Source organism: Dermacentor silvarum, chromosome 3, assembly GCF_013339745.2.
Source record: "Dermacentor silvarum isolate Dsil-2018 chromosome 3, BIME_Dsil_1.4, whole genome shotgun sequence".
Classification (NCBI taxonomy): domain Eukaryota; kingdom Metazoa; phylum Arthropoda; class Arachnida; order Ixodida; family Ixodidae; genus Dermacentor; species Dermacentor silvarum.
In genome coordinates, this window is record NC_051156.1 from 226382257 (window position 1) to 226638618 (window position 256362).

At 45.8% G+C, this 256362-nt stretch overlaps 5 protein-coding genes across 6 annotated transcripts in view; all 5 read left to right on the forward strand.

Moving 5' to 3' along the window:
* Positions 1-503: 503 nt before the first annotated feature.
* Positions 504-41675, forward strand: LOC119446818 (selenocysteine lyase-like). 2 transcript variants are annotated; one of them, XR_007466175.1, is made up of 13 exons: positions 504-871; positions 1287-1396; positions 3102-3173; positions 3255-3283; positions 3458-3620; positions 5452-5579; positions 16394-16558; positions 19218-19315; positions 28486-28522; positions 28601-28684; positions 29204-29364; positions 35355-36436; positions 36485-41675. XR_007466175.1 is itself a non-coding variant. In XM_037711380.2 (12 exons), the coding sequence occupies exons 1-12, from the start codon at positions 846-848 to the stop codon at positions 35515-35517; spliced, it is 1236 nt and encodes a 411-aa protein (XP_037567308.1). In that variant the 5' UTR covers positions 504-845; the 3' UTR covers positions 35518-41675. The 2 variants fall into 2 exon arrangements, 1 of the variants encoding a protein (XP_037567308.1); XM_037711380.2 differs by having other exon boundaries at positions 35355-41675.
* Positions 41676-60545: 18870 nt separating this feature from the next.
* On the forward strand, positions 60546-61415 carry LOC125944169 (echinoderm microtubule-associated protein-like CG42247). Its single transcript, XM_049664453.1, has one exon. The coding sequence runs from the start codon at positions 60668-60670 to the stop codon at positions 61349-61351; it is 684 nt and encodes a 227-aa protein (XP_049520410.1). The 5' UTR covers positions 60546-60667; the 3' UTR covers positions 61352-61415.
* Positions 61416-69147: 7732 nt separating this feature from the next.
* LOC119445246 (echinoderm microtubule-associated protein-like CG42247) lies at positions 69148-143867 on the forward strand. The gene is made up of 12 exons (XM_049664942.1): positions 69148-69391; positions 91609-91665; positions 94894-94950; positions 117650-118049; positions 126652-126801; positions 127963-128032; positions 130619-130720; positions 134738-134827; positions 138954-139091; positions 142049-142195; positions 143426-143555; positions 143863-143867. The coding sequence occupies exons 1-12, from the start codon at positions 69148-69150 to the stop codon at positions 143865-143867; spliced, it is 1590 nt and encodes a 529-aa protein (XP_049520899.1).
* Positions 143868-144507: 640 nt separating this feature from the next.
* Positions 144508-172525, forward strand: LOC125944168 (echinoderm microtubule-associated protein-like CG42247). The gene is made up of 8 exons (XM_049664451.1): positions 144508-144640; positions 149993-150118; positions 152455-152611; positions 154927-155024; positions 158010-158103; positions 165014-165103; positions 168400-168533; positions 170952-172525. Exons 1-8 carry the CDS (start codon positions 144533-144535, stop codon positions 171114-171116), a joined length of 972 nt encoding a protein of 323 aa, XP_049520408.1. The 5' UTR covers positions 144508-144532; the 3' UTR covers positions 171117-172525.
* A 53834-nt stretch (positions 172526-226359) lies between these two features.
* LOC119445247 (uncharacterized) overlaps positions 226360-256362 on the forward strand; it is an 87601-nt gene continuing 57598 nt past the window's right edge. Inside the window, exon 1 of the mRNA XM_037709568.2 lies at positions 226360-226726. Within this exon, the coding sequence (XP_037565496.2) occupies positions 226627-226726 (100 nt within the window). The 5' untranslated portion in view covers positions 226360-226626. The remainder of the gene's footprint in view (positions 226727-256362) is intronic.

The following is a 256362-nucleotide window of genomic DNA, read 5'->3' on the forward strand; positions in this document are numbered from 1 at the left end:
CGTGCTTGTAAATGTAACATGCTTGTAATTGACTTTTTTTCAGCTGGTGCTGTCCGGTGGAGCTTCATACGGGAACTACTGCTTACCTGGTGTCACAACATTGGATGAACGCACAAAGCGCAGAACGAGCTTTTATATAGAGCAAAATAAATATTTCCACATTTCACAAAGGTCTTGCGTCTACTTTGTGAAATTGCACGTGGCACAGATTCGATGGGACTTTACTACGAGATCGTTCGCAATCATTTTTACCAAATAATAAACCGATTCCGCACGGGCGCAGCTGGCGTGCTAGCTTTAAAGCCGTGCATACTCCATGTATGCATGGCTCTATGGGAGTACACTGATGGGAGTGTACGCTTGTCTCATGGAGGAAGGAAAAATACTCCATGGCTTTACACCGTGCTTTACACTTCTCCATGGCTTGTCTACGCTTTTGGCTGGCTTTGGCTAACGTCTAGGTTGTTTCTCCCGTGACCATAGACAGCAGAATAGCTGTGGAAGAAATTTCGCTGGGTCCCGGCGCGCCGCCCGCTTGCCAGCTGCGCCAACTGCGATAGTACGATTTTTATGGTTCTTTGACATCGGCTCGTAACTCGAGAAACTCGGAACTCTGTGCAGACAGCACGTGATGAGGCGGCATTCTTTTGCTCTTTCACCAATCGTGCTTTCCACTGCTATCTCGACACGCCTTAACAAGACGCCTGAAGAGGCTCGTCGAGTGGTGCGGTGGCACGTCACATTTGAGCACTTGAGCGCTGCTTGAACTACTTGCAGTTTGTGCCTAGTCGTGGCATTTGCAAGGTCGAGACCGCTGTGCGCTTCGTCTGTACTGCTGCTCTGCGATGGAACCTAACAATGGGCATCGTTGGTAATGTTATTATTGCAATATTTACATGAGCGCACGCAATTCATGACGATCACACCGAGTGTTTTGAAAGCATGTCCTTATGCATGCCCATTTATGTAATTCAAGGAAGAAATGATAAAGCAGGAGTTGGGAAGGGGGCATCGCACGGTATTATAGGGAGGTCTGAGCCAACAGGACAACGTTCCCAAGCCTGCGTTTCCCGCTGTGCCCATATTAAGTAGGCAAGACTGGAAACGTGCTTACAGTGTACAAAATAATATAGTCGTTGGTTGGCTCGTCGTCCTGCTGGCTTGATTCCGTCTGAGTGAGTGCTGTTTGATCTTGCACTATCCCAGCGTTTTCAGTTATCGGGAAGATCAAACATAAAAAAATTGTGCGTTATGTTGCTTCATAACTTGTCCTTTCTTCCACCTAGTGTCTACCTCGACTATAATGCAACTGCCCCGGTAGAGGAAGAAGTGCAGAAATCCATCATATATGCCCTGCAGGTGGCTTGGGGAAATCCAACAAGCAACCATGATGGAGGTGAAGTAATCTATAATTGCTTTGCTAGTACCTGTGAAAGTTCATTTTATTTCTCGAGAAAAATCCTGAAGTGCTGCATGCTGGGTAGCCCGCTGGTAAAAGAAAACAAATTAGTGCATAGACAAGTTATTGTGGCTTGTGTGGAATCGGCGACACCAGTGCATTATCTGCTATGAATATGTGCACCACCCAGCTTGCAGCAAACCAATTTGCTTGGTTACATCAAAGGTTCAACTGTAATTGTTCTCAAGAAGGGAGTTGTGAAAAAACTAGCACCATGATTTGCTCCTTTTAACAGTGGACAAGCAATCTTAACCCTCCTTCTATACACAACCTTGACAGACGTTGGCAGTGCCAATCAATTTGTTCATGAACCAGCAATGCAATTATTGGACTCAGCAAAATGGGGGACTGCTGCAATTTCAGGCCCACAAAGAGGTGCCAGCAACTTGGTGACCAATGCCATTTCAAAGTGTAAGTGGGGGATTCAGGGAAAACAGATTAAGTGGGGCATTAAGCCAAAGATCAGGGGAAACAATGAAAGCCGTAGCAACTGCCACATGCAGAAGAGTTGCGGTCTGGGTCAATTGGTACATATTCCTGAGAATTAAACCAGTAAAAATACGAAAAACAGGGGAGAGACATGGCACATACCACAACCAGTCATGGTGCGTGCCATGTCTCCTCCGTTTTTGTATTTTGGCTGGTTTAAGTCTCAAGAATACAGTGGACCTAATACAAAAAGTGCACTGCATATGGTAGTGTTCAAAATGAGTGTTGCATTGTTTCAGTGTCCGAAGTGCCATGGGAGTACCTTTCCTGAAATTCCTCAGCGTCAGATTTCCAGCAGTCTTTGTATTCCATGATGTTTGACAGTGCAAACTTAGATAAAGGACGGCGAAAGAGGCGACAAACGGAAACAAGCGCTGACTGCAAACTTAGGCCCATGAGCGAGGCTGCTTTTCACGAAGTCAGGTAGGGAGACATGACCGTCCGTGTCAACAGCCCCGCTGTGTCCCTTACTTGATGTTGGCGTGTTGTGGTGGAGACGAAGCAAGGCCTGTAGCCACATTTATTCTATCGTATGGTCGATGAGTGCATTGAACTCCCGCCACCTTTTCTTCTTGGCTCCGAGGCTTGTTTTTTTCGGGCTGTATCTGGATGTACAGGGACTCGCGGTACAGGCATCCTTGTCTCAGCCACTCAGACTGCAAGATTTTGCAGACCCTCATCGTGTGACCAGTGGATGAACTGAAGCCACTGTTCATGATGTGTACCTCTAGGGGAAGCTGCTTGGCACGGATGCAGAATGAAAGCACGCGAGCTCGGCACATGGCGATGGCTATGAGGGTTACGAGAAAGAACGAGTGCGTGAGCACTGAGTTATTAGGGCCTGAAGAACTAGAAATAAACTGTAGTAAGGTATGTGACCGGGCTAGTTGGTATTGATCCATGATGTTTAACAGTGCCATCCTTATCATTGCCGACATGGCTGACAACTTATCAAAACCAAAATCTTGCAATTTCTGCTCGACTCGGTGGTCAAATTCGCACACGGCCGTACAGTCGATGTCCGAAATTTCAGTCATCCTTCTACTTTAAGTCTATGTACCTGTGGCTGTGCCGCAAAGCTGTCCAAATGATTAAGCGTGTTCGAAGTTTCGGTGTCTGTATAGTCGCATAATTATAAAATTTTCACTTGCAGGAACTGAAGCACGCAGGATAATAGATGAAGCTCGTATTTCAGTTGCGAACATGATTGGAGCATCATCATCAGGTGTGTATAATTTATGTATTATTGAAAGCTTGATATCATTGCTAAATTGGAACTTAACCAAATTTTTTGTCACACTTTCAGAAATTGTCTTCACATCAGGAGGGACAGAGGTCTGTTCCTTAAATTCATACTGTGTATTGCATACTGTGTACTAGTATTTGCATGGTATTATTGCATTAAGTCCATATTCTGTGATGCATTATCCTAGCATGCATTAAGACATGAGCTTACTGTTTCAGCTGCTGTTTCTATTTAAATACGGGTTTTGTGCTTTGTATTTTCAGAGCAACAACATGATTATTCATTCACTTGTGCGTCACTTCAAGAAGACAAGGAGCAGCTTTGCATCTCTCTCAAACTGCAGAATTCCTCATGTTATCACAAGCAACATCGAACACAATTCAATCGTGCTAACATTGAAAGACTTGTATGAAGATGAGCGCATAGGTAAGCTTGTTTCAGATGAATGCGCTGTTTTGTATAAAACCAATACAGAAAACACTTCAGAATAGGAGAAGACACACACCACACAGAGAGCGTGTATGGCCCGTCCCATTCTGAAGTGGGTTATGCATTGATTTTGTGCAAAAAAAGCATGCTTATCTGAAACTATGTATAACCAGCCGGCCCGAATAGCTGCTTTATGAAAAGCAAAAATTGTCGCCCACTCGACAGTAGACAAAGCTACAAAGGAAACCCATACGGGCTTCGAAATAAAGCTTTGCAGCTAACGAAAGATTTTTCCTGGCCTAGTAAAGATGTTTCTTTTATAAAACTGCGAACCTTTCTCTGAAACCCATATGGGCTTTCTTTATAGCTTCGGTAATACTGTCGAGTGTATGACAATTCTTGCCTTTTATTAAGCTTCCTCCACCTTGCGGATTCTTGCAGAATTTATTTGCCAGGTTGCAGCTTTACTAGGTAAACTTGTTCTTCAACTATGACTGTGCCTCAGGAGGGCATTACATTGGTGGTGTTTGAGAAGCATTGAAACAGCAGGTACTACACAGAAAGAAGGAACTTGTGTATTTTGTTTCAGCTTCTTATTTTGTGTCTTCAAAAATGTTCACTATTAATATCTCTGCCTCTATATGTCACACAATAACTGCAAATGAGCCTAGCTTAGTGTGTGAGCCTTGAACCTGTGACCTTTAAACATGCAGACTGATGAAGTTTGAAAGGAAGCTAGGTGTGTGACACAAGCAATGCCAAAAAAAAAAAAAAAAGGAATAAAAGGTGCAATCTTTAGAGATAGAAAGACAGCAGGTATCAAATTCAAGTAAATACTCCAATTTAGATCAATTATGGAGAAACCATCAACAATGCTTGCCATTGCCATTATAAGTGTATAGCATAATGCTTCTGGAAAGCTATTCAGGAATGATGCACTTGAAGTGATGTGTTGTTACAGTGACAATATTTAGGCAGTGTTTGTTGTTTCCTTGTGTAATTCCGAGAAGAACAGAGTCATTAACCAGCACATCTGTAGCGGTAGAATTGATGACTATATATACAGGGTGTTTCAGCGAACACTTTCAAAAATTCTTAAAGGTTGCCTGTGGCAGATGGTACAATTCTAGTTATGAGCTGGTCTACTCATAGAGGCGGACGTTACTTGCGAAAGAAATTGAAATGCATAAGCAAATAATTAGCAGCAATTCACTAATTAAGTTTTTAACTAAAAACCTGATGGCCCATATTGCAATTTAGAAATTGTAGCCGTGGAGTTCGCAAGGCGGATCCACTTGGAACGAATTCTTGGGATGACACCAGTTTTGAGATATTAATTCCTGAACTTTGCAGAGAAATGCATTGGCGTTCCAGTTAGGTTCATAACAAAACGTCGCTTTATGCATTGAAACACAAAATTAACTGGAACGCCAGTGCATTTCTCCCCAAAGTTCGGGAATTAATATCTCAAAACTGGTGTCATCCTGAGAATTAATTTTAAGTGGATTCGCCTTGCGAAATCCACGGCTACAATTTCTAAATTGCAATACGGGCCATCAGGTAATTAGTTAAAAGCTTAATTAGTACATTTTTGTTAATTAGCTGATTATGCATTTCAATTTTTAGTGCAAGTAATGTCTGCCTCTTCGAACAGACCAGCTCATTAACTAGAATTGGGCTATCTGCTACAGGCAACCTTATATAAATTTTGAAAGTGTTCGCTGAAACACCCTGTATATTCAGCGGCAGAGCAATTCTAGGACTTTCCTTGTTTCTTTTTTTTTTTTTTTGCCTTGCTATGAATTATTTTTCCGTATGACCTGTACAGATCTCACAATTGTTCCGGTCTCAAAGGCCACTGGTAGTGTGTCTGCTGAAGAAATTGTGTCGGCTATTCGTCCTGAGACTTGCTTCATCACCATCATGCTGGCGAACAATGAGACTGGGATAATTCAGGTAAGGCTTTACTGTACTTTAATTGCTGAGTCAATATGTAAACCGTGATAACTTAATCAGTTTCAGTCTGCCAAAGTTCTTGCTCAAGTTGTGGATTTTTGTGTTAGCTTGAACCATACCATTTGCATTAAAAGTATCTAGGCTTTTTTCTTTCTTTTTGGCTAATTTACTTTCTTTTTGGCTAATTTACATGGTCGTCATTTCCAAAGCTAGTGTATATAATAGGTTGTGCATTATAAGAGGGTCTACGAGTGAGCAGGACCACATGGAGTGTTGCTCCATCTCAGCTTACTCTTGCATTGGTGGAGGACAGCAACCTTTTTAAGGGAGAATGTAGTTGTGCTTTCTAATAATGTTATAAGTGCATTTAGAAAAGAACAGTGTAGTCATGCTTTCAAATGTTGATGTTTGCTAACATCTGCTTTGCGATTTTCTCATTTTTTATTGAAAGATTCAAGATGACTTTAGTCAAGCCTGACAGAATTGTTCAACCTTTTGAGAGCACCTCTCAAGAAAAGCTTTCTCACCAAAATTGTACTTTAGTGTGCCCAATTAAAAGCTACAAGTGTTTAAAGGGACACTAAAGAGAAACCGGAAGTTGAGCTTAAATGGTGGATTATCCTTTCACGATCACAGTCATACCATTCTTACTGCAAACAGAGGTTTAATAAGCGAGAAAAAAGCGAAAAACTGAAGGATAGGTGCTGACGCCCCTTTGTATTTCCCGCATTACACGTTCGTAACGTCACAGATCACAAACGCAGCCCGATCGCGATTGGTCGAGAGCGATTTATCGCTGTTAATAAAACACAAAATGAAATATACCTTAAACCTACATAAACTGCATTTGCCAACTTTTTAAAACGTTTCAAGCGAGGAAGTTTAGCGCAAAATTAAATAAGTATGAAAAAATGGCGTGGCGTAACATGCGGTCGTGATAGTTTCGTAGTTTCGTTTTTTCTCTATGCATCACTGCGCGTGCCTGTTCCGCTCTACATTAGTGTTACAGTGTTTAGTTGCGTGTTGCGTGGCTCAAAAAAACTTTGACTTCGCGGGAAACAGCTGGAAAATGCCTCGTGTGTGTAGTGTTGAGGGCTGTATCAACGGCGCAAGGCGCTTGTTCAGGGGCAGCGGCAGTGTTGACCCGACTGTGTCCTTTTATGTGGTGCCGCGCGATGAGCCCCGGCGTTCGCAATCGCTCAGTGCTCTGCCGATGATAAAACGGCAAAAGAGCCAGAGAAACCGATGGTGTGCTCTCTGCATTTTTTGCCCTCGGATTATGTATATAAACCTGCCCTCGGAAAGTATCTTGGCGTGCCCCAGAGGCCAGTCCTTTCGCGAGCAGCTGTTCCCTCAATGCGGTCTTCATCAAACCTCCTAATGGTGCCCCTGCAGCAGCAAACTGGCGGCTCGGTGAGTGCTGAATGTCAATAAATAAAGCCATGAAAAAACCATACCGAGAACGCGTGCAACTTTCTACGCTTGTTCTCTCGGGAAGATCGTCGCCTGGCGGACGGGACGCCTCGCCTCGCCTTCCGTAGACGAAAACGAGGCTCTGCTTTCCGCCAGCGCGGCCGGCGGCTCACCGCCATCGAACACGTGGAAACACCTACCACTCGAGCACGGAGGATCATTTCGCGCTCCATTTCACTAAATAGCGCTGAAATGCAGTCCTGCTTCCCTGGCGAGCTCTTCGTTGCAAGGTTCAGTGGCAGCAACGGTATCGATCGCGGCGAACGCGAACGCAGCGTCACCATGCAGCCATGATGCAGCCAGCACATCGGCCGTTTACGCAAGCGGTGACGTATCATGGCGCATTCTGATTTGCTGAGAGCAATGAAATCTGTGACGACACTGCTTCAGCGCCAAATCTGGGGTGAGAGAAATTGAGGAAGAGATATTTGGTCTTTGTTTACGAATTTCTCCGCTAATAACTCATATTTTTGCACCCAACAAAAACTGCATGCATTCCTGAAGATCCCTCTTTTATTCCAGCTGAACTTCCTGTTTCTCTTTAGTGTCCCTTTAAAGGTTCCCCTCCTTTCAAGTCGCTGCTTTTCTTGTCAGCTGCTTTTCATGTCCTACCTACATGAACATTGTGTTGTCTCATGTTGCCGATGTCGGTTTTCAGTCAGCTTGAACCTGTTTCCACTTCTCTTGCTATGATCAGTGCAACCTGGCATGTCTTTTCTCATGGCATTTGTTAGCTGCACCCCCCGCACGTGCCTTTTTTGTAGAAGCTGGTTCACCTGAGGCAGAAAGAGTACTGTGCTGGCAGGTGCAGGTCCAGGCATGCTTTTCACTTGTGCCTGAAGAATACATAATTTCAGCAATTTTTTTCGAGAATATTTCTCTAATGCTTTACTGGCAGCCATTGCTATTTCAGTCCTAACTTTTGTTACATTCTTTCTCACCCTTCCCTTTTATTGATGCAGAATCCTGGGTCTTCCACTTAAAGAGGCACTAAAGGCAAATATTATGTTAAAATATAATTCCAGAAATCACACGCAGAACATTTCGGGGACATTTGCAGAACGACTTAGTGTAAGAGAAAATTGCATCTGAAGGGTCTGCATTGCTCTAGTGCAATTCAGATCGCCTCGCCTTGAGCTAGGAGTTTCAACACTGCATGCACCATTACCACCTTTTGCTGCTGTTGATGAGTAAATGAGTGCCCGACAACCGGCACTATGGTTCATTTTTTTTTCTTGCGTAATACGCAAAAGCACGGCGAGAAGTGAAGACTCGGACATCATCGCAAGATGTCACATGGACCCGGAATTTTCTGCTGTTTGCCAAATTTTTGCTTCTCGCCCATAAGTTCACGCGGCGCCCACCTGTTGCCACATGATTGCGTAACAACATGACAGCAACCGGTGCGCCAGCCTCGATCCGAATTCGCTCTTGCTACTTGCTCTCTTCCTGCCAACAAGAAATAAATAGTAAAACCAGCCTTCGCTCCGTCTAATCTCGCACGGAGTACAGTCGCCTTCCGTTAATTCAACCCTGACGGGACCGAAAAATTTCTCAAATTATCCGGCGGGTCAAATTAAACAAGATGCATTAAAGACGTGAGAACACATAGCTGGTTCACTTGGCAGTATTTGCCTGATTCTACCACGCCCCCGAATCAAATGCGCGCCCACTTTATGTGGAAAACTAACGTTGAAATTCCATTAAAGCTCCTAAACAAACTAGCAATCTAACGCGTACTTGATTTTTTGCAAGAAAATGGGCAGAAGTGTAATATGTGTTGCACAATGACAACCGGTTTCCTAAAGTCTGCTTTGTTGCAAGGTTTTGCAAAGTCAGTTTTGCAAAGTTGCAAGGTTTTGCCGCGGTAATGTCATGCGGTAAAGCATATGAACACTGCGAAGGTGGTTTTGGTTTCGTATTTCATTACATGGTGCAGGCAATTTCCGGCCGAATTAAAAAAGAAAAAAAAAAAAAAGAAAGTTGACTCAGCATTCCGGCCCTGTGAAAGTGGATGTCCAGCGAAGCTGTTGCAGAACCACTACACCTGCTGATGGCTGTATGAAATGTTTTATTAGTTTAGAGTAATGGTAGTGATAATCGCTTTGTGGTCGCTGTGGTTCCTCGGGAGCCCTAACTCTGCGTGGCCAACCCGTAGCAGTGATGCAACGGGAGTGTCTACAGGAGCGGCAATAGGGGGCGGTTCAGCCACCATGGGAATTATGGGAAATACACGGATTTGCCTAAACTTCATTCTTCTGGCTTCAAACGGCTTCGTGACTTTGTAAACTCGTCATTTTCAACAAAGTAATGTCTAAATAAATAGAAATTATTAAAAAAAATTACACCATCCTCCCGTAGACAAACCCTGAGTAGTATGCAAAGCAGCCATGGGGTCGACTCAAGGTAGTTTTGTCAGCTGTATAAACTTGGACATGCAGCAGCACCAGCAACGCGCAGAACTGTTGTCGATGCCGTCGGCGTTTTGCCCGCGTTCGCACCGAACGCGCGCGGCGTCGGTAACTGTTGCCGGTGCCTTTGGATCGCCTACCGTCGCGTCTTTAACCTAAGCTGCTTCGCATTATCGCGCGCGGAGCCACAGGTGTTGCCATTCGTTGCGCAATCCAGAGAGGAGCGTCGGGGAGGAGACAAGGAGAGGAGGGGGAGGAGGATGCGCATGCGCAGTAAGGGTGTGGACGCCCCACGGCGGAGAAAGGGAGGGAGGGAGGGAGTGACATAGCCCTGACCATAAGATGCTTCGCATCTAAAATGCTCGATGGCAGGATTTGAACACGACCTTTAGTACAGAAGCCTGATTATGCCATGGACCATTACGCCATTACGCCATGGACGCATGCATCGAGAAGTGGCATAGAACGCCCTTATGAATTTCTCGTGGGCTAGTCATCAAATGTGTTTTTTGGATGCTTGTTTTGTGCTTGTCTTTTATTGAAACGAATGCTGTTCTGTATGTTGCATGCATGATTCCAAAGAATTTATACACTTTTCGCTTCACTTTGCCGAGTGCTTGAAGCCTGCTTCACCTCCGCCACGCATCGGCCTGTTATTACACTACCTCTGGGATCGGCTCACATTTTTGCTAACGGTTGCAGACCCGAAAAATGCCGACCAACTAAAAGCTAACAGCTTTGCTTTACTGTAAAAGGCGCGTGTTAGAATTGGATAAATACCGTTATAAGACACTGTGAGCTACAGCTATTGCTTGAAAATTTTTTTTGGCCAGGCTGAAAGTAGGCGTTTTCGATGGAAGATTACATGTGTATTCCCTGTCCCCCATGCTCCCGTGAGACGGATGCTGCCACAAAGTAATCGCTATTGGGGTCACCTTAGGGGTCATGTGCATGCGTGCTGACGGGTCAAGTTTGAATAATCTGGTGAAGAGTGAAGACCGATTTTAGGACTGAAATAACGAAAGATTGGGCCCATAGCATTGCATGGGCATTGCTGGGACCTTAGATCGGGATTGAATTAACTGAAAAATTAAAGCAACCACAGTCAAATTAACGGAAGTCTACTGTACAAAGCATCCGAGATCGCGAGTGTGCCAGAGTCTCGGAGGATATGAAGTCGTGAAAGTGTTTTTATTTCTAGCTGTGTGATGGCACTAAATTATTTACCGCTGATGACATGGAATGCATATTTACTGGGAAGACTAGATCTGGTACCCTCTGGTTAAAACATTGGCCTTGCAGCACGTTTGAGATTATTTTGTGAGCGCTTGATTGGTATTGATTCAGACAACAACAGAAGTTTGTCACTCCCTTTTTTTTTTCTCAATGTCGTACCGATGTATATAGTTGTCCTACAGACCAGCCGCGGTGGCTTAGTCAGCTAAGGCGTTGCGCTGCTGAGCACGAGATCCCGGGATTGAATCCCGGCCGCGGCGGCTGCATTTCGATGGAGGCGAAATGCAAAAACGCCCATGTTCTTGCGTTGTAGTGCACGCTAAGGAACCCCAGGGGGTCAAAATTAATCCAGAGCCCTCCACTACGGCGTGCCTCATAATCAGAACTGGTTTTGGCACGTAAAACTCCAGAAAGAAGTTGTCCCACAGTGAGGCGTAACAGCTTGGCAAGATCTGTCTGTCACTTGAATATCACGTGCATATGGTTGCCTCTTTATTATGAGCATCATGAGCCAGGAAAACAAGCACCGCACTGCATAATACAGGAACTACCAGAACACGAGAGCGCGGGCGGCGCAGAGTTGAGCGAAAACAACCTTTTTGACCACCCACCGCGTCATTGTCAAGGGTAACATTAGTGAGTGTTTTTCTGAGAATCGAATAGAAGTAGACAAGTAGCATCTCTAGTATTATAATGCGATGCAATAGTCCTTTCATTATCAGTGGTTGAGTACAAGGGACAGAATTTTAATGAGGAGTTGCTAGGTCAGCGGGATAGTACTACGATGTGCCAGTGGAGTCTCAAGTCATGTTCTACGTTTACCTCAATTTCTTGATTACTAAAGCTCTGTTCTTGACAATATTAATGCCTTAGACGTTCAAGCATTAATCTATCACCTTAGCTTGACTTAGTATTTGCCTTTAGTGTCCCCTTAATCAGGCTACCACTTTTGAATAAGCTGTTTACTCCACTACTTTCCTTGCACATGTGCATACGCACAAATGCATGCATGCACACTGCAGCTGTAGAAGGTGGTCCACATTACCAGCCATTGTCCTGAAAAATTGTTAGTATTTATTGCCTTTGTTTTCCTTGTTGCAGGTAAGCAAATCGTTATGTATAAACATGGTGAAGGTACTTACGCACTGTGGTGTTGAAGGTATTGCAGATAACGCCTCACAGGAAGCCAGTGAGATTGCTTGCCTGAGTGAAATCGCTCACCCATTGCACATAGGATGGGCACGGCTGCAAGAAAATGCATGTAGAGTCGTTGCTTTGATCAGCAGGGATGCGAAACCTGTAGAATTCAATTATAGTTTACAAGTTTTACATGGCACACTTAAAGGGACTGACAACTTGCCAGAATGTGTGGCAAGACGTTGATGGAAATGAAATGACCATGATTTATAGTGAGAGAATCTAGTACGCTGTTCACAATTTAAGAGGAAATTATAATTTTAAATTGGAAAAGAAAATGTCATAAACCAGTAAGCGGTGTGCTCGGCCTGGCGGTAATATCTTGGTACTCCAGGTGTAGTGTATCACCTGGAGTACCAAGATTGCTGTACGTAAGTCGGCTGTTAAGTACAGCATGCTCATTGCTTAGAATTGCAGTTCGTATATTATCAGACGCTTGCACTTTATTCTATGCATATTGCAAAGTAAAAGTCCACACTAACGAGCGCCACATGTGATTGCACAATGAGTGGCGGTGCATATGTTGTTGTATGTGTGCAAGTTTGCAAGTAGGTATCCAGAGTTGTGTGATCTCTCTGTGAGATACAAAATGCCATTGACTAGTTGTGGCATAAATGGGTGCCGGCACTACAATATTAACATACGCATGGCTACGTCAACACGCTGAACTGCATGTCATGTGTAAAAGCGTTGTTTCGCTTTCAAAAACTTGGCTTGGTTGAAGAACACTCTTGACTGGTTAATGGCCAAAGCAGCTAATATGAAACCATGAAAATATGTAGCTAATTGTAGAAATAATTTAGAACTGGAAAACCTAAATTGCAGAAACATCGGCTTGATAAACAAAATACTTTCTCACAGCTACGGCCAAACTTATCGTCTGCCTCCCACCAGTGCTGGCATATAATCGCTATCGCACTCGCCTATCACTGTTTTCAGCATGCTTCCAGTGAATGACTTCATCCTCACTGCAAATCGAAAGATTCTGATAAAAAATGTTCCACGGCGTTTTCCACATTACCACTTCATGATTAGAGACCCTGACCAGTAAACTTTCCATTGCTATAAAAAAATGAGTACTATGAAAATTGGTTGTCAGTCCCTTTAATGTTGTCCCTTCATTTCAATTAATGACTGTGCCTACTGAAAGAGTGTATCTGTGCAGTTGTCAAAATCATTTCAAAGCCCTTCTAGTGGATAGATTTGATTGGTATTTTGTAGTAAAGTTTTTTTAATACTGTGAAGCTTAGAACACATTTTTGTGGTTTACTATGAATCTTGCAGCACACGTTAAAGGGGCCCTGAAACACTTTTTGAACTTAGTGAGAAAACATTGCCGATCTGTTAATGAGGCTCCTGTGAACATGTGAGCCAAAAAATGTCACAGTTTCGCCCTAAGGGCGAAGCAATAAATGCGATAGAAACACAGCAATGTCATAGGAAGTAAGGTGAGCGGCTTTGGTAGCAATATGAGTTGTAGTAAACATGAGCTGATTAAGTAAGCAGGTGTGCTGCGGCGTAAGTAGACCGACATGAAGAGAGACTCGATGACCACGAGAAGGCGCGTGTGAAACGGTGGTGTTGGTGAGAAGCGCTTCCCGTGGGCAGCGCGTGTGAAGGGACACGCCTGTAGTGCTGCACTGCCGATCCGGGCAGCATTGCATGTGTAGCATGCGTTGGAAAATGTGGCCCGACTATTACTAACTGAATGAACAAGCGTGGTGTGAGCGCGCACAAACAAACATGAATAGATCACACTGAATGACTGCAGACAACGACTGTCAAAACGCTGGCAGCAAGCGCATACGCCGCCGCGGGCAAAGGTACGTGCGGTCTATCGCTTCAACGGAAACTGAGCGGCGAATGCACGGTGCATAAAGGTCAGAGTCGTGTGGAGCGCGGTTGTTGGCGGAGTAGAAGTGCCCCCCCCCAGCGCTCCCTCCGGCGCTGGCTTCCCGCTTCCTTGCTTGCGCGTGGGTGATTGAGTGCGTTCGCTCTCCGTGATAGCGCGCATCCCCGCACGCTTCCGCTCGGGCATACGGCGCGTGGCGAAGATTTTATCTATAGGGAACCTCACGGCGACGGCAGAAATCCGGTTGAAGTGTCCATATAATTGCTATCACAATAATATTACTGCAGTGCATGCAGCAGGGAATTCACAATCTCGGCTCAAAAGCAGTGAAAAATCTCTTGCTCTTGCTTCCACAATGTCGTCATGCAGCGCTATCTTGAGCAGCTGAACGTACAACAGCTATTGGCTGATTTCGTGATCGCGAAAACATTCTCACTAGTACAATTATTGCTCATTTGAGTGAAATAAATGAAAAATATATATGTCTGCGATCTCAAAAATACAGAATAAACCCTTTAATTTTTGCTCTGCCAGTCTATACACGACAGTTGCTTGTTGCTGCGTCTGCTGCTCGGGGCCTCCAAAATGAAAAGCTTAGCCTAGATACCGCAGCCGTCATGGGGTGCTGCCACCGAGATGTGTCGCCACCGAGACGCTCAACCTTTGGGCAGCCCTCTGCGGGGCAATGCTCCTTTGTGCCCTATAGCTGCTTCCCCTTCTAGCGTGCTAGGGGGAATGAAAAGAAAGAAAGCCACTTATCAGTTCAATAACTATGTTTAACTTTGCTTGTGCTTGAAGAATTAAAAAAAATTGTGCAGCAGGAGATTCATGAGGCAGCACAATAGTGATGTCACTCTATGATTACAGTTAAACCTGGATATAACGAAATTGACAAACTTCGTTATAAAGAGGATTTCGTTATATGCAGGTTCGGCCGTATTTACCGTGTTTACTCGATTCTAACGCGCCCTCGATTGTAACGCGCACCCGTTTTCCGTGACCAAAAGAGAGGAAAAAAAAAGTCCTTTACAGTACCGTGCACCTCATGCTTTCATACAGAAATACAACTATCGCTCAAGATTTACTGCCAATACACTAAAGTTGCGATGAGCAAAAACGTCCCAGTTTCGCCCGAAAGGTGAAGCATCGATTGCGACAGCAAATTAGCAGACAGCTATACAAAGTAAGGATAGTAGTTTTATTGGCCGTATAAACTTGTAAACATTTGCTGTTTAACTAAATTGGTAGACTAATGCCTAAGCACACGTACTACAGCACATGGTCGAAGCTACTGGAGCTAGGCTCGAAGTGCGTAGAAGGCGGCCATATTGAAATGCCGATGGCGATATGGTAGCGCAAATTTAGGGTCGTACTCGAGCTGCAGCAAGCGGCGGGATCAGGTTTGAATGAAGGGAAGGGGAAAGGTCACGCCTGCGGCGGCAAGATCATCGGGTCAAGGAATGCAGGCCCGCCTCGCTCACGTGCGCTCGCTCTCATCTTGCAGTCGCCGTGAATTCGAGCGCGCCAAGTGCGCCGTCGCCGCTTCGCATTCCGTCGCGGCGACGAAGGTGCTTCCAGTTGCTGCTCGCGCAAAAATGACAAAATTTTGCGCGAAATCTCTAGGTTGTCGGCGGGAAAATTAGTTATTTCGAGGGGATCTCCCGCTGCCACTTCGTTACGTAGGTCTCAAATACATGTGCTTCTATGGAGTAACGGCAGGGAATAGAAAAGCTTCGTTATATCCAGGAATTTGTTGTATGGAGGTTCGTTATAAGCAGGTTTAACTGTAGTTAGAAAAGTGTTTCAGGGCCCTTTAAAGGGGACAGTAAAACAGCAACATTGAGTTAAGCTGGATCGTTAATGTACACTTCAGGAGTACCAGAAACACAAGTCTTAAATTTCAGCAGAGCTTTTGTAAACCAGGAAAGAATACAAAAAATAAAAGATGGGCTTGGAGTTCTTGTGCTGTTTCGTGATGTAGCAAAATTTGGACAGTGTTCGCTCAGGGCCTAATGGTTTATCTATAAACAATAAACATGTTGTATTTTAAATGAATCAGACTAAACCAAGTCAGCTTTGCTAACTCTTTCTGAATGAAAACAGCGCAAACGGGCAAAAAAATTTCTTGATGTCCTACCAGTGTACAGATGCTGTGATTTGGGTATGAAACTTGAAAATGGCCGTGTACATTTATGTGTACATTTTTCTTGTTCTACCATCCCGGCTTGTAACTTTTCTGTCCCTCCTCTCTGTTTTCTCCATGACTGTGGGCAAAAAGGCAAGACAATAGCAGTGCTTTTGGTCTTGCTCATTCCTTTTTCTTCCCTTAGTGATTGCAATAAAACTTGTGAGCAAGGGCGCTGGATTAGTTAAGGCTTATAAATGTGATTTTTATTATATTATAGTTGAGCTGTACAGAGTGCATGGTTTCTACAGGTTGTTTCTAGTCAGGAGGGAGAACTTACAAATTTTATTTTTGGTAAAACGATAGAAAGGAGACTGCATGAAAACATGTACTTTGAATCTGCGTACTGTTCACTTTTAACCTCTGTGGATAGCAAATGACTATGGATAACCTAAAAAATCCTCCTGCTTTGTTACGTGGTTATCCATGACGTGGCCATCTTGGTGCATTGTATTTCTAGCCAGTTGAGATTATTGGGACACTCCTGAAAGCTGTCAACCAGCAAAGAAAGAAAGACAGCCTCCCAGAAGTTCTTTTTCACACGGATGCTGCGCAAGCACTCGGCAAAGTGGCTGTGAATGTGGATGATCTGAAGGTGGACTATTTGACCATTGCAGGGCATAAGGTAGGTGGAGCTCACCTTTTGCCTGTACTTCTATGCCTAGGAAGTTGGAAAGGAAAATGAATCCCACCTAGGAGGGCTTTCTAAATATGAAAGCAGCAACCGTATAATTTTATGTTTCGTGATTGAGGCTGTGAAAGCTGTCATGCCAATGTTTGTTGCCTATATTTTAACTTTATCGAAATATCTAAGCTCAAACCTTTGAATCGCTAAGTTCACAATTGTGTCCACCAAGATAGTGCATCAACAGCAAAAGCATTGATAAATGTAATGATATTTAAAATATGGATAACCTAAAAAGTCCTCCTGCTTTGTTACTTGGTTATCCATGATGATGCTTCTTTTATGGCCATTTTGGTGCATTGTATTTGTAGTCTGTTGAGACTATTGGGACTCTCCTGAAGGGTATCAACCAGCAAAGAAAGACAGCCTTCTGATTGATGATTGATGAAAGAAAAACACTTCTTATTGGAATAGCACTGCAAGTTTGAATAACATATGCAATATGTTTGAATAAAGCGAGTGAGAAGGTAGACGGTTGGGTGTCCTTGCTTGGTGTCAGTATGTGGTTGTATGTAGCAGGATAACTTCTTTCATTTTTCGCTCTATGTCTTGCAGCTGGTGTAATTTTCAAGTGGCTGGATAGGTACTTTTCAACCTGGCTAGGCATGAAATAGTTGTTCTCATATCTGATGTTCCAGTAGTAGGTTTTCACATGAAGGCCACATTCTGCTAAATTGACAAACTCACTAGAGAATGCAAAATGTTTAATTTTACAACTGTATGCTTTTTATGACTCTAAAGATGTAAGAAATGCAGTGAAAGCAAGATTTCAATCAACAGAATTAATGGGCGCCTGAAAGGGTTAAGTATATTTGCACAGTGCCTCTTGTGTAATTGGATTTGTTTGGGCTATACATTCTGACCTGTGCTGGCTTGTAGTGTATCAGGAGCACAGGGCCCTGAGTTCTGTGTTGTTATGTATTTGACAAAGAATTGTGCAAAACATTTTAAGCTCTAGAGAGACTAAAATTTAGTTCAATTCGTAGTGAAAATTTGTGTCATATTTGATGGCACGGAGTGTCTGGATATATTCAATAGCAGAGAATCGCATGTAACGACAGCAGCAGGCGGGGCAGCCCGCTGAGCGGCGGCTGTGCTGCAGTCGCCACTCGAGCCTTTGTTTTCTCCATGGCAAGTAGCCAAATGCGATAAACGTCTGCTCCCAGGGCATTGTTTACTTTATATTATTTTAATATATGACATTGTAGTTGCTAACTGTGGGCTCAGAGTTCGCACTATCTAGTGGCACAATTTCTAGAATTCTCACAAAATGAGATGTGTCGAACTGGCCCCATATCGTCTTTATTTTTACAGAAATAAATCTTGAATTACTGGGAGAAATAGGAGCATTGCCGTTTTAAATTATTTCACATTCACTATACAAAATATGCGCACAAAGTAGGAGGGAGTGAGGAAAACAAAAAAAAAAGAGGAGGCTGAATGGTTTAACATGCGAAGCAGCTGCACTGGGTCCTGGAAAGCCGAGTGACACTACTGGTCAGGGGTATTGATTATTGAGTCCAACTGTCACTGTAGATTATGTTTTCAATGAGTTTTTAATTACCATTTTGTGGTGTTCTTCATGGACAGAGACCTCCTTTGGTGCATCATATTTTATGTATCTAGAAGAATCAGTGTGCATCATTCTCTGCGGTTCATGTTAGAGCAGTACTGTAGAAGCATTTGTATTGCTGGCCTCACACGCTCAAATTATTTTCGGAGACCGCTTGCATGTATCTTGCTTTTCCACATTGTGTATGCTGCAGTGAATTCTGCAAAATATGATGAGCATAACAACAATCGAGATGACAAGACTAGGTTTTTTGGAATCTCTATGTAGGGAAAAATTTCCATTGGATCCACAGCTTCTGGTTCCACTTATCATCATCAACCTTGGTTTATGTCCACTGCAGGACAAAGGCCTCTCCCGGCGATCTCAAATTACCCCTGTCTTGCGCTAACTGATTTCAAGTTTTGCCTACAAATTTTCTTAATTCATCACACCACCTGATTCTCTGCTGACCTCGACTGCGCTTTTCCCTTGGCATCCATTCTGTAACTATAATGGTCCACTAGTTATCTACGATAACTACGGTAATGCCCTTGTGCACTGTGCATTGATAGTGCATGAGTTTTTGGCATGCAATTCCATCACTGTGATGGAACATCCTTGCTACTCGTAAAATTAAGCTCCCTATGACTTTTTTGCTTACCAAATGGAAACTGGTCCTCCCGGGACGGCAATTTGTGGCCAACGTGACATAAATTAAACAGAAAATGACATTGCTGCTGAAGCACTCAACAGAAGACTTCCGAGAGTGCTTTCAGCAATGTAAGAAGAGATGGAACCAGTGTCTTGTGTCTAATGGGGAGTATTTTGAAGTTGACCACATTGATGTATCTGCAAGTTTGTGAAATTAACATTTTTTGACTGCACTGCATAAACTTTTGGGACAGACCTCGTATACAATATTGTTAATAGAGCTTATCATGAATCGGAATTCTCAGCAACCTGTGTGACCTTTATGATGCCTCTGCTACACTGTGCCAGGTTTAAGGGGTTCTGCTTGGCACCTCTCTGCATTTTTCTTTTGCCCAGTTCTATGGACCCAGAACAGGAGCCCTGTACTTTCGAGACTCTAAGCCACTGTATCCACTCCTGTTTGGTGCAGGACAGGAACGGGGTCTCAGGCCAGGGTGAGTGTGCATTTGCATATATAGCTTGGTCACATCTTGTGTATAGATGGCTGAACTGAACACTATGTGAGCACAGAAAAGCACAACCGAGGACATATGTGTAAATGTTCGGTCGGTGGCCTTGCCCATTAAAACAGTGCCTTTGTGTTGTTTTATTTTCGTATACAGACAAACCTAGATTTAACAAAATGCATGAAGTAACAAGCTGCTTTTATTTCCAGATATTCTAGTTTTATTCAAAACCATGCTTTTTGTGTGTGTGTTGTGTAGCAAAGTGGTTTTGTTCAGCATAAATTTAATGCAAACAGGGATGAATGCCTGTTAGGCATTATTACAGTAAAACCTCGTTAATATGTAGTTGTCGGGTAATGTGGATCAGGTACGCACTAAGCGATGTTCTAATTAACCGACAATGGCAGATGAGTGACTATAGACTTACCGGCCAATAAAATGTTTTAATTCTCACTCAAACACACACGCAAACAAGTTTTGTTTGCGAGCAGGCAGCACAAAATCTGTTGCCGTGGCGGCCTTGCGGCGACGATGGCATCCTCAAGCTCATCAAGCTGTGAGCCAGTTTCTCCTTCAGGCCCCACTTCTCTGTGAACGCCCTCATGACAGTCAACGCACTAGCTGTGTCGGATACAGAAGGGCCATCATCCACGTCGTCATCCATGACGACGACATGGAAGTGCTAGAAGCTATGGTAGCAGGAAACGCATCATTGCTACCGTGTTTTGACGTCACTGTCAGTGGCAATTGCAGTCCGGAAAAGTTCTGTGCACTGCAATTTTGCTAGTATTTGTGGTCTGCGTGCATGACATTTGACTGATTCCACACTTTTACGCATTGAAAAATGAAGTAAACACTATGCACTAACCGTTTGGCATGTGGTAAGCGACTGTGGCTGAAGCGGTCAGCCAATACATTAGATTCAATGGCGACAGGGCGGGGGATTCGTCGCAACTATATTTAAACAGAATGAGTACTTATTAAGCGGGTACTTATTAATAAAGTATTACTGTACATATAAGGGTGATGTGTGATCACTCTGTAGGCAGTTTCGAAGCATGGAGTAGTAGTGTACGATTTGGAGTATGAATTAAGCAGTTGTTACAAATACAGGTGGACTGGACATCCGCAAACTGATGTTTGTCACAGGATTCCTGCTAAGGGCAGGTGAACCTGCAAATGAAATAACGCATTGGAGTAGTTTTTGGGATTGTTTGCATTTGAATTTATGCTGATTGTACCTATGTACCTGAAGCTTTTGTGACAAACAAAAGAAAAGAAGGACAGTGTCATTGGAAAAAGAGATGCAGTTTCTCGAGTTATCGAGATAGCCATTTACCTAGCAAGTTGTGTTTATGCTGTTTGACATGTGTTGGTTCCTAGGTGTGGGCTTTTAAATGTTAACATTCTTGTTTTTGCTTTCGATCGCTCGGTTATGTGTATGTATATATATATATATTGTGTGTGCAAAAGCAAAAATTTGTAGTTGGAAGTTAGCACTTTGTGTGTGTCAAATTTTTCTCTGTTCTCATCCAGTTACACTGCACTGTGTTATCATAAATCCCAACTAACCAACCTGCCAACATGCTTTAGACAGTGTCAAACACAAAATTTATCATTTGCATGCATCCTTCATGTGCATAAAATGCTAGGAATCTGTAGTGATGGAAGTGCTGCGCCAATGTGTCAAACTGCACAGTGAAGGAAAAGCTGCTACATGCTGCACCAAATTGTCATTTATGGCAGGTATTGTGCCAGGCCTGTGCTGACACGCACCCGCTTCAAATATCTGAATAATTGGACAGGCAAAAAAAAAAGACTTTTCAAGTAAAAATCAATTTCATTGCTTTTTTACAATGCCAGTGGTACAAAAGACCACCTAATTTTGCTCTGTCCAGCGCTTCATAGAAATAGCCTCTACTTAACACGATGATCGTGGCCACAGAGGCATTTGATGTTTACGTGTCGCTAGTCTGTTACACAGCCTGATGTGCGTCACGCACGATTTTGTTAGTTTAGAGCTTTCTCTATGCTGTCCCATTCAGTAAGGACACAAGCATATCGCAGGCGAGTTCGTTGTAGTTCCCTACAGATTGCCCGTGTACTCGGTCTTCGCTACTTTGGCCACTAGTATAGTCAGTGCATGTGATCCCACATCAGGTTGCTGAAGACGTGGCTGGAACAAAGTGTCTGGAACAAACACCCAGACTGCGAGCATTCCGTGACAGCTTGCCACCCAGCATTATGTTGACCAACCGGTGCCAATGCACTTTTGCCCGAAAGGCGAAACATTGATAGCAATAGCAAAGTATTCGACAACTATACAAAGCAAAGTTTGTTATTTTATTGGCTGTATAAGTTGCAGTAAAGAAGTTGCTTACTAATTAAACTAACACTCGAGTCACTTGCGCATGGGAAAACATCACCAGATCTCAGTCAAAAAGCAGCAGCGGCAGGCGAATTCCTCTTCAGGCTGCCTCTCGCTTCAACGCAAACTAGGAGCCTGAGAACGCACGAGGCTATCAGCCATGTTGGCTCACCTGAACTTTGCACTCACCGCAAAGTATCTCCAAGTTAGGGCACCCTTGGCTGCTCCGCGGCCGGACTAGGAGAGGACACGCATGCTAACCTGCCCCCTCTTGCTCTCCTCCTAGCACGCGCTCACCTCCCTGCTCACTTGCACAGGTGAGACAAGGCAAATGACCCTGACCCAGTTGACCCCGAGTATTCAGCAATCTTGAACTACCACAGAGGGAGTCGCTTGCGATATCCCCCACCCCATTGAATACTAAAGACGGAGGATGCCGCTGCCAGACAGGCACTTACACGAACCTACACATATTACATTGCATGCACCCCACAGCCTACAGGGACGAATGCCCGTGGTGCGGGGCCACACCAACCCTATACCACATTACGTGGGAGTGTACGCTACACAACATAGAACACCATGACACGAACATCACGAGGGAGGCACTGCTGTGCAGCTCGGCCCTCGACGTCCAGCTCAAGCTGATCCAGAGAGCAGAGAAGATGGCAAGAGCCAGTGGAGCCCTGGACTAGGGGCCCTGACCATTAGCGATTCCCCATCGGGGCAAGACAAAACTCTATCTTTGTAATAAAGTTTTATCTATCTATCTATCAGGCCACCACGTTCTCGACTCACCCTCACACCTACAGCATGCGACAAACGGCCACAGTTTATCACACTTGAACTTTATATGGCACCTCATGGCAACTTTGACGCTGATAGTGGAAATTAGCTTAGAGAGAGAGAGAGAGAGAGAGAGAGAGAAAGGATGCATAGAAAGGCAGGGAGGCTAACGAGAGGTAGTTTCGGTTGGCTACCCTGCACGGGGGGAAGGAGTAGGGGGATAAAAATAGAATGGAAGGGGAAGAAAGAGAAAGAGAGACGAGCACAAACAAACCGCGTACACTATAGAGCGGTAGGGGGCGGCATTCTTAGTCTGTTGTGAAGGCCCGTAGACCACAGGAACCTTAGCAACGTGAGTAATGCCTCTAGCGCGGATGCTCTTTCGGAGCACTGACCTGAAACTTTTAGTTCCGATAGTGGACGATTGTCCAGTTGGTCCTGGACTCTGCACAGCACTTGTCTCTCAGCACTATAGCTCAGGCAGACACAGGTAATGTGTGCTAGCGTCTCATCGGTGCTGCACATGTCGCATGTGGGGCTGTTGGCCTAGCCACAGATGGTACAGCATGGTCTGTTCACGTCGTCGTAACCCAGGCAGTAGCTGCATCCGTATATCCGGAAACAACTAACGCAAATGACACGTGGTGAAAGCGTTCGAGTCCCACAGGGGCAAAGTACATTCACGGGACATAAATCGCAGCATAGCCTCAGCGTCTGTTCTTGAAAGTGGAATCAAGACACATTGACCACTTTCATGTGCAGATCGGGCAGCTTCGTCGGCATGGTCATTCCCACTTATGTTGCAATGTCCTGGAATCCATTGAAAGATTACGTTGTGTCCCTTGTCACGGCTGCAATTATATATCTTGTATTTCTGAGCAGGGGTGGCGCCAGGATATTTTGACAGGGGGGGGGGGGGGGGCACCCACGACGTGCGAGTTTCTTCAGAGGGAGGTGGGGGGGCTGAGAACTTACGCTTAAGTCTCTTCCACTGGTCCTGGCGCCGCCCCTGTTTCTGAGGCCAGTTGTTCATGGGGTCCGTGGCGCATTGGGTTTTGTATGCACTTACGGGCGGCCTTGGAATCACTCAAAACTGTCCATTGTTGTGGTGGTTCCTGATTAATGAAATCAAGTGCAGCACCGAGTGCCGCAAGTTTTGCAACTGTTGAGGTGGTAACAAATGAAGTTTTAAACTTGATTTCTTCAGATCTTGCTGGGATGATGACTGCAGCAGCAGAGCTGTTGAGTTTTACCGAACCATCTGTGTAGACATGTTGCCGGAATCTGTGGATGTTGTAAATATGTTGCAAAGTTGCTTGCTTCAGAGCTTGCAACGGCGCTCCAGCTTTCTTTTTGATGCCCGGAATTGTCAATTGTACTTGTGGCCGGTGCAGACACCACAATGAGGTTGATAATCATGTAGCAGGCGTGAATTGTGATGGCAAGTAGGATTGATGTCTTACAATACTTTTGACAAATGTTGAATGTGGCCTATTTGCTGGCAAGCAAGAAAGATGGTGTGAGGGAATCTGAGTCAGATGTCAGATGTGTACTCTCAGGACATCTGTACCAATGTAGACTGTCAAAGGAGAGTATGTGACAATGGCCACGGTTGCAATCGATTGCACAGTTTTTGGGAAACCAATACAAGTTCTGATTGCTTGGGCTTGTACACTCTGGAGTCTGTGGATACTTGTAGTGCAAGTATTACCTAGTACAGGTAAGCTGTACCACAGGAAGCCCAAAAATAGCGCTTTATATAGTTGCAGCATTGATGGTACTGTTACATCCCAGCACTTCCCCTGGAGAAATGCGAGAAGGTCTACAATGGTGGCCAAACGCTTTGTCATGTACGAGGGAGAGAGAGAAACAATTAACTTGGAGACGCGAGGGCTCCAAGGCAAGTCTCTATCAATGAAATTCGCTTAGAGTGCCCATATGGAAAATGCCAACCATACTGATTGACCTGCCTAGTATGGTTTAGGTAAACGCTTTGTGCGTAACAATATAATTGCTATCAGAATAATTATTATTTTATTAAATTATGGTGATGCACAATGCACAGCTGCTTGACGCACCTTTCTCGCAGTTGCTCGGCGGTATACAGTCGAACCCACTTATAACGATCCCAGATATAACAATCTATCGGTTATAACGACCACATTTCAGTGCATTTACGATTTTCCAACCCTCCCCATGGAAACTGCTTCCAGATATAATGAACGTTTTCTAAATCGTTGTACTGCTACAATGAACGCTTCAAACCTGGTCACGGTAAAAAGAGGGCACACGCGATGTGCCAAAGCATGGAAGCGCGACCAAACTGGCTCTCAGGCAGTGGGCGCGCCGCTCCAGTCCAGCCGCAATGATGATACGTAATTTTATGGCTGTTGTGTTTCTGACGTGCAGTCGTAATGCCGAAGCCATCATGTCTGAGACCTTTGCAGAATGGTGGCATGCCACAGTAGTTTTCGAAGTTTTGCGCTTCCAGCCTACTAGAACGCTTCACTCTCGTGTGCAGAATACACCCTGCTGATAGTGAAATATAACACAAGCTCTCGAATAAGAAGTGGCGGCTGTGCTTGCAGTTTCGAAATGACAGGTGATCGAAACCGGCCGCCGTTTTGAAAGAGCTACACAGTGCCACATTTTGTTCTTTAGATGAACATTTCTAACGGAAGTTTGCAGCTAGGTGCACACCGGGGACAGAACTGACACCGAAAATCTGGTTTTCGGACCAAAGTGTTGCCGAATTGCAACTGCTGATGCCAGCTTCAGTGTGGTTAATTTTTTAGCGTTTTTAAAGGAGACTCCATTTATAACGAACTACTGATATAACGAACACCTTTTGCGAACTGTTGAGTTCTTTATAAACGAGTTCGACTGTATCGACAAGTACGTAATATGCATTTCATTACAGTGGAATCTCGTTGATATGATCTTCATGGGAACCAGAAAATAAATCAAATCATTCGAAAATCGTATCATCGAACATATTATCCAACCAAATAATATTATTGGGAAAAGAAAGAAAAACGTATCATCCCGAAAAACGTATCAACGAATCGTATCAATGTATCAACAAAGTTACACTGTACTACTGGGCCGCTCGCACATGGAATAAAAATTGCCAAAATGTGACAGTGAAGTAGACATGGACCGCACATGCCACGCAACACAGATGCTATTCTACCTAAACCTGTGCGGACAATTAAAATAGCGTCCTTGTTTCTGCTCTATCTCAATTTGGGCTTTTTAGTCGTTCTCCTGATCAGCTACCAACTCGCTCAGCTAGTAATTTCAGTTGTAGTGATATATAGTATCGATATAGTACAGCCACCGAATTCTTTAATTATATTGCGGGAGCACCGATCAGATAGTGCATCAGCATCTTGCAGAAGGACAGACGTTTCGCTGTGAATGGAACAACCTAGAAGACCATACGCTGTGACTAGCATGAGGTTTAAGCGCGTGAGCTTATGCTTGCACTAGAGTGTACTAGAATGGAGGAGTGGGTCCAGTGGACGCCTTAGCAAGCGGCGAGGGTGAAGCAAAAAACACTGAAAATGGGGCGGCGCTGCCGTCGCCTTCTTCTGGACACGCTGAACGGCTGAACACCTCATACTTTTCTGTAAAGGGCTTAACCCTACAGTGCAAAGCAACGGGGCTGATTTTTTCAAAGCATTGGGGTTTAGGGACAGTGAAGGCAGAATAGACTTTAAGCGGGTAGAAATAACCAAACTGAGGTTATCTGATTGGTGGCTAAAATCAAGGCAGGGGTGAAATTTCGCCCACCACAAAGTACAAAATATGTTAATAGTCATGGCTAGGTGGCGTATGCCACCGCCCGATTTAAAGGGTTCAGCCTCATCCATCCATCCATCCATCTATCCATCTGAATCTTCGGCCAATAAACGTTGGCTCCGGCTGTTTCGGCAGCGCTCATTGGTTGAGGCGAGCTCGCGGGCTGAGTAGCTGTCGTCTGCTCGACGCACCGTCGTTGTTGCGTCGTTTGCGTTCTTTCCACCAGTCTTTTTCCATTTTATTTACAATAGATCGGTGGGGAATAATCTCAGTGTTACCGCCACTGAGTATCCGCCTGCCAAAGCTCCATGCAGCTGCGGTAGGGTCTCCGACGATGACAAGCGTCCAGATGGCGAGCGGGGCCGCTCATTCGGAAGAAAGTGACAGTGGCGCCACCTGGATTTTCCATAAAAAATGCCTCAGCGCAGAGCCCTCGTTGGACCCACTCCCCCAATCTAGTACACTCTACTTGCACATTGCACGGTGCTGACGCCATGTTAATAAAGAATTGGGCGGCTATACGTATTCAACTTGTGAAGTGGATGAAACGCTTTAACCGATAAAACAGATAACGACGCTGAGGACAGCTGGGAGAGAAATAACTCTTTATTGAAATGCAGAATTAACTGTGAGTTGGGGTTATGTCTGTGTTTGTGTTCATCTTCTTATATAATAATAAAAAGATGGAAGAGCAAGTTGAAGAAAAAACTTTCATCTTAGTATAATAAATATTGAATGCAATGTTTCAGAAAGTACTAACTTATACAGACTTCCTCCTTGTACCAGAGCAGTAAGTTACTGCTTCAAAGCATTGTTTCCTTGCTCCAAACAGCAAATTCTTGTTGTGGAGAAAAACTGCAATTTTTTTCTGCTCCAGAAGACCAAGTGCCACTTCCATCACTGAATCTGAAAAACACTGACAATAGAGCAAAAGACGAAACATGTCACTGTGCCATGTGTTATACCGATATGGAAACTGGGCCCTTCCATTGAAGATGTTATAACAGTTTTGCATATATGTTATGGAACATGTCAGTGGTCAGTTGGAACAGGAAAGCACCTTAAATGTGTGCATGGGTGTGCACCTAGAGGTGCACCCGACTTGGCCCATTGGCCGGCCTCGTGCCACTGCATTTTTTTGTGTCAGGCGGGCTGGGCCATTTACAGAGCCTGACTTGAGCCTGTAACATGCATGCTATTGGATGATGGACCATGGACGATGGTCCTCAAGTGCGAAATGCAGAATTTTAAGAATTTGAAAGACTTGTTTGTAGCTCGAGTCACTGGGCACTTTATTCTTGAATAATAACTGAGGATGTAGTTTTGTGTGTTTAGCTAATATACTAAGCTGTTTATCTTTAATTAGCTTTTTATTCAACATGGTGAATATATATTTTTTTAATCTGAAAGGATATTTTGTCACTGCAACAAAGCCCTGACATGTCGGGCTGGGTGAAACTCGCTGTTCTTTAGCTTCAGGCTCAACTGGCCTTTTTTTGGCAAAAGCAGTGGGCCTGGGCTCAGATGTGCGGTCTCTGCACAGCTCTAAGCACTAACTGGATCGGAACTTACAAGTGCCTCAGCATTGAAAAAAAAGTTGTGTGCTGTCTCGGTGAAACAAACAAAATGGCAGCCTAGCGTTGGGTGGCCTTGGTGATGATTATACATGTGTTCACGAGGTGCTGTCGGGCAGCGGCTGTGTCACTAAGCGATGTAATGTCTATGCTAAAGCTTCTCTTGACGTGACCTCTACTGCATGCACCAGTGCTTTTCATCCCTTAACTATCTTATTTCCTTGCTGAATATTATTCATAAATGCTAAATTGATGTTGAGCACTGAAATTCAACTTAAAGGGACACTAAACAGAAAAACGATTTGTGCTGTATTGGTAATTTAACCTCCTAATCTAAAAAAAAGCCACTCTTACCATGACAAGATGTTTGGCGATGCTGCAGTATGACTCCATTGTACTCATGTTACAATGAACATGAGTTTGAACACTACTTCTGGATTTGTGTTGGCATGAGGTGGCATTTTTGTACCATGGAGAATATGTCTACTGTGGAAACTTAGGATACCTCGTGCTTCTTCAAAACTACAGAAATGTTAATAGAGGGTGGAGAATGTAGGCACACTGTGCTTAAGTTGTGGGCACTCATATCATGCAATATATTGGTTTTGTACTGCTTTGTTTCACAGGACGCCCAACACTTGCATGATCGCTGGAGTTGGAACGGTAAGCAGTTCTGAGCTGTAAAAATTACATGACATTCACTTGTAGCATGTGCCTCAACAACTTGCCTGTTGTTTTTAGGCAGCAACGCTAGTAGCCAAGAACCTGGGCATGTATCATCAGCTTATGGAAGACTCGAGAGACTATTTGGAGGAAAAGCTGAAGGTAAACATTTGCCACGGTAATGTTTGATATCTCTCCATTATGCGTGAACCAGCATCAACTAAAAGACTGTACTTTCGTTAGGTGGCATACCATTCAAATACTAAATCCAGGTGATGCTTTGTTGCTACCCGATGTTGCTAAGTTGTTGCTGTTAGATCTCCAGCGCCTTCCAGCTTTTGCTCAATCACAGTGTTTTTAGTGTTCCATGAAATCCTTGAAAGCATTCAAGTGATAAAGCATTCATTATTTTGTTACCATAATTCTGTGCACACATTTCCTCATTACACACCATGCTCATCACTTTCAGTGAGTCCTCCTCACAGCATTTACTACTAGCTTTGAGGAGGGCGCTTGTCTCGCCAGCGCTGTGACTGTGCTGCACATTTTGCCCTGGCCTGTGTGTTTTTTTTTTTCCTTGAGAAATGCTGCAAAACCTTGAACAGCTTGAGTGCTATGTTTCTAGGCTATGCATAGTAAACCTAATTTGCCATTAACACTACATATCTTTGTTGTTGTCAGGAAACGTTCGGGCCCTTGGTATCTTTCAACCATAGAAAAGGAACCCAGGCCCTACCAAACACCTGCAGTGTTTCATTTGCTGGAATGAAGGGTCCTGAAATTTTGGCCAAGGCAAAGTATGTTCTAGCGAGCACAGGGGCTGCCTGTCACCACACTGCAACGTGAGTAGTCATAGGGGCACTGAACATTTTGTAGTAGTACTTGTCCTCACATTGCGTTGAAATACTAAGGTTCCTTTTAATTCAGCCTTGTTTTAAAGTTCTGAAAGGCTCCTATGCTTTTTAACCCCACAAAGCCCAAACACCATTCCACATCAAAGACAATTAAAACAGCGTGTTTACATTTATTTCTGGTCATGGGGATATGTTTATTGGTACAAGGAAAACAATGACATGTTATTGAGTAAACATTAATTAGTACGGTTATTACTTAATTTGTAATTTATTTGCTGTACGATCACAACTGGAAATGTCCTCCAGCACATTAAAAACCCTAGTACGAGCTCTAGTTTAGGTCATTAGCACATAAATTTGAATTTTTAGGCATCAAATTCAGCGTATCAAAAATGATATGTTGGGCTTCGTGGGGTTAAGCAGCTGTCAGTTCACACTTTACATAAATTAATCGACTTTTATGTGTTCTACCAGGGTTGTTGCTATGTATGCAGAGAAAGTCACAGATGTACCCAACAATTTTAGATGAACACACCCATTGTGTTTTACTTGTGTGACCGTGTATATTTTACGCTGTCTTTCTTGCTTGCTCTTGCTTTCATTTCTTTCTTTCTTTTTTTTGTCTTGATCCCCCACAATGAGCAAGTCTCTGCAAATTCCTGGGTCAGAAATTTGGCACGTATCAGAACCAAGATCAATGCAGTTCACAATTTGCTATGCTGTTCAGTATGAAATTCACTTTTCTGACTTAAAGCTATCCTAAGGTTTTATAATAAACTGTGATGGAAGCAGTGAACATTATGCTCTTGAATAAGCTGAACAGTGTGATATATTGATATAATATCAATATATTATATTATAGAAATAAGGCCTCTAGCTCATAGCATAACATTAATCTTTTGAATAGTATTTTTTCCTCGTCGACTATTTACGAGCCATAGTCTGCCAGAAGAGGCAGGCCAGAATGTGAGGCTTCTGATGAAAGAATTGTATCCATGTGCCTAAATGCCTGAATGATCAACCACATGTGAACATTGCTTGTTCTCCAGCCATGCCATCACTATCTCATGAAGCACAATTTACTCAACTTGTCAAGAAATGGCCAAACAACTAGCAAACATACGAGGAAGGATTCATAAATAAGATTCCCAGTGAGCTTCAGCCGCGCGGGAAGTAGCGAGGCGAAATCCGGCAACACCGCTGTGCGCGGCTGTTCCCCCACTCTTGATTTCACCCAGCCGTGCTTCGCTGCGCCGCTCAGTCTTGGCTCAGCAGCCATCCGAGATGGAGGGCCCATTGTTGCTCCCATCAAGTGCGAGATTCATTCTGTAATTCACTTTTTGCACCCCAAAGGGACTTCACCCGTGGATATTCATCATCAGTATATAGAGGTGTCTGGCGACATGTGTATGTCTGTTCAACACGTCCGAAAGTGGTGCAGGGAGTTTAGTGCCAGTCGGAAGGACGTCCACGATGAAGAACGGAGTGGAAAACCGTCAGTTTCGGAGACAATTATCGAGATGGTCCAACACGAAGTGCTTCAAAACAGGAGGATCACCGTCCGTGAGCTTGTTACTCAGATTCCTGGGAGTTCTTACGGTACAGTGGAAAGAGCTTTGACTGAAAAATTGGGGTGTCACAAGTGTTGTGCTCGATGGGTACCGCATGTGTTGACAGCAGAACACAAGGAGAAATGCCTTGCCTGCGCTCGCCAGTTTCTTCAACAGTGTCAAGAAGATACGGAAGGATTGTTGGGCTCCATTGTTACGGGAGAGGAAACGTGGGTGTTTCATTTCACTCCCGAAACGAAACAAAAATCCAAACACTGGCATCACTCAGGGCCACCAGTCGCAAAGAAGTTCAAACAAACTCCTTCTGCTGGCAAAGTCATGGCCAGCGTGTTTTGGGATCGTAAGGGGATAATTCTGATAAATTTTATGGAACCTGGGACAGCAATCAACTTGGACAGTTATGGTGTAGACCGCTTATAACGTAAGTCGCCGGAGCCGGGAATATCCGCATTATAAGCAGTACCGCACTATAACCAAAACAACTATTTTATTGCGATAATGGAAACTCCAGGCGCATTTCTGCCATCGCTGTCACCGTGCTCTAAGTTGCGTATTCGCTTACTAAATAAATGAACAAGCACCGTGTCACGCGCTCACAAGCAAACATGAACACATCTCGCTCATTGACCGCGGAAACGAACTGTCAAAACGCTCGAGTGACGAAGTGCAGCGAGCGAGCGAATTGACCTTCGTGCTATCATGCCTCTTGCTTCAACGCGACCTATAAGCGGCAAAAACATGGCGCGCAGCGGACTTTCGCTGTCGCAGATTGCTTTCAAGATAGGGCCAACGTGATCGTCGCAGATTATGGTCCACCGAAATTGTTCTGATTGCTTTGCTGGCGAAAATACTCTTCTGTTTGCTCCAGTCCCGAACGCAAATTTCGGATTCTCCAAACGCCCGTGATATGGCCCGATTTCCGTCCGTCTCTGCACACATGATCACTTTCCTTTTAAATACGGCATCACGATGAACTCGGTACTTCATGCTGATAGAGCAGACGTAGAGAACGTGAAGACAGACGGTAGACTATTGCATAAGCACGTGTACTGCAACACATGGAGGAAGCTAAGGTAGCTAGGCCGAACGCGCGTGCAAGGCGGCCATTTTGAAATGCCAATGGCTATATGGTAATGCAAATTTAGGGTCGTACTCGATTCTAACGCGCACGCAATTTTTGGACCTGTTTTACCGGGAAAAAAAAAGTGCGCATTAAATTCGAGTAAATACGGTATTTGTGGCTTGAGGGGAGCGTTTGCCATCTAGATTGACTGCCGAACTTACAGGCAGCTGCACTGTAACCGGTATTTCGTGTCCCGCAACTGCACTATAAGCGATACGCGTATACATAGAGTGCTATAGGAAAATTAACGGGAGTCTGAAAAGACTGTATTATATCCGGTCCTGCACTATAAGCGGCTACATTATAAGTGGTCTATACTGTATTGTGCAACACTAAGAAAACTAAGGCGAGCTATCCAGAACCGCTGGTGAGGACTGACAGCCGGTGTAACGCTGCTTCACGACAACGCCCGACATCACGTCTTCCGTCAAACCCAGGACCTTTTGACAAACTTTGTGTGGATTGTCATGCCCCACCCACCGTACAGTCCGGACCTCGCGCCTAGCGATTATCACTTGTTTCCCAAGTTAAAGGAACACTTGAGTGGCCAACGCTTCTGGAGCGACGATGAAGTCAAAGAAGAGGTGAAACGAGCTTTCTCAAAGGGTTGGCGGCGGAGTTCTACGGCATTGGGATACTGAAATTGGAGCACCGTCTACAAAAATGCGTAGAAAGAAACGGCAGTTATGTCGACAAATGGAGCAAAGTGTCTTTTTTCCAACAATGTACATTGCTATGAGAATAAACAATGTTGTCTCTTTGTAACGTTGATCGGAACATTATTTCTGATCGACCCTCGTATATTATTCGTATATCGTTATATCGTATATCGTATATCGTTATTGGACTGCTGCAATTTTTCGGCAGTGCTTGCTTTTCGGCAGTGCTTGCTTATCCTGCCTTACCCTGCTTGAGCGCGGCCCACACATTGAGTCGGGCCGTTGTTTCCGGGTAGGCTGGAGACTGCATAGTGCTCTACTCTGCACTCTGAAAAATTAGGCCCACATTTAAGAAAGAAACAAAAGCGCAGCCTTTACATGTGGTTATAAGGTGTTTTTTGTTAGAGGGTATTCATCGTCTTTTAACACCGAGTACATTTTGCAGCGTTGTTACAAAATGTTTTGTAGCACATGTGAGCTGCATGGCAAAAGTTGAAGTAGCTTTGTGACTCTGGGTACTTTACATCATTTGTCAAAAGATTCTCTTAACCACTCGTTTAATGCGGCAAAGTCCAAAGCATGGTTTGCATTTGCAATGCATCGTCACACATACATTTGCGGAGCTGACATTGCACAGCACAGTACACAGTTCAAGGCAAGTTGTGGACACCTAATTTGTAGGTTGGTGCACATAATTTTTATACAAGAGCCCGGTCCAGACAGCTGAGCAGTTGCTCAGCTCACAATTTGAGTAGTTCACAATTTACTTGTGAATTTTATCCCCCACATGCACCTACACTTCCAGATATATTTACCATAAGACATCGCAGCTCAAGGCGACGAAGGGACTACTTAGGTTTTTGAAAGAAACGGGCTTGGACAAGCGGCTGGGACAGTGATGTCATGTACCATGCAAGAGTGACGGACTGTGACTGACGGTGTGTGTGCTGTGCTATGTGCTCTCTCTCTCTCCTCCCCATCTTTCATTCTCCCCCATCCCACTCCCATGTGTAGGGTAGCAAACCGGTTGTACTAAACTGGTTAACCTCCCTGCCTTTCCTTCTCCACTCTTTCCTTTTTTCATTTACCATAATGACTCTTCTACAGCCAGTTTCATTTTTTTTTCATTATTTTTTCTCTGGAGGTTACTGTGTTGAGCAGGGCATTGCAATATTTTGGCAATAGCTCCGGCTAACTCAGGCCTCACATTGAGTAGCAGCATAGTAGATGACCGAGCGAGTCGGAGCTATTGTCAAAACGTCGCAATGTCCTTCTTGACACAGTAACCTCTCAGAAACATAAACAGAAACTGGCTGCAAAAAGCCATTATATTAAATTATTTAGGGTGCTCTGAAGCCTCACAGTAATTCTTGAGGGATTAGAGGTTTTAAGACCTTCACATAACGCAAAAAAGAAGAAGAAGAAGAAGAATTTTATGTCGATGTATTCCTTTATGTCTGTTGATGTCAAAAATTTTAAATCTAATGTAAAATCTTTTAGTGAATTCCAATGATGGATTCGAAGCAGGTGACCTTCTCCATAAGCGAGCACTTCTTTCTGGCATAGAGCAATTCCTCCTAGTCTGGGATTGGACCACAACCCTCGCCTCCAGAGCATAGTGTGAGTGCTCTACCTGTTCCAGAGTTACCTAGAATACCCAGCAGGTGGTCATCCGCTGTTTGCTGCCAGCACAGATGAAACATTCTGTCGAATGCCCGCTCATAAGCAACGGCTTATCATAAGAAGCAGTGTATGAGAACTTGAGAGGTTGGAGCCAAAGTTTTCACTGTTGAGCAGCAAAAGCAATGCCACATGCCGTGACGAGTCACCCACAGTGTCACCATTACCGTGAAAGCCATGATTACCACGGTGTCACCAAGCACGGTAAGCAGTAAAAGAACGAAAAAGCACACTTGCAGGAAATACATCATGCAAGAGTTCCATTCGACTCTGCCAGTTCTCACGGTGCAGCTTTACCTGCCCAGTCGAGTGGTCGCGGCTTGAAACCTGCTCTCAACCTCCCATTAGAACATGCGACCCGCACCCACACTTTGTGATTGGAATTCACCATTACTTGTACTCTCTGCTGAGTTCGTCGTACACAGAGGGCACTCAAGATTTTTCTATTGAGCATTACTTAAATGCAAGTTCTAGCCAATCTCCGTTCCGTGCTGGTGAGAGATGAGGCCATTACCCTCCAGAATGAACAGTGGGCAGACACCAGTGGGCACTGTGGAGCTCATCGTGTGTGAAAGGCACAGAACATGAATGTGGAGAGCTCATCTGTACATAAGACATGCACGAGGTCTTCAAATTCTGTGCATGCAGGCTTCTCATCCACCAGATCTAGACATGCACATGTGAAACTAAAACTGCTGCTGCATTACAAATGCAGGCTTAACAGATGAGAACAGTTTGTGTCTTGTGTTCATATACGTGCGTACACTTGCAAGAGGGTCTGAAAACACCCTTATTGGTGCTTTTTAACTGATTCAATCTGTTATTGTTGATGCTTTTTCATTAAATAGAAAAACCAGAGGTTCACCATTGTCTAGATGTCGCTGTGGCATGTCAGTGTTGTTTTTATTGATTGTTCTGTTGATGTTATTCGTGCTTCTTTGCCAGCCCTTCAAGAGTGCTGTTGAATTCTGGAGTCACGGAGGACAATGCTCGTGGAACACTTCGACTGAGCACAGGGAGGTATACAACACGTGCTGATGTGGATGCTGCTGTCAGGCTGCTTCAAGATGCAGTATCAGCAATACTGAAGGAACACTCTTCTGGGTAGTTGTACTATCAGCATATGTTGAAAACCTCGAGAGGAGGTGCTTGTCGTCAATACACACTAGACAGGCACTTCTGTAAATGTCAACGAAAAAAAAAAAAAATGCTTGTCGTTTTTTAACACATTGTCTCCAAAATTGGAAATTTGCAATTATTCCTTAATGGCTAATGGATGTCGAAGTGCAGGAGTTTGCTAATAATCATTTGCCAAGTTTGTGCTTCACTGTGGCATTTGTGTTATCTTGCTTGTATGCCACTGTTTCCAATTTATGCTCCACTCCATGCTCACTTTCTGATGCCTTCTTTTTGTACTATTTGAGAACATTGACTTGAAACCATCTACAGTAAAACCTCATTAATTCGACCTTTGTTAATTAGGAAAATCGGTTAATTCGGACTCGTCCTCTGGTCTCAGCCGGTGTATGCATTATTCAATGTAATCAAACTATCGTTAATTCGGACTTATTTGGCCACACATTGGTAAATTCGTACAACTTTCGGAGCTCGGTGAGCGAGGAGCGCCGCAAATGCACTACGCAAAAGAGCAAGAACGGTGCTAGCGTCCAACCAAAACGAAGCAGCGGAGTCCGCATCGCCATGGTCATCAGCTGAAATCCGCTGACAGCAACACCGGAACGCTTCGTGCCTATTATTTATTTATTTTTATTTTTTTATTTTCTCATTTGTGTTTTTAAAGCCTGTATTCTTGCATTTACAGCCGCGCATAGCACCGTGTTGGCCGCGGGCTTTCATAATTGCATGATCGTCATCCACGATAGCGGCTGCGGTTTTATCCGCAGCAGTTGCGGCGTATTGTAGTTTCCTTTTTACTCGGTATCATGTCGGCCGCGTGCCTAAAAAACTGCGTAGTCGCCATCGATGATGACATAGATAGAGAAAAAAGGTAAAGGAACGACAGGGAGGTTAACCAGAGATTATCTCCAGTTGGCTACCCTGTACCGAGGGTAAAGGGATGCGACAGAAGAGAGAGAAAAATAAGTTTAAAAAAAAGGGAAAGAAGAGAAAATCACACACACACACATGAAACAGAACTGTTTCTGTGGGCACTGTCATGCAGTCTGCGAAGGTGTTCTCGTATTGCGTAGTGTCAACATTCCATCCTACGTAACACAGTGTAGTGTCACAATTTGTCACTGAGTCCGGTGTCTTTTAAGTAACGCAGCAGTGCCTTCAGGGCGGCTCGTGCCGTGGTTTGTGTAGGCCAGTTTCCAAGGATGTTGTTTTCTGTTATAGCACTGCTATGCAAGAAACAACACGCTGCACGCCGTTTTACCTCATTTACAGCATAGATAGATAGATAGTGACCGCAGTTTCGTCTGCAGGGCCTGTATTTTGTAGCGATGCCTTTCCGATGCTAATGCCTTTTCGCGCTTGGTCAGTGGTTAGAGCGACGATCTGCTCACGTTATCATGGCCGTGAGCGGTGGTTGATAAGACTAGTATAGAATAAGGCATAAGGCATCCCTACAAAATACCGGCCCAGTTGCAGCAAATGGTAGTTTCGTTCAGACTCTGTGCGTGCGTCAGGCGCGTGCTTTGAGCACCGCAATGTCTCCGTTTATAATCGCATCGATAGTGGAAGCGGTTACGGCAAACACTTGTTTCGTTTTGACTCGGTGTAAAGCTGTCGAGGTTGAAGAGCACCGGCTACATCGCGATTATGTTTTTGCTAGCTCACTGGTGCAAACATAATCGCAATGTGCGCGCAATTATACAAAGCGTGTCGCAAATGAAGGCGCACGCTGCGGCTGTGCTGCGAAAGTCGCGAGGCCTCGATCACCGCTGCGAGAGCCAATGAGTTACGAGATGACGAGAATTTCAGCTTCCGCTCTGCTTTTGTAGGGCAATAGGAGTTGCTCACTCATTCACTAAATAAAACCGCGTTGACGTAGTAAGCATTTGCTTATTGTTTTCTGGATACCCTCGATAATTCGACATTCGGTTAATTCGGACATTTTTTTCGGCCCCGTGAAATCTGAATTAACGAGGTTTTACTGTAGCCCTACTTTATGTTTGCACTGAAGTTTGTGCTGTCACAGTATTAATATAGTAGTGAGACATAACTGAGCACTCCTGTCTTCCCATTTGTTTGTAGTTGCTTGACCACACAAACAGAAAGTGCATGCTTTCTGATTTTGACTATTTTTGTTTTAAATTTGTTGTTTAAATTGTTTAAATTAAATATTGTATACAGAGACGAAAGAGTCCCTTTTCCTAAGTTTGTCTGTCTGGACAGCAGACCATTTCTTCCAGTCCTGTCATGTTTGAAAGAAATGGAAGGTCATGGTTGAAAAAAAAAAAAAATGGAAGCTTGTTTTGTTGCAAGATGTGCCAGAAGCCTGTCACAGGCTGTGAGATGATAAAATGTACTTGCGCTTCTTTAAAGGGCCCCTCACCAAGCCACATAGAAAATTTAGGTTATACGCTGGAAGTTACATGCCCTCTAGTAAGCGTTCTACCTCAAGAATTCTTTTAGATTGGTTCATAAATAGCCGAGATAGAAATATTTCTGTGCGCGAGCCCATGATTTAAGGAGGCGAGCTTCACCGCCAACATAGACACTCTCTCCACTTGCCCCTTCTAGGCTCCACAAGCGAAGCTCCTTCCCTGCTTACTCTCATACCGGAGCTTAAGGATCGCGTCATGCATACGTCACGGGCCCCGTCTTTTTTTTTTCTTTTTCATCGCTTTCTTGCTGTGCGGCGCACTTACGCTGACGGTGTTGTGTGCGAGTTGTTGTGTTTGTCTCCTTTCGGGCTATGCACGATTTTGCACACTGTGCATGAGAGCACCTGACTAGCGGTATAAGTCAGTGCAACACGAACACTGAGGCAGACACAAGCAGATCACAGAGCATGATCGCGCGCTGGAACACGGTAGAAAATGACAGTTTCGTTGTCTGCGCGCACGACTGCACGACGTGGGAACAAGCAGATGAAACGAAAGTACATCCCTCTTGCTGCGGTGCGAAGTAAAATAAAAACATGCAGACATTCGGTTTGTGTGTTTTATTATTTTTTTAAACTTTAATTATCTACTGAAGGAACAGATTACACAAATAACAGATGTCTTGAATGATTCTCGGCATCATGTGTCACTATGAGTGACGTCACAGCATAGACATGTGCGTAGGCGCACTTGCGCATGTACGTCGGCCCTCCAGCTTGGAGCGCGGCACCCATGAGGAGAAGGGCAAACAGCATTTGGTTTGAAATTTAAGCTCTTTCTGAGGCATGTAGAAATATAATACTTAGCAGACAAGATCGTTAGTGTGATTGTATGCAGTGCGCTTGTCAGCTCAACATGGCCAGACCTGGCGGTGTATTCTGTAAGAGTCCACCTAGTGGACTGTCCACTTCGGCTATTGCTATTGGCTCCAGCGGCACGAGCGAGAAGGAGCCAGCCAGTCTCCTTCTCGCTCGTACCGCTCTTACAGAATACCTCCCCCCCTGGTGTGGGGCCCTTTAAGTATAGCTGCTTAAAAGCAGTAAGTGTGAAGTGCCATAAGTTTGGACGCTTAGAAAAACATGTTTGCAAGAACAAAAATTACTAATGTGTCTGTGTAGAACCACAAATTCACATGACAGTTCTTGTGGACCTTGACTTGATTGAATTCTGACGAGCCAAAATTATTGTGCAGTATCATTTCAATATACAGGTAGTATACGAGTCATATCACTGTAGTCACTTTCGTCTTCGATTTTATGTTTTTGCTTCTCATATTGTTTTAAGAAGTATACATAATGCATTTATAAGCTACGTTTATTTCATGTGCATCTTGTAGTTCAAGGTGTTTGTTGAATAAGCTGCTTGTCCTGGAAATCCTTTTCAGTGGCAATCCAGCTTATTGCATTTATTTTATGCTTGTGCTCACCACATGCTTTTTTTCTGGCTTCTCACATGACCAGCATATATATATATATATATATATATATATATATATATATATATATTAGTTTCATTGTTTTGTTGGTTGTGCATTTCAACTTTTGTACTTGCATTTGTTTAGAAATTTTCATTTTCTTGTGGGCAGGGAAATTACGGGTAGTATGTGTAGTGCTGTTTATTTTATGATTCTGCTCTGTGTTGACTGAAGCTGAGTTCCAGTTTCAGCTTCTTGTTCTTTTCTGATTTGGTCGCTTTGACATTTTGTTTTTATGCACCTGACTGTTAGGTGCTGCAGGTTACCAAGAGTGTTGGTGTTACAGTATAGTTGTGATTCATTATGGATGGTGTTATTGTTGTTTTATCTCTTTAGTTTCTGATACAGTTCTGTAGTGCCCTTGCCTTTTTCATTGCATATTAAACAGGTTCGTCAACTGAACCTTGAAAAACAAAGATAGCACTCTGAAAGATAAACCAAATTGAGGTGCATAATGCCTAAAAATTGCCCAGAACAAGCTGATGCTTAGTCGACAGTATTTATAAGAAGTCCTGTCAGTTTGAATTAAAAATATGCTATGTAGTCATATTTCGATACTCATTTTCAGATAAAGAGCCAAATTTTTAAAGAAATATTGATGATCATTGATAAAAAGGTGGTTACAGTATGTTGCTGAAAGAAGTGACAATGATTAATGTAAAAGTATGAAGGCTGCCACATTGCTGGTTGAGTTCCTGCTCCTAGGCATGAGCTGCAGTCACCAGCAACAAGACAGAAGTTCAGTGATACTGAAGGTGAGGGCTGGCGAGCAGAGCATCAACAGAAAGTAGGGCGATTACAGTAGCTGCCTTTACGTTTCTAGATTATACCAGTTTAAGTCATCTGTGAATTTGACCATGCAAGAAGACTCGTGTAGGCAAGGATACACTTCACATTAGAGCACTGCACGGGCCGATTTTTGCGGCCCGGGCCCGGCCCGGGCCCGTTTTTACATTGGGCGGCCCGCCCGAGCCCGATCAAAACATTTATGGAGAGACCTGGGCCCGGCACGGGCCCGGAAATAATCTACGTTACCCGCCCGGCCCGGCCCGCCACCCCTTTTACTTAAGCCCGAGCCCGGCCCGAGCCCGGCTCGAAACCGGCCCGAACCCGGCCCGATACCGAAAAATACATGTTTTTCAGAGTTGAGAAGCCCGAGAATAACTCGCAGAAAGCCCGAGCCCGGCCCGGGCCCGCGTCAAAAAACCCGAGCCCGGCCCGGGCCCGGGTCAAAAAGCACACGCCGTGCCCGAGCCCGGCCCGAGCCCGCGAAAAAACTGCTCTACCCGGCCCGGCCCGGGCTTTCGGGTAAGCCCGAGCCCGTGCAGTGCTCTACTTCACATTACCATCTTATCATAATAGAAGTATAAACACCATCAAGCTGCATAACGGCATGGAGAGTTTTGCAAGTGCTTAGTGACCACAAACACAAATTTACTTATAAGCAGAACTGGTCTCCTGGTGACAAACAAGCTTGAAGCTGCAATGTGGTCTTGTCATTTTTATTTTTTCCATAATTTTTTTAAACTGTGGAAAGCATGGTGCATTAGTATGGAGTTGAACTCATCGTACTTTAAACTTGCATATTTCACGGTTATGGCTAATTCAAAACAGTGTTGAATTTTGTTTGCTCACAGCACTTTCATTGCATTATATTATTATTACTTAACTAATTTAAATGTGACCTAAAGCTTTAGGCCAGATGTTCTAGCCTCTCTGGTGAAGTAGCCTAGCACAGCTTTTGCAGCTGAACATTAAAATAAGAAGTGATATACAGCTTATGAAAGTCAAAGTATTGGTGTTGGGGGAAGGTTTGTATTGTGTTGCTGAAGAACCTGACTGTGGCTGTTGGAGAATATGTGATGACATTGCCATGAAAACCCTGTTGTGCAGTTTTCACTTGGTTTGTGTGCATGTACCTGATTTTACGTAAACTAGGCTGCTTTAGAACTGTAGAAATATGCTTTGTATATTGGCATAAGAAATTTTGTTAGAATATATCTTATTCAAGTTCAGATAATTCATACCTGTGCAAATTCATACAAGAATTAGCACTCCCAAAACATTTTAATTAATGAAACTCAACACTGTTCGTGCTGTGCTTGGTCTAGTTGAAATTGAGAAAAATCGAGCTCTGTGAATCTGTTCTAGGAGTCGTCTTTGCTTATACTGTTATTGCTCTTCACGAAATGAATATAATAAAGAGTATGGCTTGACTAATTTCTTTGGTAGTGTTTCTCTTTTCTGCCTGAAAATGTGGGACACCATAGATAGGCATGCACACTCATATACAAAAGCGCAAACATTGAGTGTTTTTTGGAACATTAACAAAACACATTATCACTATAGAAATTGCCAATGACTGCTGTGCCGCGTGGCATCCAAGACGACCCCACATAGAATCAACTCCTGTGCCGCACGAAAACGACATCACTAAAGAAAAAAAAATAGCCACATGTCTGCTCCTAAGTTCACGTGTTAGGTGACACCATCGGGCAAAAAAAGGATGTTCCACATCCACCCGCCATGGGCCCTGAGTGGCGCTCGCTAACACTCCCAGGGATAGATCTAGAACAAATACCAAATTTAGTGGTTGGATCGATAGTCGGCCCTGTAGCACAATTGGTAGTGCATCACATGCGTAATGCAGAGGTTGTGGATTTGGTTCCCACCAGCAACAAGTTATCTTTTTGTCCACTGTAATATTCCATTTTACAGCGAAGCTGTATACGACTAGGATCCCGGGATTTCTTCGTTTCCGTAGCCAAAAAGTCAACCAATCGCAATGGAAGGTGCACACCGCTGGATTCCTTGCTGCAGCACCAGATGGCGCTCGCCTTCATGCGAAAGGAGCTGGTGCTGACAAGTTTCAAAGGGAAGAAAGCCGAAGAGAAAATTCCTAAGCACGCAGCCACAGGGCTAGACGAGGTTCCCATTAAGCTGAATAATGAACTAGGACCAAGAAGTAACGAAGCTCTTTTGAAAGCAGTAGTAAAAACCCTAAAAGATAGGCAAATACCGGACAGTTGGCGAGGAAATAGAATGAAATTCATTTGTAAGATAGGGGGGAAGATAGAATTCACTCATACAGACCATTACATTGGTAATATACAGGTTAGCAATGCAGGGGATTAAATTAAAACTGCAAGCATATGCAGAGAATAATGGCATATTGGGAGAACTTCAGAATGGCTTCAGAATAGGTAGGCCTCTGGATGATAACTTATTTGTCCTTGCTCAGTGTATTGAAATATCCAGAGAAGAAAGAGAACCGCTATATGTGGCTTTTTTAGACATTACCGGTGCGTGTGACAACGTGAACTGCAACATACTGTGGGATATTCTGGAAGGGGAAGGCATAGGCAACGACTGTATACAGCTTTTGATGGAGATCTTGGGTAAAATAATGTAAATACCTTGGTATATGGATAAACGAAGGCAATAGATGTATGGAAACACAGGAAAAGACAACAGCAGCAAAGGGGGAGAGAAATGTGGTCATAATGAAACTGAGCGCTATGGGGATACAATAGGTACGAAGTGCTCCGGGGTTTGTGGAAAGGTGTAATGGTTCCAGGACTTACATTTGGAAATGTGGTTGCTTGCTTGAAGTGAGGGATACAATCAGGACTCGATGGCAACGAAAGCCTCCGTCAGTGGGACGCCTCACATCGGGCGCTCACGGGAATACTACAGATGAAGCTGTGCAGGGTGATATGGGCTGGACAAGTTTTGAAATGAGGGAAGCTCAGAGTAAAATTGATCATGATGAATGACTCTGAGGAACATGGAAGAAAGCAAATGGGCTGGGAGAGGGTGTTCATATATTTGGGTACAGGAAGAGCATTGATTCACAGTGGAGGAAAAGAACTAGGAAGCTTACCAGCAAGTATGCGACCGGTATGGTCAGCGACACGGCGACAAAGAACGTCAAGCGCAAAGTCAGAGAGGCTGAGAAAATCGCATGGGTGGCGGCAATAGAAAAGAAACCTGCTGTAACAACTTAAAGAGGAAAAAAACAAATCAGGAAAGAAACAGTTTATGATAATTCAAAGGGAAGCTTTTTACTTTTATTGCGAAAGCAATTATATATATGGACACTCCAAGCGGATTTCTGTCGTCGCCGTCGCCTTGAGGTTCCGTATACAGTACAACGGCGATGAAATCGTCGCCGCGTGCCGTATGCTGTATGTGCGAGTGAGAGCGCGCGAGGGTCGCGCGCTTTCTCGGGGAGCGAACGCACGGCGGAGAGCAAACGCGATTTCTTCCGTCGTGCAAAAGGCCGTGGGAGGACGGGAGGGAGGGAGGGGAGGCGACGTTTAACTGCGGCACCAAATGCGTATTTATATAGACTTCCGACGCTACTCGACGAGTGTCCCGTTCTTCTGGTCTCGTCGAAAACCTCCGAGCCGCCCCCAGATGCACCGACAATAATCACCAACGCCGCGCGCGTTCGGTGCGAACGCGGACAAAACGCCGACAGCGTCGACAACAGTTCTGCGCGTTGCTGGTGCTGCTGCATGTCCAAGTTTATGCAGCTGATAAAACTACTATCCTTACTCCGAACATGGCCGCTGGATAAAAAGAAAGCACCTTTTTTTTATTTTTTTTTTATCCAGCGGCCGTGCTCCGAAACTGCTATCCTTACTCTACTAATTTGCTATCGCGATTGATGCTTCGCATTTCGGGTGAAACTGACATTTTTCGAAACGAGATCAAGATGCCATAGAACGCGCACTTATAAAGTGACGTACAACAAGGAAGAAGAAGCATGTTCTTGCAGCGGTAAAGCTAGGGAAACGATGGAGCATGTTTTATTAGAATGTGAAGATATCTGCCCAGCGGTCGATTTAGGCTCCTCTGGCCTCCTTGAAACCCTTGGGTTCAGCGAGAACAGGGGGAAAGTAAACATGCCCTCAATAGAGATAAGTAAGGCGATATGAAGTTTGGTGGAAGAAAAATAGGGAGACAACAATGGAGGCATACAAAAACAATGTTCCCAATAGGGGTTCAGAAAGTGTGGTGCGTTTCTTTTAAAGATAGGTATAGGACATTAGGCAAAATATAAGAGCTTGGTGGCGCGCAACCCATTGCCCGGTTCCGAAGCGCACGCTCATAGCATCCATGCATCCATCCGCGGCCGCGGCGGCCGTGCGGGAAGAAAGAAAATACAGAAACCTCGCCCTTCCGCATAGTGTTCGCCGCAAGCGTTTCCCTGTAAAGATTACGGTTGCATATATAAGCTGCAGTTGCCGGGGAACGGCAACTGTGGAGTGACGTCACTACACTTTCAAATGTAAAATCCGCCTAGCAACTGATTTCATTTGTGTTGTGATAGCGCGATGGTAAAGCCACGCATAGTTAAGACTCCCGAAGAGCAGCGTGAACACGATGAGCGGCGACGGGAACAGCAGCGTCAATATGCACAACGGTGTCGTGCTCAGTCCTGTCCAAAGCAAGCCACGCAAAGAATTAGGACATCCGAAGAGCAGCGCGAATACGATGAACGACAAATGGGACAGCAACGTCAATATGCACAATGGCGTCGTGCTCAAGGCTAAGTTCAAGGCTACGTCACAGAACACCTTATGTGCTACGTCACGTTGGTCTATCGGATCAGGTGACACTTCAGCTTTGCTGGCCAACCACCTTCACAGCGGGGATGGGAGCCAAATTTTTCATCAGTATTTAATATATTTCAATTTCAACCATAGCTAGTTACCCCTATGCTTTCCTTGGCTTAATTTCCTGTTGACTTTATATGGTCGTGATTAACAAAAAAGCCGCAGTTTCGCCCGAAAGGCGAGACATATCGATTGCGATGGCAAATTATTAGACAGATCTACGAAGTAAGAATAATAGTTTTATCGGCCGTATAAACTTGTAAACATTCGCTTACTAGCTAAATTAGCAAGCACGGTGTCACGCGCGCACAAGCAAACATGAACAGATCTCACTCGATGACCGCGGAAACTCGCTGTCAAATACGCTGGCGTGAGCAAGCGCTGCAGCAGCAGCGAGCGAATTGACCTTCGTGCTGTCTCTCGCTTCAACGCGAACTAAGCGGCGAGAACACAGCGCACACTAATCTATCAGCACTCGGCGAACTCTGTCCCCTATCGCTGATCGCTTTCAAGATAGGGCCCGCTCGGCCGCGCCGTAACCCCCCCCCCCCCCCCCCCCCCGCGCGGTGCATTGCGCGTGATGGAAGACGGTGAGCTAGCTCAACTGGTAAGAGCTTCGCACGCATAATGTGAAGACGTGGGATCGTTCCCCACCTGCGGCAAGTTGTTTTTTGTCATCCACTTTCATTTCCATTAATATATCATTTCTTTAATTCACTTAGTAAGTACAAGTAATTTTCTCTATTTTGTCCTTGCATGGTGTCTATGTTTGTTGGTTTCTTATGATATGGTTAATAAAATCGGGCCCCTCGGTTCCCGTTCTTCTCGTTCATATACATACGTTATTTTTACGTTGCCGAAACAACACTAACTTCTGACAAAAGTTTTTCATTTCTAAGGAGTGCAGCCACTTAGCATACTTGCTATTTGCAATTATGCTATCATACTTGTTTTACTTTTAAAAATGATATTAAAATAAATCGTTTGCACATTCATGTATTTATATAAGGTACGTTGATGACCTAGTTGGTACATATGACTTGGAAAAACGAAACGCGCTAAACACGGGGCCAAACAAAAACTAGACACGGCACTGTCGTATGTTTTCTTGTTTGCAGCCCAGACTTGTTGCAGCCTAGGTAACAGTAGAGATAAGCGTTGTTTTCCAGCCAGCTAGATATTCTAGTGAGTGGTTCGGCCACGGGTACGTACGGGAGAGGGCGGGCACTATTTTGCAAGTCGCCTATTACTCAATCGTGCTTCCGAGACTGTGGGCATGCTATATTATTCTACATTTAAAAATACAGGAACGAACCTTTGCGCTAGAACTTCGAGAGTATCATATGAGGCAAGTTTTACTCACTTACGGTGACCTGCTGTCCGACTTGCGATCATGGTATTGTAGTCATCACGCGAGGCATATTATTATTTGATCACACTCGGGAATTAATGAGGCAGACAATCTGAAGCAGGGCTGCTTTCTGTTTAGAAGCCTTTGTCAAAATTACGGCATCCGTAGTTCGCTGTAAAATAAGGGCTATAAGCTCTGAAAGATTTGAAAGTATCGTGTCTCTTGACACCCGGCTGTTCTCGAAATTGCCGAGACGTTTAGGTAGGATGGGCTCTCAGCAGCAAACAGCATGTGCTACGACAAGTTAGGTGAACCTCGGCCGTTACTAGAACGTTTTTATAGGTTCAGTTTACAAACTTTTTTTTTTGGCGGCGTGGTCGGTCGTTGGGGTGTTGCAGAGCAACACCCCGAATAAAAAATACTGCTCCAGTCAGGTAGACTGCTCAGTGCTCCCTCCCTGATAGTGAGATATTTGGATCATCAAAACAGCTGTGCGCTTATTTAGGAATACCATCGATCCCTTAACAGCAGCCACAGTTGCGCCTGCGTAGAACACCTATATGACTAAACCACGTGCGGTAACTGCCTACACGGGGCCACACACTCTGGCGTTGCAATCGTTCAGCCACCATGGGAATAATGATGGGCAGTATACAATACATGGATTTATCTGATCTTCGTGCTTGTGGATTTAGACGTTCTTGTAACTTTGTGTACTGTACCTCATATGCCTTCATTACCTTCATTGTCGTAAATTTTCGAGCTATGTGTACTTTTCCAAGTGCAGAAGACGCTGCGAACACGCACAATCGCTACTAATTACAATGGTTCAGCCAACGCCTCAGCTTGACGAGGTTGGTAAATCGAAACGCGCCAAGCGTCTCAATACACTTGCTTGCCCGCGATAAATTCATAAGGGCCTTTTGTGTCGCGTGTCGAGGCGTTCATCCTGGAAACAGCGTATCGGCCTCAGGCCGAGGATCGTCGACTCCGTTTCTGAATGAAGACGCAAGCTACAAAGTTGTACTCCCACGTCTACCAACCGGTAACGATGGGCTGAATTCCATTTTTCTTCATGCGGACTTGAGTGGCAGACCATACCGTGCTCCTGACTTCCGAGACGCTCTGCTTGAAGTAGTGAATACTGCAGATATTATAGGTGTAGGACAGTATCAGATGAGCCATGTATGGATGGTTACCTGCGCTAGTAGTGCGGCGAAACATAAACTCGTCGCCTGTGGTGAGCTCCGTGTCAAAGGACTGAAGTGCATGGTGATAGATCCGGAGACTAAAATATCAAGCTCAAGTTCTTATGGCTTCCGCCTCACCTTGAAGCTCGACGTGTTGAAGAGGCGTTCCAGGTCAGGTGAAGTCTGTCGAGAGAGAGGTGTGGAGACGCACTGGTATGGAACAGTGGGTGACGACAAACCGGGAGGTTTCCTTGGTGCTCAAGGATACTGTCACCGTAAGATCGATACCACACATTATGTCCATTTATGGACACCAGTGCCTGGTACTTATCCCCGGCAGGCCTCCGCTGTGCCTTCGTTGCAAGCGTGTGGGACATCTCCGTCGACAATGCAGAACGCCGAGATGCTTGCAGGGCCACCGATTTGGTCACTCGGTGGACGCCTGTGTATCGACTTATGCCAATAAGCTTCGTTCTGGGCAACACAGCGCAGAAGAGCTACAACTGGACCATCTCATGGATGCTTCAGAGATAGTCGATGCCACCGGAGAAGCCACAGGCGGCATCAGGGACGAAGAACAGGAGTCTCCAGAGCCAATGCCGAGCAGCCACAGCAGCCCAAGCGAAGCTACTGGCAATAACTCGGTTTGCACACATGACCTAGAAAATCCCCCTGATGGAGACAAGGAAGAAGAGGCGATGGACAGCAGTCAAGCGAGAAAGCGTCGCTGCCGCTATCGTACCGATAGCGGACGAAGTCGGTCTGGGCTAGCTAGTGGCGGCTAGCTCGAGACGCTACCGACACGTTCCATCTGCTTGGAAACCGACTGTCTCTTGTTTCCTGGCAAGCTAACTGCGCGGTGATTTGGCTGAGTTTTGGGTGGATTTGACCTACTTATCTTAATCATCTTATATTTACCAGACTTATCTAGTGATTGAAGCAGCGCTGATGTCTAAAAACTCTCCTGGACAAGGGCCCAGCCCTTGGTCAGCCTCCATTTCTCCAGATTTGCCTTTGGAATCTTTCTTCCGCAGCGGTGTTAGCAGCATCCCTGTCGCGCTGGTGCCCTCGAGTGGTGGATTCATCCGGCTGAACAACCCACAGGCTGTCCAGGCCGAGCTCCAAGCCATGACGCGTCACTTCCAAATGATAAGCGATGTCCGACAATTTGGAAGAGGTGGGATAGTTTGTAGGTCATCAGATCCTACCTGTGTTGCAGACCTCCTGAAGTGTAACATTTTTGCATCTTTGCCGGTGAGTGCGTTTATTAATCCCCATCTAGCATGCATTAAAGGGGCGTAGACTCTCGATTGAGCCCAACTGAGACTCTGGGGAAGCTGTCTGACGCTGGTGTCATACCGTATACCGATGCAACCGACTCGTAAACGGGGAAAAAGTTGCCACTGAATCGGTTATTGCTACATTTGCTGGCATGTCCTGCCCATCTGAACTAAAAGTGTGGCCACTTATTTTTAGAGTGGATCCTCTCCCTTCCCGTCCACTTCTATGTCGGAACTGTTGGCGTTTTGGCCATAGTGCAGGAGGCTGCAAATCAAATGCACGGTGTCGCGTCTGTGGTGAGGATCATTCCCCTAATGAGTGCACAGCTGAAACCGAAACATGCTGCCTGTGTGGAGGAAACCATGCGGCTGACTATGGAAACTGCTCGGCAAAAGCTAATGAGATGCAGGTACTCGAGGTAATTGACAGGCGACGATGTTCGCTGCGAGAGGCTATTGCAGTCGTCAAGGAAAGAGCTTTTGGATACGCTGGCGTCACTGCGAGGCAATCGACTTTAAATGAAGACAACTTGTCTAAACTCATTGAGTCAGCAGTAGAAAAAGCAATGACAAAGGCTATGCAACATATTGTTCAAACTGTTACAGAATGCATTTCCCAAGTGTTTACCGCTCAGATGACACAGCTGTTACAAACAGCCGCAACACCAATCTCCAAATCGCTTGCTTGTGCTGCAGAACAGGCAGCCAGTTCAGTCCTAGCGCCGAATACCAGGTCGGACCCAAAGTTTGTTGGATCCGATCCTTGTTCTTCGCGTCAGACAGACTCACAGGGTGACATGGAAACAGGTCATGATACCAGGCCGCATAAGCGAACTGGTTCTCCAGTAACAGCGTCTTGACCATATACCAAAAACAAAAAGGGTAATCCTATTTCTCATTCTGGCATCCAAGAAAGTACATTGCGACGGTAGTCGCTGAAGTAATTATATCGATTAGATCATCACCATAGCTTCTTTTTAAAAGTGCTACAGTGGAACTGTCGTTCCTTGATTTCTGCTTCAATAGACTTAAATTGCTTAACACCACATCTTAACCCTGACGTCATAATTATACAAGAAACCTGGCTTACTCCTGAGAAAAATTTTAATTTTAAAGATTTTCGACCTTTTCGATTAGATCGCCTTTCACTAGGAGGTGGTTTAATGATTTTGTTGTCATCTAAATTCTGTCATAAGGCGAAAATAGCTTTCAAGTTAATGTCTCCGGAATGTGACATTTTGGCAGTACACCTTAGCATACCAGGCTACCGTACTTTTTCGATTATAGATGCTTATTTCCCTACGGGCGTACACAGTACACCAATTGGATAGTGCGCTTGCTAGCTGCAAAAATCAAGTCATCCTTACTGGTGACTTCAACTCGCATCACGTATCATGGGGTTACAGAACAGATGCATGTTGGACGCGTATATGGGACTGGAGTCACTGGACCACAGATAAAAATCTTTCATGCCTAAATATGAGACGACCCACATTTGTCCGTGGTCAATCTCGCTCAGTGTTAGATTTGAAGTTTTCTAGCACATGTATTGCCGTGACATCTTGGACTACGATTGATTTCTGTACAAACAGTGATCATCTCCCGGTATACTTCGAAATTGCATGCCCATTAACATCAGTTGAACGACAAGACAGAATATTTGTTAATTGCAAAAAAATTAAAGACTGTTTACGCTCTTCCATTGCGTCATTAACTAATACTAATGACGAAGAAATTGGCTTGAAAATTTGTTCAGCATTACAGATGTCCCGACAAAAGTCTGAATTCGTAATTCAGACAGCTAAACGTACATCATCTAGTCCCTGGTGGAACAATGAGTGCACACGAGTTTATCGCAGAAGAAAAGCTGCTTGGAAAAAACTTCTACATAATCAGAGCCCACAAAATTGGAAAGATTATAAATTTATTTCGGCAACCTTCAAACGTACTGTCAAACACGCAAAAGATTAGCACGATAAAAAACATTTTGATTATCTATCTGAATCCAAAAACAAACGTGCTTTATTTTATTTCCTTCGTTCTAGAAACAGACTACCACTGAGCGTTAATGTAGACTCAATCGTCTATACCGCACAGGAAATGCAGGAGTCCTTGACATATTGGCTAAAGGATTGGACAGCTGGTTCACAACGCGCCTTCAAAATTCTGTTTTTACTCCTACATTCTCGGACTACTAAGAGATATCCTATTCGGAAGCAGCACAGGTCATGTTACGGTTACCAACTACAGCGCCTGGCCCGGACGGAATAACAAATGCAATGTTAAAAAATTTCTTCCAAGAAGCCCTACGTGAGCTTCTGAAGTTGCTAAATTACTCTATTAGCAATGCATGGATTCCACATGAATGGAAGATCGCCAAAATTATTCCGTTACTTAAATAGCAAGGGGCAGGGTATACTATCGACAACATCAGACCAATTGCGTTGACATCAAATATAGCAAAACTTATTGAAAGAGTGCTTCACGGGTATGTAATAAAGTGTATTGACGAAAATCAATTGTTGAGTCCTTGTCAAATTGGATTTAGATCTAGCTATTCAATATGGCACGCGCATGTAGACCTTGAAAGTCGCATTAACATCGCCAGACAGAAAAAAACAATATGCGGCGTTAGTTACCTTAGATATATGTAAAGCCTATGACAGCATTGAACATACAATTTTAACAAATCGGTTACAGCGCCATGGCTTTCCAGGTTATATTGTAGCATGGGTGCATGAATTTTTGAAAGACAGGGAATTCTTTTGTTTTTGAAGCGGCTATTCATCTGGTAAACACAAGCAAACAAGAGGTGGGCCTCAGGGATCGGTACTTTCACCAATATTATTTAATATTTTACTGAGCAGAATCCCCGTTCACCCAGGTGTCAGTACCTACGTTTATGCTGACGACATTGCCTTTTTTGGTATGGCTAGTGACCTATACTCCCTTTACGAAATTTTGCAGTCGTATCTAAGGAAACTGGAAGGCTGGCTGGATAGCTTACACTTAAACCTGAATGCTAATAAGTGTGATGTCCTTGTTTTTCCCGTTAAAGACCCAGTATACATATCGCTTAACTATCATATCGAAGATATCCCACAAGTAGAGTCACTGAAGTACCTTGGGGCTATCTATAACGGAAATCTTAACTGACGGCCGCATATTGAATATCTTGCAACAAAAGGAGCTCGCACAATGGGCATTTTGCGCAAGTTAAGCAATCGAAGAACAGGTATGCGAAGAAAATCCCTTTTGATGGTATATAAAATGTACGTTCGTCCGGTTTTAGAATTTGGCTGTGTTTTATTCTCAGGTGTTCCATCATACGAGCTTCGACCGCTAGTTTTATTAGAGCGAGGGGCGCTACGTCTGTGCTTAGGCCTTCCAAAATACGTTGCAAATGCCGTATTATATCTGGAAGCGAGAATCCCACCTATTCTATGCCGATTTCACCTTCTGACCGTTCAGACTTTCTTACGACTATATGAATCACCATTAATCCGTCCTCAAATAATTTTCATCTCCGATCCACAATTATTTTTTTTCCCGTTCATTGGCCCAGGTTTCATACACCACAGATTATATTTGTGCAAAAATTACTTGAACCACTAAATGTGCAAATTCGCGATGTGCTTCCTAACAATACGCATTCAAATTACCTGGAGATCAGGTTCGAAGACATTTTCCCAAACCACGCAAAACTACTACCTTACAGCATCTTAAACGCCATGTTACAAGACCACCTAAGCTCCATAGGGACAAATATTATCATTGCAACAGATGCATCACAGAGTGAGGAAAAGACTGGCATTGGGATATTTTGTCCTGCACTCGACTGGCATTTTTCTTTAAGATTGCCCGATTTTGTGCCTATTTTTCTGGCCGAGTTTTTAGCAGTAATCCTAGCTTTACGTAAATTAGACCAAACGACTACAACAGCTGCTATCCTTACTGACTCCCTTTCTGTATGCTCTTCCCTTACCGCCACTAATGATTCACCTATGCTAAAACTATTTTACTTGCTAGTTCCTGCCCATGTGCAATGTGTTCATTTGATTTGAGTACCTGGTCACAAAGGGTTGTTTTTTAATGAAACTGCTGATTCACTGGCGAAGGTTTTCACTTTCCGGCCCTGTTCTTCCTATTCTACCAGTGACAGCACACATCACGGCGGCTAGATTTCGGATGCGATCAATTAGAAAAGCCTTATCAAACCCAGTTCTGACTTCTTCTCCAGATTATAAGCACCTGACATTTCTCTGGCGTAGCGAATCCTGTAACACAAAGATGCTTGAGGTCTCTCTCACCAAATTACGTTGCCGTATTCCCTCCCTAAATTTCTACTTACACAGGTTGGGTTTGGTTCCCTCCCCCCTCTGCTCGTTTTGTAATGAGGAAGAGACGATACACCACTTCCTTCTATCTTGTCGCCGCTTTACTGCGGCAAGAAAACGATTGTTGGAAATACTTTTTCGAAGGGTTGGCCTGGACTTAACAGAACCTAATATTCTTTCGTTCGAGGCGTCCACTTTGGGATTCAGCCACAGGGATGCTTGCTTCGCCGTCCAAACGTTCCTTACAGAATCCAAACGAATACCCTGCTAACTTCTATCCTTTTTTGTACTTCTAAATTAATTATTACTCATTCGATATGACTTTCCTGATTTACTTTAACATATAACTCTACGCTGTTTAATACTAATTCCATAGATATTCGGAAATGTATCCTACATATTAATGTGGTATAATCCACCCATTTCTTGGCCAATCCCCCACCGTGGGTAGGAGTCACATGCGTGATAGGCTATACAACAACAACAACAACAAGCGTCGAATGCAGAGTCCTCCCTCGGGTGTGGTCAAGTATCGGGCGGCGGTTTTCTACTGTTCGTTTAACGTCTCGGTGGTTCTTTTGATTTATTTATTGTTTTTTTCTTCACCTTTCGGTTTATTGTGTCGCGAGTGTAAGCAAGTCAGACTAACCTGATGTCTCTTTCTTCCTCTGGTCAAGGGCATTCCCCTTGGCTAGCTTCTATCCCTCCCCGAGAGTGGCCGATAGACTCATTTTTACGCAGTGGCAACAAACGTGCCCCTGTGGCTATTGCGCCTACAAATGGGGATCGATACAAATGAAGAATCCGAAAGCGATTCAGGTGGATCTTCGAAAGGCCTCCTCTCAGTTTCAAAAGAAAACCGAGGTCCGCCAGTTTGGTCGCGGTGGTATTCTTTGCTGTTCATCGGACCAGGAGTGCGTTCGAGACCTTTTAAACTGTTCTGAATTTGCATCGAATCTGGTGAGCCCGTTTATTCCACCACACCTTGCATGCTCGAAAGGCTTAGTTCGGGGGGTCGACGCGAGCGTGGACCCCTCAGAAGTACTAGACTTGTTTTCAGTTGCTGGAGCTGTATCCGTATACCGGTGCAGCCGAATTATTGAGAACAAGAAGTCACCTACGGAGTCGGTGATTGTTACGTTCGCGGGAACAGTTCGTCCAACTGAAATCAAGGCATGGCCTCTGATATACAGAGTAGAGCCACTTTCCCCAAGACCACTACAGTGCTTGAAATGTTGGCGCTACGGACACACAATAAAAGGATGCAGGTCGGTTACTCGATGCCGCCTATGTGGAGAGAATCACGACAGCACAGAATGTAAGTCTTGGGAAGAAAGCTGTTGCCTATGTAATGAAGCACACCCTGCAGACTATTCGAACTGTTCTGCGAAGGAACGAGAATTAAGAATACTAGAAGTCATGGAGGAAGGAAACCCGAGGAGAGGCCCTGGCCAGCACGAGCGTATTGGAGAAGGTGTGGCGGAAGTCTCGTGCTGTTTTTCGCAAAGGAGCACTGGTACGGGTACCCCAAATGTCAACGTTGCCATGACAACGGTGCTCCTGAAGCTTCGCTGCTGCTCTCGGTCTCTGGAAAGTGAGATAAGATTTTTCCGCCGGTGTCTTTCCCGCAGCCCCTTTTGTTCGCGAGAAAAGCTGACTTTGGGGTTTGGTGTGTAAGCTTGAAAGTTGTGTTTTGGGTCTGTGAGTGTGAGTGTCGGCCAGCAATAGATACACTCAAGCAATCACGGCGCGGGTCTTCGTTGTCTTCTTCAACGTGCCACGGAAAAACACAGGAGCGCGTCTGCTTCACTAAAACTGCTACAGAAGTTTTGTAGGCTTTGTTTTGACGCGCGTCAGCAGCACACACTTCCGGCGGCTCGTAACAATGCAAGTTCAAAGTTCGCGCCCATCTGCTCCGGCGAGCTGCAGAACCCCTGATTGGAGGCGCAAGGAGAGGTGGCACACCAACATGGCTGCACTTCCGGCTTCAAAAACGTGACGTCAGGGCCTCTCCTGTTTTGTTTCCTTCCTCCATGCTAGAAGTGGTGGAACGCAGGCGATGCTCACGTAGGGAAGCAGTTACAGAGGTTCAGGGAAGATCCCTGCAGGGCTACGCAGGCGTAACAGCTCGTCACACTGCTAGTATAGATGTTTCTCTATCCAAGGCCATAGCAGAGGCAGTAGAGAAAGCTATGGAAAAGGCTATGGAACGACTTGCAACAACTCTTTTATTGCGATAGAAATTATATGGACACTTCAACCGGATTTCTGCCGTCGGCGTCGCCGTCGCCGTCGCCGTGAGGTTCCGTATAGATACAATCTTCGCCGCGCGCCGTATGCCCCAGCGGAAGCGTGCGGGGACGCGCGCTATCACGGAGAGCGAACGCACTCAATCTCCCACGCGCAAGCAAGGAAGCGGAAAGCCAGCGCCGGAGGGAGCAGGGGGGGGGGGGGGGGGGGAAGGGGGCACTTCTACGCTGCCAACAACCGCGCTCGTCGTTCGTTCTACCGCACCGTCTTTGACAGTCGTTGGCTGCAGTCATTCAGTGTGATCTATTCATGTTTGTTTGTGCGCGCTCACACCACGCTTGTTCATTCAGTTAGTAATAGTCGGGCCACATTTTCCAACGCACGCTACACATGCAATGCTGCCCAGATCGGCAGTGCAGCACTACAGGTGTGTCCCTTCGCACGAGCTGCACACGGTAAGCGCTTCTCATCAACACCACCGTTTCACACGCGCCTTCTCGTGGTCATCGAGTCTCTCGTCATGTCGGTCTACTTACGCCGCAGCACACCTGCTTACTTAATCAGCTCATGTTTACTACAATTCATATTGCTACCAAGGCCGCTCACCTTACTTCGTATGACATTGCTGTGTTGCTATCGCATTCATTGATTCGCCCTTAGGGCGAAACTGTGACATTTTTTGCGTCCTTGGCACTGACTCCCCTTGCGCAGGACCTTCTACTCATATAGAACGAACGGAACCGGCACCCCTAACGGAAGATTTTGAAGACTACCAGGATGTAGACATGGAACACAAAAGTCTAAAACGCACACGATCTCCTCCCCACAAGATTTCTTCAAAGCCAAAAATTCAAAAATATGAAAAAAGTGAACCTCTCCAAGAAGGACTTCTTGAAAGAGAGTATTTTGGATCAGGCGGTTGCCGATACCGTTCTATCTTCACCATAGGCTCTCTAAAAATATTACAGTGGAATTTTCGTTCAATTGTTTCTGCTACTACAGATCTATCGTATATTTCTTCTCAATTTTCCCCAGACAGAATTATTTTGCAAGAAACCTGGCTTTCAAATGGTCGAAAATATTCCCTAAAATATTATCGACTGTTTCGTTTGGATCGGCCTGCCAGAGGTGGTGGCGTTGCTTTCTTGGTTTCAACTAAATTTAGTCACAAACCAACGATATCGTATCAAAGAATGTCTACCGAATGTGAAATTTTAGCATTAGACATTTCACTCCCAGACTGCTCCCCTTTTATCTTAGTTAATTTATATATATTTCATAGCCTAATAAATGTTTTCACCACGACTGTCTTACAGCGAAGATGTATATGTCTAAGCGAAACCAAAATCCGTCCGCCCGATGTGCGCAGAAATTATCATCATCAGCAAGGGCTCGTCGTCCGTTGCCGCTCCTCATTCCAGCGTAGAATTTCACTTCTGGCGTCGTAATGGAGAGGCTGCGTTTACGGGGGTATGCGCCATCGATTATTAAGGGGGTATGAGCCATTCATTGTTTTACCATTACGGACATATTTAATGTTGAAGCAATTTATGTTTGAAGAATCGCAACAACGGCGGACTGCGGGCAGTGACGTCGTTCTCTCAGTCGCAGCCGAACGCGTGCGTAACCTCATTGAGAAAGACGTAACCAATAATTGACAAATACTTTAATTAACCATCGGGATTAACCCAGCGATAAACACCGGGGCCGCACGTTTCAGCTTCGCTGGCTAACCATTTGTGCGGAGTCAGGCCCGTAGCCAGGAATTTTTTCAGGGAGGGGCGGCACTTGCTGAAGGCCTTGACTATTTCAGGAAAGCACCTATTCTTCAGTAATTATTTTCGGTAAGAATCGCAGTATGCAAATTATGTTTTTTTAAATACTATTTTAATAATAGTTTTGTGTTTTTATTTTTGAGATTAATCTTGCTAATAGTATGATATTTTTATATGGACGATTCGTCTCAATAGATTTCATTAATAAAAATAAAACAGCGTTACTCAGAGCCAAAAATAAAAAGATAAAAAGATGACTCAGCGCCGTAGGACATGGGAACGGAACGATCTGCCCAGTCTTGCGCATGGTCAGCAGCTGTTGACAAGTTTCTTTGCGCAGCGGGGTGGCGGGAGCTCTGCTGGAGAACACCCCCTCCCCTCCCCCAATCAAAATTTTGGGAAGGGGGGGGGGGGCACGCCCCTATTTCCCCCCCTCTGGCTACGGGCCTGGGACTGTACGGAGTGCTTGGGCGGTGTTCTTTTTTTTTTTTTTTCCACTCCCGCGTACCATATATTATTACAACGTGTACCCACTGATTATGCGTTCGACCAAACAAAAGAAAAATAATTATTTACGATTTTACACCTTCTTTGCCCTTAGCCCTCAGCTATTGGTCAAACCCTTTCGGGCTGCGCCCACTTCGACTGTGTCATGCGACGTCACAAAACTGCCAAAAACTCGCCATTTCAAAGTGAAGTGTACGCATTAGAAATGCAGTAATATGCCGGACAAAACTGAATTTCTTTCGGAATAACCAGACACTGCCCCGTTCCGAAAGGAATAGAAGGTGTCTGCCTACCGATCATTCGGACACTGGCTACTGGGAGCTGCTGGGAGCATGAATTTATTTGCATATCATAAAGATTTTTGCGTGGCAGTATGACGTTGTCGAGCCCTTTCGGCACGTTTATGACCTCGCTTTGCCAATACTTCGCTGAGGATCCGTTCTAGCGGAATCTTTAACCTTCCGTTGCACGCCGCCGCGATTTTCGACCAGCCACCGCAAGCGAAGCAAGGGGAATCGCAGACACCGGCACCACCCTCCCCACCCGGTCATCCACTGCGCTAGCTCAGCCCCGCCGAAACCTTCTCCACTTCTGCGTGCTCCTAGCCTCTTTTCAGTCGACTGTCAAGATAGGCAATGCTATTCCTTTTGAAAACAAGCGAAAGGGACCTCCTATAAACGAGGAGAGCGTTTTATTGGTCGGTTCAAACATCGCTCGGGCCACCGCCCGATGCTTACGTCGGCGGTGAAGTAAATTTGACGTCAGGAAATTGGAATAAACACAAATTTGGAATAGTTTTACCTCATAAGGCTCCTTTACTTCCTTTAATTAAGTGGTTTTCCGTTTTAATAACATTCAAGAATACTAGTGCTTGTATGCAATTACACATCTGTACCTCAACAATAAATATATATATATATATTTTTACTTTTTTTACCTTGTGTAACATTTTCGCATTTAGGATGTAACCTGCAAGACATTTATAGACGCCTTTATTTTCTGTCTGTGTTTTCGCATGTTAATGGAATGTAATATGATAAATTTTTAACCTTCAGCAAATGAAAATAATTATGTATGTCTCTTATATACTGTATATTCATGCATGCAATTTGTACTAACTAAACACACTGCTTTGTAACACTGATTGTACATTTCACCTTACACATTTTCACCTATACTCTGTCATTGATTATACACTGCACGCACTAAAGTGTACAAACTTTATTTTATTATGTCCCCGTTGTCATGAATAGGGGCAAGAACCTTGTCAAGCTGCAAACAAGCAGCTTTTATTTCTTGTCCCAGCGTTCATTTTTGTGAATGAATGAGTGCGAAATAACTATTGAGATTGATTGTGTCGAATTCACGAAGAATTTCGGTCGTAAGTGCTGCTTGTCATTGGCCAGCTAATGGTATGTCCAACAGCCCGATCGGCTGACACCTGCTTCTACGAACAGTTTTAGCGTAAGAACGTTTTTGTGATTCGGCCCTAGGTTTATACTGTTTAAAAATGCTGGCGGTCCTCCATATATGACACGTGCTGGGCGTTAGCCTAAAACCGCACGTGCACTTCTCTCGTGCCAACACCAATTAGCTCTTTACGGTGATCACAGCGTGCTGATGATTGATTCCCGTACTATGGGCACATACCCTAAACGAGGGATTGGTCAAGAAGTGTGTCCGCGTGTTGATTATGATTATGATTTGTTATAGTATAGTGCATACTTACAACGGGGATTGGCCAAGAAGCGGGAGGTACATATCTTCCGAACGCCAACTAGCTCTTTGAGATGATTGCCACGTGTTGCTGGTGATTTCCATACTATGTCACATACCCACAACGGGGGAGAGGCCTAGAAGCGGCCGGTGCATTTAAAATAGGAAGAGATGAAGAAACACAAGCCTCTATAAAATTTGTCACATTTCTTAGCAGAGGTACGCGAGAGCACGTGACATCGCCAGTTCCTTCTACGTCAAAAACGCACGCATGAAATGGGCACTTCATTAACCACTTCAGGGAAGCTTCGCTTCATTAAGGTTCCAACATGCGCGTTGGATCTGCATATTCTTTTTTCTCCCTTCCTGAGGGCGATACAATAGAGCTATACTGCAAGCGATACTAATTGGACTTGAGGCTGGTAGTGGCGTCGACTAACATAGATCTGGAAACCGTTCTGTGAATGCGCCAAACGTGATGTAGCAAGCCACGCGAGTGCGACCGTTTCGAGTGCCACTGAGCGACGCAACTTCGACTCGCCACCTGTTTGAGTGCCGTGAACGGCGCGCCCCGATCGTCGCTGACCGTCGAAAAGGCGGAGGACGAGTCGGACACTGCATTTGGAGGAACAGCTTTCAGGGTTAATCAATGCGCGTTTGATTCGAAAAGGGAAAGAGAGGAGAAAGGATTGAGAGAGAGTTGGGGAAAGCGACGAGAACGCTGCGCGGCACGAAGGGTCGGCAAGCGGCCGGCGCGCGGAATCGTTTACGTCGTTTCTATGGCGATTGAAAATAATCGAGCCAGCAGCACCACAAGTGGCTCCCTGGCAGAGAGAGGCGCACCGATCGGCAGGCGCCATTCCGCTGAGACGCGCGCGGCATGTGACGGCCGCTGTTTTCGAGGCAGCCGCCGCTGTCTTCGAGGCCGCACAAGACGTCCTCTGGCTTTCTGAAGGCTCGCCTGTCGTCAAGTGACGACAGCCTCACGTGAGCTCTGCATTCGACGCTCGTGCGTCTGTGGTTGCATTGCATTGCACGCCTGATTTTGGCGCTTCGGAAGCGCTTCTGGCAGAGACGATCGTCGGGTGCCTCTGGAAAACGTTGTGTCATGGCAGTGCACACGGAGGCCAGCTGCTTACGTCACTAGCCTTCCCTTGAGCTACGGCGGATGGACCGGCCAGGATGGATGGAGAACGGGTCGCCAAGGCTCCGCGTATCCGTAAAATCAACAGCACACATTCGCGCTTCCTCGCCGAAGCTGCCCAGCGCAAGGCGCTCATGGTCACCTTTTTTGCCAACGGGGACCCCTTTTCCTCGGGCGTCAGGGTGTCCATCAATCCTGGCCGCGACTTCAAGACGATGGAGTCTCTGTACGACTACATATCGCAGCGGCTGGATGTCAACAACGGCGTGCGCGTCATCTTCACCCTTGACGGCAAGAAAGTTCCTTCGCTGGACGAGCTCGAGGACGGTGCCTCGTACGTGGCCGCGGGAACACGAGCGTTCGCCCCGCTCGCCTACGGCCAGGCGCGCAACCGCATCCTGCAGCGCTCGGACGAGGATCCGAGCAGGCTGATACACCCGGTGGGCCACAAGAAGCTCGCTGCCAAGGGTGGCTCGGTCAGCCTGCCGGGCTCAGGTGGCAGGGACGATGGCCGCGTCATCGACGTCGTCAGCAGCCTAGACCCGGAACACAGGAGTCGCGTCCTGCTGAACCTCAAGACCACGCAAACTTTCGAGGAGGTCCTCAGGGACCTAGGAGGTGCACTGAACATGAATGGCGTGAAGAAAATGACTACAAAGAAAGGGGAGGTGGTAAGTGCATTGCTGTTTGTTTATCAAATTCGTGCATACATCTTTTTCTAATTTATACATAATGCGTTATTACTTCTCGTGGAGCATCGTAATTGTGCGCAATATGTAGCTGGGCGCGACAACTATTGACGCGAGAGAACTGTCTCGATATCTTATGTTGATAATCATTTCCCTTGTTGCTCTCATCCTTGCTGAAATGCAGACGAGCTGACAGGGTACTTCCCCGTGTCTCACTTTGTGCTAGGATTGGTTTCTCTGCACATTCATACTTAGTGCGGTCGAGTACCCTATACAGGCCTACATGACTCGCTCTGCGAGAGATCCACCCCCATTTTCTGCCCGTCTGCACATTATCTGAGGTCGAAAATTCAATACACGAGGCATTTTGGCAAGGCTTGTAAAACCTATTTTCACAACTGTGGGCCCATTTTCGCGACAAAAGTATGCTGAGGTTTGCAATATTCTAATAAACGTCCGGAGCGCGGCCTGCTTGCAACATAAAAAACAACGCACATATGAAACGGAGTTTTTTTTTTTTAATTGGTATTGTTGTGAAACAAGCTAAAGCATACTAACAGGCAACCGCAAGAGCGCCGGACGCCAGTGCTGGGTGTGGACCGCAGTTTTCTTGCGTTGCACACAATCTATGTCCTGCTTGCTTGACGTGTGGAAACAACTTCATTTAAGTTTCTTTGCACCCTGACCCTTAGACCCGGGAAATTCTTCAGGGCATGGCACCACCAAGATGGTGCGAGAAAAGCCTCTGCCCTTCGAGGGGAATAGCTGGACTGAGTGGAGCTGGTTCACATCCCAGAGTAACATCCTGGCTACGAAATACACTGTAGACTCCGGTTTTTCGCGTTTGCATGTACCATCATCATCATCGAAATGCGGCTGCCGTGGCCGGGAGTCGAATTTTTTACTTGAAAATTTACTTGACAGGAGAACGCTATAGCCGAAGACTATAGCTATTAATATTATGGCTATATTAATAGACTATGGCTATATTAATAATAGATTATGGCTATATTAATATTAATAAGAAGACTATTAATAGCTGGTAGAAGTTATGGCTTTTACTTATGCCAGGATTTGGCTGGTTCACGAAGGGTGACTGTCAAGCTATCAAACTTAACACGCCGAACTCTCTTGCTGTGTATTAACTATAGTTTTTCTATTATCAGTGTATAATTATTCATTCCAATATATATTAATCCGTGTTACGCCGTAGCTGAGCCACGTGGCACCTAATTTAATCCGAGGGCCAACCGCGTGTTTTAATCCAAGCGCTACGCAATTTTCATTCCTGCATGAGACACGAACCTATCAAGTAACTTCGCATAAAGTTATTCATTTATTCATAATACCTCAAAGGTTGCAGAAACGGGACATTACGTCAGGGGTGTGCACATAGAAAAATGGTGGGTCAGGTTAGGTGGCGTGACTTGAAAGATCGCCTTCAATGCTAGCTTTGGAACGAGAAATGTCGGCGATGAGAGACAGAAGGGGAAAGGCAGGGAGGTTAACCAGATGGGAAGATCCGGTTTTCTACCCTACGCTGGGGAGAGGGGGAGGTAAAGTGACAGCAAAGTAGAGATAGAGAAAGAAAGGAGCACATATACACAATCACAATCGGTCACAGGTGGCACAGCACAGTAACACTTGCAGCACTATAAACATCTGTCCGGGCTACAGCCGCTTGTCCAAGTCTGTTGCCCTTAAAAAGTGCAACGGTGCCCCCGTCGCCCTCCGCTTCGATGAGGGCTATGTCAGAAGGAAGGGTATTCCACTCTCGGGCTGTGTGCAGAAAAAAAAAAAAAAAAAAAAAAACGTTGATACGTAATGGAATGGGCGCGTGATGGATACACAGCAACAGGACGCGTTTGGCGGTAGAAACAATGCGCTGGAATGGTGATTTGCTTACCTGGGGCAGTGAATGAAAGAACCCGGGGCCAGATTCACAAAACCTTTCCCTTCGTAAGTTCGCTTTGCCATTTGCTGACCGCCTTCGCTAATGATATGTCTAGCATCCGGATTGGCTAAAATTCATTTTGACGAAAAATTATAGCGTAAGATGTTTTTGCGAATTCGGGCCCTGAAGAGCAGTTTTGCGACGGGAGGCGAGCGAGGGAAGACAGAACCGGGATTTTAAAGTTGAGATACTTGCCTTGGCTGAACCGAAAAAGGGTAATAATGATATTAACCTGATGGATGTCCTAAACAGCACACATATATTCTAGTTTAGATCGAATTAAGGTTTTATATGCAAGTAGTTTCACTGACGGAGATGCTGACGACAAGTTACGGCGTAGATAACCCAGTAAGCGATTGCAGGAATGTGTTAATTGATTAATATGATGGGTCCAAAATAAATCGCAAGATATAATGCTGTGAAAGTAGCAAGGTTAAACAAATTTCTGGGGCCGTTCCTAGCCTTTGTGATTTCACACGATGAGAGATCAGACCTACATCACAATGTAATTGACGTTCCCTAAAGATCTGACGTGTGCGTCGCATTCCTGCTTCTTCTTGTTTTCTTGCTTTTCTTCTTTTCTGGCAAGCAGGTTTCGCCGTTAAGTGCAGCGAAGCCTATCATCGGACAATTTCTGCCTCATTCCCGAACGCGTAGCTACCGGATCGGTGGTAAATACAAGAAACGTTAATAATTCTAATCAGGCAGATTAACAGTGTGGGACATATGCGAAGATGTTAGGATTATTGCTGATTATTAAACTTGTTTTTTTAGTCTGTCTGCAAGCGACTCAAATTCCGGACAAACCAAACAACTACTCCAAGCGTTTTATCTTACAATGTTGGGAAGAAAAAATAGAATAAAGAGATTAATGCCGCGAATTGGGCGTGTTGGTAGATATTTGAAAGGCGGCAGCGCAACAAAGACATGGACGGAGACGACACGACAAGGACGAGGGCTGAACTTCCAGCAACATTTAATTATTGTGAATGATTCACGAATGCCGTCCGAGCCAAGGGTTATCATTTGCCCATGCGTAACTATGCCAGCTCTATGTCTGAAAGCGTGATCCCAAGTTCAGCGCTCGTCTCGTCTCCGTCCGTGTCTGCCGCCTTTTCAAATAAAGACATCTTTCCGAAGAGTTTAGGCGAGAACTACACAGGCAGTAAACACATAGCTTTCTTTGAAGGTTGTTAAAATAAAAGCACAGTTCACTGCAGTTGCCACTTCTTGCTGTCGCAAAATATGGTCCATGACTGCCGCTTCTTTTCTTTTTTTTTATTTTCAAATTATTCAGTGCATATAAAAACAGCGGTATAGACAGCGAGCGTGATTAGTGCTACTGCGTGTGTACCCTGTATAAGAACTGCTCATAACGGTCTGGCTGACGGTCAGGAATATTCGCGGAAAGCAACGTCATTAATGAACAACTTTCGCGTAAAGCGCTTCCTTTAATGGTGCACATAATTATTGTTAACGGAAAACACGCAAGTGAGTACCAGTGTCATGGTGGGTTTCATTTTAGGCCCGCGCATATACGTTGTAGGCATTTGACCTTCGTTTTGATACATATGTACAGTTATAATTCTCACAGCGCCTTGAAAATAGGAGTCTGAACACCGTGTAGAATGCATATACTTTTCGCATCTCAATCACGCATGCCATTTACGATGTTCGCTTACAGGAGGTGATTTTAGATGTTGACGCTATATCGACGCGTAAGATTAGTGTTCCAGCATTTAGCTGAGGCTCTACCGTGGACAATGCACATAGGTCGCTAATGCGATGGCGAAATGCGGTCTGGCACCAATTGGCAGTGACATCGTCTCTTTATGTGTTATTGCAGCGCGACTACATTTCGAAAGGCGAAACACGACTTTATGAAGATTACACACGCAATAAGGTGACCACTAAAACACTTGCAAAACTACGGACAACGACAGTAGAATAGTTTTAAAAGTGACGCGTCATTTGCTCCTCACACTCAAGGAGTAATGAGGGTGAAACTGCGTCGATTCATCGTCTGTATCGTGGTGCATGGTGCATATTACCAGGTTTTACTGTATCTCTTACAGTGAGATTCATGGCGCAGTGTCGCAATAAATGTATATCAATAAAACGATTTTTTTTGCAGTGACCTTGAGGAGAATTCTCCTGAATCCAACAAATACATTTATTTTGCGTCTCTGTCCTGTATTATTTGTTTTAGCTTTGTGATCAGTAACATTGCCAATTTCTTGATAAATATTAAGAGGTATGCTACAGATGCATATTTGCCGTGACTTAGTTTGACATCTTCCAGCCAGCTTTAACCAAGGTTTACATCTTATTTTTGGGTGCCCTATAAGAGGACACGACAATAAGCATGTTGTCGGCCATTCTATCGAGCAGATTTTCACGCTATTTTGCATTATCCTTAGTTGCATAATTAGTCGTGATTAATTAATCAACTCCCCAAGTCCTACATAAATGCGCGTTTGTGGACTTTTAGAGCAAATTTTCTATGACATTACAGAGTGCAAAGGACGAGGAAAAAAACACACTCTTAGAGAAAATGTTCTATAATGACATTGCAGCGTGCTCTAGAAAAGGCCCGATTCAGCAGTATATAAAATTTTACCCTTTACGCAATCATTGTGTTTCGCTCCATAGGAAAGTTTGCGAAATATGAAAAGAAACCTACCCACGTGACTGTTCGCTAGCGCGCCGCGATCGTAGTGCCCTCAGTCGTGCCACGTGTGAACGAATAGTGCTTTTAAGGTAGCGCGCTGCTACCGGAAAAATGATGGGGCGGTGACAGTTTCAGGTGATTTATTTTGATTAGCGCTATCACGAACGCTATAGCTGAAAGGTGTCACTTTCCCAGTCATCATCTTTCATTGATTTCACAATCTAAAGTTGTGGACAAGCCGGCGACAATGTTGTCTACACTTGCAATGCATAACAAATAATCGATCCGCCGTGGCTTCGTGGTTGAGTGTGCGTCGCCACACTTCAAGTGCGTTCTACACTTCCGTCTTGTTGTTCTGCGCTGTTCCCGCTCAAGTCATGGACAAACCAGCCCAAAATGCGAACGCTTCTGCACCTAATTTAGACCCGGATATTGCGAAATACAGTTAAGAAATTCAAGCATCCACATGTAACACGCACGCACATTCCAAGGACACAGAAATATGCCGTGTACAGAAAAAAAAAAGTAAGTACCAACAAGAAAAAAAAAAAAAGGAAGTAGATCAGAAAAAGCTCCCTATATTCCTCATGAGGGCTTCGCCGGTTTTCTTATGGTGCGTAAAAATTATTGCACAATAGATTGGAAGTACTACTGAATGGAACGTTTCCTATAGCGTTATACAACTTTCTCATTGGATGGTGTTCCTTAATTTTAAAACTTGCGAATTTAATTAAATAATCTTTTCAAGATAAGCAACTAAACGGGTTGTAAAAATTTGTGTGGTTTTCATTGTAGAGCCGCGTTCTTCTTTTAGCGCACCCAAATATTTGTTAATTGGCTAGCGTTAGCTAAAACACCCGGTATACGGGAAGCACACGGCGGCTCACCGGTGTCATATCACTATAGCCATTAAAATGATGACTGCGAATTCTGACAGGCCACATGTTGAGTTTCTCCCGTGGCATGACACCTTTTTGTCGTAAATATTTTGATACACTGTCTTTCATCAAGTTCTGCCGTGCTTATTGATGCGGGGTGTCAAAAACTAGCAATTAAAAAAAAAGTGCGCATTTTAAAGCTATACGTTACAACAGCGCGCCTTGTATTGTGCTTGTAGCGCTCACTGGTGGTTCCATGTTGTGTTGTGTATTATACCTAATGTGATGTGTTGTGCATCTCGTAATCAATTGGATGTATTGATGACATTTTGTTAACCTGCGAGAGAGGTCATGTTTACAGCCGAGCATTCAGCTTTCTTTTTTGTTATCATAGTACCCTCTCTGGCGCTGTGAAAAAAAAAAAAAAAGGTGCTTGTGGTACTTTCCTGTAGCGACACTTCTTGGGCAATCGCAGCATGAGTTATGATGATGATGATGTGGCTCTACCCAGTGGATGGCTGTACTGCGTCCTAGCCGATGCAATATATGTGCATAAACAGATGAAGTTAGACGCAGACCATATGGAGTCCCCCCCCCCCCCCCCCCCGGCCTTTCACGCGTCGGAAGAAGGCGCGTTTGCTCTACATACAGGTGATTGTAAAGGAGGAAAGAGACGCCTACTTCTGCAGCCCTTAAGGGAGCACGGCGCAGAACGCGCGTTTGTTCTCCGCCGTGCGTTCACTCCCCGTGAAAGCGCGCGTCCCTCGCGCCCTTTCACTCGCACATACAGCGTTCGGCGGCGCGCGGCGACGATTTCCTCTCTATTGACGTCATACGGAACCTCACGGCGACGGCGACGGCGACGCCGACGGCAGAAATCTGCTTTTGAGTGTCCATATAATTGCTATCGCAATAATAGGCACTTGGTGCCGCAGCTAAACGTCGCCTCCCTTCCCTCCCTCTCCCTCCCTCTCCCTCCCCCTCCCCCACGGCCTCTCGCGCGTCGGAAGAAGGCGCGTTTGCTCTACATATATGGTGATTGTAAAGGAGGAAAGAGACGCCTACTTCTGCAGCCCTTAGGCGAGCACGGCGAGAACGCGCATTTGTTCTCCGCCGTGCGTTCACTTCCCGTGAAAGCGCGCGCCCCTCGCGCCCTTTCACTCGCACATACCGCGTTCGGCGCGCGGCGACGATTTCATCTCCATTGACGTCATACGGAACCTCACGGCGACGGCGACGACGACGGCGACGGCAGAAATCTGCTTTTGAGTGTCCATATAATTGCTATCGCAATAAAAGAAACGCAGGCATGCACAGAAACGCACAGTCACTGCGAGATCCCTATATAGACACATGGCGTTCGTCGCGCACACACAGTCACATAACGTTCCGCAGGTGCACACATAACTGCTATCGTCGCGTTATCATCAACCTTTTGCGCGGCTTCTCTTTGGTTCTTCCCTCTTCTCTCTCCCTGCCGTCTTTCCCTTTCCCTCGGTGTAGGGTAGCCAACCGGACGTTATTCTGGTTGACCTCCCTGCCTTTCTCTTTCCTCCTCTCTTTGGTTATCGACACTACGCCGGTGGTGTCGTCGAACCCTAGCGCCTGCGTTAAGGTGCTGAGGAGAGCGACCTGTACAACGCAAAGCTAGGAGGTCGGTGCTCTCCTCTTTACCGTGACGCACTCTGCACAATGCTGTGAGGACGTCAGGAGATGTGTCAACAGCGCCCACGTGCGAGAGGCCGCGGCAGCACCCGCGTTTCAACGCGACAGCGTTCCAACGAAAACTGTGCAGTGTCGTGAAAGCTGAAATGTATGCCCTCGTTGTCGGCGAAACTGTCAAAACAGACGACGCACATTTAAGACTCGTATTTTGTAAATATACAAAACGCCTTCCAGAGCAAGTTAACATTACTCTCCGTGATTGCAAGCGTTAGCTTATTGACCGCGACAGCTGACCTGTCCACGCATGCGCGCAATGCGTGTGCCGCGGTTTTTTAGTGCAATCTTTGGCTCCTTTTGGCTACAGCGAAGTGGAACTCTTACACCGCTGCGCGGTTTTAGGGAGACAGCGGTGGGGAAGGTAAACAGGCGAAGCTGCACAAATGCGCCGTGACGTGCGCCGCGACAGAGTAAAAGTACTTACAGAAATGTGCAGTAATTACAGTACCTAATGCTATATCTAAGGCCTTTAGCTATATCACGTATAACGCTACACCTGGCGCTGCAGTTTCTCTCGCCGTTAGTCTTGCATGCTCGATGTGGTAGAGAGGCGCGTCTCTGGTAGAGAAGAGTGCCGCCTTTCGCTTTCACGTGGTGCGCACAAATGAGCGAACTGAACCATTGGCGGACTGACGTGCAGGTGCGCAGCTTCTCCCAGCTCAAGTACGACCTGCGGGACGTGAACACCTTCGTTCTGGAACCGGACGACGACGACCCGCTGGTGAGGCGCCGGACGCGTTCCTTGCACGGCGTGCAGAGCCTCGAGGAGCCTGACGGGGAGGAGGACGCCCGCTCCGTCCACAGTGCCAAAGTTCTGTCGCGCTCGGAGAGCGCTCCAAGCCTAGAAGGTGGGTCGCCCAGCACTGGCTTCGCTCTTGAGCACGCGTGGCCCGCTCGGGTGGTTTACGCAGCAGGAGTCGCGTAATGCAGTCTGCCGAGAAGCCACGGCCGCACAGCGAAATTCCAGTGGCGTCCGCTTTCGGACGTCACTGGAATAAGTGCCTGGCACCTGCGTCCACGATGAACAATCGTCATCTCTTGTGGCTGTGTCCTGGCACTAAGGACATTGTGCCCAAGACGGAAAATGTAACGCCGGATGAGCCGAGTGACTTTCCCCGTTGGATTCATTCGCACGAGCGCGAATTCATTGCTGCAGTACCTGCATTAAACATGGCTGCACGCATTTATTTGACGCCTGTTGCTAATTGTATTGTACATATGCCTCGCGGCAAGTCCACTCAATTCAGAAAATATCCGAGTCAAAGAACAATTCCGCGCTGAAGCGATAACAAATTTGATTGGTGACAGCAGTTTGCAAGTTAAAAACTATTGATAATGTTCCTGAAAGGGTGCATGTTTTCTGTTTGGTGGAGAAGAACAGTTCTTGGACTATTAATTCATGTGTATTAATTATTGAAATAATTGTTAGTAAATATTAGTCAACCAGTGAATTAATAAGGGATTAGTGCACAATTAATGATGTGCGCCAGTGAGAACAATGTCTCCTAAAGATAGCTCCTCATTTATAATCTTAAGAATTACATAAATTCTTTAGCTAGAACACCTAATACAACCTTCACGTTTCTTTAGACAAGAAATTTTTAACTAGTCGATTTAAGCTAAAGTCTAGGCGTAGGTCTGTGCTGTGTGGTCTATAGACATATGTATAGCCATGAAGTTCTGATAGTTGCACTAACGTAAGAACACAAGGACAGAGTACACGAAGAAACAAGGTTGAAGTAGGGAAGCGCAAACTAACGAAAGACTGAAAAGATTCGGGCAGAACTCGTATACGATAACTTTCCAAGTATGCAAATAGCCTAACTGCGTGCGTCATGTACAAGGCATGCAGTGCAGCCAGGCTTGCGCTTCCCACTCGGCTCGCTGCGCCTTCTGGCGGCGCCGCCGTGAATTCCGCGCATGCCCAGTAGCACATGATACACAGTGACCCAAGTCGGCGCCAAAGAGGTTCATTAAAGAGCAGAACATAACCAGTGGCCCCCGCGAACGGCCCACATGTTTAGACTGTCTACCTTCCGGATCTGCCTTCATTTTTAGATTGCGCTACTGTCGAAATCGGCCCACGCTTTTGGTGGGATAGTGAGATAGCCGGAAAGAAAACTTGTCTGACAATGCCAAGATATTTATTCGCATTAAAAGTTCGGTAATAAGATTCCACAGGTTTCCACAGCTACCTTGGTTCTCCACAAGAAAAGTAGAAAGTTACCTATCAAGAAAGGGGTCACGCAAGGAGACACAATCTCTCCAATGCTATTCACTGCATGCTTAAAAGAAGTATTCAAGCTCTTAGACTGGGAAGATTAGGAGTGAGGATCGACGGCGAATATCTCAGCAACCTTCGGTTTGCAGATGAAATTGTCCTATTGAGCAACAATGGAGACGAATTACAACAAATGATTGAGGACCTTAATCGAGAAAGTGTAAGAATTGGGTTGAAGATGAATATGCAGAAGACAAAGATAATGTTCAATATCCTGGCAAGGGAACAAGAATTCAGGATCGCCAGTCAGCCGCTAGAGTCTGTAAAGGAGTGTATCTAGGTCAGTTACTCACAGGGGACCCTGATCATGAGAAAGAAATTTACAGAAGAATAAAATTGGGTTGGAGTGCATACGGCAGGCATTGCCAAATCCTGACTGGGAGCTTACCACTGTCGTTGAAAAGAAAAGTGTACAATCATTGCATTCTACCGGTGCTAACATATGGGGCAGAAACTTGGAGGTTAACAAAGAAGCTCGAGAACAAGTTAGGGACCGCACAAAGAGCGATGGAACGAAAAATCTTGAGAGTAACGTTAAGAGACAGGAAGAGAGCGGTGTGGATCAGAGAACAAACGGGGGTAGACGATATTCTAGTTGACATTAAGCGGAAGAAATGGAGCTGGGCAGGCCATGTAATGCGTAGGATGGATAACCGGTGGACCATTAGGGTTACAGAATGGATACCAAGAGAAGGGAAACGCAGTCGAGGACGGCAGAAAGTCAGGTGGGATGATGAGGTTAGGAAATTCGCAGGCGCAAGTTGGAATACGCTAGCGCAAGACAGGAGTAAGTGGAGATCGTAGGGAGAGGCCTTCGTCCTGCAGTGGACATAAATATAGGCTGATGATGATGATGATGATGATGATGATGATGATGATGATGATGATTAATATTAAGGGGCACAGATATGGGACGAAGATGAGAGATAGGCATGGTAGGAAACTGATATATTTTTTTTTATGTGTCGGAAAAATGCCTGCACTTCTCCAAAATGTCCTGAAACCCCGTTCTATGAAACGAATAGAGCAGTTTACAAGTCTATAGTTGGTGACAACCTAAAATGACAAACAAGCTCCACCCAAAAAAGAAACCCAACCAGCAGGAGTCCACAACAATTACACATGTGCTCAAATTATATACAACTAATAACGCTCGCTATTACACTGACGCCAAGCGCTATTCCGTGTTTAAAACAGCTGTTTCTTTTCCGCACAGATCTGTCTTTGCGTCACTGGTTTTCGAATAAATACATGAATGCCTAGGGCTAATTTTATGGGTGATCCTGACAACAGTGCTCAGCGAATGGCGATATTTTTACCTGGACCAAACAGCGTTTATACTTCAATTAGCCTATCATTTACATTAGCAGAGGAAAGTCATTAAGCTGTAAGCGGGCTCGGCTCTCTTTCAGCAGTGAAGCACGGCGCTTTTGTGGATGGAGCTTGTTTGCAATTCTTAGGTTTTCACCGACTGTGCAGCTGACTAAATGTACACTAAGGATATTGCGAATTTGCTTACGCATTGGCTCATTTTCCCGGGTTATCCTTACGAGTATCGTGGCTCTCCTCTATCAGCATATCGCTAATTGTCGCGCCTCATCACTGTCGCTGGTTGGAGATATTTGCCGCTTAGCGTAGCATCAACCATCTTACCACGATCGAATTTTTGAGAAAGGAGAGCAAAATTAGTCATGAGCACATGAAAAGCGTCTGCGGAGATTGTTAACGCGCGCTCGAGGCCGCCGGTTCGATCTCGGTGGTGGCGGCCGCATTTAGATGTGGGCGAAATGAAAAAAAGCGCTCGCGTACCTAGATTTAGGTGCACGTTAAAGAGTTCCAGGTGGTCAAAATTAGTGTGGAGTGCTCCACTACGGCATGCCTCATAATCGGATCGTGGTTTTGGCACGTAAAACCCAATAATATTTAATTTAGAAACAATAACTGTTGACCCCGTTGCACAAGGAAGGCCAGCGAATTGCGGCTGCGAAGGACCGCTCAAAGCCTGTGTCACGCGATGGCGAGCAACACGCGTCAAAGAAAGCTCTCCTGTAGATGGCGCCAAGGTATGTCCACTCACGCCCGATAGAGAAACCGCGCGGGAATGACATAGTCTTTATTGACTTGGTCAAGTTATGACGCAACGATAAATGTATGATACTAATATGTTTATTGTGTGTAACGTATAATACACTAACGGGCCTGCCAAAGCCACAGGTGGGTTGTTGGGCAACGCCTGGCAGTTGACGACGCCATCGTCTATGGTAGTGCAGGGCACCGATTAAAAGAATTGATCCGATTAATCGAAACCTTAATTTAACCGAATAAGAAATCGAATAATCGAATTCGCGGATTTAATTATACCTGAGCTAAAAGAAGTCTAAACTGGTTGTTTATGTCCGTAATGTTCGAATACAAAAAAAAAAAAAGCTCTACAAATCGACAGTTAATTGTCTTTAATATCCCGTCAGTGACACTCTGCGCGAGTGAAAATATCAAGCATAACAACCTTACTCGGACACAATCATAAGTGCAACTACGGCTGCAGAGAGGCTGGCTCGTTGGCAGATCTCGTCACGAGACGCGCGAGCCCTCCGAGCTTGTAGGCGGGCTGTCCCGTGTCTGGTGGGAAGCCATCTGGCTACATTGAGTGTGGAGAAAGAAGCGTGCTTTGAGAATAAAAATGTTATTAGCGCGTCGCTGGCCCTTTGTACAACGTCCACGCAGCAGCAGAGACTCGATTTTTCTGCCGCCTGGAACTGGCAGCGCGCATGGTTGGTTTCTGTCCCCACGGGCGCAATACTGCAGTTCAGTCCATGTTGTTCAGCAAGTGTGCTCTGGTACGGCCGTGGTCTTTGCCAACGCTTGACTTGTTTTGTGCATGTGATCCTCAACTGATTGATTTCAATAAAGATTATTCGCAATTAAAGCAATCATCTATTAATTGGGATAGAGGTTATTCGATTATTGCTTAGTCCTACCGTCGAGCACCATTCTTAAGGGGAGGAACGGAACGAAACTGGCTTAGAGAACAGAATGCCACGGTGAAGCTTACATCCAGCTGCTTAGCAAAACCTACAAGGAGACGAGGAAAAGTTTGGTATATCTTCCTTGGGGAAAGCGGAAGCTTAGAAATTAGTGTCGCTCCACCACTGCTCCTACTGTTTAACGTGGTGATGGATGTTCTGACGGTGATTTGCAGAAAAGTGTGTTGGAAAACACCTTACACAGATGATACTGTTCACAGATGATACACGAAAGAAAGGGCTGAAACGATGATGGAGCACTAGAAAGAATTTTCGGAGAAAGCTGCAGGAATGGCTGAAGCAAAAGTCATTACGCAGACTGCAATAGGAAAACTTACGCAAAGACCCCGAAGTGACACATTCCTTGGAGACTGCGCTGATAAAAAAAAAAGTAGAAACAAATGAAGATAGACACTGGGGAGAAAGAGCGCGGACTAGATAAGTTCGAACTTGCAAGTATTCATTACCGTTCGCTGGTTCCAGTTTTTATAGCACTGAAACATGCAAGACGTGAGTGGAAGACTTAAAAGAAAAGAAAAGCACTACCCAAGTTATGCAAAACGCATCTTTCTTTTATTGTCCTAGCCAAAGCCTGGTCATGAAAATATATACTGGTGGCTTCCGTAACATGATGCAAGTCTTCAAAACACATTTCTGTTGTCCCGCTTATACCAGTTTAAATGCTTCCAATATTTTTCTCTGCATTTTTTCTTTAGCAAAATTAAAATTCTGCGTTTTCAAACATTGGTTCACAATAGCATCCTGAGCAGTGAGGGACAAAGTTACTAAAATGTATGACTCATCAATGCAGATATCGACGTGGTTTCCGGGTATTGTATGCTAGCTATTCGCTACGCCTGCGTTCTTAGCAGTTACATCAAAATGAACGACAGGACAACTTGAAGTACAAAAAAGTGCGGCTATTCTGGTATGGTGGTGGAGGAAGACAGCAACGTGAAGGGGAATGTCACTAACGCAAGGCAAGCAGGATGGAACAACCGGAATATGTCTAAAATTACATGGCCAAGTTTACAATGCAAAAAACCATCTCCATGGAATCCTCCCTCCCACCAGAAAATAAAAGGAGAAAGAAAATAAGAAATGAAAGGCAGAGAAGTTAAGCGTAATAACTGGCCGGTCGGCTACTCTGCAATGAAATAAAAGGAAATGGTCGAAAAGATGAGAAGAAAAAAATATACGAAGAGAATCTGTCCACAATAGAACCTAAATTCTCCCAGTGACGAGTAATAATATTTAAAAGACGTTAGTGGCTTAAATGATGATGCCGAGCCAAAGTGAGGAGGAAAAAGTTTCGCCAAGTGAAGCGACATTATGTGCACAGTTTCGCATGGTATTGGCTGATGCAAACATTCGCAGTGGACGATGCTCGTAACCTTGAAGGCAGTGGCACTCATGAGGGTTGGCCAAGACTCGCTTGGATTTCATCAGTGTATTAGAGCGATGATGCACGCGAGCAATCTGCTTACAAGAACAAAGCTTTCATTAATATTGACCCTAGTCTTCTTTTGTGGAGGTGGCGCTCTCCGGTGGGGAGAGACGTTACTTCTTCCTCATCTTCCTGTCGTGCCTTTCGCTTCATACTGCTGGCTTCGTTTAAGTACTTTCAGCTAGATAATTCCTGGTTTATAGATCAACTGCAGAACGTAGCGTCAGCCAATCATAGCTCTTCAGGCGCATTATTCTTTTCTGCTGTAGCATTATCAGAAGCGCAATATTTTGCGCAGTAAGACTTGCACGGGTTTATGCAGTATCGGCAGGAGTTCGCAGGTGCGCGCGGAGAGATATACTATCGAGAAGGAAACGAAAACTTTTTTTTTACATTGTGAAGGTGACGTCCTCCGGTCACCTACGGCGAATTTTACCTCCTATCTTGCCATCGCATTTTACCACTGGATTCAGTTGAGTTTCTTCACTTCGGTGCTGGTTTATAACTAAGGTGCAGAGCATGGCGTCAACCAATCATAGGAGCCAGGGCCGTGACCCCCCACCCGCTCTCCATGTGCAGTATTTTTATCGGTTGCAACATCGGCTGAATGCCTGGCTTAGTCTTGATTATGTTTTAATGCCTTCCGCGAAGAAATTTCTGCTGCACTGGGGAAGGCATTGTTCCCCGCTCCCATTTATCGCGAATCATACTTGGAATGGGACAACCAAGGTGTACTATACGTTTCCGCCGGGTGGTCATTCCTCCAGGAGTTCTTTAAGGTTCGGCAACCCTTCCTGGGAAAACAGGGTTGGTGAAGAGGTAGTGTTTCATGCCATGGTCGACAAACTACTAGTTATGTCCGCAAGCTGAAACAATTGATCACGCTTTCCTAGACGGTAGGGATGCCAAGCTCTTCTGTGACATTCTCCAAGGAACGCTTAAGGAAGATCTTGGTATCTTCTTTAAGACGTACGCGATTTGTTCTCGACCTTCTAGAAATCCCTGTGACCCACCGTACGACATGTTTTTGTTAATTGGACTGTAAAGCCTTTAGCACAGTAGAATGTGTGACAGGCCTGCTAAAACACCGCGTAACATTCGGTAGTTCTTTCGGAAATCTGCTGCTTATGTTCGCAATGTGTATTCAAAGACGCAGTGTGTATTCAGCTCAAGAACTACCGTTGAACTGAATATCTTTATTGGAGACTTGCATTTCCTCGTCTGAGTTTTGAATGCATGTGTTTAGAGTTGGGTTCATTCTGATAGTGCTTTGCTTTCTTTCTAGATGATCTTTAGTTTTATGTATAAAGAAAAATAAAAGCGGAGTGGTTGAGAGGTAAAACTTCCGACTTCCGCTTTGTGGAATCAGAGTTCAAATCTACTGCGATTTCTTTCATATTTAATATACTTCTTGCAAAACGTTCTAGGATTTCTTCGAATGAAACCATCGGACAATAAAACGACTAGGATAGAGTGAGCCCATAACAACTATAGTTCTAGAAGTTCCAAACGGCTATAACCGAAAAACGCTCAATGATGCAGACATCGGAACCACGGGTAAAGGTTGTAGACCAGGATGGTTCGCTCATCATCCAAAGAGGCGGAACCCGTTTTGGGAAAAAGGCCACGAAGTATAGTTCTCGTAACAAGAGGAGACGATGCTTGCCGGAGAAGAGGTGCAGGACACCATCGAGAAAGATGTCCAGGAGAACAATAAATGAGCTGAGGCTATAGCACATGGTGCTTTCTCTTTTGCGTGCTAGGCTGCGTCAGTCATAAATGCATATCAACTTGTCCGATTATTGGTTTGGTTTTCATGAGTTGATAGCTGATAGTTCTAAGTGAAGAAATTCGAAAATAATCGCAACGTACCCCACATGTCACCAGAGGTGCGTGATAATAAGTGCGAACTATGATAGCCACCACTAATAAAACACACAATAAATGTACAATATGCACTTAGACAAAGAGAATGAATGACAGTTCATCATGCCTTCAAATGAATTCAGTACGACAACCCGAGCTTTACTATAAGCTTAAATGTTTTCCTGCTACGCGCCTTTCCACGATTGACGACATACCACATTGAAGCTTGTTTATCAGACAGCAGTATACAGTCGCTGGTGACCTTAAAACAATACGTTAGGACCCACAAGTTTTTTCTGCATAGGACAACAGTACGCTCTGTGTAAAAACACACAAGAGAGAGATAGCGAGAGAGAGAGAGAGATTCAACTTTTATTGGTGCCAGCAATTCACGAGGGCGGACGCAGCCTCCCTCCGCCTAGCAGATGGCCGAGATCCCCTGGGTCTCAGCGGCTGCCTCGGCTAGCTGGACGGCCCAGACCTGGTCATACATTCCGTATGTCAAGTGTTAAGAGACTGTCCCGTCAGTCGGGATACTCGTGATACTCGGCAAAATATCGACAGAGAGTTGTCCCCGTACATACCAAAGCGGTGTCATGCCTCTAGCTCTCCTTGCCTGAATTCCGTGAGGGCAGCCTTGATTTCTAGGCAGGGAAGAGCATGCATGCCGTCAGCTGTACAAGTCAACTTCACCTACCATCATCCCATTTAGACGCTCCACTTTACACAACTCTCTGGCTAAAGTCCGAAAGCCCAGCGAGAAAGCGTCCAAACGAACGAGATTTTCAGCGTGAAACTGTGAAAGAATGTTTCGTTTGCTCATGCGCACCAAAACTATCTTTGTATTGCATGTCAGCTAATTAATTATCCATGTCATGAGTCACGTGTCTGAATCAAGGCTCTGGCTATCATTATTTCAAGTCGAACACAATAAAGCATAAGCGTCCGCACATTTCTTAGTCACATAAGCGAAGTCCTTTTGTTTTCAGATTTAGATGACTCTGATTCCCAATTGTACGAATACAGCGTCGGTAACCATAGTGACGGCTTGATTGTGTAGTATCTTTTTTATTTTTTTCTTGTTTTGATTTAACGCATTGTATCCACGAGCACGCAGATATTTGCTCCGAATGGGACGAGATATCCAAACACGGCTAGCGTGACCAGTTCAATCACGAATGTGTGATGTGTCGTCCCACAAAATTGTGCTATTAACGCGTAATTGTTGCAGATCTCTTGTATCCGCCGCCGTAATTACCAATATGATAGAGGGTGAAATACCACTAACGCCCGAGACACCAGGACCAGTTCAGTACAGCAACACTTCGGGGACACATGTACGCAATAGATGAGGCAGGAGTCTAAATAAGATGGTGAAAAAAACGAAGGCCAACGTGACGTCACAACTACCTCGATAAGCGGAAAAGCTAGAAAGCGTGTCGCTCAGCGTGTTACAGATTCCACATAAGCTCTCGCAGAACTGAAGCGTGCCCATTACACGCTGAAAATAGCATGGAAATTCACCAACTAAACAAGGCAGACGAGCATGAGATCACCATTGAATATGTTCGTTGCCACGATTACTTGGAAGTGAGACCTCCGGCCCACTGTCGAAGCAACCCACCCATCACACAAACCCCACAATGGCTCCGTGTTCCGCCATCAGTGACGACACAAGGCCAAATCATTTAGTCTGCAAAAGCTGCCTTCGTCCCAGGCACGGACTATAATTCTCGCGTGCCCTGTGGTCTTGTCCTGGTGGCTTGATCAGGAAATAGGTGATTTTGCGCAAGCCTCATTTCAAGGGCATCGCATTACACCTCACATCACAAACAATGGAAGACAAGCAAGCGGCCTTGATGAGCTCCACCAACCGACCAGCGCGTGTTCCCTTTGCCATCAGGATGATGAGCCGGTGGACACGCTGCAACTGCAACTTGCCGGGAAACTACCATTTCTCAGCGTCGCCTCGCCGTCCAAGCCATGGTCCACATTTGAGACGAAAGTGGCCTGTAATGTTGCTGAATGTCCCTTCATGTCGCACAATCCTCTTCTGCAACTGGAAGTCAATTTAAATCTCCTAATGTGATTTGAACAATGCGACGCTTTTCCCCATCTTTTGATAGAACTCGAGGCCATCCCTGTGTAAGGACGTCTTCACCTCTCGTGGTCGAACTGGTCCAGATCCTCACAACCGTCTGCGCCTAAGATGCCGTGCATGTTGATCACTAAGTCCTTCCTGGATACAGAGGTTCACCTCAATATGTCTCGCCTAATCGCGTTAGCGAGCGTTATTGTAACGAAGGCGACTGGCATATGACGTGGAACGAACACTTACTGACGAAAAACTTCGAGGCCCTGTATTTCAGGGCCTCGAAAACTTCAGCCCCTGTATTTTTTCTTGTGGCTTTTTCTCAATACCGTTCGTAAGGTGGCAAAGTACGCTTTTCAGGAGAAAGAAATGTACTGCGAGATATACAGGGTGTTTCAGCGAACACTTTCCGAATTTATTTAAGGTTGCCTGTGGCAGATAGCCCAATTATAGTTCATGAGCTGGTCTACTCGAAGAGGCGGACATAACTTGCACAAGAAATTGAGATGCATAATCGAATAATTAACAAAAATTCACTAATTCAGTTTTTAACTAATTACCTGATAGCCCATATTGCGATTCATAAATTGTAGCCGTGGAGTTCGCAAGGCGGATCCACTTGGAATGAATTCTCAGGATGACACCAGTTTCGAGATATTCATACCCGAACTTTGCGGAGAAATGCATTGGCGTTCCAGTTATATTCTTAACAAAACGTCGCTTTATGCATTGAAGCACAAACTTAACTAGAACGTCAATGCATTTTCCCGCAATGTTCGGGGATTAATATCTCGAAACTGGTGTCATCCTGAGAATTAATTTCAAGTGGATCCGCCTTGCGAACTCCACGGCTACAATTTCTAAATTGCAATATGGGCTATCAGGTAATTAGTTAAAAACTGAATTAGTGAATTTTTGTTAATTATTCGATTATGCATCTCAATTTCTTGTGCAAGTTATGTCCGCCTCTTCGAGTAGACCAGCTCATGAACTATAATTGGGCTATCTGCCACAGGCAACCTTAAATAAATTCGGAAAGTGTTCGCTGAAACACCCTGTATTTATTTATAGCGATTTCAGCTTCTGTCCGGGGCTATTAGGTGTCATGATGGTAACGGGTGACGGCGTTAGACGATGCTGAGTACGTCACGTTGATGATGTTACGGTGGCTAGATGGGTAGGTGTGCTAACCGAGCTTAGTTCACCACTTCTCCGCATCATGACGCAGAAGTGTCGCTGCGGACAGTATACCGGCTGAGCTGCGCGCAACGTCGGCTGCGCTGTGTAGACGAGCAGCGTGTTTGATAGTGTCACTGCCTCTGCTCTAGCTTTGAAGTACGCGTTATATAATGCCGTTTTGAGCTGTGTAGGCAAAGCCAGAATGGGGAATTTGTTATTGTCGTCTAGGGCCAGAAGACACGATATGCTGAAGTACATTTTCTAGCTTGGCGATTGGTCACATTTATTGGTATATTTATGTCCACTGCAGGCCTTCGTCGTGCAGTGGACATAAATATAAGATGGTGATGATGATGATGATGATTGGCATAAACGCGACGCTCCAGCCCATTGCATTAAAGACATAGATGAACTTTTTTCATGCATAAAACAATACTGCAATGATTTTATACGGTATATCGAAACGTGTTTACGCGATATTTAGTGAGTTCTAATGTTTCAAATCCAGCTGTTGTGTTTATTGCTGCCTCAGTTATGGTATTGAAATTGTTACGAGATGAATTGTGTTGGTAAGTGCACATAGCTCACTGTTTGGTTGCAGTAAAATAAAGCAATACGTCTTGGGCTAGATTCATGAATATATTTAAAATACAAGAAAAGCAATATATCGGCGAAACGGGACAATCAATGAACATCAGGTTAAACGAACATCGCGCGGACACAGCTAAAAAGCTTCCCAAAGCAGTCGCCGAGCATTTCAACCAACCAGGTAATAACTTTGAACTTAAACTCTACATACTACAGTAAAATTTCCGTTCTGCGCGAGACAGAAAATATAGAGAACCGTACCTCATCCATAAGTTCAAGACATTGCAACCAATAGGCATGAACCTTTCAAAGGGAGCTTTAGAATCGATTCGCTATGCTAAACTTCAAAGCATAGGCAACAGCACTTAGTTATTTTTCATTGAGTTGCTTAGTTTTTCCTCTTTTCTCTTTTTTTAGTCGTTATTCGATTGTCTATAATATTTAAACCTTTCTTTGGTTTTACACATCCCTTTCGTTCTTTTATTTATATATTTGCCCCCCCCCCCCCCCTTTCTTTTTTCGCAAGCACCACTTTTTTCTGCCGCTACTTTTATTCTCTCTCTCAGACACGATAGTTCACTGACCTCCAGTGAAGCAGATACCACCCCTCCCCGTCGTCCAGGCCCTTTCCACGAAAAAAGGAACCTACAATGACAGGTCAACCGGCTATAACACGGCGCTGCATCAAATTCCTCCACCGACTATCAGTAGCGCATTATCTTTCTTTTCAATTCTGCACCCTCGCCGCTAACACACTATCGCTCGTTACCTCACCCACTCACCTTACCTTCTCTCCCATTTAGAAGAACCCGCCCTACCTATTGTGTCGAGGAGAGCATATGTCGCCTTGAAGAAGACAAGTCCACTTGTCGAAACGTTGGCTCCTGCTCTCACCTTGTTCTCGTTTTGCTCATCGTCTTGAATTTCCATCTCCCACATTCCCCGTGTTTTCCCAAGAAAAGCTCTCGTAACTTGAGTCAGCAGGCGCACCAACACAAATAGCCTAGCGCCAGCAAGGTCGCAACGTTGGTCCATCACATCATAACATTATTCACAGCACACGCCTCAGCTTCAGGTGCTTCCTCTTCTCCCTGTTGCTTTCGCGCGTCATGTTCTTGCCCTTGACAAGAAAGTAAAGGCGTGTAATTGAATAGAACTTCACAGCATCGTTTGTGAGCTCTTTCCTGTGCCGCTCACAGCCGATCAAATTCGGAGGATTCATCTGTAGAAAGGATGCAAAGTCGGCGATACTGTTCCTTCGTAACTCACTGAAACTGAACCACAGCGTGAAGGCGTCTTCGAGCGATGCTACCAGTTTCTTTAGTGCTTCAGAAGGGAGCAACAGCCCTGATCTACTCATGTGCAGAAGGGAACAGCAGCACTGCCCTACTTATTCTGTGGAATTCAGTAATGTCCCTGAGCAATCGGAGCACTTGGTTCTTTGCAGGAACTTCCTTGCTGCATAGCCTGCTATATATAACATCAGCCTAGAGTCACTTTTCTTTTCCCTGTAGCAGCGCAGCGGTGCTCGATGTCGCAGGCGCTGAGCACCTCATGTGTGGCTTGCAAATTTCTAACGTCGAGGAGCTCATCGACGTACGCTTTTCGGTGTACCGCTTGCTCATTAACGTCGCCGATACTGAGCAAGCTACTGAGCAGCCCGGGGTGAACATACAGCGGAACATTTCCGCTGTCTTTCTCACAAATTTAGAGCCCGACTTGCAGTTCGGAGCGAAGCAGTAAGTCTCCTTGGTGGTCTTCTTTGGTGGAGCAATGCCGCCGCTAATCTAGTTGGTCATTTTTCCGACCTGGAACATATCACATCGCTTAGGAACTTGCGAACAGTACGAGAGACCCGGAGCTCTTAACTTTTGAAACTGACACGAACAGACGACATACAACTATTGCAATAAGGGCTTTATTATTTTTTTTTTGCTCGCCGCCTGCCACCTGTAGCAGACGACGCGCGCTGCGGAACCGTTCTATTGACCGCAGCGCCAATTTTGTGTCATGACGCGGAGAAACGGTGAACAACGCTCCAGAAGCGCCGGTCGGCACACCTACCCATCTAGCCACCGTAATTGCGTCATTATTTTAATGGGGGTTGGTCCGCTTCTGCTTTAGGGACAACTCTTCGCACTGTTAAGTTGAAGAGAGTGCGTGAGGAGGATGAAGAAGAATTTCATTTCTAGAAAGAGGCCGCGACTGAGCTTATGCGCTGCTACTCTGCGCTGGGAAGGAAAAAAAAAAAAAAGGACGGGTGATGATGACAACTATAGGTGTGCGATGAATGCTGGTGAACACAGCCAGGCATATTTGAATCACAACCTTGAGTCCGGTGTCGTGCAGAAATTGCCCCATAGCCTGTAGAATGCAGTAAACGGACGAATGATTTAAGACGAATCAGAAGAAAGAAGACTTAGTGGAGCGCAGACGTTGTCGACATATGGCGAAGAGTAGAAGCGGACTTCGTATCTTCGCCATATATCCCATGTCATAAGACGGCAGATGTGGAGAAAACGCACCCGGCCCGTGGTGTTTCTAACATGGACGGTGAATGACGTCAACATTGAAGTGCTTGATTTCACTATCCTAGCGTCCTATTAATGGCTTGTCGTCTGTGAACGTCATTAAGTGCCTGCTGTCCAGATTCACTAGCTCCAGGCTCTTTCTTTCGCCAGTGATTGTTTTTTATGTGATCGCCTAATAAATGTGCATATTTGCAACCGTGCAGACATAATATCATGCCACCTTTTATTCCCGTTTTGAAGTGTCAACGGTGCTCTGAATTTCATATATATTGCTAACTGGCGCAAACGTTATTCTCCGCGCAGCATGGTTTTACTCAAAGCGCGTCAGGCCAAACATAAAGGAGGAATACTTTTAGTGAGACATACGCTAGCAATATTAGTCGTTAGGTAATGTCCGTTTTCATCGTGCTTGTCTTGTCCCGCTCTCTCTGGCCATCGACAGACCCAACAAGTTCTGCTGTGAATATTTATCCAGAACGTACAAAAAGAGAAATGAAATCCGCAGCCAGAAGGAAAGTTGCACAACGTTACGCACTCTCTGCAAGTAGTGGGCATATAACAGCAAAGTCTTCCTTGTTGCGCATTCGGTCAACGCTGCGTGTGCCATAGCCCAGGATCTTGAAAGGGCAGAGAGCAACTCCGAGGGACTGTTGACTAGACAGGAAGCAAGCCGGACTTGCCGTATGTGATCTTCTCAGCTCGGAACATCTCGTAGCACGCTACGGTGCGTGACCTGTGACTGTTCCTACGAGCTACGTCTCTGCGAGCGCGCGCGCCTGGGGTCCGTGTGTGTGTGTGTGTCAGCGGTCGCTCACACGCGCGAGTATTGACACCGGTGGCTAATGCCTCCTGCGCCCGTGGCTCTCTCGCGAGTTCTCTTCGCCGTGTGCGCAGCCGAGGCTCGAGTTAAGCAGCGCAAGAAGCCCCGCCGGTATCGTGACACGCGATGCCAATTGTCTCCGGCGACGAGAACCGACCTTGTCGTGCTCCAGCTCGGCACGCACGGGCGAGCCACATGGCACAGCGGTTCGAACGTTTTCTTGAGCTATCGCGACTTCCCATCGCAACGTTTGTTTTAATGCTTATTTTTTTATTTTGTGTCGCCTTTAAGTGTGCTTTCCTCCGAGACGATTGCAGATAGGCATCACCGGCGACGTCTTCGTCTCACTGGGTCCTTTTTGTAGACGTCCACTCGTAGATCGAAGGTGAGGCAGGTCCGTCGATGGTGCACATTTAGGGGTCTACGTCTACGCTGAGATGACCCGTTATGATAGCATCGGGTTTAGTGCCGCAGGAGCCGCTGCTCTGCGTGCCTTTCATTGCTCGTGCTGGCCTCGCTTAGTCTTACCGTTTAACGTCTCGTATACACGGCTAAGCCTTTCCTGAACTTGGATGTCGGTAAATATTTTTAATTGGTAGAATTTGCTGGCCTACGAAGTCGATTTTTTTATACCATGCCGCGAACATTTGTACACTGTGGACGTGGCGCTAAGCCGGAAGAGCTTGCTGTTAAAACTGGAAAGAAAAAAAAAATTGTTGTATAACGCTGCCACGGCAAACCAGTTTAAAACAAAAAGACTGTTGCCTTTAACGGGTGCTTTACTATTAGCGGAGCCACTTGGAGGATTTATTTAAACCGACTGCAATACAGCAATAAATCTGAACGATAGGTTTGTTTTGTCAACAGACGGCGTCAACATTAACACGAATCACGTTGCATAAAAAAGTTGGATTATTCAAGTCGGAGTTAGTTATAGTTGTAAAGCTAGCTTTCCTGTGAGACAGTTTACCCAACTAACGGTGACGTAGTCGCTTTCGCAAACAGCGTTTACAAGTGCACAAGCACATTTTGCTTGTATTACGACATGGAAAATGTAGACCTGGCTCTCGTGATGAACCCATGCGCAAGAGACAAGCCCCAGCATGTGCAGCTAAAGCCCTGGGACTTCATTTGAACGATGCCTTGTGCATATTTCTATTTCACTTTAATATAACTTAAATTTAAATTGAGGAAGCGCGAACAAGGACATGGACAAGGAAACAACCACGTACGACAGGACGACTGTCAAACTAATGTTTCGCTCACACTTGCTGCTTATATTTACCGCGCTGTCTCGCCATTTTAAGCTAGTTTATCATTCTGCAGCTGCAAAAAAGTTATTTTCTCTCTTACTTTCACTGTTTTTTTACTTACATTGATTTTGCTGCGCGTTCGATGTGTAATGGTCATCGCAAGGTACTCAGGCATAATCATCACCGGATAGAAAAAAGATTAATTGTGAATATGCTTAGTTTCTGACTTTGTGCACTTGCGCTAGTTTTTAATGTGCTTTATTCTTCAGTTTTTTATGCTTCTTATGCCGCGACTGTACAGACCGAGGTTGTTTTTGGTAACGCTTGCTGTGACTGGACGCTCTCATGTCCCCAATACAGCCCGTTGTACACCAGGCTACGCGGGAATTAATATTTTATTCCTCTGCCATTTATTTTTACTATTTTTTGTTTTTAGTCGTTTTTTTGTGTTTTATTTCATATATCCTTTAGTCACTGCAGTTTATATTTCATGAATGGGATAGCCGGCCCTTCGGTGGCCTATTTTCCCACTTGCTTATCATTTATTAAACAACAATGATTCACTGAATAATATGTATGAAATGAACCATGCTTATGTGAAGCACAGTTGAGTCATGAACGTGACGTGAGGACTCTGCCGTGAGCTTTTCAATCCTGGCATTGTGACAGCGCAAATGGCAAAGTCAGCCAGTGACGCATGATGTAAGTGAGATAATCTGCGTGTACATTGAAGCGCGTTAACTAACTCGCATAGTATGGATTTCAAACCTACAGTTGTTCCGAGAGGATATATTTCTTGTCCAAAAGAATGCCGGAAAGGCGGCTAGTGTTCATTATAGCGAGTTTCTCGGGATCAGCTGTTTTGCTGCGTGCAAGGTTATTATTAAAGGCTCTGCTGTATAGACGACATCAGTGCCACGCAATTGTGCTGAGAGACCGATGCTACGGTATCATTTTATGTAACGCTGGACCATATCCGCGACACAATATTAGGCAGGAGGGGAACACTGTGTTCTCAGGGGCGACCGGAGAACGTTACTTGTACGATCAGCATAAATTCAGACGCGCACAATTTCGAAACTATTCCATTATTAGATACACTTAGATAGTCATCGTTGATGAAATATGCCTGATTTTTCATCTGTTAAAGGCGCAGTTACATCGAAAGTAACGATATCTTAGAACATGCGTGCGTGATCAAATTGCGTTGCACTCACGTATCGGAAGTATAGGCGGAATCGAAACATGGAACTGAATTCGTGCGTGCACTTTCTCTGTAGTTCTGATTAAACTGCGTTGGCCTTGCAAGAGACAACACCGCCTTTAGAGTATTCGTGGCACTACTAGCGACGGTAGACGTTAAAAGAATAATTGTGCTGACTTTTTCGGGCCTATACAACTGCCGTAATAACGACGAGAATCACTTTCACAAAAGAGCAGACTATACTGTATGCGTGTGTGGATGTGCTTATTGTGAAGTGACGCTAAGTGAAAAGACACAAAGATAGAATCGACTTGCCGTTTTTTTTCCCTTGAAACTATTGATCTAGTCGCCGCCTTGACGCCGGGGTTTACTGGCACGCAGTTTTTCTGTTTTGTCCATGTTTGACGGGGGTCAGAGCGATGCGAAATACGTGCTTGCGAAAGATCGAGATCGCTTGGAAAATCTCCACGTGTGGTACTGAGACACGTGAAACACTAAACCGTGACTTGGATCTCTTCTTCCGCCGCGTGTGCGCTAGCAGTTTATTCTAAGACTGCATGCACTATCGTTGATGTTTAATGTAGCTTCCTCTGTAATCTGTCAAGTCGGTGTAATGCAATACGCATGCGTACGTTGTTCTCTTTGCCCTTTTTGTTAATCTTTTCGCGCACTACACGCTCGCATGCTAATAGCACTGTTGTCGCCGTCCATCAGTAAAGCGCAGTACACAATTTTTCCATTACTGCTTGTAGTTGCGGCTGGCGTCATTAGAAATATCGCTATCTGTTTTCTATCTCTTAAGAGCCTCGTCTTCTACGGTTTCTCAAGACCTTCAAGAAACTCACGTGGACGCTTTAACAATATCACGTATACAGAGTAGAATGTTTTTAAAAGGAGCATTAGGTTTTTGTAAAAGAAGCGTGGTGTTCAACTCAAGTTTACAGATAGCGCTCACGGTACTCAACGACCCCTGCTTGTGAGCGCGTGGCGAAGCGATCTATTTCCTTGTTGAGTGTCCTTGCGCGCTGCGGTCTGGTGCTGTCCTCCGTAGCTGGTAACACACTTAGTTTGAGTTAAGAATGTGGGAACTCGTTTGCATTCGAATTTTGCAAGTTTTGTGAACACCCACAGCTCACTCGGCGTTTGGCTGAGGCAAACTGTGAGCCGTGTAGTGTATATATAGCGCTCCAAAGTTCTTTAGCCTTGAGCATTTGTGCTTTGTGCGTCAGAGTGGGCTCCGACCACACGCCTCACTTGACAAGAACTGCACGGTGCTCCATTTAAGTTTCTAGGTAGCGCTCACGGTACCCTGCGTGTGAGCGGCTTCCGGAACGTGGCGCCCATATACTAAAAGCCAGATTTCTTCCTGGCCTGGCGTGCAGCTGTTTGCACACGCAATCTCAGTTTTCATTACAATCCCAACATGTATGCGTGGGCATCGCCAAAGCTTCGATTTTCATTTTACGCGTTCACGGTCCGTAAGACTTTTCAACTGGTAGCTGCATACATTGAGTATGGAGCACCGCGCTCAGCGACAGCATATATTTTAAAAACTTATTTATGTTCTTCACCTTGTCAATAAGATTTCTTCCAACACACACACAGACAAAATAAATGTGATAAAAGAGGAGCAGGTGGTTGCGAGAAACCGCGAACCTGCATCGAAGCACACTAACGGAGTCTGACGTCAGTGGCTTTAAAAGTGCTGGCAATCTGTCGCTCGGGCAGCCCGTTATCAGCCTCTTCGACGGCGAGCCGGTCTATAATGCGTGTCCACGTTACACAGACGCCGCAACAAGGGAGCGGGGATGCCGAGTCGATAGAAAAATGGCGCGGCTATAGGGGCGTGCACCTGAACGGCCAATGGGAGGCGCTTATCTTCGCCAGGAGTCTGTTTTCCGAACGCTGAGATAAGCGCTCGACATGGTGCGTCCGCAATGAGCGTACCACGAAGGAAACAAATAGCCGAAGAAAAAAGAAAGAAAAAAAAAGAAACGAAACCAAGGAAAGCACGCACTATTTCGATAAACGGCGAATGGAGCGACTTGACTCGTATCGAGAATCCATGCAAGTTGTCGTAAGCCAATGTTTGTTCCCTCCCAAGTCTTTCAGAGAGATTAATGGCGAATGTCGAGCGCTTTATTTCGCTCGTTTGCCTCTAGTTGCTTGTGTCGAGGCGAGATTCAGAAACGAACGCTGCGAATAAGGTCGAAAATGAGGGGAACACTGGGAAGCAGTCGTGACTCCGAGGCCCCTGTGCGGTAACGCGGGCGATTTGTTTCAACCAGAGCCCGGACGGGCGTGTTTGTTTATGTGCGCCGTTCGCGGCAAATCGACTGACTTCGACTGAAAGGCTGGTTTTTTTTTTTTTTCGTTCCAGGCTAGCGCTTGCGCGATGTGGTAAATTAAAAAAAAAAGTCCCTCTTCTGTTCGCTTCTTGTGGGCGGCTCGCTATGCGTCTTGCTTTGTCTTTCGTGAGCCGGTTAAAAGAAGGCATTTGTGTCATGTTGGGTTTCTGAGCCTTGTAAACAAAGAAACTAATGTGGATCTGCAGCGCGAGAAAATACGGCTGCCTAGACTGCAGGCCGAAAACGACGAGGGCGCCCCGCGCGGGAGAAGCGTTGCTCCACGTATACGCTGCGGGGCGTCATGCCGCAGCGAAGTGTCTCACTTATACGCCTAATTGTATCGTGTTAATTTGCTCAAAGTAACGCACCTATCAAGTAAAGCCGACTGTTGCCTTAGATAGAGATCTCTCGGCCACAATAACGCGAGGAATATTCTGCACAAAGAACCCCAGGTTGTCGCACGACCTCCCATTTGGAGCCTCAAAACAACCCTGCAGTTTTCAACGATTGTTTAGCGGACGGAGCAGCCCGATCTGCCCATGACGGCGTCAAATGCATTGCCATTACTCTTTCGAGAGCCGACGCAGTGAAAAGCTTTCCGCGCTTGCGCATTACCTAACATTTGTTCAATGGAATTCATCCGACTTGACAAGTGCACGCCTTCATACCCTGGACCCTAATTTATAGCTCCGTATAGTGTCTGACCTTCCGTGAAGAGCCTGCACCCTCCTTCTAGTCCGTCTATGGCTTGGAGTCGCATATTCAAATGCGTTCTCATTTCTGATAGGAATGCCATTCCTTGGCCCACTTTGTGACTTCCGCAGGTGCAGCGAAACGATCGCGCACACGATCTCGCACCTTCTCTGCGAGTGCCCTCGTTTCAACCCGCAAAGAGCAGCCCTCTCAGCCACGCTTAACAAACAGAAAACACTATTGGAAACTGGCTTACACGAACATCAGCGCGAGCCGCTATGAAGGCACTGCTGCATTATTTAAAATACACCGGACGGTGTGACAAGTTGTGAGAGTGCACTGTGTGACGTAGAATGTATTAGAAGGACGTTGACACTGTGTAACACTATGTAATGCCTTCGCAGACTGTGACAGCGCTCACAGAAATAGTTCTGTTTTGTGAATGTGTGTTCTTTTTTCTTTTATTTTTCTATTCCTTTTCCCCTGATTAATCGAATCCCTTCCCCCCTCTCCCGGTACAGGGCGGCCAAAACGAGTTATTCTCTGGTTAACCTCCCTGTCTTTCCTTTGCCTTTCTCTCTCTCTCCTAACGTCAGGTTAAAGAAAAAAAAAAAAAAAACGATTGAAGAACACGCACACACGCACACGCCTACGCACACACGCACACGCACACGCACACACACACCGCATCCTTTCTTTATAACTCTTTTCATCCGTGCTTTTTCGATCTGGGAATGTTTCTGTTGCGCATAGTTCATGCTAACGTTATATTTGAACGTGACGTTGCTGCCGCACGAGCTTGGCGCAAAGTTGCGCGAATTTGTACAGTGGTAAAAGAAAAAGTGAAAAAAAAAAATTGCGAAGAGCTCCAAGACTCCCCCAGAAAGTTTTGATAAGAATTATTTGATAAAAAACTTTTTTAAAATCACTACATTCTCCTCCATTCACAACAAGCAACATCCACAAAAGTACAGTGACCTTGAGCAAACTCGGATAGTGCCCCCTAATATTTTCCGTTGTCTTTCGTACGAAGGCGAAAAGGTATTACGCCCCATTGTACGGGACGCGCGTGCTTTTCCACTCCTTCTGGTTGTGCGCCTTGTTGCCACAGTGTTTGCTGCTACTGTGCCAGTTCTGGTGACTTTTGTCATTAAACGACCAGAGCGAGCAGAGTTGCTTTGGCAACCATTGGGCCGTACTTCAGTCAAACCCAGGTTATCTCAAGCTTTTCATCGGATAGCTTATCTATTAATTTAACAGGCCACGATTATTCTAAGATTCTGTGAGGTATTAGAATGAAATAAAATTGATCAAACAGCGAAATGGGTTATTACAGAGTAGTGAACTCCAAGTGCGATAAAGAATATGCGTGTTCGAAACAGACAAGAAATGGAGACAAACACATTGCTGTCGTGAAACTGAGAGGCAGGTAACGATGTGTCTCTCTTCATATTTTAAACCACTCGGGACACTGTTATTTGTTTTAATGACTATGTACTGACTATTTCAGCAGCAAACTCTCTGCATTAATTCTCTTTTATCGCTACTTCTGCCCAATAATTGTTTACAGGAAGGTCGCCATGCACAGAGGTTATCTATGCTCAGGATGTGTGCTTGATAATATATCTCGCCCTCCAGCATCGCACTTTACATTTCGCGCACGTAACGGCTTTGTAATTCGAATACGAGGCCAGGCGTCCTTCATCCTGCTGCCTTCTCACGTCATGTTTTCTTCCGCAGGCAGTTTTGGTTCGGGAGAAGAGAACGAACAGATAGAAGACGAAAGCAGCAAGGAAGGTGTGTTGTCATATGGTAGATGAGTAGACAAGTGACGGTCATGTAATTGGCTTTGGGATGTTTGGGCTGTATATGCAGCACGCTATTTTTCAACCTGGTTTCAGTTGAGGGGTAGATTTATCTAAAACACCTAGCGGAAACCATGTTATTTTTAAAATATCGTAGGTCCTGAATAAAAAAAATTCGTCGGCCCTTCCACTCCGTGAAGATGGTTAACCAGTGAAGCTGAAACGTGCGGTCCCGGTGTTTATCACTGGGTTAATCCCGAGGGTTCATTAAAGTATTTCTCAATTATGAGGTTACACACACGTTCGGCTGCGACGGAGAGAACGACGTCACTGACGGTATGCCCGCAGTCCGCCGTTGTCGCTTGCGTTCGATGTCTCGAGTTTGCTCGTCTGCGTGGTTAGGAGCATTCGCCCGCCATTGCCGCTTGCGAAATTATATCGCTTCAAAATTAAATCTGTACGTTTCGTAAGACAATGAATGGATCATACCCCCTTAATAAGCAATGGGGCATACCCCCGTAAATGCGGCCTCCCCATTACGACGACAGAAGAGAAGTGAAATTATACGCTGGAATGATGAGCGGCAACGCATCCAGCTGTGGAAGACGACGACGAACGCGGGAGCAGTGGCACGAGCGTGTGCAGAGCATGAGCGCAACCCGAGGGGCGCCAACGAGCCAGCTGCGGAGGAAGACGACACACGTTCGAGCCAATGCTGATAGTTTTCTGTACACAGGCGATTTCGCCTACTTTAAGAAGCAGACAAGCCCGCTAGTTAATTTTAGGCCTTCATTGCTCACTATTTCATTCGTCAGTCACATGTAGTGCAGTGCACAAAATGGAAGTGGTTTCTGAGTTTCCTTGGCAAGCATTGTGTTTACAGATAGGATCAGACCAGATAGTCACCTTCTTCACCTTTCAATGGTACACAGCATTTCAATATCTGTCACTTGCGAATGCAGTTGAGCCCACTTATAGCCGCCCCACACAGTTCTTGGTCACCAAACGCATTTCCCCAAGATTCCTATGAAAGGCGACCGCGTGCAGCGGACCGGCTGGTGCGCCAATTTGCATCGAACGAACGGAACGGGCAGCGGGACACGGGCTACAATTTGTCGTCAAACCGAGACTCGCAGGGCGACACTCGCTAGCTCGCGCACCTGAGAGCTGGCGGATGAGCACATTCGAAGCACAGACCAGCACGAGATGGGATCTGCGAGGCATTCAACCGCAGTTTCGATTATTTTCGCACCAGACGCTCCGGGGCCGATATATGTGAACAGAGTGCCGCTTGCGCCTTGCGGCCAAAGACAGCCTCAATTTGAAGTGAAGTTTACGAAGAGCAACGCATCCATCGCGCACGCGAAGCCAGCGAAAGAAGCGCTGAGGCCGAGAGAGAGAGAGAGAGAGAGAGAGAGAGAGAGAGAGAGAGAGAGAGAGATGAGCTGTGAAAGGGGCCCCCATCATTGGGAGCCCGCACACGGCGCTGTATACGTCGCGGCCTGTCTCGCATGGCGCGTCCACGCCCACGACTATATAGCGCTCTGGCGGCCTTTAGCGCGAACACGTCCGTTGTCCAGCATCTCAGGCTTAGTCTACCGGTACAGCTCGTAGACCTCGGGCCAATGGTTATTTGATTGATGCAATAAACCTTCTTGTACAATTGATAAATTGGGCGTTGAATAGGGCTAACTTTTGCGAGGTTGTTGGCGCGCCGAAGAATACGGTGCGCCGCGACACCACATTTGTGATTCGCTAGACTGCTTGTGCAGAGCATAGCCTGCCAAGCGATATTTAGCTATATCTAACCAGGACTAATCCATCTTTGGCTAAAAACAAATACGAATACCTCTACGTAACCGTTACCAATAACTTTAGCCGGTCTATCCGCATATCTGATATTTGTGCATCTGCCCTTCGTAAATTATGGTACCTAAAAAAAAAAGATAATGAACACCAGTAAGTGTTAAGCTTCTTGTATTTAGCGGATGTGTACGGGGCAAGCTGGAATATGCTTTCACTAAAAAAAAAAGATATCATTATACTTGAAAGCATTAATAGAAAGGGGGTTAGATTCATCTTCGGTAAGTACAAAAGAGAAGACTCACCATCTTATTTAATGCTAACAAATAACAACCTGACGCTTGAAGTTCGACGTAAACTTAGTCATCACCTATTTAATATGTTATTAGGTAAAATTAAAGTAAGAACTACTGAATATCTCGAACCTCTCAGGAATCGACGAACACGTCAAAGCTACAGCCACTCATTAACTCCAAGCTTTGCAGGACCAAACAGTCATATATAGAAAGGTATTTTTTCGTGCGCTCTATCAAAGAGATAAATTCTTTACCACTCGGTGTTAAGCTGATGGCAGTGCAGCTGCACAGGAACGCCACTTTTATCATTCATATCGCTGTCATGTTGCTGGCCTAACATGCTGTTTGCTACTGATGATTTTTATGTTTGAATCACATGCAGTCTTTGTATATGATGTATCTCCTCCTGCGTGGGCCAGTTATAATGAATGAATGAATGAATGAATGAATGAATGAATGAATGAATGAATGAATGAATGAATGAATGAATGAACAGCTGTGCGCATTATTTCTCGCTAGTACAATTATGAGGAACTTCTCTTGTAGCGAACCATTTTTATGCCGCGCAGCATTTCGTTGCAAGTGGGCCCGACTATCCTCTTATCGAAACCTACACTGTGTTTGCCGCCTTGAGGAATTATGCTGCTTTCTCACGACGTATATGCTTGTGCAGGCAGCTCCGAATTGGCAGAGGAGAACAGAGAAGGCGAAAGAGGCAAGAAGAATTTGTTGTTGCATGTGGTATACCTTAGTGCAAGAGCACCACTGCGGGGCACATTAGGACGTAGAATGCATGTTGTGCATTTCGGAGGGCAATAATCGCGTGCTACTTCGCAAGTTACTTTCTGACGAGCAGGCGGCCCTTCGAGAATCCTTGTCGGTATGCCATTTAGTGTGAAAATATGTGTAAGCAGTTTGTTTGAGTTTTGTGTTTAGGTTAATTTCTCGCTTTGGAAGAAGCTACTGAAAAGAGAAATTGACGTGGCATGCAATTTAAAAGCATGTCGGTGTTTAGGTGGCTGTAATATTCGAACGTAAGATCTTTGGAACACTGCTCAATAATTTCGGGAGGGCATCGCTCATATACTGCTGCTTTCTTATCTCCACGTGTGCTTCTGCAGGTGATTTGCAATCGGAGGATGGGGACGGTCAGGCAGAGGACGAAAGTAAAGGGAAAGGTGCGTTGTTCGATTGCAAGCGTAGCTGCACGTAGTGGCATAGAGTAGGGCATCTCGCACTTTCTTTCGACGAGCGCCTGCGCTGCACGCTTTGTTTGCCAACTCTGCTGCGCCGCACGTAATGTTGGTGTGAAGCCGATCTGCGGGTCTTTAATCCAAAATGCGATCGGCTGTTTTTCAGACAATGTTTCGTCCGAATACGCAGAAAATGGCGGTAACGACGGTGAGGCTGTGGATTGTCTGCAATCTTAGAAAATTGTAGTAGTAACAGCTTGTAGTGCAGCTTTGCAGTATAGATTGCGCGCTGATTTGGCGTTAGCGCCATCTTGTATTTCGAATCGCTTGGTTCCGCCACCCTCGCTTCTTTCGAAAGGGAAATGCGAAGAGGTTGGCAGGGACGTTTCTAATCAGATTGACGCGAAGAGTAGCGGATAGGAACGTGACACGAATGGCTCCTTTGGGACAACTTGGGCACGCACGAAAGTGCACGCCGCTATATATGGGCACGACCTTACTCTTGGGAACAAAGAAATGTCAACCAACTAACGGCACGATGAAGTGAATACACTTCCTTGCAGTGCCATTTTTTGGTGATATGCAGCTGAGGGGATGTTTGCTGCCTGTAAGATTCAATGCCGTAGCATTTTTATTAGTGACAGCTTTAGAAACACGCATTTTACGTTTTGTACGTGGAAAGACTGAAAATTTCTTGATGTGAGCCTACAGACAGACGGACGGACGGACGGACGGGCGGGCGGGCGGGCGGGCGGGCGGACGGACGGACGGACGGACGGACGGACGAGAGAGAGAGAGAGAGAGAGAGAGAGAGAGAGAGAGAGAGAGAGAGAGAGAGAGAACTTTTATTCAGGTCCTGAGGACATTGTATTGCGGGTGGACATTTCCCTACATTGTATTGTGGGTGGACATTTCTTGGAAGTGGAGCTACCGTAAACATACCTCTGATTGACGACGGTAGGGTCACTTTACGCTCGTTAGTCTCCGTAAGACCGCAACCTATGGATTCCGTGATGCGCCTACCAGCCCGCGAGGACGATAGACGCACGACCTGAGCCATCTGCTGGGCCTCGATCACCTCCGTGAGGGAGTTATGCATGCCTAATTGTATGAGCTCCTCGGTGCTGGTGGTGATAGGCAAGCCTAGAACTCGCTTTATACTTGTGCGCATTAGTGCATCGATTTTTGCCTCTTCCCTTTTGGACCAGTGCAGCGCCGAAGCGACGTAATTAATGTGACTCATGAGAAACGCACGGTAGAGCCGAAGGAGATTGCTCTTTCTCAGCCCTCCCCTGCGGTTCGAGACCCTGAGTATGAGCCTAAGCATGTTCTCCGAGGTGATGCGGGCTATAGTCTGTGAGTTGCCTCCATTGGACTCCAGTAGGAGTCCGAGTATCCTGAAGGAGTCTACCCTGGGGATTATCAGTCCATCCCGTGCGTATAGAGATATGGGAATCTGCTCTTAAGGAGTGAGGTTCCTCACCCCATGTCGGGTGGGTCTGTACAGTAATAACTCGGACTTAGCCGGTGACAGGCTCAGGCCCGAACCGACTAGGAAGTTCTCCGTTATGTCGAGTGCCTGTTGAAGCGCCTGCTCTACCCCGGCGTCGGACCCTCCCATGCACCACACGGTGATATCGTCCGCGTAGAGAGCATGGTTAGTCCCGCGCACCATGGCGAGTCGCTGCGAGAGGCCCTTCATGGCAATATTGAAGAGTAGAGGAGACATGACTGCCCCCTGTGGAGTGCCTCTCGCTCTCAAGGTAAATTCCTCGGATTCCTATCGGTGCATATTTAGCATGATATGGAAGCGCAAGCATACACTTGCTTGCCTGCTAGCTCTTCTTTTTTTCATTGCGACATGGATGTCTGTGTAAGTTTGAAGGACATGTAAAATTTAGGTATGAGCTACGAAGAGCGTCGTTTCATGGAGGGAAGCGTGCTGAATTTGCATATTTTTGAAGCTCGTGTATTGAACTAGATGACTGTAGGAAGGACCGTTTGTTTAGAGTGAATTATTTTGAGGATGCAAATACATTGTCGACGAATAAATAGAAAACGATCTAAAATATTAGAAATCATTATTAGAAAAATTAGAAACCACTGGAAAAAAAGACAAGTTGACTTTTATTTTAGCTTTGCACCTCTTCGACTGATTTTAATTGGGAACACTGTTTTGTTCAAAATCTGAAAAAGGCGGTTTAGTCCTTTTTTCTAGCGCGGCGATTATCGCAGGTGTTCTATGTCGACATGGATATCGATTCCCGAACCTTGTATGTCTTCACGTAAGGACTGACATTGGCGGTGGCTACAGGCGGAGCAGCTCCCGTTTGTCATTTCCTGTCCGTTCTTGTGCATTTTATTTGTCGTCGTTTTGCTCTGGAGTAGAATGCTAGGCATGTCCCCATGCACAGCTCTCTAGTTTTCATTAAAGAGCCTCTCCAGCTTGGAGACACTAATGTTCACATGATCGTAAATATATAAAATGCGCGCTGTGTGTCACTGATGCACGGTATATAATAATTACAGCAAGCGCGTGAACTTGCTTACATTGTACTTCCGAGCCAAAAGGACAATTCTGAAAAACAAAGTTATTCTTGCGCCAGTTGGTGTTTTGTGTAAGAGACTACCTTTGTAGCGCAACGATTCAGAAAAAAAAATTAAGCCAGAGGAAACAGCAGGCAGAGAGTCTCGCCGTTTCTTTCTTTTCTGAATTGTTACGCTAAAAAATTCATTTCTTACACTAGGCAATTCTGACGGTATGCTATTGTGCACATGTTTCTCTTTCGCACTATTTATTACAACAAGGTGTGAATCTCGCCGATGCATAAGTACATGTATTAATACCAGCACACAGAAAATGGCGAGTTGGCCACCGTAAGAATAAATTAGTATAGTTTTTCATACCCTGCTCACCTGGCTATAAAACTTGTCTAGATGATCCCATTGATAGGTAAACAGATGCGGCAGATGAGTGTGTAAATGTAAATTTACGCGAAAATCTGCCGCATTTACGACTGTAATTTTTTTTCAGACGTCTCTTTTGGTTTCACCTCGTTATTTGTTGTTGTTCGCATGTTCAGACGGCGCTGCTGAGGAGGCCATAGTCGGCGAAACCGATGATGGTAAGATCTTAAGGTATTACGTATCCCTAGTAGTTAGCTGGCTTGCGTATAGTGTTATACTATATGTTCTTCACGATAGTGAAATTGTCTTCTTTAGATCTCTCCCACGACAAGGGGGATGGTGATGTCCATGATCAAAGTAAGAAACCAGCGTTCCACCTATCCTGGATTCAACAGTGAGGAAGTCTTTCATTTGGTTTCGCAGACGATGCAGAAGTCTGGGAGGAGACGCCTGAAAACTGCACTAGTAAGCGGATGCACGCATGTTACGTGAGCAGCTCTACAGTTCGTGCGAACAAAGGTGGTGCACCTTGTTTTTACCGGGATGACCTGGAGTTCACTTCCAAGTTGCGTCACAGCGCCTTCGGTATTTCATTTGGGCATTGCTCTGCCCGCACAAAAGTAGATCTTAAGTAGCTTGTTGGCTAACGCTAAAGTAAAGGTTAAGGTTTATATCGGTTTTTTTAACGAAATGGTGTTATTTTTTCCGGCTTCTTTCTATATTGCACTGCACGGAGAAGAGTTTGAACCTAAATGGAGAGAGAAAGAGAGAGAGAGAAAAAGAAACAGGGTGAGAAAGGCAGGGAGGTTAACCCGAAAAGATTCTGGTTTGCTACTTTCCGACAGACTATAGTTCGCACAGCCGTTTCCAACCTAAATGGAGGAGTTCATAAAAGTAGGGGCACCAGTGATGGTGAACATTCCATCATTGCGTCCTTGCTTATCGCGTTAATACAAAACTTTTTTACTAGGTGGATCAGATTATATGTTGGTTTACTTCAAGCATAAAATCGGGATCAAACAATACGGATTTATTGCATTGTTTTCTCCCTCCACCAGTCCCATGCTGCTGGTAATCGAGGCAAGTCAATTGGTTTGGCTTACACCTTGGAATGACACTTGGTTTGATTGCACGTGGCTGGCCTGTATTTCCTTGTAATTTATTGGCGTCTTATTAGCGGCAACTACTATTTTTGATGCGAAACCGTCAAATAGCCCATTTAGCGAAAAAGCCGGCGTCTGTCGTCTGGACAAGTGAAACGGCACCTAAATTCCCATTGGCTGCGACGCCACGTCACGAGCGCGCCTCGACGCAGCAGAGCGAGCGAAAGCGAACACCTGCTGGGGTGACAGCGCGCCAGGTGCTGCGTACGTGAGGGGTGAGGCCATCGCGGCGACGCCACGTCACCATCGCTCACGCTCTCGGAAGCGTGTGTTATCCGCGCGTTCCTCAATTGTCCCGCGAAAGCTCTCGCCTCCGCTCTAATTACTCCTCGGTAAGGCCAAATCAAAATGCGCCAAGCGTCTCAACGCGCTCGCTTGCTCGCGAGGAGTTCATAACTCGATGGACCGCTCAACGGCGTTCAATTGGCCAAAAATGCTTTCGCATTCACAACTCGTAAGTGCTTAGGTGTCCTCGGATATTTTAAAACCTACCAACATATGGCATGCACAATATTGGCGCGGCTTTATTAATGCTGTTGGGCACCTGTATTTTTGAGAATTAATAATCATATTGGACATATTTATTTTCTGCACCAGTGTTAGGTAAAAATGGTAAAACCTTTTCAGATACTTTACAGACACCGTACACTCTTTCACCTAGGAAGTTTGTCCGGTGACGAACACCTAGTGCAGCTTGAAAACACCTATATGCAGTGGATGTCTTACGCCAAACTAAGTCCAATGTAGCGTCAAAGAGAAAGCTTCAAGTTTGTATCCACGACAACAGAACTTAAGAACACAAATAGTCGTTCCCTTCATCTTAGGTAAAAAGCGCAACACAGCCACGGACTAAGGATGTCAAGGACTAGCGCTCGACTCGCAACTGGGAAGTTTATTGAAATGAAAACAAATTCAGCGTTGTACGTGCATGCGCTAGGGAATGGTTTCTCGCTTGCTCTATCGAGTTCAGAGAGTTCACGTGACTTGTTTGTGTTTATACATTCGTTTTCATTTCGATAAACTGCTTAGATGGGAGTTCAGCACTTGTCCCGTCACTTCCTTAGCTCTTGTGCGTGTCTGTGTTGCACTGATTACCCCATATGAAGCTAAACCTAACTCACCCAAAATGTCAGTTTTGTTAAACTTTGGTATTTCCCTTCACGAACGATATTGCTGTTCGATTGCTTACGATTGCTGCTCCATAAAGATCAACAGTTATTTTATTATTGAGATGTATAGACCATGCGTAAATATGAAGTACTGCGACCTCGGAAACACTCATCACTGAATTCAAAGTGGTGCCACCTGATATATAATGTGTCTTATGGACGCATTTTGCGATGGGTGCGCGATGACTGTCCCTAAACTGCTGCTTTTGAGTGAGCGCAAATGCACTAAGGCTTATCCAGTTAAGGCGTACGACGAGACATTAAATTTTCCCACTGCATTCAGAATGCATCATAGGACTAGCGTGGGAGAGCCAAGTAGAATAACGGCAGGATGAGCTTTTAACTTGAATTATTTCTTTCACTGTCAGAAGCTATCAGTGCACTGTATGAAAAGCGAGCAGCGATTTAGCTAATATTGTGCGCAAGACATGTGCCCCTCCACAGATATTCCCGCGCACGCAAGCGTCGATCACAAGGCATGGCATAGAACAGCAAGTGAAGATGCGTACGATTTTCGCCTTTGTGCGTCGCAGATTTCACGTCGCAATGAACCTGCGTAGGAAGCGTTGAGGCTCTCTGTGAATTATTGCCTTCCCCGTGCTCCGCGACCGTGGCTGCTTAACATTATTGATTATCCGGTTACAAAAAATTCACGAGCCATTAATTCCACTCTGTGAAGGTGGATGGTCAGCGAAGCTGTTTAGCACACGACACAGAGGTGACACAGAATTTTGAACAGAGGTACGAACATATTTGTTGTCCTGATCGGTGGTCATACGATCATACGCACACACATTCGCGAATCACCTCAGTTATTAAATCTGTCCGTCACGTAAGACAATGAATGACTCATACCCCCTTAAGCAATGGCTCATACCCCCGTGAACGCGGCCTTCCCATTACGACGATAGAAGAGAAGTGAAATTGTACGCTGGAATGATGAGCGGCAACGGAGCCAGGGGCGCTATAACGTAAAATGATTCCAAACTGTTTTGATTCTATTGTCTGCAATCAGCCTCCACGATTGGTCAAAACATTTACGGGCCACTCCCAACTTCGCCTGTCTGTCACGCGACGTCACTAAAACCGCGATAGCTCCCCATCTGATATAACGTGTACACACTGATTATGCATAATTAAACCGCACAAAAAATAATCATTCCTGATTTGACGCCTTTTCACCATTAGCCCTCTGCTACTGGTCCAATGTTTTCTGTCTACGCCCACTTCGCCTGTCTGTCACGCGACGTCACAAAATAACGAAAACTCACCACGTCAAAGTGATGTGTACGCGAAAAATTTCCATCAATATGCTGAATAAAACTGAAAATTCTGGCCGGAATTGATTGGCCGACACTTTCACCGGGACAGACTGAGGTTTCGAGTTGTGACCAGCTTTTGGAGCTAGCTTTCTGTTTAGGCCTAACCCAGGTAGTGACAGATTATACAAGAATCTGTGAGACTAAATCTTCAATACTTGATTTAATCTTTCTGTCGAATTCTTTAATACCATATCTAGAGATATGTAAAACTGAGGATGGTCTTTCAGACCATAAAATGGTGCAACTATTTCTAAGCTTAGGAGCTGAACAATATCCATGTGCTCTTCATAAAACGTTTTTGAAATTTTCCTCTGCTAATGATGTTGGTGTGTTAGACTTTTTAGAGCGTTCATTCCACCATTTTGTTGATCTCTTTGAGTCGAAAACTAGTACAGATGATTTATGGGAATACTATTTTGAAACGGTCATGGATTGTATTAAAAATTACATACCAAAGTGCTATAAAAGAATTAAAAGGAAAAATCCTTGGATTACAAGGGAAGTGATACATCTAAAGAGACGATTAAGGCGGAAACGTGGGGACTGTTCGAGGTATCCAACCCCCGATAAGAAGAACTCAATTCAACGCATGAGCCAAGACCTGAAATGCCTTATAAAAGAATGTAAAGATAAGTTTTATAATGTGACACTTACGAAGTTTCTTAAAGAGGCGCCCCAGAAGTTCTGGCGTTATGTCAACCCATCCACAAAACCGTTATCTCCAGAATCCAGCAGTACAGCTACAATGCAAGCTAATAATTTTAATGATTACTTTACATCCGTTTTTACTAAAGATAACGGTCATATACCTCTAGTAGCCAACACACCCGCTAGACCCCCTATTGCAGACATTGAAATCAATGAACAAGTGTTCTAAATCTCTTGCTGAATATCGATATTAAGAAGAGCCCTGGTCCTGACGGCATTCCAAACGAGTTTTTGCGTAGATATGCAGAATGGAACTCTAAATACCTAACTAAAATTTTTCAGTCCTCTGTTGATGGTGGTTGCTTCCCGGTAGCATGGAAATGCGCAAAAATCATACCTATACACAAAGGTGGTAGTACTGCGGAAGTGGCAAATTATAGACCAATTTCAATTACAAGCGCGTGTTCTAAGCTCCTCGAACACATCATTTATAAACAACTAGTTTCTTACTTGGACAAGTACAACTTATTTTTTTCCTGGACAGCATGGTTTCCGAAAAAAAGCTTTCAACAACCACCCAACTCATTGAAATTGTACATGACCTCTCTGAAACCCTAAACTCCCGCGGTCAAACAGACATAATCTTCCTCGACTTTTCGAAAGCATTTGACAAAGTATCCCATCCGAAGTTAATCACAAAAATTAATTCCGTATTTCAAAACCCCGCCATCACTCAGTGGTTTTCATCTTACCTTTCTTCTAGAGAACAATACGTTGAATTCGCGGGGTGCACATCACGCCCTTCCCGTGTTGTGTCAGGTGTTCCCCAGGGAAGTGTGTTAGGTCCTGTCTTATTTCTGATATTTATAAATGACTTGCCTAATAATATTAGTGTCCCTGTCAGACTTTTTGCTGATGATTGTGTGATGTATAATAAAATTCGAAACAGTAATGATCAGGCCAATTTACAATCTAGTCTGCAAAAAATTAAGAAATGGTGTGACGACTGGCAGATGGAACTGAACGCAGCTAAATGTGTTGTTATGTCCATAACGAGAAAGAAAGAAATTTTGCATTTCCATTACAACATAAGTAGTATAACCATTAGCAGAGTCGATAAACATAAGTATCTAGGAATAACGTTCACTTCCGACCTCAGATGCAATCAACACATTGATGCTGTATGTAGTAAGGCCAGCAAAGCGCTTTGGAGTCTAAGGCGGAATATAAGTGCGTCGACACCTGAGGTAAAAATCTTAGCCTATAAATCCTTAATACGTCCTATCATGGAGTATGCTAAAACTGTATGGCATCCCTACACTAAATCCAACCAACAAAAACTTGATAAAATCCAGAGGTTAGCATCAAGGTTCATATTTAACAAGTATCGCTATTGCCAATCCCCCACTGAACTTTGTAAGCTTGCCGACTTACCTCCGCTAGATTTGCGTACCAGGTATGAGCGACTGAAACATATTTACCTTATCATAAATGGTCACTTACTTGTCGACAAACACAAATACTTCAAAATCTCGACAAATGAAACATCCAGACATCGTCATAGCCAGTACATCACACCCCCTCAAGTCAGAAATGACTGTTTTAAGTACAGCTTTATCCCGAGAGGTATTGCAGAATGGAATGCGCTCCCCGACTCTGTCATGTCAGCCTCATGCGTTGAAGAATTTTTACAATGTGTACACGATATTCTTTTTGCCGCTAACTAATATGTATATCATAACTTTGTCAAAGGTGTATCTGTTCATATTTCTTCTTTCGTATTTTTGGGGGGAATTTGCACAGTGCATAGAATTTAAACTGATTCACATCCCTGTTGAGACGTGTGCAGTTCTTCATTTACTTGCTTTTTTGTTGTCATACTTTATTATTGTATGTGTTCGTATCTTCCACTCCTGTAATGGCCCTTCGTGGGCTGACAGTATTCTTCTTAAATAAAATAAATAAAAAAAATAAAAAATTTTCTGAATAGCTACAGACTGCCCCATTCCGAAAGGAATAGAAGATGGCTGCCCGCCGATCGCTCAGACCCTCGTTACTCGCACCTGCCGGTGAGCATGTATTTATTTGCGCATGATAAACCTTTTTGCGTGGCAGTAAAACGTTATCGAGCCCTTTGGGCATGCATACGACATCGATCTGCCAACTCTTCCTTGCTGAGGATCCGTTTTAGCGGCATTCTTATCCTTCCGTAGCACGCCGCCGCGATTTTCGACCAGCCACCGCAAGCTAAGTAAGGCGAAGCGGTCCAGTCGGAGAAGCCGGCACCACCCTCTTCATGCGGTTATCTATTTTCACTGCGCTGACTCGGCCCCATCGAAACCCTCTCCACTAGAGCGTGCTCCTCGCCTCTTGTCAGCCAATTAGATAAGAAAAACCGCTGAGTGTAGACAATGTTATTGGTTTTGAAAGCGAACAAAGGTGACCTCGTATAAACGAGGGGAGTGTTTGATTGCGTTGTTCAGACAACGCTGTGGGTCACCGCCCGATGCTTGCGTCGGTGGTTACGTAAATTTGACGCCAGGACTTCGGAATGAAAACAGTTTGGAATCATTTTACGTTATAGCGCCCCAGCTGTGGAAGAAGACGACGGCTAAGAGCTTCGCTGTAAAATTTCCCTTAGTCGCCTTATCAGGCGCCACGCACTACGCCATGCATTCACAGAGAGACATCGTTTTAGACACAGGTGGCCGTTAAACCTTGCTCCGACGCGAGCAGCGATATGCGTTTGCTTTTATTGTTGGCTCTGTCACTTTCATTTTTTATGGGAGATTTGTTTCCGCGGGGATGCCATAAAATCCAGGATCCTAGCCATAGACAGCTTCGCTGTAAAATGATCATAAGTCCAGCAAGTTGATCTGCTGGTAATGACTGGCAATGACGGCACTTCATTGTACTCGATGTGGAGCAAACAGCTACACGATGCGACGTAGAAAATAACAACAGAACGAAGCACCGTTTACCTGTATGTGGCCTTGCACCTACGGCCCAGGTAATGACACACCGTCAAATGACCATGCCTTAAACGATTACGCTTCTTATACGTTATAGTTAATCTTTGGGTTCATATACCGGGTGTTTCAGCGAAGATTTCCAAAAATATTTAAAAATTGCCTGTGGCAGACAGCACAATTCTAGTTCATAAGCTGGTCTACTCGAAGAGGCACAAAAAGTTGAAATGCATAATCGACTAATTAACAAAAATTCACTAATTAAGTTTTAAACTAATTACACTATGGCCTATATTGCAATTTACAAATTCTAGCCGCGGAGTTCGCAAGGCGGATCCACTTGGAGCGAATTCTCAGGATGACAGCACTTTCGAGATATTAATACCCGAACTTTACGGAGAAATGCATTGGCGTTCCAGTTACTTTTGTGCTTCAATGCTAAAACGATGTTTTGTGAAAGAAACTTCTATGATTTCAGTAACAATGTTTTATTACACATGCAAGGCGTCTGATGATGTAGCGGGTAGTAGTGGTTTCATTTTTTTTTCCAACTAGGAACACTCGAGCTGCGCTGACGTCACGGCGGAGGTTGGCTCCTTCCATTGAAATGGTGCCATCTCGGTGTGACTTGCGACTATCGCCACACATACGGTCGCATCATCTATTGCAGAAGTTTTACCGATCAAAATGTTACCCTTGTTGCTTCCGTGCTGGCACCATGCAAATCAGAGGTTTTTCAATTTAAAATGCTTCCATTGGTGCATGGGATTTGGAAACAGCTGATGTGACCACCTGCTTTTCTGGCGAATCCCTCTTGATTTAATGTGAAAATAACATCAAGAGTATGAAACAGGGAATAAGCGAACCTACGTGAATTTTCGCTGACGTTCCATAAGAGGTTTGAAATGCGGACGGGGGCCGCGCAAGCCGTTTTTCTTCAGCTTGCCGTCTTCGCTAGCGCATTCTAGCTGCCGCCTTTGATGTTTAGGTTCCCTCTGGCTATATCTCCAACCTAGCGTCACGCGAATGCTCGGATGCGGTTTTAAGTTTCCCACCATCAGGTAAAGGGAGGAGCATGAGTTCCTTGTATAGAGCTCATGTTTGCCGTCTTTCGGCCACGTCTGCCCACACATCCGAGCTAAAGGAGACGGTGATGGAGAGGGCGGCGAGTTTCGGCACGCGATTGGTACATCAACTTGGCGTTGCCGCTGTCCTCGCGGACGTCCGTCCCCATTGGAACGGAAACGTTTATTGACCCGTTGTGCTTACAGAACATTAAAAAAAATATTTCTTTATTCTTGGTTTCTGTGTCGGCATGCCTGCGCAGTATACTTTTCGCTCATTGTTATTGCTTTAACGGGAGCTGGCCGGCATGCTTGCCGAGGACTCGTTTGTCGAACCCGCCGCCGCTTGTGCGTGTTTTAATGCACGGAGGCTCTCACAAAGGCTAGTTTTGTGCGTCATGATTTCTTGATATTATAATTTGTGACGTATATGTGGTGACCTTGAACGTGGAATACGTTGTATGTCTGCGTATATGTTTGGAAGTATTTTATGTCTGCGTATATGCTACGTTGAACTGTAATTTAAATGGTGTTCGTTGTTTGTCTGCGCGACGTTACTTTTGACTGGTGCAGCGCCACTTGTAGTCGCTGGCTTAAACGCTAGCGAGTGTCACTAATGACCGGAGTGAGGAAATCGCAGTTCGTTGCGGCCCGTTCTAACCTAACCTAAAACACTGATTATAGGGGGGCCGTTGTAACTCTTCGTTCCTAGAGAAAATATGGGAGGGAGGGAGGGACTGTCTCGTAAAAAGAGCGTACTTCTTTCTGACAATCGATCTGCTTCCGAAAGCGAAACAGGAGGCAGGCAGAGCTTTTGTTTTCGCAAGCGATAACTGTCTACCAGTAAAGAACGGGCGATGCTTGGTGGTCCCGCGCGCTTACACTGAAAGGCTGTGGGAGCCGCGCTATATCGACGCGTAGAACATCCCAAAAAATGAAAGCTAATTTTCACACAGTGTCGTTAGCAGTAATCTTCAAAAACCGGGAATTAAGCAGTAGCATCCGGTGGTTTATTTTCATATACTCTGCACAAACAAATCGATTTTAGATGGCTGTTTCTTATGGCATGCGACTGGTCATGTTGGAGCACTCTGGCAGTGCCACGAAATTCATGAAAGACAGCTTTAAATTGGTATTGCGATAACAGCAGGGTCCAATAGCATTAGCAGGGCTTTAATAATGATATTTTAGGCAAATTGTGCTCACGGTAGAGCTTAGTTGTAGTCTTATACGACTTTCTGTTGAAGCGCCGCCGGAGAGCTCTGAGGCTGTACTTGCGTGCTTAGGCAGCGCCATCAAATGCTGCGTAAGCAGTCAATGTTCGCCTCACTCCTGATGTCACTTGGAAAACTAGCGGCGCGCCGTTCTGAACTCTTCGTCTCCAATGTGTCCCCGCGTGCCGAGGCCCGCCAGCGCACACTTCGCTATCATTTCTGCTCTTAATTACTTGAAATTGTGCGAGGCGCTTTCGAAGACCCGCATCAGAACTAGCTATACTTTTCATAGTACTAATGCACTGCGAATATCTTGTTTTGGTTTCTTTTGTGAATCTTTTTATTTTCTGGAATGTTTTACTCTTGCTGTGCTGTATGTGCTTTCGCATTGTGTACCTTTCTATTTAGAGCCCAGCTCTTAGGCGCACGTTCCTGCGGCGAGCGTCGGCGTCGGCGCCCCTCGTAACCGAGCGAACGAGCACAGCGAAGGATGAAAGAGCGAACGCGGAACCACGGTGTAAGAATTCTTACACCGTGCGCGGAACGCAGCGGCCGGGGGGGGGGGGGGGGGGGGGTGAAATACGGCCATAGCCAAGAGAGCGCGAGGAGGAAACCGGAGGAGGAGAGTGCAGCGGAACCACGAGGCGGAGAGGGGAGAAGGAGGGTATGGCTACAGCGTGAGAACGTGCCGCACGAGACAGATTGTCCACACCAGCCAATATATCGCCAAATGGAAATGCGATAGAGGTGTGCTCAAATTTCTCACTAGGGAGTATCGTAATCGTCGGTGAATTTTTTAAAGCTTTACTCATTGCTCTATAACTCATTTGTCTGTTATTGCATGTATAGAACGGTACTGAATATTAGCTCACTCGTGCTTGGGCCACACCTGGGTCTTCAGTATGCTGTAATACCGGGTCACTAGCTAGGCAATTACAAGTATATTAACGGGAGTATTCTCGTGTTACTTACTCCAGCTTACTTCTGAAAGCACCGTCAATCTGTTTGCAATGTACTATACCTGCATGTGCCGTGTGCCATATTCAAGCTCCTAAAATACTCATTCACGAGGAAAGAAGATAGAGTAAAGTGGAAAGAAAAATATTGGCGGCGCATTCATCCTATGGAGAAGATTGGCGACTGTAATGCGATTCTTTCTCGTGACGGGTGGGTAATTAGTGAGTATACTTGGCGGATTCTTGAGATGGTGGAATTAACGAGACAGAGACTGGGTTGTATGATACGAGGAGCGCCTGAAAAGTTCGTGGCCTGACCCGGACGTAGTGACCGTGGGTCAAAATTTTGCAGTCAGTTCTCGACATAGTCTCCCTTGAGGGCCACACATGTATGCCATCACTCTTGTAGTTTCATTATTCCACTTTGGTAGAACATTTTGCCCTGCTCCTCCAAAAAGTATTTTACGGCGTCCATGACGGCTTCCTCAGAAGGAAAACGACTTCCACCGAGGTGCTTTTTCATCTGTGGGAATAGATGGTAGTCCGAGGGAGCCAAGCCTGGGGAATATGGTGGGTGCTGAAGCAGTTGGAAACCACAGGAGTGAATTGCAGCCGTCGCAACAGCCGATGTGTGAACTGACGCATTGTCCTGGTGAAACAGCACCCCTTTCCGGAGCATCCCTCGCCGTTTTTCCTTAATTTCCGACCTCAGACGACGAATCTGAGCTGCATAGTATTCCCCGTTAATGGTTTGACCTTTCGGGAGGAATTTCAGGGGAATGACAACCTTGCAATCCCAGAAAACTGATGCCATAACCTTGCGAGCGGATGGAACCACCTTTGCCTTTTTGGGACGGGGGGAGGTGGGATGTTTCCACTGTTTCGAGGTTTCTTTTGACTCAAGACGAAAGTGATGCACCCAAGTTTCTTCCATTGTAACGAATTTCTGCAGAAAAAGATTATTATCAGCTTCAAACAGTTGCAGATTTTCTGCAGAGTGAAGTTCTCTCAGACAGTTGTGGTCTAATGTCAAACGTTTGGTCACCAATCGGGCCGAAACGTTGTGCATGTTCAGGAGCTGTGTTAGGATATGGCCAAACCTCTCCACTGATATGCCCACACATTCTGCAATGTGCCGCTGTGTGACACGTTGATCAGCCATTACAATATCTTGCACTTTTTGGGCATTTTCATCTGTGAATGCTGTTGAGGGACGACCACTGCGCGCAGCATCTTCAATTGATGTCTGGCCTCGCTTGAAATCGGCAACCCACTTTTTCACCATAGCGTAAGAAGGAGCATTGTTCCCTAATGTGTACAGCATGTCCTTGTGAATTTCTTGTGGTGTCAGTCCTTTTTTCAATATATTTAATGACTGCCAGCTTTGCGAATTTCTCTCTTTTCATATTTCAGCTTCGCGACCTTGCTTTAAACCGCTGCACTCGAAAACAAAATCAAAATAAATCCGGATTGCTCATGAGACCAATCAAATAACTAAACAACATATTGCATTGCAAAAAAAAAAATACCACGCGAAAAAGATTTTACGGGTGGGCTACGAACTTTTCAGGCACGCCTCGTATATACGCGTAAATGGCAGAACGGTTATTTATTTTTACGTGGTTTAGCTGCTTTCTATATACGCTTTTAAATACAATAATGTATATTGAATATATACAGATGATATGTATGTTCTATATACACGGTGTCCCAACTATCATGCACCAAGATTTAAAAATATGCAAATGCCACGTACCTGGACAGAACTAAGGTTTGCCGTCACGTGGAGATACACAAATTATTTCTTGCATTCCTCCTAACTACATAATTAGGCTTAATTAATTAGCCAACTTCTCAAATATGTTAATTACATGAAAAGTGTAAATGAGAAAATTGTAGAGCAACATGAAAAAAATCACCATGCCCTTCCATTGTCGAGAAAATGGGGGTAAGCGAAACTTGTCGTGTGTGTATCTGACGTTCGTGGTGATTTTCTTTCTTTCTCTTTCTATCTATCTTTCTCTCTCTTTATTTATTTCTTTCTCTCTCTCTATCTTTCTTTCTCTCTATTTCTCTCTTTATTTATTTCCCTCTCTCTTCCTCTCTCTCCTTCTCTTTCTTTCTTTCTCTCTGACTTTTGTGGTAACTTTCTTTCTCTTTCTCTCTCTCTATCTTTCCATCTCTCTCTCTCTATTTCTTTCCTTTTCTCCCTCTCTCTTTCTCTCTAGCTAACTTTCTTTCCCTCTCTCCTTATTTCTTTCTCTCTCTATTTCTCACTCTCTCTCTCTCTCTCTCTCTTTCATTTTTGTCCCTGGTATGTGCCATTGAGCTTGGACCTTTTCTTCACTATCACCAGTATCAGCCCACTTTTCAGCGTGACACCGCCGCCGCCACCACCACCACCACCGCCGACACTTCTGAGCCTATAAAGCTTCGGTTAAAACTCCTAATAGAGCTTTCTGTTGCTCAATGCGTGCTACTTGAAAGTGTTTTAACGTGACAGCGTTCAGAGCCCCGTGTCGCAGAAAATCCGGCGTCGGCGTCGGCATTGGCGCCCGCGGCCAAGAAATTCATCCCCAACCACGTTTAGGTATGCCACACCATTCTATCATTAATGTTGCTCATACCTTGTCTTGCATCCTTGGCAAAGCTATTCCTCGGGATTTTGAGAACGACAATCTACAAACAAATGTGATGAAACAAAACACCCACAGCGAATGCGTTTTATGTTAAATCTTCTCAGACTGAAATATTGAAAGTGCGTAGCAAATACAGAAACCTGAAAATGATGTAATTTATTTGGCGTGGTTGTGCACTATCTACGGGATCGGTCCACGCAAGAGGTCGCGTTTCCACCAGAAAGCTTGCCTACGTGCATAGTGTTCGCCGCCAGTGTTTGCCACTAACCATTACGGTTGCATAAGCTGCAGTCGTCGGGAACCATGAGTAGCAGTCAGGGATCTTTGAATGCTATCGCGTTCCACTCTTAAAAGCGAAGCTTAAGCGTCCTCTAAATTTTTTTTTCCGAGCGTGAAAGAAGCACGCGAATACACGCAAAGTGCCTCGAGCTGCCAGTTGCACCGCTATGACAGACAGACAGATAGACGAACGGACGGATGGACGGACGTTCCATGTCTGGGAAGTGCCCTAAAATTGCGGATCGCATTAAAGACTCTTTATAATAATAGAATTGAAAATAGAATTTAACTTCCCATCTCAATTGCAAGAAATTTCGCTAAGATTGGTCCAGAGGTTAGCTTATAAAAGCGTTTCTGCGTTTTACATGTATTTGAATAGGCGGCATCGGAGTTGGCCCCGAACTAAAGCTTCTTCTTAAGTATACAAACTAACTAAGTATACATGGGGGCTGAACTAGCTTTATTTCAAATTACTGCCGCTTAAAATTAACCGTTGAAGAACGGCATGATTTGGAGAAGCAGTTCAAAAAGCAGGCGGCGCTGGCAGAATCTAGACTGCTGTGTTCGTTAAGTCTTCGTACTACTGCTGAACGTTTCTTTGAAGGTATGCGAAAGTTTGATATTTTACCATGAACTACTCGTCGTGAGCAAACAAATTCTAGCGGGCTAAAATCGAGGTAAATGTTGTCGAAGTCATATATAGCCAGTGTTTGCTACACGCTTGTTAAACCACTGCAAGTAAATTCACTGAACTGTATTCTCCTGTCTTACGTTTCCGCATTTATGGTTTAATTATCCACCTGAGCTACCGTTTAGAGTGTAGAACCGCGCATGAAAAACCCGCACCGCGCTAAATTGAGCTCTGTCGATCAGCACTGTCAGTTGCCATTGAGGAATATATTATTGTCTAGGAAATAAGCTCTATGAATAAATTTTGATGAACGATGACATCATAAGAATATATTTCACAGGACCGTCATAAGTGTACTAGCATAGGGAACGAGAGCGAACAAATTCGGAAACGCTGCGGGAGGCGTCCGGACACCGCCTGAACTGTACGAGCAGACGACAGTCCTTGCCCTGACGTCACGCAAGCGGTGCTCGCAGTAGGTCGTTCTTGGGCCTAATGGAGCGGTAGCGGGCGGCGCTCTTAATATAGACTTTTAGATTAGGCGACGCAGCGGTCTGCGCATGCGCAGTACCGTGGCCTCTAGTTCTTGTGTACGCAAGCCGCTTGAGTCCCCTAATCTGACACTCTCTAATGTCTATGATGAAGGCCCGTAGACCGCAGGAACCTTAGCGCGTACAAAGTCTTGTGCGCGGAGGTTTTGTAGGAACCCTGCCCTAGAACTTTTATTGCGATAGCAATTATATGGACACTTCAACCGGATTTCTGCCGTCGTCGTCGCCGTCGCCGTGAGGTTCCGTATAGATTCCAAGGGCGATAATATCGTCGCCGCGCGCTGTATGCGCGAGCGAAAGCGCGCGGGGGACGCGCGCTATCACGGAGGGCGAACTCCCCGCGCGCTATCACGGAGAGCGAACGCACGGCAGAAAGCAAACGCGACCGTCGCGCAAAAGGCCGTGGGGGTATGGGAGGGAGGGAGGCGGGGCGACGCTGTGCTCCGGCACCAAAGGCGTATCTTGCAACCGGGCGTAAGGGGAACTTGCCACTCAATCTCCCACGCGAAAGCAAGAAAGTGGGAAGGCAGCGCGGAAAGGAGGGGTGGGTGGCAGCTTCTCCTTTGCACAACTCCTCAGCACTTTGCTCGGCAGTGGCGGTCGCCCGCACCGTCTCTGCTGGCGGCTGCGCTTGCTGCCAGCGTTTTGACAGTCGTTGTCTGCGGTCATTCAGTGTGATCTATTCATGTTTGCTTGTACGCGCTGACACCTCGCTTGTTAATTAAGTTAGTAAGCGAATGTGTCCAAGTTTATGCAGCCGATAAAACTACTATCCCTACTCCGAATAGCTCTCTGCTAATTTGCTATCGCAATTCATGCTTCGCCTTTCGGGCGAAACTGCGACGTTTATTTAGCTCTGATAGTGAGAGATTGTTCAATATGTCCAGTTCTAGAGCCTGGAGGTGAGGCCACTCTCCGTCAAAAATGTAAAGAGCGCTCGTGTAGCTCGCAGCGAACATAGAGCGCTGTTTCATGGCCCTAGTATCTTCCGCTTCGAAAGGGCTCTGTCGTCCAAACGAGACCATGCGGCGTTAAGTGTCTGACGTTCTGTGCGGTAAACAGGACAGTCACAGAAGGTGTGTGAGCTCGTCTCAGGAGTATCACATTCCTGACAGTTGGGGTCATTTTCGCGGCCTAACTTATACAGATAACGTAGTGTGAACGCCACCCAAAATCTCGGTCGGTGCAGTAAAACACTTCAATTTGTCTTAGGTGGGTGTCACATAAAAAAAAAAATCAATTGCTGGCTCTCCCGTAACCGAGAGTAGATGTAAGCATGAAATGGCTACCCTATGACGTCTTTTGCTGGCTGTGGCGACGCCGCCTTCAACCGCTTTTTTTCTTCCAACAGTGCAACGCGCTCAGCGTCTGTCGCTAGTTTTTCTTCCTGTCGCGTCGAAGTGGTAGGCTACAAATGTGCGGATAACTCCCACACCGCTGGCGTTGAAAGAGCACAGGTAACCCTGCCTCAGTGCCAAAAGATGGTGATCAAGTGTATATGGTGCCCTGTATCTGCCTTTTGAACGTCGCTATTGAAAATGGCAAATAAATGTTCAGCGTACTAGAAGTTGCAGCTTGAGTGATATTGTGAACAAACATTAGGAAGAAATCGGAATCACTATTTTTTTTTAACTTGTTTGGGAAGTAACTAGCGTATGTAATGCGGTCCTGTACAATGGGTTGGGGGCCAGAGACCGCATTGTCTGAAGGGCTGGCTGGTTACCCGGATGTTCTCGTTTCAGTGCCCGGATAACGGCTCTGGCTTTTGGCTCAAGGTCACTTGAAGGTCGCCGACAACGGGAGCTAAAAGCATTTCATGCTTAAAATAAACGAAAAACAAGTGCCTTTCTTTATCGCGAGCATAGCAGAAGCAGCGGTCCCTCAAGATTTGAGAACAACTCGAAGTTAAAAGCACGGAGTTATGACGAGCACTTCATGTCGTTTCTTGCTGTTATAGAACGCTTGCACGTAGAGCTTATGCCTCTCGCGAACACTGCGTGTGTGACACACTGGAGAATTATACATTGCTAAACTTCAAATAAGAAGTGATTAGTGTTCGCGGGCAGTGAGTCGAACGCGATGAAAGTGTGCACGATCACTCCAATCGAGACCATACGGAATGAAAAAGTCACTGTTCGGGTCAGAAGAGTGGTTTAGTGTTGCGTGACACGTGACTCGTTAGGCCCTCTTCGCGTGCGCCACCTTTCTGTGGAACCGCCATGCGGAGAGAGTCATCTTGCAATACGCTGATAAGTGCAGCTGACAAACATGGACACCAGAAATGGACGACTTGCTTGTCGCCTTTGTCACTGCTGTCCTTGTTTGGTGTGTCCTTCCGTGGTAATCAGTTGTATTAGGCGTATTACAACATAAACGAACATTGCCTAGCCGAATTTCTCGCAATAATCAATGCCATAAGATCATTCTACATTATACGCTTCAGCGCGGTATGCCCTGCTAGAGCACATAGAGTTAAATTAATATGATGCACTGAAAAATCAGCCGTTTAGAGCGTTCCGCATCGCCGTCGTATCACTAACGCTAATGTTACGGCGCCATCTGCAACGTGGAAATCAAAACACTTTCCTGGCTCCATGCCGTTTCTAGGCTTAGCATTGTTAAACAACTGATCTTAATAATAATTAACTGTAAAACATAGCTAATATCTTGTCATTAGTGTGAGATGAGATGGCTGCTTTTACCATTTATTTCTTGCTGTCCCGACGGAACGCAAGTGAATTCGGATCGAAGCGAGTGATTTGGGCATGGCCAGGTTATTCACGCAATCACGGTACCACCGCATTAGTACCGCGATGGTATACCGCCGTGGTTCACCGCCGTTGTAGTCCGCTGTGTAAGACGCCCGGGTTCACAGGGCGTTTTTTTCATATTTCATATTTATTCAGACACCATTAAAAAGTTATTGCAGGATTTTGCTCAGGAGGCTGACTATAGGCCCGGATGCCTGACGAGAATCAGCCCCCTTTAAATACCAATCCACTTCACACAACACGTCTGTGACTATAAGTGCAATAACACACGCGTCAGCGAACTAACCGCTAATTTATCTTCTTTCCTTCCCTCCTCTCTCTCCCTGTCGTCTTTGTGTTCCCTTTTCCTATTTCCCCGGTGTAGGGTAGCCAACCGGACGTTATTCTGGTTAACCTTCCTGCCTTCTGCCTTTCTCTTGCTTCCTTCCTTCCTTCCTTCCTCACACAACACTCAATAATTTATTTCAGTGAACAGCCCGGAACGTGTCTTTCGGTAGCGTATCGCGGTAGCGTATCAGGTGTAACGCAAAGCTAAAGCTGTTTGCGAATGTGTCCGTACTGCAGTTCCGCATCACTCCACAAGGAACCTGCGAGGTTCTAAACCATTAAGAGATCTGCCTGCACATTTTTCTTCATTTAAACAAAAACAACAAATAGCAACACACAGGTGGCAGTAAACCGAGCAAAGCGATTAGCATTATCACACTATTTAGGATATCCGCTGGCGCGGATAATGTGTCACATGAAAAATAGCCACCCTATCGCTAACCTCATTATGTGTTTTAACAGCGGAGCTGTTCTTAGTCGAGCGTGCGCCGTCGATGACGGCCTCCGTCACGCAGGAGCAGAGCCGGAGTGGTCACATGACCAGGAGAGGACCAGGAGTCACGCCGAAGGAGGGCAGGTTACGTGACCAGCGGAGGAGGAGAGGCGCGCGGGGGGAGGAAGCGACCAATGAGAGGGTGCGCATGGGGGAGGAGGCAACCACCGCAAAGCTGTGCATTCGTGGCCGCGTGGCTGGCCCGAACGGCGCAACTCTCGGGGGATAGGACGCGTCGGGTTCCACGGGCGACGGCGTTCCTAGCGCGTTGCGGGGGATGGGACGCGATCTGTCGAAACAGCGGAGATATGGTCGTTACTTCGGTCTAAAACGAAGACTACCACAGCGAAAAAAAAGAAACATATGCGACAATCGCAGAAACATAACGACCAAAGCTCCGCTGTTTCAACAGATTTCACTTCGTGGGATTGGCTGCATTTTTTAAAGAGCCACTATAAAGTGGGACATCTAACTGTCAGTTTGATTCGCTTCGTCATAGAATTTTGCTGCGTGAATAAAGCGGCGGCGATATATGAAACACATTAATGACTTATATTTTGCACTGCAAGTCATTCCCAGGGACGCTGCATGCATTCACGTCTGCAATTTGTTCTAGGTGGCCAGTACTGAGAGCGTCAACCATACATTGATAACCACTTTAGCGACGACTATACTGCGTAATATTCGCATGGTGTGGCCTCCATAAGCCGTGCATTGGATAAGTCGTAAACACATTTCTAAACGGCTGCCACTAAAAGAGTCGCTTATGCTACATTATATTGATGTACACTATGTAGGTCGAAATAATATATTTATTCATGAAGCAAGCACCTCTGGTGACTCCTTTGATCGAAATATTCGCATTCTGAAATATTCCACATCAAGTCATCCGATTGTTAATATTCATAAAGGCTTTTTTGTGTGTTGTTGTTTCGGTCAAGTCGTGCTCTTGTACGTGTATTTTTTGTTGCATGCGGCTGAGAAACTGCGCGGGCATGGGGGTCCAGTCTAGCTCTATCAGCTTTTAGTCCTCGTACTGGAGACAGTGGTCTCACGTGAACGAACTGAAAACTGATTATACGATTATCTACAGCACGTTTGTAAAAAATAAGGGCGAACTATGGTGCCACCGTTCGTCTTTTGCTACACTCGCCTTCTGGCGTGTTGATCATAATTACGAATATATACCAACTCAACGTCCAGCTTTCAGTTTGACCTACTACAAGGCGAAAGCCCAATTCGCAAAATCTGGGTATTCCGCATTCTGAAAAACGGAAACGACAATGGATGAAGCGGTCAGTGTACGGCGCGTCCCGCAATCCCGTGTAGTTGTTGTAGCATAGTATATATGAGCCTGCGCCGGCTAAGCGCACTGTTTGGGGGGCGTTTGCGCAAGCAGGAAAATAAAAAAAGAAAGGTTGTAAATGCGCATTTGTCATTGTACTACAGACATACATGCACGTGTCTGTCAAAAAGAGGTTTTGTCGACAACCCGGGATTTCGAAGGTGGCACCACCCTTGAGAAAAGCTTGTTTTCCAAGTGCTAGCGGACAAGACAGTTTTTTTTTTTTTTTTTTGCAGGCGACAGATCACTTCCGGACGGGGGAGAAGGGCGCGCGGACACGCCGTTTCCCGAGCTTCACGGAGACATCGAGGAAGGCGCCAGCCAAGAGGAAGTGAATGGGGAGGGATGGGAAGAAGCGGCGGCTGCCGAGGACTCAGCGATGGTGGCTGACGACACCGCCATGGCGGTGAACGACACCGAGCGAGCCACGGGTCCGCGAGGCGGCGACAGCCCTAACGGCCAACAAGGCAGTCCCGTGCACATGGAGCAGGCCGAGCTGGGCTCGCAAGCAGCCAGCGGCAGCACGGCCACTACGTCGACCAACTGGTCCTCCCCCATGTCCACCGAGACGTCGTCCACGTCCAGCCACAAGACGCCCACCAGGAGGTTGGAGAGGAGGCCCGAAATATGCTGGGTGTATCCTATCTGTCCCAGGTTGATAGCCTGGTGGAGTGCTCATAATTCGCTATCGCTCGGCATTCTCGTGTTGCATCATCGCGAGTGGCACTTTTCTGCAGCTGCTGCTGTCCGCGTCACGGTTGGAAACTATATACGGCACGTGGCAGCAGCTCTGACAAGCTGCACTTATATGTAGGGACGCTAAAACGCAACTCGGTCACTTTATACTGATGAAAATAGTCTCACGTGACTCGATGTGCATTTATTTGCCCGATGAAGTTCCATGGAGAAAAAACCAGCATGAAATAGAACGGGCCAAAGAAGACCAGACAGGACGAGTGCTGCCCCGTCTTTCTTGTTCACTTATTCTAGAGCTGTTTTTCGCCATGCAGAAGGGCCAACAAGCCCAGGCTAAGACTCTTTTAAACATCACGATAGATCATTAACGAAAAAAAAAATGAGGTGGGGTCGAAGTATCTCTGCCCACCGCAGTGGCTCAATGACCACGTTGTTCTGCTGGTAAGCACGAAGTCGGGGGTTCGTTTCTCTGCCTCGACATCCGTATTCCGACGGGGGTGGAATGGAAAAAAAATTGGAGGACGCTTTAGCTTCGCAAAAATTGCTAAAGCTTACAAAACCAGCTATATCACGTATCTTGGTTGCTATTTTTCAACAGTCAGTTGATACAGGATGCATGTCTGACGCCTGGAGGAGTGCACGCGTGATTCCCATTTTTAAATCTGGTGATCCCTCCTTAGTCTCAAACTACAGGCCTATTTCACTAACAAGCATATGTTGTAAATTACTAGAGCACATCATATCATCCACCGTCATGAAATTTTTAACAGATCACAATTTCTTCTATAGCAATCAGCATGGTTTCCTTCGTGGTCGTTCCTGTGAAACTCAACTATTCGAATTGGTAACTGATCTCCACGAAGCCGTTCATGGTGGACTAAAAACAGATGCTATATTTATTGATTTTGCAAAAGCATTTGACAAAGTTCCGCACATCCGCTTGACAATGAAGCTAATGAATCTTAACATAAACAGTAGGATTATAAATTGGATAGCTAATTTTTTAACCAACCGAAGTAAATCAGGGCCGCGATTTTGTAGCGATCCCTTATGACTTATACTATACTAGTCTTATCACGCACCGCTCACGGCCGGCTGATCCCGTTGATAACGCGAGCGGACCGTCGCTCTGACCACTGACAAAGCGCGATAAGCGCGAAAAAGCATTATTACCGGAAAGGCATTGCTACAAAATACCGCTCCAGTCTACGTGAACGGGTACTCATCTTCACTTTCGCATGTAAAATCCGGTGTACCACAGGGTTTGGTCCTGGGTCCAGTCTTGTTTCTGATCTATATTAACGACATAGGAAACACTTTATCTTTTACTATCAGGTTATTCGCAGACGACTGTATCTTCTACAGACGAATTAGTAACGCCGAAGACGAGAACTAGTTAAAGTTAGACATCGACAAACTCGCATTTTGGTGTTGCCAGTGGCAAATGGAAATCAACATTTTTAAAACTGAGGAAACGACGTTCACCGAGAGCACATAACCCGGAATTGAGCTACTACACAATTCAGAAAGTATCCACACTTAAATAGCTCGGAGTTCATTTATCCTCTGATTTATCTTGGAAGGAGCACATTAATACCATAACCAGTAAGGCATCCAAAACACTCGGATTCATTAAACGTAACTTATACTTTGCAAACTCTGCTACTAAATTATTAGCATACACTACGCTTGTTCGTTAAAAAGTAGAATACGCATCCATTATTTGGAATCCGCATCAAACCTATCTGATCGATCATTTCGAAGCAATACCAAATAAAGCAACAAGATATATTACAAAGAAATACTCGCGCAACTACAGTGTTACGGATATCAAGGAATCACTTTCATTGCCCTCGCTTCAAAACCACCGACTAATAACGTTATCACATTTTCACGCGCTTTATCATAGTAAATCACTGTTCTGCGAATCTGACATCAATGCAGCTCATAGTATTTTTCAGCGTTTTGATCAGCCATTTAATGTGCAACCCTTTTTTTGCTCGCACTAATCTGTATCGTCATTCACCATTACTTTTGGCAATACATAATTGGAATAAACTACCGAGGGACATTGTATCTACCATTAACCATGATTTTTTTGTTAACGAGTTGAAGATATTCCTAAATGTGCGATTATTTCTGTGTTGAGTGCCTACTTGCGTATGTTATTCTTTCTGTACATAATTATGTCACTGTACCTTACTACTGACTCCCCCCCCCCCCCCCCCATGTAATGCCCGAAAGGGCCTTTAGAATATATGAATAATAATAAATAAATAAATAAATAAATAAATAAATAAATAAATAAATAAATAAATAAATAAATAAATAAATAAATAAATAAATAAATAAATAAATAAATAAATAAATAAATAAAAGAGTGGAACGCGATAGCATTCAAAGATCCATGACTGCTTCTTATGCTTTCCGACAACTGCAGCTTATGCAACCTTAATGGTTATGGGGAAACGCCATCGCCGAACGCTATGCACGAAGGCGAGCTTTCTGGTGGAAACGCGGCCTCTTGCGTGGGCCGATCCCGTAGATAGTGCACAACCACGACAAAAACATTACACCATTTTCAGGTTTCCGCATCGTTTCGCACTTTTAATATTTTGGTCTGAGAAGATTTAACATAAAAAGCATGTACTGGGGGTGTTTTGTTTCATGGCATATTTCATTCTCAAAATTCCGAGGAATAGCTTTGTCAAGAATGTAAAACAAGGTATGAGCACCATTCGTGATAGAATGGTGTGGCATATACCGCACGTCATATACCAAGGCGTGGCATACAGGGTGTTTCACTTAACTTGGGCCAAACACTAAAAATATGCAAATACTACGTAGCTGAATAGGCACAAGATAATGTTGTGTGCCGTCGCTTGGAGATACTCAGGTTATTTTTTGCATTCCGCCTATAATTAGTCTTAATTAACTAATCAACTTCTCAATTAATATACTTAGATGAAAAGTGTCAATGAGAAAATTGTAGAGCAACACGAAAAACTACCGATACAGCTTTCTGTTGCTCAATACGCGCTACATGAAAGTGTTTTTCCGAGCGTGAAAGAAGCCCGCGAATACACGTAAAATTGTCGCGCGACTGGGCGCTCGAGGCACTTTGCGTGTATTCGCGGGCATCTTTCCCGCTCGGAAACACACTTCCATGTAGCCCGTATTGAGCAACAGAAAGCTGTATCGGTAGTTTTTCATGTTGCTCTACAATTTTCTCATTGACACTTTTCATCTAAGTATATTAATTGAGAAGTTGATTAGTTAATTAGGACTAATTATCTAGTGCTACGCAGCGACAGAAGTACACGTGGTGGCGGAGTTGCAATTTTAGTGAAAGACGACATTCAGGTAACGCCCCTACCACAAATCGACGGCGCCGAAGCACTTTGGTGTAAGATTAAGAAGGCGAACTTATCTGCTGCGGTTGGAACACTGTATCGCGCACCTGACCCAGGGGAAGATAGGTTACAAGCTTTGACCGAATATATGCAAACTCATCTTAAAAACGCAAAACAAATCATTCTTACTGGAGATTATAATCTTCCTGACATAGACTGGAATTTCAATTGCAGTGGGCACACAGAAGTAGCCTCTGCAGAAACACTGCTCGAGATAGCATTCAACTTCGGTTTACGACAGATAATTCGACAACCCACTCGCGTAACTTCCACAACCTGCAGTATTCTGGATTCGATACTTATAAGTGACAATGTCCTTTCAGACAGTGCCACGTGGGAAGTATTGGACGGCGTATCGGACCACAAAGCAACTAAATGTTCTACGTTATTGCACTCACCAAAGCGTAAGGATCAGCTTTTCACGAATGTTTTAGACTGGTCAGAAACTGATGACGTCAGTACTATTGATTTTCTTGAAAACTGTTATTCGACTTTTCTTAATGATTACCAAAACGATACAGTTCGAGCAGATGACTTATGGCTATCTTTTAAGAACATTGTTCAAAACTGGTTGACATCATTTGTACCCGTAAGAAAAAAGAGAGTGCATAAAAAGAACCCGTGGATAACCCGTGATATAATACACATGAAACGTAGGGTTACAAGGCTAAGAAAAGCTAAAAATAAGTCTGACGAATCCCACTTAACTGAACTAATCCGCAAGCTCTCCCATTCTCTAAAAACAAATATAAGAGCTGCTAAACATAGATACCTTAATGTTACTCTGAATAACTTTATCAAAACGGCTCCCCATAAATTCTGGCGATATTTTAACTCCCGAACTCACAAAGAAAACAACCTACCTCACACTGAAGCTTTAAAGAAAGCGATAATGTTTAATGACTATTTAAACTCTGTTTACCACTCTGTGTACCAACTCTGTGTACCATTGATAATGTCGTTTTACCCCCAATAACAATTGATGAAGGGACTAGAAGGGAACCAATGGGCGAGATAATTATTACGGAACCAGGGATCTTTTCACTGCTTCTTAACATTGATGAAAAAAAAATGCAGTGGACCTGATGGCATTCCAAATACTTTTCTGAAAAGATACGCCGAGTGGATGGCCAAATACATTTCACTTATTTATCAAAAATTTATGAACACTGGTGAATTACCGCGTGAATGGAAAACTGCTAAGATTATACCGATCCATAAATCTGGAGATGCTACAAATCCCTCTAACTATCGTCCAGTTTTTTTAAAATGTATTGCCTGCAAAATATTTGAACATATCATACTAAACACATTATGCACTTCGTTAACGACAACAAACTTCTATGTGAAAATCAACATGGGTTTAGAAAAATCCGATAAACGACAACGCAACTAATTGAAACAATCCATGACATCGCAACCTTCATTAATAACCGCGGACAAACTGACGTTATCTTTCTTGATCTATCAAAAGCTTTTGACCGGGTATTGCACACTAAGTTATTCTGGAAACTTGATAACTTATTTGGCCACAAAATGGATTAAATAAAATGTCGCAGTTTCGCCCGAAAGGCGAAGCATCAATTGCGATAGCATATTAGCAGAGATATATTCGGAGTAGGAATAGTAGTTTTATCGGCTGCATAAACTTGGACACATTCGCTTTCTAACTGAATTGACAAGCGTGGTGTCATCGCGCACAAACAAACATGAATAGATCACACTGAATGACCGCAGACAATGACTGTCAAAACGCTGGCAGCAAGCGCAACCGCCGCAGCGGGTGAAGGTTCGCGCGGTGTCAGCTTCAACGGAAACTGAGCGGCGAATGCACAGCGCATACAAAGGTCAGAGCCGTGTGGAGATAAGAGACGGTGCGGGCGACCGCCACCACAGCCAGTGCAAGCGTATTTGTTGGCAGATTAGAAGATGCTCCCCCCCCCCCTCCCGCGCTGCCTTCCCGCTTTCTTGCTTTCGCGTGGGAGATTGCGTTGCCAGTTCCCCTTGCGCCCGGTTGAAAGATATGCATTTGGTGCCGTAGCACAGCGTCGCCCCGCCTCCCTCCCTCCCATACCCCCACAGCCTTTAGCGCGACGGTCGCGTTTGCTTTCCGCCGTGCGTTTGTTCTCCGTGGTAGCGCGCGTCCCCCGCGCCATTTCACTCGCGCATACGAAGCGCGGCGACGATTTTGTCGCCCTTGGAATCTATACGGAACCTCACGGCGACGGCGACAGCGACGACAACGGCAGAAATCCGGTTGGAGTATCCATATAATTGCTATCGCAATAAAATTAGCGTTCAGACAGGGCCCAGTATACTCACTGCAACGGCTACTCATCCGAACACTCACCTGTTCTATCTGGAGTACCGCAAGGCACAGTACTAGCTCCTATTCTTTTCCTCATTTTTATTACTGAATTAGCTGAGAACTCGGATGTGACAGTCGGCGCCAAGGCCGAGACCGATGCCGAGACCGACGGCGGATTTTCTGCGACACGGGGCCTTTAACGCTATCGTGTTAAAACGCCCCTTGTACTTAGATTTACGTGTGCGTTGAAGAACCGCAGGTGGTCAAAATTAATCCGGGACCCTCTGCTACGGCGTCTTTCATAACGCGCTGGGCAGTTTTCAGGTCGTTGAACTCTTTAACTTGATATTGAAGCCTCACTTCTTGAATTGCGCGATTAAACCGCGGTGTCCGCACGTCACTGTAATTTCGCGGATTTCAAACAAGACAAACGATTCGCAGGATGATATATATTTGAAATCATGAACAGTGGGAGAACAGGAGACGCCTCAGTCCAGAATGCTTCAGCAAGGTAGAGTGTCTTCGTAAGCGCGCCGACTGCTTACCTTGGCAGAGTTTATGTACTGTACTGCACGTATACGCAGCCAGTATATGAGCTTTAACTCGCTACCCCTCATGGGCGAATAGAATAAGCAAGTACAAATGAGTAAGGTGAGGGGGAGGTATCTGGAAGGGTTCAGAAGGAAGGATTAGTTATGATGGTGAGGAGGTTGGGCTGCCGGTTCTAGGAAGTGGGGCACCTGAGGCAGAAAAAAAAAAAAAAACGAACTTTAAGATACCTGCAGAACCCATCTCATGATGACTGCATGTCCATGTTAATGCGATTAGCATTCAAGCAATGTAACGACGCACCGTGTTGCTATCGCCGAAATGCATGATGTGCTGATAGGGATGGTCGATTAATTTTTTTTATTCGACTAACGATTAATCATTCATCATTCTAGCCTTTAATCGATTAATCACTTTGGATGCAGGGTTTTTCATCGATTATTTTATTAATCGAAAGTTTACTGGTCACTTTTAAAAAGGTTGAAACACAGTTATCTACTTTTGTAGTACCCTATTTTAATGTTTGAGAGGTGGAACCAAGTTTGAAACACAAGTGTGATAACGTGTGATAAATGTATAAACGTGTGATAAAGAATATTTCTTAACTTGTTAAAAACTAAATATAGTTGGCACTCGGGGCTTTTGGAAAGATAAACAATGCACGTTATAAAATGGCACTTGGTGCAAATTTAAATAAGATACATGGCACTACTGAATCGCTGTACAATAGAGTTAAACAAGTAATAAGAAAACTTATAAGAAAAATGGCAATAGTGGAAGGTAAAGTTGAGCTGAAATATGCGAGAAATTGCAGTGTGCACAGGAGAAAAGAAAATTACTGGCTTAGGATTTTAAACCACACGCTCTTTTCTACAGAGCAAAGGATTGTCAATCGGCTGGGATGTTTGGGTGAAACCGACACCTCCTTTGAATGGCCACACAACCACGGAGAATGCAAGAATAGATGCTCGGACGCTATACATTTGCGGGAATCGACATGAACTCCATCGTTATGTCAAATACATGCTTCAAATCTGTGCGCGTGCCGTGTCATGTCTTTAGTGGACTAGGAGTGGCACGATGATCAACGACTGGGTTGCTATAGTATGCCTTGAATTGCGGGGGCGTTTCAAGGCTCCGGCTTCGGGTGGCGTGTGCGGTGTGTGTGTGTGTGTGTGTGGGGGGGGGGGGGGATTAGAGGGGAGGCGTTCGGCTCGGAATCACTCGTGATTCGGAAAAACAGTCGACAGTCGCTCTACCACAGCCGCACAGTCACTGCTTGTGCACCGCCGTTCCACTACCGTGCCACTCCTGTCAAACTCCCGAAAGCGATTAATCGAACAGGCCAAATCGATTAAATGAAAGGTGGACATCGACGATCGTACACGGGATCGATATTACCAACCCTAATGCGGCTTTGAATCCCAGCGCTCGTGGAGGTGGACTTGCGGGGTGAATATGTTGGCATTCCATTATGAGTCGTTTCCAGACTTTTGCGACAGCAGACATCCTGTTGCGAATATTAGCTACGGGATGTTTTTGTCCTCAGGCAGCCAGCTCAGGCCTCAAATAGCAACGCACTTTCCTTTGTGTTATCGTACAGGTATTCCTTCTTTTTTTTAAATTATGGGGTTTTACGTGCCAAAACCAGTTCTGATTATGAGGCACGCCGTAGTGGGGGACTCCGGAAATTTGGACCACCTGGGGTTCTTTAACGTGCACCTAAATATAAGTACACGGGTGTTTTCGCATTTCGCCCCCATCGAAATGCGGCCGCCGTGGCCGGGATCCGATCCCGCGACCTCGTGCTCAGCAGCCCAACACCATAGCCACTGAGCAACCACGGCGGGTAGGTATTCCTTCTTGATTGCTTTCTTGTCACATTTGTAAATCTCCATGGTGTTTTTTGTTTCCATGCATCCAATGCACTGTCTCTGTTTCTCTCACTTTCTTTTTGGTGACTGCTGGTTGTCTATCTGCACTTTCAATTATCCGATACTTGGTTGCCAATTTTCTTGACCTACTTCTTAATTCTACGTCCACGCTTTTCAGGTATAGATATTTGGGCCATATCTTTTCATTCGTGTTCTTTAGTCTTTCTTCAACACTAATTTTTATCTGCGCCCTTCTCTGGTTTCAAAAGAAGCTCAACACATGTCAACCTGCACTGCCTCATTTGTGATTGAATACCGCGTAATTCCCGCTAAAAAACTGCAAACAGTACCGGACTTTCGCGAACTGCTTGTGCTGGTCCTTGACGCGTCTATGGCAGCCACGGCTACCAAGGCAACGGCCCATTCAGCAACCTGCACGTGGTCCGCTCAGGTGAGGTCCTCTACAATGTGGCGGCGCTGGCTGTCCTCTTCAACCGGTCCAAGCACCAGCAGCGCTTCTACATGGGACACTCGATGGACATCGACTGGTACCAGCCTCGAGTACTTACTCAAAAGCACCGCACAGAATCGAAAGCACAGAAAGTGTAGCCATGTCTTGCGGATAACTATAGCGCTTTAAACTGACGGGGCAAATGACAATTAATTCTGACACGTTCGTGAGAAATAAAGCCTTTGTCCTGCGTACTTTGTTCTCTGTACCGATAGCTTTTAGCTGTGCATCGCGAGTAATTACGGTGCATAGCTGCAATACAGAATTAGCCCAGCTTATCGGAAATACAGTTTTATGCCGTGACCCTTGCGCTAAACTTAAAGGGCAGGCAAAACCACACTCTACGCACAGAAAACATTTAAGGGTACAGAACGATAGTGCATGGTTACACATCACACTTGCCTGAGATTATCTCTCCGTGCGTCGTATTTTATAAAGAAACGTCCATTTTGCAATTCACCGAAAGTTGTCTCCTCGCCCGACATCAAACCAAAGTAGCATAGCAATCATGTTGTGTTTGGCTTGGCTGGATGATATTGAATTTGAAATTGCCTCATGCCTCACGCTTAGCGTTTACGATACGATCAGCTTTTTTTTCTGATGTATACATTCATATTTTAATGAAGAATTCCCTGTAACCATATTTGCTTTCGGTGCTATGCTTCATAATCATAGCCATTGCACAGATCTTAATGCTCTGAATCATCAGTTAAAAATAGCGAAGGAGGCTAATTCGGCGCAATTTATTGTGTTCATGTTTTTCTTGTTCTTTTTCCCGCCTTCTACGCAAGGATCATCTCACCAGTAGGACAACGTTATTGGCTAGCGTATCATGACTTCTTGTACAGCTAACCAAGAAAGCCCGTAACAGGGACTGCGTGACGTGATCCATCAGATAGAGTGATCGAACAGTTAGCAGAATGCTCTAGGAATCACAGGGATGAGTCTCCAAGACCTTTCTCCAACAAACTTGTCTTACACGTACACGTTCATTTGCTGCTTTCGGTACCTTTACTTCATATATACAGCTGAAATGCACGTTGTTAGCAAAAGGACAAGACAAAGACAAGGCTTTGTACCGCTTAGCAATGGCTTTGTAAATGACAGTGCTGCTTTCCACCATTGTCACGTAATTTATTTCGGCACAGTAGTGGGCGTACAAAACGTACGTAAATGCTATTTTTCTCTTATGTTCTAGCATTGCGTACAATTACAACGAAGACGTCGCAGCCACGGGACAGGGTGCCGGTTTCAACCACGCACCTCCAGTAAGATTTCATTTTATCTGGTTTATCCGGTATCTCTGTTAAGCACATTGAATCTTTGTAAGCACTTGACACCCGGAAGGAGTGCTACCTGCCCAAAAACGTCGCACACGGTGCCCTAGACATCTTCCCACACGGCGAGTTTCAAATATGCATGTGTGCTTCATGTCCTGTTACACATTAACATGTAACACATGTAACATGTCCTGTTACATTTCCTCGCATTGCCTTCGTTTCTGGCGTTTCTGGCGAGTGCTGCACGAACCACACGATGAAATGCGTGAATACAAGATAAATTGTCTTTGTCAGGGCTCTTTGACTCAAAGTAGACCTCTGGCGATGTCCACAAAACCAAAGGCAACAGCTACACTTCAAATACATGCTCTGCACTATAATCTACTGCCACTTGAGTCATTACATAGACTACGGCTGCAGTTAGTGGCCTTGGAAGGACAGCTTTCAGTGCAGTGAAGCACGGGCATGGGTTAAAAATACTACGGACAATTTTGTGTAGTTGCTCACCTTCGCTGTTGATGTTTCGTGTTTTTTTTTCTTTCTTGTTTGTGTTAGCGTTGGGGCGTGATAAAGGGCCTTTTTGATCATTGTTCTTGTTATTCATTGTTAAAGCAAAATGATATATTTTTTTTTGCGTGTAAGTGAAGTTAAGTAGCCGGAGGCGTACTGTTTCCAAGCTCACCCGTGAAAAACCATCGAACCCTGCCTACCTACCAGAAAAGCGGTCTTGATTCCACCTACCGTCTTTTAGAACTCTGTCGTTTAGGCACAAATGTGTAGCGCATAAAGTGAGAACAGGGAGATCAAGATCTTATTGTTTATTGTACATATTCTTAAATTTTCACTGCTAAAAGTGGCGGAAGCATCAGGTTAAACAAACAAACAAACAAACAAACAAACAAACAAACAAACAAACAAACAAACAAACAAACAAACAAACAACAAACAAACAAACAAACAAACAAAAGAAACCAAACCAAAACACTATAAATAAATAAAAATAAATAAATAAATTGATAAATTTATGAATAAATAAATAAATAAATAAATAAATAAATAAATAAATAAATAAATAAATAAATAAATAAATAAATAAATATTTATTTCTTTCAAAGTAGCAATACAGGGTGGAAAAAGGAGAGTGGAGATAGCCGCTTTGTTATCTGCTTGAGAAAGACCCGGTCTCCCAGGCAACTTTGGAAGACATACATAAGCCCAACCACTCAACATACATAAGCCAAACCCATTTACCCAGTTACCTAGTCAAACCCAATTACATGAATGCGTACGCGTTCATGTTAATTAAGTGTGCGACAAGGGTAAGCTGGGCATGTATTTCTGCAGTGTTAGCTCTTGAAGGGGCCCTGCAACGTATTTCAGCAAAGTTGTGGAAAGCATTCGGAGTAAATGGGTATCGCATCACGGCATGCTGGTCAGGATAGGGACAAACACAAATTAATTCTCGCATTGTGGAGCTTCACATGCGAGGCGTGGATGGTGTAACAAAGGACATTCATATTTACTGCTAGAGAGACGAATGCACAAACGACGACACGAGCGACAACTGCCAACTATAACAACTGCCAACTATATAGTTTGCTTAGCAAACAAGCGCAAGCATGGATGTCCCGAATGCGTGACCAGAATAAACTTCCAGCACTGCGAAAGCAATGGGGCGCGCTCAGGTTCTCGCCAAACGTACTTTCAAATTGGTTGTGGCATATCACGTACATAGCTTTAGTTTAGTTTAGTCAAGCGTTATGTAAGTAGAGCGGGGAGGGTGGGGGAGGGTCATTTCTGTGTCACGACGCTCGCCTATGACTGCAACGTTAGCGTTCAAATGTGAAATTTGATTATGTATATCCCGGAACACAAACGCTTTAGATGCGTCAAATAAGAAGTTGTTGTCCTCCAACACTTTTGTATTTGAATGTCCAACATAAACATATACCATAATGGCGAAATAAAACTGATAGTTATGCAAATTATGTTAATTATGCATTTTCCGGCTCTATGTGCTCGTTCGCGGAAATCGTGTCCGCCAAAGCGCGTGAGCCACCTGTGCAACCAGCCTTTGCGCAGCTAGGATAGCCCTTTCATTTAAATTAGCGATATATTAAATTTGAGCGCCCGTATGCAGAGATATTGGGTGCGCCCTGCTGCGAATGAAATTAGCAATATTTGGCTCTGTCGTTCGCGACAGCGTTGCCTCGCGTCTAGTGTGATTGATTGATTGGCCATGATCAAGAAGGGTTGTAGGGAACTTTTTAAGGTCTTGCGTACTGCTGGGAACTCTTGTGTACTCTAGAGGTTTCCCTCCCGCAATGGCATATCTATCACGTCTTGGTTTGACCAATACAAAGCACGGCGGCAACTCAGATTTAACTACCGGCACATGCGGCCAAGAGGCTGCAGCAGATATCAGCAGGCAAGCGTGGCTACATGGCACTGCTGTACAGCGCTTCTTTACAGAATGAAATTGACAGTATCCACAGTTCAAGCCTGTTAGAAGCCGAATACTTGAAGCCTATTTGCGATGTGCTTTTTCCCAGCCGTTATCTTTACATTTTGCAGGCGCACATTCGTATCTGGAAGACCGACACTCTTGAGACGCTGGCGGTGCTTGGGGCGGGAATCATTAATGTAGGGCTGTCCTGTCTTGGATTTTCATTCCAGGTGAGATATTCTCGTCATTCTGATTGTTCAGAGTTGACCTTGCCTGCCCAGTTTTTTTTTTAAATTTCAAAATAGATATTGTTGGACCATACATACACGACCACTGTTTTGTATTTTAGGTGTTGTAAGCGACTTCGTGAATAAACCAAAGTGTTAGACTCCTACCAACTTACGACATATTTCCTATGCTTGAATGAGATTTCTCAACTGCAGTGCACTGTATTGAACAAGGCACCACTTTATTCGTCACAGCAAATTGAGCACAATACACACGTGAATCAGCCGTGTATTTAAACTGTTGATTGTGCGTATTGAGTTTCAAATGTAGCAACTGTCGTACAGTATTTCCTCCTACTAATGTACTCTAACAGCACAAATAAATTATTACATTTATTCTTCTATAATTATTACTAATTATTAATCAATCCTTATTTGTGTTATTTTTACATCATGGTAAGTTCGGTTTATGACAAGATTTTTCAACTTAAAAAAATCTGAATGCCTGTGCCTTACTCGAAGAACTTGTCCGTAACTCGTCCTTCTCTTTATCCGGGATTATTAAGACCATCGAAAATGCGCAGCTATCACAAGCTGTGAAACCTGCTCATTAGTGGAAACACTAGGCGAATGTGGATCCTGTTCTCAGGGTGTCGAACCTAAACATTTGCTCGTTGTGTTCGGGTTCGCGTTCGACGTGCTCCGATTTCATTCTGGTTCTGTTCCAGTACGAAGAAATAGAAATTTATAATGGTTCGAGAACCGGTTCGGCAACCCTGAACCAGTTCGCGAACCGTTTCGGCACCGTAAACTTAATTTTGCACTATATGGCGACATGCTGCACCACACTATCACCTTGTCCGCGTGGCAAGCTTTATCAGTGGGAAGAAATGGGCTCCGTGACACATGGGAAAAAGAAATCAATCCTTTTTACATGAATATCGATTAAGTTTAATGCTGTACAGCTGTAACAGCCACACACATAAAGGCGGTCGTCGTGTCATCGCAAGTGTGTGCGACGCGGTGCGGCGCCTCGATGCGTCCATTCTCCTTTTTCCCGCGTTTGATTTTTGTTATTCATAGCGAGTACGGACAGAATAGTAGAAAATTATTGGGCAAGAGTGTTCGAATAGAAAAAATTTTCAATCGAACATTTCATGACTCCCGCTCACACTATTTGTTTGCAGCGTTTCGTTTCTGAACGGTAACCACTATATAATTATCGGCTCTGTTTCAAGCACGTTTATACAGTGTCAGCTCTGGTTCAATATTGGCCAAAGTTACGGTTCAGGGGTGCTATTACGTAAAGCTATTCCAATCTGTTTCTATTTCAATGATGCCATTAGCCCTCCACGATTGGTCAAAAGTTATCGGGCACGCCCACTTCGCCTGCCTGCCACGTGACGTCACGAAAAGTACTAAAACTCGCCATCTGATATGGCGTGCACAAACCGATTATGCATGATTAGGCCGAACAAAACAAGAATGTTCCTTCAGATTCTACGCCTTTCTTGCCATTAGCTTTCCGATTATAGCTTTCCGCCAGCTACTCCTGCCTCTCACGCGACGTCAAACTGTCAGCCACTTAAATAGGGGAAAACTTGTCAAGTAAGGCAATGTTATTCGCCTTAAACGCAAACGATATAATATAATAGAGAAAAGCATTTGATTTGGCTGTCCAAACAAGGCGGAGGGTCACAGCCCTACGCTTGCCTCGGCGGTTGCGTAAATTTGACGCCAGGAAATGGGAACAAAATCAGAATGAAATAGTTCCACATTATACAGCCCCAGCACTGATTACTTATCATTTGTTCATTATGATGTAGCAGCATCGAAGACGAAGAAGATGAGGAGAACGGCAACTGGCTAGGGACAGGCCATTGCCTAAAAAGCGAAGCGGGAGCGTGGCTCATGTCACGAGCGGCCCGTGCAAGGCTCCTTTGAGATTCCTGCCGTCGAGAGGAATGCACGTCAGCTAGGCCTTGTGTTCTGTAAAAATATACTTCTCGTTATTGTGGCTTGTCGTTATCACTGACATTGCACGCCACAATGATATTGTAAAGTGTTGGCGACAAATTTGTCACTGGCCGTCAGGTTTGACTTGATGGTTCCCGAGTGGGCCTAGCTAGGTGTCGTTGAGTATACTCGCGTGTATTGTGGACCGAATAAAGTTGTTTCGCTCACTCACTCACCGGCCTGTACACAACGTTAAATTGATGCGTAAATAAGATATCCTGATGTGAAGTGGGTACTTACAGGAAATATGCAATCTGCTACTACATGCGGAGTTTTAGTTTACTGAAAATTAGGACGTGAACAAACAGCGCTATAGGACGGGACGAAGTGAGTACGACAGACAAGGCGCTGACTCTCACGCCTTGTCTGTCGTACGCACTTCGTCCCATCCTAACGCTGTTTGTTCGCACGCACGCACGCACGCACGCACGCACGCACACGCACGAACGCATGACTTCTTGCTGGGGAATCTTGCTTCTAAATATGCCTTTGCCTAATCTCTGGGGACTTTTTACTGGGGAACCTTGTTTCTAAATATGCGTTTTCCTAATCTCTGGTGACTTTTTACTGGGGAATAGTGCTTCTAAATACGGCTTTGCCTAATCACAGGAGAGTTTATGCTGGGAAATTTTATTTCTAAATTAGCCCTTGCCTAGACACTACGGGGGCTCACGCGCTTTGCTCCCGTTTAACTGCTGCTTAAACTTCCTTCCAAAGGGGATCATAGCGGCCGTTACAGAGTTCGCAATGGCGAAGCGTAGGTTTCTTGCCGTCAGGAGCTCCCCGTGCCACATACGGTTTGCCGCTTCGCAGTGCCATCGGGGACAGGAGGAGTACCTGCCACATAAGCACGCTCTGCGTATGCGCCGTCCAGCCATCAATAAGAACTGTAGTATAACCTGCAAATTAACATTTTAGAATAAAACGAATTCACAGTAACAACCTATCATTATTAATTGGTCTGCAGCCACTAAGGCGGAATCTGCCTAAGCCCAAATTACCCCCATCTCCCACTCCGCGTTTCGCGAACGGGTCGCTTCGCTCCCCTTGGCAGGAACATGTCAGACCTGGTGGTGAAGCACAGGAAAAGAACATCTACTGCAGAATTGAAAGGGGGAAATGATATAATAATGGACAAACAACACACAAAGGAAATAAAAAGTTTTTCGAATGCGCGATTCGAACTACGGACCTGCCACTCACGAGCGCAGTGCTATGTTTGCAAACAAATGCAAACGAAGGGGCAGCTTATTCCGGAGTATTTATCCGCTATTGTGTACTGCAGCTCGGCTAGGGACAAACTGAGCAAAGCGTGTTCTCGCACCTATAGTACTGTAGTGCCTAGGCAAAAACATATTTGGAAACAAGATTCCCCATCAAAAAGCCCCCGGCTTTCCCTCACTGTACGGACCTCGCTGCAAAGAACTGCGCCCATGCCAAATGGAGAGAGAGAGAACGCGCAGCGGAGTAAGTGGAATCCAATGTCCCCGCGCCACACCACATCTAGCGCGCTTAGGCGAAAGGGCAATCCCGGTTTCTCCCTGAGTGGTGACATCATTCGGTCAGATTCGGAAAACTGCCACGGTAGCCGATGAAAGCTATCCGGTAAAAAAAAGAAAAAAAGAACGAGACTAAAGCCAGATGAATAGCAATTCTTTGACTTTAAATCGTTATCTCTCAGGAACGCTGTTAGAGGCTTCAGAGCGTTCCATATGCACTTATGCGTTGTTCTTTGGTCCGGTAACTTTTCCATTTTAAAAGGGCTGTTGTAAAGTCACTTGACTGGTGCTCTCAAAACACCTTTAGATGGCTCGTATCAAGGAAAGCATATTCGGAGTCTTCGCTGTTTTCATCTTTTCTATTTGCGAATTCTGAATACTGCTGTTCTAATTTACGTGGGTCTGATATTTTTTTGCTTAGTGTAGCTTTACGTGTATATAGTATCAGGAAGCTCACTGTATACATTTGTGCCTTATTCTGCAATAAATTGGCTGCTTCTTCCAGGGCGCCCTTTTAGTTGCCGTAGACTCCAGCCACGACCACGAGCTCTCATTATGGGACTGGCAGAAAAACGAGATCCTTGGAAGAGCTGTTGTAAGTTCATCATCTGTTCGATCTTTCCTTACTTGTATGAATATAAGAGTACAGAAAGTAGAGCTAGTTGGTATGAATTCATTGTGAAATAAGCATTGTGAAATACGCTAAGGCGTGCAGACACGGACACAAGAGACTCCAGGAGAACCAGACAACACAAACGCCGTGTTGTGTGGTCTGGCTCTCTTCTCGTGTGTCTGTGTCTGCATGCCTTAGCTTATTTCGCGATAAATATAAGAGGTTCAGAATTTTTCATTGTTTTAATATAGATAAATTTCTCATGTGAAGTCACACGCCGACTGTGTTCAACGCGCAAGCACAGAGACAACGCAAAACTTTCAGTTTTGCGTTGAAATAAGTAAAAAATGGTGCAGCTCTCGCGAACTGTGGGGATCAATATTATGCGAGACATCTTGCAGGTAGCTGATTATAAAGCTTATTTTGAGCTTCTGGAAAGCGTTAGTTGACGGCTGAACATGCAAGGCGAGCAAGTGTCTGTGTGACGCGAGGACGTGTGTGATGACGGCGACGACGATAGCATGACGGCGGTCACGGGATGACATACTTGTTGTGCTCCTCCAAAGACACATTGCGGTGTAGTGTCGCACAAGAAATAACATTAATCTCATGCAATACTTATGTTCACAAGATAGGCCCAAGTGCAAACACCAAATCAGACGTCAACGCAGCGACGTCACGAAGGCGATGCGTAATGCTTGTCGAGGGAAGAATGGGGATGAGAGGTGCTCAGGTGCATTGGGGGGGGGGGGGGGGGGGGGGCATGGAGAAGTAAGGCCCACATCTAGATATCTTGAGGTATTGTATAGCCTTAGGGCCACAGTGGCGCATTCCCCATTCTGGAGGCGTGGCCAGAAATGGGCGCGTACCATGTAGCACAAACCCAGTGGCACAATAATGGGAGAACCTAAACATAACGAATTTAGGAAAATCAAAGAAGCCGTTGGATACACGCGCTAGTATAATAAAATATCTGTGTGCTTTAGGGATACTTATATTAGAAAACATAATATGTATAGGTTATACGTCGTTTTTTATTGTTTGATTTCAAAAATTCGGCAGAGACACTTAAGACTGCGTACGTGTGGGAATGAGAAAGCATTATACCGTTTGTAGACCTCGGAACGTCATCAACGCACTCATTTTATGCACTCTTGACATGGCGCCTCCTCCTCCCCACTGGCTGCGCCGTGACGTGCCCAGTGACACCTTGAGTCAGTCAGAACCAGATGCCGTCGTGGCGTCGGAGTAGCGTGCTCGTCTGGAGGCCTGAGTTAGATTCCCACCCAGACCAAAATGTACCTGATATTGTTTTCAAAGCCATTAATTTATTTTGTTTACAGGAACCTCCCTGAGAAATTTAACGTCAATCCGAGCGTTTTCTGACATGTTCTTACTCTTTGCGCCGTCGGCCATTTTTGGTACAATCTCAGTCACGCCGACTGCGACAGATTTTCGCGTAACGGGGAATATAATGCTTTAGCATTAAAACCAGACGCACGCTCACTGGCAGTTCGTTGGTCAAAATTTCGAGATATAACAGTCGGAGTATCCGATGGCAAATACCGGAATAGTGTAGCCCAAATATAAGAAATCATAGAAGGTGTTGAATGCCATGCGGTATTTCATTAAGAGGTCTGCGTATGTCGGAGATACCTGTGAGGTGACATTATAAGTAGTACAGGGTGCATGTCGTGATTTACTGTTTCTATACGCAGAACAGAAAAGAAGTTAAAAAAAAATCTTTTCACCTTGGTCGGCGTCTGTTCCCTTTTTCGCCATGATTCTTCTCGACCAGACGATCAGACCCTCGACTTCACGCAGAACAGAGTGGCGCTCACTGACACTAAGGCGGTCGGAATTGAACCTGGTTGATTCGTATTAATGGGGGAGTTTCGAAAATAACGGGGCCAGAGGTGGTGGATGCCGTCGGTTCTCAAAAACGAGGGTAACGAGCATGTACTTCGCTCGCACTACCTCTTGTATGTAAAATAAGATATCTTTAGTGTGGTCAAGCTACACTACTATTTAGATCATTTCTACAACGTTTTGCTAATTGGAATGGATTTAAGCTTTAGAACGATATGGCCCACGACTGTTTGGACGTTTTTAAATGTTATATGTTGGGTCTGGTAGTTTGCAGATGCGTGTGCGTACATAAATGTGTAATCAATGTTGGCGAAGAAAGAGAACATTAGAAAAAAATAAGGCAGAGAGTTTAATCACCAGGCCGGGGTCCGCGGATATTCGGTTCTGTAAAAGGCCTGTCATATTTTTCTAACGCATTCCGAAGGATAAACCTCTAATATTTGTATGATGGGCAGTCACACATCAGGTGCTCTAAACTTTATTGTGTGATACAGTTGTAACAACTGACACTGTCCATCATTATAATTGGAAATCAATAGGCGTTTGTTGCAACAGCTATTCGCGGGTAACTCAGTAAGATATATTCACATCGAGTGAGACCGGTAAGGGTTGTAGTTTCATATATGGGTCTATTGCGTGAAGAAGCCAGTTAGTGAACTCCGTTGAAGTCCTTAACGTGGCGACAAAAACAATAACGCTATTGTACCACCCTGCTTTTATTCTGAACAATGGAATTGAAGTACTTTTGGCCCCCTTTATGTGCCGCACGGGCTGATTTGTCGGTAGTGTCATTGCCAACGATATCGCAGTGCTCTGATCACTATATAGAAATATTATGTTGTGGCCTTTGTCAACCGTTGTAATCGTAAGATATTCTCATCTCTGACACCCTGCTCCTGAGGATAGATTGTACAGCCGCCTTTTAATTGTATAATGTGCGTTAGTGATTTGATGACGGTTGGTCAATATACGAGACGGCGCAATGGAGGGTGACAAGAACGCACACTGTCGATGTGTGCTGGTTAGATACAACCAGTGGAGCTGGTTAAATACAAGAGCCGTCTGTATAAATATGAATTCAATCGCAGCAGGCATCATGCAATAGATGCAGAGCGGCTCGCTTTAAGGCAAAATGTGGGCAAGTCATAGTTTTTCCAACTCCAGGAATGCAGAGGCGCACTTTTGATTATATTGCAGAGGTGCACTTTTTGTTGCGGGGGACACCACAGAGCAGACGGTGGCTTTGTTGCAGGCGTGAAACCAGATGAAAGAGAGGAGTGGGACAGGAGAATACAAGGGTCGAAGATGTCGTTTCTGTTTCCGAAAGAGAAGCAAGGCGTTCAAACTGGAGCCGTGTGCCGAAGATGCGTTGTAAGCGTGTCAGTGGCAATATACGAATAGTGATAGGAAGATCTCTGGCAATGACAATTGTTGCGATGTTGAGGCGCATCGCAGAGGACAAAGACATGTTGTAAGAGCTTAAGGCTTGCATACTCTCAAGTATTTGAAAACTTGACTTCCGGGTGTTTGGCAGTAATGGATTCGCGAGAAACATTGTCATAAGTGCCCTTTAGCCTAGGAATATAGCTACGGAGGGACGCTTGGGTGATCTGTCTTGCTGGATGGAAGACATTATCGATCGACGAACGGCCATGTCAGATGCCTGTCATCTTTCGCACAATATATTAATTTATGCGCTTTTGATTGTCACCATCACGATTTACAAAGGGACGCGAAAACTAGGAACGCGAACGCTGCAAAGCAGTCGCAACTGGCCGATAGATTGGATTGACTCTTTGGTACCACAGTTTGACATTCTTGTAAACCTACACCTGTTTCATAGGAAGTATGACAGTCGACGAGGTAGGTGCCGTCTCGGGTTTCAGTTCCGTTAAACCGGATCGAGTTCACAAAAAAGAAGCGTTCCGTTTAAACGAATTTTAACATTGTTCCCATGGTTGGTCAACCAAAATTGGCACACGCATCCCGTTTATCTGGTGCCACCGTTTAAGCGAGTTTCGTTTATCCGGAGCCCACTGTACTTAGAGTGCATAATTTTATGCTTCAGCTATTATGCTCGTAATCTCCATCTATTTAATAGTTTAATTATTGCGATAACGACTTCCACGGTCCGGCCAATTCTTCTTTGTGAAACAGAATCCCCATAGCTAAGGCAACTTCTTCCTCGCTAGCTCTCAAGTGCCGTCCGGCTGGTTCTCGATGCCTCTGTCGCCCACAGGCGAATCCGGCTCCCGTGCTTGGCTGTCACTTCCCGCCGTCCGAGAACGAGTTGTTCCTGACCTTCGGTGTGCAACACCTGTGCTTCTGGAGGAAAGGAAAAGAGAACTACCTCGATAGGCTGGACGCCATCACCGCTGTGAGTATGGGAGACCGTTCACCTTGTCAACGTGCGTAGTTATCGGTTCCGAAATTTAGAGCGTGTATTTATTGTTTTCGTCGTCACAGGGGCAGCGAAATAGTTCAGCCCCGTCGCATTACGTGTAGAGCAGAGCAATTGTGCGCTTCTTCTTTGTGTACGCCAAGTCATTGAGTGGGGACGTGTCTTACCCAACACGCTTTGCCAAATGCTGGGGCTTCTAGGTGCCATGACAATAAGGGTTAGGCGTTAATGCACGGGCTGTTGGTCCGGGGCTCACTGTAGCTTTTATATGTTCATGCGTGCACGCATGCATGAGCACATATGGACTGGTTGGTGATGACGCGCAGCATTCTGAGACTGCAAAAAGCACGGTGTATGCATAAATTCGGCTCTAGTATCCTCGTGGCCGAACACAATGCATGAATCGTTTGTTTACTAAGAAAAGAGGCCGTTTTTAGCGGGAGACTCCTGCGCGGTTACAGGGGAAGCGGTGGAGACACTGCGGCGCAGTCTGAGCGAAAGGCAGCTAAATGCCGAGTTGTGCCATACATTCGCAGGGTTTACTACAGAAGGTGGCACAGCGGTGCGGGGTGGCACCATGTGTTCTCCGCACCGTAGAAGTTGTGCCCAGTCACCTGTGGAGCATAATGTCTGGAGTCACCTCTGGAGCGTATGAGCTTTCTATGAAGTTATCCGCACTTGTGCGAAGGCTTACGTCGGCTAGACAGACGTAACAACAATGTTGGAGGCGTCCATACACCATGGATAATTGCGGCGTATGCATATGTGAACGACGGCTGCAAAACATTATTTTAGAGAGTAGTCGAGACTCGAGACACTACTGACAAGTGAATTGCCTTCATTTATTTGCTTTTATTATTTAGAAAAGTTCTTCAACTTTTCTCACCGGCGTTTTCACAGTATTTGGTCATGTAATGAACATACTGTAATGAGATGAGGAAATCGGCAACTACGTGCATACACATTATGGCAATCATTTAGCATCAACGCGCTTGAACTGCTGAGCAATTTAGTGGGCATGACAAGACAGTTGAAACATTGTGCACCTAAGTGCTCAGGCCAAGAAAATAAGTAATTGAAGAAAACAATGGAGTACACTATGTGAGTATCATCCAGAATAGTAAATGGGCGTTGAGACACTTGCACAATAAATGCAGAATGCAGATCAAATACAAATTACACAATACATTGCCGGCATATTCATATATTTCCTTTTTGAACTGAGGTCTTTTGTCTAACACACTTAAAACAAGTTAATTCGGCTGGCATTTTGTGAAATAAGAATAAAACATTCGTGAGTGTAGCGTTCCTCCTGATGAGTACTTATGGTCGTATCGTTTGCCCTAATTGCGACCAACGTCTGCGTATCGCAATGACAGTTCCGCGACATCTTGATTTAGCTGATAATCGCGGGATACCGCTACTATATAGCAGGAACTGCGGCCTCCATGGACACCGATACGACAGCCGTGATGTGTGGACGATGAGCTAACATGGCAGTAGAGTGTGTTACCGCATATCGGGCGTACCAATACGTAGCAGAGTGACGCAGCGCTGGTGGTGACACCTTTTGAAGCTTATTTTGATCACAGTGCATCAGGAACATTTATCTGTTTTGTAAAACACTAAGGTAGTGTTTCAGTTTGTTAGTGTTAGTAACTTTTGTTCCCTGCAGGCTGAAACACGAACATGGATGGACATAGTTCCGTCTCCTGGTGTCTAATGTGTGACACCGAAGTAAACAAAAAAGTAAATTTGAGTAAATTTTCTTTGAGAAGCCGTGGGAATTAAAAGTCATTCGGTTCTTTCACATTGCGTTTCAGAATATGGCGCCGCTTAACATGTGTCACAATTGACGACTGCGTTAAAGGCTTCAGCGGCTTGGCGACTCGCACATATCGCTTTCAGAAACCCGATTTTTCCTTGTCTAGAGCGCCTTTAGCCCAAATAGCGCTCATGCCTGAAATTTCACAAAGTAACCACGTAAACGGGTATTGAACACGGTCATCAGTGTGAGTAGCAGTGTTCGATTGCCTCCACTACATTCCGTACTTCAATATCTGCTCGCTAGGAAGGAAGCTGGCGTGCGTCGCTGAATACTTCCATGCGTTATACTCACAGGTATTTCCTTCGCCGTCTACTTCACGGATAAAATTAGAAATGAAGATGGCAGCTGTCCGGCGAGTAGCTCCGTACGTTGACATTTCGAGTACCCCATTATTAAAAAAAAGACGCGAGAACACATTAACTTTTGATGTATTTTTTAAGCCAGCTAATGAGCATGTCGTGTACGTTTTGTAGCTCCTGTGAGACACGAACATCTAGTTTTAGAGTGTCCCGCATTCGTTGCGCAGTGCGCATTACTAATTAAGGAGTATAGACTTATGGGGCTGCAATGTGCGACCCTTGATGATTGCCTTTTTCCAAGGGGGAGCGCTGCAAGACGTGACCAGGCCCATCGAGCCCTGCTAAGTTTTCTGAAGGACACTGACTTGGCCTCCCGTTTATAGACGTTATTTCTATTTTTGTTTTGTTTTTGTTTTGTTCTGTCCGTGTCTCCATCATTTCTTGATTTCCTCTTTTCTTTTCTCATATTTTCATTTCCTCTATTCCCTCCTCCTATTGGAGTAGGCAGGCGTTGTGCCCCTCTCGGTGGCCGTTGTCAGCTTGCTCCCTCCTTAATCCCTTTGTGTCCTTGTGTGTATATGTGTACAAATCAAATAATAATAATAATAATAATGAGCATACTTATTTCAAATTTCAGTGAATATTTTGTGCGCCTTTTTTTTAGGAAACAGCTTCAGGAGATACTAATCTTGCTACTGCTCCTTTCCGTGCGAGATGTGACGATAATGCACTAAAGAAGAGATGTACATCGTCAAAGCGAAATACGATTTTCTACAGCGTCTCTAATACTGTCTTGTCCCGCACAGGAGCATGCGCCGAAGACAATCACGGCCGTCGACTTCATGGGCACCGCAGGCTTTGTGACCGGCGACGACGCGGGCTACATCACCGTGTGGTCGGCTTCTAAAGAAGGGAGCTACTTCTTCATCAGCAAGGAATTCAGGGCGCACGAGGTGAGACCATAGTCACTTTCCCTGTGCTCTTGCAGTTTCACTGGTAGCTGTGGTACCCTTTTGTAGCTGTAAGCCAATTAAGAAATTCTTGTTGGCGAAGGTTCGAATGTGGCAGTGTTGGTGTCATTCCAAGGTAATTGCCATGCTACTTCAGGGTGCAGTGCGCATCACTGCAGTCTACTGCTTATAATACAACTGGTTGAGCAGAAGAGTGCCACTGTTTATAATCGCGCTTGATGATCCAAGAAATAAGAACACATGTTAGGCCCCTATTCAGTCACAGGCACTCGAAAAAAGCAGATTTGTGCGACATTCCACATGCGCAACCCTATTATAAGCGAGGAGCTTTCCTTAAAGATTTAAAGGAGTTGTATTAGATGAGTCATACCACTATTTAATTTTTACATTTCAATATTTTTGATGGCATGACCCATAACGTGCCTCTCCCCATTCCTTGGCAACTTAAGTTTGGTGCCACATTCGATTGTCGCAGGACACAGAAAAAACGTGCTTGTAACAATTGCATAACGCTTTTGAGTGCTGCAATAGATCATTTACTGCAAAGGCTGCAATTAAGCCGCAAATTGTAATATTTGCGCACACATCAGCCATAATGTGAAATTGGTGCTACACTCCAGCTCTCCCTGAAGTGTTTAACAATCTTCACTTATCCCTTAATTAGCTTACCCACGCAACCTATGTCCGCGCACCACCCCTAACCTTTTCCACTTTCCCTCAAAATTTAAACTCGGTGCGTCATTTTGTTCACCCACAACACATGTAAAACATACGTATAACGTTTTTGAGCCTTTCTAGTAGCACTAACAGTTTTGCCCTAAACGTCTTACACTAGAATTTCACCTTAAAACACATCAAACGCTGGCCTCGGCGGCCTCATTTCGATAAGGGCGAAATGCAAAAAAAAAAAGAAAGAAAGAAAGAAAGAAACGAAAAAAAGAAACGCCCGGGTGCACGTTAAAGAAGCCCGGGTGGTCAAAATTATTCCGGATTCGTCATCTACAGCGTGCCTCGTAATCACGTCGTGATTTTGGCACCGTAATAGCCCAGAACTTAATAATCCTTGAAGAAGATTTCAGCCAATCATGAGATTGGATGCACGTCATTAGCAACCACGGCCTACCGACGGCAAATTGCACTCTCGAACGAAATGCTTTGTGAATTCCGCAACAACTCGTTTCCGCTGTGGTTTCATTTCCTTTATGCTCTCAGAACGACGTGAATGTCCTGCTGTTTCTGCCGCACAATCTGCTAATATCGGCGTCGGCTGTCGACAGAGAAGATCAGATCAAGGCGTGGGATGCCGACAAGAAATTCCAGAAACTTGGCGTCACATCGGCAAGTATATCACTATATATATGCCTTCTATAATGCTACGACTTTCTCCTGTTCGTGCCGCTCCGTTCGAAAGCAAATCAAGCACGCTGCATCATCATAGTTACACTCTGACGCGCAAGAGCGGGAAAATCTGGCTTATTCGTGTGTGACGATCAGTTCATATTTGTACTCTGTGTGGGATCTTGACTACCCCTAATGTTTTGTAGGCAATAAGCCTGACATCCCGCTTTTCATGTGTCAGTTTTATTTCTATAAGGAACCACAATTTTTGATGAGCAGTCTTGCATACTTTATCCATGCGATCATTCCAGGTTAAGTTGTGTCTGACAAAATTCAAGCAGCAGGAATTACTGAAATTGTCCCAGAGTCACGTTGCTATCGCAGGCTTGCTATCGCTGTGATGGTCGGTAATGAGACCAGTTATTTGCGACAGCGACATTTCTTTAGAACGAACGCGAGAAGAGAACTGCGGAGTGCTCGATTTTTTGCACCATTACACATTTGTTGTAACATCTGCCATCATCAAAGTGCAGTAGCGCCGCTGGATCATCGGATAAATGCGTTTTATCATGGCTAATAGCGCGTAATTTCTTTTGTATAGAAAGAGACATGCGGCGCCAACCAGCACCTCTTACTTGTACCTAACTGTGCCAACAGCGGTGGTATAGTATTCTCTTGCGAAGACCCAGGCACCTATTATTCACAAGTGTGCAAGTCTATCTTCATCCACCCCAACGGAATGCAGGGAGGCTTATGCTTCCCTTAGAGTTCAAAATAAATTTTGTGACGGAAACAGGCAAAAGGGTTCCAAAAGGCCATGTTGGTACTAGTGCGCTCGCGCTCCTGTATACGTGTGTTGCATATGTGTGTGCGTACGTGATTGCGTGCGTGTGCGGGCGTGTTCGTGTGGTTTAAGCCTGCGTTCGACCTCCCCATTCGTGTGTTCCACAGCTGCCGAAGGGAACGGGCGGCGTACACGCCATGTGTCAACACTTGCCCAACGCTGCCGACGAGAACGTGTTTGTGGGCACAACGCACAACCTAATCATGGAGGGCTCCTTCAAGAGAAAGTTCCGACCAGTCATACAGGTGGGTGCGGCGACATCATCAAGTAGTTTACCGTGCCGTATACTGGGACCACACGACAACGACAAGATCTACGTCCGTGCAACATTAAGTGATGACAGCGCTTTTAGACTAGGGTCTGTCATGTCCCTACCTCCGTAAAACATTTAATTACAAAATCAAAGTAATGATGAGCATACCCAATGGAGCAATCACTGCAGCGACCCGTCCTAAAGTAGATGAGACAAAAAAAAAAAAAAAACCTGTACACCAATTCAGTCTGTGAGTCTAGTACTTCTTTTGTGTGTAAGTATGTGCAATAACAGTATATATAGGATAATACTCGTATGTTTAATTCTGATTCTCAAACTCGAAAACGGAAGTGTGTTGCTCAAACTTCTTCAACCAATGAATATATAACACTGTAATCTCAGCCCCTACGCAGACAGCAAAATCAACTGGTTTATAGATTAACACGTCATGGAGCGGCCGTGAAAGCTGTCGGGCGAGCAGTTAGTGTAAACACTGGCAACCCACGCCTTATGAACGTTCCGGTTCAAGATGCCGTCCGCAGTAAATAAAGTGACGCGATTTTTGCATTATTGACTGTGTAAAGCGGAACATTTTTATTTTTTCATTTTTTCCTCTGTCATGCAAGTGCTGTACCACGAAAATTACGAGAGGGCTGTTAGTCGCAGGCGTACTTAGCTGGAAATTGCTCTTTTTGATGCTAAGGTGGCGCAATGACAGAAGTGGCAAAAGTTGAATACTTATCGTTGAACATTGAATGTTCAGGGAAGAACGTAGCAGGGACAATAATTTAGTGGCGTCTTATCAAATCGGCCATAAAGGTAGCTTACCCTACCTTATATTTATGGAAACACCCTGCGTATAAGTCTAACAGTGCATAGTGAGAGCGTACGTATAATCCTCGCATAAATAATCTGAATATTTGTTGAGCTACAATAGACTTGTCTTGATAACTTTTCATATTGTAATATAGATAGATAGATAGATAGATAGATAGATAGATAGATAGATAGATAGATAGATAGATAGATAGATAGATAGATAGATAGATAAACTTTAATCCAAAGATAGTTTTGTCTTGCCCCAATGGGGCATCGCTAATGGTCGGGGCCCCTAGTCCAGGGCTCCGCTGGCTCTTGCCATCTTCTCTGGTCTATCAGCTTGAGCTGGTCGTCGAGGGCCGAGCTGGACAGCAGTGCCTCCCATTGCTCCCTCGTGGTGTTCGTGTCATGGTGTTCTATGTTGTGTAGCGTGCACTCCCACGTAATGTGGTATAGGGTTGGTGTGGCCCCTCACCACGGGCATTCGTCCCTGCAGGCTGTGGGGTGCATGCGATGTAATATGTGTAGGTTCGTGTAAGTGCCTGTCTGGAGCCTACGCCAGGCAGCGGCATCCTCCGTCTTTAGTATTCGATGGGGTGGGGGATATCGCAAGCGACTCCCTCTGTAGTAGTTCAGGATTGCTGAATACTCGGGGTCAACTGGGTCAGGGTCATCTGCAGTCGGCGTGATGAGTGCTCGGTTATGTGCAAATTCTCGAGCTGCTCTTTCGGCATACAGGTTACCCGTGATGGCAGCGTGACCCGGTATCCAAATGATGGTTATGATGGTGTTGTCGTCAGTGTCCTCCTTGGGTATTTGGGCTAGGACTTCTGCCGCAGGTCTTGCGATTCTTCCCTGTAGGAAGTTGCGGCAGGCCTGCTGGGAGTACGTGAGGATCGTCAGTGATTTGCTTGCGTGTTGGCCTTCGCGGATGGCTAACGCGATGGCCAGCTCTTCCGCTTCCGTGATCGTGCAGGGGCGGGTCGATGCACTGGAGGTGACGTGTCCTCGGCGGTCGCAGACCACTGCCACTGCGCCCTTTTTCTTCGTTCCGTACATAGCGGCGGTACATTATAATGTGTACAGTACATTATAATGAGTGCGTTGGAGCTATTGAATTATTTGCGGCAACAATTATCACATATGTTTCGAGTTGAACACGTTCATTCAATCGCCAGGTTCTTGTCCTCTGGTTAATGCTGTGGTTTTAGCATTGATGTCAGCACATTTTTCACCATATTGTAATATAGATAGGCCAGCTAGAGCTTCGAAAGACGATTTCCTATGTGTTGACGCATTTCACACAGATACTGTCCTCGTAGACGGTCACTGGCAAAATGGTTCAGATGCTGCTTGGTTGCTCTTGTCCTGGACTTACGTGCGAGCGGGGGGAGGCAGCGCTGGCAAACTCGTTTACTTTTGTTTTAATGCGAAGGTTTCCGTGCCCGTAGCCCACTACGTTTTCGCGTCCGTGGGACGGTCATTGTCTGGCAGGACATATTTATGGATATATACATATTAGAGCCGGTTTTTATTATATTAAGCGTACCTATTTTCAGCGTAGTAAAGCAACATTGCAAGACATAAATGCACATTAGACCCTATTGTGAGAAAGCGCATGGCAGTGCACGGCTTACCTGATTCTCCTAATTTGGGCTACCCCATTATTACGAGCTGTGCATGTGTCATCATCGGACGCCTTATACAACAGGAATTTCGAGCAACGGAGTATAGTGCCGTAGAGTGCTTGCGCCTGTGGACTGCATTATCAATCAGTGAACTACTACATAAAAGGTGCAGCTATAACGTCGGCTCATGGGTGTCGCTTAATGTAACAGAGTATAGAGTATCACTGAGTCGACGTCCCACAGTGTGCATCCGCCTTAGCTGCTGTTTGCGTTGTGACGTAGCCTGTGAACGGCGTTTACTGCATAAACATAAACATTGCATGACGTTAAAGATATCACTTGTGCGGTGCACAAACATAAACCATTCATGAGATTATATATTCCATCGAATTACACTAAATACAATTGTACGCATCGCATTTAGTTTTATAGCATTTATTTACACACTTCACGAAGGTATCACTTTTCATGCATTATAATGTATGCGCTCGAGCTATTGAATTATTTGCGGCAACAATTATCCCTTATGTTTCGAGTTGAACACGTTCATTCGATCGCCAGGTTCTTGTCCTCTGGTTAATGCTGTGGTTTTAGCATTGATGTCAGCACATTTATCACCAAGCATGACTGTGGGCAACGTTGATACCCACTTATCCATTGCTGTTCGGTCATGAAAACGGGGTACGCGCGAAATCGCACAGTTCCTAACCCAGAGGGTGACTTTAGAATGAAAAGTAAATCTTGGTCTATATTTAATTATGGTTGTTAATTTGTAAAACGAACTCCGTTTCTGCGGACGTGAAGCCAGCCACTATCGTTTTTGTGCATATATTTTATGCGAAGAGAAATATCTGGCACTACAGCTATACACAGGTGCCAATATTTTCTTAGCTCCCGTCAATAACAAATATTAATTTTTTAGAAATATTTTGCGTGCTAAAGACGGACCACTCGAATAGAAGTGGACTTTCTTTTGCAGAATATCGGTGATAAAGTTGATTGGCAGGCTTAAGTGGAGATGCTGTTCGAGAACTCTACAACTTGCAAGCATTGATATTGTATTTAATAATCCGTTCAAAGGTTGCTGCTGCGTCACTACAACCAAAACCTAACAAAGAATTGTGGACAGGCTAAACCTGACCATTACTGTAGCATGAACTGAGTTGTTTAACTATTGATAAGAACCTGGGAATCTAGGCCACCGACGGGCCGGCTGCGCCAACTGCGCATCGTTGAATTCAAATCTGAGGTTTTAGGTGCCAAAACGACAATATGTTCATGAGGCACGCTGTAGGGGGGCACTCCGGATTAATTTTGACCCCCAGGGGATCTTTAAGGTGCCCCCAATGCACGACCGTTTTTGCGTCTCGCCCCCATCGAAATGCGGCCGGGATTTGAACCGGCAACCTCGTGCTTAGCAGCGCAACACCAATGCCGCTAAGCCACCGCGGTGGGTTACTGCGCATCGTTATACATAGCTTGTGAACTGAGCAGTGGTTGCGTGCGAAAAACGTTCACGTTAAGCTAATCGCGCGGTCTTCTCGAAAACTTTGCATTTATATACATACATACATACATACATACATACATACATACATACATACATACACATATATATATATATATATATATATATATATATATATATATATATATATATATATATATAACCTGACCCCCTACATTACCAGTAGCACATCCTTAGCCCATTTTTCTAAACTAATCGAAAGCGATTTGCTAGCGTCACAATTTTAAAACAGTTTTATAGTTTTGCCTTTGTTCTCATAATTACCTCAAGTGCCAGTGTCTTTTTGTCATTTTGTCTGTACAATTTACCTTTGTAGAACTTGCGGTATAACTTGCACCTGTAGACTGGACGACGTCTAGTTGCACCATGTTTGCTTGTTTTTTTCTTTTGGTCTTGTACTAAATCCCTGTCTCCTTTTGCCCCCCTGTTATAATCCCTATTGGGATTGACAGTATATATATATATATATATATATATATATATATATATATATATATATATATATATATATATATAACATTAGTATGTTTAGCTCGGGACCGCGTATTGTGGGAGAAAAAAAAGTGACAAACAATCATGTGGTGTGGTTGTAGATGACGACGGCGAGTCAGCTTATGCCACAAGAGTGAGTTTTTGATATTTGTTTCCTACACCATTACCGAAAGCAGTAGGGACCAGTTTGCTATACTGCATTTTACCTTGTTATTATACCGGCCAGCTTACATTCTCGGACACCTTGTTCATAACCTTCCGGGTCAAAACTTTCCCCTTAAAAATGCATGTATATATCGGCTTAATTGGAGGCTAGCCTGTACTCATCTAAAACGGTATGTGCTTGGAACAAGCTATGAGCATAAACATTAGCAGATGCGAAATGTATATATTGCCAAAGGTAATTTAAGGGAACGTTTGTACGAGTAGAAAAATATACGTATTTTTTATATTTTCTGGTGCTTGGCACGCCACTTGGTGAAAGTCGTTTTGATGAACAATTCTGCCAAAGTGTCGTTCAAATGATCCAGCACTAAAGTTGAGCAGATACACTAACAACTATACTGTGATTTTTGCTCTACTACAAGTACCTAATTTGAAGATATCAAACTTTGTACTTAGAGTCGGGATACGTGCATTGTGTCATTATTATTCCCGAAGAAAAGCTCATTACCGTGCCAAGATGTATTGTATTTTAGTTAGCCGCCCTCTCGTGCATCCTGTTATATGATTGCACGTTACTCTCGTTCCGGGCAACCTATCCCTTTAATCGCATTGCATGTAGTCACAATTGATGTAATCTGCGTTAGCAGAATGTAAGCAAGCATTTGTCCGCGCTGAAAAGCTGAAGTGTGGCCCTTCTGTTTCGTGCTTTCAGAGCCACTGTCGTGAAACGGTGAGCGTTGTTGTATCGCCTACTGAAAACATCTTCTTCACCGTTGGCCGAGACAGGGCTGTCTGCCGTTGGAACGTCTCTAGCCTTGTCTGGATGACGCCGGTCGAGGTGCGTGCAACACTTCAACATGATATGTCGCATGGGTGCAGTTATTCTTTCGTTGTTTTCGACTGTTTACAATCACCTAGAAAGACACTTGGAGCTGGGATTCCATCAAAAATACGGAAGCTCTACAGGTCGGGTGACTAATGCTGTACGGAACAGGTAATTCGACAGTGAACTGCACCAAGTAAGCCGGACATAGAGAATATTGAACTATCGCCGTTGTGTTGAACATATTTTCAGAACAACCTAGCAGCACAGGAAGCAGGGACAATGCAGTGTCAACGGGAGGCATGTTGGCCCTATATTAGACAGTATTGGTCCTGATTCGAGTATATAGAACAAAAACAAAAAATTTTCGTGATATATCGAACGTACGATACCATCACCTTAGCGTTACCTGCCTTGGAAGCTTGCTTTCTCTAAAAAGGAAAGCCTACCCGCGACAGCAGACGAACGCGCCATTTCTTCTATAGCCATGGGAACAAACAGCATTCCCTCTAATTTTTTGTGTCTCTAGGTGACGAAAATAAATCTTTAATTTTTATTTTTGTCCCAAGTGCCGAACTGCGGATGAACATGCCGACTGAGTATTTTTCGCAGTTGTCCTTTGTGCATAAGAATCAGTTAGACGGCACTGAAGAATTACTGCAGGAACAGGGCTGACCTGCACAAAGTTGGTGTACGACTTTGCAGAGATACGATATCGTGATCTTGCGAACCAAAAGTAGAAATAACATCACCTATAATTTCATTCCCTGTAACAATTCAGACCCAGCTTGCTTTCATCCCGCAAAAGTACTGTACTTATATATCAAATTTTGAGATTTACGTATGAAACTTTCCCTCAATTTAATTTATTTCGCCTCATTTTTTGCTCCTACAGTTTTACTGACACAAGTTTAACACATCAGATTTCAAAATAAAATCAGTATGACTTAAAAAATCACAGTTTCGTCTGAAAGCGAAGCATTGATAGCGATAGCAATGTATTGGACAACTGCATGAAGTAAGGTTTGTCGGCCGTATGAATTGCAGTAAGCATTTGCAACAGGCTCGGTGTAACGAGGACACACGCAAACATGAACAGATCTCACCCGATGACCGCGAACACTCGCTGTCACAACGCTGGCGTAATGAAGAATGCTGGCCTCGGGGAGCGATCACTTCGGGCTGCCTCTCGCTTCAACGCGTGTCCTACACTTAAATTTCGCGACCTACAACTCTAGGCGAGCGGGAAGACAGGAAACTTTAAGTGACCAGCCATCTCGGCCGCCAAACATTGCACCCGCCGTAGATCGCCTCCAAGATATGGCGCGTGGCCCGCGTATGCGTCTTCTACTTTGTTATGACCAGACAGAACGACAGACAGACGGAAATGCACATTGGACAACAGACGACAGCGCTGTGTGTTGTCGATTTTACCTTTCTGTGTGTTCATCGTTCTACCTGCGCTACAACGAAGTGCAATATGCCATACAAACAAATCTATATAGCTACCCTCACCGCGTATGTGCTCAGCCACACGGACAGGCATGCGAGCCACGGCCCGGGTAGAGGATAAGACGCACCTCCCTCCTCTTAATCATCAGCGCGAGCTCACCTCCGCGTTTGATCACGTTTGCGTACGCGGGAGGACGGCGCGGATCAAGCCACCATCCTTCTCGGCTTACATTCGCACGCTCTTTCTCGCACCAACAAGAAACAGCGCGCGGAACGTATCGCACTTGGACTTTACACGGAATCTCACGTTAACACCGACGGCAAGAATTCGCCTGGAGTGTTCTAATATTTGCTATCGCAATAAAAGAAAAGTGGCTTGATGATAACTGAAATTTATAACAGGAAATTGGCCTCGGCAAGATAGGCAATGAGTATTAGAGAAAACTTATGGTTAATTAGAACGACTGGAAAAAAAATTAACGAAGACACATGAAAGCGGCGGCAGCAGGTCGGACGAAATTATGTTCTGGGGTCACACGTGCGAAACCCTCGATCTGATTATGAGTCACGCCATAGTGGGGGGACTCCGCATTAATTTTGAGCATCCGGGGCTTTTTTAAACCTGCACCTGCATCTAAGTACACGAGCATTTTCGCATTTCGTTCCCATCGAAATGCGGCCGCGGCGGCTGGCAATCGAACCCACGAGCTCACGCTTATCGGCACAACACCATAATTTACCAAGCCACCGCGGTAGAGCAGGAAGTCGATCGTACGGCCAGATCGTGCGGTGCAAGCGTTATATGAACACAAACACTCCAGCTGCACTTACATTGTGGTCCAGTGTAAGGCCGAACTGTTTTCACCGAAGAATCTGAAGCCAGTGCGTGTGTCATGCAGTCCGAGTGCCTGTCTGCCTCAATGCACCCCCGGGGTTCTACGCTGGCCGTGGGCTGCGCCAACGGGCGCGTGTCGGTGCTGGCCGCCGACACAGGGGCGGTGCTGACGTCGTTCAGTGTGACCAACAGCGCGCTCAACGCACTCGCCTACTCGCCCGGTGAGCTTCGTTTCTGTTCTGCTGTAAACTGTCTGCTTCGACGAAGTGGAGGTGTACCTTACTGTCGTTTATTTGCATCAAATAGTCAGATAGCAAGAAAAAGAAAAGAAACTATAGTCATCACGGTCGCATTGACATGTACCTCAAGAAAGTGCAGTATACAGTGCGCCCAGCTCGTGAAACAGCGCATCAATGAAAAAACAACGCAGTATATACGGTGGAGGTTTTGCTCATTGCCATCACTAGCTGCGACTTCCATTGTGCGGTTTCTCCTACAGATAATATCGCATAGTTAATTCCAAGACCTACTAGAATGTAGCTGGTACAGCGTACAAAAGGTTGAGAAAGAAATAGCTCTCCAGAAATTTAGAGGCCAGCTTAGGAGGCGACAAATACAATTCATTTTCTGTAACGTTTGGCGCACTAATTGTTTGATTTTCTTTTTTTCAGAATGTTACAAGCCCTGAATAGTATGCACAATAAAGTATTTGTATCTAGGTTTCTTCATTGTTGGTTTCTATTTTATTAAAATCCAGGCACAATTAGGCGTACTATTTTGTTTTTACTTCAATCATGAAATTCGAATTTTTGGGAGAATATTTTTTCAGTAGAACCTTCAGCTTCCTTTTTCGGTTTATAACATTTCGCGTAAAGCTTACCGTTTTTTTTAGGTGAATATCTAGTTTAATCATTGTGTTTAAGCCGGAACGTGCTAAATAACTGCAGATTGTGCTCTTCAATACTCATGCTGTTCTGTAGTTGAAGACGGAATAACAAAGTTTTCGAGCAGCAATTTAGCAAATGCACAAGGCCATACCGCCGGCGATGCGACTATTCAGGATTTAAGAAAGCGCATTTCGTATACAAGCACAAAGAGTATGAAGCATTATTCGTAATATCTCGCAGGTACAGTGATCTAATAAATATTACAGAAATAAAAGACCATAATACGACCGCGCATTACTTTCAGTGCGCTTGCTCAGCTCATGCGCCGCAGTGAATACAGCGCCAAGGCTTCAAGGACTGCCAGGCAAGGGCTTCCCCACAGTTCCATGTTTGTACATTACAACCCTTTATAGTTTTTGTCACACCGGCAGGCAAAGCGGATGAAAAGAAAAAAAAATATAAAGGCTGCTTGGGGGCAGGCTGACGTGGGACCTTTAAATGCCAGGCTTCCTGCATCGCAACGCATGAAAGCTCGCAGCTGCGCTCCCTCTTGCAGTCTTAGCTCTCTGCTAAATTTGCCTTCGCTGATTGTCTGCTGTTAATCCGACAAAAAATTGTGTACTTTTATTTTTCTTTAAACCGTGAACACCGGACCCTATATGTACATAACCGATCAAAAGATGAATACATATTAAGGTATACGGCCATCTTATTTTGTAAAGTGATGCTAGTAGGTGCCTTCTGAATGCTCTATTCTGATGCCACCTGGAAGACCTTGAAGCCACGAATATCCTGTAATACGTTGCATCTTTTTTTAACGTTCGTCGCATTACTCTTTCATTGTTATATATTCGCCCAGAGGGAAAATACGTAAAAGTACGGTACTTGGAAGAGAGATTATTCGTACAAGAAAGAAATATTACGACCAACACAGATAGTGCTCAGGGGACGACGATATCTCAGCACAGTAAAGATATTGAAGATAATGCTTCATCTTTAAAAAGATGCACCTCGAGCCGCACCTCCACCACCTGTGACGTAGCAGTTAGGCCGATAACTTATTGAGCCTGAAACACACGGCGAAGGTCCGAGGCACAGTCCACGCTGATGATACGCCGCCACAGGTGATGCTGAAGAAAGGAACGCTTGTGATTAGGATAATACACGGAATCGGAATAGGTGCATAATAAATGCACACACATTGCAAATACATCTGCGAGAAAATTGCCATTGCTTGTTGCACAATACATATTCTGAGTTCTTTTTGTTGTTGTTGATGTTGTTATTTGGGGGGCAAAGTGTCGAATATGCCAGGGAAGCATAGCAGGAGAGTGCCCCATCTTCCTTGACCTGGTTTGACTCTGTGATATGCTGATAAAGATGAGTACAACTGACTGTAATGATTATTGGCACCTTGCTGAGATTAGCTGCCAGACAATTTCAACCGTGAAACTGTCATCAGTGGCCCACGTAGGTCGCAGTAGCGCTTATTTTCGCTTACGTAAAGCTAAACCCTTTCTTTACTTTCACGCAAGAGTAATGCACCAGAGTAGGCACTTATGGTCTAATTAAATGTGTTAAACGACGTCAAGTGTCTGGAAGGACACGCGTTACTCTCCGACACAGTGCATTTCAACTGTCTTTTCTAGATGGCATGTCGATGGCAGTTGGGGCGAACGACGGCTTCATTCACATACTTTTGGTGCAAGACCAAGGACAGACGAATCAAAAAGGCGAAGTCATCAGGGTATGTAATTTCGTTTCCTATCTGCATATTTTTCTCTCGCTTAGCTTTAGCTATCGACTAAGCTTGATGAACATCAAAAAGGGAGGTACCAGCCAATACACAAGGAAAGGCGTTAGACACGGACGGACGCTGGACTTTATTGAAATTTACATTGCTACACAACACCTCCGAGGCATGCGCATCGTCACCTCCTTCCAAGACATGCGCATTGATGTCAGCTTAAAATAAACATTACCACACACAACATCCGACGCATGCGCATCTTCTGCTCCTCCCAAAACACGTGCATCAATGTCAGTTTTATGACATTTTACATAGGTGGCACGTTAGGTTACCGCTAGGTAGGCACGTTCCTTGTTTGTTAAACACAAGGATGTATCGCCGACACAATTCTGATTTTTTGATCTTTTTACGGCTTTCACCAGGGTACGCTGTAGATAGTGTAGCACAGGATATTTTATCTGTTTTTAAGCGCTGGTCTCGCGGTTTGCATTTCACCTGTACAAACTGCCGGATAACAAAGTCATTAGGTTCCTAGACTTACAACTAATCTTTTGCAGCAATGACCATGTCCGCTGCATGTTTTCACCCCGAAATACGAAATCACTAATGCCGTATGGATCTAATCAGTCTAAACTGGTCGACAGGGGTGTAGAAGTTGAACGCGTCCTGGAAGCAGTGCAGAAGAGCTGCTGCCACCGCATGGCGTGTAGCCTGAAACAGCAGGTTGAGAGATTGCTCGCAGCGGGTTTTCCTCTCTCAGTCATTAGGGCTGTTGCTGAAGCTGTATTGCGGAAGCCGCCGACATAAGCGCTAAGGAATAAACTAGAAGTAATGCCCTACTTTACATAAAATCTCCCACAACCTTAAGAAGGTGGCTGAAAGGCAAGGTGTAAGCGTTGTTTTTTCCGGACCTTGCAAACTGGCTAGCATGTGCGTGAGAATTGGAAACGAGGGGAGAACGAGAGGGGCTCGTAAAATTAACCACGTAAAACCCTTCATTGAGTGCGAGGCTGGTGTTGTTTACCGCATTCTGTTGGCATGTGGAAAAGTGTATATAGGCCAGACAGGTGTAAATAGGCGCGATTCCGAGGACATGACACATCCTTAAGCGGGGACCAGGGAAGCGATTTGGCAGTTTATCGCCGCACTTGCCAGAAGCGCAAAAAAAAAAAAAAAAGCTTTGCCAATGATCTTAGGGAGGGGAAAGACTAGATATGAGTGAGGAATTTTAGAAGCTTTTCACATTGGAAATCGGCAAGATAACTGCCTCAGCGATACATATTTGTGTTTAACTAACAAGGGACGTGACTAGCTAGCAGTTAGGTAAAAGGTGATCCAACTGACATTGATGCACGTGTCTTGGGCGAAGTAGAAGATGCGCACGCGTCGGATGTTGTATGCGGCAATGTTCATTGTATGCTGATATTAATGTACATGTCTTGAGAAGTGGTGACGATAGCACGCGTCGGAGGTGTTGTGCGGCAATGTAAATTTCAATGAAGCACAGTTGAAAGTCCAGCGTCCGTCCGTGTCTAACGCCTTTTCCTGGTGCCTCCCTTTTTCAAGTTGCACCGACTGGTCCAACAGCATGCGCTAATGCTAGTGAGCTTTTTAGGCAGAAACTTATGAAGTGCGGACACCGTCAAATTATTTAAAATTAGATATCCTGACTTGATGGATTATAGCCTCTAGTATCAGTATTTTTCTTACAGTTTGTTTTCTAACAACGCTTCTCCCGTGCTTGTATTCTGCTTTATCTTCTTGCTTGGCCTTTCCGGTGAAACTGCGACTGATTTAGTGAAGCATGCTTTCCAGAATGCTTTCCAGCACTTTTTTTCACGTTTAGTAGGCGGGTGATTATTTATTTATTTATTTATTTAGCCAAGGACGCGATGCGCAACGCCATGAAAAAGAGACACGGCGCAATAGTAACTGCACCTTGTGGCAACCGTTTCTGCTCATGGATTCCTTTTGGCAAGAATAACACATGAGATATAGAAGTGCTGCTTGCTGGGCCAGTTGGTTCATACTGTAACTTGGGAAAACCAGCGATAAAATAAGGAAAGAAGAGGCACCACCAGCGCGTATGTTACGATTAATACCGGTTCCATTAGTATTAGGTCCCGTTATACATTGTGAAAGAAGTTGGTGGGACATTCTGTCCTGGTATTTTACAAGTGTAGAACGACAGAGAAACAAGGCTGCACCAACTGCCTCCTTGTCTATATATCAGGTGTATATGTATTCGCTCGTTGAGAGTGACATGTATGTTGGGCGTCCTGTTTATGTGACTGTTTCACGAACGTCGGAAGTTCAGTGCGATATTTTAACAGCGAAGCTGTTTAAGCCAGCCGTAATTTGTGGTTCGTGGTTCGTATCAAGAAACTGCCGCGCCGTAGTCATGGCAACCAGGAGGAGGAATCCGCGTGCATGCACACGCGGTCTCCTACTCGCCAGCTCCCTCCCTTCCCGACCGCCGCCTCTCTTCTCTCCGCGGCGCCCTGAGCCAGGAGAAAAAAAAAAAAAAAAAAAAAAGCTGGCCGATTGATATCGAGTGACTAGCCTCCAACACGTTTGGCGTCGGCAAGCAGCAGCGTTCTTGGCACTGTGCCAACCTTGGTTAGCCTGCCTGTGTTTGTGGCATGCCAGGAACGCTGTCGCTTGTAGGCGCCGACGCGTCCAGCCCTAGTCACGCGAAATGTTGCGAAAGGGAAGGTACCTCCGAAAATGATTGCTCGAGAATACCTTCCTACATGCGTAGTTAAGTTAAACCAAGTTAAGACCTAGCAGAACCAAGTTAATACCGAGCAGTAGCAGCCAGTAAGACTTGAGGATCGAGTTTAGCTGTGCCTCAGCTTTGCACGACCGAGTGTAAACTTGCCCGTTTTTTTGCTCTATGTGATATGTTTTAATTCCTTAGTTTCGTAGACACGCGGGTAGGCTTTGTGATGACTACAACTTTGTGATGCTCTTTAAACGCAGGGCCGAGACTCAATCGTGAACATTGACTGGTCAGCGGATAGTCGCTTGTTGCAAGTCATCACTACTGATGGCCAGTATCAAGAACTTCTTTGCTGTAAGCACGTTAACCAAATTGCTCATAGGTGTTGATAGTGTTTGTTGTACGTTTTCTGATCACACGCGAAATTAATCCAATGAGCTACTCCGCACAAAATAATCGCCGCTACTGTGCACTTCAAACCCGCCGTGGTTGCTAAGTGGCTATGGTGTTGGGCTGCTAAGCGCGAGGTCGCGGGATCAAATTACGGTCACGGCGGCCGCATTTCGATGGGAGAGAAATGCGAAAACACCCGTGTACAGTGCCGTCCACTGCTGTGTAGAGCACGCGAACGGCCGGCTTTGCTCTGCGGGACGACACCTAGCGGCGGTTGCTTTGTCCGAGATAGCGTGCCCAGGAGCATGCGCGGCCTAATAAACATGCAAACTTGCGCGTGTTGCCTTTAGCCAGAGGCGATGTTCGTAAGCGCCTTTGTTATCTCGAAGAGTGCGTCAGTTAACACAAAGAATGATCTTGCAGCCAGGTAACTTGCAATCCACAAAAAGACTCGACCACCTAGGCCAACCTTCGCAAGAGCATCGAGAATGGCCTCATGTAATACGTTATCGTATGCGCCTTTCACATCTAAGAATAAAGCTGCAGATAAACTCTTACGGGACCTTTCGTGCTGAACATACGAAACGAGATCAACTACATTGTCGATGGAAGACCGGTCACGTCGGAAACCAGCCATGGAATTCGGATAAATCTTGTAGTGTTCAAGGTACCATTCCAGGCGGCCAAGGCTCATCCGTTCCATTATCTTTCCTACACAGCTGGCCCAACTACGCGACGCTATACCAGCAGGGGCGTTCCTCAAGGCGGTGCTCTCAGCCCGACGCTATTCAACCTCGCTCTTGTTGGACTTGCTGAATACTTGCCAACTACCATCAAGCTTTCAATATACGCAGACGACACCTGTGTCTGGACTTCGCCAGTCACACATCTTCAGATACGTTCGCGGCTTCAAAGAGCAGCAACTTTGACAGCGAGCTACTCCAGTGTTCGTCCGGTGCTGTGGTTGTCCCAGCAAGAGCTATTACCATCAGCTTTAGGACTGACTACCCAACGACATCGACAACTGCGGAACTAGCTGCTCTGCGCGCTGCACTTTGTTTAGTCAATCGGAAACCACCTCGACAATGGTCAATCTTCAGTGACTTAAAGGCAGCCCTACAGTCTGTGTTATCAGCTCTACTTCGTGGGCCATAGGAACAGACAAGGGACACCACGTGACGTTTCAGTGGCTGCCAAGTCACTGCGGCGTCACACGGAACGAAGACGCCGATAATGCCGCTCGGGCAGCTCTTGAAGAGACACAGGAAGAGGCCATTCCACTTTCACGGTCCGACGCAGCAAGCAGACTTCGAGTACAGCTCCAAGTCGGGCTAGTTGGTTGACATGCATGCTCTGACAAGGACGAGGCAGACAAGACTGCGCACATCTTGTCTGCCTCGTCCTTGTCCGTGTGGGTTAGCGCAGTTAAAATATACCAGACTTCGAGTGCTTGCACAGGAGATCACGCTTTCTTTATGGTGCACACCAAGCAGCCAGATCAACCAAAGCAATCGTCAATTCCACCTGCCCTCTTTGATGCATCTCTGTATGCCAACTGGACTCCGCCGAATAGAGGCCACTCTGCTTTATCGCTTATGGCTAGGGGTGGCATTCACGAAATCTTATTCTTTTCTTATTTGGAATGGCCGACAACGCACTTTACAATACCTGGCTTTGCGAGGAAACGCTAGAACACATTTTATGCGACTGTCTTGAATATAACGTACAGAGCCAGTCCCTGGCGTCCGTTTTAGCACACTTTGACAAGAGATCAATGTCAGTTGAAACGATTTTCACATGTCGTCGACAGAAGACATTGCAGCTGAAGGCAACGAAAGGACTGCTTAGATTTTTGAAAGAAACGGGCTTGGACAAGCGGCTGTGACAGTGATGTCACGTACCACTCAAGAATGACGAACTGTAACTGACGATGTGTGTGCTGTGCTATGTGCTCTCCCTCTTTCATTCTCCCCCATCCCACTCCCAAGTGTAGGGTAGAAAATCGGTTGTGCTAAACTGGTTAACCTCCCTGCCTTTCCTTCTCTACTCTTTCTTTCCTTCCTTTCCATCGAACAACGCGTGAGCGCGCTTCATTTGTTGCGAAAGGACCAGCGCGCGTTATCAGCCAGCATAGCATTTGCTATGCTGCAAGTGCCCTCAGACTGAGTGCAGATTAGGGTAAACCACGGTGTAAGATATATACTCTTTAGGTGAGGACACTCGCCAGACTCGATCGACAAGATAAAGTAGCAAAGGCGCGCGCCGATCGGCCCGGTTACGGAAGCGGAGACCTATCGGCAGTACGGCGCAACTTCAACACAGAAAGCTTTTTATTGGTTTAATCTGCCGTTCTTATAGCAACCGGCGGTTCGCGGGAAATCAGAAATGATTGAGTGACGCACGAAAGTAGGTCACCGGGGAGAGGGCATGCGCGCGTTCCTTGTCGGCGAACGCTCTAAAAAATTATAGGGCTTTACGTGCCAAAACCAGTTCTGATTATGAGGCACGCCGTAGTGGGGGACTCCGGAAATTTGGACCACCTGGGGTTCTTTAACGTGCACCTAAATCTAAGTACACGGGTGTTTTCGCATTTCGCCCCCATCGAAATGCGGCCGCCGTGGCCGGGATTCGATCCCGCGACCTCGTGCTCAGCAGCCCAACACCATAGCCACTGAGCAACCACGGCGGGTCGTCGGCGAACGCTCTCGCCTGCGTTATAACTGAAGTTGCGTCGTTCCGCCGATAGGTATCCGCTGCCGTCACCGCCCCGATAGACGCGCGCCCTTGCTACTTTATCTGGTCGATCGCGTCTAGCAAGCAAGCCGAGAAGTGTCCCCACCTAAAGAGTAGATATCTTACACCGTGGGGTAAACCAAGGCGCTTTTCTTCTGTTTTTTCTGGGGTATTACGTGTCAAAACCAGTTCTGATTATGAGGAACGCTGTAGTGGAGGGCTCCGGATTAATTTTGACAACCTGGGGTTCTTTAACGTGCACAACAACGCACGCACACGGGCGTACAAAAGCGCTTTTAAACGTCGCCACTCGTCAAAAGCAGTTCTGCATATATATTAGGCCGCGCATGCTCCTGGGTACGCTATCTCGGACCCAGCAACTGCCGCCAGGTGTCACCGTGCAGAGCAAGCCGGCCGAATTACTCAGGCAACCACCAAGATAATCTGAAAATAAAGGGAAAGCGGAATGCAGCAATAATGAAACACAGAGCACTTTGGAACCACAGTAAGTATGAGGTGGTGCGTGGAATCTGGAAAGGAGTAATGGTGCCAGCGCTAACATTCGCAAATGCCATTCTATGCTTAAAATCGGATATTTTGTCGGGTTTGGAAGTTAACCAAAGATCAGTAGGCCGGTTGGCTTTGGGAGCCCTCGGTAATACCACAAATGAGGCAGTGCAGGGTGACATGGGTTGGGCCTCTTTTGAAGTCAGAGAAGCACAGAGCAAAATTAGTTTTGAAGAAAGGCTCAGGAACATGGATGAAAATAAATGGGTGGCTAAAGTGCACAGGTATCTCTACATGAAAAGCGTGGACACAGAATGGAGGAAGAGGTCAAGTAAGTTGGCAACCAAGTACAGGATAATCGAAACTGTAAATAGACAACCAGGAGTCATCAGAAAGAAAGTGAGAGAAATAGAGACCGTGAATTGGATGCAAAGAATGGAAACAAAAAGGACAATGGAGATTTACAAGAATGAGAAGAAAGAAATTAGAAGGGAAAATCTGTACGATAACACAAAGGGCAGTGCCTTGCTATTTGAGGCTCGAGCCGGTTGACTAAGGACCAAAACATACCGGGACAAATATTCGGAACTAGATGAGGCATGTGTATGCTGCAGTGAATATCCAGAGACCACTCAGAACATCCTAATGAAATGCGACGGGATCCACCCAGCGAGAACCGTAGGTAACGTGAAACTGCCAGAAGCGCTTGGGTTTAAAGTGGAAGGAAACATCAACAGATCAGCCGTAGAGATAAGCAAGAGACGATTAGAGTACTGGTGAAAAAAAGCAGGGAAAAGATGGATACGACCTGATCTCTTAAAATCATAGGCAGCGGTACAAGCTAAATTTTTGAAAAAGAAAGATAATGAGAGGTATACAAAAATGCTAGATAAAGAACATGCATAGTATACGTGATTAAATCAAGCAGGCTGGGTGACTATTTGTCGCCGCCCCGTTTCAAAGGGGATTTCAATAAATCATCATCATCGGCCACTCGTGCACTCTGCACAGCAGTGGATGGCACTGTGCTTAGATTTAGGTGCACGTTAAAGAACCCCAGGTGGTCGAAATTTCCCGGAGTCCCCCACAACGGCGTGCTTCATAATCAGATCGTGGTTTTGGCACGTAAAACCACATAATTTTTTGTGCACTTGAACATCTAACAGTCATTTTGCAGGGGACAGAAAGGCGTGGTGACATTACGCTTGCATTCGTGTCTTGTTACGCTTCGGTGCGCGAGGACCGATATTGTTTGTGTCAAGCGAGATGCCTGAAGAAGCTGATTTGGCGAATATTGAATTTCGTATGTCTATTCAGAGTACTTTTAGCTGCGCTTTAGCGTGTCACCCATCGCGACTTGTCAAAGTGCTTCCCACACCATTACCACATGCGTTAGTTCTGGTATTTAGGTTACATAGGTTCTGTCATGTACGTAGATTATGTCCTGAATTGTGAAAACCGAAAGTAAACTTCAAACTCACAGTATCTACATAAGCAGACAGAATATTCTAAATAATTGTTAATACAGCTTCGGTTCATTCAGGATAATCAGTGGTGTACAATCATAATGTAATATGCAGAGAGAGGTTCCAGAGCGTAAAACTGTATGAAGGCGTCCTGTTCGTAAAAGAAAGGTGTAGTACATGTAAAAAAGCAGCAAAGAAATACAAACTTAGAGTAGACACTAAGATTGGAATTGTGTAGTTGAATAAAAATACTAACAGGAAACTGCAAACTAGATACGAAATATGTCATTGATTAAGCCACTCGTAAAAATACATAACGTAAAGGCTACACTAATAAAAATGAATAGGGCAAAAACAAGTAAAATATAATGCACCTTATATGACAAGTTAGCTATCTAACAGAAAATAAGATGATACTTGCTTAAAAGCACGTAACGATGGAGACGACTTAATACATAACGGAACGTTATTCCAAAATGTTAATGATGAAAAGTAAGCAGTTGTTTTCCATGATTAATTCGTATCGTCGGTAACACGAAATTGTTATGAACAGTGAATCTAGTTTGATTTGTGTTAACAAGAGGGGTACTTGCAGAAAATGTTTACAGGAACGTGTTCGTTAAGTACCTTGAACAAGGTGATCAAAAGATTATATTATAGGAGGTTAATAATTGTCTGAGGCCTATGTTCATGAAGCTGCACAGAAGCATTACTACGGAATGGGCTAAAGGTTAATATCCTCATAGCTTGGTTTTGTAAATGTTGTAGCGGAAATAAATGCGCCAGATAACTATTCCTCCATGTTGTTATACAATAATAAATGTGGCTTTGAATAAGTGCGTGGCAAAGTGTAAGCAAAGTTGATGAAAAAAAATATGATCGGGTCTTCAGCAATATTCTGATGCCAGGGGATAACTTACGATTTCAATTAGTAATATGTTTCCGTATTTTAAGTTCGAGTCTAATGTTACTTCAAGAAATGAGCCCTCAGAAACAGCATGAACTGTGTGGGGATTCAAATTATTCAGTCATTCATTTTTATTTCCTTAAAGACCCCCGAAGGGTATTAAATAAGGGATGGGTTTGTACAGAAGGCATAATTTTGAACATGATCTCTAGTGCAAGGTTATTTGGTTTGCTTTGCATGAGGCCTGAGGGGCAGGTGATAGTCTGGGCAAGAAAAGGCCGTTCCATCTTTTACTGCCCTTAGAAAAAGATGAAGCGGAAAATGTTTTAGTACGGGTGCGTGGGCAAGTGGGCAAGTAACTTGTAGTGCAGGACCAGTGGGATGAAAAATATGAGCTGCAAGGATGATATAAGGCGCGCGATTAAGGCGGGAGTGAAATAACTTATGAAAGAGAGATGGTGTTGCAGCCCGCCGACAAAAAGGTAATGGTGATGAGTTGCACTGGGCTTTCCGGCATGAAATGCCGATGTCATACGATTACGAAGCATAACTGGATCTTGCGGCATGATTTAGAACACATTCGAGAATGTTTGTGATGAATGATGGAGACATTTCACTGGAACGAAACAATGTGAATGACGTTCTAGAAGGGTTAATATTGAGAGAGTTACGTCGGCACCAGTTTAAAATGTTCAGGAAATACGTATTTAATTTTGTATTCAAAGAATCGATAGACCAGTAGGTAGCAAGGATTGTGACGTAGTCTCTGTACAAGAAAGCTTCAGTTTCAGTAAGGCAGGTAGGGAGGTCATTTATGTAAAGTAAGAATAATAGAGGGCCAAGTATTAGTCAAGTACAGAAAATAGAAGATGTCGTCTTTAACTCTTTCTAGTTCGATTATTTTTAATAAAATGAAAATTTTATATTACATACATCTCAGTGACAACAGTAGATTTTTCAGTAAAGCCTTGATGCGATGCCATATTTGTAAACTGCAATATAGGAACATTTCGCTTCTTATTGGCTCGTCTCCAAGAATATGCTTTCTATTTGGTATAATCGCGAAAAGATTTGTGAATTGTTCTGAAACATTGTTAGTCAAACACGCCTATAAAGCTTTTTGGGTGCAATAACAACGCAAACTCAGTTTTTATGAGGTGCTCCTGTCGAGGTCATCAGGACATCACTTGTGCTTATGATTTGCATGCGTCTTTGTGCCAACTTGCATTAAAGAGGACACCTTGTTTTGTTGTTTTAGGGGATGTAAATAGCCTGAAGGCGAAATCGCCCACCGTTACAAAAGTCGATTGGTACCAGCTCACCTGCACTCTAAATCCAGACATTGTCGGTAAGTGACTATTAAATTATTCTATCGTGATCATCTCGGATAGACAGATTTAGCCATTGTTGGGCTGTGAGCAATAAAGCTATAGCGTCGTTTAATTAATTCTAAAGCTTCAAGGAAGCCCAGAATGGTCGGAATGAAACATGACAGAAGATAAAAACAACAACGTTATCCACGAGGAATAAAACTCAGCATTTATGCATCCGCAGGGGATCCTCGACCACATTGCAAGTAAATCGACAAGCGGTTTCTCTGGCATAGATTTAAACCTATCAAGGTGACAACGGCAGCACATGGGACGTGAACCTTGATTACTGTCCGCGTCTCAATCATCGAGGCCTCGAGACACTGTGTCAGCATATCATTTATTCTAGGACTCGATTGCTCTGTACCAGTGTAATCTTGTGACCTGTGCTTGCTGCATCCTCGTCCAGGACGCTTTAGGTCACGTGCTCTTTTAAACGTCGTCGTTGTTCTGCTTTAGTTGTATTTCAAAGCTTAAGCATAAACATAGTCTGCACGTGGTACGCAGGTGCAATGTCAACGTCTTCAAGCAAGCTTCCGTAGACATTCATTTGCATTTATCGTGTTTGAATACACTATAATAATTTAGATTATTTTTTTTTCACAGCTTCAGAAGGTTACATAATTTTCTGATTTCTTTACTCCTTCAAGAGTTACAGAAAATCTTGTACCATCTTGTGAATAGAAATCGAGAGTGTCCTGGTCGATTGGTGATGTCACCGAGAATATTTCGTAAATTTCCAGAGCCCGCCTCCACCAAGGTTAAAATGTTGCCAAATCTTCATCAAAAACGGTTGGGACAAGCCGACAACACAAATGTTAAGTTGTCATGGTTAAGAACTGCTTAAGATCACTGAAGCCTCCTCATTATGATTTTTTTTCAAGAAGGCATTGGATAGAGTTCGACCGGAGTGGACTTTTGGATTTGTGTGCCACTGGTTCAAAATCGAGGTCGGTCTTGTTATGTCGGTGCTTGATGTCTGGCTTTTAGACGCTGCAAAAATTGAGGAATAAGATTGTGGCATCCACAGCCGTAGCAAAAGCGTGCATTTTGCTTTCAGTCTTGTCCGCGGTAATGCTGGAGCTACAACCTATACGCTGACACCTTGTGCTGCGCTTGTAAGTTCAGTATTTCCGACAACGCATTTTCGACGAGTAATGTGTGAAGCATAACTTGTGAAGAGGACCAGCCTTATTGCGTGCCACCTGAAGGCGTCCGAGAGCTAGGCGTCTGGACAGGTTTCGTTGGTGAGGACGGGCGTTACACGGGGCCCATGATAAACGCAGGAGAAAAATGGGGAGCTTAGTGGCATCCGCCATCATCCCGTTTAAAAGGGGACGTACGTCCGTCCGCTCGTCCGTAGTTATATTGTTGCTTGCACCACAAGAAAAAACACCGCATATCCACGGGGTGAATGATGATGAGTGGGCGAAGCTCCGGAGGGAATCATCGCTAAACCGTGAATCTTCCGTGTAATTCGCCCAGTCTCGCCGCACTAAATCGAACGATTGACTTCCACCAATGACACGCGCTATATGTGACGTCATTCCTATTTTATAACAGCGCCCTTCATTATAATTGCACCATCTCCCGCTTAAGGGGACGCTAGCACAAACGCGTTAGAAACGTGCAGTACTATCTAGTAAGGGGGAGAGGCCACAGCGTCTTACGCAGCCGTTTACACATGCCGGAACGTGCACCGCGTTTGCCGACGCCATCACATGACTGCTAAGAGAGTATAACCTCCGTATTCATAAACGCTCCTCGACTTGAACTTGACTTGCCACCGCCTTCAACGCGTTTCGAACGCGCTGCCCAAGGCGGTGGCAATTCAAGTTCAAGTCGAGGAGCGTTTATGAATACGGGGGTAAGGCGGAGAGGCCACAGCGTCTTACACCAGCTTCTTACACGGGCCGTAACGCGCTAGCACAAACGCGTTAGAAAAGCGCAGTCTTAGTTGACTCCAGACCGGCCATCAAAGCCTTCGAACGCGGTGTCGTCTCGGACCAAGCGTTACGCATCCTCCGCAGCGCGGATAAGAGTACCCTGAAGCACCACACCGTCATCTGGTTCCCCGCCCATCTCGGACGGGTGCCGGGTGTCCCGCCAAACCTCAACGAGATCGCCCACGACGCAGCGCGTGCGCTTACTGACCGCGCCGTCCCAGGGCAACCTCACCTCGACGAGATAGCTAGAGACCAACAGGGATGCACCCATTACGTACAATGAAATCACAAAACACTTCTACCTTAATTGGACGCCGCATCTTTCCGCCCCCACACCCCAAACTTAACAGGACGCAGGTGCTAACCCTACCCTTATTACAAACAGACACGTACCCAAACCCCGCCAAACTCCACGTTCTCTATCCTGACTCGTACCCCAGCGACATGTGCCCCTCGTGCAGATACACCGCGACACTCGCACACGTGCTCTGGGAGTGTAGAAACGCTCATCCCGACTCTACCTCGGACAAGTGGGAGAAGTCCCTCAGAAGCTCGCTTCTCGCCGACCAGCAATGGGCCGTCCAGCAGGCCCACGAAGCGGCCGCCAGGTATTCCCTGTCGGTCCCTACGTGGGACACGCCCACTACGCCCTAAGCGCGTCCTGCAGGACCCAAATAAAGTTTGTCCAGTCCAGTTTCGTTAATGTTGGGTATTTATTGTCATCGTGGTGCGTGTGTCCATGTGCGCTTCGTGGCGTAGTGGTTAGCGCCGCGCGTTCGGAAGCGAGGGGTCCTCTTGGTTCGATTCCGCGCTACGGACACAACTTTCGGAATTTTTTTTTTCCATAAAAGTAGACGTGGCTACGTACTACTACTACATACTACAGAGGAGGGACAGACCCACACCCTAAGGAGTCGCCCCTAAAAAGCCGGAGAGAGAACGACTTCTGTTTGACGCAGTAGAACCATAGGCTGAATGCTTTCGACACTTCGGTAAGACACTCCATAACATGCTCACTGAGTGGTTGCATGGATATCGCTCGCACTTGTGCGTGTTTCTTCTTTTTTTTAAATGATGGTGGAACCTAGTGCTGACAGCAGCAAAAGCACGTGATCTTGGTCTTGTCTCATCTGCCTTCTATGCCCATGTCATTGTGCCGGTGCTGTAAGAAATCATAACTTTCTTAGAAATATTTATTGAGCGAGCTGCAAGAAGCAATAATGGAGCAGTCGAGCATGCGCATCGAAAGGAACATACCATTTTCGTTTGTGTCTGTGCGGCCCGGCAAGAATATATTGTCAAAACTGTCCTTTTCGTTATTCTGACAGGAATTTGGGACAACGAACACTTGACGGACGTCGTGAACCTGACGTGTCACCGTTCCCACAACAAGGCCGTCGTTGCAGTTGGCGACCGCGCGGGCTTCCTGAGAGTATTCAGGTTTCCGTGCACCGACACCAAGGTAACGCAACGACGACCACGCACCGCACAAGCGCCGCACACGCAGACACGCACGATATGCACGTCCCGTCGAACACCGTTTTCTTCACTACATTTCAGAACGCGCCTGGCCCTTTTATAAGATAACTCTGCATTATCAGATTTCTGAATTATCTGAAGTAAGAATTAAAGCACAAATTGTTAAGGATAATTTTTGGCTTTTTTTTTTTTCGTGAGCATTGAAACGTTTCATCACATTTAAGGCGCTAGTGTAGGAGCGAAAACATTGTAGTGGCTGTGATTACGTTTTGTATTTACAATAAAACGAAAGAAAAAAAAATACAATTCCCACTGGTCATTCGATGTCAGTCGCCTACAATGTATAAATGCAGAGACGCGGCTTCGGAATAAGTTTCGAATAGCGTAACTCCGTCCACTTCCAGTCTCCCACTCGCTGCATGGTGCATTAGGCGCCAGCGCGCAAGTTCAGGCTATCATGGCCCGGTGACGAACTGCCAGTTGTCTAGTTAAACAGCGATTGGTAATCATGTTAAGAAAAAACAAGCGAGCAGAGCAGAATCGTAATCCACCTGACAGTTCTCGATGACTTCAAAAAAAGAAAAATATGGGGTTTTACGTCCAAAAGCACGAGCTGATTATGAGGCACGCCGTAGTGGTGGACTCCGGAAATTTGGACCACCTGGGGTTCTTTAACGTGCACCTAAATCTAAGTACACGGGTGTTTTCGCATTTCGCCCCCATCGAAATGCGGCCGCCGCGGCCGGGATTCGATCCCGCGACCTCGTGCTCAGCAGCCCAACACCATAGCCACTGAGAAACCACGGCGGGTGATGACTTCAGGCTGTGCCTCATAATCAGAACTAGTTTTGGCACGTAAAACCCCAGAAATAAGAAGAAGATAAGTTCAGGCAGCGCGTTCAGAACAATGTCACACCCGCCGTGGGTGCTTAGTGGCTACGGAAAACTTACATGCGAAGTCAAATGTCTGTTTACCAGGTACAGCCTTTGCAAAATTTTCTTAGCAAGGGCTCGAAAGTGTTATAATTATACCCCTGCTATCCGCTGTGTTTTCTAGTGTTCCGAGAGAAGTGTACGTCACACCAAGCTTACATTTGATGAAACGAAAATGGGGGGCACGTTATGCATGGTGTGTGGCAAAACGTTAGCGTAATGAATGAACCGTTACTTTTTTAAATTTTAATGTGCTATGCGTGGTTCGCATTGGGTTTCCCTGGCATCCTCGATAAGCTAAAATAAGCGGCTGCTTATATTTGGTTAATATAAGGGACCATGGTTGCTTGTGATATGCAAGTAAAGTTGAAAGTGTAGAGGGTAATTACGGCATTTGCAATAAATTAAGTAGTGCAAGCCATCCGGAGCGTTTTATGCGTGTTTTGCGAACAGTGCAGAATTATAGCCCTCTGCCCTGGGAGAAATATTGTTACCGAGATAAAATTTAATGAGAATGGGGAGAACGTTATGAGAATATGCACGCTCAGTTAAATGCGTGTGGCCCTCGTAAAAAATTTCCTCCTAAACTGCTCGAAAGCGTTATGTGCAGGACAACGATTTAATGTTAGTGGTATAATTACAGGTAGCTTTAGTTCTTAATGCAGCTGCTCCAGAAGAACTGCTTCACTGTAAGCTGGGATGCAATTGTGCAAGGTCGCGCAAGTCTCAGCAACCTCGACCCATCTCCCTTCCTCTCATCTAGTTTCCGTCGCAGTGATAGGAAAAACGGAAAGAAATAAGAGAAAAAAAATTGCTTAGGTGGCAGGGGCTGGTGGAGTACCTTGTCTTAATCAGGCATTCGCGCACCGATCACTGTCTTAGCTTTAATCTAAATTTGATTTCTCTGACCCTTGCAGGTTAAAACCTGATTACCCGCTGCGTAAAAACATTTGGCGTACTTTTCTTGTTTCTTATTCTTCTTTTTGGTTCAAACCGAAAACGCTGAACAGTAGTTAGGAAATATCCAAAAGCCCAGCTCAAAATTTCTGCATGATATGACTTTCATATTTTGTATGTTCCGCCAGCATAACCCGAACCGCCACGTGGTGGATAAACTTTCCCACTTGCAGAGGCACAAAGTACCAACAGTTACTGAGCAGTGCGCAGTGGTGCTCGAGCGCAGACCAATCCTTAGCATAGCTTCCGTGAAAATTCATAGTTTCGTTTTTGGCTCAAGTTCGTTGGTCGTGTGACGCTGTGCCATGGCATCGGAGCCGCTTGCCACAGTAATTGACCCTGCGCTGCGGATATTTCTTTTACAACGCTCGTCTATAGTTTCACCCCCAGTATGCGGACAAACGAAAATTACTTCCTGTTTTCACTTTTATAGGGCAGCCTCTTCGCATCCGCGAAGCAGCACTTTCTCATAGGCGTGCTGCCTTAAGCTCCACTTGCGTTGTCCTTGCAGGCGGGCTTCACGGAGCAGAAGATCAGCTCGTCCCCAGTGACGTGCGTTCGGTTCCTGCAGAGCGACAAGTACCTGGTCACCCTGCTGGCCCAGGCAGGGTACTTCGTGGTCTGGAAGATGGTCTCCAACCACCGTGTCCGCTCCGAGGCTGATCGCGTCACGTGAACCATTCGGGGCCCTGCAGGTTGCCTGCGCTTCGACGACGTCGGGATCTGGTCGAGTGCCGGTTGCAAAAAGAGGCGCGGGCAGTGGCGAGCCCTTCATCATGTGCTGAGATACCGAGCTCGAAACATGTGCGAAAATTCCCAGAAAACGCCCATTGCCGAGCATATTGGGTACCGGTGTCATTTACAGTGAAAATATCCTCAACGTTGCAGCAAGGATAAAGGGAATGAAAGAGTGGTGCACTTCTTGCGACTGCTCATGCGCTGCGAGATGTCAACAATGACAGCCATTTGTACTTCCTAAGGAACGGGGCGTAACGTTCGGTATCGGGTCACATTCGTATACGTGCAATAACAGTGAACCTTTTTATTGCCGCAAATTAAATAGAGCTTCCTGTGGCTGTACCCTACGCGAATTTCTTAATGTCTCGATGCGTATCAGAAAGAGAAGCTGAGTAATTTTTATGCGTACAAAAAAGGGCCATAATTTGCCGAGGTTTGAATTAAATCAAGCAGTGCTTCCTAAATATCGTTGGCAAATTGGCCAAGTAATTTTTCGTTAAGGTATTCTGAAATCGCAATAAAACGTAGCGGACTTACATGCATTTATTGGCCTCAGTAAAGGTCAAAGGCCGCCTTTTCATTTCTTAAATGAGCGCTTAGTCTTCTGTTGATCAGTTCTTCTAACAACATAAAAGCGGTTTGCTCTTCCGGAATGAAAAATGTCCTCGTTGGACGATAATTCGTAAGCTGGGCGCTCAGCTCACGTGCACGTTTGCGTATGCAGTAATGGCTTTGTCTGCAGCCGGGTTGCAGCCAAGCGTAGATTCTTTCTATGCCGCGAAATTCTGCTGTGCAATATTTCAAGCTGTCCCTAGCGTGAGACGGCTTATCGTGTGACGTGAAGGGCATATTCTGACATAAACAGTCCGAGTTTCTGTCAAACACAATTCACTGCAGTTCGATAATCGGAGCATTGATACTTCCAGAGAGAGAGAGAGAGAGAGAGAGAGAGATAGATAAGGATAAATGAAAGGCAGGGAGGTTAACCAGGACCGAGCATAGTTGGCTAGCCTCAACTAAGGGAATGGGAATAAAAGATTATGATGAGGAGAGAAAGTCTAGTGTTGATGTCGCCAACGTAGTGACAATTCTCTGCCCTCTGTGGTAGACATTCGCTCGGTCCGGTAGTCTTCAGAAATCGCAGCAGCACTTCTGTGGCCTTCTGCAGCAGTGATATGCGAGACCATGGTCCCAAGACCTTGTCATATGATAATTATTTTCAGCAGCTAACCGTTGCGTGAACGAAGTAGATTCTCAATTTTGGAGAGGCTGCGTCTTGATGTGGGTTAACACTGGCAGCCTAAGCTTTGCTAAAAAAAAAAAAAAAAAAAAAAAAAAAAAACAGCCCTGGGCCGGTACGCGCAACGATGGAGGTTTCTCACAGGGACATACGTTACGAGAGGAGTTGCTCAATTCCATTTATTTCTATACAAAAAAAAATTAAAACACACACCATATTTATTCTTCGAAGAACAGACTATTTGTTTTAACGTCGCCACATAATCGTGATCACTACTGCGTTCGGCATAATACTGCTTTCGAAGCACTGATTATCTTTCTTGCGCTTGACAGCTCTACATCGCATTATCGTTATCGCATCTTCCCGGTACAATTTGGGGAAGGAAAAAGCAGCTTCATAGCTGCGAGAACTGTTATGAAAATATCGCGATATCAATTCCTCAGATTTTATTAGAAAACGTTCTGTGGATTTCGCGAGAGCTTTCATTACTTCCATCAATAGACGAGCAACCACCAAGTAGATTTTGTTTCATATAGTACAGTCGCATTTATTTATTTATTAATTTTTGTACCTAGAATATTGTCTTTTGTTCGTGTAGCTTTAGGTTAAGCTACGCCTCTTCAGTAATATTGACATTTTACGGAGTGGAGTTGAAGTTGTACGTCATGCATGAAAATCTGCATGTAAATCTTCTCTTGAACCTAACAAGTTGCTTGTGGGTAGTTCTGAGAGCACACGCTCAGTGACGGGCGTGAGCTCTGAGCTTGCGAATGCGCTCTTCTGCTGATAAGTGTATGTGAAAATGACACAGCAGTAACACTCGCTTCTTCTCAGCAATAAAGAGCCATCGCACATACTGTGTACTTTCCACTCTAGTTACTCCTTCCCATGAGTATAAAAAGGACTGTACACTTAAGAAAGCTTATTAGATAGTTGATTGAGGAGGTGTGATGAAATATCTATGCTTGTTTGTATTTAAATGTAGAAGTAGACATACTTTCGGAGCTCTCCTCTTCGGATACCCCAACGCAGCTCGGAAAATTACTATTCCCTGAAAACTGTGCCCTCAGGTTTTCGAACTGTCATGAAAGCAATTCTTGCGATGCGTAAGAGGGCATTGGAATTTATGTGGCTTAATTGCATTTCTATAAATGGCTATCTAAAGTAATCTATGGTGTGTATTCGTGTGATCTAACAACACTGATACACACTGCATTTCATTGCAACTTCGCGATCTTCTAAGGCTAAAGGGGGTAACAGCAATGGACTTCGAATTGAAGTCAATGGAATCGTATATGCCCTATTTTTTGTTTTTACAATGAGCTCACAAAACTGCATTTCGTGCGGCGCGATAGGCTAAGATGGAACCTCTTGCAGAGCATTTCACTGCCTTTAGTAGCATGCATGCTTACTCGATGTCTACTGCATTGTTTCAAAAGCTATATTCGCACAGCCTATAAAGGGTGTCTAGATGGCGTATTTTCAATAGCCAAATGGCGGTATGTATGTCCAACCTAAACTTGTTTGCTCCAAGTTGGCCAGATCAGCAGGGCCACTTACCAGAAAACTTCTGAAATGCCTGTACGTAGATTACCGAATGTTTAAAAAGAACGTATCTTCCGGAACTCCGATGATCGAATCGTGGCGCTGACATGTCGAAGACCGTTTTAAGGCGGGTGGTGGTACAAACATGCTTATTTAAAATTTAAATACTGGCACCTCGGCCTAGGATGGTCTCGCATATCCTACAGCAGAAAATTTAGGCTAGAGTCCATGATCCAGCGGGGTTTCACTCCTGCTATAGCCCCAACTGGGGCTGTAATATGTGTAAACGAAATCTAAAAAAATTAAGAGTGAATTAAAACAGGGACCGTCAACTCAAAGATAGTCTCAGGGAGTGGTAGAAGGTGCGTCGAAAACAAAGCACGAATGCGCGTTCTGCTTCCACTTTTCGCGATTAATTAAGACTTGAATCATTTCTGTAAATAATGAGTGAACTCACCAAGTATGTAGAGCGCGCCATCTGACCACCAGGACGAAGTTCTTGAGGCACAGCGGGGAACAGGCTCCAGTGGAGTGACACCACTGTCGATGCACAATGGGCCGTTGGCCACATGAAACACCGCAGAGCTTCCGGGGGCGGAGAAGGCACAGTTCGTGTTACGGCATCACAAAGACGAGAGAGCCGCTGTGGAACTGGCTAGGGAAACTCCTAGCTGCGGTTAAAATTTAGGACGCGATTTTAAGTGCAGAGTGGATCTTTATTGCTTCCGGTGGCTGCAGCCCCGCTGTTAATGTGCGATTTTAAATATTCGAAAGAAAAAAAGGCCTTTCAACTGCCTGGTAAACACGAAGGTTTCAACTAAAGGACTTGGACTGTCGCATTTTCCGAAAGTTTTTGTAGACCATTTGGACAATCATGTATGGATGCAGACAATAGACGTTTGCGTGTCAGATACTGTTTGCAGCAGTGAGATTAACGGATGAGTTACGAACGTTTCGCTGCCTATTCCGTCGTATAGGGCGGTTAAGCGTCACATCTGCAGCAGCGAGATCTATAAAAAAACGAAGAAGAAACGGTCTGCGGCTTGTAGCAAACACTTATCATCATCGCTCATAGTCAGGCCCCTTTAGAGAGAACACACAATATCACTGCATCACCACCACTGCTGTCTATTTTCAACCAGCGAGTAATAACGGTCGATGTTCTTAGTAGGCCGACATTGAGATGTACCCTTTCATCTACATCTACGAGTAGCTTCAGTTAGGCTGTAAAATTTCATGTATATAAATACATTGTCTACATTGTTGCGTCTGGTAGCTATTTCGTACACTCATTTGTAAAGGAAATAAAAGAGCAGCTATCTCTGCCTACAAACCGCGGCAAGAAGCAATAACTTCCAATTTAAAGTCTTTCACCATTGTTTGTTGTAGACGCATATTTAGAGTCACGTGGCACTCACTTTGTTTGACTGCTGTAGTAGGAGTTTACCTGACGTCTTCATACCCTGGGAGATGCCGCTGCGTGGGTGACACATTTAGTTAGGACACTTAGGCTAGGTCAGAGGGAACATCAACTCCTGCACATGGCGGCATACCCTTGCAAATTTTGTGAAACAGCTTCCAATGCACGACTCGAGCCACACGTCGCAGCAATGCCACTCGCTGCCAATGTTCGCAGAATTATCGCATTAAATATGCGCATGCACACTCATAGTAAGCGGACTGATTGGCTATAGCTGATAGACCCCAAGGCAATAGTATGCGAAATGCCGCTATGAGCGGCTCGCATAATTTTGACTACCCCTTAACGTACGCCCAATTAGTAGCTCACACAAGGGCTTTTTCAATTCTGCCACATTGCACTCAGCAGCAGAACGCCCTTCAGCCGCCGCGTATACAAATGCACGAAGCAAACGCGTGGTGGTTTGTACGTGAACTGCCCAGTTGTCTATTAAAGCGGTCTCTAATACCGACTGAACAAAGTTCACTGTGATGAACACAACTTACAAGGCGCTAACGTGCATTTATCTTTCTTCATGTTCGAGCCAAGTCGATGTTTTTGCCGTCACTTCGTTATGTCTAAATAAAGTAGTATTCAAAGAAGAGTAGCACATTCAGAACATAATTAACTGTGAAATGATGGTTAATAGGTTTTGTTTACGTAAATTTTATGGGGTTAACACAACCTAATGGACGGATAAAATACGTATTTTTTTACAGTTCTCAGCTTGTATTACTTTTGTAAATAAAGTACGGACTTGGTTCAACTGCAAGAAACGTTTATATGGAAGCGTCTCCGCCGAAATGTATTCATTTCAGTTCAAACTTGGCGATCGTCTGTTGACTATGCTTTCATAAAACAGATCAGTGTATTTTCAGTACAAGTGATCACTTGCATGCTTGGCTGCATCATTTTGTTACCATGATTACGCGTAAAAGTGCCTGCACAAAGTATTTGAGTGTTTTTCCAATACACAACTGTTTAATCGCAAATTGCAATTTTTCAGAGTTTACAGTTGATTATAACATTTTAAAAGCTAATAAATTTTCGTGAAAGCTTCTCGTGATTCTTCTTGCTGCCACGCACTCTGCAAGGCTGGTTGTTTAGCGAATGAAACCCATTTTTATTCTCTGCGTACCTTCGAATGACAAAAAGTGCAAGGGGGCTTATCGTCTGACACAATCCAGCACGGGATATTTCAGCTTGTGCTCTTAATTTATTGGCAGCATTTTAGTTTAAGTTAAAAATGGTAACAAAGCAGAAGTCAAAATAGGTGTTGCAACGTTATCTTTGTCAGAAAGATGGAACGAAGCTCGTGGTTTTCCCGAAAACGACTGGCATGAAACCAAGCCGTGGAAAACAACCCGCGGCGCTGTGGAAATGAGCTTCATCCGCGTAAGCTACGTGTATGATTAATGAGGCGATTCTACTTTAGGTGAACAAGAAAGCGTTAAAAAGCGAACGGAAGCACATACGAGGAGGTGCAAAAACTCGTACGTACAAAGAAGGAAAGGACCCGTGCTGTTATCAACTCTCTGTTACTGGAACAAAGAGAGGTGGAATGCGGAGTCCTGGCTTTTTATCGCCACGGAGCCGCAGGGAACCATGATAAGGGTGAGTGTGTGATGAATAACTATGCATGGGGAGTGCTAATATGGATCGCTCGCCAGCGACCATTGTTCGGGTAAGCGACTGAGAAAGCGCATACTTGAAGAATTGCCATTATTATTTCTCTTTGGAGACCTTATTTGCATCGCACTCTTGTCTTATTCCAGGAGTTTCGGAAAGCATAGCAGGCATATCTCAGCTCGTGCAAGGTTCGCCATTCAACGTTGTTTCATTCTATTCCATCTCTTCAGCCTCAGATCGAGCAGCAAGGTTCACGACTAAGAACGTTATCCGCCAACGGCAAAAGCGGATTTTTATGCATCACGACCACGGGGTATGACTCGTGTACCGTCCACCCAAAGTACGTTACACGAGCCTGTTTGGATTCCACCGCTGCCACAATGCTGCGGCCGGCGTCGAAGCTCTAGCTCAGCAGCGCAACGCCAGAGCTATATTGGGCTGCCGCGGCGGGTGTTGATGTTCAGAGAGACACATACTTTTCACATTATTTTAAACGCTATGAAACGAAGATACCGGAAGTAATTACGCCGGTGCGTAAGGAAGGTTCAATCTAACTGAAAAGGTTCCGCTGATTTCACTGCACAAAATACTTATGTAATTGCATAATCATTGCGCAGGAAGTGCGGAAATGTCCACCTATAGAATAATGGAACAGAAGAGTGCTAACGTTGTGCTGCTACTAACTACCATGGGCAGTGCGGATTGTGTTCGTGCGTTTTCTCATTGTTAAGTTGCTTTGACATTTGTTTTACAGCGAAGCTGTTAGGCTCTCGGTGGTCGGCATTTTTCGTGTCCTGTCCGTTAACAAAAATTGTCATCATCAGCAATGGGTCATACCCCTCTAAGCAAGCAAAAATGCAATGGCTCACCCCCATCGTAATGCAGAGGCTACAAGCATTCAGCAAAGTGACGTGAACACTGCATCGATTTATTGGAATCACGCATACAAAGTACAGAACAGCGTACGTTTCAATAAAGAACAAGCTCAAAACAAGCATATATCATCATGAGCAATGGCTCTTACGTAAGCAAGCAAAAATTCAATGGCTCATTATACTCAGTGAAGGTGGATGACCAGTGAAGCTGTTTAGCGCACGACACAGATGTGGCACAGAATTTTGAACAAAGGTACGACCACATTTATATGAGAGTTATAGCTCAGCGGGTTTCCGGGCCAGCGGGCGAGCGTAGACGCCACTGCGCATGTGCGGTACGCTGGGGCGGCCAGCGTGTTTTACGGAGCGGACCCTTCGCTCCGCTGGTTTCCTCTCCACAGCGGAGTGCGCGCAGCGGACCAGTGTTTTTGCGAAACAAACATGGCGACAACCCGCGCGAATAGCCGCATGTCGGCGGTGTCGTATTCAAACGCGGCGCTGGCTCATCTGCAGGCGAAAAAGCCTCGGTGGTGTTTCACCACTGAAGAGGACCTCTGCATAATGCGAGAGGTTTCAGCAACGAGGCCGTTTGGCGACGATTTGAAGTGGATGACCACGATCGAGAACCCGAAGCGAGCGCTTGGCCGTGAGCTGACGGTAGCTCCAACCTTGTTCGACAGGTGGCACAGCAAAGCGCTCCCTCGCTACGAGAACCGTAGGTAACGTGCAACTCCCAGAAGCGCTTGGGTTTAAAGTGGAAGGAAACATAAACAGATCAGCTGTAGAGATCAGCAAGAGACGATTAGAGTACTGGTGGAAAAAAAGCAGGGAAAAGATGGATACGACCTGATCTCTTAATATCATAGGCAGCGATACAAGGTAAATTTTTGAAAAATAAAAATAATGAGAGGTATACAAAAATGCTAGATAAAGAACATGTATAGCATACCTGATTAAATCAAGCAGGCTAGGTGACTATTTGTCGCCGCCCCGTTTCAAAGGGGATGTCAATATATCATCATCATCATCGCTCGATTGAACTGAGTAGGCTCCCTACTCAGTTCAATGGAGCGAGGGATCGCTGAGCTAAAGCTCTTCCTTTCGTGCGGCGCTTCGCTGCCCTCTCCGCTCCCCCGCTCGTTCCGCTGGCCCGTAAACCCGCAAAGCTATAACTCTATTGTCCTGATCGGTGGTCATCGTGGCGATAGGTACGCATACACATTCGCGTATCACCTCTGTTATTAGATCTGTCCGTCCCGTAAGACAATGAATGGCTCATACCCCCTTAAGCAATGGCTCATACCCCCGTAAACGCGGCCTCCCCATTACGACGTCAGAAGAGAAGTGAAGTTCTACGCTGGAATGATAAACGGCAATGGAGCCAGCTGTGTAAGAAGACGACGACGAACCTGTGAGCAGTGGCAAGATCGCGTTCTCGCGGTTGCGACAATGGGCACCAACCAGCCAGCTGTGGAAGATTACGACATTCGATCCATTGCTGATGATGATAGTTTTTAAGCGAGGCTTTATATGGCTGCCTGTGGTCGCCTGTGTACAGAAAAGTATCATCCAGCGTAGAATTTCACTTCTCTTCTGTCGTCATAATGAGGAGGCCGCGTTTACGGGGGTATGTGCCATTGATTGTCTCACGTAACGACAGATTTAATTTTGAAGCAATTTAATTTTGAAGAATCGCAAGCGACAATGGCGGGCGAATGCTGCTAACCACGCTGCCGAGCAAACTCGAGACATCGAACGAAAGCGACAACAGCAGACTGCGGGCATACCGTCAGTGACGTCGTTCTCTCTGTCGCAGCCGAACGTGTGTGTCACCTCATTAAGAAACACAAGGACATAACCAATAATTGAGAAATACTTTAATAAACCATCGAAATTAACCCAGTCATAAACACCGGGGCCTCACGTTTCAGCTTCGCTGGTTAGCCATCTGTACGGAGTGCTTGGGAGGTGATATTTTTTTTTTATATGTTCCCTATGGGTGTGATGAAGCGGAAGCGTCCTAAGCAACACTGCGGGTGAACACTGCGAGACATTGTTTCCCGCCAGAGCTACGACCCATTCCACTTCAGAATAAAATGGCTCGTCATATACCTGTGTTCTCCACGGACAATCACTGTGGTAGTGCCAGGTATAAAGGGAAAAGCCCGTTGCCAGCTCTAAAATTACTTCGACCTCAAGCGAATCTCACTAATGGCGCCAGATTCACACCGATGGCTCAGTGACACTCAGCTCTTCTGCAATAGGCATCTGAATTCCATCTACTGAAACAGCAATTTCGGCGAGGCTCCGCAAAAAGGATCTCCACCACTGCCACGAAGCTCGCTGCACTGCTTGCTGCTCCTGCTCAAGTTTTGGAACTGTCGGCACACCAAAGGGTGATTATCTTCCTGGGGTCGCCACAAGCAAAAGAAAAAAAATCAGCTTGCTCGAGACATTGGCCGTCTACACACCCAGAGCGAGAAAGGAATGGCTGGAAGGTGGAGAGATCGCTTTAAGTGAAATGTCTCTTCCTGCTACTTCACGCTCGGGAAAGGGTTTGGGGAGCAAATGAGATAGGATGAAGATGGAAAGTGGTATGCTGGAGTCAGGGCTTAAAGTCTTCCTTGTGGGGATGCGCGACTCTCACGCGTCTCCTGTGGTCCGGCTTCACCGCACGGCTGGGCGCCGGAGGCGATCGTAGTGGTTGCGGCGCGTTGCGAGAGATGGCGCGAGTGTCGCGATGCTAACGCCACCGAACGGCGGGGTGACTTGGGAGAAAAAGCATACAAGATAAGAGAGGACACTTCCATAGGCCCCTGCGCCCGATTTTGGTTCGCAGCGCACCTAGCGGGTGTGTGGAATCTACACAGACTCGGAGATTGGGACCGCAGGAAAACTAATCTCGAAGGCTATCATCTGGTGATTAGAAAAATTACACAGCCTCCAAGATCGCTTCCGTGCGAGTGCTCGTCCCGGAGGCTATATTTCGAATTTTTTAACGCGTTGCTTGCATGCATCGAGTAGCTTCGTGTAAGCTGTACCACCAGAGCAGCAAGCACACGATGCCACTGTGTGTTTATGCAGACATTTTAAATAAACATGACAAGTGTTGGAAGAGACGAAACATTTTATTTTCAAGTCATATTCTCAGTAAGCACATGCACACTTTTTTTCTCGCAACGTTCGATGAACGCAAGCACAGAAAGATGATTACACTGCAAAGTGCAAGACATGCCAATACAGGTGCCATATGTTGAGAATAAATTTCACAAAAGGAATAAACAGTTGATATTATGAAAAACCCCACAGAACAGTAAAACTGCAGAAGACAACATTAGCATTAAAGAGGAAAACAACGCTCGTCCTTTGAAGCCTAACCTTTCTTATTAAGTGGTAGTTTTGGGCTGCATAGCAAACAAGGAATGAAGGCTGCTCACTGCAGTTCTCAGCCAGTGGCGTAGCCAGGGGGGGGGGGGGGGTCAAACCCCCCCCCCCCCCGAATTTTTTTCCGCACCCCCCCCCCCCCCCCCGCCCCACTTACCCACCCTTTCTTCTCGTCGCTTCGCACTGACATAATTCAAGGAACCGGTGCTACTATCACAATTTCATTCCTTGGCGCTTCTGTTTGGGTTGGTAATTTACAGCGACTCATTTCTGCATATGGAAAAAAACTGTCACGGTGTTTGTCAAGGCTTTGATCGACACTCTCTGAGGTTTTGGGCGAGAATGTGGCGGCCGCATTCTGAAGCAAAAAATGCGGCAGCCGCATTTTAGATGAAGGCGAAAATGCTCGAGGCCCGTTTACTTAGATTTAGGTGCACGTTAAAGACCCCAGGTGGTCGAAATTCCCGGTATACATTTCCGCCGCTTCCCTTCAGGTGCCGGTTAGGCCGCGCTCGCGCAGGATCTTAGGCTACGTTCACACTTGATCTCGGAGCTGTCGGAAGCGGCAAAATCTTGAAAAATCCACCCGCCTAGGCGGCAAAACAGGCAGAAAAACAAGCGGCGAGCCAAATCGGTTTCGGACCGATTTTTTCGCTATGGCGAAGCGGAAACGCGGCGGCAAGTCGTTCTGCTCGACCGGAAGCTACACTAGCATGTAAACAACCGGTCGTAATTTAATTGAACATGGCACCAAAAGTGCAGGCTGCAATGCTCATCGACGCGATCGAGAACCACCCCTTGCTCTACGACAAGAGTGGTACTAAAACGTACTGTCAGCAATACTCGCGATAGTATTCAATATCGCGCGACCGGAGGTGCGGCAACGAAGCCTTGGCGTGACCCAACTTCTGGCGCTTTTGCAAGGCCAGGCGAACCCACCACCACCGTTTCCGAGGTGTTCGCGTCTTCCGTTTATTCATTGTCCATTTCTAGAAAACAAGTAGGTAGAAGTATAAAAGCCATTTCTTCTTCCACTTCCATGGCAGACAATATTTAGGCAGATTTCTCGTTGGCGCTCCATAATTCTCCTCGCATGTGCACGGTATGTTGCAGAAGTCGCAGGGTGCTTTTCTCGTCGCGACGATAGATTGGGAGCGTAGGACTCACGTAGGACGCGCAGGCTTTGGCGAGCCCCAACACAAGGGCCAGTCCGGGTTTTAGCTGTGGTGTTCCCGTTGCCCCTTTGATGTCCCGGAGGCGCCGACAATAATACGAAATGATGAAATGTTATTACAACTTGTAAATAAGAGGTATTAAAGAAATATAATCACGCCTAGGCACTAACCTGTGACTCAGCGCTACCGCGCCCGTGTGAGGAGAATCACGGAACGCCAACGAGGAATTTACCGAAAGTCGCAGATGACACGCGAAGTTGCGCAAAATGATTACTTTTGATGACGGGTGGGTCAATGAATGAGCATACCGCGCGAAATAATGCGATAATGAGCGCCACCACGCCGGCAAACGTACGCAGACTAGATGGATGTGGACGAAAGCGGCAGCGGCGGTAGCAAAACAAATGTGAACAACTTGGACATGCGCGGAAAAGATTTTCCAGCCGCTTTGGCCTTTCCGCCCGCTTGCCGCTTCCCAAGTGTGAACGTAGCCTTAGTCTGCGCGCGAAACGTCTCTTGTTTGCGATTGCGCCCCTACGGAAGGCTGGTAGTTACTGTTGTGTTGAATCCCAAACCAGCATTTACGCAAGGCTGGTAGTTGCTATTGTGTTGTGGAATCCCAAACCAGCAATGTACACACGAAGAGGTTGATGCCAGCAGTGAAATTCCACCGACTCGCAACAGAATCCACGAAACAGACAGCCGACAAGCATGGATTACTGTTGTGCGCAGTACAGCGTAAGTAAACTCTTGTTGCAGGCGCTGACAGTTCTCGTCGGAGTTCACGCCTCCTGAGAAATTGATTATGTGCACTATGCACTGAACAAGACCGGAGTTCATTCCTGCATCACTAGTACACCAAACAGTCGAGATTCTGTGAGGTACGAGGCCGCTTCCTGTTTGCACCGGCGTAAGTGAAGCAGAAATGAGATGCACGCACTAGAGCACTGCACGGGCTCGGGCTTACCCGAAAGCCCGGACCTTGCCGGGTAGAGCAGTTTTTTCACGGGCTTGTGCCGGGCTCGGGCACTGCATGTGCTTTTTGACGTGGGCCCGGGCCGGGCTCGGGCTTTCTGGTGGTGTGCATGTAACGTGCAGCGAGTTATCCTCGCGCGTCTCGACTCTGAAAAACATGTCTTTTTCGGTCTCTGGCCGGGTTCGGGCCGGTTTCGAGCCGGGCTGGGGCGGGGCTCGGGCCTAAGGTAAAGGGGTGGCGGGCCGGGCCGGGCGGGTAACGTAGAAAATTTCCAGGCCCAGGCCGGGCCCGGGTTCCCCATAAATTTTTTGGTCGGGCTCGGGCAGGCAGGCCAACGTAAAATAATCGGCTTAAATAATCGGCCTAGGCACTAAGTGCAGTGTCTCTAGCACGCACTACTTAAAATGCGTGCACATGCCATATCTATGCTGTGCGGCGAAATATTCTGTACACATTCTGAATCTGTTGACGTAAAAGCAAATGACGGCTGCACGCTCGCACACAGCGGAAGACACAGCGGCCGCGAAATGCAACCCTCTCGTATGAGGTAGCAGGGCGACGAAAGCTTCGAAAAAAAAAAAATCCTTACGCGCTTTTGCGCGTACTTAAGTTTTCTAGCGCAAAGACACAGCGAACAAGCTATTGTTATGGGAGTAGGTATAGCCTGGTCACGCATGCATTTTGACGTGTATAGCCGGCCTTGACTTGTGAAAACGCACTTCGCCCCGACGAGGACGACGCCATCTACGCTTAACGAAGATTAACAATTAATGATGTCTTCTCCGATCGGGCGGGTCGTCTCAATGATGCGTTTTCGAAGACTGGTCCATTCAGTGGCGTGATGCGAGACCGTTGCTCCTAACGCCCATTGTACCTGTCGTACTTGCTGCATTTTACTGAACTTACTTTACTTTTTACTTAATTTCTGCACAAGCACACGCGAGGGGGGGGGGGGGGGGGGGTCCCATGTCTTTGACATACATGTATAGAGTCTGCTTAAACTACGATATTTACTATCGAGCACGTCACGTAGAGAAAAGCATACGCTCCCCCCCCCCCCCCCGGTCGGGCCGGTGAACCCCCCCCCCCCCCCCCCCCCCGAAAAAAATTTCTGGCTACGCTCCTGTTCTCAGCCAACCACGCTCTCTCCCTGTCCTGCCGTTGTTACTGCACCTCGCAACACAGCAGTAATTCCCGTAGTACTTGACTATGGTCGGCATGACCTGAAAAAAAAAAGTATTGGTTATGTCTTCTCTCCCGCCTTCGCACATAATTTCACCTACGCACTTCAGATCGCCCTTTCGCGAAAAGCGTCACGTGCAATTGTCGCAGCTAAAAAAAAGCAACCTTCGGTGCCATGCATGCGTATACTGAGGCAGGAGTGTTTATTCAGAATACGTCGTAGCCACAGCTTACAAACATTCTTCTCAATTCACAAGTTCTCTCTAATTGCGCTCGTAACAAAGGCTTCAAGCAATCTGTGCACGCCACAAATAACGATCCTAAGCATAACTGCATTCTTTCACACAATTACACACACGTGCATTGAATTCAGACTACGCATACCGGCGTGTGCCGACTCACTTTCTTGCGCCAAGAAACGGTTTTCTCGCAAACGTGCTGCGCAGCATTCCAAATTGCCGTTTCTTACATAAGGTGAAGCAATCCACGAACATCATGCGCGAAGTGAAGAACACAAAAAGCTCTCTGCGCCGAACAGCACAATGCGACAAATGTCAACTTACGGCTGAAGTGACAAACACATAAGCAATTTGCAACATAATAAAGGGAAAAAAGAACGTAATGAAGGCGTTCTTACCAAGCAGCAGCCAAGCAGACAGACGTTCTGGCAGACGAACCCAGCAAAGACCACGCAGACGTTATCGCACATTTTTTGTAGCGTCACTTTGCCTGATCACACCATGGCCGATATTTTGTAGCGATACGTTATGCTTTGCTTTATATGCTAGTCTTATCATCCACCGCTCACGACCGGCTGATCCCGTTGATAACGTATACGTCTGCAGCCACATTGACAAGTAGACGTATAGTGCACTATAGAAAAGTTACTACACTAGATAACTAGTACATGCGTTCCCTTGGAGACAGGGTAGGGTGCCTCGATGCCAGCGCCGCCGTTCAGGGTGGAGACAACCCCGCTGGCGCCGCCATATTGAATCACACGAGCTCAGACTCAGCTACGCTTGCGTTCATAAATAGTGTTACTCGCGGCGCGCTTCCAAGTGCTTTGCCTTGATGAGGATTTTTTTTATCGGTATCGCATCTGCACATCTTTATAACCAATAGCCGTTAACTCGTCGAAGGTCGAAGACGTAAATGTATGGCGCCGGGAACATGCCCCAAGTTGCCTAATTCAATCACATTTAATATCAAATCAAATCAAACTTTATTTTGTCCACAAGTGTGTGTGTTGTGGAACACGAGGGCTCGAGAAAAAGTGGATTTATCCACTTGCCGTGTGTATGTGTATTGCCGTGTGTATGTGTGTATCCACATGCCGTGTGTATGTTTGAAATACGCACTATTGTTTTTTTTTTTTGCGCTCAGATGCTTGGTATATAAGGTTTGCGACCCCCTCTGTGTGCAAGTTTTTCTTTTTCGCTGTTGTATTTTGGCTTACACGTCACGCCTCCTTTACCGTAGCCAGCCACTCGCGCACGGCGGTTAGTTTCCCTTGCGTTGCGCGTGCTCTTCGCGTTCGTTGCAATTAATTGACGATATCTACGCGCAATTTTGCTTTTCTTGCCCACAAAACTGTGTGCTGACAGGATTAAGCTGGTGTAAAAATAACTGCGATGTGAAAATAAGGTTTAGTTAGTGCTGTAGAGACACATGTAACGTAACTTGTCTGTGCCAATCTTGCGTAGTACACACAAGAAACCAAACGATGCACAAAATACATTTACTTAGTAATGTCTAGAACAGTCAGTCATAAAAGAGATATGTACATGAAAAATTATATGTACTGTGTGGCGCCTGAAGGTTGTGTTGAAAGACGAGATAAACAAAATTCGCAAGGTAGGCTCGACACACAATGCGGGATAGGGAGAGTTTTTTTTTAAATTTATTCATTACATGGGGGGGGGGGGGGGGGATTTCAAGTGAGTACATCAACCGTATTATACACAATATAAATCGAAAACAAGAATACAAACAAGAAAACGCAACCACGGGTAATATTGATCAAGATATCAAACCAGAATACATCAGCTACCATCGAATACGTCGCATCAGCCAAACACATCGATGGCGAGTACAGAACATTTTATAAATAACCATTAGAACACTGATAACTACATTGAAAAAATAAACAACACTGCATACATATCGCGTACAAAAACCGTAAATGAAACTAAGACAGTCAAATACAGATTAGCAATGTTTTTCACTTCGAAAATATCGTCCGTGATGATGTAGGGGTGTTGACTTTAAGCAGACGGCGCCCATCCTGTCGATTTCCCTCGTACTGGTCCTCTTCAAAGTGTTTCTAAGTACAAGCAAAGCAACAAAAGTGATTATTGATATGAAAAATTGCCTTGTAAATACAGAGAACCTATTGCAGTGCATAAAAAATCACAGCATATCCACGGGGTGAATGATGATGAGTGGGCGAAGCTCCGGAGGGAATCATCGGATCTCCCGCTTAAGGGGACGCTAGCACAAACGCGTTAGAGACGTGCAGTACTCTCTAGCAAGGGGGAGCGGCCACAGCGTCTTACGCAGCCATTTACACATGCCGGAACGTGCACCGCGTTTGCCGACGCCATCACATGACTGCTGAGAGAGTATACCCCCCGTATTCATAAACGCTCCTCGACTTGAACTTGACTTGCCACCGCCTTGGGCAGCGCGTTCGAAACGCGTTGAAGGTAAGGCGGAGAGGCCACAGCGTCTTACACCAGCTTCTTACACGGGCCGTAACGCGCTAGCACAAACGCGTTAGAAACGCGCTAGAAACGCGGCCTTTCGTTAATGTTGGGTATTTATTGCCATCGTGGTGCTTGTGTCTATGTGTGCTTCGTGGCGTAGTGGGCTAACGCCGCGCGCTCGGAAGCGAGGGGTCCCTGGTTCGATTCCGCGCTACGGACACAACTTCGGAATTTTTTTTCTCATTTTTCTCAGACTGGTTACACACTACTACTACGACGAGGGACGAACGGGTGCCGCCTTAAGGAGCTTCGCCCCTAAAATAAATTTTCGCAGAAGTAATGCTGTATTACCTCGCTTCACACGTTTCGAAGAAATGCACAGGCTACAGCAGACACCATGCCAGAAAGCACCGAAACATTTTGGTCCCATGATGCCCCTTAACTCTACTACACCTGGGCGTACCGTGCACAGGCATTTAAAGACCGTCACAGTACCCACTACGATCGGGAATGAGCAGGAATGACCATCGGCTTACGAGCACCACGCTACAAATATATTCGTCTAAAAAATAAGCTATATAACGTAACAACCTGAGATCCGCAAGATATCTGCTGAGAAATCAGAGAAAATCACAATGCTTCGCTTGCCACGTACACAACAGCCGCTCTCCCCAGAAGACGCACTGCGTTCTTTAGTCCCAAATAACCAGTAGCGAAAAAAGAACTGGAAAAAAAATAAACAAGAGACACACACGATGCGTGCTTCCCGTGGCAAAGTAAAATAGGTGGTTCACATGACGATTTGCAGCTAATGTAAGACTATTTCGCGGCGAAATATTTTCGTCAGTCCTTAAAATAAGGGTACTACTCGCATAGACTGCGCCGATCAAAGCGGTAAAAGTCTATGCGACGCGCGCTCGCAAACCATAGGCTACTCATACAGCATCGGTGCAGTGCTTAGTTCGTGAGCGAACGTAGGTACGTGAGCGAGGATCAGAGAATACTTTGTTATTTACATGAAAAACACGGTGCGATAGTCTAAACTTCCTTGACACTTACCTCGCAAATGTAGGAGCTATCCGTTGCCTTCCAGTGATACCACTTTACTTGGGCTTCCCATCTCTTCCTTCGCTCTGGGTCTCGAGGGAAGCGTAAACAACGAAGCCCTTTACGCGTCGATCCGGTGCACTTGGGAACACAACAGCCCGTCATGTCGACTCGATGCACTTGACAAGCTTGTCATTCATGCGGCTGAACACTGTCCAGCAAGTAGAAGCGTCAGCGAAGCATCCGCGCGCACTGTGTCTCGAACTAAGCACCGGCACCAAGCAATCGCAACCGCTCGCTGTGATTCAAGATGGCGTCGCAGCGAGAAAGCGGCGGCGTGGGGGTGGTCAAAGGATGGCACCACCCTGAACGGCGGCGCTGGCATCGAGGCAGCCTACGACAGGGAGTGTTGTATTGCCCTCTAGCGGGCGGCATGAAGCTGCGTAGCTCGGCCGCTTTTAGGCTCGAGTGGCCACTCTTGTAATCCGTATGTTACTCTATGGAAAAAGGTCGAAGGCGCTCTCTTTCTGGCTTGGGATCGGCGGCCAACACGCACGAACGCTTCGCGCGTGCGCCGACCCGCTTCGCGCGACCGTCGCGCGAGGCTAAGAGCCGGACACCGGTATGGACGAACACGGATCGTTCGAGCGCGCCACCGTTTGCGTGACTGTACACGTGAACGACTAGGCGATGGTGTCATAGCATGGGGCGAAAGTTTTCGCTCGCTATCGGGTCGCGGTGAGTCGGACTTCCTTGATTTGTCGCGCGCCCGTGTGAATGTTCCATTGGTTGTAATTCGGCTAGTGTGCATTAGTGTATGAAAGGTGCAATAAATGCCCTTTTGATTGTTTGCACTACTGTGTTGTCGTTCCTTTGTCCCAAGAGCATGTGTGAGACCCCACATCCTCCAGTGGAAGGGGGACCCCTATATATATATATATATATATATATATATATATATATATATATATCGGTGAAGCATTCAATGAGACAGGTCAAAGAATACTACAACCACACTGTTGTGGTTGATACAGTGGTCTTAGCGGAACGAACCGTAATCTTCAAAATACAAACGCCGGCGGTTTTCCTTCGGTCTCATCGCCAACAACCTCCCCCTGCAACCAGTGCCGGACAAAGCCTTCTCGCGGAAGGACCGCTCGCTCTTACTCGAGCCTGAGGATGGGATACATCCGATAGACTGCCTGGAAAATGAAACCACATTACTTTAGAATGCATGCAACGTCGAAAAGAGCCATGTGCTGTCTGCATACCAATGACTTTATTTCCGCAAGGCGAGAATTCAGAATCTCTTTCGGGGCCACGGGCACTGCGCACCAGAGATTTCCAGGCGTCTAGGCCCACATGGCCCGTAGACTCATACCCAAATTACGGTGCTGGACGAACATCACCGTGCTTGGTGCTCCCTGCCGTCGAACTTTGTCTTTACCTTTGTCCTTCTACTCTTTCTCTTCTTCATTCTCCTCGCCTAACAACGCGCTTGAGGCGTTTCACCAGTGCGTGAGACAGTTACCGCGGTTCTCCTCTCTTTGTGTCCATTTCCTCCTCTTTCTCAGTCTCACTTTGTACACTACCGTGACTCTACCATCAGAGTGCGATGTGTGCAATGCCGGTGACGGCTTCACTCCAGTGTTCATGAGACGCCTAGTAACTGCCAGGGCGCTGTTGTTGCTGCGTCGCGACATGTCATTGGGTATAGATTGGGTATAGATTGAAGTTCATTCGCAGCGAAGGCGGGCCTTTATAGGATTAGTTAATGCGATGAGCATTCTTAGGATACTTAACTCACTTTCCAGTATCTGTCTGACTTTGTCCTTGCCTGTATTTAACCGTTTTCTCCGACCTAGTAAAAAAAAAGACACATTTATAACTAAGCCAGTGCTTGGCAGAATCGAGCCCGCATCAACTGCAGTTCATCAAGTAAAGTAGCTAGCTGCGCCACGAATGCGCCTGGACAGCGAGAGCACAGCATTCGCAGCTACCAGCGTGTAACGCATCCCGGAGGACTTCATTGTGGAATTGCGCAGCGTGTCCAGACAGAGGAGCCCGGCTGCAGTACAGGGCATGAGGCGCTTTGGCAACTCGCTGTGTCGCTTCATTGCTTCAATGCTTCAATGCTAATCGCGTTCACGTCGGCAATCAATTGCGTTCTGCCGAAAATTCTTTTTACCGAAATGAAAACCGTTCCAAAAATATTTTGTCACGGGCTAGTTGTCGCATTCCTCTGGTGCATAAAGCACCTGTCCACGTTGTGTTGTGTTCCTTCCGGTCCTGTTTACTTGAGCTGCACAAACTTAGCACTCGAGCGAATTTTCGCTGGACGAAAATTTTGTCGTTGGGGTCTAAAATGCTCTTTCAACGATCATACCATTTAGCTCGTTAACAGAAGTCAATTCATGCCCGTGCAGCACCAATATACGAAATAATACAATACAATAAACTTAATAGTCGATATTACATAGTTTTCATTTTAAATCAGTAGCGAATAAATTTTCGTGATGCCTTCTTTCCTCCTACCGGGAAAGTGTGTTTACCTTATTCCCTTACATTTTTGTATGTTTTACGGTGTCTTCATTTTTCTTGCTTAAGAAGAGCCAAAGTAATTAGTTTTTACTAGGCTTGGGCGAATAGTACTTTCGAATACGAATGGATTATTACACACTAACTATTTGTATTTGCATTCGAAAATAAGCAATTCGGTATTGTCGCATATTAGAAAGTAACCAAACATCTCGCAATGCAATAACTAACTGTTAAAGTCTGGTTACTGTTCACCGTCTGCTGAAGAAAGTATTGCAAATTATCTGAAGTAAAGCAACGACAAAAGTTTTCGAAACAATACAGAAACAAAATGGGTATTGCAACCTTTGTTTTCGGTTTCGCGGCGGACGCCTGCATGACAACCAGTGATTCTTACTGGTAGTCGGTGATTGTGTGTTTTTGGCAGTCTCGTCATGTAGTAGTTTTATCAGTTTTATCTTCTACGCTTCAAACAATCCTTCGCTGCAACCACTGATGTTTTCCTTGGAACGGGCCCTATTCGTGTGTCTACGGCACACAAGTCTTTAAGCAGTTTTTTTTTTAAATTCTTTTCCCAAAACTTCTTTCCCATCTTCCTTCGGCAACCATTTATAGCGTTTTTCGAAAGCTAGTCATATACAACATTCATTCATTCTTGCAAAGCTTACTTGCAATCAGGCTCTAAGAATCTTGAGAGGCTATTCCTGCATTTTCTTCAATGACCATTAGTGATCTTGTGTTTGAAACTGCTTCGAATTGCCTCTGATGCTGTATTTCTTTTAACTTTTAATTTCTTCATGGTTTTAATTCACGCTCCATTGAACAGAACTGGGCCCTCTTTAAAGCCAACCTCAGTTCTCTCATTGACACGTTCATTCCTATGTCAGCCATTTCCTGCAAAAACAGTTCTCCTTGGTTTACCAACAAGCTTCGGCGGCTTAATAACAAAAAGAAGAGACTGTACAGGCAGGCAAAACTGACTGGTCTCGCGTGTGCCCATGACAAACACAAAGCGTGCGAAAAGGCTTATAAGGCATTGCTAAAATCTACTCGCCATAACTTTTTTTCTCATGATTTACCATTCATGCTAAAAAATAATACTCGTCGCTTTTGGCGTGTTGTGAATCCTGTAACTCGCGCTGACATCAGTGTTGCTGATTCTCATGGAGTTCCTATCCCCGATTCAGATTCTGCTCAACTTCTTAATGATACTTTTGTAACAATTTTCACTCATGAAAACATTAACTCATTGCCAACTTTAAAGGCATTAGTAGGAATCACAATGCACGAGGTAGTCATCAGTGAGACTGGTGTTTTTGCTCTACTAAGCAATCTTAAAACGTCATCTAGCGCCGACCATCTAGGCTTCAATAATGAATTTTTAAAGAATACATCGCATAGTATTTGTTCTATGTTAACCGCTCTATTTTCCCAGTCACTATCAACTGGCTGTATTCCTAATGCCTGGCGCATTGCTAAATTAATACCCATTTTCAAATCAGGTGATCGTGCTTGTCCGCTCAATTGTCGTCCCATCTCCTTAACCAGTAATATTCGTAAATTACTCGAACATATAATACACACTCAAGTCATCAACTTCCTTGAAGACCATAACATTATTTTCAAGTATCAGCACGGTTTTCGCAAGGGCTACTTATGCGAAACCCAACTAGCCGGATTTATTAACGCCATACACGCACTGATAGACGCTGGGTTTCAAGTTGACGCAATATTTTTAGATTTTTCCAAGGCATTTGATCGTGTTCCACACCATAGGCTGTTACTTAAACTTTCACAGCTTAACATTCACCATACTATAGTTGTATGGATCACCGATTTTCTCTCATCTAGAATTCAGTTTACATCAGTTAACAATTCTAACTCATCTTATGCTGATGTTACGTCTGGAGTTCCACAAGGCAGCGTACTTGGACCTTTACTCTTTCTAATCTATATTAATGATTTACCCAGTTGCGTGTTATCCAAAATCAGACTATTTGCAGATGATTGTGTACTTTATCGATGTGTAACAAGTAACACTGATAATCTCTTACTACAAACTGACCTGGAGGCCATAAGTGTATGGTGTTCTAATTGGTTATTACCATTGAATATTTCCAAAACTAAATTCTTGTCTTTCACCAATATGCCACGAATTCCAACCACCTACTCCCTTGATAACAACGCTGTGGAACTCGCCACAACTTACAAGTACCTTGGCATCAATCTTCAGTCAAACTTATCATGGAATAATCATATTAATCTTACCCTTGCCTCTTCTAACCGTACTCTCGGACTTATTAAACATAACTTAAAAGAAGCCCCAATGCATGTTAAAAAACTAGCGTACACAACATTAATCCGTCCTAAATTAGAATACGCGTCTGCCATTTGGGATCCCGAACAAACTTATATTATCAGTAACATCGAAGCCTTGCAAATGCGCGATGCATTTTTTCAGATTATTCACGTTACACCAGCGTCACCTCGTTAAAGAATAAAGCTGAGTTGGACACCTTAGCACTTCACCGTAAAATTTCTCGCCTATCACTTTTCCATAAGCTTTATCACCATCCATCACTTCATGATGATTTCTTTCAGTCACCACCGGTTATCTTTCCACGTCGTGACAATCCATACAAAGTCAAACTGCATTAACTGCCAGTCATCCCATTACGCATATTCATTCTTACCGCGCACAATAACTGAGTGGAACGCCTTACCATCAGACATTGCCACGGAACCTGACTTGACTAAGTTTCAAGATTTAATTCGCTCACGACTTGTCAACTAATCTTATTATTATTATCTTGGGACTTTTACAGTGTTTTCGATGTTTGTTGCTGTTTTGCTTTTCATTGCAGTTGCCTTATGTTCTCCTAATATGTACTAATGTTTTCTCTGAAATAATTGTGACTTATTTTGTATATTACCTATGTTTCACTCTACTATTACCTTTGTTATATTGTCTTGTTTTTAATATGATGTATAATCTATGACCAGTGCCTGTGCGCCTGTGACCCCCCCCCCCCCCCTCCATGTAATACCCTCATAATGAGGGCCTTTGGGGGTATTTTGAATAAATAAATAAATAAATAAATAAATAAATAAATAAATAAATAAATAAATAAATAAATAAATAAATAAATAAATAAAATAGTCAGTACAAGCATGATACCTAATTATGCCGAATTAAATATTCCGGCTGTAAATACATACATCCACGTTTGACTATTCGATATGCGATTAGATATTCGATACTTGCTATGCTTTTTCAAGAATGTTGATTCTTGAAACCTCTTCTTTACGTCTAGTTTTTGCTAAGTCTTGATGTCTTAGTTCCTTGAGTCACGATTTAATTAACACTCTCTTTCCGAAGTGAGTTACGAAACGCATTTCCTGTGCGAGCTCTTTTTTTTTAACTTAGTAGCAAAACAGTTTACTGTCTCCGAGTCACGGCTGTAAGAGTACATCTAACCACTCCAATAACAACAACCTATTACGAAAAGTAGCTGTGCATATTAACGTACGCACTGCCTATATAAGCGATACCAAAGTTTAAGAAATGCGCACAGTGATATCCTGAATAGTCACTGGTTCCTATAGTTGGTATCGCGAGTGAATGTATTGCTAAACGTCATAAGTAAAAGAAGGCAGACACTACGCACCAATATTTAGTTCGTCATTTAAACAGCGCGATCATTGAGTAGAAATCGGACAAGGCCCATTTTCGGACTATTTGCATGCGTGCTTAACACTATAGTACGGTCACTGCACGGTCGCTGACGGTGGGCGCTTAGAACAGCAGTGATAGCAAATTTTGCTGCAACACACATTCTGTGCCCTTTGATCGGACTTTTGGATGACAGACTTGTAGTTGATGTAGCAATGTTACGAGGTCCACGACTGAGCCGTCGAGTGATGGGCTGTATTGATAAAACGCCGCTAGCATACACAAGTAGTCGAGCACCGTCGGCCTTCAGTGAGAGGCTCACGTATCTGAGTACAAAAAAGAGAGCGCCAGAGAGAACAAGTCATCCCAGAAATCATGACGTCGTGCTGCGAATCCAGATCCAATCCAGTGGCGCGGGTCGCTGGCGCAAGTGATACCAAAGATGACGGCACAAACAATTCATGCTGTGGCGTCCATCTTTCTGGCTTGCTTGCTTTCGTCACTTCGCGTCCATGCAGGCGTCGTGCCTTTTCGGAGCCACGTCCACGTTAATCGAGGGGAGTCAGACCTTCGCAAAATCACGCCGCGCAACACGCCCTACGGCGCCCGCGCCCATTAAATTTGCGAGCTGCTTCCAAAGCACGTATCGCCGCCAGACGACGCAGTAGCGGCGTGATTGATGTCGGCGCGAGACTCTCTGGCCGAGTAAGTGCTGGACGAAAGACAAATGGCGAACATAATCGTCCGCTGACGCCCTTGTCCCAGAGAGACTTGCCAACAAGCCCCGACTCTTCTCGACATTACGTGCCCTTTCACTGCTGTTCTCCCTTTCTTTCTTTTATTTTTTGCCCGCCCTGCCTTTTGCCTTTTCCCGACAGGCTTCGCGTTTGTCTCTGAGCGCCCAAGCGTAGTCTTTTTCTCTGCGGAGGAGCTTTTGTTGAGCAAGCAAGTTTGGAGAGCTTTCTGTTCGCGGCGGGATTGCACTCAGCTGGTGGGCCGACGGTCGGCGCGACTAAGACGTATGGCCCCCATAGATCTGGAACACGTCGTTGCCGTGCAGCAGCAGTGGCTCGATCGTTATCGCGCTAGCAGAGGACGTGTTATACCCGCGCCGTGATTTCAAAGATTCAAGATGCATACTCGTTATCGCCACTCTACTAAACGCCAAGCTAACTGCGGTTGATTTCTCGCCAAGGCAACCGCTGTATAATCGCGCATATTGGTTTTTCATGCAACATACAATTTGACGCAGTCCCACGGCATATGGAGTCATATAAAAGCGGGAACATGCTGGTTAAGAAGTGCGCGAGGCAAGAACACACAATCTCTCCGCTATTTCTGAAGGCACGTTTACATAAGACACTCGGTAAGTAAGGCTATGAAGCATGTAATAGCGTAAGAATTAGCGGGGAACGTCTGAGCAATCTGCGGTTTGCGTAAACTGGCCTCTTTAGTTATACATGTATATACCGGAGATGACTCACAACAAATTTAGTGATGAGCATCCGAACTACATCGCTCTGAGAACCTAGAAAATCAAATACCTGCGCAGTGTAGCCATTTTATTGAATATTCTTCTTGTTCTCCGATTTCAGTGGGTAGAGGATCTTTTGAAGTATTTCAGACGTTGCTAGCTTCCCCATCATCTGACTATAAGCCCTGTAAAAGGTGCTCACAGAAGAGCGACAGCAGAGCCCGTTTGAACCATGGACTTCAATTTTTAAACCACGCTTAGTTTACCTCGGGCGTCTACGCAGTGCCAATGTAGTAGTCAACCTCGAGTGGTCATGTCGCAGGTCGTTAATGCTCTGAGGAGAAACCAACTACTTATGATGGCAAGATAGAGAAACAGTGGGCAGGTATGTTGGAATTAGGCCGATACTCTTCAAAGATACGTTTTTCCTAGCTATTATCAGTTACCTTGGAAACAAAGAACCTTTCTATGTTTGGAGTGCCTTCCTTTGACAGCTTGGATTCTATATTTTGCAGTACAATTCCGGCTTCAGGCTATAGTGAAACATCACTAATCCCTTACAAAGAAAGATGTGGGCTTTTGCGCATACGTTAGGAGTCAGCCCCGATATCTGTGATGATTTTGCTGTTTTCACAATTTATGTGTTATCATTTTCGTCGACACGTTTTCTGCATCGAAACTTTCGAAATCTAGAGTACAACTGATACTCTAAAAAAACGAGAAAAAAAAAAAAACGCTTTGCTACATGTCTGCGCTGCGTGTGGGACTTATTCATACTCTGTACCTGTGTGCCGCTTGCACTATCGGTCACCATTACAACCCTAATTCATTAAGGAAGGAAGTCGCTATGACCCTTTATGATGTAAGCTGATGTTAATATTGTTAATAAAAACGTTGAAAGTGTTCTCGACACTACAGTTAAACACTCCCACAATAAGGATTGCTGCAAAAATGTCCCAAAAGCCTGGTGAATATATGATTAAAAAAAAGACAAGGTTTTACTTCGACTTAACATCACAAATTCACAATAAAAGAGTATAAACGTTTCCCCACCTATATGCAAGTGGCATCTTCAGTATGCACTGACACAAATGAGGGGAAGTAAAAGTCTACTTACACACACAAGTCCTTGTAAACGTTGGCATACGTTGTATACGATGGCATATGCGACTTATACGACATAAAGTCGCTTGATATTGTTACGGGGAAGAGAGGTTTAAATTATATTTACAGAATATTTACAAAGTGCCCACTGGCATACAAGGCATACAAGATGCAACACCAGTCAACGCGACATCACAGAGAGTCGTCGTCTTCTGTATTGTCCTCAGCGTTGTCTCGAGCATTGCTTGATGACATGACCCCCGGCGGCGAAGGCGCTCTCCCGGTGCTTGCTAGATCGTCCGAGGGGTATCGCTTAAGGCGTGTGACGTGGACGACATCGGTGGAAGGTCGAGACAAGGTGGAATCGAGGGGCGTGATTTCATATGTGACGTCGGTCACTTGGCGCAAGACCCGGTAATGGCCAGAGTATGGCGAAATCAACTTTTCGCAAAGGCCAACTCGCCGTGACGGTGTCCAAAGAAGGACCATATCACCAGGGTTGAAGTGGGCATCGCGGTGGCGGGCATCATAGAAGCGTTGTTGCTTTTCCTGCGAAGCAGGTAAGGCGCAGGCGTGCAATGTGGCGGGCCTCGACAGCTCGGAAGATCGCGTCACGGGCGTATTCTGACGACGAGTCAAGAACGGCGAGAAGCAGGTTGTCAAATGGCTAGCGTGGGATTTCTTCCGTACAAGAGATAAAACAGAGAAAAATCGCAGAGTCATGTCGGGAGGAATTATAGGACAAATGTCACGAAGGGCAGAGCGGCGTGCCAGTCATGATGGTCGGCGGAAACATGCATAGCAAGCATGTCTGATGGTTCTATTAAGACGCTCTTTGAAGCTGTTGGTCTGAGGGTGGTACGTCGTTGTCGACTTGTGTTTTGTAGCGCAGGAGTGCAAGAGATCCCGGACAACCTTCGATATGAAATAGGGGCCCCGGTCTGCGAGGAGCTGTCGAGGAGTGCCGTGGTGAAGTATAACGTCTTCGAGGTGGAAGTCAGCAACGTCGATTGCACAGCTGGTTGGAAGCGCCAGAGTGATCGCGTACCGGGTCGTGTAGTTGGTAGCGACTGCTATCCACTTATTTCCACAGACAGAGAGCCGGAAAGGGCTAAGAAGGTCAAGACCAACCCTAAAGAATGGCTCCGATAGTACGTCAAGGGGCTGAAGGCGGCCAGCTGGGAGTAATGCTGGTTTCTTGTGGCGCTGGCATTTTGTAGCGTTAGCTACACTGGCCTAGCCAAGCCCGTTTCGCGCGGCACATCAAGAGCCGTGCTGCGCATGAGCAAGGATCAGTGATGTCACACGGCTTGCGCACCGGAGCCACCGGAGACGGCAGCTCTCGCGCACTCCGCCGCCGCCGCGCGCGACTCACCGCCGCCGGTCTGCGCATTCCAGAGGAGTGACGTGGTAGCCGTGGTAGACGCACTGGCGCCGGCGCGCGTTCGCTCGCTGTGCAGTCGCCGTCTGACACTGCGCTGGAGCCGCTGCGCTTCTGACTGGCGTTTGCCAGTGTGGTATAGCCATGGAGAAGGAGAGCGCAAATCAGTGGCGTAGCCAGGGGGGGGGGGGGGGGGGTTGGGGGGTTCAAACCCCCCCTCCCGAAATTTTTCCCCAACCCCCCCCCCCCCCCCCCCGCCCCACTTACCCACCCTTTCTTCTCGTCGCTTCGCACTGACATAATTCAAGGAACCGGTGCTACTATCACAATTTCATTCCTTGGCGCTTCTGTTTGGGTTGGTAATTTACAGCGACTCATTTCTGCATATGGAAAAAAACTGTCACGGTGTTTGTCAAGGCTTTGATCGACACTCTCTGAGGTTTTGGGCGAGAATGTGGCGGCCGCATTCTGCAGCAAAAAATGCGGCAGCCGCATTTTAGATGAAGGCGAAAATGCTCGAGGCCCGTTTACTTAGATTTAGGTGCACGTTAAAGACCCCAGGTGGTCGAAATTCCCGGTATACATTTCCGCCGCTTCCCTTCAGGTGCCGGTTAGGCCGCGCTCGCGCAGGATCTTAGGCTACGTTCACACTTGGTCTCGGAGCTGTCGGAAGCGGCAAAATCTTGAAAAATCCACCCGCCTAGGCGGCAAAACAGGCAGAAAAACAAGCGGCGAGCCAAATCGGTTTCGGACCGATTTTTTCGCTATGGCGAAGCGGAAACGCGGCGGCAAGTCGTTCTGCTCGACCGGAAGCTACACTAGCATGTAAACAACCGGTCGTAATTTAATTGAACATGGCACCAAAAGTGCAGGCTGCAATGCTCATCGACGCGATCGAGAACCACCCCTTGCTCTACGACAAGAGTGGTACTAAAACGTACTGTCAGCAATACTCGCGATAGTATTCAATATCGCGCGACCGGAGGTGCGGCAACGAAGCCTTGGCGTGACCCAACTTCTGGCGCTTTTGCAAGGCCAGGCGAACCCACCACCACCGTTTCCGAGGTGTTCGCGTCTTCCGTTTATTCATTGTCCATTTCTAGAAAACAAGTAGGTAGAAGTATAAAAGCCATTTCTTCTTCCACTTCCATGGCAGACAATATTTAGGCAGATTTCTCGTTGGCGCTCCATAATTCTCCTCGCATGTGCACGGTATGTTGCAGAAGTCGCAGGGTGCTTTTCTCGTCGCGACGATAGATTGGGAGCGTAGGTCTCACGTAGGACGCGCAGGCTTTGGCGAGCCCCAACACAAGGGCCAGTCCGGGTTTTAGCTGTGGTGTTCCCGTTGCCCCTTTGATGTCCTGGAGGCGCCGACAATAATACGAAATGATGAAATGTTATTACAACTTGTAAATAAGAGGTATTAAAGAAATATAATCACGCCTAGGCACTAACCTGTGACTCAGCGCTACCGCGCCCGTGTGAGGAGAATCACGGAACGCCAACGAGGAATTTACCGAAAGTCGCAGATGACACGCGAAGTTGCGCAAAATGATTACTTTTGATGACGGGTGGGTCAATGAATGAGCATACCGCGCGAAATAATGCGATAATGAGCGCCACCACGCCGGCAAACGTACGCAGACTAGATGGATGTGGACGAAAGCGGCAGCGGCGGTAGCAAAACAAATGTGAACAACTTGGACATGCGCGGAAAAGATTTTCCAGCCGCTTTGGCCTTTCCGCCCGCTTGCCGCTTCCCAAGTGTGAACGTAGCCTTAGTCTGCGCGCGAAACGTCTCTTGTTTGCGATTGCGCCCCTACGGAAGGCTGGTAGTTACTGTTGTGTTGAATCCCAAACCAGCATTTACGCAAGGCTGGTAGTTGCTATTGTGTTGTGGAATCCCAAACCAGCAATGTACACACGAAGAGGTTGATGCCAGCAGTGAAATTCCACCGACTCGCAACAGAATCCACGAAACAGACAGCCGACAAGCATGGATTACTGTTGTGCGCAGTACAGCGTAAGTAAACTCTTGTTGCAGGCGCTGACAGTTCTCGTCGGAGTTCACGCCTCCTGAGAAATTGATTATGTGCACTATGCACTGAACAAGACCGGAGTTCATTCCTGCATCACTAGTACACCAAACAGTCGAGATTCTGTGAGGTACGAGGCCGCTTCCTGTTTGCACCGGCGTAAGTGAAGCAGAAATGAGATGCACGCACTAGAGCACTGCACGGGCTCGGGCTTACCCGAAAGCCCGGACCTTGCCGGGTAGAGCAGTTTTTTCACGGGCTTGTGCCGGGCTCGGGCACTGCATGTGCTTTTTGACGCGGGCCCGGGCCGGGCTCGGGCTTTCTGGTGGTGTGCATGTAACGTGCAGCGAGTTATCCTCGCGCGTCTCGACTCTGAAAAACATGTCTTTTTCGGTCTCTGGCCGGGTTCGGGCCGGTTTCGAGCCGGGCTGGGGCGGGGCTCGGGCCTAAGGTAAAGGGGTGGCGGGCCGGGCCGGGCGGGTAACGTAGAAAATTTCCGGGCCCGGGCCGGGCCCGGGTTCCCCATAAATTTTTTGGTCGGGCTCGGGCAGGCAGGCCAACGTAAAATAATCGGCTTAAATAATCGGCCTAGGCACTAAGTGCAGTGTCTCTAGCACGCACTACTTAAAATGCGTGCACATGCCATATCTATGCTGTGCGGCGAAATATTCCGTACACATTCTGAATCTGTTGACGTAAAAGCAAATGACGGCTGCACGCTCGCACACAGCGGAAGACACAGCGGCCGCGAAATGCAACCCTCTCGTATGAGGGAGCAGGGCGACGAAAGCTTCGAAAAAAAAAAAAATCCTTACGCGCTTTTGCGCGTACTTAAGTTTTCTAGCGCAAAGACACAGCGAACAAGCTATTGTTATGGGAGTAGGTATAGCCTGGTCACGCATGCATTTTGACGTGTATAGCCGGCCTTGACTTGTGAAACGCACTTCGCCCCGACGAGGACGACGCCATCTACGCTTAACGAAGATTAACAATTAATGATGTCTTCTCCGATCGGGCGGGTCGTCTCAATGATGCGTTTTCGAAGACTGGTCCATTCAGTGGCGTGATGCGAGACCGTTGCTCCTAACGCCCATTGTACCTGTCGTACTTACTGCATTTTACTGAACTTACTTTACTTTTTACTTAATTTCTGCACAAGCACACGCGAGGGGGGGGGGGGGGGGGGGTCCCATGTCTTTGACATACGTGCATAGAGTCTGCTTAAACTACGATATTTACTATCGAGCACGTCACGTAGAGAAAAGCATACGCTTCCCCCCCCCCCCCCCCCCCCCGGTCGGGCCGGTGAACCCCCCCCCCCCCCCCCCCCCCCCCGAAAAAAATTTCTGGCTACGCTCCTGGCGCAAATGCTGCTCAACAGCGCAGAAGAACGGAGAAGCTTGACTCATCGGATCCCGAAGTAGTTGCCTGGCAATTAGCGGTTGAGCGTAGGAGGAATGAATACATGTGCCACATAATACGTATACCGCGTGTGTCATTGGAGCAGCAGTAAGCATGACAATCAAGCTAATCCTTGACAATCTAGACAACCAGGAAAGCTAAGAATAATCAGCTGAACCTTTTCTAACGCTACGCATATCCTGGCATAGCCGAGCTAAGCCACTGCGACTTTTTTCACAGGAAGCGACGTAACGGCAGACGGAACGGTAAATGCCGGGCCAAGAGAAGTGATGTCGAACACGGTCATATGTCCTAGAGACTCCGAGGTGACCCGCGGTAGGAGTGTCATGTAGCTGTGTGAGGACAGTTTGACGCATGTGTGTCGGAATAACCAAGAGCAGTTCAGCACCGTCAGGGTGCATGTGGTAACGGTACAAGACGCCATCATGCATCACAAACGTACGCAGAGAAGGGGAAGGTGCCCCAGAAGTCAGCCGGAGAATGACGTCTCGCAAGTAGGGGTCACGGCGTTGCTCATCTCCGATGTTCTGAAACGCCGTAAGCGACAGCACGCAGCTATACTCGCAACTGTCGGGAATACCCGCCGTGGTTGCTCAGTGGCTATGGTGTTGGGCTGCTGAGAACGAGGTCGCGGGATCGAATCACGACTACGGCGGCCACATTTCGATGGGGGCGAAATGCGAAAACACCCGTGTGCTTAGATTTAGGTGCACGTTAAAGAACCTCAGGTGGTTCATATTTCCGGAGTCCCCCACTACGGCGTGCCTCATAATCAAATCGTGGTTTTGACGTACAACCCCATAATTTAAGTAATTTTAACTGTCGGGAATCTCCGGTGGGTATACTGGATGGCGCGACAAGCTATCAGCATCTTCATGCAATCGGCAGCTCTTATGCACAACTGTGTATGAGTACTCTTGGAGTCGTAGAGCCCACCGACGGAGACGGCCAGTAGGATCCTTTAGATATGAAAGTCAGCATAAAGCATGATGGTCGGTGATAACTGTGAACGGCTGGCCGTACAAGTAGGGGCGAAATTTACCCACTGCCCAAACGAAGAAAATGCACTCGCGTTCAGTAATGGAATAATTACGCTCCGCTTGAGACAGAAGACGGCTAGAGTACGCAATAACACGGTCGCAACCTTGCTGGCACAAAACCGCGCCGATTCCATGACTCGCTGGCATCGGTTCGAACTTCCGTTGGAGCGGTCACGTCAAAATGGGCTAGAACTGGCGGTGAAGTGAGCCGCATGGTAAGCTCAGCGAACGCAGTAGCTTGTTCCGTGCCCCAGACAAAAACCGCGTCTTTCTTGAGAAGTTATGTGAGAGGACGTGCAATGTTGAAGAAATTGCGTACGAACCGGCAGAAGTATGAGCAGAGGCCCACAAAGCTTCGAACGTCGCTGGCACAAGTCGACACGTGGAAATTCTTGACGGCGCGAACTTTCTCTGGATTGGGGCGGACGCCGGAATAATCGAGGAGGTGTCCGAGCACAGTTAGTTGCCGGCGGCCGAAGTGACATTTTGATGAATTAAGCTGAAGCCCAGCCTTGCGTAAAACAGAAAGAATTGCCGAAAGACGCTCGAGGTGCGTGGCAAAAGTTGGTGAAAAGACAATAACGTCATCGAGGTAGCACATACAGGTTGACCACTTAAAACCGTGAAGGAGAGCATCCATCATAGGTTCAAATGTAGCCGGGGCATTACATAACCCGAATGGCATCACTTTAAACTGGGAGAGGCCATCAGGTGTAATAAAAGCGGTCTTTTCATGGTCGATGTCGTCAACTGCAATCTGCCAGTACCTGGAGCGAAGGTCTATCGAAGAAAAGTATTTTGTACCATGTAAGCAATCGATGGCTCATCTATCCGCGGCAGGGGATGCACGTATTTTTTTGTTACTTTGTTGAGATGGCGGGAGCCGACGCAGAAGCGCCAGCTGTCATCTTTCTTTCGCACGAGCACGAGGGGAGAAACCCAAGGGCTGCTAGAAGGCTCAATTATATCTCGGGCACGCATCTTGTCGACATCCTTCTGTATGACTTGACGCTCAGTAGAGGAGATGCCGTAGGGCCGTCGGTGTATCGGGCTAGCGTCGCCGGTGTGTATCCGATGTTTCACAACGGACGTTTGGCCCAGTGGCCGGTCATCGAGGTCGAAAATGTCCCGGTACGGGGCGAGAAGCCATCGAAGTGCGTGCGCATGGTGGGCCGGAAGGTCAGGGGCGATCATTGTCGCGAGAGGTTCTAAATCTCGGGATGTAGGGCCCGAACCAGCAGAGGTAGACGACGCAGTATCACCAGATAAGGCAGAAATATGCTAGTCGGAAGCCGGGGCCAAGGTTGCAAGAGATATGCCCTGAGGTAAGACTTGAGGACAGAGGCCAAAATTCACTACAGGAAGACAGGTGGCATTGTCTTTTATACGGACAACCGTGGTGGCAATGCGACATTCTGCGACAGGATGACGGTGGCTTTGGGCGACACGATGTAATCGCCGTCGGCGACAGGTGGATCGGGTGAAACGGTAATAAAGGTCACGGCTCGGCGAGGTAGGCGAACGTAATCGGTAGGACATAGTCAACTGGGCGTAGAATCAGGAGGGTCAACGGCTTACGGTAGGGCGAGTTGCACAACACCCGCAGAGCAGTCAATAATGGCCGAATGTGCCGACAGAAAATCAAGACTTAAGATGATTCCGTGTGGGCACTGCTCCAAGACATAAAACAAAACATACGTATGGTGTCCGGCTACAGTGACACGGGCGGCACACATCCAAGTGACAGCTGGAGTTCCACGGTCGGCTACGTACGTGGACGACGGCGAGAGGGGCAGGAGTTAGGACTTCCTTTAGGCGCGTGCGGAGGTTCAAGTTCATAACCGATATGTGTGCTCCTGTGTCAGAAAGTGCTCTTACAGGTATACCGTCCACGTCCACGTTGATGAGGTTGTGATGGCCAGGCTGTGTAAGCAGAGGAATTTCGCGTCGGGTCGTCATGGAAGGCTCACCTCTCGGAGATGCGCCCGTTAGTTTTCCGAGGAGCGGCGGGAGTAAGAAGGCGACGGGGAGCGACGAGGCAGAGGCGTGCGGGAAAGACGTGGGCGTGGCGAAGGGGAACGGTTTGGTCGTGCGGGCAGAGATGTTGGCGCGTTGTCTTCTTCAATGTGTGTCGGCGGGCGGGGACTGCCTGGCGGCGCCGGGTATTTCGATAGCTCGGCCAAGGCTGCGAGTTCCAAGAACTGCGACAGTGGCGAGAAATATGTCCGACGCGTTTACAGCAGAAGCAGATAGGCCTGTCATCAGAGGTGCGCCATTCCTCCGAGTTTCGATAAGGAGGACGAGCGTACGAACTTCGTGGTAGATCGGGTACGCCGGGTGAACGGTAGTCGGGTCTGTGGACTGGGCTAAGTGAGTGGAGTCTGACATTGGCCAACTCTTGCCGTACAACGGTCTGAATGAGAGATATTGTCGCGTGGGAATCGCTTGGGGTGCGAATGTGGGAAGGAACTGGAGATGCAGCTTCAATCTCCCTGGCGGACGATGCGCACAATACTGTCGGATGCAGCCGGCACGGGTGGGAGACGAAGGTCCTCGCAGGTAGGTGTTGCAGCCGTATTAGGAAGGCGAGAAAAGTTGTGAGCAATACGACGGCTTTTGGCTTTTTCGAAGCGGCGTCATTCAGCAATGATGTCCTGCACTGTCGAAGAATTCTTGAAAACGAAGAGACTAAATGCGTCTTCCGCGATGCCTTTGAGTATGTGTCCGACCTTTTCCGCTTCCGGCATCTTCTCGTCAACCTTGCGACAAAGCGCAAGCACGTCCTGAATATAAGTCACATAGGACTCCGTGGAAGTCTGAACTCGGTAAGCAAGGTCTTTCTGCGTGACACGCTGGCGGCCAACAGGCTTGCCAAACAAATCAGTGAGCTTTTGCTTGTACAAGTCCCAGCTGGTGAGCTCTTTCCTCTTCGTGGTTCTCAAACCAGGCACGTGCCGTTCCCGCGAGGTAAAAGAGCAGGTAAGCGAGCATGACGGTCTGGTCCCAGTGATTGCTCGCGCTCACCGGTTCGTAGAGCTGAAGCCAACCTTCGACGTCGGTGTTATCCATTCCGGAAAAGGTGTCAGGGTCGCGTGGTTGTGCCGGGATGACGGTGGGCGTAGGTGGCGACGAGCCCGAAGCATTCTCGCCTTGAGCTGGCATGGCCGATGCAGTAGGAGTGCCCGCTGCATAAATCCGTTGTGCGTCACGGATGCCCCGCACCTCCCACCAAAATGTTACGGGGAAAGAGAGGTTTAAATTATATTTGCAGAATATTTACAACTGGCATACAAGGCATACAAGATGCAACACCAGTTCGCGCGACATCAGAGAGCGTCGTCGTCTTCTGCGTTGTCCTTAGCGTTGTCTCGAGCATTGCTTGGTAACAATATGTTCCTTTTTATAAGCATTTCACGAGAAATAAAAGCAGGGGGAAAATTCCGAAGTAACGTATCTGAAACAAACGCGAGTTTTTTCAGATGTTATCGTCGTGCGTATTCGAGTTGAGAGAAACGCAGACTCGCGTAAATTCGCCACTTGGGACCTCGTATTCACTTTCCTTAATTTTGGTGTATTGTGCGGCGCTAGAGAGCTTAAGGATTACGTTTACATTGCACTTTATTTTGTAACGTTATAACACCAACCGTGGTAGATTAGTGGCTATGGCGTAGTGCTTATGAGCTTGACAGGCTCAGCAGCGCAATTTTCTGCTGAGCTGTTGTTATAGAGGCGTTTGACGGCACGAGCACCAAGTTTCCCGGCTGCCCTGAGAGAACAAAAAGCGGCAGCAATTCTATATTCAGAGGAAAGAGGATGCATGTTATGGGTTGCCCATTACAGAAAGTTTGAACTGTGTATAGGTAACTTACCACCACTGCATTAAATTACTTATAGAAGCGCGCCAGAGTTTTGCAAGTGTGTTCTATGAGCCGCGTAGGAAGCTTGCCCGATGTCCCGAAAGAAGTTGACGCGCCACAAAAATCCCATTTGAATGAATTCCGGGGCTTTACGTGCCAAAATGACGATTTAATTATGAGGCACGCCGTATTGGGGCATTCCGGATTAATTTTGACCGCCAGGGGATCTTCAACATGCCCCCAATGCACGGGACACGGCCGTTTCCCGTGTATCTCGCCTACCATTGAAATGCGGCCGCCGCGGCCGGGATTTGATCCGGCGACCTCGTGCTTAGCAGCGCAACCCCATAGCCGTTGGCCCACCGCTGCGGAAAGCGCAGTGACTATGATACCTGACTGAAGAATACCATTTGAAGGGAATAAGGGGCATCCAGTGGGTGATGTGTGAGCAAAGTTTCAAGAGAATCACTTGATTAAACGTTTTGGAAGAAAATTCTAATGTGTAATGTGGCCGTTAAACGCCGTGTCCAGAGAGCACTGTACGTGACACCGAGTTCGTTTTCAGTGGAAGTAGGGGCCGCGTTAACGGGGACTTGTAGTTACTTTTGTGGCATAAATATTAGCTTTCCCTGTTTTGATGCATACGAGGTTCATAAAAAAACGAGCACTCGGCGGCGCAACGCTTGAAACAGCGAAGCTGCAGGGCGATCGTATCCCAGCATTTCCCGGAAGTGCGCGCTTACTTTTCATATTATTACTCATGATGATAATTTCTTTTCGCGCGTCTCGGACTTACGGCTGTCACTGCGCGTTGCGTAGCGCAGCTTGCAACACCGACGCCGCGTTGGAATGCCGACACCGTGTTCCACTGCGTTGAAATGCTGACAACGCGTTCCAGCAGACCCGCTCCGTGAATGCGTCTCTCTATCTAAATACGTTAAATAAATATGTGAAAGCTGGTATAGATTTTCTTCAATGTACTCCGACTGAATTGCGCAAGCTGAATATGCTAGATTTTAAAATTGCATTGTTCCCTTGTTCACCTTTATCTTGTTCTTGTGCTTTGTGTGATCATGAGACTAAATATTTCTCTTATTTTTTTCAAGCAGATTTTCTGTGTATTGCATTTAATTGAAATTGCTGAATGTTGCATTTCATTGTAATTGCCGCTGCTGACTGTTCTGTACAAAAGTAGCTGTGGGCCTTTGTCAAGCTGCCTCTACGAAGAGCAGCTTTTACCTACAAGTTCCTTCATCAGTGTGATGCTGAAAAATAAACATTATTATTATTATTATTATTATTATTATTATTATTATTATTATTATTATTATTATTATTATTATTATTATTATTATTATTATTATTATTATTATTATCTCTGGCTCTCATTTTCTTTATCTCTTTCCCGAGCATAGCGCGCATAATCTCTTCTTCATCTCGCAGATGGCTCGAGCGCGTGCGAACGCGCCTGCTGTGGACGAAGATGACGACGCTCGAACGCAATCACTACAGTTCGCATAAATACATGTTCTGCAAGCTTGGCTGTATAGCCTAGTGGTTACGACGCTCGCCTTGTTACCGTGGGTACTCGGGTTCGAATCGCGCCTTGGCAAGAAAGTTTATTTCTTTCTTTATTGCTGGTGATGATACTTTCTTGATACGAATCACAAATTAAGGCTGGCTTAAACAGCTTCGCAGGTAATAAGTTTCCGAGTAGTCCTCGGTGTGCTAAGTAAGTAATATTGTCTATATTTGGTGAAAATATGGTGCATGGCATCCCGTGCAAAATTAAAAAGTTAGCAGTAGTTCCAACCCGAGCAAACTTGTCTCTCCAAGTGTGCCGCGCGTTCTTGCGGAAACCGGAGCAATGCGAAAGAAAATTTTTCCTTGAACCCGTTTGAACCGAAAAGGACTGATTCAGAAAACACTGAAACCGGTTCAAACCGTTAGAGGCTTCACTCCGGAACTGAACCTGAACCGAACCGAAAAGCGCGACGCCGAAAATGTTTCAGTGCGTGCGTGCGTGCGCGCGCGCGCGCGCATGTGTGTGTAGTTTAACCAATTAGAGCGAAGTGCAAAAGAAAGAGAATGCATGTGCACTGTACTTTCGTTGCGCGTTAAAGAACCCCATGCAGCGAAAATTCACCTTTATTCTTTACACGGCGTCTGTACTTGCTCTTGAGTTGCATTCGGACGTTAAACCAAATAATCAACCAATAAATATTCATTTCCGGTAATTCTGAAAAAAAAAAGTGGGTGTGCAGCTATTAACGGATAAAAACGCGAAGCACTGTTGGGGTAAGATTTCTTAGGTGGCCAGTCCCACAGTCTGCAGAAGTGCCCATATGCGCGACATAATTTTTTTTTGTGAACAGTAATTAAGCTGCAATTTTAAGTTCCTCTAGGTTCACATGACCTGCCCATGCTTGTGTTGTTCTTCTAGTCTTACAACATTTTTTTTAATTTCCTGCGTGATACACGGACTTGCTCTGTTAGTGTATTATCATTATGTTATAGATTCCATGTTGTGCTCAAACCACAACCGGTCACATGCACTGCAACTGGCTCCGAAGTTCCGGTTGAGAAACTCGCATTGAAACCTGGCCGTCGCACCGAGGAAGTTGGCGCTAGCGTTGCCGGGGCGTGCACCACCATTGTCGGGTTCCTGGAGGGCAAGACGACGCCGACGTTTGACCTCGACATCGCGCTCCCCCAACTCCGGGTCCGCGGCTGTTCGCTGACGCTTCGCCTGGACGTCGGAAGCCCTCCCGCTAGAATCGGCACGTCGACGACGAGCCCTTTCTTGAGCGCGTCCATTGTGGATGGATTTCCATAAAATTGCTTCAAAATTAAATCTGTCCGTTACGTAAGAAAATGAATGGCTCATACCCCCCTAAGCAATGGCTCAAACCCCCGTAAACGCGGCCTCCCCATTACGACGACAGAAGTGAAATTCGACACTGGAATGATTATCGGCAACGCAGCCAGCTGTGGAAGCAGACGACAACCACGACAGACAGACAGACAAAGAAATTTTATTTAGGTCCTGAGGAACTGCGTTGGGACGCCCCCTTTTCAGAGGAAGTCGGTAGCAGTCGCGGGCCGCTCCCACGCAGGGACCGGAAGACCGTGGCCCTCCGCCCTCTCGCAGGCCCTCTGGACAGCCCGAAGTTGAACCGAGAGGTCGCTGCTTTTAAGGGCTTCCTCCCAGTCCTCTTCGTTGATGAACTCTGTGTCGCGTACACGGGAGAAGTGGCACGAGCGCGTGCCGAGCACTTACACGAGCGCATAAAGCTCCTGGAAAAAAACGAGCGTAAACTGAGGGGCGCCGACGAACCAGCTGCGGAAGAAGACGACGACGCTCGAGGCAGTGCTGATGATGCTACTTTTGTGTGTACATGCATGGACGATACCTAAATTTGTGAGGAATATTAAGCTTCGCTTGAAAAAGGTAGTTAAGCTGTATTTGTGAATTGTGCTTCTGATATAGAAAAACGGCCACCCTTGCGAGAAAACGAGGTTTGGTAAGAGAGAGAGAGAGAAAAAAAAAAGAGGCTAGTAAGAACAAATGAATGGAGTTGCTGCCCTGAAGTTTCTCGAAAAAGTTCTTGCAGCAGTTCGCCATTACCTCATGGATTTCGGGATTTGGGCACCGCCTACTTGTCTCTGTAGTAGGCCATTTATCTGTGAAGGGGAGCATTGTGTCATAAATGAGCCAAAGACTCAGCCTAGCAAGTTTTTGAAGCTTTTCCCGCGCCTAAATGACCCCAATATCAGAAGATAGTCTGACGTCCCATTGACGTATCCGCGTTGTCTGTGGTTACGGCGCGAAATTCAAGAAAACGAAATTTGGCCTCCATTTTCGCGAGTAATAATCAATATTTTCCCGTCAAATGAATGAAAATTTATAGTGTTCCTGAATACTTTACTACTCTGAGATAATCCTGCTTTGCCTCCGGTGCCGCTTTGGACGTCGCGGTGCACGACTTCCGGTCGCTGATGTGCGACGCCTCCGCAAGTTTGGCGAATAGCCGCCGGTGCTGAATGGGGCCTAAATGGTCTCGCAACGCGCCGAAAAAGTTGTCGCCTGCCGCAGGCGCTTGCGTAAATGCGCAGAGATGTATTTATACAGGTTGATGGATGCGAGGTAGCTGGCTGAAGAAACGTTTGCTGTATATGTTGTGCGGGCCGAGGAATCCTTCTCTGTTCGCGTCCCTGAATACGCAGCTTCCTTATTACTGTACGCGTTGTGCTGATCTGTCGAGCGGAGGGGTGCTAGGTGATTGGATGCCCAAAAATATGCGCCCGAATTCTTTTGCTCCGGGTCATTACGGCCGTGATGAAACGTGCTGTATGAAAAACGCATGTGCAGGGGTTAATTCTCCGCGTGTTTTGTCTTTGTGTCGCAATTTCGGAGTATTCAGCTTCTTCATTCCCGGTCGGATAACCGACATCCACGAAGGCAAATAATTTTGCGCCACTGGTACCCCGCCAATGTACTAAGTAAGCACTATCATGGAATGTCAGACGTCCCGATCCAGCTCCGATCATTTTCTTATTTTCTGGTATTGTAGAATGTACCATTGTAGAATAGATCACGTATGCTACTTCTTTTTATTCTGTGATGCGTTCTTTCTTCCTCTTCATGACGTTTTACAATTGGTGATCTCGCAGCGCCTCGCGGCTCCTTCTGCTGTGCATTAGCTTCTAATCGTCAAGTATTAAGAACCTTCAGTGCAGCTGTGCAGGCCCCTTGACAAGGCAAGCTCTGTCCCTCATGACCAAGCCACCCACCCAATCACGCAGACCTGTACCAATGTGCGACGAGCTTTGTGGATGACATAATGTGGAGTGCAGACCGGCTTCATAGTCTGTAGACATATTCAGAACGTCGGACTGGAATGATATGTGCACAAATGGCACTCGGTAACTTGGTATCAGCAGTGTTGGTCTTCGATTTCCTTTTGCTGTCCTAGCATTTATTGGTTTGAATGTGTCTGGGACTTTGTAGGTGTTTGGGCTCTTTACTTTGAAATTGTCAATGTTTTCATCTTATTTTCACGCAACAAAGAAGAGAAATCAATCCGGTGCAGTAGCAGCCTGAGCACTTCTGGGTAATGCGACATACGTTCAGAGCGAACTTGTTGCGAAAATAAGACGTCGTGCTTTTAATAAACTTTTGGTAAGTTTCGCCAGCCCATTTTTTTTCAAGCGCAGCTTGTATTGGTTAAAAGTTTTGGTGGCGTTGTAGTCACGCAAAAACTCGCATGTGGCGCATACCAGCATGGATATGCGGCTATGAGCCAGGGATATGCAAGTACGAGCCAGGGACAAGAAAGAAAGAAAGAAAGAAAGAAAGAAAGAAAGAAAGAAAGAAAGAAAGAAAGAAAGAAAGAAAGAAAGAGCAGGTGCGGGGAAAGATGCGCCGGCGCCGGATCACGTGACGCGCACGGCCAATCAGGGTCGTTTGGTGTTTCGCGGGAAGGGAAAGTGAAAGAAAGAGGGCTGGCGCGCTCCGCCTGGCTTCCCTCGCCTCAGATCAGTTTCGACGCCTGGATGGGAAGGCCCCGCGTGGTGCGTTCCGCCGAGGAGTAGGCTGCGCTTGGGCAACAGGCACTGCGAACTCGCTCGGGAAAGGGCTCGTCGTAGACGTGCCGATTCTAGCGTGAGGGCTTCCGAAGCCCAGGCGAAACGTCAGCGTCGTCTTGCCCTCCAGGAACTCGACAACGGTTGTGCACGCCTCGGCAACGCTAGCGTGAACTTCCCCGGTGCGACAGCGAGGTTTCAACGCGAGTTTCTCAACCGAAACTTCGGAGCTAGCTGCAGTGCGTGTGACCGGATTTGGTTCGAGCACAACGTGGTACTCGGCAGTGCAATTCGTTCGGAGGAACACAGACGAAACACACGACAAGCGTCGCTTACCCCAATTTCGTCGACAGGGGAGGGGCTGCAGATTTTTTTTTCAGTAATTTATATTAGTCAAGGTTTGCCACCAGTGTCAACTCAGCCCAGCAGCCGCTCTTTTAGGCCGTCATTAAACGGATGGGTTCGCACACTAGGCAACACTGTAGTAAGGTGTTAAGACGTCCATGCTTGGCGTAGCAAAGCAAACGAAGACAGCTCGTAATTTTAAAAATGAATTTCAGGGTCGAGAGCAAGGTGCAATACACGTTTATTTTATGAGAAGAAATGTTTTTAAGAATGAGAAGAATGGCTGCACTAGAATAAAATTAAAGAAAAAAGCATTTTGTGCGGAGAACGCCAGCTCGTACGAGGTTGTTTATATCGTTGTCTTGAATATAAAGACGGCACGTCTGCATTACTAGCCGTTTTTTATTTCCTTTAAAAAAGCCCTAACACAAAGAAATGTTTGACTGAAGGGTCTAACGCACCAAAGAAACTGTGCCACTGGGTAGGCCGACGTGGGAAGCTCCTGATTGATTAAATTTTGAATATCTGGTGTTCTTAATTGTTCGCACAATTTTAAGTTCACCAAAGTTTAATACAGTTAGTTTACTTACACCTAATAGTACACTTTATTTTGCACTTCTCCACTTTCTTAGTTCACACCATTACAGTACAGTGCACTTCTTTAATAGACCTAGCTTTATTTTTCCTTTATTCCGGCCCCCAAGGCCACGAGTATAATTCCTCGTGCTCTCTGGACGCCCTCAACGCCATTAAAGCAAGCTGTCGACGCCTGCCGTTTTTATGCACGTCTCCAAGGCTATGCTATAGTGCGTCTCAAACGACCACCATCTTCATGTTAGCAAGAGTTGGGCTTGTGTGGAAATTGGTTAATCATTAATCAATTGGTTATATCGTTAATCATCGACATATTTCTTATTGGTTGCGGCATTAGAGTCCAGCATACACCCGCTAATGGAACGGGAAGGGTAACGTTAAAACAAAGGAAGACGGTGGTGTGGAATAGGCACCAAACAGGTGTAGCTGATATTATATATATATATATATATATAGTTGACATTAAGAGCAAAAAATGAGCTGGGCAGGCCATGCAATGCGTAGGGCAGACCTACCGGTGGTCTATTAGAGTTACATAATGGGCGTCGAGGGAAGGGAAGCGCAGTGGAGGACAACATGTGTGAGGTAATTAGGAAATTTGCCGGCACAACTTGGAATCAGCTAGCGCAAAACAGGGCTAATTGGAGATCGCTCGGAGAGGCCCTCGTCTCCTGCACTGGACAAGAAAATGATGATGATGATGATGAAACAGCGGCCAAAAAGCGGACACTTAGCGGCCACGTTCTATCCTCTCTTGGAGCTGCTAGTCGGATGGACCGTCTGGTCTTGACTACGGTTGCGGAGGCTGCCGAAGCAACTGTCGTCTTAGGATAACGAGACATTTTCCCTGCTCTGGATTTGATCCTTCCGGATTCGAAACCGGCAGTGCAACAACTATGTCGCGTTCTACCATCTAGCAAGTTGCTCCTAATGTGAGTAGCGCTCGTGAAAGAGCCCAACAATATTCTTTTCATGCTTAAGGATCAGTGGGTACAATCTGACTTCAGTCTAGCGGCAAATGACGAAGCTGATGCTCTGGCATACGAAGCACTCTCCCACCCTCAAACAGTCCGTCTCAAATATTGATCCAGTTACTAAGGCAGACATTCGTGCTCAGTTTCGATCGATTTGGCTTATGCTACTCGAGCCCAGAGTTACTAAGCAGTTTAGGTGAAAAGAGGCCCCAAATCACGATGCGGCAATTTAGTGGACTTCGTATACCGGACGTGACATCAATAAGTGGTGCTATAATCATTGGTTAAAGATGTAATGTGCGATTTACGTTCTCATGATATTGCGAGTACTGCGAAAAACGTTACAGCATTACGTTTTACAACCATTTTACGTATCACACAGCCCCAGACGAGGTGTTGCAACCGTGGGAACGATGCATCAACATGTCGAACCCATTGGCGTGCCAACAGCCGTCTCGCGGAAGCTTAGTGTGGTATCTTAAAATGTGGCAAAATTCAAGTTGAGGGGGACTCGCATTTTGCTTGTATTTTGAAATGTCTCTGACTGATAACTTGGGCTTGTGTGCAGCAATTATCATATTTATTTTTGTTCTTTGTTTTTAGACATGCTGAGAATAGTTCTGGAGCAAATCTGACGACTTTGAAGAAGCCTCGCAGGGCCCCTTGAAGGCAGAGCGTACTATTCGTTTTGCTCCTTGTGGCAGAAGGCAAGAAACCTCGATTCTTAAGGGTTTTTTTTTTTCGTGTAGCGCAACTAGTAGATGGACGCAGAAAAAAAAAATTGCGGCAGAACCCGTCTCACGATGACTGTCGACGGTAATGCGTTGGCATTGAACAATATACCGACACAAATGCTTGTCACCGTCTAAACGAGTTATGCATGAGGCGTGTACTGTAGCGCGGGACTCCTCTTTCACGCTTTGATAATGGTGATGATGATGATTTAATGGCATTCCCTTTGAAACTGGGCGGTGACAAGTAGTCACCTAGCCTGCTTGATTTTATCAGGTATGCTATACATGGTTTTTTATCTAGCATTTTTGTATACATCTCAATAATCTTTTTCCCCTTCAAAGCCTACCTTGTACCGCTACCTATGACTGTAAGAGACCAGGTCGTATCAATCTCTTCTCTGATTTTTTCCCACCAATACTCTAAACATCTCTTGCTTATCTCAACTTCTGACCGGTTGATGCTTCCGTTCACCTTAAACCCAAGCGCTCCCGGAAGTTGTACGTTACCTACGGTTCTCAGCGGGTGAATCCCTTCGCATTCCATTAGGATGTGCTGAGTGGTCTGTATACAGCATACATACCTCGCCTTCCCTAAGAACATTCTAGCGGCGCCGCCGCGAAGCCGGTACCTGGTTTCCGAAATGCAAGGCGCACCGCGGTGCGCGTACAAACGCCGAGAAACGCGTCGTGCGGCTTCCGGACTCCTGTATCGCGCTTATTTTTCGAGACGCTGCCCCATCTAGTGGCACTGCCTCGAAGTCCGCGCGTGGCCTTCGAGACGAGAAGCGTGGCACGCCGGTGCCTGCGCACGCTGATAATTGTCCTCGCGCTTGGTGCACACTGAATGGCACATACTCGGTGACTCAGGTTGCTGAGAGCGGCATATACAAACACCACCTAGACTATATAGGTGGCGTTGCATATACCCATGTGCATTCGTGACATTTTTGAAAAGTGCATTTTTGAAAAAAGTGCATGTGCATTTTTGAAAAGCGGCACATAGCCACTGCAATTGTGCCGCAGCCTGCGAATGCGTCCGGTTGCTGTCCTCGAGGAACTCTTGTGACGTTGGTTCGATTCCGCTCAGCATCTAATATAGTTAGAAATAATACCCAAGCTGGCGTAAAAGGCGTTCATTGGAGACCGAGTGGCGCATACCCAGTGCTGCAAGCCGGCGTCGAAGAGTTTCTTTGAACTGCTGTGCTTGCCCAGTCCCACATCTAGAGTTGCCCACTTCGGTGTGAAGGAGGCTCGTTCAAGAGCGGCGCGTATCATTGCCACAGCGTATCAGTGACCCGAGTTGGTCCGATGGTTGGTTTCGAACCCTGTTGCCTTAGCACAGCAGCCCGATGCGCTAACCACTCGATTACGGATTACCCAGTGACCCAGGTGAGTGGAAAATGGTTAGATACAAACATAGATATAAATACTTATACATAGATAGCCCCCGGAGAGTGCCTGAAGTACCCCTAAGAATGCGAACGCATTAAAAGAACAAGACACGCATAGCGCTCTGTGTGCCTTGTTATTTATGCATATACTCGTATGTGCTAGTTGCTCTATGCATGGAGGAAGAAAAAATATGGGAGGGAGCATTACGTCACGCAGCCACCCTTGACAAGCGAAAGCTCCGTGTAGCTAGCAGTGGTGGCCGAACACGTGACCTCTTGCGTCGAGATCACGGAGAATCGAGATTTGCCGAGACGGTTGGTTACCGGTAGTTTTATTGCGATAGCAATTATATGGACACTTCAACCGGATTTCTGCCGTCGGCGTCGCCGTCACCGTGAGGTTCCGTATAGATTCCAAGGGCGATAAAATCATCGCCGCGCGCCGTATGCGCGAGTGAAAGCGCGCGGGGGACGCGCGCTATCACGGAGAGCCAACGCACGGCGGTAAGCAAACGCGACCGTCGCGCGAAAGGCCGTGGGGGTATGGGGGGGGGGGAGGCGGGGCGGAGGAAGAAGGGTCTTCCGCATGATAGTTCACAACACCAGGTGTATACAGAATTATCACAAGCTTCCAACAATAGCTTCACGCCTCCTAAGTGTATTCCCGCCAAAATAATTCTACGACAATTAGCAATGGAGACGAAGTTTCAGGAAATGTAAAATCGTCACCCTACCGATTGCAGCACGAAGCTACAATAAGGACCCTTGCGGGTTTATGCGAAATAAAGATTCGCAGTTGATGATATATTAGTCTGGGAATCGAACTTCTGGGCAATTTGAGATCAACGCCTTTCCGGGGTGGTCGCTGCGCCATATCACTTGCCGTTCGTATCTTTAGCCACACTGGTTTGTGGGATGTTTGGTGACGTGTTTCACTGGCATTATAGAAGACGCCAGGTCAGAACTGCTGCGCAGAGGCCACATTAAGATGCACATAGTTGACACAAAGATTGAAACAACAGTGAAAGTCGCATGCTCGTGTAGACAGACAACAGCAGCTGGATTCGCTCAGACACAGTGACTGCTTTGAACAGGCAGTATCACGTTCGTGATAACGCTATGTCTGAAACTGTTATTTTGCATTACGTGCAGCTAGACATGTTGCGTGTCTTTCTAGGCACGTCCTTTTTCTACGGTTTGACGGAGTCAACCGTAGTAAATACAGAGGGTCGCTTCATACATCAAAATTCGTTCGCGCGCAGACGCATCTATTATCATTAGGCGGCGCACGATGCCAGGCCTTCTGAGAGCGATGCAGCCACTCTCTGGAGTCTCGTATGCGCATCTAGCTGCACGTGCTTTTTTCTTTCCCGCGAAGGCAGCTTCCCCCGATGGCCTCTATTCCTTGAGGTGCCTGCAGTTATTCCTCAGCTGCGGCGGTGTCTCTGCGTATGCTTCTTCCGTCGTGTTCGAGCATCGGCAGAGTAGAGAATAAAACGCGAGACAAGTCTTCTTCGAATGTGCAGGTGGTGCTGCTTGAGTGCAGCTCACATTGGAGCACAAACAAGAAGAAATAAAGGGCGGTAGAATAAATTCCAAAATTTGGCACATACAAATGTAATACAAAAACGCTCGAAGCACCTATAGGCACACCTGCGCATCGGACCGGTGTGCTTTGCTCGAACGATCAGTTTGAAGCGTCGCGGGAACGAAATGTTGCACCAAACGTTGAGCTTGAAAAGGATCCGCTCCGCCTCTGAAAAATAGTGTAAATAAGCGGTACAGTGCGGTTGCCAGCAGATGCAGGAGATATGAAGAAACAAGATGTTCCAGGCACCCGAATGTCTTGCGATTATTCAGCTATACGTTTCCTGGTATATCTGTAGCTATTTGATGAGGAGTGCTCGGATAGATAAGCTGTTTCCTTTTAAAGGGAAATATACATAAATGAACTACGTACTTTCTTCTCTCACTAAAATGTTTTTTTTTTCTTCGTGCAGTAAGATGATTGCACAAGCAATTCAAACCGCACAGCGATGCTCTTGTGCTTGAGTTGTTAACTTCGAACAGCTGAAATAGCATGCGCTTTCTTAAGAAAGACAAGGAGTGCAAACCTTAGTCGAAAAAAGCCGGCCTTATAGAGCATAGATCGTCTAGGGGGCGATGCACACAATATCCCCAAAGCGAATCACTTTGAAAATATCGGGTCTCGGGTATAGAATGCCTAAGAATAAAATTGAAGCAGGCTTGCAGAGCGAGAGTGGTTCTAAGCAACATAGAAACAAGCAAAACAACCAGCCGTTAAAGTTGATAGCATTTTTAAGCCCGAATTCCTCCAGAACATTTAGGCTTTCAATGTCGCATTGCGCCCAGCGCACTACAATAAAAGACAAAAAATCTGAATCATAAAATAAATCGTCAGTGGCTCAGTGTACCAGAGAAAAGAAAAAAAAAAGGGGGGGGGGGGAGGGAGTCAAAGTGTCCTAGTAAGTAGACTGTTGCACTGAACATGGACGCAACAAACAATTGCAGTACTCTCAACAATCGTGCCGTTCGGTGGAACACGAACATCCTGAGCCACGCTAGAGGATCGTCGAATGCGATAGCGGCAGAACACGAACGCAGTGAGATATGCGTTATCCCTGAGACAGGATATTTCGAAGAGGAAATTCTCTCGGCTGCATGGCTGGGCGCGACTGCAAGCTGGCGCCTGCGACCTCATGCCATATTACGCACGCTTCGATCTCTATGCACAGCGCATTCTCCGCGTCCCCACTGCCGGCAGCTTTTGAAAAAGCCGTTTCAGCTCGCATCTTCGAGTCGCTGCTTGTGCATCCATGTGCTTGCGTTCCAGAAAATTACTTTCCTTTTCCTAGATATTATATTTCCGATCCCGTGCGCCAGACTGCGAACACTTCAAGCAGTTGGCGCAATGTGTGGAGAGGGACCATCGTATATTTAGCAGGGTTTCGGTGCAATGCTTTCTTGTCCAGTCTTTTTTTTTTTTTCAGATCTGAGAAAGCATTCCAGCCCCGGTTACTCTGTGGAGTGAAAAACAAAACAAAATAAAACAATGTTTTATTTAGTTCATCTTCATACGCCAAAGGAGGCAGTTATGACGGCTAAATTCGATGGAGCTTTTTTATGAAAACTTCATATTACAAAAAAAAAATTGAGAACTGCTCAGAACTGCCTGCAAAAAAATTCACAGCCCTTCACTACTGTGAAAATGGAAGCCACAAAACTTCATATTACAAAAAAAAAATTGAGAACTGCTCAGAACTGCCTGCAAAAAAATTCACAGCCCTTCACTACTGTGAAAATGGAAGCCAACGAGGATGTGACTATGGTGAGTCTGGTGTAGTGAATATGAGACTAGGCGTGTCGTCGTTGGTTATCACAACACCGAACATGTCTATCAAGAACGTTTCGATGTCTTTCGTAGGCGTTGGGGAACGTACAGTCGCGATCACCGTACCGTCAAAGCGTTTCATTAAAGACGGATACGCCAATCGCAGCGTGCACATAAGCGCTAAGGCGCTCATGTAGTTGCCAGCGTGATCTACGTCACGTAATGAAGAAGCAAACGTAAGATCCGGCGAAAAACTCGGTATAATGCAAATTTTTTACAATCCTAAGTTTGAAAACGCCGCCAACCCGGCGTTTTCATACGATTCCACGCGGTGGCGCGACGTGTCTGAAATTGTTGTACACTACACTTCAGGTTTTCTACGGACGCAATCTCCTGTAACTTAGCCTATAACAGCTTCGCTGTAAAAGCATTTGGGTGCACTCCGCCTTGATGTGTCCTTAGCAAATACAATTAGCACTTATTTAAGGAACCTAAAGGGCACACGGGATTCAGTGGGTGATGCGCAATATCTTTATCATCACTGTTCCGAAAGTGAGTTGTGCTTAAGGCTCACCTGGGGAAATATGGGGCAGCTGAGTAATTCAGACTGGATCCTCTGCTACTTGCAGGTACTGCGATAAGTTAGAGCTCATTGGCATATAAGACAGCCGAGCCGAAGGAGCTGATTGCGGGTCGCGAATCGCAGTATAGCTTTCTTTCGGGTTCAGCCGGCCCCACGTCAGGGCTTGCACGGATTTTGAGAACGAGATCGCCCCAAATGAAGACATTACCTCATAGACTACCTGTGAGATTGTCCCATTATCTTTCCCAACGAAAAATATATTTCAGTGTGTATAACTAAAAGTGACTTCAAATAACTTCCTTCACTACTTAAAATAAACTTCAAATTGACTGTTACTGCAACAGAAAGTGCACGATGCGTAGGGCAGATATCCGGTGGCGCTTTAGAGTTACAAAATGTGTGCCAAGTGAAGGGAAGCGCAGGCGGGGGTGGCAGAGAATCAGGGGCGCGATGAAGTAAGGAAATTTGCAGGCACAACTTGGAATCAGCTTGACAGCGATAATCGGAGATTGCAGGGTGATGCCTTTGTCCTGCAATGGACATAAAAATAGGGTGATGATGTTGATTATAATAATAATTAGTGGAACCCGAAGCAGTGGATCCACTAAACTTTCTCCCTACCCACAGATACAAAGAACTAGTCACGTAATACCGATTGTCATTATCCTGATCATATTTTACAGAATTCACTACAGCATACACAATGTGAAAAAAAAAAAAAAAAACGAACAAACAAGATGCATGTCACTGGTCTTCGACTTAGTGGATATGGTGTCGCGCTGCTATGCACGAGGTCGCGGGACCAAATGCTGGTCTCGGCGGCCACATTTCGATGGCGGTGAAATGCAAAAACTTGTGTGTACGCACACACTGGGTGCACGTTAAATAACTCCAGGTGGTCAAAATTAATCCGGAGTCCCTCACTACGGCGTGACTCGTAATCAGATCGTGTTTCTGGCACGTAAAACCCCATAGCTGAACTCGTCTCCGACAATGCGTCTCATGCGCGGAAACTGTAAAAGCAGTTGCGGTCTCTCGTCAGGCAGATGATTGGCTCATCGTCGATCAGCCTCTGCATCCATCTCATTTACGGTTAGACAGCTCTGAGCTGGCTATGCTTGCTTACTTGCTCCTCATTTTCTGGCCCACATACCCACTAAGGGGGATTGGCCAAGAAATCTTTAGTTGGTCTGAAAATTATGGTCGAAACACCGTTTTATTTCAGATTGACCCATAAATACAGATAAATATTTCGGTAAAAATTACACGTTCTCTATAAACGGTAATACACAGATTACGTCTAGGCACTGCATACGTAAAGTGTTTTTTACAAAGAATAAGACGAGCCGAAAGCGCGGTGTGCTCTTGCTCATAACCAGAATACATTGAACACCTCTCGTTGCAATGCAGTATTCATGCAGTACATCGAAACAAATTACGAGATAAATTGTGCGCTCTGGAAAAACGGCCGCTCTCATTGTGGCAAATAGTGAGGCCATACCCCTCTATAGAAGTGCAAAAGCGCGCAGTTAAGCCTTAAAATAATTTGTGGAAGTTACAAGAATTGCAGATAATTAGTAGAGCGTTCTAATTATGTTCTATGGTTGTGCGCTGCAGGTTAATGCTCTTGCGAAGTGCCCTTGGTCCTGACTTCGTTACAACCCGTTGTGTAACCTTGTATATAGTGTATTGTAGACTGCGTTTTCTTGAAATACAAGTGAAGTGCAAGTTACTGTTCTATTATCTTAAATGACATTACTTGCTGTGCAAATTCTGGGTTGTGACGTACCGTGCCCCAATATTGAACTTCATGTGAAACCTGCGTTAGCGCTTTCGGACCTATATTTACCTTTTGTGGTGATACTGTATCTCACTTTTTTTTTCTGTTTTAGCCGGCCTACCTTTGTTACGTGCTGTCTATCTCTCTTTTTTACTTGATTGTTGTTTTAACAGACCAATTTTTACAAGCTAAGCTTGTCTATGTCTAGGCGGAACGTCCGTGCCTGTTCGCAGAAACTGTCATCATCAGAAATGGCTCGAGCGTCGTCGTCTTCTTTCACAGCTGGCTCCGTTGCCAATCATTTCAGCGTAGAATTTCACTTCGCTTTTGTCGTCGAAATGGGGAGGCCGCGTTTACGGGGGTATGAGCCATTCATTGTCTTACCGTGACGGACAGATATAATTTTGAAGCAATTTAATTTTGAAGAATCGCAAGCGGCAATGGCGGGCGGATGCTGCTAACCACAACGCCTTGGAAGTGCTAAATTACCATTACGCTGCAAGTAGAGAAGACCTTGGTGAATTTAGAGTTTGCGGGGCGTGTAAGGAATCTTTAATCAAGGGAAAATTGCCTGCGTTCCGCACTGTGAACGGTTACGTATACCCTCCGTTAGTTGTGATGGTGATAAGCTTCGCTTATCATCCATCTTCACGGAGTGGAATGGCCGACGAATTTTTTATAAGCACTGTTTGCGCAAGACAGAAGGAGTAGCGGGCACTATGTGTTTTATGTGTACTAGATTATGCCATAGGAGTGTTAGCCAGCACCACTCAAGGCCATGGCGGGTGGATGTAGAACATGCTTTTTTGGCCGATGGCGTCACGTGACACGTGAACTTAGGAGCATACACGCGGCTAATAAACCTTCGTATGCTGCCTATGACATAAACGCTGCCAGATTTCCTCGCTACGTTGAAACTGAAATGTATTTATTACATTTGAGTTTACACAGCTGCCTCCTCGTTCCTCCAAAAACTCGTACTTGACTTCCACGCCCCTACTCGTCGTTGTCAGGCCGCTTAATGAAACATCGAGGTGTGCTCTTTCCTGGTGCACATAATGTGAGAGTACGACAACGTTGCGTTGAATTCTACCACGACAGCAGCAACACGGCTCGGCCAATGCGCGCTGCTGCACCACGCCACTAGTCCGAACGGCTGTAAAAGGAACACCGACTTCAGGTTGGGCTGCAGTATTCCCTTCAAGTCGCCCGTTTGTGTCCTCCGAGTAATACCACGTCTGCTGTTAGCGAGCATTTAGTTTCTGTGCTTCTTACCCATCATGCACCTCCATGCCGCTCGTTCACGTCAATTCGATCATTCGTAGAAATCATGCAATCGTCGCAGTCATCTTGTTGCTGTCGTTTCACACGCCCACTTGGGTTAGTTACAGTTCACTGTACTCACGTCACACACACACACAAGTACCTCATTTACACAAACACATTGGTTGATCTGGTAACGCTTTGCGGAACCCCAAGCAATGTTGCTTAGCCAGCTGCCTGCAAAATGATTCGCATAACGTCGATTCCAAAGGTGCGTGGAATCTGCACATTTTTTTTTTCTTCAGCACTGCCTGCTAACTGTTTCGTGCAAAAAAAAAACTAGTTTCCTTCTACCTTCGCACTTTTTTTAGCATAGCAGTTCATTTCAGCAGCATTTCAGCTGATGCAAGTGTCATTCATCAGTATTCCAGAGTAAGGTGCTTGTTCATGCCTTCGATGCAGTTAGTATGATAGGCGTACATGCATTTTGCTGTTCACTTTTCTTCTTGTGTATATTGTAGGGTCTAAAAATGTAAAATTACTGTCAAGAAAGAGCATTACACTGAGGCGTTCTTGTACTACGTGGTTCCGGAGTATTACTATAGACACGTACATACATTACAGAACATTATATAAATATACACTCGAATATAGTTTGTCAATCAGAGACATTGTATTTATTTGCACACTGTAGCCTGACCCTAGACAACTACACTTGTCCATTATCTTTTCTATCGATTTGGCTTGTTAATTTGTTTAAAATGATTTCTGCCTTCATCAGTCAATTTTAACATACTTCAAATAAGGGCTAATGTACATTCATGTGGACGACAGCTGTTGCTCTGGTTTTATAGCGAGCCACCTTTTTCAAGGTGCTTCAAATTTTGTTTGTTTCAGATGAAATGTATAACTAGCAAACTGTAAAGTAACTGGTACCTGGTAAAGCTGGTAGACTCTGCAGCAAGGGTAATAAAGGACACTTTTCGAGTAAACCGGATGCCCAAATAATGCAAAATAATAAATGTAGCAGATTCGCTTTGATTGAATAGTACAGTTAGAGTACAGTTAGAGTTAGAGTACAGTTAGAAAACGGCCTGTTATTGCGCTGCCATAGAATGAAATTACAGACGTCTGTACATTTTACGGGAAATAGTTGGCAAATGATGCTGCCGGGAATAAGTCAGTAAGAACAATAGCGTATTTTTTGACAGTGTACTTATAAATCGCTTACACAGCTTCGCTGTCTAGGATGCATCGGTTGCTCAGATTGGCATACATCGATCTGCGTCGTGTTTTAAAGCGAAGCTTTCTTTGGAGAGCCACCCTGACTTTCCTGACCGTGGCTGCTGGGTGCTGCTGCTGTCTTGTCAAATAGCTCCCTATTATGGATTATGCCGGCTCATTTCCCTCAGTGCTGAGTAAGCTTAAGTTACACAGGCGTAGCTAGGCTCAGTGTCAGCATCGTGCAAGAAAAACAGAGACGCAACGCTCAGCGCAAAGTGAACTGGGTGTTGACGCAAATAGTCGCAGGAGAGAAGACCCGTCTTAAATCCTTAGATAGAAGCGGCAAGAATCAACCCACCAAGAACAAGGTGTGAAGGCAGAAAGAGGTAGACGGGAAAACCGCAAGGAAAGACTGATAGGCTTGTTGTTATGGTATGTGCACACCCATATTATGGGGACCACGGTGCTCAGGTGAGCGAACAGTGTCACTTCTAGGCAAACGCTGAATTCTACGCGATATACGCAGATAGATAAAAGTTGTCACCAGTGCATTATTTTTCTAGTTATACTGACACCGCTTAGCTTTTTATGTTCATTTCTTTCTTTTTTTTATTGGGGTGGAGGCAAGATAGACAGACAAGTGCTGGTGCTACTGGCAATTGCACATTGTGCTTTTGTGTTTCAACTGCCGACTTTTAAACCAGCTCTCGTAACCATCATCTTTAGATGTCTATTGGTAATTGGCACAGCGGATTAGCGGGTTACAAGCATCGTAGTGGTTGGTGAGGTGATAAGCACAACAAACCAACAAATCATGAAACGTACGGCCTATACGAGACGCCACTTAGTGCGGTATCATTGCGTTATGACCTACAGAGTTGCGAAATATGCTGGACATTTTCATGGTTCTTTTTTGAGAAGCACGCAGAATCAACACGGCAACATACTGGCACACTACTACAGTTCAGCATGAGAGTCTGCATAACAAAAACAATAGACTGCAGCTTCATTGTAACTGGATTAAATGAGTAGGGTACTGGTTTGGGCGAGCTGATATCTGTATTCCATGACGGCCGGTCTCACACGCCAACTAGGGATGACGAGGCAGAAACACTTGCGCTTGTGTCTGCCTCAATCGTGACGTGTTATTGTCCCCTAGTTCGCGCACAAAACCTGCCGTCATGGAACACTAGATGAAACTATATGTTAGTGATTGTACGAGGTGGCCACTTGGAGGACAATAATGCGAGAGAGAATCTCGATTTCATTTCAGTGTCGCCGGTGATATCGAGTTGAAAGCCGGTCAGTCAATATCACGAGCTCCGTACAGGCAGCCCTCCTCAATTCATGCAAACTGGGCGTGGAAAACGAGGACAGCGAGCGGTGGGAGCGTGAGGATGAGATGGGAACGGTGCTCCCGAGAACGAGGGAGAGAGGACTTCTCAGCCGCGAAGGCGGTGCCAGGCTGTTTCGTCGGGCGCACGGTTGGTGTCGCTGCGCGCTTTTCCCTCGGCGGGAGCACGGACGCAGTTCAAATGGGACTCCGAGCAGCTCGTCGATCGCAGATGGCGCCTGGCCGACCGCCGCGAGCGCTCTGATAGCGACGGATCGACCGCGTTGCACCGTGGACGCGCTTCAAACCGTGCTCACCGATTGCCGCGCCGAGCTTGAGTCGATGTACTCCTGGAGCTAATTTCTTATTCGCTTCGTAGGGCAAACCGTCCGCTGACAGCGTCAAGTGAAATCGATTTTAGAAGTCACCTCTGACTCCCAACGGAGCACGTTATACGGTTGGTGTTCCTTCTTGAAACTTGACGTGTTTGGTCGGTGGACGCCACGTGAGCTGCTCGCGCACGTGTTCTCTGCCGGCGAAGGTGATGCAGATGACGACTACGGTGCAGCACGTTCGCAAGGCGGCGAGTGTGGTGCTGCAGATTTTGCTACTTCATTCCCTCGTGTCCTTCGGTGCACAGAAAGGTAAGCCACATGGGCAAGTAAAAAGCTCATTTTAGTCCGATTATGATGACGCACTCTCCCGATTATCTACATCCGGAGGCGCAACATGATCTTTCACTTCCTCTGCAAGGGCAGTTAGAGCAACGGAAAATACATGAAATCAGAACCGCGACTCTTTTTTTGTAAGGGCGGTGCTCGAGTCTATAAATTTTACTGAAGACTAAAAATTTCCAACGTGCTTAACTTGGCTTCATTTCTTTCTGGTAAAACCCTTTATATTTCACAGGCTATTTCAGGATTACATACATTTTTGCATGGGTCAAGGGCAAAAAAAAAAAAAAAAAAAAAAAACCACGAAGAAAGGAAAGCCTTTACGATCTCCGTACCTTGTTCCGCAGGACATCTGGAGTGAAGAGAAGGGATGTGAATCCGGGAGAAAATCATGGTTTGTCAGTATACCCACACTACACTGTATTAAAAAACAATCACTTTGACGTTAATGAAAGCATCAAAAATTTCACAATACAATCTGTCAAATTTGACAGAAGCAATTTTGATGCGAGTTGTAAGTTCCCGAATTTTATATTAGAACTGAGAAATGTTTGCAATCAATCAGCTGCAAGCTTCGTATAATAAAGGTAATGAATAAGGGGTCCTAAATGAACAGCGATTGACGACGAAGTAAAAAAAAAAAAAGAAAAAGAGAGAGACTAAGAGAACGCTGTCATCTCGCTACGTCGTTTCTTTTCTCTTACTCCACTTCAATAAGAAAGATAAGGAAGAACAAAAGGAAGAGCGGGGATTGGCTTTGTCAAAAAGGATTTCTTCCATGAACAGCAAACAAAGTGCTTGTTTGTCTCTTCTGCTCCGTGGCGTTCTCCGAGGAGAAAGAAGCTTCCGGTTTTTCCTCACCTACGCCCTCAGCGAAAAAAAAAAAAAAAAAAAACCCTTCGCACTACAATAGTAAGTTTTCATAGCAGAAATTTTTATCATATTGTTATCAAGATAAGCGCTTTCGCTTACTGGATCTATATATATATAAAAGAAAAGTTGACTTATAGTTGAAAACTTTTTGCTGGCTTTCACATCGAGACATGGCTATAACGAAGGCATGGCGCGAGGTTTCATTTACGAAGCGCCGAAATCTGACGTCCAGCTTCGGTCAGCGAGCACATACAGCTTTTACCACTCCGTGATAATGGGTGCATGGAACTTGTATTCAGTAGCAGAAAGTTGTTCTCATGACAAGGGAATTGTTCGGAAGAACTCGCCCGTAAGTACTTTTTTTCTTGTATTTTCAAACTTTTCCACATTTTATCGCACGTCGGAGCAGGGGAATAGCCGGCGCTCCACATCCTCGTACATGCATTTAATATTCAAGCAAGAGCTTGCTTGTCAAATCTTGGTTTGAGATTTTCTTTGCCGAAGGCGCATTTGTGTCACGCTAAATATGAAGAACATGCCCAATTTTTCAGCTATGAGTAACAAACTGATCGGGGGAAATCTAGACATATCAACCCAGCACCGCGAATAAACGAAGACACTGTCGTCGTCAACTGTAGCGACTGCTTTTCACCATGAAAATACCGCCTCAACGTCTTACCGAGTGCCTTCTCAACATTACTAGGGATTTCAAACACTCGAGTACAGAAGCTGAGCCCACACACACGCATCTGCCTCCGTTGTTTTCGGCCATGCTTTCGGGCTGAGCGCATCTTCAGATTAAAGGAAAGCAGTTTCCCACTTGCCCCTTCACAAGCCACATGGGTGAGAACTAGTAAACTAAATAGCTACGGTTTCTGGCTAGTACAACTGGATGCCTACGCCACGCCTTTCCCGCGCACACCAGCACTTGGCCCGTGGCGAACGGCAAACGCAACCAAACAAATGCGGGCATTAATATGCCTTACAGTAGCCGCATTCTTTGCGGCCCGGGAAGCAATTACGGGCGCAGTTCGCGTTCCCAGCCCCGCAGCTCACGAGCGTACATTTGCACACTGTGCAGACTCGCTCATTTGCTGTATCGTGTGCGTACGTGTAAGACTCGCTCACACATGCTCGTCTCGCGCCTGCTACGTGCGCATTCAGAGCAGCCGGCTTGCAAGAGTCGCGGGGTAACGCGAATACCTCTCGCGGCTGGCTAACTCGTTCAGCTCTGGCTGGGGGAGCATCTTTTCCCGCCTACTGGAGTAGTAGCTCTTATAATGTTCCTGACGAAGGCAGGCAAGACGTTGGCTTACGCCATCATGGCTCGCGCGAGAACTTGCATGTCTTAGAGTTTGCATGCTTGCACGCGCGAAGTTTATCCTGCAGTCTGAGTGCGTCTGCTGGAAACTGCTGTGAGTACGCGTGCTTGCATGAAAGCGCTGTGGTCTCGTGTAACATAGAAAGTTGGGCCGCTCAATAATAAAGCGGTGGAATACAAGTGTCGCATGCCAAGCCCGCAAGTTGCAGTTCACACAAGCTTCATTTATTCGAGCTTGAGCGGACAGAACGATGCATATAATTCATGAAGTTTCACGCAAACAAGGGATCTGAACCACTTTCTCAATTAGTTTCTCAACTGCGATCGCGCAGAGCGTGACATTGTTATTGGATTTCGTCGTCATCATCATCACCATCAGCCTAAATTTATGTCCACTGCAGCACGAAGGCCTCTCCCTGTGATCTCCAATTACCCCTGTCTTGCGCTAGCGTATTCCAACTTGCACCTGCAAATTTCCTAACTTCATCATCCCACCTGGTTTTCTGCCGTCCTCGACTGCGTTTCCCTTCTCTTGGTATCCATTCTGTAATCCTAATGGTCCACCGGTTATCCATGCTACGCATTACATGGCCTGCCCAGCTCCATTTCTTCAGCTTAATGTCAACTAGAATATCGTCTATCCCCGTTTGTTCTCTGATCCACACCGCTCTCTTCCTGTCTCTTAACGTTACTCCTAAGATTTTTCGTTCCATCGCTCATTGTGCGGTCCTTAACTTGTTCTCGAGCTTCTTTGTTAACCTCCAAGTTTCTGCCCCATATGTTAGCACCAGTATAATGCAATGATTGTGCACTTTTCTTTTCAATGACAGTGGTAAGCTCGCAGTCAGGATTTGGCAATGCCTGCCGTATGCACTCCAACCCAATTTTATTCTTCTGTAAATTTTTCTCATGATCAGGGTCCCCCGTGAATAATTTACCTAGATAAGCGTATTCCTTTACAGACTCTAGAGGCTGACTGGCGATCCTGAATTCTTGGATTTAGGTGTTGTTTATGCCGTAGTCCTATTTTCTGGGGAGCTCTGCATCTATATTCTCGCATCTGTATTCTTGGAAGTTTACTTGCGTAAACTTCCCTAGCCTTATAACAAGCTCAGGACGTCATGTAGCTCAGCAATAGGTGACGGGTTTGATCCTAAGTAGCGATGGCTCAATTTCGAGGGCGGCGGAGCTCGTGCGCTCAAAGAATTAAATGCACGTAAAAAAAAAGAAAAATATACGTTATGTGGCCCTAACTCGTCTGAAGCCCTCCATAGTGATGTCTATTAAATCCAGTTCTTGATTTATGTCGTTAAACGTAGCCAATCAAGAGATCTGTCGATGATTTGAGTAATTTATCAGTCAGTCAATTAACCAAGCAGTATCCAGCAAGGCTTATCGAAGGTACATTTTCATAGCGATTGCTTCGCTGTTGCTCATCTTGCATAATAAGACGCACAGCTTCTTGGGGTTATCGGAAACAACGTTCAACTGCTGTATGCTGCGTCGGGTTGCACGGCGAACTTGAAAATCCTGAAGGAAATACTGCCGCCTACTTGCATCCTTCATCGCACAGTGCTTTTTGATTTCATCCATTATGGCGTTGCCGGCATAACTGCCAATGCCTCAATATATTTTCCAAATTGGGCAGCGTGCCAGATACACCCCCCCCCCCCCCAACTAATTTCTTGTTAAATCAAATAAGCAAAATTTTCGGTAGCATTTTCCTCACAGTTTAAGTCCACACTTGTTCACCAAAACGCAGCCTGCCAGTCCAGAAAATTGCGATTGCAGTTTTTCCTTTACGCACACAGAACACCACGAAGGATAGGCCTGTGATGCTTGTCACTTCGCAAGTCCATGTTGTCCATGCTCTAACCAATTATAGGCCACTGTCAGAACCTTGCTCCTTTGCACGCACTGACCAAAGAAATCACATGCAAGATAAAGCCACACCACTCCTCGTCACAAAGCGCACTCGCAGTTGCTACCTCACTAAAAGCAAATCCCACCCTTGCTTACATTATCTCCCAAAGTGCAGGCTGTTTGTCATTTCAAATAAATCACCGTTTATTGCTTCCCATATTAAGCCAGCAGGTTGTGCTTGTTCCTTATAGATCACGAGTTTAAGATTCCGTACGCTATGGCATGCAATAACTTACAATAACTTGTAGTAGTTGGTCATGAACTCCTCGCCTTATAAGCATATTATGGGGGGAAAAGCTACCAAAAGATATTGTAACCAAGATGCTTGTGACGATAAGTTAAACGCGATATCGAATCCCGGCCGCGGCGGCCGCATTTCGATGGAGGCGAAATGGAAAAACGCCCGTGTGCTTGCGTTGTAGTGCACGTTAAAGAACCACAAGTGGTCAAAGTTAATCCGGAGCCCTCCACTACAGCGTGCCTCATAATCAGAACTGGTTTTGGCACGTAAAACCCCAGAAAGAAGAAGAAAAACAATAAGTTAAAGAGCTTTCTAAGCGCATATTGTCCTTGTCCCCAGCGAAGTGACAATACGCAGCTGTGAGTTCATTTTCACAACTTAGGCATACTGTTTATCCATAAATAATCTTTCTGCATAAGCACAAAACGCCCGACCTGGTCTTGAAGGTTTATGTGAGAGAAACAAATTCTCAGCGAGTTTCTATTCGGGCATCATATACTTTTTTGTCTAGGCTAGTAATCACAGCAAGAGAATGAGACAGATCTAAAGCCAACAAGGCCCAAATAGTGTACGTTTTACGAGGCATAATCCAAATTGTAGCCTGACTGATTTCCCTCAATCATGGAGCGTATTTTCTAGAAGGTCCATGACGCCCTGTATTAGAAAAAAAATGTGGTTGATCCCTCTTATATAGGAATCGGTATAGAACACGAAAGTGAAACGTGTCTTCACAGAAGTAGTGTAATGTTTATTGCACATTGATATATAATGTCTATTGGTGTTTTGTGGCTAAAGCGCCCTTAGGCGTTGATGCACCCACGCTGACGCCTGGTGGCACGTCTCCTCCATCACGACTACCAACGTCGATGACCATGAGCAACCGTCGTGCATATGGAAGCTGCACTACGCTGCACACGCTAGCACAACGCGAAAGACGAAGCACGTAACTGACACACTAATACAACGCGCAAGACAAAGCACGTAACTGAATCGTCACCGAGTCAAATCAGCGCGTACAGCGCGTCGTAATTGCAGCCTCCGCGATCAACTTCAGAAACATTTTCAGAGCTAATTGCGGAGGCCACGCTCCGCTGTGCTGAGTACGGTGAACGCCACCTAGGTGGCGTTGGTAGTGCTTCTTGATGCCAGCGTCCCTTCGAATGCTGGCATCGAGGCGTCGTAGTGCTGAGACCACCGAAGCGTTCACTGTCGGTGCGCGTTAGTAGACAGTTTTAGCAGAGCGTTCACGGTCCGCTCCGCTCAGACCGTCGTGTCCGAACGATTCGCGCAGAGCCGCTCAGCGGAACGTTAGCGGGAGCGCTAATGCGCGTCCGCACAACGCTCATATCGGCAGCGGAACGAAGAACGCTGCCCACGGTCCGCTACGAAGCCATTTGAGCGGAGCGTTAGGGTGCGTCTACTGGTTGCTTTGCCGTTTTACAGCCGCGCTGAGCGCGCGTGGCCGGCGTCTCTGGCAGACGCACTTGTCAAACAAGCCAAATCAACGCAGTTCATGCAACCAGTGGTGTGCGTGAAACGTTAGCGGAGCGGAGCGTAAGCAACGCTCTGCTAAAACTGTCTAGTGTCATAATGCAGTACTTCTCTTTTCTGCTCGTAGGCGGCGGCACCGCCCCGAGCAAGAGCGTGGGTACACGGAGGAGTGTTAGATATATAAGGCGCGTCTGTGTAGCTCTCTGCAAATGCGTTTGTGGCGCAATGGGTTAAACGCTCGGCGATCTATCGTCGCGGACCGAGAGGTCGTGGGTTCGATTTCCAAATTTTGCATGTTCGTGGAACTTTTTCTTCTGGTTTCTTTCTTTGTATTATGTTCTATGACGTATTTCCGTGACGGAAATACGTCAGTGAAGTCTTGGTGGACCCCGGCATAAAACACTTTCGTGTTAAAACCGACATTACTGTAGTTGTACTCGTACAAGAAAGAGTTGTTTTCCAAGAGCTCGTGTTCGATTTGCAATCGTGCTTCAGATATAACGCAACATTACAGATTGACGTTGCTCTGTGAGCAGTGAAATCGAAGCACCGCTCACTGGAACTGGATTCGGCCAATGAGGTAAAGGGTCCACCGTGAAGCTTTGTCCCGGTTCTAGAAGTCCAATGGCCAGATGAGCTTCCACGCCGTCTTACTTCGAAAACAAAGGTGCTCGCACATCTGGCATCGCCGTGCAACGTATCGCGTCGCGCTCCTTTCAAAAGAACGTTTCAGCATGGTGCGATGACGATTCGTTACAACATCCAGGGCCGTAGTCAACGGCTCTATTTCAAGGCCACGAATTCGGCTTCATTTGTAGTGTTAGTTCGCATTATAATCATGAAAATATTATTTATTATTGTGATAGCAATTATATGGACACTCCAAAGCGGATTTCTGCCGTCGGCGTCGCCGTCGTCGTCGCCGTCGCCGTGAGGTTCCGTATGACGTCAACGGCGATGAAATCGTCACCGGGCTCCAGACGCTTTATGTGCGAGTGAAAGGACGCGAGGAACGCGCGCTTTCCCAGGGAGCGAACGCACGTCGAAGAGAAAACGCGCGTTCTGCGCCGTGCTACCTGAAGGGCTGCAGAATTAAGCGTCTCTTTCCTCCTTTCCATATGTAGAGAGCAAACGCAACTTTTTCCCTTGCACGAAAGGCTTTGGGGGGACGGGAGGGAGGGAGGGGAGGCGACGTTTAGCTGCGGCACCAAAGGCGCATTTATATAAAAACGTCGCGCGCGTTCGGTGCGAACGCGGGCAAAACGCCGACGGCGTCGACAACAGTTCTGCGCGTTGCTGGTGCTGCTGCATGTCCAAGTTTATACAGCTGATAAAGCTACTATCATTACTCCGTATAGCTCTCTACAAATTTGCTATCGCAATTGATGCTTCGCCTTTCGGGTGAAACTGCGACCATTTTTTACGAGTCATCAAACAACCGCCCGGGTTTATTACTGGTCGTTTTTTATTCTAGTTAATGCGGCAATTACATTATCAGGGCGGAGACGGAAATATAGGTACGTTGGTAAAGCTATCGATGAGCACGAAACTCGCGGGACGAGTTCCTTCCACTTGAAGAAAGTCAAGCCCGATGTCGCACTCTCACCAACACCACCAGCAGCACTTAAGAGAACGAGCAAAGCGTATGAAGTACGAGACCTCCCGATATAATGAACAAATAAAAAAATGAAGAAAAGCCGGACTTTGCACCATCATGTGCATGAGCGCCAACAAACAATTAAGGGGTCTGAGAGGCCTTAAATGAAGGCGAGGCTATAATAAACCCTAAAAAAAAAAAAACTGAAAAGCAAGCAAACAAGATTGCGCAAAATATTATTTGAGAACCAGTGTAGGTGAGCGAAAATTCCAAGCCAGTGATGAGCCATTTCAATAATTTTTAAAATACGTTCCACTCATGACACAAATTATTATGCAATTTTGATAGTAATCTGTCAGAAGATTTAGCGAAGGAACTCTTTCGCGTAAGGAGGATAAGTTTAGGGCCTCCTGTTGACAAAAACAGAAGCATAATAAAGCTGACAAAAAGGTAATATTGTGAAGCAAAATCAATTATCACAGCTTCACCATAATTTTAGTTGCCAATGATTTATGCTTTGATATCATTTATTTACTATAATATTCTAACTATATATAATTGTCCTCGGAGTATGTGCAACAATTTTGTTATCATGGTTCTCACTACTGTGAGAGTAAAGGATGGGAGAAAAAGAGCGGCGGCGCCCTAGACGGTATACAGTTGCATCGCGAGGGGGAAGGCGGAGAAAAGGAGCGTGTTCAAGGCCAGCGCTGGTATCGACGTGGTAGAGGCAACGGGTCCCTTTGTAAACATTGTAGCCACGGTGTTCGTCCGATTGGCGCAGTCGAAAAAACCTTGATACATGTGCGTGAACGCTACAATAAAAGGTTGCAGAGAATCCCTAAGCATATTCTTATGAGATGAGAACGCGAAAGCGCTTATTTTGGCTAAATTGTTGTTACGGAGTTGTGCTGCAAAGTGGTGTTGCCAAGTTGTGTTATAAATAATGACGCAATGTTAGAGTCCGAATTGTGTTTATTTACATGATTTGGTGCAATCAAACTGGTGTCGACCCCACTTTACATGTCCTCTTCAATTTCGTCGTCGAGGCAGTATGCATAACAGGTCTCAGGTATATCGAAGTATTACGACTGCCATGGCGTTGTGGGTGGTGTCATTTAACAGTATCCGGTGTCGTCATCCTCTTAATTCTAGTTCCGGTGACGGCGTACTTGCGTCGGGGTACATAGATACTATCATCGCCTTGTGATTCGAGTAGTAGGTGGGAGCATACATCACATCTCGCGCCATGTATGTCCCGGGACGTTGGTGAATGCGAGATCGATGCACGTACATCTCGACGTGGTGATGGCCTCAACGGGCGTCTTCGATGTGAGACTGAACTCGGCACGAATGCGGCGAGGAACGATGGGCTAGCCGGCGTGTTCTGATTGAAGTCCCCTACCACCAAGGATTTACGCCCACACAGCGCAGGCTGAACGTTCTTTCTGATGAAACCCGCCGCTTCCTTCTGCGACTTGCCGGGCGCCACGCACACCACCACCACTGTGGTGTCTTCGAACTCACCGTCCATCTCACCGTCCGCCCCGAAGCAGTCCCCGCACTCGACCGGTTTGAGCTGCACATCGTCCCTGGCGTAAATTGCCTTCTCGTTGCGCAGTGCACACAAACTTGTATCACTTGATTTCGCGCTTGTCATCACCCGACATTCACGTTCCCTTGGATGTCTACCTAGCCAGGAAATGCGGCCGTGGCTACCACCGCATCAACGGCGCCAGTTCCGGTGGCAGAGGTCACGTGCTTTCCGGACACGGCTTTTGCGGACGCCTTTTGCAGACGGCAGCTGGGTGCGCGCTTTCGCCGACCTAAGCAAGAAACGCTTTCACGTTAATAACAAACTGTGCGGGGTGAGCGCTAGGTGTAGTAAAATGTAGGGGCAGGTGCAAGGGTTGCTAGAGACGCCAGATGCTGGCGAGTAGGAACAGGGGGCGCTGTATGAGCGAAGGCGGGTTGTACGGTAACAGCCTGGGTATATGTCGCCGGCGGCTTCAAGGTGTCACAGCTCGCAAGGCAGGTCATGGAGGACAGCTCCTCTGATAATGTTGCGCATGCCTGTAGTCGAAGGCTGAGGTTGGATGACGGGAGGATAGGACAGTCCATGTGCTTCGAGCTCTTTGCGTCCCGAATCAATATACTTAGGTCCTTATCCGAGGAAGGACGTGTGTGACAGGCGTCTGGCTGTAAACGGATGACCTGCAGTTGTTGGCAAGCCGCCATGACAACGTCAGTGGTAGTGAGATCCATGACCTCAAAAGTGTCAAACGCGACATGTCTAATTCCTTTTAGGAAGCGACGAACGCGACCGGACCCGTTCATAGTGAAGCCAACGCCGCGACAAAGGGCGAGGACGTCTTCGATGTGAGAAGTCTATGTCGCGATCGCCAGGAAATTGCATGCGTCCATCAAGCTTTCTCTTGGCGACTTCGGTTGGAGTGTAGAAAATGTGCCGAAGCTGCTGTTCAAACGCAGACCAGTCAAACAAGGTGACCAAATGGTTGAAAAACCAAATCTTAACAACGCCCGTGAGGTAGAAAGCGACGTTGCGAATCTTGGGAGAATCGTCCCACCGGTTAAATGAACTCACTCCGTCATAATTGTCCAGCCAGTCTCCAACACCGTCACCACGGAGACCAATGAATATGTTTGGGTCGCGCTGCCGGGTGCTGACGGTCCATGAGGGAGCGGTCGGTTGGCCATAGATGTGGAGGCTGGAAGGTGCCGGACATTCCTCTTGGAGCATGGCGGTGGAAAGGGGAGCAAGTGGCCACCGAACGAAATTCCAGGGAAGTTCGTAGTCGTAGAGGACCAAGGGACCAACATCACTCTCCACCACTTCTAAGACTGCTGTCACCTCGACGATTCATTCGGCGGGGCCGCAGGCTGAAGAGAGTGACGTTGGCGATGATGATGAGTATATATTGATGAGAAAGCTGAAAGGTGAATAGAATGCTCACATTTGTATTCTCCAAAATGAGCAATAGCACGAGGATTGTTAGTAAAGATTAAATCCTCTCATTGGTACCACACTCACATGGATAGAAAAATGTACATATCTGAGGAGTCTGCAGTGTGCCACGAAGCAAAAGATAATAACACTTACGTGGAAATTGTACTAATAAGCGACAACCTCTGGTGACCGAGTGGTTTAAATCTGGGCTAATTTGTGCATGTATAACACTGTTTCGAGCATAACGAGACACAGAAGGAAGGATGGACACAAAATAGGGATGTTTCGTTTTCTTGCACTTAATTGTCTTTCTTATACAATATATGATAGCAACGCTTTATTTTGGCTACGTTTCCTGACAATCGTGCTGCACGATACCTGCCCATACATTATGTTTCGGTAAATTTATATCCCCGAACACAACTTTTAAGGTGTCGAATTGTGATAATTTTATAATTTATTAATCATCATCATCAGCCTATATTTATGTCCACTGCAGGACGACTAATAACCGTAATAACCGCCGTCACTCTGAAGCCGTAATTTGAGCTGTAAAAACTTCAAAACTTCTACTGCTATTGGAACACTAAAACGAATTATGTTCAAACTGTTTGAGCTTGGATCTTACCGACGTGCACTTTCTTTTTTCGCAATAAAAGTATTATCCCGGTGTTTTATTTTATATTATGACAACTGTGCAACAAAATGCTACAGCATAAGACAAAATTATAAGCACATCGCGATCATATTTCCAGCTATTCTCGCTCGTATAAATAGCATCTGCTAGATATATTTTAGAGCGCAGCTGGCCCGTTCCTAGGGCGAGCGTGGGCGTTAGCGAGCGAACGAGCGCAACAGCGGATGATGAAAGAGCGAACGCGGAGCGGCAGATGAAAGACGCGAGCCGTGAACGGCGGAGACCAATGAAAGCGGCTCCTTGAGTGACGTGCGCGCGGGAAAGTAGTTTCATGCGGACCCGCCCGACCACTCGATGCGTCATAAGCCGGACCGCTCGTCTCGTACTATCGTCTGCTCGCGTCAGCTTTCGCTCGCGCTTGTTTCGTTTTTATTTATTTATTTTATTTATGAATACTGCAACCCTAAAATAGGGTTTTAGCAGGGTGGGTATACATTTGCTAAATGTACAAATCGGCAAAACAAATAAATATAAAACAAGTAAGGCGAGTACATGCTTTCAGACAAGACAACGGTTTGCAATAAACAGGCATAAGGGCATATAATGAAATCAGCGCTACATTCAAGCTGATCACGAGTGGAGAATCACTACAGTGATTGAAATAAACAGCAGGAGCACATGTAATAGAATTCAGACACTCACTACTGGAGCAGTGCAGCAAAAAGGTTCAAGGATGACTGTGAAACAACTTCGTTACTAAGATTATTCCATTCTGTAATTGTCCTAGGGAAAAACGAATACTTGAATGTGTTATTACGGGTGGAGAATGGGGTTATTGTAAAGGCATGCCTCTGCCTTGTGGCATATCCTGCGGAGAAATGAAGTATATGTGATAAGTCTAACTTAAAATAACCTTTAACTAACTGAAAGAAAAATTTCAATCTCAATACTTTATTTCTTTGTGTAGGGGTTGGGAGGTTGGCTTTTGCTAATAAACATGTTATTGAAGAACGGCCAAAACTGTTATAAATAAATCTAACAGCTCTCTTTTGAATTTTTTCTATTTCGCTGATATTTTTTTTAGTGTGAGGGTACCAAATTATGGATGCATAATCTAAAGAAGGTTGAACAATTGCCTTAAATGCAATAAGGCGAACGGCGGGAGTGGAGAGCTTGAGAGCTCGTCTAAGATAAAATAGTTTGTAATTGCACGAGCTTATTACCGCGTTAATATGTCTCGTCCAGTTAAGGTCATTCGAAATCCAAAGACCAAGGTACTTATAGTGTTGTACCTCCTGCAAAAAAACATTATTGGCTGAATATGCAAAATGAAGAGGGTTACGTTTGTGAGAAATTTTCATGAAAACAGTCTTTTTAAAATTAACTGACATCTGCCATTTATTGCACCAACGAATGACCTTTTGAAATGCTTCATTTAAATGAATCTGGTCTTTATGGTTTTCTACTTCTGAGTATAGGATGCAGTCATCCGCATATAATTTGACTTTTACAGGTATGTCATGTGATATATCATTGTGATATATCACAACAAAAAGAGAAGGGGCCCCAGAACGGAGCCTTGGGGGACACCCGAGTCAACCGGTACTGTACGAGAACAATGATCATTGAAAAAGACGTACTGTTTTCGATTCGAAAGATAACTGGAAATCCAATTTAGAAGCTGGGTATTTTTAAGAATTAAATCCAATTTGAAGAGTAATTTATTGTGAGAGACCGTATCGAAAGCTTTAGCAAAATCCATAAAAATTGCATCTACCTGTTTTCCGGAATTTATAGATAGTGCGAAATCATGAACTGTAGTTACCAGCTGGGTACAAGTAGAAAATCCTTTCCTGAATCCATGTTGTGAAGCTGACAAAATATTGTGCTTATCTAGAAATTCTGAAATATGCTTATGTATTATATGCTCAAGTAGTTTACAGGAAGTTGAAATTAATGAGATCGGCCGATAGTTAGCAACACAATGGGGATTTCCACTCTTATGTAGGGGCTTCACTTTAGAAGTTACCCAGTCATCCGGAACTTGACCATCTTTGAGAGATTTAGAAAAGAGAATTGTTAGGTACTTTGAAACCCATTGTGCATAGCGTTTTAAGAACTCATTCGGTACTCCATCAGGACCTGAAGATTTTTTAACATCAAGTTTCAAAAGCAAATTCAAAACTCCCTCTTCACTTATGACAACATCCGATAGGGGTTGCTTGGTTTGGCCTCGTTCGCACTTGTTTCGATTGTTATGGTTTGCGATTGTTTTAATCTGATTGTATGCGCGACACGAATTGTGTAGTACTTTCTGGAAGCCAAGCGGCACCAGCGATTACACTGGAACATTTGACGAATCTTGTATAAAAGCCGACGCACTTGACCCGCACATGAGATTTTCGACGATTGCCGACTCTGCTACGTGTCTCTCTCAAATTCTTTGCCTCGATATATCGCGAAATGAAAACACGTATAGAGCTGCGCTCAAATTTCGCATTAGGGAGTATCGTAATCGTCATCGAATTTTTTTATTTCCCCAAAGAACAATGTGACGAACTCTTCTATATCGCTGCGGGAAATGGCTAATGTTCTACAGATTATTATTATTTCTAATGTTGACTTATCTGAGTTGATGCACTTTTCTGCCGAGCCAGATCTTGTCGGTCCCGGAAAGAACCAACAGAGAGTTTTGGCATATGTAACAATTTGCTAGAAGCGTTAACTGAGACTATATACCTGAAGGCGAACACGCACGCGCCGTCACGTTCCATAAACCCAATGCGTTACTTGCGTTATAATTGTCAAATCACATTTACGCTGCTATTTGGCAATGGTGCATTCGACCCGCGTGCCCTGACCTCGTCGATACGATGACTTCTTTTTGTGAACTACTCCACATCACCTCGCGACGAAAGAAAACGTGATGTATAAGAGCAGTTATATAAACCAACAAAATTCAGTGCGCCGAGCACTTCCGGCACGGCCAAAGGAAGCGGCACAAATCGTAGCAGGCGCCCGAATCTCTCCGTTCGATGTGTTGAGTTGCAGTGCGGCGATGAATAAGTGAGTGGAACCCGTCCGCAATTTTCTTGGCCTCCCTCCTTCGAGAGTCGGTGCTCTCTTCTGTTGAGGACATCTACAGCGAGGGCGCAGGTGCTCGCGTGACGAGGCAGCATTGACCGCGTGCGAGGCCGAAAGCCGCTTTGTCCGTTGCCTATTTCTCTGCCCCGTCTCGCGTTCTCCGTTTTGGCTCCGCGTTGCTCGTCCTCGAGTGACCGTTACCCGAATAATATAAGCCACGAGCTGTTCGCTGCCGCAGTGCTCTCGATCGAGGCGTACGTAAACGGTTTGGTGGGCAGTGTTCAACTCTTTCGATGCCCTACGTTTCTGGAGCCTAACTTTCAGGGCTCTTCTGCAGTATAGCTCCTGTATACAGTGTCACGTGGTCGGCTCTGTCGCAGTTTTGTCCCCAGCTCTTGAGACTGCGTAGGCAGCAGAAGCTTTCGACGCCGCGGTGTTATCCATTCCGCTTACTGCACCACGCCGCCGAGGATTTAACATCCGAGCGCTCAATGCTTGAAATGCTGCGCAAGATTAACGGAGAGAAAAGAAAAACACAGAAAGGACAGAAATTCATCATCATCATCAACCTATATTTATGTCCACTGCAGGACGAAGGCCTCTCCCTGTGATCTCCAATTACCCCTGTCTTGCGCTAGCTGATTACAGCTAGCGCAAGGTTCTTTCCGGGACCGACAAGAGTTCCGTCTTTGCGTGACCGCCTCGCGTCTTAAGGTCTAGTTCATTCTGCATTTTGTCCGCAAAGCGGAAACAAGGAAACATTAGAACCCGCTTTATTCAGCTGTGTAGTCCCATCAACTTCCTGGCGTCTTCTGAGCCGTATGTTGAGTGCGTCTCAATGCACATAGCAGGACACAGAATAAGTTTAATAACTAACGTTTGTGAGTTGGGGCATTTGTAATGTAAACAAAAACGTGGTTCTGCAGCTTCGAGAGGGCGGCCACAAAGGGCTATGTACCCCTTTCTGGTGCGGCTACGTGCACGTGTCATTGAAAATTTTAACAGCGAACTTGTGCTTCTCGGAGAGCAAGAGTTTCTTCGACGTCGGCCAACGCGATTTGCGATATCAGGAACAATCGTGTGTCGTTGCCCATGCTGCAATGTTAGTCAGACCTACGTATTGCATATAATTTTTCGTGCTCGTGAAGGCTTCCTTTGTTGACCGTCCTTGAAAATTCTATTTGTGCCCTTGGACATTCTATTCCCGGACTTTACTTCAAACAGTTATGTACAATATGGACTTCTTGTAGTATGTTCCTTTCTATTAGATAGCTTTTGAGAATTTTGTTATCATCCCTCTTGTCATGTCGCTGTCGCGAAAGGCTGATCTTTGTTGATTTGATATGTTCTGTTAAGTCTATTAAACTACTTTTTCCGACCTTGTGCCGCTGCCCATGCTGCATTGTTTCTCATATCTGTGTGTTGCCGAACATTTTTGTGTTCGCGACGGCTTTCATTGTTGACCGTCCTTGAAACTTCTGTTAATGCCCGTGGACATTCTATTCCTGGACTGTCCGTTAATGTTCTGTGCAACATGAACTTTTTGTATAGTATGTTCGTTTCCATTAGTACCTGTTGAGAACGCTATGTTTTCATGTCTTTTGTCATGTCACTGTCGCGAATTGCTGCTCTCTATTGATTTGAGATGTTATGTTAGGTCTATTCTCTTTCCGACCCAACGGCACCCAGCAGCCACGCGAGACCCGGCAAAGTCAGCAACGAAAGCTTCGCTTAAAGAAATGCATGACCGACAGTCGAATCGAATCTGCGCCTTGGAGAACAGCAGCCCGATGTTCTAACTACTGCTTTTTAACGCGACAGCGTTAAGGGCCCCGTGTGGCAGAAAATCCGGTGTCGGCGACGTTGTCCGGCCAAGAAAATCATCCCGAACCACGCCGACCACTCAGGCCCTCCACGTGGCGCAGAGGCGCTAGTAAACTAATTGTATTTCTCAAAGTAAAATGGGCCAGAAAAGTCGTAAACTACGACTTAACCACAACCTACAGGCATGATAGCGTCGGATTGTAATTTGAAGATACGAGAGAACATAATTGTGTTACGCGGAAACTCGAACACAAACCCATCTTCCAGCTTTTCTACCATTCATACATCGGAGCGCCCCAGTCGGTGGTCCACGCCATCCAGATGGCGCTCGCCTCCTCGGCAGCGGCAAATATTCGGAACTAGATGAGGCATGTGTATGCTGCAGCAAAGATCCGGAGACCACTCAACACATCCTATTGGAATGTGAAGGGATTCACCCAGTGAGAACTGTAGGTAACGTACGCCTTCCAGAAGCCCTTGGGTTTAAAGTGAACGGAAGCATCAACCGATCAGCAGTCAAGATAAGCAAGAGGCGTTTAGAGTATTGGAGGGGAAAAATCGGGGACGAGACTGCATGATACAACCTGGTTTGATCTCTTAGTCATATGTACAGATACAAGGTAGATAAAAACCATGTATAGCATACCTGATATAACCACGCAGGCTAGGTGACTATTTGTCACCAACCCGTTTCAAAAGGGAGACCATTAAATCATCATCATCATCAGCGGCGCGCTGAGGCAAAGGTGCAGAGAAAAGAAAGCTGCGGTCGCCGGAAAGCTTGACAAACAGTCAGGGATCTATGAATGCTATCGCGTTCTACTCTTAAAGGCGAAGCTTACGTGTCCTCGAAATTTTTTGAGTAGCACGAGCACCGAGTGACACTCTTGTTTTTCGCGCAGCAACTTCCGGTTAGGGACCGACTTATATTTAATTGTGGTTTGCCACAGAGGTGGGAGGAAATTCAAAATAAATCATAAAAAATAAAAAAAATTATACTTCCCTTCCACACCGTGAACATGGTAGAACAGCGAAGCTGTGTTAGTTACACCGAGTGTTACATGTGCATGTGTTGCACGGGATGCAATTGCGTAAACACAAGTAAACACAGTTCTACAACCACAACTTAGATTGAAACGTGTCGAGGCGAGAAGAGGCAGGGACTTCCGACGCTTGTGGACGAGTGTCCAGTTCTCTGGTCGAAACCTGCCGAGCTGCCGCCAGAAGCATCGGCTGCAGTCACGGACACCGCGCGCGTTCGGCGCGAACGCGGGGAAACGCGGACGGCGTCGGCAGCAGCTCTGCATGTTGCGCGTTATCCGAAAGGGCACGCCGCACAGAAACACTTTATACCCATTGCCTCTCCTCCTCGCACCCAGTGTGGCCTCTCATTGGTCGCCTCCCCCCCCCCCAGCGCGCACTCTCTCATTGGTCGCCTCCTCTCCCAGCACGCCTCTCCTCCTCTGATGGTCACGTGACCTGCCCTACCCCGGCGCGGTTCTCATCCTCTCCTGGTCACGTGACCTGCGTGACACCGGCGGACGGACGGACGACGCAGCCTCGACCTGTAACAGCTCCGCTGTTAACAACGGGTAGATATCGATGGTTCTACTTATGATTGACGATTCCAAACAGAGGATTAGTACAGTAATGAGCTAATTAAGGGTCAGCAATAATTAGAAACATTTTAAAGAAAGACTAACTGCCGTACACCAAAGCACACATTCGTACACTTTAGATACCCACCGCATCAGCACAGGTTCCCGTGAAACTCCAAGACCAGAAATGATGTCACGAGGGGTACCCGCTCATTACTAATTAAACTAAAAACAAGCTAATTGGAGCTACACACTACCTGACACAGAGTGAACGCCTGCCCAACACAGAAGAGGGGTGACGCGTCACTCCCTCCTCTCCCAGCGCGCACCTGCTCCGTCACTGCAACAAGCGCCAGCTGCACGCCGGCGCTTGTTACATGCTCTCACATCAGCGGTGGAGGGGCGCGTAAGGTGTGATTCGTGTGCCGTCCGCTAGGAGACCACGCGTCGCGCCCTCATCACCCTCCTTCGCTCTCTCGCCCGCTCCTTCATGCGTGGCGGTTTCCCGCCTGTTCCGTTCGCTCGCTTTTCTGAGTTCGGTTTCCCGCCCTACGCCTGAGTACACCAACGCCGAGGTGCGAGTGCCACTAGCAGACACCTCAGTCAAGGATTAGGGTCGTTTCTCATTTGTATATAGTCCAAGATCGCATGCATACTCCTCTCATGCCAAAGCTGACAAGCTCTTTGAGACGTTTAACGCATGCATCCCGTGCCAGTTTCTCGTGTTCTTTGCTCGTGACGGCTCGCGCTCGGAGACACCGTGTCAGACTGTCCCTATCTCCGGGACCGGCCCACATTCCCCAGTACTTTCCTCGTAGTACATAACGCTACGTAGAAACTGTGCGATGTTATATCACTTTCATGATCGACCTATAGCTCGAACAGAGTTTAACGCTTCATCGCCGGAGGGTAAATGTCATCGTCTTTCTACATACAACACATGACATAGTCATAGGTATTACACGTAGTCGCTGCTGACGTCGCAGTCCGTGTTTATGTCGCCTACGCTCGTACAGTACCTATGTAGAGAACCCAACAATCGGCATGTCGTAAGCTCGCGTCGGACGGCCGGAGTAGAAATTCGATCATCGTCACCATCGTCTTGATGCTGTCGTCACACGCACTGTCACAGACCCCGTGAACGAGGCGCAAACGCCGGACCAAATTCCAAAGCCGACTTATCAGCTTCCGAAAATAATCCCACGAAAACAAGACAATTAAGAATGGGCCCTCTGGTGCGCCAGCGAACGCCGGTTGCTGTCCAAAGACCGAGTCAGAGCCCAGAGTTGTCGAAACACAACAAAATATATTCTTCACACAAGGCAGTTACACACACACGTGCACACTTAGGCTAGACACAACACAATACAATTCAGATGGGTATTAACAAACACAAGAAAATAATTCACGACAAGCACTAAGAATCCAACACGTCAATTAGAAAATGAATAAGTTGAAAACTAAGTGTCCAATCATATTCACCGTGCTAGTCCTCGAGTCAGACGATCGGCGTAGCTCGGGGCAAATCTCGAAGGAACTTCTTCCGGGAATGCAAACGCTCGATGAACTCGTCGACTAGCTTGCCGGGGAATCCTCTTCTTCCGCAGACGCTCAGTCTTCACGTTACATCACTTCACCGGTGCGGACTGAACTCCTGAACTCCCTTAATTCCACCCTCTGATTCTCGCACGGCGGTTATATAGCTTCCACAGGCGTTCTCGAACCTTCCCATCGGAGTCGTGATCTCGTAGCATGGCCAAAGCCTGGGAATCTTCGAGGCTTTTCTCGTGCCTTCGACCGCCGCTGTCGAAGCGTTGTCGAGGGGGGGGGGGGGGGTTGATACTCATCTTGTTGGCGCACGCTCACGCTGTAGTTATCTATCTCGACTAGCCGGGTGAGAAGGTGTCTCGGCGCGCGCGTGTGCTCTCTCTCTCTCTCTCCAGTTAACGTCGCTTCGTCGATGCTCTTCTAGACGTCTAGGCGCCGTTGTTCGGGTTGCTGTTTGAGGCATATGCGCTCTCCCCCTCTGTTTAAGTTGCCGCGGAGCCGGCGTGTTCATTTGCTGGCTTGCGTGACACGCGGCGCGCGCTTGGAATACGCGCTCTTTTGTGACACACACGCACGCATCAGACGCATAGCTGTTCCTCTTACAGAAGCATGTTGGTCCAGCTGGTAACGCGTTGTATAATCCGAAACAATGTTGAATTAGTCAGCTACCAGCAAATTGCTTCGCATAGCATCGGTTACCACACTGTGTGGGACCTGCTTCATTTTTTGTCTTTCTGTCTTTATAGTTGTTTGTTTTTTCTTCACAATTAATAATGATTGAGTATAATTTTGGTGCTTGTGGGATCATGAGAAGTTTATTAGACTGGTAATAGAACAGATGACATTTACAGAGGTCAACAATTTGCCACAGTGACGAAACAAGAGACCTGAAAACATAATTCTCAAAAGATGCGAACAGTTCGGTGACATATTTTACTTGTATCTGATAATTTTATCAAACACCAACAGTCCGCGAACCCCAACCTCAGTGTCACCCTTGAAAGTCAAGGAGTCTGTCCAGTTTGCTTCTATCGGGCTAGGTCAGCAACAAAATAATCGTAGAGACAAGTCATAGTGGTGAACCGCAAAGCAACTCGTTCCAAAAGCAAAAGCGGTCAAACGTCCGGGACTGTTTACGGTGAAACTAAAGGTTACCTTTTATCATTTTTAATGTCAACCTTTCTTTGGCTACCCATCATTAGTGTGGCATGGCTGTTGTCTGCTGCTGGGTCGGTCGGATATATTTGTGGATGTATATACAGAGTGTATATGTGCGCTGTATGCTATAGTGCCAGCAAATGGGCTCACATAACCACTGTATGCTACCGTACAAAGTAGTGCTAGTAAGTGCAGATTTATTCTGCTTAATAATATGAAAAGCATTGCTAGATAAAATCTTAACATGCATGCGACATAATGTCGGCTCTAAAACACGCCGATATGTTAGGGGAATGGTGCACTATATTCAAAGAATTATTCATTTTAGTTGTTTTTTTTTTACAGCGAAGCTGTTAACCTCTAGGTGGTCAGAATTTTTCCTGTCCGCGTACGTTAGCGCAATGTGGGCCGATCCCGGCGGCAGTGCAAGGCAGGAGAAGTGGCTCGTACCCCAGTGAGGGAGAGGCTTCAAGCACTCAGCAAAGTGAAGCGAAAAGTGCATACTGTCTTTGGAATCGCGCGTGCAACATACAGAACAGCATTCGTCTCAATAAAGAACAAGCACAAAAGCATCCGAACCACATAATTGATGATAAGGCGCTCCTTATAACAATGCGAAGCACGTCGCGCTCCCCCCGTACGTTTCCCGGTAAAGATTTCTGCCTTTCGTAGAACCAGCCTAGCAACTGATTTCACTGTTTTATTGCGATAGCAATTATATGGACACTCAAAAGCAGATTTCTGCCGTCGGCGTCGCCGTCGCCGTCGCCGTCGCCGTGAGGTTCCGTATGACGTCATTTGGAGAAGAAATCGTCGCCGCGCGCCGAACGCTGTATGTGCGAGTGAAAGGGCGCGAGGGGCGCGTCTTTCACGGGGAGTGAACGCACGGCGGAGAACAAACGCGCGTTCTGCGCCGTGCTCGCTTAAGGGCTGCAGAAGTAGGCGTCTCTGTTCTCCTTCACAATCACCATGTATGTAGAGCAAACGCGCCATCTTCCGATGAGCGAGAGGCCGTGGGGGAGGGGGAGGGAAGGGATGCGTGGTTTAGCTGCGGAACGCAGTGCCTATTTATATCAGAGGCTCCGGCAACAGTCACCAACGCCGCACGCATTTTGAGCGAACGCGGGCAAAACGCCGATGGCGTCGACAACAGTTCTGCGTGTTGCCGATGCTGCTGCATGTCCAAGTTTATACAGCTGATAAAGCTAATATCATTACTGCGTATAGCTCTCTACAAGTTTGCTATCGCAATTGATGCTTCGCCTTTCAGGTGAAACTGCGACAACTTTTTGTTGTAGCACCGCTATGGGTACGCGACGCGTAGTTAAGTTAGGACTCCAGTCGAGCAGCGTGAATACGAAGAGCGCCAAAAGGAAAAAGAAACTGGCAATACGACCAGCAGCGGCGTGCTGCCAAAACTAGAATTACTACCGTTACTCTAAATTGCCATTACTACCATTACTCTAAAGCAATAAAGCATTGCATACCCATCTCAGCAGTTGTAGTGGTGGTTTTCAACAGCTTCGCTGGACATCCGCCGGGCCGGGATGGCTAGTCAATTTTTTTTTATTTAGCCATTCGGTATGTGCAACTGAATGTGTGCCCATATTTTTGGCAAACCTCTAGAATTGGCATGTGCCACTGTGACACGCAAGGCACAAGTTCCTTAAATGCAGCTAGGAATGTCCCGTACGTCTCTGTGCATAGACAGCAGACATCGCCATTCTTCCTACGACATGCATCATACATGGCCTTGGTACTCGTGCTACCGCGTAGACGCAGAAGTGTTACACTGTACGTGCATCCGCCTGATTTGGTGTTTGCATTTTCGTGTAACTTGTGAGCGGTGTAGTGCTAGAGCATCAAATTACACGAGAATAAAGTTGTGACGTTTGCGTTGGATAAAAGTACACATTGCATGATATTACACGTCGTATCGGGTGAAAGTAAGCAAAATTTTTAAGCATCGCGGTTAGTTTTACAGTTCTACACACCGCTTCCTTGAAAGAAGTATCGTTTCACATGGAGTCCAACGTGTGCGTCGGACCTAAATAAAGGTTTTTCTAAGGTGCCCCATGCAAAAAGTCGCTCCTTCAGCGACATGCTCGCACGCACCCGTCGCCCGAAAAAGTCTTCCGGCTGTTCCGTCGCTCTATACCTATCCTTGCATTTCCCACAAAGCACGCAAACTGCGACGCAATACTGCGCCTGAAAACGAGAAAAGAGCGCCAGATGGACACGCGCGAGAGGCGTCACGGAGAAAGTAAGGCGCGTGAGCTCTCTGCTTCCACTTTTCGAAGAATGTGGCGTGAGGGCTCCTAGGAGCAGCGATCGAGGCAAGCGGCCAAGATCAGTGGTGCGCAACGGACTCCTTCCATCAATGCTCCGCGTGCAACGTGTTCCCTGCATCTCGCATCGGGCTTCACATTCCAAGTGTATGGGCGGGAGATGGTCAGTGAGCTGTGGCTGACTGAAAGGGGCTTTTTGTGCTGTAGCCACCAGTAGACGCAGGCGAATGCGAGCTGATCCCGGTGTCTGTGATCGCTGCTGCATAGAGAGGGCCGCCGCCCGTGACGGCCTTCCCGTGGGAAGACAACCGTCGCGCAGAGCGGGCTCGGCAAGGCACTTTGGTCGAGCGTACCATTTTCGCTTCTTTTTCTCTTTATTTTGAAAGAAATAACACAGAGCTTGGGGGACTTTTGCGATAGAAGTACCCTGTACATTGAGTGCTGTGCCTGCATGCGTGCGTGTGTATTTATCTGTGTAAACCACGTGTTCCGCGTGGTGCGGGGAGGCTGAAAGTGACACGTACTCGCAAGTAGATGCATGTAATACCATTTAGAACTGGAAGTGCAGTCATTTGTGAAGTTTGTAAACGACGAGGTGCTGCTTTCAGTTATCTGGTGTATCACAAGTACATTAAGGGAGCACCTTGTTACCGTGTGCACGTAGAGTGCTGTGCTCGTCGAAAGAAATATGTGTGATACTAAAGCATCCCACAGCACCGCACGTTGTTTTAATGGGTGTGCCTATTTGCCTCAAGGCATGAATTAACAGTTTGCTTAAGATACATCACTGTTAGACAGGTGTTTCAGCTGAGGTGAAATAATATTTACGATATTGCAGAAGGGAGAAACATTTAATTATTCCTTTTGTGTGCGTAAAGTAAACGAAAGCATTATTGAGGTAATTGACATGTGCTTAAATGAATTTTGAGATTTCGTCTGGTCGGGAAGTAGATCCATATTACTTTTAGTTCTGCGCACAATAAGTTTACGTCTGGAAGCCCAAACATTAACCTCTTTGACAACAACATCTTGATCGGCGCTCTTTTTAATGCGAAAGCATTATGCAGTTAAAATTCGATCTAACGAAATCTGATTTTACAAGGTTCTCGATCTAACGAATAAAATTTAATTCCCCGACACGTACCCATAAGGTTCAATGTTGTCATCAACTCGAATTAACGAAACTAATTTAACGAAACCCGATTTAAGGAACTTTTTTCTGAAATAAATGAGTAAACAAAGCGGTGATTTCTTTACAATTTTAACACAGACGGGTTTTTGTTCGAGCGTGTGCTCTAACCCTATCGCGTTAAAACATCTAGGCGCCCAAGTCACGGCCCTAGCTTTATATTGTCGAGGTGGCACGCCGCGCCCATGCACGGAACAACAGACACGGCAGTCGGTAGCGCTCTAGCTTACTTACCAGATTTCACACGCGCAGGAGTATGTTAGCGGAAAATACAATGCCGCGGTAGCTTTTGGGTGTCGCTATACGTTACAGTTTTAGATTTCGAAGGACCGAAAAATCCCGTTCTCAATTTTATGAACTTCCCCATTGAACAAAATAATTCGAGCGTGATCATCACTTCGTTAAATAGAGTTTCAACTGTACGGCTCATGAAGCGAGAAATCCGACGGCGTGGCCGGAGATGCTACAAAATGTCACGTGGTCACAGAGACAGACCGAATGCCGGGTGATGCTTCCATTGGCGACCAGCATTCCGAACACCATTACAGGGTGTTTCATTTTAGCTGCACCAAATTTTTAAAAATTGCCTGTGGCAGATACCACAATTATAATCCTTGATCTAAACTACTCGATGAGGCGGCCATTACTTCCACGAGAAATCAGAACGTCTAATCGAATTATTAACATGATTACGCTAGTTAACTTTTCAATTAATCATTTTACGACACGTCTTTCAATCTACGCATTATAGACGCTGAGTTCGCAAGGCGCTTGGAACGAATTCTCAGGACTGAACCCGTTTCAAGATATGAATTTTCAAAGTGTCCGACGTAATAATACAATATATAGACAGGCGAAATGAAAAGACGTCTAGAGCTGTGCTCAAATTTTGCATTAGTGAGGTATTACTGTTCTTTTTTGTAATGTGAGTCCGAGTATAAGCGATGCTGCTCATGACTTCTATTGATTCTGATTTCGAGTGAATCCGGCTTGGCCTCATTTGGTTACTGAGTGAATTATATATATATATGACCTCCGCATGCAAGGGCGCTGTTTCCATCTCTAATACACGTTGTATTAGTCTTATTGTTTTATTTTTTCCTGAGCCGTTAGCATTGCCTACTGGTAAGAGAGGCAATACTGACACATATTCACGTGCATTTCACACGCCCTTGATAAAAGACTCTGCCGACGGGGTCAGTGAAGTCTCCAGGTTTTTTTCAGGGTCAATAAAACACAGAAAGCAATTTGAAGCTAGGTGAACATACAACATATTCGTTTTCTAGACATTGACTACCCATACCATTACAAATAATTGTTACCTGGCTACTTCCTCCTCTTTAAAAAATATAATAAACTTTGTCCTGTTAAAACATAATGCGTCGGTGCATGGTGTTCACAGTGGAAATTTTTAAAGATGTGGAAGGGAAAAATTACGGATCAGGTAGCCACCACTGGTGCTTCTAACGCGCCTGTCCTTCTTTGTCAGGATTTGCGAAAATTAAGTGAAAGCATGAATTAAAAGCGTGTACGTTCGCGTCAACAATGATGCCGTAAGCTTTTAGCCACAATAAAAGTTTAAGTGAAAACGTAGAGGCAGTTCAAGAGAAACCTCAAATGATGCGTGTAGCAGAACTCGGGTAATGACACTTTCTGGGGGGCTTGGGCCCCTGTAGTCGGCGCCCATATATGAGAAGAAGGATAAGTTAGTGAAGCGCGTTGGGAAGCTAGATAAAGGAACTAAACAGCGAGCGGAAACAGCGAAATGGGGTACGAGTTAAGCTAGCGAGCGTATAAATGAAGCTGAGGGCCGCCACTCCCCAAAGCAATGGTGAACGCTTCGATGCACGCACCCTGAACGGGCCGGCTCTGAAGCGGGTACAGGACAGCAAGCCAAAACCGCCACGCCGGAAAGCACCGGCGGACACGTCAGTGATGGTCACGAAAGAGCTACCGCTGAAGTACCGGCAGCGGAAGTCAAAAACACAGCGAACGGTGTGGGTATATATAGGACAGGGGGGAGGCCTCAGGTGCAGCTTACGGCGGCGAGGACGAGGAACAGTGTCAAGTTGTCTTCGTTGGGGATTCTGACATGCGTAATGTAGAAGCGGTGATAGGCGAAAGTGTAGGTGCAGGCGAGCGAGTCCAGATTAGCGCGCTTCCAGGGAAGCCAGTCCGGAAAGTGATAGCGAAGGTCAGTCAACACATGTGGTGACAATAATGATGATAATGAAGTATTGGCATCGTCTCTGAAACGGGGCGGTGACAAATGGTCCCCTAGCCTGCATGAGTTAATCAGGTATGCTATCCTTGCTTTTCATTTTAGCATTTTTGTATATATCTCCTTAATATTTTCTCTCTTCCTCAACACTTCTCTGAACACCTTGTACTACTACCTGTGCCTGCAACGAACCCGGTCGTATCAATCTTTTCCCTGTTTTTTTTGTTTGTTTGTTTTTTTCACCAATGGGACGCACTGAAGGAGCGGCACCTATATAGTGGTGATAATAGGAAGAGTGATGGACATACTGACGGACGGGGCAAGGATCGCGAAGAAGATAGCCAAAGGGGTCACCGATCTCCAGAATATGTCGAAGGAAGTGCAAATCACAGTGTGCATAGAGCAATTCAAAGGACAGTGTTTGCAGTAAACAGGGAGATTTGGACGCTAGCTAAGGTAACGAATTTTACAGTCATTGCCGACAACCGATTAGGGCACCAAGCATGCCGCGAAGGCGCTTTTGTGCGTGGTGGTATATATTTTAGCGGGTGTATAGCAACACAGGTTGGACGTCGATTCGAGGCATGGGCAGTAGCTTTCTTTAGCCGGGTCCCAGCCAATCAGGAAGGTAGGTTAAGTATTGAATGTAGCGCCACACAAGCAAGGAGACAGAATTAAAGCAAAATGAGCTAAGAGAAGACACACGAAAGATAAGTGTAGACACCATAAAATTTGTTATAAAAACATACAGGGTGGTTGCAAGCAGGTTAAATGTCTCGAAATTCAAACGCGGCTGAATGACGAAGCTATTAACGTGTACGCCTTGACCGAAACGCATCTACGAGAATTGGAGCAGCCGCGTGTTATTAGCAATTTTGTATGGGAGGGGTGCAACGGAATGATTGGGTCAAGAAAAGGCGGTGGTGCAGGCATGCTAATTAGGCAAGGTATGAAGTGACACAGGGCAAAAGAGACATCTAAGGAGCATTTATGGATTAGCGGCACATGGGAGGGAAAAAAGACGTGACTTCGAGTAGCTTACCTATGGACAGCAAATAGTAAACATAAAAATAAGGAATGGATTGACTAGAAATGGTTTTAGGTGCAAACAATTAGACACGGACGACAGAATAAAAGACACTGACTGGCGCACACAGGCAACTGATCTTTATTTTCCCTGATTTTTATTAATTTGCAGATTTCTTGGATTGGCTCAGCGGGCTTCCCTACTTTGTTGGCTTCGGTGAGCGAAGCTTTGTTGCAGAGATTTCGGAGTGAACCTAACAATGCTTCGGAAGATTGCGAAAAGAAACGGAGAATGCGTCCTGTTGTTATTCAGTATTTACACAGAGTGGCTCATTCGTTAAAGAATGTGGCTTCTAGGCATGATGTACTGGTAGTGTTTTCCGCTCTCCGGAAACTTTCTCGTATTTGTGCTCGCCTGACTTCCGTAAGAAGTGCCGAGCGCGTTAAGAATCACACAAAGTGCTTTTTGAAAAAACTTTCAGTTAGTGTCGTGTATAAGATTCCTTTAGACTGCAGCAAGGTTCACATCGGCCAAACTGGGCGTTGTATAAATGATCGCCTACGAGAGCATGCGCTATCAATCAAGAATGGGACAGGTTCGCATTGGCTTCATCACTGGAAAGTGTGCACATGTGAACTTTTGCTGGAAAAAAACATGAACATTTCCGAAGAGACGACGTGCTGCGCTATATCAGAGACGTTTTTAGGAATAACTTGGGCAAGAAAGAAAGCGTGGTCCAGACTCAAACAGATCCAGTAACAGAGAAGCATGAGAAATAAAAATATAGCGTGGAAAGCTTTTTCTGGAAAAAATGCGGAATAAAACGTTATATTAACACGGCCGCAGGACCGGAGGAAATCCCAATACAGCTAATCAAACAGCTGGGTTCAAAGAGCAAGGCGCTGCTGACTCATACCATAGAGCAAGTGATCAAAACAAAGAAAATTTCGTTTGGATGGCGTAAAAGCAACATGGACCTCATCTAAAAAGGCAAAGCTGATGACAGAATGACAATGCAAGCCATAAAATTAGAGCTGTCTAAGAGGGCAGAGAAAATAATTTGGAGGACACTTAAGCTTTGTCTTTAAGAATGGAACGCAATAGCATTCAACGATCCCTGACTGCTTGTCAGGCTTCCCGGCAACTGCAGTTTTTTTTTTCTGCACTTTCGCCTCGGCGCGCCGCTGCCGAAGAGGCGAATGCCATCTGGATGCGGTTTTGTAGCGTTAGCTACACTGGCCTAGCCAAGCCCGTTTCGCGCGGCACATCAAGAGCCGTGCTGCGCATGCGCAAGGATCAGTGATGTCACACGGCTTGCGCACCGGAGCCACCGGAGCCGGCACCTCTCGCGCACTCCGCCGCCGCCGCGCGCGACTCACCGCCGCCGGTCTGCGCATTCCAGAGGAGTGACGTCTAGCCGTGGTAGACGCACAGGCGCCGGCGCGCTCGCTGTGCAGTCGCCGTCTGACACTGCGCTGGAGCCGCTGCGCTTCTGACTGGCGTTTGCCAGTGTGGTATAGCCATGGAGAAGGAGAGCGCAAATGCTGCTCAACAGCGCAGAAGAACGGAGAAGCTTGACTCATCGGATCCCGAAGTAGTTGCCTGGCAATTAGCGGTTGAGCGTAGGAGAAATGAATACATGTGCCACACAATACGTATACCGCGTGTGTGTCATTGGAGCAGCACTAAGCATGACAATCAAGCTAATCCTTGAGAATCTAGACAACCAGGAAAGCTAAGAATAATCAGCTGAACCTTTGCTAACGCTACGTATATCCTGGCATAGCCGAGCTAAGCCACTGCAACTTTTTTGCAAGGACCACCGACCGGCGCGCGCCGCTGCATCAATGGTAGAAATGCTGGAAAGGGGCTTTGTGTTTGAGATTCCGCGTAACGCAATTATGTTTTCTCGTATATTTAAATTACATACCGACGACGCTATCATACCTTCACGATTTTTCTGACGAATTTTACTTTGAGAAATTCGATTAGTTCACCAGCGCCTCTGCGCCACGCGGAGGGCCTGCATGGTCGGGGTGGTTCGGGATTATTTTCTTGGCCGCGGACGCCGCACGCCGACACCGACTCCGGATTTTCTGCGACACGGGGCCCTTAGGGCTATCGCGTTCAAATGACGTACGGAGGAACTACAGAATGGGTTCCGACCAGGCATACGCTTAGAGGATAATATGTTTGTACTAACTCAATGCATAGAGATTTCAACAGTTCAGAATAGACCTTTGTGGATAGCATTTCTAAACATTAAGGGAGCTTAAGACAACGTAGACAGGGAATTTTTATGGGAAGCGCAAAGGTGTACATGACGATTTCGTGGAGCTGCTGAGGGAGATATATAGCGACAGCCGAGTACAAATTGTATGTGAAGGCCGACAATGCAATCAAGTGGTGGAAATTCACCAATGACTGAAGCAAGGATTCCCTCTGTCTCCATTTTTTTCATGATTGATGTTGAGGACATAGAAAGACGACTGGAAAACAGTGAATTATTGTGTGATTTACTTTACATCTGTAGTGGACAAAGGGTGCAACAGAAGGTCCCTGGTCTGATGTATGCGGGCGACATGTTGGCGTTCATTGAAGAGCAGCACATACCCAGC

Coding starts and splice junctions, on each gene's coding strand:
- LOC119446818 (XM_037711380.2), top strand. CDS start 846: ATGGAACCTAACAATGGGCATCGTTG. Junction 28,685..29,203: donor ATTTGGAGGAAAAGCTGAAG/GTAAACATTTGC, acceptor TGTTGTTGTCAG/GAAACGTTCGGGCCCTTGGT. Junction 29,365..35,354: donor GCCTGTCACCACACTGCAAC/GTGAGTAGTCAT, acceptor CTTCTTTGCCAG/CCCTTCAAGAGTGCTGTTGA.
- LOC125944169 (XM_049664453.1), top strand. CDS start 60,668: ATGGATGGAGAACGGGTCGCCAAGGCTCCGCGTATCCGTAAAATCAAC.
- LOC119445246 (XM_049664942.1), top strand. CDS start 69,148: ATGAGCGAACTGAACCATTGGCGGACTGACGTGCAGGTGCGCAGCTTC. Junction 126,802..127,962: donor CACTCGATGGACATCGACTG/GTACCAGCCTCG, acceptor CTTATGTTCTAG/CATTGCGTACAATTACAACG. Junction 134,828..138,953: donor AGATCCTTGGAAGAGCTGTT/GTAAGTTCATCA, acceptor TGTCGCCCACAG/GCGAATCCGGCTCCCGTGCT.
- LOC125944168 (XM_049664451.1), top strand. CDS start 144,533: ATGTGTCAACACTTGCCCAACGCTGCCGACGAGAACGTGTTTGTGGGC. Junction 152,612..154,926: donor CGCACTCGCCTACTCGCCCG/GTGAGCTTCGTT, acceptor TGTCTTTTCTAG/ATGGCATGTCGATGGCAGTT. Junction 168,534..170,951: donor TTCCGTGCACCGACACCAAG/GTAACGCAACGA, acceptor TTGTCCTTGCAG/GCGGGCTTCACGGAGCAGAA.